Source organism: Elephas maximus, chromosome 4 (genome assembly GCF_024166365.1).
Source record: "Elephas maximus indicus isolate mEleMax1 chromosome 4, mEleMax1 primary haplotype, whole genome shotgun sequence".
NCBI lineage: Eukaryota > Metazoa > Chordata > Mammalia > Proboscidea > Elephantidae > Elephas > Elephas maximus.
This window is the reverse complement of record NC_064822.1, coordinates 83,722,114-84,010,471: the sequence shown is the minus strand read 5'-3', so window position 1 is coordinate 84,010,471 and position 288,358 is coordinate 83,722,114. Positions and strand designations below refer to the sequence as shown.

General features: G+C 37.6%; 4 protein-coding genes across 18 annotated transcripts; 2 read left to right on the top strand and 2 right to left on the bottom strand.

Moving 5' to 3' along the window:
* Nucleotides 1-55,660: 55,660 nt before the first annotated feature.
* On the top strand, nt 55,661-94,582 carry KRAS (KRAS proto-oncogene, GTPase). Of its 5 annotated transcripts, XM_049882643.1 has the most exons (7): nt 55,663-55,944; nt 60,527-60,648; nt 71,984-72,162; nt 75,421-75,580; nt 82,510-82,625; nt 82,860; nt 87,932-92,591. In XM_049882643.1, exons 2-7 carry the CDS (start codon nt 60,538-60,540, stop codon nt 88,046-88,048), a joined length of 684 nt encoding a protein of 227 aa, XP_049738600.1. In that variant the 5' UTR covers nt 55,663-55,944; nt 60,527-60,537; the 3' UTR covers nt 88,049-92,591. The 5 variants fall into 5 exon arrangements, with proteins under 5 accessions (XP_049738597.1, XP_049738600.1, XP_049738595.1 ...); XM_049882640.1 differs by lacking the exons at nt 82,510-82,625; nt 82,860 and adding an exon at nt 94,127-94,582 and having other exon boundaries at nt 55,661-55,931; nt 87,932-88,044; XM_049882638.1 differs by lacking the exons at nt 82,510-82,625; nt 82,860 and adding an exon at nt 94,127-94,580 and having other exon boundaries at nt 87,932-88,044.
* Nucleotides 92,587-106,685, bottom strand: ETFRF1 (electron transfer flavoprotein regulatory factor 1). Of its 2 annotated transcripts, none has more exons than XM_049882645.1 (3): nt 106,605-106,685; nt 93,905-93,992; nt 92,587-93,825 (listed from the first exon to the last, which is right to left on the bottom strand). In XM_049882645.1, the coding sequence occupies exons 2-3, from the start codon at nt 93,953-93,955 to the stop codon at nt 93,604-93,606; spliced, it is 273 nt and encodes a 90-aa protein (XP_049738602.1). In that variant the 5' UTR covers nt 93,956-93,992; nt 106,605-106,685; the 3' UTR covers nt 92,587-93,603. The 2 variants fall into 2 exon arrangements, with proteins under 2 accessions (XP_049738602.1, XP_049738601.1); XM_049882644.1 differs by having other exon boundaries at nt 106,601-106,684.
* A 127-nt stretch (nt 106,686-106,812) lies between these two features.
* Nucleotides 106,813-179,110, top strand: DNAI7 (dynein axonemal intermediate chain 7). 10 transcript variants are annotated; one of them, XR_007517138.1, is made up of 18 exons: nt 106,828-106,892; nt 109,799-109,816; nt 117,472-117,556; nt 118,865-118,956; nt 125,710-125,811; nt 126,685-126,822; nt 130,297-130,443; nt 140,500-140,603; nt 142,278-142,593; nt 158,191-158,266; nt 160,437-160,597; nt 163,449-163,605; nt 166,729-166,943; nt 168,260-168,427; nt 170,069-170,182; nt 171,095-171,425; nt 174,314-174,373; nt 175,881-179,110. XR_007517138.1 is itself a non-coding variant. In XM_049882632.1 (17 exons), exons 4-17 carry the CDS (start codon nt 117,517-117,519, stop codon nt 171,371-171,373), a joined length of 2,109 nt encoding a protein of 702 aa, XP_049738589.1. In that variant the 5' UTR covers nt 106,849-106,892; nt 109,799-109,816; nt 115,597-115,652; nt 117,472-117,516; the 3' UTR covers nt 171,374-171,527. The 10 variants fall into 10 exon arrangements, 8 of the variants coding, with proteins under 8 accessions (XP_049738592.1, XP_049738588.1, XP_049738586.1 ...); XR_007517137.1 differs by lacking the exon at nt 175,881-179,110 and having other exon boundaries at nt 174,314-175,471; XM_049882632.1 differs by lacking the exons at nt 174,314-174,373; nt 175,881-179,110 and adding an exon at nt 115,597-115,652 and having other exon boundaries at nt 106,849-106,892; nt 171,095-171,527.
* IRAG2 (inositol 1,4,5-triphosphate receptor associated 2) lies at nt 171,549-280,610 on the bottom strand. The gene is made up of 39 exons (XM_049884844.1): nt 280,037-280,610; nt 278,687-278,800; nt 270,147-270,327; nt 266,925-267,007; nt 266,755-266,833; nt 265,564-265,722; nt 254,648-254,765; nt 252,196-252,246; nt 248,464-248,541; nt 246,102-246,158; nt 240,806-240,865; nt 240,643-240,707; nt 239,737-239,836; nt 236,646-236,780; nt 235,748-235,849; nt 234,195-234,358; nt 226,488-226,602; nt 225,886-226,048; nt 222,681-222,844; nt 216,220-216,300; nt 215,488-215,584; nt 212,923-213,055; nt 212,045-212,126; nt 199,542-199,588; nt 199,386-199,450; nt 198,909-199,016; nt 196,559-196,629; nt 193,014-193,071; nt 191,031-191,094; nt 190,917-190,944; nt 190,518-190,658; nt 188,730-188,864; nt 184,004-184,151; nt 182,680-182,723; nt 180,620-180,682; nt 180,453-180,502; nt 180,036-180,137; nt 173,868-173,975; nt 171,549-172,074 (listed from the first exon to the last, which is right to left on the bottom strand). Exons 1-39 carry the CDS (start codon nt 280,608-280,610, stop codon nt 171,831-171,833), a joined length of 4,431 nt encoding a protein of 1,476 aa, XP_049740801.1. The 3' UTR covers nt 171,549-171,830.
* Nucleotides 280,611-288,358: the final 7,748 nt, after the last annotated feature.

Here is a 288,358-nt window from a genome sequence, read left to right as displayed (position 1 = left end):
TCTCCCCAAATTGGTGTTTTGTTAGGACAGAAAAAGCAAGGAAATTGGTTCTTCATGAGACAACTAGTGTCAGCTACAAGGGGTGAGAATACACAATTCTATGAGGTGGAAAAAGGGAAGACATACCAGGGGAAGGCCCCAAATACAAGACTTATAAATGTCAAACTTTTGCCCGGGGTCCAACTCTGGTTTTAAACTCATTTTTATCAATATCCACTACCACTGTATACCAGTCATAGAAACACTTGTCAATAGAGATTTTGCATTTACCAAATACCTGTTAATAAAAAGTCTATTAATAGAATCATGGAGTATACTAACTACAGTAGCATATTTCCCCACCAAAGCTAGCACAAAACAACTAATTTTGAAATAATGGTTCCACAGACAAAATAAAACGTGTCCCATTATTTACTGAAAAGTTAATTTGATATATGTGTGGGTGTCTAATACTTGTCTAATATGATTTAGTGCTCAGAGGGGATTATATGCTGCTTAATTTAATATTTAGATACATGACCATCAGTTCCATTGTCAGTATTCTGGTATCATTGCTGCTGTTTATTCATTCATTTATCTATTCAGATAACACTTATTAACTACATATTTTATACCAGGCACAGGGCAAAGCTCTAGGGATGCAAAGTTTGGCAAAAACAGAGTTCTCATGGACAGATGTCTTACTCAGTAGGCTTAGAAGATTTAAACTCCTGAGGGGCACCTATATTTTTGAAATCATCGGAATGAAAACAGATCCTGTAAGAATTAAAAAATAAAAAATGGATAAGACAAGTTTTCTTCAACGGGAGAAATGGTCTGGTATGTGACTAATATTGTGCTTTAAGAATTATTTTCTTAAAAGCTTCTTGTGGAGGTGAGTTTACATTTTAAAGGAAGCTATTTGGGATTAGGACATACAAGGCTGGCTCGGTTGATCTGTGTTGCTTCATCTCCACAAATGGTAAACACTTAATGTGCTCAAAACTGTGATATTATCTGCCATTACACCTTTGTAAATAGTTATCTCATTATCAAATGTGAATAGAAAAATGGGGGAGAGGAACCCACAGAATCTAGCAAAAACATGTCTTTTCAGATAACAAAGCATAGCTTCTAAGGAATTGTAATTGTGTTTTATAAAATGTGGGAATTTTGGCCATCAAGGCTTTGGAGGTAGAGGTTACTTTCATGATTTAAAAAGTTATGGAACACCTTAATGTTTACTACAGCATTTTATATTCAACATCTGCTTGACTATTTTATACGGAGAAAAACAAGGATAATTTCTTTCTTACTGTCCATTTGTAAACCTTACAGATGAAGTCTGCTCCTAGCTTATTTTTGGGAAAATCCAAAGGCTGGCCATAAGGCTAGAAACAAGGATACAATTTTGAAACTACTGTCAAGTGGGAATACATTCAAACAACAATTTGTATTCGTGTGCAAAAAAACTCAATAGTTGCCTGATGTTAAAGCGGGAAAATTACATCAACTCACATGAAACGTAAGCGCATTCTTCATATCTGATTCCTTTCAATCTAATCCGACTACATAAATACATTGCAAAAGCTCTGATGAAGGTTAAAGAAAGTGGGACTGAGACTGTAGCAATGAGACAGAAAGAAAGAGAGCAATATTACTTCGTAGGATAAAATTCAAACTCATTAGCATGACATAAAATGTCCTTCACAATCAAGCTTCTGATTGCCTTTCCTACTTTACCTTTTGCCATGCTACCCTATGTTCCAGTCACTGACTACTACTATATGAGATTTCTTACATGTTTCATATCTCCATGCCTTTTTTCCCCACATTTTATTTTTAATATTTTTCAGACTTATGTTTTCAAAGAATTTGACAGTGAATATCCATCCACCTGTTACAGCTGCAGCAGTACATGGACAGGGAACTCCCAGAAATTCAAGCTGGATTCAGAAGAGGATGGTGAAAGAGGGATATCATTTCTCATGTCAGATGGATCTTGGTGGAAAGCAGAGAATACAAGAGAGATGTTTACCTGTGTTTTATTGACTATGCAAAGGCATTCAGCTATGTGCATCATGATAAATTTTGTATAACATTGCAAAGGATGAGAATTCCAGAACACTTAATTGTGCTCATGTGGAACCTATACACAGACCAAGAGGCAGTCTCTGTACCTATGAACCTGTACATAGGCCAAGAACAAGGGAATACTGTGTGGTTTAAAATCAGGTTTAATGTGTGCATTAGGGTTGTATCCTTTCACCATACTTATTCAGTCTGTATGCTGAGCAAATAATCCAAGAAACTGTATTGAATGAAGGAAAATACAGCATCAGGATTGGAGGAAGACTCATTAACAACCTTTGTTATGCAGATGACACAACCTTGCTTGCTGAAAGTGCAGAGGACTTGAACCACTTACTGATGAAGATCAAAGATCACAGCCATCAGTATGGATTACACCTCAACATAAAGAAAACAAAAATCCTCACAACTGGACCAATAAGCAACATCTTGATTAAAAAAAAAAAAAAAAAAATCAAACCAGACCTGTTGCAATCCAGTCCGTTCTGACTCATAGTGACCCTATAGAACAGAGTAGAACTACTCCATAGGGTTTCCAAGGAGCAGCTGGTGGATTCAAACTACTGACTTTTTGGTTAACAGCCAAACACTTAACCAACATCATGATAAATGAAGAAAATATTGAAGTTGTCAAGGATTTCATTTTACTTGGATCCACAATCAACACCCATGAAAGGAGCAGCCAAGAAATCAAATGACGTATTACATTGGGCAAATCTGCTGCAAAAGGCTTCTTTAAAGTGTTAAAAAGTAAAAATTTCACTTTGAGGACTAAGATGCACCTGACCCAAGTCACGATATTTTCAATCGCCTCACATTTCATGAGAAAGCTGGACAATAAATAAGGAAGACTGGAGAAGAATTGATGCCTTTGAATTATGGTGTTAGTGAAAAATACTGACTATACCATGGACTGCCAGAAGAACGAACAAATCTATCTTGGAAGAAGTACAGCCAGAATGCTCCTCAGAAGCAAGGATGGTGAGACTTCATCTCACATAACTTGGACATGTTATCAGGAGGGACCAGTTCCTGGAGAAGGACATCATACTTGGTAAAGTAGAGGGTCGGCAAAAAAGAAGACCACCCTCAAGGAGATGGACTGACACAGTGGCTGCAACAATGGTATCACACATAGAAGTGATTGTGAGGATGGCGCAGGACCGGGCACTGTTTTGTTCTGTTGTACAAAGGGTCGTTATGAGTTGGAACCGACTCAACAGCACCTAACAACATCCATCTTTACACTATGAAGACTCTATCATTAACATTTTACTATTGCTTTATCACGTATCTACCTATATCATATATCTATCCATCTAGCCATTCTTCTATCCATCAAAGTAAATTGCAGTCACAAGTACTGTTCCTCCTAAACATTTCAGCATGCATATTCATTAACTGTTGTTGTTAGGTGCCATAGAGTCAGTTCCATAATTTATTGATTACTATAGTTTGTTTTTTGGTTTTTTTTACTAAGACTTGAAATCACATGGCATAAATACTTCAACTTTGTTCTTGCTTTTTTTTTTTTTTTATTCACGTTAGCTTCTCATTCCAGCTCCTTTGTGTGCCACAAAACTTTAGAATCTGCTAGGCAATTTCTATAAAGGAGCTTCTTGTGGTTATTATTCAGGCCGCATTGCTCTATAGATCAATTTTGTGACAAATCCTTTTTTGTCAAGGTTTGTTTTTCCTTAATGCCTTTCGTACGCTAGTCCCCCTGCCTGAAATTCACTTTTTCTATCTTCAGTGAAAGGCAATTCCTCCTTCATTTTCAGGACTCAGTTCAACTAGCATTCCTGTGAAGTCTTCTCAATCAACTCTTTCTGTAAGCACAATTAATTATTTATTTCTATTTCTGAGCTCCACAACTAGTTGTAGATACTTTAAGACCACTTATCAGTTTGAATTATAATCATGCAGTATCTTTCTTCCCAACTAACCTGAAAGGTCATGAGCAGGGACCAATATCTTATTTAGCATCATTATTAATCCTTATCATCTAGTATAGTAACTGACACACAGTAAAAAATTCTTAAAGTTTTATCCATTAAACTCTTTATTGTATGTTTACTATATACCAGAGGTTACATCTCAGCTGGGGGAAGCAGAAAAAAAATGTACACAAGTGAATAAAATAATTGCAGATAATGCTAAGCAATTTAAAGACAATAAACTCAGGTGAAGAGATGGATGGATAGAGGCAACTACTTTACCTTGGGTAGTCAGAAAGGGACTCTGAGAAAGTGACATTTGAGCTAAATGATAAAAATGGAGCATCCGTAAAGAATTCTAGAGGGAAACGTCTTCCAGGCAGAAGGAACAAGAAGTACAAAAGCCTTGAGGCAAAATCAAGCTTAGACCAAGGAAGGGACAATTCTTGAGCAATAAACTGTCTAGCAGAGAAGGGTGTCTGGGAAAACTTCACAGTGCTGAAGCTTGAGAAAATGAGTAGGTATCAGCCTGTTAATGAAGTCAGAGGGAGAATATTCTAGGCAGAAGGAACTACGTGTGGCAAGAAGTGTATAGTCAAAGACGGCGGTGGTAGGAGATGAGATTACAGAGGTGGGCAGGAGGATTTTATTTTGATTGCAAAAGGAAGTTATCGAAGGCAGAAGCTGGTATGTGCCTTGTGACGATCAGTAGGGGTCCTAAGTGTGGAATAGACATGGACGGGTGGGGCAAAGTGGAAGCCCAGAGACCAGTTGGGGGAATGTTGAAGTAGGCTGTGTGAGAGATAGTGGAGATTTGGACCAGAGTTACTCAGTGAATAGATGGAAAGTGATCATATATAGGCTACACTGGAGATGGCATGACAGGTCTTGCCTATGGATTGAGTGTGTGGTATAAAGAAGACAGGATGCAGGATGATTCCCACTTTTTCTGGCCTAGTATATGATGGGACCATTTGATGAGATGAGAAGAAGGAACACAATTAGGCAGAAGAAGTGGCAAGGGGAAGATACCAGTCATAAGGAATTTTTATTTTTTTTAAATGTTAAGTTTGAGATGTCTATTTAATATCCAGCAGATGCCACGGGGGTGATTGTGTGTATGATCTGGAACCATGGACAAAGGTTAGAACTGGACGTACTTGGGAGTCATAACCACTGTGAAGTATTCAAAGCCATGGGCCTGGCTGAGATCACTGTTGTTGTTGTTGTTAGGTGCTGTTGAGTCAGTTCCAACTCATAGCGACCTTACGTACCACAGAATGAAACATTGCCCAGTCCTGTGCCATGTTCACAATCATTGTTATCCCTGGGCCCATTGTTGCAGCCACTGTGTCAATCCATCTCCAGGTCTTCCTCTTTTTTCCTGTTCTCTACCTTACCAAGCATCATGTCCTTCTCCGGGAACTGATCCTTCCCCAACAACCATGTATGTAAGATGCAGTATCGCCATCCCTGCTTATAAGGAGCATTCTGGTTGTATTTCTTCCAAGACAGATTTGTTCATCCATTTGGCAGCCTATGGTATATTCAATATTCTTTGCCAACACCATAATTCAAAGACCTCAATTATTCTTAGGTTTTCCTTATTCATCATTCAGCTTTTCCATGCATGTGATGCGATTGAAAATACCATGGCTTAGGTCAGGCACACCTTAGTCTTCAAGGTGGCATCTTTGCTTTTCAACACTTTAAAAAGGTCTTTTGCAGCAGATTTGCCTAATGCAATGCATCTTTTGATTTCTTGACTGCTGCTTCCATAGGTGTTGATTGTGGACTCAGGTAAAATGAAATCCTTGACAACTTCAAACTTTTCTCCGTTTATCATGATGTTGCTCATTGGCCCAGTTGTGAGGATTTTTGTTTTCTTTAAGTTGAAGTGTAATCCATACTGAAGGCTGTGGTGTTTGATTTTCATCAGTAAGTGCTTCAAGTCCTCTTCACTTTCAGCAAGCAAGGTTGTGTCATCTGTATATCACAGGTTGTTAATGAGTCTTCCTCCAATCCTGATGCCCCGTTCTTCTTCATATAGTCCAGCTTCTCAGATTATTTACTCAGCATTCAGATTGAAGAGGTATGGTGAAAGGATATAACACCGACATACACCTTTCCTGACTTTAAACCACACAGTATCCCCTTGTTCTGTTTGAACAACTGCCTCTTGATCTATGTACTGGTTCCTTATGAGCACAATTAAGTGTTCTGGAATTCCCATTCTTCACAATGTCATCCATAATTTGTTATGATCCACACAGTAGAATGACTTTGCATAGTTAATAGAACACAGGTAAACATCTTTCTGGCATTCTCTGCTTTCAGTCAGGATCCATCTATCATCAGCAATGATATCCCTGGTTCCATGTCCTCTTCTGAAACCAGCCTGAATTTCTGGCAGTTCTCCATTGACATATTGCTGTAGCTGCTTTTGAATGATCTTCAGCAAAATTTTACTTGAGTGTGATATTAATGATAGTGTTTGGTAATTTCCACATTCGGTAGGATCACCTTTTTTGGGAACAGGCATAGATATGGCTCTCTTCCAGTCAGTTGGCCAGGTAGCTGTCTTCCAAATTTCTTGACATAGACGAGCGAGCACTTCCAGCTCTGCATCCGTTTGTTGAAACATCTCCTTAGAGAGAGAAAAAGAAGGCTGAGGATCAAAGGAGATAGTGAAAAAGAAACCATTGTAATAGGATAAAATCAGGAGCCTATGATGTCAAGGAAGCTTAGAGAAGAAAATGTTTCAACGGAGAGAGAATAGGTAGGAAATCAAATCAAATGATGTTGGAAAGTTGACTTTTAGATGAAATTATTCAGCAGTTGTAGTAAAAGCCATTTCATTAGAGTGCTATTCACAAAAGCCTGATTGTAATAGTGGATTGAAGAGTGATTCAGAAAAACCCAAACCTATTACTGTCACATCAATTCTGACTCATGGCAACAAAGTGAAAAAGATGAAGACAAGCAACATTGACAATTTAAGAATTTTATTCTCAAGATAATCAGAGAAATCTGTGGTAGCTAGAGAGGGATTAAAGTCAAGGGACTTGTTCTATTTTACTTTTTTTACTTATTTTTTAACATGGATGATATTAAGACATGTTTGTACGCAGATGTTCCAGTTGCCCTTGTGTTGATTCGACTCATGACAACCTCATGTGTGTCAAAGTCTCTGGGTAGTGCAAACGGCTTACACGCTTTGCCAACTGAAAGGTTGGAAGTTTGGGTTCACCCAGAGGTACCTCAGAAAAAGGCCTGGTGATTTGTTTCCTAAAGGTCACAGCCTTGAAAACCCTATGGAGCATAGTTCTACTCTACAACACATGGGGTCGCCATGAGTCAGAATTGACTCTATGGCAACTTTTTTTTTCCTTGATGTTAACATCTTATATTATTATCAGAGTATGTGTGATCATTAAGGTTATGCGTCAGCTTGGCTGACCCATGATTCTCAGTAGCTTGGCAGTTATGATGTAGTTTGGCAGTTGTATAATGATGTGATCACCTCCATAATGAGATTTGGTATAATGTGATCACCTCCATGATGGGATCTGCTGTGAGGAGCCAATCAGTTGAAAGGGAGTTTCCTTGGGCATGTGGCCTGCATCCAATATAAGTGGGCTTTCTGGCAAGGCTTTTGCTCTCTCTGGATCCTGCAGCTGGCTTCTGTTCACTTGATCTCTGATTCTTGGGACTTGAGCTAGCAGTTTACCTGCCATCTTGCCTGCTGATCTTGGATTCATCTGTCTCCACAGCCTGTGAGCCAGACCACTGCTGTCTGAACTGCTCATCTTTAGTTCACCAGCCCCTGCAGCTATATGAGTCAGGAGAAGCCTCCAGCTCACCCACGGACTTGAGATTCTCCAGCCTCTACAACTGTGTGAGCCATTTCCTTGATACAAATCTCTATTTATATTCATACGCTTTACTTGTTTTGCTTATCTAAAGCACCTAGCCTAAGACAGTATGTTTGCCAAAACTATTAACTAAATTATAGACCATATTTGGATTTCACCAGTTTTCTCCATGGATGTCCTTTCTCTATTCCAAATTCCAATCCAGGCTACAACATAACATTTAGTAGTCATGTCTCTTTAGTCTCCTCCAGTCTGTGACAAAACTTCAGTTTTTTCTTGTCTTCCATGACTTTGACACCTTTAAAGAGTATTGACCAGGTATTTTGTAGAATATTCCTCAATTTGAGTTTGTCTAATGTTTTCTCCCTCCATATGTCCGTCAGTTTGTCCTACTGTGGGGGCTTGTGTGTTGCTGTGATGCTGGAAGCCATGTCACCGGTATTCAGATACCAGCATGGTCACACATGAAATGGAATGCATAAACATCGATATCCTAGGCACTAGTGAGCTGAAATGGACTGGTATTGGCCATTTTTAATCAGACAATCATATAGTCTACTATGCTGGGAATGACAACTCGAAGAGGAATAGTGTCGCATTCATCATCAAAAAGAACATTTCAAGATTTATCCTGAAGTACAACACTGTGATAGGATAATATCCATATGCCTACAAGGAAGACCAGTTAATATGACTATTATTCAAGTTTATGCACGAACCACTAGGGCCAAAGATGAAGAAATAGAAGATTTTTATCAGCTGCTAAACCAAAAAAAGAGAGAGAGAGAAATAGAAGATTTTTATCACCTGCTACAGTCTGAAATTGATCGAACATGCAATCAAGATGCATTGATAATTACTGGTGATTGGGATGCAAAAGTTGGAAACAAAGAAGAAGGATCAGTAGTCGGAAAATATGGCCTTGGTGATAGAAACAATGCTGGAGATCAAATGATAGAATTTTGCAAGACCAATGACTTCTTCATTGCAAATACCTTCTTTCACCAACATAAACAGGGACTATACACATGGACCTTGCCAGATGGAACATGCAGAAATCAAATTGACTACATCTGTAGAAAGAGAGTATGGAAAAGCTCAATATCATCAGTCAGAACAAGGCCAGGGGCTGACTGTGGAACAGACCATCAGTTGCTCATATGCAAGTTCAAGATGAAACTGAAGAAAATCAGAGCAAGTCCATGAGAGCCAAAATATGACCTTGAGTATGTCCCACCTTAAATTAGAGACCATCTGAAGAATAGAATTGATGCGCTGAACACTAGTGAAAACCAGACAAGTTGTGGAATGTCATCAAGGACATCATCCATAAAAAAAGCAAGAGGTCACTGAAAAGACAGAAAAGAAAGAAAAGACCAAGATGGATGTCAGAGGAGACTCTGAAACTTGCTCTTGAATGTCGAGCAGCTAAAGCAAAAGGAAGAATTGATGAAGTAAAAGAACTGAAGATTTCAAAGGGCCTCTCGAGAAGACAAAATAAAGTATTATAATGGCATGTGCAAAGAGCTGGAGATGGAAAACCAAAAGGGAAGAACACACTCAGCATTTCTCAAGCTGAAAGAACTGAAGAAAAAATTCAAGGCTTGAGTTGCAATAGTGAAGGATTCCATGAGGAAAATATTAAACGACGCAGGAAGCATCAAAAGAAGATGGAAGGAATACACAGGGTCCTTATACCAAAAAGAATTAGTTGATGTGCAACCATTTCAAGAGGTGGCATATGATCAGGAACCAATGGTACTGAAGGAAGAAGTCCAAGCTGCTCTGAAGGCATTGGCGAAAAACAAAGCTCCAGGAATTGATGGAATATCAATTGAGATGTTTCAACAAACAGATGCAGCGCTGGAGGTGCTCACTCGTCTGTGCCAAGAAATATGGAAGACAGCTACCTGGCCAACCGACTGGAAGAGATCCATATTTACGCCTATTCCAAAGAAAGGTGATCCAAGCGAAGGTGGAAATTATAGAACAATATCATTAATATCACACGCAAGCAAAATTTTGCTGAAGATCATTCAAAAATGGCTGCAGCAGTATATCGACAGGAAACTGCCAGAAATTCAGGCCAGTTTCAGAAGAGGACGTGGAACCAGGGATATCATTGCTGATGTCAGATGGATCCTGGCTGAAAGCAGAGAATACCAGAAGGATGTTTATCTGTGTTTTATTGACTATGCAAAGGCATTTGACTGTGTGGATCATAACAAACTATGGATAACACTGCAAAGAATGGGAATTTCAGAACACTTAATTGTGTTCATGAGGAACCTTTACATAGATCAAGAGGCAGTGGTTTGAACAGAACAAGGGGATACTGGTTGGTTTAAAGTCAGGAAAGGTGTGCATCAGGGTTGTATTCTTTCACCATGCCTATTTAATCTGTATGCTGAACAGATAATCCGAGAAGCTGGATTATACGAAGAAGAACTGGGCATCAGGTTTGGAGGAAGACTCACTAACAACCTGCGTTATGCAGATGACACAACCTTGCTTGCCGAAAGTGAAGAGGACTTGAAGCACTTACTAATGAAGATCAAACACCACAGCCTTCAGTATGGATTACACCTCAACAAAGAAAACAAAAATCCTCACAACTGGACCAATGAGCAACATCATGATAAATGGAGAAAAGATTGAAGTTGTCAAGGATTTCATTTTACTTGGATCCACAATCAACAGCTATGGAAGCAGCAGTCAAGAAATCAAAAGGCGCGTTGCATCAGGAAAATCTGCTGCAAAGGACCCCTTCAAAGTGTTGAAGAGCAAAGATGTCACCCTGAAGACTAAGGTGCGCCTGACTCAAGCCTTGGTATATTCTATCGCATCGTATGCATGTGAAAGCTGGAAAATGAATAAGCCTTTGAATTGTGGTGTTGGTGAAGAATATTAAATATACCATGGGCTGCCAAAAGAACTAACAAATCCATCTTGGAAGTGCGGCCAGAATGCTCCTTAGAGGCAACGATGGCGAGACTGCGCCTTACATACTTTGGACATGTTGTCAGGAGGGTTCAGTCCCTGGAGAAGGACATCATGCTTGGCAGAGTACAGGGTCAGCGGAAAAGAGGAAGACCCTCAACTAGGTGGACTGACACGGTGGCTGCAACAATGAGCTCAAGCATAACAACGATTGTAACGAAGGCACAGGACCGGGCAGTGTTTCATTCTGTTGTGCATAAGGTCGCTATGAGTCGGAACTGACTCGACAGCAACTAACAACAACAACAACAACAATGTTTTCTCATGATTAAACTGGTATTATAGATTTGGAGAAGAATTCCACAAAGTTTAAATGTCATTCTCGTTGCATCATATCAGAGAGTACATGATATCAACCTGACTTATCATTGATGACATCAACCTTAATCACTTGATTAAGGCAGTGTCTGCCAGGCTTCTTTACTGTTAAGTTGCTATTTTTCCCTTTCTGCACTCAGTTCTTTGGAAGTAAATACTAAATCCAGCCCCTACTCAAGGGCAGGGGTATTAAGCTTGCTCCACCACTTTAAATGGGAGTATATATTCATTTACAATTTCTTGTAAAGAGGGTTTGTCCCTTATTCCCAATTTATTTGATTATTCAATCATTTATTTTTATCAGTATAAAAACCCACGACGCCAAGATATTTACTTTATTCTTTGGATTAGAAGCCCATACTATTGTTATTTATTTTGTTGTTCAAATTGGCTCACCTTTGGAAATTGGGAGCTCTTTCATGTTAGCTCCTGTGTTTGTTTGTTTATTTTATATACCCCCATCATTTTTAGACTGTTTTTTAAAAGCACAATAAAGGACAACACACACAAAAAAATGTGTTATATTCAAATTAAATGCATCGGCGTCCTCCAGAACTGTAATTTGTGTTGGCAGTTACCTTCTATTATAGAGCTCTAGAAATAAATGCTTCCTGATATCACTGAGTGTATTTGAACTTTTGTTTTTAAAAATGGGATTCATCGAAAATTTTTATGCATTGTTCCGCTGCAAGAAAAGTACCTGAAAACAACTGATAGAATATTAAATATTTTCTATGCTTTTTTTACTACCTGCCTGTCACTCCCCTGGAAAGTAGGAAACTTGTGAAAAGAATCCTTTCATGGTTTTATTTCCCTATTTAAAAAAGAATAGTGCAGTAAATAGATCTGCTTGGTTAAGAAGTGTGGCTTACAGTGAGGAAGGACCTGATGATCTTGGTATCTTTTTGCTTTAGAAATTCTAAAATAGCACTGCCAAGTGCTGTCATAATGCCAACCTGGTGGGGGTGAAGTGGTATCTTATTGTGGTTTTGATATGCACTTCTCTAATAACTAACGAAGGAGCCCTGGTGTGCAGTGGTTAAGCACTGGGCTGCAATCCCAAAGGTCGGAATAGGTCGGAATAGTTGCTCCACAGGACAAAGATGTGTCAGCCTGCTTCCATAAAGATTTACAGCCTTGGAAGCTCTGTGAACAGGGGCCTATCTATGGAAAATATGGCGTATGGTCATTAGTTTTAAATTGCTGAATGAGCTCTCACAGGTTTGCTATGAGTCAGAATTGATTCTATGGCAGTGGGTTTGGTTTTGTTTTGGTTTAGCAGAGGCTTTTCTGAGCCATCAGGCATTCATGAACATGACTATACTGGCAGTCAGGTGATTTTCTGGGGGGATAAATGCAAATGTGATGAAGATTTTTGTATCATCTAAATGTAGTTTAGAAAGAAGCTAGATAGCTGAGCTGGAAGAGCAAGAAAAGAGCTTATTTAGAAAGCTACAGAGTAATAAATTAAAAAATATATATACTTTATTGTGTTTTCGATGAAAGTTTGCACAGTAAATTAGGTTCCCATTTGACAACTTCTACACAGATTGTTCAGTGATATTAGTTACATTTTTCACAATGTGTCAACATTCCTTTTAATTGTGTTCTGGTTGTTCTGTTCCCAGTGCTCTAATTGCCTTGCTTTCTTACCTTCTCACCTTAGCTTTAGAGTAATTGTTGACCTTTTTGTTTCATATAGATGGCTTTTTTTTTTTTTTTGCATTTGCAGATACTAAATTTTTATTCTATAATTGAGGAGAAAATACACTTACTTGATTGTTGTAAGGGTGTGTATTGTGAATGTCAGTTCTTTGTGTACATATATATATATTTATTTTGCTGTTGTTCTTGAGAATATATACAGTCAAACATTCGCCAATTCAACAGTTTCTACATGTACTATCTAGTGACATTGATTACATTCTTCAAGTTGTGTAACCATTCTCACCCTCCTTTTCTGAGTTGTTCTTTCCCCATTAACATAAATTCACTGCTCTCTAAGGTTCCTATCACATCTTTCAAGTTGCTGTTGTCAACTTGATCCCATGTAGATAGTTCTTAAAAGAGCATAATACTCAAGGCAGACATTTTTTTACTAGTTAAGCGAAACTATTATTTTAAGAAGACTTCAAGGGATATTTTTGGTTTAAGGTTTAAAGATTATCTCAGGGCAACAGTTTCATGGGTAGAGTAATGGTTTTTTAATTTTAATATATTTCTACAAATCTAGCAATATGAAGTGGCTGCTTTGTACTACCTCTTGTCTGTCAGTTTGCCATACTGTCATGGCTTGTGTGTTGCTACAATGCTGGAAGCTATGCTACCTATGTAGTTCAATACTAGCAGGGATTGGCATGGTAGACGGGTTTCAGTGGAGCTTCTAGACTAAGACAGACTAGTAAGAAAGGCCTGGCAATCTACTTCCAAAAATTAACCAGTGAAAGCTTTATGATCACAATACAATATTGTCTGAATCAGTGCTGGAAGATGAGCTCCCCAGGTTGGAAAGCAATCAAAATACACAGTGGCTGCAACCATGGACTCGAACATATCCACAATCATGAAGATGGTGCAGGACCAGGCAATGTTTTGTTCTGCTGTACAGGAAGTCAGCATGGGTTGGAGCAAACTTGGTGACAACTAACAGCAACAACTTTGTACTAGGTATTAAGACAGACACTTTCATCTTTAATTCTTACAACTTTTAGAAATATTTACCCAAAGTCTTTACATTAGTATTTTTGCTGCAGGTGGATTGATTGAAAACTCAAAACTACAGTGTCATAGAAGTTTATTTCTCTCTTGTATAAAAGTCTGTGAGCTGATACGGTGCTTCAAGGTGTGCACAGCCTTGACTTTATGGCCCAAGACGTCAGCATCCATGTTCTAAGCAGGAGGAAGAAGGAAGGTAGAAGAGGTCAAAAGGGGCACACAGGCTGCTCTTTAGGAAAGTTTACAGAAGCTTCTCCGTGGCACTTCTGCTTATATTCTATTAGCCAGAGCTTAGGCAAATGGCTCTCCATAGCTGAAAATTAGGCCAAAAAGTGTGGTAGCTCCTTTCCTAAGTGACCTCAGGTTCAGCTAAGTTTCTTTGACTACAGAGTGGAGGATAGATATTAGGAACAACTACAAGTCTCTATAATAGTCATAACAGCAAACATGGGATTTGAACTCAGGTAGGTCTTGCCCTCATGATCTTTTTAAACTATGCTTTTTTTTTTATGGAAAAAGGTAGAGGAAATGCATTGAATGGGCCTACTTTTAGTATTACTAAGCTAACCAAAAGAAAGAAATACACACATGACAAGGGATACAAAGAATATGAGGAATCATAAAGTGGGCTTTGAAGATTCCTTTGGATGGGCCAGAGCAGCCTTTGGTAAGTTTTTAGGTCTTCTTGGAAAGAAAAAACAATCTCGTGAGGACCACCTATCCATATCCCTAGAATAGAGCTGTGCTGCTGAATACTGTAGCTACTAGCTACATGTGGCTTCTGAGTACTTGAAATGTGGCTAGTTAGAATTGAGATGTGCTGTAAGTCCGTGGGTGGCATAAACAGTTAATGTACTTAACCAAAAGGTTGGCAGTTCAAGTCCACCCAGTGGTACTTCCAAAGCCTGGCTATCTACTTCTGAAAACACAGCTTTTGAAAACTGTATAGAGCACAGTTCTACTCTGACACACATGAGATTGACAGCAACTGTGTTTTTTTCCCCCTTAAGTTCAAAACACACGCTGGATTTCAAAGCCTTGTTCTTGTTAGATAGTGTCAAGTCAATTTTTGACCACTAGTAATCCCACGTGGCAAAGTAGAACTGCCCCATAGGGTTTTCTTGGCAGTAATCTTACAGAAGCAGTTTCTTTCATAGAGCCACTGGGTAGGTTCCAACTGCCAACTTTTTGGTTAGCAGCTGAGTGCTTAACCACTGCACAAAGGCTTAGTACAAACAAAAAGAATGCCACTGCACAAAGGCTTAGTACAAACAAAAAGAATGTAATGTATTTCAATAACATTTTATATTACTTATATTTGTTTATATTATTTAAATTCTAATTTTTTTTATAGACTGGGTTACATAAAATATATTATTAAATTAATTTTACCTGTTTCTTTTTATTTCTTTTAACATGGCCACTAGATTTAAATTTACATATGTGGCTTACGTATGTGTTTACATTGTATCTCTACTGGACTCCAATTTGTCCAGAAGGAAAAAGATTGTCCTACAACTGTCCTACCTTTGAGATGGCTTTTCAAAATGCTCACAGGGTCTGTGAGAAAATTATCTCTGAAGGTTTCCTAAAAGAGGGTTGTGGTCAATCTGGCTTGAATAAATGACCCCTGGGTCCTCCTGGGGCCTCCCTCCAAGCTTCTAAGAAGTGTGAATAATATTGACCATCTCCCGCGTGACTTGTATGGACTTACTCCAACACTTGCTTTATACTGAGGCTATCTTGATCACACTTCTAAGGCTTATGGACATTATTATTACCAGAAAGATAAGGTGATAATTGCTGTTACCTTTAGGAAGCACCTCTGTTTGGTTTATCCACATCCACAAGGGGAAATATTTCTGAGTTGGACTCAGCAATAACAGCTGGTCAGCATAACTTACTTGAAGAACTTCATGATTTTTTAAAGATTACTGAGATTGAGTTCTTAAGCACATTTGCAAGTTATGTAATAACTTAGTAAATCTTTTACTAGGCCGTAAGTGTTGAATTTATTAAAGCAGTTAGGTGCTCACTTGTTATTCTTTTGTCTATCTTTTTTATCTTTGACTTCAGGTTCATTTTAGCAGTGATTGATGTACATTTTCCAGTTGAAAGTTTAGTGTTTTCTATGTAGAAGAAGGAAGAAGGATTTGAGGAATTCTGCATTTTGAGGTGCACTAATATTGTCAACAGTAAGTGTATCTCTTTTTTGTTCTCCTATTCCGAATTGTACATATATATACACAAATGTATTTGCTTGTATGTGTGTGTATATATATACACACAAATATATATAAGTATATTATATATATAAACATACAAATACATATAATATCAGAATATTACATATATGTAGATAGGGAGAGAGCCCTAGTGGTGCGGTGGTTATGTATTAGACTGCTAACTGCAAGGTCAGTGGTTCGAACCCACCAGCGGCTCCATGGGAGAAAGATGTGGCAGTCTGCTTCCACAAAGGTTACTACCCTATGGGGCAGTTTTACTCTATCCTATAGGGTTGCTATGAGTAGGAATTGACTTGCTGTCAACGGATAAAGACCCTATTTTGATGTCCCTAGCATTTTTGTCCAATCTCATTTCAGGTTTCAAATATTCCTTATGTCCATCCTACAACTATAATTGTCTTCTATTAACTTCACATTATTTAGCATCGGCATTGTTCATTTGAACCATTTGCAAATTATATCAATACCAAATTAAAACAATGCATAATCATAAAATAAACTTTTGAGAAAGGATTAAAAAGTCTTTCTTATTCAATAAATATTTTCCTTAATATGGTGGTACGAGGAGAGGTACAGGGTGGTTTAGTTTTTTTTAAATGGCTAAAGTGGTTGGTTTTAGTAAACCACTACTGTTTCTATTCTCCCAAATTTCTCCCTTCTTCTGGGAATAACATCCACTTATTTTTGGAAACTGGTTTGCCTTGCACTCAAACCTGATGGTTCTGGTGAGAACAGCCAGCAATAGTATTCAAACTAACGGCCATTGAAGTGATCACATGGCCCGAGTTGGTCTAATGAGAAATTTTCACCCGGACTTCTACAATTGGGATTAAGGGAAGATATTTAGTTCCTCTTTGAAGGTAAAGTAGTGTCTTAGTTAATTAGTGTGGTTATAACAAAAATACCACAAGTAGGTGGCTTTAACAACAGAAATCTAATGTCTCACAGCTTAGAAGGCTAGAAGCCTGAATTCAGGGCTCCAGCTCTATAAGTCTCTCTCTGTGTTTATTCTTGGGGAAGGTCCTTGTCTCTTTTCAGCTTCTGTTCCTCAATTCCTTGGCTATCTTCATGTGGCCTGGCATCTATCTCCTTCCATCTCTGTTTGCTTAATCTGCTCTTTTATATCTCAAAATAGATTGATTTAAGACACCTCCTATACTAATACTGCCTCATTAACATAACAAAGAAAATCTATTCCCAAATGGGATTATAACCGTAAGTGTAGGGGTTAGGATATACGACACATATTTTTGGGGGATGTAACTCAATCCAAAACAAGGTGAAAGGGTTGTACCCCACCAAATGATTGCCATGTGGAGGCATACTGTTTGAGAGAACACCACTGACATAGACAGAGGAGAAGATCCGTGGAGTGAACAAAGAGCTCCGAGGGTGTTTGTATACCCAGTTTCATTGATGTCTAAGGCAATATGCATCCCTACCCTTAATGACAGCTTAGTTATGTGAGCCCATAAATTCCACTTTGCCTAAGCAACTTCAAATTGTGCTTCTGTAACTTAGCTAAATGAGTTCTGACTAATACATTATCCTTTGTGGTAGCCAACCTGTAAGATCGCCCCCACTGATCCTCACCTCTGGCATTTACTCCTTTGTGTAGTATCCACATAGACTGAATAGGAATGTATAATGGAGGTGATGGTGTGTGATTACCAAAGCTAGGTCATAAAAAGCATTGAGGTTTCCATACTGGTCTCTTGGATTGCTTACACAGGAGGGAGCCAGCTGTCATGTTGTGAGGAATTCAAGTAAGCTCAAAAAGAGTCTCCTCGGAAGCAAATCCTCTAGCGCTAGTCAAGCCTTTGGATGACTGCAATCTCATAAGAAACCTGATTCAGAATCACCTTTTAAACCACTTCCAAAATCCTGACCCACAGAAACTGTGAAAGATAATAAATTCTATGTCGACAAATTCTATATTAATACTTAAACACATTAAACCTTAGTCTCTGTTTTACTCATAGAAAAATAAATATTCTTATTGTAGAGATTTAAACATATTTTTCTCATTGGTTAATGTAACGGAGGTAAAACTCTCTCAAACTAACTTCTGCTGTTATCATCTAAAATTTTAATTGGTTTCTTTAGTACAATATTGGATTTTTAGCATGACGCTTTGTATAGCTCTTGGTTAGCCGGTAGTTTTACCGTTCGATATTCTATGTGGACGGGAACCACCATTTGTCTAATTACACATCATCCACACATCGAACCCCACAAAGGAGCTACCATTATTCCCATTTTTAAAGGAAGGAAAGAAAGACCAAAAGGAGGTAATTAACATGTATTTTGACCTAACAAGAAAGATAAGGAACTGGGATTTAAACATATATCCCAAGGATAGTTTTCAAACTTTTTGTTATGTGTTGCCATCGAGTCGATTCTGATTCATAGCTGTGGAATCTTCTCTTAAAGCAAAAGCTTCTGTGAACCTGAAAAATATAAAATGGATAAACTCCTGGATGTTCTGGCGGGCAGCTGGTTTTGCTGTTTCCCTTCTCTTCCCTTTCTCCACACCACCCACCCCACTATCCTGTAACATCCCCAGTTTGAAAACCACTGCATTGTGCCATGATGCCTTCTTATTCTTGTTTTTCTAAAAATCAACAATACTCATTTCGTATACTGAAAAATTCTCAGCTAACGAGAATATTTAACAACCTAAAGCTACCCATTTATGTAGGGTATTTGCAACGTAGATACAATGATGACAATGATGATGTTAGCTTTTACTCTGTATAAACACTGTGTATTTGTTTAGTTTCAAAGTTAGATAATAACAAACAGGCAGTACCCAACTTACAAATATCTAACTTACTGACAACTTGTACTTTCCCTTTAATGTTATGTAAATTTAACCTCACTTTGCAACAACTTTGCTCCTTGGAAACTCTATGGGGCAGTTCTACTCTGTCCTATAGGGTCGCTATGAGTCGGAATCGACTCAGCGGCACTGGGTTTGCAACAACTGAACCAACCCCTACTCACAACAAATTCTTCATCACAATCACCTTCACTTGCTGTGTGTGTAGCCTTTAAATCATTGAAAAGACATCGAGTCTTTTCTTGCACTAAACCCCCAAAAACCCAAAACCACTGTCACTGAGTCAATTTCAACTCATTGTGACCCTACAGGACAGAGTAGAACTGCCCCATAGAATTTGCAAGGTTGTAAATTTTTAAGGAAACAGACTGCCACATCTTTCTTCCACGGAGCAGCTGGTGAGATCGAAGCACCACCAACTTTTTGGTTGGCAGCCAAGTGCTTTAACCACTGTGCCACCAGGGCTCCTTTCTTGCACCAACCAACCAAACCAAACTTGTTGCCGTCAAGTTAGTTCCGATTCATAGCAACCCTATAGGACAGAGTAGAACTGCCCTATAGGGTTTCCAAGGAGTGACTGGTGAATTTGCACTGCAAAGCTTTTGATTAGCAGCCATAGCACTTAACCACTACATTACCAGGGCTCCTTCTTGCACTAAAACCAAAAAACCCAAACCTTTTGCCGTCCAGTCAATTCTGACTCACAGCCACCATATACAACAAGGTAGAACCGCTGCCCCATAGCGTTTCCAAAAAGCACCTCATGGATTCGAACTGCTGATCCTTTGGTTAGCAGCCGAACTCTTAACCACTACACTACTAGGGTTTCTTTTCCCACTAAAGTAAAGCTAAACAAGAACCGTATGCACCTGTTCCAACTTACCTACAAATTCTTAAAGACACACTCAGGAATGGATCCCAGTCATAGCCCAGGGACTGCCTGTATACACAGGCCTTATAAGGCACCTAGCCAGTTTCATTGCTAGCTCTGTAAAGCATCAGAGTGGTTCTTTGTGAGAGGTTTTTTTTAGGGGTGTTCCCATGTTTTTGTTTTTTGCCATGTAACTCTGCTGATTAGACAGAAATAGAGATGACCTAAAGACTCATGGCCTATGATCAAGATTGGCACAAGAGCTCTGCCCAACAGCAGTGGCCTTTCTTCTCTCTGATGGAGTTTGAGAAAGAAACATCCACGAGGGTCAGCACTGGGTAAATGCAGAAGTGGGGAGAAGGAAGGCAGGAAACAGAAGGCATGAGTAAGCAAAGCCATGAGGCAGAAAAAGTGAGTAGACGTAGTCAGTAGCAATAGTTGGAAAAACAAACAGGTAGAGAGGAACAGAGACAGAAGAGCTGAGTCATGTGCACAGCAAAGAGGCAAGAGTTCCTGTGAGGTCACCAGAGTATGGGCTATGTTACTAGGCTAGAGCTATTGCTTAGCTATATCTGAGTGGCTATTATGAAATTCTAGATTTTCATGAACCTGCCAATGAGCACTTTTTCTCTTTTCTATTTCCCCATATCATTTAATCATATCACTGTTATCATTTTTAATAAACCTGCATTAATTGAGCTAAATGATCATTTCTCTGTTGCTTGCACCCTGAAAGAACCTAACTGACACAACATTGAAAGAAGTCTGCACAGCACTTGAAACATAAGAGCTCAATATGTTGTGGCTGTCATTATTCTAAAAGAGACTCTGCAAGCAAATTCCTTAAAAAAAAATTGCAGACTAACCCTCAAATCCAAAAGATACAGTTGGTTTGAATTTGCAGTTTGGTAGCTTTCCTCCCCTCTTTAGAGGATTTTTTTTTTTAGTTCTAGGAGAGGGCCCAAATTGGATAAGTTTAGGTGTGGAAGTAAAACACATGTTCTAACAATTTGAGAGAGATGGATGAATCTCTGGGGATATGGGGTTTCACAAAATATTTTAAATTAGTTTTCAAATATAATGGCTTGGCAAAAACAAAATGGTTTTTCCAGAAGAATTTCTCTTTTTAACATTCAGATGCTCCTAAGGGAAATGTAATATACATATTTCTGATTCATTTTACTTAACTTGGTATTGTTTGATAGGAATTGATAGATGTTAAAAAATTCAATAAGTTTTTTTACCTAAGAGGTGTTTTTAGACAGTGAAACTGCCCTCTGAGAAAGTGGTTGAATTAGATGTTTTCTTGAAAGGGTCTTAGAAGTTGGCCCCAAACTTCACGAAATATTTTCTCTTCTTAGTATAACAGAAAAAAAAAAATCTCCGTCACTTCTAGTTATGAACAAAAAGACAGTAATGTTTTCTGACGATAGTGGTTTGTTTGTTATAAAAATATAGATAACACAATATTTGTCAATTCAGCATTTGTTCACACGTTACAATTCAGCAATGCCAATTACATCAACCATGTTGTGCAACCATCACGGATATCCGTTACCAAATTTTCCATCACAAGAAAAACTCAATGCTTCGATTTTAATCCTAGAAAACTAATAGGGAAGAAATATTTTTAACTTAGGTTTAAAAAAAAAGGAAAGGAAAAAGGGAAGAAGAAAGAGAGAAGGAGAAAAAAACTACTGAGATGTTAAAGGATTATAGGCTTGTGAACTAAATGGCATGTACTTAACAAGTCAGATTTCTCTATGGAATGCAAAATGAGTAGTAACCTGTGATCCGGGTGATCTGGATTGCTAAACTGATATAAAATTATACGTTGACTACTCCCTTGACACCCTACTTTTTTCCCATTGTAATAATCACCAGATCTTCTTGAAATTACTTTGTCATTGTCTGCCTTTGCTCTATGCTATAAACTGTGAGAAGGTGTCCCTGTCTGTCTTGTTCCCCACTGTCCCCAGCACTAGCACAGTAACTAGCAGAGTAGATGCTCCAAATCACTTGTTGAAGAAAATCTTTAACATAGTAATGTCTAGGAGTTAAAAGCAAAGCTGTAGAATCAAAATCCACGCCAGTTTTGTCATCTTGTAACGGTGCCTACCTCACTGAGTTATAACCAAAACAAACCCAAACTCGTTGCCTTTGAGTGAAGTAATTCTGACTCAAAATGACTCTGTAGAACTGCCTCATAGCAGAGGCGTAACTAAGGTATGGCAGCTAGGGCACATGCCCGGGCACCACTTGAGGAGGGGTGCTAATGAGCAATTTCTATTGGTCATCGCAGTTTCCATCATCAGCTGTGAGAGGTCATTCAGCAATTTAAAACTAAGAGCCATGGGCATTGTTTTCCATAGATAGGGCCCTGTTCGTAGGGTTTCCAAGGCTGTAAATCTTTATGAAAGCAGACTGCCATATCTTTCTCCCACAGAGTGGCTGGTGGGTTCAAATCGCCAGCCTCTTGGTTAGCAGCTGAGTGCTTAACTACTGTGCCACCAGGGCTCCTGTCATGGAGTTACAGTGAGGGTTATAAGAGAAAATATATGTATAGCACTTGGCATGGTGCTTGGCATATTGTTAGTGTTCAAAAAATATTTGCTATAAAAATAATTAGTATTTCCCCATGGCAATGAAGCTAATCATTTTTCTTTCCAAAAAAAGTTTTTAAAGTCAAATAAAAATATATTTTTTAAAAACACACATATTGAGATTTAGTCCTGCACATTGTATCATCAGAGCCTAAAGCATCACAGGTGATGTACTCTTGAAAATCTCTTTTTTTCCCAAATTGGATGGTTGACCATTATCACTGTTAGTGAGTCATTGGATCTTATTCATCTCTGGCTGAATTCAGCCGGCTGTGGAGCAGACATACAAGAGAATATGAAGGGTTGTAATTCTAGACCAGCAAGTATTTCAGTTGTCTAAAAGAATGGTCATGATTTAATGGTTACAGAGTCAAAAATTCCTAGGGTAAGATTTTTCTTTTTGTAGCGCTGCTACGACTGTGACCCTGAACAGTGTAATCAGGTCACTCTAGAGATGTGGCTATTGCCCAAATGTCCCTTGAACAGATGACACAGAGATTGAAAGGCTGTAAATGACTGGCCTGCACATGCAGGAATGACAATAGCCTTTAACTGAGTACAGTCACATGGCTAGAGGGCCAAGTGTGAGCTGGTTTATAAATATTATTTCTAATTCTTACAATAAACATATGAATGAGACCCTGTAGTTCCCATTTTACATATAAGGAAACTGAGACTCAAATGGGTTAAGTCATTTGCTCAAGGGTTCCCAGATTTAAAATTCCTGAATTGTACTATCTCCACAATTTTTATGTAAATCTAAAACTGTTCTATAATATAAAGTTTGTTAAAAAATAAAATGAAAACATTTGCCTTGTAAATTGAACCCTCAGAAGAAAAAACTGATTAAAAAAGTAAATTGCATCCCAGACAGAGCTGGAGGAAAATGTAGAACATAATTCAAATTCACAAAAAAAGACCAGACTTACTGATCTGACAGAGACTGCAGAAACTCTGAGTATGGCCCCCGGGCACCCTTTTAACTCAGTATAGTTGCAGGGTAAAAACATCACAGTTTTTAGTAATACAAAAAGGAAAGTTTTGTTTGGCATATACTGAAAGAGACAAAAGTGTTAAGTGTACAAGCACGCTACCAGAGCTAATGTCTGCCTGAGTCCAAGGAACATTACAGACTAGGCAAGAATGGGAGAACGGATAAGCATGCTGTCACAGCCATGTCTGTTCGAGTCCATGAAACGTTACAGAATCATCAGTATATAATAACATCAAAAATGCACAAAACTATCCAAAGCGTCACCTTTTCACAGATTGGTTAAAACCCACCAGATTGGCTAGAAACTACTAAATCTCCATAATCCTATATTTTGAATTGTCTTTCTTAACAATCATTGCTACAGGTTTCAGTGACAACAGTCAAGAGGGCCTTCATTGATCCAAAAAATCTTACTATTCACTAAATGATAATAAGAAAAGGTAAGAGTAGAAAGTATGTGGGTCTTTTCTGCTGTTTATGATTTGTTTATGTGAAAGATTTCCTAAAAGATGTTTTCCAAGATTGTCCTAGCTATTGTCTTTTTACCTCAGGGCCCAGTTGATGTGTTCTTGTGAGTCCTTGTTGGTCCTTGTGAGGCCTTATGGGTCTTTGTGGGTTCCACATTCTAGGACAGGGAATAATGGCTCCAGTTTTATCTCCTAAATCTTAAGTACTGAAGTCACTTCTGAGGTTCACCCTTCAGCCAAAGGCTAGACAGGCCTATAAAACAAGCAATAACACACATAGTTCAACCATGTATATGAGAGTAATCGGGTCCAGACCAGGGGCGAGGACGAGAAGGCAGGAGGGGACAGGAAAGCTGGACAAGTGAAAATGGGGAACCCAAGGTCTAGAGCTGTATCCTTTCACAATACTTACTCAACCTGTATGCTGAGAAAGTAATCTGAGAAACTGGACTATGTGAAGAAGAACAAGGCATCAGGATTGGAGGAAGACTCATTAACAACCTGCATTATGCAGACGACACAACCTTGCTTGCTAAAAGGGAAGAAGACTTAAAGTGCTTACTGATGAAGGTGAAAGACCACAGTCTTCAGTATGGATTACACATCAACATAAAAAAAAAAAAAATCCTCACAACTAGACCAATAAGCAACATCATCATAAACAGAGAAAAGACTGAAGTTGTCAATGATTTTGTTTTGCTTGGATCCACAATCAACACCCATGGAAGCAGCAGTCAAGAAATCAGACAACACATTGCACTGGGCAAATCTACTGGAAGAGATCTCTCTAAAGTCTTAAAAGCAAAGATGTCACTTTAAGGATTTAAGTGCACCTGACCCAAGCTATGTTGTTTTCAAGTGCCTCATATGCATGTGAAAGCTGGACAATGAATAAGGAAGACTGAAGAAGAATTGATGCCTTTGAATTATGGTGTTGGCAAAGCATATTGGTATACCGTAGATTGCCAGAAGAATGAACAAATCTGTGTTGGAGGTACAGCCAGAATGCTCCTTAGAAGTGAGGATGGTGAGACTTCATCTCACATACTTTGGACATGTTATCAAGAGGGACCAGTCCCTGGAGAAAAACTTCATGCTTGGTAAAATAGAGGGTCAGGGGAAAAGAGGAAGACCCTCAATGAGATGGATTGACACAGTGGCTGCAACAATGGGCTCAAACACGGCAATGATTGTGAAGATGACGCAGGACCAGGCAGTGTTTCGTTCTGTTGTACACAGGGTCTCAATGAGTAGAAATCAACTCGATAGCACCTAACAACAACAATAAGGTAGAGAAGGAAAGAGTGCTGACACAGCAGGATTGACAACCAATGTCACAAATCAATAAAAAAAATCAATATGTGTATTAATTGTTTAATGAGAAGCTAATTTTGCTCTGTAAACTTGCACCTAAAGCACAATAAAAAGATAAAAAAGTAAATTGCTAAAACACAAAAGGGGAGGGGAGAAGGGAGGGAACACTAGGCCTGAGGTTAAACCCAGTTCTTTGTTAACTTCAGTGCAAAGAGTCTATGCTTTGCTGCCTTCCTAATGGTTTGCACATGGGATTTATAATCAGGCAGAAACCATTATGTGGATGGGGTCTTTTGATTTGCTGCTGGGTTGTACACTTTGTGAGAACAGGGGTAGTGCCTGTCTTATTCACTGTTGGCACCAACACAATGCCTAACATAAAACAGTGTGCTATTAATATGTATTGAATGAATAAATAAATTCCCCCTTCTTTCTGGTGGCCTCTGGGAAAAGCAATGGGTAGATAGTATTTGTTAATCAAACATGCATTGTCAGGCATTGTTTTCACTAAGATCTTTAATCAGCAGACAGTACAGGGTGTATTAGCTTCCCGGGGCTGCTGTAATAAAATATCACAAGCTAGGTGGCTTATAAGAACAGAAAATTCTTGTCTCACTGTTCTGGAAGCTAGAAGTCTAAATCAGGCTGTCAACTACATTGATTCTTTCTGAGAACTCTAAGATAGAAACCATTCCTTGACACTTTCTTAGATTCTGGTGACTCCCCACAATCCTAGGCATTCCTTAGCTTGCAGCTGCATCTGTCTCCATCTTCATATAACCACCTTTCTTCTATCTCTGTCTCTGTGTATCTTCCCTTTTGTAAGGATACCAGCAAGATACCCACGGAGGGGCCTAATTACGGAAAATAGTGACCAGGGCAGTTAGTGTTACATTGCTGGATGATCTCTCATGTCTGATGATGGAAAATGTGATGGCTGATAAGCCAAAACCAAAACCCATTGCTGTTGAATCAATTCCGACTCATAGTGAACGTACAGGGCAGAGTAATGCTGCCCCATAGGGTTTCCAAGGAGTGCCTAGTGAATTTGAACTACTGACCTTTTGGTTAGCAGGCAAGCTCTTTAACCACTGCTGTAGAAACTGCTCATCAGTGCCCTGCTGCAAGCAGTGCCCAGGGCATGCAGGTGATGCCCAGGACACGGCACCCTACCTGCCGGCCCCCCCCAAGTTAGGCCTCTGTCATGGGCTTACTTGTGTTTACTTACTAACCTGTAGTGCACAATTTCACAGGAATTTCACCACATCTTTGAAGAAGAATACAAAATCCATGTGAAATTGTGCACTACCAATTAGTAAATACTCATAAGTAAACCCGTGACTACGTTGCTTATTGGGTAATCCATCCCTGGATACCAATCATATAGAATTAAGGACCCACTAGGGTGGCTATGGAAACGGCTGTTAACCAAAGAGGTCAACAGTTTGAATCCACCAGACACTCCTTGGAAATCATATGGGGCGGTTGTACTCTGTCCTTTAGGGTCTCTATGAGTTGGAATCGACTTGATGGCAACGGGTGTTTTAGGGTCGCCAAGAGCAGAGTCTACTCGATGACAACGTGTTTGGGTTTTGGTTTTAGGGTCACTTTGGAGCCCTGGAGGTGCAGTGGTGAAGAGCTCAGCCACTAACCAAAAGAGTGGCAGTTTGAAAACGCCTATGGGACGATTCTACTCTATCCTATAGGGTTGCTGTGAGTCGGAATCCACTCGACCGCAACGAGTCTGGAGTCTTGTTTTCTCTAGCAAGACCTCATGTTAACTGACATCTTCAAAGGCTCTATTTCCAAACAAGTTCACATTCATAGGTACAAGGATTAGGACTTCAACATATCTTTTGGCGGGGGGTGGGGGGGGACACAATTCAATCCATAACAAGAGGTTTACTGTTCTAGGGGCAGGACTGACCTTACCATGGGAGAGCCATCTAAGTGCCACTAAGAATACACCCCTCCACCTCACCACCACAACTCAGTCTTCCAAACACACACACTTCAAAATCTCTCTGTCCGCAAGCCACACACTCTAACCTGCCACCACTTTAAAAATTGCTCCATTAAAAGAACAAATATTCATTTAAAGAAGGTAGTGAAGAGAAAGTGTCTTACTGAGCAATTAGGCTTAGGGGAAGAACACAAAGTTGGTTTTGGCAGCTAAGAAGCTAGCCTGCTGGAGCCTGGGCAAGCACCGTGCTACAGGGTCAGGTAGAGACTGGCTACTGGGGGATGCCGTGAGGTCTGGACAACAGTAACTCAATGGCTTCATAGGCAAAGCAGTTGAACCCACTGCTGCTTGACTCCAAAGCCAGGCCACATTCTACTCCATTACACCTCTCAAGAGCAAATGGGAGAGACAGTGGTAAACTGTGAGTTAGCTTCAGCTCTTAGGCTCCCAATTCAGTGAGGGCAGGACTCATATCTGTTCTGTTCCTTACTGTAGCCTGAACATCTGACATAGTGCCTACACAAAGTACTTCCTTAGCAAATATCTGTAACTTAAATAAGTGAGCCATGGCTTGTTTTAAGAATTCCATTCCTAATGACTCTGAGAAAATGGAAAGGGATAAGGAAACTTCCCAAACTGGCAGCTGTAAAGATTGGAAAGCCTTTACAAGAGCAATTATTATTTCTTATTCCCTTTGCTTTCACTTCTATTTTTAAAACTACATGTTGTTTTATAATTTTACAAGTAACAAATTCATTGTTCAAATTTAAAATTAAAAACTCCTAATCCCACCACCCACTATTATTCACCATTAATAATTCAATGCATAACTTCTAAACTTTTTCCATGTTGTTGTTAGTTATCACCCAGTCAGCAATCCCACGAATAACACAAAGAAATGTTGCGCGACCCTGTGCCATCTTCATGATCATCGATATGCCGAATTCATTTTTAGGGTCATTGTGTATTTTGAGCACCTTCCAATCTAGAGGGCTCAACTTCTAGCACTATATAAAACAATACTCTGTTGTGATTCATAGGGTTTTCTTGGTTAACTTTTGGAAATAGGTTGCCAGGCCTTTCTTCTTAGTCTGGAAGCTCCACTGAAACCTGTCCGTCATGCGTGGCCCTGCTGGTATTTGAAATACCAGTGGCCTAGTTTCTGGCCTTAGAGCAACACTCAAGACATCATAGTATGACAAACTGACAGACAGGTGGTGAAAACTTTTACATACACAAGTGTAAATATATATTTCTTATTTTAAAAACAGAACAATACAATTTTACAGTCCACTAGGTTTACTTATTGGCGGTTGTTGTTGTTGTTAGGTGCCGTACAGTCAGTTCCGACTCATAGCGACCCTATGCACAACAGAACGAAACACTGCCCGGTCCTGCGCCATCCTTACAATCCTCATTATACTTGAGCTCATTGTTGCAGCCGCTGTGTCAATCCACCTCGTTGAGGGTCTTCCTCTTTTCCGCTGACCCTGTACTTTGCCAAACATGATGTCCTTCTCCAGGGACTGATCCCTCCTGACAACATGTCCAAAGTATGTAAGACGCAGTCTCACCATCCTTTCTTCTAAGGAGCATTCTGGTTGTACTTCTTGTAAGGCAGATTTGTTCGTTCTTTTGGCAGCCCATGGTATATTCAATATTCTTCGCCAATACCACAATTCAAAGGCGTCAATTCTTCTTCCGTCTTCCTTATTCATTTTCCAGCTTTCACATGCATATGATGCGACTGAAAATACCATGGCTTGGGTCAGGCACACCTTAGTCTTCAAGGTGGCATCTTTGCTCTTCAACACTTTGAAGAGGTCCTTTGCAGCAGATTTAACCAGTGCAATGCAGCTTTTGATTTCTTGACTGCTGCTTCCACGGCTGTTGATTGTGGATCCAAGTAAAATGAAATCCTTGAAACTTCAATCTTTTCTCCATTTATTATGATGTTGCTCATTGGTCCAGTTGTGAGGATTTTTGTTTTCTTTACGTTGAGGTGCAGTCCATACTGAAGGCTGTGGTCTTTGATCTTCATGAGTAAGTGCTTCAAGTCCTCTTCACTTTCAGCAAACAGCGTTGTGTCATCTGCGTAACGCAGGTTGTTAACGAGTCTTCCTCCAATCCTGATGCCCAGTTCTTCTTCATATAGTCCAGCTTCTCAGATTATTTGCTCAGCATACAGATTGAATAGGTATGGTGAAAGAATACAACCCTGACGCACACTTCTCCTGACTTTAAACCAACCAGTATCCCCTTGTTCTGTCCAAACAACTGCCTCTTGATCTATGTATAGGTTCCTCATGAGCACAATTAAGTGTTCTGGGATTCCCATTCTTCACAATGGAGATGAAGAAATTGAAGATTTTTATCAGCTGCTACAGTCTGAAATTGATCAAACATGCAATCAAGATGCATTGATAATTACAGGCAATTGGGATGCAAAAGTTGGAAACAAAGAAGAAGGATCAGTAGTTGGAAAATATGGCCTTGGTGATAGAAACAATGCTGGAGATCAAATGATAGAATTTTGCAAGACCAATGACTTCTTCACTGCAAATGCCTTCTTTCACCAACGTAAATGGCGACTATACACATGGACCTCACCAGATGGAACACACAGAAATCAAATTGACTACATCTGTGGAAAGAGAGTATGGAAAAGCTCAATATCATCAGTCAGAACAAGGCCAGGGGCTGACTGTGGAACAGACCATCAATTGCTCATACGCAAGTTCAAGCTGAAACTGAAGAAAATCAGAGCAAGTCCATGAGAGCCAAAATATGACCCTGAGTATGTCCCACCTTAAATTAGAGACCATCTGAAGAATAGAATTGATGCACTGAACACTAGTGACTGAAGACCAGACAAGTTGTGGAATGACATCAAGGACATCATCCATAAAAAAAGCAAGAGGTCACTAAAAAGACAGGAAAGAAAGAAAAGACCAAGGTGGATGTCAGAGTAGACTCTGAAACTTGCTCTTGAATGTCAAGCAGCTAAAGCAAAAGGAAGAAATGATGAAGTAGAAGAACTGAACAGAATATTTCGAAGGGCCCCTCGAGAAGACAAAGTATTATAATGACATGTGCAAAGAGCTGGAGATGGAAAACCAAAAAGAAAGAACACGCTCAGCATTTCTCAAGCTGAAAGAACTGAAGAAAAAATTCAAGCCTCAAGTTGCAATAGTGAAGGGTTCCATGGGGAAAATATTAAACGACTCAGGAAGCATCAAAAGAAGATGGAAAGAATACACAGAGTCATTACACCAAAAAGAATTAGTTAATGTGCAACCATTTCAAGAGGTGGCATATGATCAGGAACCAATGGTACTGAAGGAAGAAGTCCAAGCTGCTCTGAAGGCATTGGCGAAAAACAAGGCTCCAGGAATTGATGGAATATCAATTGAGATGTTTCAACAAACAGATTCAGTGCTGGAGGTGCTCACTCGTCTAAGCAAATAAATATGGAAGACAGCTCCCTGGCCAACTGACTGGAAGAGATCCATATTTATGCCTATTCCAAAGAAAAGTGATCTAAGCGAAGATGGAAATTATAGAAAAATATTAATATCACACACAAGCAAAATTTTGCTGAAGATCATTCAAAAACGGCTGCAGCAGTATATTGACAGAGAACTGCCAGAAATTCAGGCCGGTTTCAGAAGAGGACATGGAACCAGGGGTATCATTGCTGATGTGAGATGGATCCTGGCTGAAAGCAGAGAGTACCAGAAGGATGTTTACCTGTGTTTTATTGACTATGCAAAGGCATTCGACTCAAATTTTATTTATTGGTAGTTTCCTTTAATAGCAATAAATGTACTTCTGTATCACCATTCTCAATGGGTATATGATATTCTTATATGCTGTTGTTGTTGGATGCCATCCAGTCAGTTCCGACTCATAGCGACCCTATGTACAACAGAATGAAACACTGCCCAGTCCTCTGCCACCTTTACAATCATCATTATCCTTGAGCCCATTGTTGGAGCCACTGTGTCAATCCAACTTGTTGAGGGTCTTCCTCTTTTTCACTGAGTGTCTACTTTACTAATCTTGATGTTCTTCTCCAGGGACTGATCCATCCTTATAACATGTCTGAAGTACATGAGACAAAGTCTCCCCATCCTTGCTTCTAAGGAGCATTCTGGCTATACTTCCTCCAAGACAGATTTGTTTATTCTTTTGGCAGTTCATGGTATATTCAATATTCTTCACCAATACCATAATTCAAAGGCATCAATTCTTCTTCGGTCTTCCTTATTCATTGTCCAGCTTTCGCAGGCATATAAGGTGATTGAAAACATCATGGTTTGGGTCAGGCACACTTTAGTCTTCAAGGCAGCATCTTTGCTTTTTAGCACTTTAAAGAGGTCTTTTGCAGCCGATTTGCACAATGTCATGTGTCCTTCGATTTCTTAACTGCTGGTTCCATGCGAGTTGATTACGGATCCAAGTAAAATGAAATCCTTGACAACTTCAATCTTTTCTCCGTTTATCATGATGTTGCTTATTGGTCCAGTTAGGAGGATTTTTGTTTTCTTTTATGTTGAGGTGTAATACCTACTGAAGGCTGTGGTCTTTGATATTCATCAATAAGTGCTTCAAGTCCTCTTCACTTTCAGCAAGCAAGGTTGTGTCATCTGCATAATGCAGGTTCTTAATGGGTCTTCCTCCACTCCTGATGCCCTGTTCTTCATATAGTCCAGTTTCTCTGATTATTTGCTCAGAGAAAGATTGAATAAGTATGGTAAAAGAATACAATCCTGATGCACACCTTTCCTGACTTTAAACCACTCAGTATCCTCTTGTTCTCTCTGAACGGCTGCCTCTTGGGCTATGTACAGGTTCCTCATGAGCACTATTAAGTGTTCTGGAATTCCCATTCTTTTCAATGTTATCCATAATTTGTTATGATCCACACAGTCAAATGGCTTTGTATAGTCAATAAAAACAACAGGTGAACATCTTTCTGGTATTCTCTGCTTTCAGCCAGGATCCATATGCTATCAGGATTGATATCCCTGGTTCCACATCCTCTTCTAAATCCCTCCTGAATTTCTGGCAGTTCCCTGTTGATATACTGCTGCAGCCACTGTTGAATGATCTTCAGCAAAACTTTACTTGTGTGTGATATTAATGATATTGTTTGATAATTTCCCCATTCTGTTGGGTCTTCTTTCTTTGGAACAGGCATAAATATGGATCTCTTCCAGTCAGTTGGCCAGGTAGCTGTCTTCCAAATTTCTTAGTATAGAGAACTGAGCACTTCCAACACTGCATCTGTTTGTTGAAACATCTCAATTAGTATTCTATCAATTCCTGGAGCCTTGTTTTTCACCAATGCCTTGAGTGCAGCTTGGACCTCTTCCTTCAGTACCATCAGTTCCTGATTGTATGCTTCCTTCTGAAATAGTTGAATTTTGACCAATTCTTTTTGGTATAGTGACTCTGTGTATTTCTTCCATCACCTTTTGATGCCCCCACGTGTCTGTCAGTTTGTCCTACCGTGGGGGTTTGCATGTTGCTGTGATGCTGGAAGCTATGCCACTGTTATTCAAATATCAGCAGGGTCACCCATGGTGGACAGGTTTCAGCTGTGCTTTCAGACTAAGACAGACTAGGAGGAGGGATCTGGCAGTCTACTTCTGAAAAGAATTAGCCATTCTTATATGGCTGTACTAAATTCTATATTAACAATCCCCTAGTGTCTATTTTTTGCTAGTATAAACTATGCTAAACATGTATCTTATTTGTTTTTAAACTTTTAGCAAGGTTTTGCTGAAGAGTGAAGACTAACAGAGGAGAACAACAATACCAAAAGCTAAAAACTGGATAATAGTAGAGCTGGCGACTGTCAGAGGCCATAGGTCCAACTCCCTTCATAAGGGTCCCCTGGGGGCTATAGGCCATTTCTCACCTTAACCATATCTTGCTGCCCCATTGCAGAGTTCTCTCACCTCCATCCATCTTTTGGTTTATCTTTAGAATAGACATCTACTCATTCTTTCTGAGGAGAGCTTCATTATCCACTATCCATCTCCATCTCGATCTTCCCTTTACCTCCATTCCCATCCAGATGTCATCCTAGCAGAATAGGAGATTTTCCATCACTTCAAAAGGCAAATTTGCACCTCTGAGACCAACCTAGCCTGTTACAACTGGCTCATTGCCTTCTGTCCAATCTACTTTGGGCTTTTCCTCTTATATTCTCGAACAGTGGAAGGAAGTTTTCCGGTACCTCTCAAATTACTCTCATATCTTTAACCACTTCCATCTCTGCCTAGCCAACATCCTGGGTCCATCTTATACAAGCATGGTCCACGCCACCAATACCTATCCTCTCTTTCTGCTCTATGCACCTGAGGGAGTGAGCATGGTCTTCTAGGTCCCACATTACCTTCGTGTGGGCCTCCATAGCAATGTATTGGTATCTTTCTAACTAAAGTCGTGCCACAGGCCTTGTCCCCACTGAACACAGAAAAACAATTATTCAATTCAACAAATACTTATTGAGCACCAGGCACTGAACAAGACTGAGATGGGACAGGAACAGGATGAAAAGACATTGACAGGACAAGAGCCATCAAAGCATAGAAAACACGTGATCAAGTAATCTGAGAAAGATAGCACAATAGTGAACCTCTTAGAGTATAAGCTATATGAAAGGAAGAATTTTTGCTTTGTTTTGTCTTGCTTTTTCACTGCTATATCCTCAGTACCTGAAGTAGTAACTGGCACATAGTAGACATTCAGTTAATATTTGTTCAATAAACGAATGAATGGATGGATGGAAGAACAATATATGGCTCTTGCCTAATAATGCTTGTACTCTAGTATAATTAATTAATTAAATCACACAAGTAAATAATAAAGACTTTATCTGATGATAAGTACTCTCATGGGATAAATAAAGTAGGAGCATAGATACAAAGTCATCAAATTCAGTCTTGAGGTGGTTTGAGAAGGCTGGAACTACAAAATTTGGTCTTTCCAGACTACCACAAGCAGTAGCAATGCTGTGAGGATATAAAAAAAGTATTTTTTTTAACTCCTAGGCTATGATAAGGAGCCCTTGTGGTACATGGTTAAGCATTCAGCTGCTAACCGAAAGGTCAGTGGTTCGCACCAACCAGCAGCTCTGCAGGAGAAAAGACCTTTGAGGTTGAACTGAGCCAAGCTTTTTATTCTCAGTCAGTTTGCTGCTAATATGCAGAAACGATTTTACTTTCTCTTCATGACTGGCATAGTTTCACTATGACTATCTCCATTTTATTGTCTATCTGTGGAGCCCAGACATAAATTTCTGTAAAGAATGTTAATATAAACCTCCCTTTTTATCATTGGTGTAGGCATTGCCCTTTTCAATCACATATTAAAGTGATGTGGAGAAGAGGAACATGGCAGTGTGGGTTCTTAGGAAAACGAAAGCAGAGATGGGGTGTCTACAGCTCTAAATACTTAAAGGGAAATTTTCCCATCAGAGAACAAACTGGAAATTACAAGTAAGGTTGCCGAAGCCTTTCACCACATCTTTATACTCTAAACATGTGAGTGAGAAAGATGAGGATCAGGCTTTTTTGCTCCGTGCTCGATTTTATGCTGGTATAACGTGTGTTCACACCTTGAAAATTCCATGGTTTAAGCCTAACACAGAAAAATTATTCTTTTAAGAAGGAAAATTATCTCCTGAAACAAAAGCAAATTATACCATTGAGCATTACATTACATGTCCTTATGCCCAACTAAACAGAGAAAAGGTTTTTTGTTTTTTTTAACAGAAATTTTCAATTACAAGGGTATCTCTGACTCTAAACATATTGTTCACTTGTAAAGATTTCTGAGAAGTAGCGCACAGATGGTGTATTACACTGAGATTCTTGAAAAGGTCTGTGTGTTGATGACATTAGTTTACACACGTGGGTGACATACGTAATCTGCAAATAATAGACATCAAGGACATTTAGTGATAAAATAGAATGCCATTTGGACTATTAACATTTTCATTATGGAAAATGCAGAGTGGGGTGTAAAGTTTTAGGTAAATGTGTTTATCTCTGTTAATGGTATGGATACTTTGCAACAAAGACTTGCTGAATATAAATTGAGGCTGATGGAGGTCATACATTATGTATAATATTGAAGAGCTATGCCATGCCATAGTAGCCTCCATTTCCAGGGTAACACAACATTTAACACAGAAACTACATATATAATTTCTCAAGTCAACTCAAGAGGTTAACACCAATGGATCACATGCTGAAATAGAGCTGTGTGAAGAATTCATCCTGATTAATTTTTCCAGTAGAAAAGGGAAAATATTCATTTCCTAAATCTGTTAATGCTTCCAACTAGAATTATTCCCTTCTTTAAAAACTTCTCTCAGTATGCATGTAACATTCATTACTCTCATTCTTTCAGTTCAAGCAGCAATGTTTCTAATGAAAAAAATAATTTCATACCAAATGTCTAACAAAATGATCATGTGTTTCTCTTTTCACACACTGAGGTAATCATGCAGGAAAAGCAAATAAATCATTCTCTTTCGGGGTGGAAGCATTCATATTTGATAAGTGATTTGAAAGTAAAATGAGATTTTACGTAAACATTTTACATTTTTTATAGACTTATCTTCATTGGTGTTCTTTTCAGAGGAGAATCATTACCAGCAGAAATATGCATATATCAAAAATATGCATGGAAAAGTACAGTTATGTATAATTTGTGTTGGAGAAATCAAAGGATTCTCACAAAGTACAATGGCAGAATTTAATGAAAGAAGAATATGAGAAAGAACATAACGATAGAAAGGTCTAGGAAAAAAAAAAAAAGGAGAGGGGTATTAAGGACAATTTTAAAAACGGTGTTGCTTTATATGAACTTAGGCCTGCCACCTAGAAATGCAATCCAGAAGATATAAAGGAGAAGGTGGGGCAACAAATTACTCAGAAGGGAAAAAATAAAAACAAAGACCCTGAAAATGCGTTAGTAAATCTCTATTTATAAAATGTCATCTACATTGTAATGTGAATTGCTGCCAAACCAGAGAAATGTGGTTAAAGGATATAGGATATAAACTGTTTCACATTCTTGCTCCACCCCTGAAATTTTTTGTGCTACATTTAAAACATCAGTTGGCAAGCGGGTCAGCTTTTCTTAAGTGTGTGGGGACCCTAGGTGCTAGTGAAATCTTATAAAACTGTTGATAACATGTTCCACAGTAGAGAAAAAAGGAAAATGACAATTTACTTCCCACTTCCCCCACCTTTGGCTTTGCACCCTTTTTGGTAGAACAATGTATAAAAAACAGTGTAACTCTATTTTAATGTGACTACTGCTGAGAACAGGGGAATGTATAACCACCTTAGAAAACAAACAATGCCAGATTGTACTTTGAAGCATTATGTTGGAAGGGGTAGGATTTATATTCAGGGCATAATCTGTGTGCATATCAATGTAGATTCATTAAGCATCTACTATGCCAGGTACTAAGCTAAGGATGCAAAGATGAATGGAATACAATTACGTCTCCAAGAGGCTTACAATCAAGTAGGAAGTATAAACCATTATAAACAGCTATAATAAAGGTGTGCCTGGCATGAAGCTTTGATTGCCTGATATATAGCCACCTTCAAAGAAAAACAGCCTAAAATTGTTTCTCTATGCATATGTTAAGGATCTCAATGCTTTGAGGATTGGATCTGAGACTAATACCTATACCCAGAAGTGGTGTGGGGAGGGAGGTCTGCCCAACACAGCCCAACACTGGTGGGCCTCTAACTTGTTACCCTGATCAATTTCACCTTGCAGAAGTCTGAATATGAGATGTGCAGTCATGTTGGTAACATGACTGAAGTTGATGATTACTAAGTCACCTGTGATAGCAGAAACTAGAATAAGCAGGAACTGATGACATGTCACCTGAGTAGAGGAAATGAGGACGGCTAGCTGAGCAGATTGGTCCCAAGCACTGCTAGGTCCTGGACAAAGTTTCTGTTCTTCATTGATTTGGCTTTTGAGACAATTTCTTTTTCTTTCTTTTACTTCTCTGCAAAGTTTTACAATAAATTCCTATTAATGGGGGGGGGAGGGTGTAACCTGGATGTGACTCTGTTCCTTTTACACTGAAAAGACTTCTCCTCCCAATACAACAAAAGTGTAGGATAGCCAAAATGCTTGGCAGCAGGGCTCTTCTTACTCGTGCAGTTTCAGCACCAGACACATGAAAGGACTCACAGATGTTTGAATGAATATTGAACAAAAGAAAAGGGTAAAGTATAACGAGAATTAAGAGGAATGGAAATGACTTTTTGCTCAGAGAAACAGAGACAAAGCTTTATGGAGGTGTCATCTGAGCAGGGCCTTGAAAGGCAGACCTGTACTGTTATGGATTAAATTATGTACCCCCCTAAAATACGTGTTGTAAACCCTAACCTCTATAAAAAAAAAACTCTATACCTGTGGTTATAATCCCACTTGGGAATGGGTTGTCTCTGTTATGCTAATGAGACAGGATTAGCATAGGATGTGTCTTAAATTAATCTCTTTTGAGATACAAAAGAGATTGAATAAGCAAGTGAGAAGCAGCGATGGGGGAAGATAGATGACAAACCACAAGAAGATCGCCCAGGAGCAAAACCTCAAAAGAGATGAGGACCTTCCTCCAGTGCCCACGAAGAGAGAATGACTTTCCACCAGAGTCACTACCCTGAATTTGGACTTCTAGCCTCCTAAACTGAGAAAATAAACTTCTGTTTGTTAAAGCCACCCACTTGTGGTATTTCTGTTAAAGCAACACTAGATAACTAAGACAGGCATCTAGTTACGAATGAGGGGAGGGATTGCTCTAAATTAGAACTTCTAGTGTTTATAAGATATTATGTTGTCATGAAATTTTCACTGCACTGTGAAAATAGCAGTCAAGGATTGTATTTTTAAGGTATTCACTTCCCCGTAAAGCCAAGAAAAAGGACTTACACTCAGGTCTGTATCCCTCTCCCACCTCCTTATCCCCCATTAGAAACTATTCATTGATTCTTGAAGATTAGTGAGGATTCAGGCTTGAAAATTAGAATTCCAGGCAATGGACAAAGTCACAGGGAAAGTAAGGAGATAAAGTTTAGCTTCAAGTAAGGCACCTAAAGGAGTCCCTAGGTGGTGTGACTAGTTAAGGCGCTGGCTGCTAACCGAAAGATTGGTGGTTCAAGTCCACCCAGAGGTGTCTGGGAAGAAAGCCCTGGGGATCTATTTCCAAAAAACCAGCCATTGAAAACCCTATGAACCACAGTTCTACTCTGACACGCATGGGGTCACCATGAGTCAGAATTGACTCAATAGCAGCTGTTTTAAGGCACCTAAAGGGAAATATTAGTGAGAAATTAGGCTGGAAATGTAGAGTCAGGTCTTTTTTCTCTAGATGTTTATTCTGTAGCCATTTATGATTTCTAAACAAGGGAGGGTTGTCAGCAATGTGCTTCAAAATGATTCATCTGAAAATAACATATGAAGTGGATTTGAAGAGGGAAAAATCACGGGGAGGCCATTTAGAAACCCTTTGCAAAAGTCCAGATAAGAGGAAATGTGTATTGTCATCATAAAAATGCATATACTTTTCAGTGTTACTATTTAGTATGCGTGTTAGTGTCTTGCATTTCCACACATCTTCATTATTTATTTATTGTTGTTTTTAGGTCCTGTCCAGTCAGTTCCAACTCATAGCGACCCTGTGTACAACTGAATGAAACAGTACCCAGGCCTGTATCATCCCCACAATCATTGTTGCAGCCACTGTATCAGTCCATCTAGTTTAGGGCCTTCCTCTTTTTCACTGACCTTCTGCTACCAAGTATGATGTCCTTTTCCATGGACTGGTCCCTCCTAATTACATGTCCAAAGTGTATGAGATGAAGTCTCGCCATCCTCGCTTCTGAGGAGCATTCTGGCTGTACTTCTTCCAGGACAGATTTGTTCATTCTTCTGGCAGTCCGTGGTATGTTCAATATTCTTCACCAACAACATAATTCAAATACATCACTTCTGCTTTGGTCTTCATTGTCGAGCTTTCACATGCATATGAAGGGACTGGAAAGACCATGGCTTGGGTTAGGCGCACCTTAGTCCTCAAAATGACACCTTTGCTTTTTAACACTTGAAAGAGGTCTTTTGCAGCAGATTTGCCCAATGCAATACATCGTTTGATTTCTTAAGTGCTGCTTCCATGAGTGTTGATTGTGGATCCTAGTAAAATGAAATCCTTGACAACTTTGATATTTTCTCCGTTTACCATGATTTTGTTTATGGGTCTGTTGTGAGGATTTTTGTTTTCTTTACGTTGAGGTGTAATCCATATTGAAGATGGTAGTCTTTGGTTTTCATCAGGAAGTGCTTCAAGTCCTTTTCACTTTCAGCAAGCAAGGTTGCTGCGTATTACAGGTTGTTAATGAGTCTTCCTCCAATCCTCTTGCTGTGTTCCTCTTCATATACTCCAGCTTCTTAGATTATTTGCTCAGCATATAGATTGAATAGGTATGGTGAAAAGATACAACCCTGATGCACACTTTTCCTGATTTTAAACTATGTAGTATCCCCTGTTCTATTCAAACTACTGCTTCTTGGTCTATGTATAGGTTCTGCAATGAGCACAATAAAGTGTTCTGGAATTCTCACTTCACAATATTATCCATAATTTATTATAATCCACAAAGTTGAATGCCTTTGTGTAGTCAGTATTTATTTGTTACACCTCTCTATGGTAAGTCACTACTACAAAATACTACACGTATTTTTTTAATTTATAGCAATGGGATTTCATATAAAATGCAGAATTCCATAACAGCTTGCTTCTTCAACAGCACATAGAGCAACATAATCACCACTCTGCACATTGTTTACTACGTTGTGTAGAGATGTTACTGAAGCCTAATCAGTCCCAAATTATTTCACAAAGTAAGGCCTTTTTCTCAAATGCTTTGAGAATTCTTAGATTTGAAAGAAAATCAAAAGCAGTGTACCCTTGGATGTTGAGTTTCATCTGTTAATGGACTTTATAAACTCAGATTCCCCTGTATGCATTGCAGCGGCCTACTTCTAAACCATCTAAAAGCATGTTTCTGATGGACGGTTTTCGCGTATTTCACTCTAGAAATATTTTGCAAAAGATGGTTTAACATTTCACTGATAACGCATCAAAGCTTGGCTTATTTCTTTTCTTCCTCCTTTTTTGAAAAATTTGTGTTGTGCTTTAAGTGAAAGTTTACAAATCAAGTCAGTCTCTTGCACAAAAATTTATATACACCTTGCTATATACTCCTAATTGCTCTCCCCCTAATGAGACAGCACACTCCTATCCTCCACTCTATTTTCATGTCCATTTGGCCAGCCTCTGAGCCCCTCTGCCCTCTCATCCCCCATTCAGACAGCCTTCTCTTTTTTTAATTAGGTAAAATTTCTGATTTTCCCTTAGAAAAAGAAGCAGAGCTATGATTGCCAATTTTTTGTCTCTCAGACACAAGTGATTGAAGATAATCACATTCATAATCTCCTCCCATGGGAACTAACTGCAATTCCCACTCAAGAAAGCATATGATAATTCAAGTCAGTTTGAGAAGCATTGTGCTAGGGAAAACTATGAACATGAATTAAAATTTTTTAACCTTCTAATTTAAGTATGAAGCACTTTATCATTAGTTCTAAAAGACTTGGAGATATCTTCACAACTACACAACTATACCTTGCTTAGTTGAGAGGTGCTAGACTTGATGATGTTATTACCAACAAAAATTATTCAGTGTTGGCAAGGTACACACATACAACATACTCTCCCACTTATCCACACATGTGTGCACATTTCCGGTTTTAGACAACCACTTTTACATTTTTTCATTCTTGTCTCTATTTTCTGAACTTTGATTTCTCAAACTCTATCAACAATTACATATTATACATTAGGATTTGCTCTTTGATTTTATATTATACAGTATATATATATACAGGTATAAAATACACATATAAATACTTTTAATGACAAATTTTCATTTAGAAAATTAGGTTGGTTATTGAAGGTTTTGTTTTGTTTTGCTAAAACTGATTTCAGGTAAATAGCTATTCTAAACCATAAAGAAAAAAGAAGAAATATACAATATATGTTCAGAGATAGTTAAGTACCTCCTTTAATAAAATCATAAGGAGAATTTGCACTCTGTTTACAATTTTATCTATTAACATAGCCCATTTTTGTAGTCCTACCATCAGCTTTTGAAAACAAAACAAAACAAGCTGTATAACATTCCAAAGCCAGGAGAAACAGTTGAATACAGAGTATCCATTTGCCTTTGCTTGTTGATGTAATAGCTTGGTTTAGGGTGATTTTCTAGAAATACCATTATTATATTTTAGGATATTTTCTTGGTTGGCCACATTCATATTTATTCTGCAACATGTCAAAGTGCAATTTAGAGTTTATTTTTTCATTCAACAAATATTTTTTGAGTGTCTGCTATGTGTCCTAAGGAGCCCCAGTGATGCAGTAGTTAAGCGCTCATCTGCTAACCAAAAGGTACATGGTTCAAACCCAACAGCCACTCCATGGGAGAAAAATGTGGCAGTCTGCTTCCGTAAAGATTTACAGGCTTGGATACCCCATGGGCCAGTTCTACCTTGGCCTATAGGGTTACTGTGTGAGAATACACTTGACAGCAATGGGTTTGGTTTTAGGTTTACAGTGTGAGCTAGTGATGGAAATTCAACAACAAATAAAACTGACACAAACCCCAGTTTTCATATAATTTAGTTTCTGTTTGGGGGAAGACAGACCACCTACAAATAAATAAGTAAAACATATTGTGTGACAGATGTTAACAAGTTCTTTGGTGAAAAGAAAAGCAGGTAAAGGGAAGAGACAGTTTTAGAATAGAAGTTCACATAAGATGGCCTGAGAAGGTGGCATTTCAGAAAGAAAGGCCTGGAGGAAGTGAGGGCAGGAGTATGTGACTATCTGGGGGAAAGAGCCTTCCAGGCAGAGGAAGCTGCAAGAGCAAAGATCCTGAGGTGGGTGTCTGCCCGGCATGTTCAGGGAAAAAGAGGAGGCCAGTGTGACAATAATAGATGAAACAAGAGGAAGGAGATGTGATCGGAAAGCTGGAGGGTGGTGGGGGGACTTGCAGGTCATTTTGAGGGTTTTGTCTTTGAATGAGATGGGCAGCTAGGGGAGGTCTTGAACAGAGGAGTGACAAGGTTTTATTGTGACTGATCTGAAAATCAGTAAACAGGACACAGAAACCCTGATGGCATAGTGGTTAAGTGCTACAGCTATTAACCAAAAGGTCAGCAGTTCAAATCCACCAGGAACTCCTTGGAAACTCTACGGGGCAGTGTTACTCTGTCCTATAGGGTCACCATGAGTCAGAATCAACTCAATGACAACAGGTTTTAAATGGGACACAACATGACTTTGCGGTCACTTAAGTGATGACTTCTAGAGAGTCAGATTTTTATGGAGCTGGACTAAGATTTAGTGATGAAATTAAGTCTGAGGAGTTTCATAATTCCATTATTTTTTCTAAACAAACAAAAAACCAAAATAAACAAAAAAGCAAGGAAAAAAGGGAGGGAGGAAAGAAAGAAAACAAGGAGGGTAGGAGAGAGGGAAAGCAAAGAAAGAAAACAAATATTGTTGAGACACTGAGAGCAGCAACTTTCATTATTATAACATTACCTGTACTCCTGACAAACCTGGTAAATTGGAACAGAATAGAGACTATATAGCGGAAACCCTGGTAGCGTAGTGGTTAAGTGCTACAGCTGCTAACCAAAAGGTCAGCAGTTTGAATCCACCAGGTGCTCTTTGGAAACCCTGTGGGGCAGTTCGACTGTGTCTGTAGGGTCGCTGTGAGTCAGAATTGACTCGACGGCAGTGGGTTTTTATAGCACGTTTACAGTCACAATAAAAAAAGATGACTCTCGAGTTTATTCACGACTTTTCTTCAAGTCAGGACAAGCCCTGCTACCCTGTTTGCCAGTTGAACTGCCTAAAAAGTTCACAAAAACTGTATTTAGAAACATTTCACTGGCATCCTGGAAAGTGCAATTAATTAATATTTGTAAAGTACTTCAAGATCCTCAGAACCCAAGACTGGCCTAAAAGCAAGGGTTTTCAGTTATTGCAAGGATGGGCTTTATTCAGGCATCTGTTTCACCTTTATAATTTCTCCTAAATACTATCATCACTGGAAGTTATCTAAGACGGACTCAGAGAGCCTGTTCTGAGAGGTAAAACAGTAATTTGGAAAAGCTAGTTATTGCATTGATCTCTATTAAATTTGGTTTTATTAGTAAAATTTTTTTAGAACAGTAGTTCTCATAGTATGTGGTCCAGGGACCCTTGGGTTTCCCAGATTTTTTGGGGGGGTCTGTAAGGTGCAACCTATTTTCATAGAAATACTAAGATTTTTTTCCCCATTTTCATTTCTTTCAGGAGTGTGCAGTACAGTGGAGTTTTCCAGAGGCTGTGTGTGATATTTCAGCAGGTGGAAGGCAGGAACAGACATAAGAATCTAGCTTCTTCTACTAAGCCAGACGTTAAAGAGATTTGCAAATGTAATAAAACAATGCCACTCTCTTCATTATTTTTTAAAAAATACAGCCATTTTCCACAAAAGTAAGTTATTTATAGTGACCTACAATGGGTTTATTACTTTTTTTTTCAATGAATCGATAATTTTTTAAGTACATAAAAGGATAAGCCCTGGTGGCACAGGGTTAAGCACTCAGCTGCTACCCAAAAGGTCTGTGGTTTGAACCCACCAGCCTATGAATGGAATAAAAGTACCTCACAGCTTATTTGATAACTGATCAGGGAGAAGAGGCAGAAACTAGGAAAACCAGGTTTGTAATCTGTAGGTAGTTCAATTAGCACCTCCTTGTTCCTATGAGGGAACCCTGGTGGTGTAGTGGTTAAACGCTACGACCGCTAACCAAAAGGTTTCCAGTTCGATCCACCAGGTACTGGCTGGAAACTCTATAGGGCAACTCAAGTCCGCTATAAGTTGGAATCAACTCGTCGGCAACGGGTTTGGCTTTTTTCCCCTCGATATGAGGACCCCTAGTGGCACAATGATTAAGAGCTTGGCTGCTAGCCAAAAGGTCGGCAGTTCAAATCCACCAGCCACTCCTTAGAAACACCATGGGGCAGCTCTACTCTGTCCTACAGGGTCATTAAGAGTCGGAATTGACTAGACGGCAATGGGTTTGGTTTGGCTTGTCACTATGGGTAGGAATCGACTGGAAGGCAACAGGTTTGGTTTGTTTTGAGGAATTAGAATCAGAGCCTTGGTGGAGCAGTGGTTAAGTGCTGGCCGCTAACCGAAAGGTCAGGAGTTCAAACCCACCAGCAGCTCCATGAGAGAAAGATGTGGCAGTCTACTCCTGTAAAGACTACGACCTCAGAAACCATACAGGGCAACGTTCTACTCTGGCCTCTAGGGCTGCCGTGAGTCAGAATCCAGGTGATGGCGATGGGTTTTTTTTTTTTTTGAGGAATTAGAGGGAAGCAATTAAAAAAAAATTCTGATTTTTAACATTCTTAAAGACAAAACAAGCACTATACGGAATGCAACTGCATTATGCAGATAAACACAAAAACAGGAGACCTAAAATGATTTAGGGAGGCCTCACGTAGAGCGGATTATTAAACCCAGTGCTGTCAATACCAGCTCATTGCAACCCTATATGAGAGTGGATTATTAATTCTGTTATTTTCTTTATAGTAATTTATCAACAAATCTTTATTAAGTGACTACTGTATGCCAGGCTCTCTCTGGGTATTGAGGATTCAGTGGTCCCTGCCTCATGAAATGTATATTTCAGGGAAGAAAACAGACAAGCAAAAAAAAATAAATGACCAAGATAATTTCATATATGATAAGCAGTAAATAAAAGAATAAATCAAACCATTGTGTTAAACAGTGATTAGTTGAAGGGTAGAAGAGATTGGGAGTAGGGTGAGGAGTGCTGATGTAGACTGGGTGTCAGGGAAGAGAAAAGAGCTGAAAGCCAAGAAAAGGCTCACTGGCAGGACCATGCCTGACAGAGAAAACAGCAAGTACAAGGCAATGATCTTTGCATGTACCGGGAAGAAAAAGAAGTCTACTGTAGTTGGAGCATAGTGATAATAAAGGTCACACATGATGTGGTCAACAAACAAACCATTTCTGTACAGTCGATTCTGACTCATAACCACCCCATAGGACAGAGTAGAACTGCTCCATAGGGTTTCCAAGGCTGTAAATCTTCCCAGAAGCAGACTGCTACACCTTTCTCCTGCGGAGCGGCTGGTGTGTTTGAACTGCTGACCTTTCTGTTAATACGTACCAGTGCTTAACCACTGTGCCACATCATGTGGCCTGAGTAGACAAAAACTAGGTTATACACTGGCTTGTAGGAGTTTGAATTTTACTGAGTGCAATGAGAAGCCATTGGAGAGCTTGATCTGATCACCTGATTGGACTGGCATTTTTTTTTTTTACATGTACATATTTATTTTTAATTTCCAATTTATTTTTAATTTCCAACTGTGAAAGGCAAAGTAATATATTCTCACCATTTAAAGCTTTACATAGTATCTTCTATTTCCTGTTAAATTTTTTTTTTAATAATTTTTATTGAGCTTTAAGTGAACGTTTACAAATTAAGTCAGTCTGTCACATATAAGCTTATATATACCTTACTCCATACTCCCACTTACTCTCCCCCTAATGAGTCAGCCCTTCCATGGACTGGCATTTTTAAAAGCAGCATTCTGGCTGCTGCATGGGGAATAGATTGTATAGGAACAAGAGCAAAAGCAAGGAGACTCATTAGCAGATGATTACAGTGATCCAGCAAGGGGATGATGGTGGCTTGGAATAAAGTGAAGAAGATGAGAAGTGCACAGATTTGGGATATATTTGTTATTTATTTAAAACAGTGTCAAACTTGTCTGGCTCGTAGGAGAACTGTAGTAAGTGATAGCCGCTATTTCCTTACTTCATTCTTAAACACAAAGCTTGCAGAGATTTGTTCCAACTCACAGGACTAGTAAATTAGGCCATCACACCATTCCCATTGTCACTGGGTACTGTTACAACATCTACAAAATGCCTTACCTGAGGTCTTTCTTCCCCTCAATCTTTTCTGCGTATAGCTGCCATTCTTATCTTTCTCAAACATTGCTTTCATCATATTTACCTTGCTGATAAGCACATTCATATATTCTTATAGTTATTAGATAATTGCTTTGATTTAGTCCTTGGTTGTATGGGTGAGTAGGGTATAGACACCTAAGATATGGCTCCTGCCATTAGGGTTTTAGAATTTAGTTATGAGACCAGATTGACTCATATGAAATACTAGAAAGGAAACAAAAAAAGATGATGTAATTAGCAAAGTCTTCATAGAGGACGTAGAACTTGTTCTAGTTCTTGAATGAGAGAGAACTTTAGCAAAGAGTGAAGCAAAAAGATGCTAGGTGAGAAAAAGAACAAAGATATAACATCTTATTCTTGTGGGTGTTATGGATTGAATTGTGTCTCCCCAAAATGTGTGTCAGCTTGCCTAGCCCCTGATTCCAGTATTGTGTGGTTGTCCACCATTTTGCCATCTGATGTGATTAGCCTATGTGTTGTAAACCCTAACCTCTATGATGTTAGTGAGGCAGGGCTCAATCTACAGGATTAGGTTGTATTTTGAGTCAATCTCTCTTGAGATATAAAAGAGAGAAGCAAGCAGAGAGGAGAGGCACCCCATGTCACCAAGAAAGAACGGCCAGGAGTAGAACGTGTCCTTTGACCCCTGGGTCCCTGAGCTGAGAAGCTCCTAGACCAGGGAAAGATTGACAAGGACTTTCCCCCAGAACTGACACAGAGAGAAAGCATTCCCTAGGAGCTGGTGCCTTGAATTTGGACTTCCAGCCTCCTAGACTGTGAGAGAATAAATTTCTCTTTGCTAAAGCCATCCACTTGTGGTATTTCTGTTATAACAGCACTAGATAACTAAGACAGTGGGATAGAGAGGTGATTCTCCTCAGGAGAAGAGAGCATCTGCTTTGGGAAGGTGGTAAACAAAGTCACAGGGACAGAATGGTACCAGGGGCACCAGGGATTTGGACTTGATTCAGCGGGACATAAGGAGTTATTAGAGATTTGTAAGACGATTCAGTCTCAAAGGCTTGGCTGGGACCAATGATCATTTCTCCTCTAATTTCTAAGGTACTAGTCATCTTTAGCACTCATTAGGTACTTAGCTTGTAACCGTTTGCACTTGTTAAATACAGGCAGTCTGTGGGTTACGAATAAGTTCCATTTCTAAATCTGTCTTTAAGTTCAATTTGTACATATGCCTGAACAGTTAGGTACGGTTTGTCTCTAACGTCAGTTATCAAATGTTTGCCTTAGTATAGTGTATCTTTCTATGAATGTTGTTGGTGTTGTTAGGTGCCATCGAGTCAGTTACAACTCATATTGACCACAGAACGAAGCATTGCCCTGTCCTGTGCAATGCTCACAATCCTTGTTATGCTTGAGTCCATTGTTGCAGCCATTGTATCAATCCATCTCCTTGAGGGTCTTCTTTTCTGCTGACTCTATACTTTACCAAGAATGATGTCTTTCTCCAGGGACTCGTCCCTCCAGACAACATGTCCAAAGTATGTAAGATGCAGTCTTGCCATCCTTGCTTCTAAGGAGGATTCTGGTTGTACTTCTTCCAAGACAGATTTGTTTGTCCTTTTGGCAATCTATGACATATTCAATATTCTTCACCAACACCACAATTGAAAGGCATCAATTTTTCTTCAGTCTTCCTTATTCATTGTCCAGCTTTTGCATGCATATAATGGGATTGAAAACACCATGGCTTGGGTCAGGCGCAGCTTAGTCTTCAAGGTGGCATCTTTGCTTTTCAACACTTTAGAGAGTTCCTTTGCAGCCGATTTGCCCAATGCAACACGTCTTTTGATTTCTTGACTGCTGCTTCCAAGGCTGTTGATTGTGGATCCAAGTAAAATGAAATCCTTGACAACTTCAATCTTTTCTCCATTTATCATAGTGTTGCTTATTGGTCCAGTTGTGAGGATTTTTGTTTTCTTTATGTTGAGGTGTAATCCATACCGAAGGCGTGGACTTTGATCTTCATTAGTAAGTGCTTCAAGTTTTCTTCACTCTCAGCAAGGAAGGTTGTGTCATCTGTATAACACAGGTTGTTAGAGTCTTCCTCCAGTCCTGATGCCCTGTTCTTATTCATATAGTCCAGCTTCTCGGATTATTTGCTCAGCATACAGATTGAATAGGTATGGTGAAAGGATACAACTCTGATGCACACCTTTCCTGACTTTAAACCATGCAGTATCCCCTTGTTCTGTTTGAACAACTGCCTCTTGGTCTATGTACAGGTTCCTTGTGAACACAATTAAGTGTTCTGGAATTCCCATTCTTCACAATGTTGGCCATAATTTGTTACGGTCCACACAGTTGAATGCCTTAGCATAGTCAATAAAACACACGTAAACATATTTCTGGTATTCTCTGCTTTCAGTTAGGATCCATCTGCCATCAGCAATGATATCTCTTATTCCATATCCTCTTCTGAATCCAGCCTGAATTTCTGGCAGTTCCTGGTTGATACACTGCTGAAGCCGCTTTTGAATGATCTTCAGCAAAATTTTGCTTGCATGTGATATTGTTTGATAATTTCTGCATTCTGTTGAATCACCTTTCTTTGGAATAGGCATAAATATGGATCTCTTCCAGTCAGTTGGCCAGGTAGCTGGTTTCCAAATTTCTTGGCATAGACCAGTGAGCACTTCCAGTGCTGCATCTGTTTGTTGAAACATCCCAACTGATAGTCCATCAATTCCCTGGAGCCTTGTTTTTGGCCAGTGCCTTCAGTGCAGCTTGGATTTCTTCCTTCAGTACCATTGGTTCCTGGTCATATGTTACCTCTTGAAATGGTTGAACATTGACCTATTCTTTTTGGTATAATAACTCTGTGTATTCCTTCCATCTTCTTTTGATGCTTTCCGCATCGTTTAATATTTTCCCTGTGGAATCCTTCACTGTTGCAACATGAGGCTTGAATTTTTTCTTCAGTTCTTTCAGCTTGAGAAATGCTGAGAGTGTTCTTCCCTTTTGGTTTTCCATCTCCAGCTCTTTGCACATGTCATTATAATACTTTGCTTTGTCTTCTCGAGCTGCCCTTTGAAATCTTCTGTTCAGTTCTTTTACTTCATCATTTCTTCCTTTTGCCTTAGCTGCATGACATTCAAGAACAAGTTTCAGAGTCTCTTCTTACATCCATTTTGGTCTTTTCTTTCTTTCCTGTCTTTTTAATGACCTCTTGTTTTCCTCATTATGATGTCCTTGATGTCATTCCACAACTCGTCTGGTCTTCAGTCATTAGTGTTCAATGTGTCAAATCTATTATTGAGATGGTCTCTAAATTCAGGTGGGATATACTCAAGGTCATACTTTGGCTCTCGTGGACTTGTTCTAACTTTCTTCAGTTTCAACTTGAACTCGCATATGAGCAACTGATGGTCTGTTTCAGTCAGCCCCTGGCCTTGTTCTGACTGATGATATCGAGTTTTTTCATCATCTTTTTCCACAGATGTAGTCAATTTGATTCCTGTGTATTCCATCTGATGAGGTCCATGTGTACAGTCACCATTTATGTTGGTAAAAAAGGTATTCGCAATGAAGAAGTCTACTAAAATTGTATCATGTGATCGCTGGCATTGTTTCTATCACCAAGGGCATAGTTTCCAACTACCAATCCTTATTTGTTTTCAACTTTTACATTCCAATCACCAGTAATTATCAATGCTAGTTGATTGCATGTTCCAGAAATTTCAGACTGCAAAAGCTGGTAAAGATCTTCAGTTTCTTCATCTTTGGCCTTAGTGATTGGTGAGTAAATTTGAATAATAGTCGTATTAATTGGTCTTCATTATAGGTGTGTGGATATTATCCTATCACTGTCAGCATTGTACTTCAGGACAAATCTTGAAATGTTCTTTTCGACGGTGAATGCAGCGCCATTCCTCTTTAAATTGTCATTTCCGGCACAGTACTACAAACTGACAGACATGTGGGGGATTCTATGCATAAAAAACATTAAAGAAATGCTTTCAGATACACTAAAACATCTTTAACATAATAATACAGTAGTAATAATAATGTTTTGATTTGTATCAAAAAGTAGGGCTCGTTTATTATTACAAACCATGGTATGTACCTCAAATTTTTTATATAATAGGCTTTAAGGGGGTTGGTTTGTAACTATGGGTTGTGCCTAAGCTGGGAGTTCATAACCCCTGGACTGCCTGTATATACCTGTATGTGTGCAGCCTATATGCAGTACATGCAGAGTAAATGTTTGATGATGATGAAAAACACGTGTAAGGAAGATTAATTTGGCAACAACATATGGCCTGGATTGAAAAGAAGAAAGACAGGAGGTAGGGAAGTCAGAGAGAAGACTGTCCCAGAAATATAGGTATGAAGGAAAGAATCTCAGATATGAGAAAGTACTTGTTAGGTGCCATCGAATTGGTTCCGACTGGTAAAGACCACATGTAAAACAGAATGAAACGCTGCCTGGTCCTACGCCATCCTCACAATCATTGCTGTGCTTAAGCCTATTGTTGCAGCCACTGTGTCAATCCATTTCGTTGAGGGTCTTTCTCTCTTTTGATGACCCTCTATTTACCTAGCATGATATCCTTCTCCAGGGATTGGTCTCTCCTCATAACATGTCCAAAGTACATAAAATGAAGTCTCACCATTCTCACTGCTAAGGAGCATTCTGGCTGTACTTCTTCCAAGACAGATTTGTTCGTTCTTCTGACAGACTATGGTATAGTCCACATTTTTTTACCAACACCAGAATTCAAAAGCATCAATTTTTCTTTGGTTTTCGTTTTTCATTGTCCAGCTCTCTAATGCTTATGAAGCAATTGACGATACCATGGCTTGGTTCAGGTGCACCTTAGTCCTCAAAGTGACGTCTATGCTTTGTAACACTTTATGAAGTACTTAGCAAGTATAATGAAAAGGAGCTGTAATCAATTCGAATGGGGAGTAAGTTAAAATTTAAGTCTAATTGATTTGATGGTCCATGATGCCACTCAGCTAAGATGGAAAAATTGGGAGGGGGAATTAGTTTCAGCGAATAAGTTGAAGATTTCGGTTTTGGACAGGTATTTGAGAAGATGACAGGATATTCATTTCGAAATGGCCCAGGATCATGTGCATAGTTCAAAATGAAGGTCTCTGACCCACTTTAGATCAACTGAACGGAATCACTGGATGAGAGGTTTAAGAACTGGTGTTTTTAACAAGCATGCCAGGTTATTCATTAAGCACTTAAGTTTGAGAACCACTGCTCTAAGCTCTGTGTCAAGGAAGAACGGGAGTGATGGGGTGAGGCTGCTGGCTTCTGAGAAAGCACCCAGGGCTGAATGGTGAGAAGGCCTGACAGAACAGACAAAAGTTGCTGCAGGAATTAAAAGGAAGGAGAGAAAAGTGTGTGAGCTGTAGCCGGGGTAGAGGGTTCATGGAGAGAATAGTGGAATGCAGATTCGCTTTTGGGGATCAAGAGCCTAGAGAAGGTAACTAAGACCATGTGGATGGATTAGGTTTCTGCTGATGTCAGAATTTTTATATTATTAGCATTCAAATGCTATTTAAAGCTTTTCCCTCCTCTATTTTTTTTTTTTTTATACTACAGGTCTTTTAAGATTTATAGAGGGCCACCTACAGGGAGACCACTGCATTAGTTTCTGTAAGAGAATCTAAGAGCTTATCACATACTTGAAGCTACACAAAATAAATCTGTGATTGACACCTAAGAGTGACTACAAAGTAACATACAAATAAGTGAATATTCACTCATTTAACAAAAATTCATTGTGTCCATTATGTACTGGACACTTTTCTAGACTCCACAGGTTTATCAGAAAGGTGACCTGGGAGAGTTTAAAGGCAGATTTTGTAAAGTGGTGACGACAGAGATTGGCAGACACTTACGGCACTCTCAGTAAGGATTTGGAGTCACAGAGTTCAGGAAGAGGGTACATGGCTTCATTCATTCGACATGCCACAAATATTTATTGAGTGTGTTATTTGTTTCAGAGATGTTGTAAGCACTGAAAATACACCCGTAAGAAAAACAGGCAAAATCCCTGTCTTCTTTGAGCTTGTATTCTATTGGGAGAAAGAGAGAAAATAAAAGTCAACAAATTGTATAGTATATCAAACCAAAAACCAAACCCATTGCTGTCAAATCAATTCCAAAAAGAACTGAGCTATAGGATTTCCAAGGAGCGGCTGGTGGATTCAAATTGTTGATGAATGTTTAGCAGCCATAGCTCTTAACCACTGCGCCACCAGGGCTGTGTATACTGTATTAGAAAGCAATAAGTGCTCTAGAGGAAACTAAAGCAGGAAGAGAGAGAGGATTTGGGGGAAAGAAGGGGAGTTGTAACATCAAAGATTATCTTTAGGAAGACCTCATTAAAAGAAGACATTTGAACAAAGATTTAAAGTAGGTTGAGGGTGGATATAGAGTGGACAAGTGTTTCAGACATAGGGGCAGCACGTGCAAACTCCCAGAAGAAGAAGCCTGCCTGGAATGTTCCAGGAACAGCAAAGACCCAGTGTGTGTGTGGAATGAAGAAGGGGAGAGTAATGGGATAGGCAGTAGGTAGAATAAGAGGATAAAAGAGGTAAAGAGAAAGTCAGCAAACCATCTAAGGTGGTGCAGGCCTTTGAAAGGACTTTGGCTTTTATGTTAAGTGGGATGGGAGTCACTGGGAAGCTGGGAGCATAGGAGAGAACATGATCTGACTTGAAGGACATGTCACATTTTAGCTTGTGAACTTGGACCCAACATTTAACCTCTTTAACTGGTTTCCTCTTTGGCATCTTAAATCCACCAGCTGCTCCCTGGAAACCTTATGGGGCAGTTCTATTCTGTCTTGTAGGGTCGCTATGAGTTGGAATCGACTTCATGGCAATGTTTTTTTTTTTTTTTCTGTAAAATAGAGAAAAAATATTCTACTTCATGAGGTTTGTTTTGACCATTAAAGAAGATACACGTACAACATTTAGCGCATAGTTGACATAGAGGAGGCACATTCCCTGCCTTCCTTCTTCTGCCTCTTCTACCTGATGCCTGAGTGTTAAGAAAGTGAGACAGGAATAAGCCTTGCAGATCACAGCCCATATAAAGGGTAGGAGTCAGAATCGACTTGACGGCACTGGGTTTGGTTTTTTTTTTTTAAAGGGTAGGAAAAGAAGAAATAAGGAAGAAAAGTTGGCCTTATAAGGCCTTGGTTAACAGACAGAAGAGTTGGGATTTAAGACAATTGTTTTATTGGTGGTGTATGTTTTGGACTAGAGGGACAGAACTGGAAGTACTCAGATGGGTCTATATTAAGTATAGGTGCTGGTCTGCCACACCTCAATCTTAAAAACTCTCCCAATTTACCTTTCTAGGTAATTAATCAGAGCCCTGGGGACACAGTGTTTAAGAGCTACAGCTGGCAGTTCGAATCCACCCAGCCACTCCTTGGAAACCCTATGTTGTTTTTGTTGTTACGTGCCATCCAGTCAGTTCCAACTCATAGAGGCCCTACGTACTACAGAATGAAACACTGCCTGGTCCTGTGCCAGCCTCACAATCGGTGTTATGCATAAGCCCATTGTTGCAGCCACTGTATCAATCCATTTCATTGAGGGTCTTGCTCTTTTTCGCTGACTCTCTGTTTACCAAGCATGATGTCCTTCTCCAGGGACTCTCTCCTGACAACATGACCAAAGTATGTGAGACACAGTCTCGACATCCATTCTTCTAAGGAGCATTCTAGTTGTACTTCTTCCAAGGCGATTTGTTTGTTCTTTTGGCAGTACACGTTATATTCAATATTCTTCTCCAAAACCGCAATTCAAAGGTATCAGTTCTTCTTTGGTCTTGCTTATTCATCATCCAGCTTTCACATGCATAGGAGGTGACTGAAAACACCATAGCTTGGGTCAGTCACACCTTAGTCTCCACGGTGACATCTTTGCTTTTCAACACTTTAAAGAGGTCTTTCGCAGCAGATTTGCTGAATGCAATGCATCTTTTGACTTCTTGACTGCTGCTGCCATCAATATTGATTGTGGATCCAAATAAAATGAAATCCTTGACAACTTCAATCTTTTCCCCTATGGGGCAGTTCTATTCTGTCCTATAGGTTCGTAGAGTTGGAATCGGCTGGAGAGCAAGGGGCTTTTTTTTGTTTTGTTTTTTAAGTAGTTAATCAGCACAGTCGCTGGGTTTGTTAGCATATTTAGTTGCTCCACTGTTAATGTGTTTATTCTGTGAAGGTTAACTAAATAATCTTCAGTCTTCTAATTAAAATCTCAATGATTGTCCTTTAATCTATCAAGGGCACTTTTACTTCAAAACAGCTTGTCTTCTGCTAAGGCTTCCATGACCAATGGGTACATCTGAGGTGCCAGTTTGGAGAGACATTGTGATGTCTCCAAAATGCCAAGAAAAGTCAGCTCCATCCCGTAAAATTAATGATGAAAGCATTGTTTGGGCCTGGAGCTAGGTTCCCAGCACCAGAACGTCTATGCCGATCAGGGATTAACCAGAAAGAGCGGTATGCACTGGTTTACAGTAAGCAAGGTACGCACAGGCTTAATTGCGTTTACTTGCTAATCTGTAGTGCACAATTTCACCACGTAAAACCAGCTGAAATTGTGCACTACAGATTAGTAAATGAGCATAATTAAGCCCGTGAGTGCGTTGCTTATTGGGTAATCCGCCCCCCGTGCTGATAAAATCAGGTAGCGACCTGGTTGCCCCGGGGTGAACTGTCTGCTTCTCTCTGAGTCGCCAAAGTCGCTTTCCATATTTGGTGATTGCATATTTATTTACATACAATAAATGATAGTAACTGAAAGTGCACAGCAATAGGCCTACCCCAGGGTGTGGCGAAATTTTCGTAGCTTCCCCGTGCAGATCTGATAGTGGTGCAGTGGGGTGTCTTATAGTGTCTCTGGTGTGCACGCAGCCAACCGCGAGCCTGTGCGAGTCGGAATCTGCCAACGAGCCGGCCGCTCAGACACGGGAGCCTGGGCTGGGGGCGGCCCGCCGCGTGGGCCCGGCATCCCCCCCTCCCTGCGGAGGCACCGCCCACGCCGCCCCGGCCCTCCTCCTCCGCAGCCCCAGCCCCCTCCTCCACCACCCCAGACCCTCCTTCCAACGCTCGATGGGCCCCCACCCTCCTCCGTCGGCCCGCCCCCTCCGCGGCCGCCAGCCCGTCCCCCGCCCTCCTCGGTCGGCCCGCCCCCTCCTGCTCCCCGGCGGCGCTCGCAGGCTCCCTCTCTTCCCTCTTCCCACACCGCCCTCGACTGCTCCCTCCCCGCACGCCCGCCAGAAGAGGAATCGAGCGCGGAACGCATCGATAGCTCTGCCCTCTGCGGCCGCCCGGCCCCGAACTCATCGGTGTGCTCGGAGCTCGATTTCCCTAGGCGGCGGCCGCGGCGGCGGAGGCAGCAGCAGCGGCAGCGGTAGCGGCGGTGGCGGCTGCTCGGCCAGTACTCCCGGTCCCCGCCATTTCGGACTGGGAGCGAGCGCGGCGCAGGCAGTGAAGGCGGCGGTGGGGGCCAGAGGCACGGCGGCTCCCAGGTGCGGGAGAGAGGTACGGAGCGGACCACCCCTCTGGGCCCTTGCCCGAGTCCCGACCCTCTGCGCCGGCGCCGGGCGGGGCCGGCGGCGAGTGAATGAATTAGGGGTCCCAGGAGGGCCGAGGAGGGGGCGCCGGCGCGGAGCCCGGGCGTGCGGGGGGTGGTCTGCAGGGGGAGTTGCGGGGACGCGGCGACGCGGGGAGTGAGGAATGGGCGGTGTGGGGCTGAAGAGGGTGAGGCTAGAGGCGGCCGCCGCTTCTGCTGCTTCCTGGACGGGGAACCCCTTCCTTCCTCCTCCCCGAGAGCTGCGGCTGGAGGCGGCCGAGGAGAAACTCGCGGGCCGGGCCGGCTGCCTCTCGGGGCGGTCCGGTGCGGTGGAGATTACTCCTGTAGCGCCCCGGTGTCCCCACCCCCTCGTTGTCCTTCCCTATCCCTCTCTCTCTTTGCTCCCGCACCTTTTCCTCTGTTCCCTGGCGCTCGACTGCCTTGGTTTCTGTCTTCTCTGCTGTATCTAGCATCCCTAGGGCGAAGGTATAAACTCTTTCGAGTGCAGGCTGGATGGATAGTGGGCCTTTTCAGTGTGTAGAGGGATGTGTGGTTAAGAGGGGAGGTCAGGTTTTGGAAGAGCATAGAAAAGTGCTTAGAGACCACCGTTTGAGGTTATTGTGTTTGGAAAAAAATGCATCTGCAGCCGAGTTCCTGACTGCTCCCCTCCCCCATGTATGGGCTGTGACATTGCTGTGGCCACAAAGGAGGAGGTGGAGATAGAGACGGTGGTGGAAGAACAGGTGGCCAACACCCTACATGTAAAGTATGAGGCTGTGACCTACAGTGAAAAGGAAAAAGTTAATCGCAGAAGGTCCGTTTTGCTTTATTAAATTAAAACACACGGAGAAAACCTTTAGAACACAAGCAAGGCTTTTTCGTTGCTAGTTGAGTGATGCAGACAGCAAATTACAAGTACAAGCAAATTAAACTTTCAGTTTAATTTGCTTGTACTTGTCCTTTCCCTCTGTCTCTTCTGTATTACTTTTATCGTTACAAATTTGTTGCCTACCCCAAGAGTTACGACAGTACTCCGTTTAACAGCACTCCTACGTTTTTTTTTTTTTAACTGGCTTATAAGAGAAGTTGATTGTAGCAGTAGACTAACTGCCTGAAATACTCTTAGGCATGTGCATGGTATAGCTGAAGTTTTAATCTAGCCTTCTTAAATCTCGATATCCATCAAAACAAGAGGTTAAGGACAGAAAGGTATTTTTCGATTTTTACACACTATACATGCTATGGAGCCCTTGTGGCGTAGTGGTTAAGAGCTATAGCTGCTAACCAAAAGGTTGGGAGTTCGAATCCACTAGCTGCTCCTTGGAAACCTTATGGGGCGGTTCTACTCTGTCGTATAGGGGCGCTATGAGTCGGAATCGACTTGACAGCAATGTTTTTTTTTTTTTTTTAATCTTTTATTGTGACTGTAGGGTTGCTATGAGTCAAAATTGACTCGACAGCAAGGAGTTTGGTTTTGGTATACATGTTATGTTTTCAATGAAAAAAATGACTTAAAATTGTAAAGAGAAAAAAGTCTATTTGTAACCGTCATCTCAGAATTAACCGTATGACTGGTGTCACTTTTAGGTGACTTAAGATCCAAAATGCTGACTTGAACATGTGACAGACTTATGGACATCAGTTATGGTTGATGTCAATACTGTTTACTTTGAGGCTGTAGCCATCTACAGGAGTACTTGGTTTTAAGAGAACTGATAAATAGTAATTTGTTTTTATGACAAAAGTGAACTTTTTATTTTATTTTTTTGCTTAACAAAAATTGTTGAGGTCTAGTCCCAGTTTTACCCCTTGTTAGCTTCTGTAAGTTTGGATGAGGGAGGCCCTTCTGGTCTGTGCCTTTCAATAAGATTACTTTGGAACTCATTTTTTTCTAGTGGATTTAAATATTACTTGGTTATTATTCTTTAAGGGTCCATCTCCCCAGAAACAAACACTGCATAAACAAGTAGATTCCAAGATGTATGTCTTTGAATTCGCACATGCATGTACTACTAAACTCTAATACGATACTTGCCCACACTGTCTTCTAGGCTAGCAAGCTTTTTTGGTCTTAGGACCTCTTTATGCTCCTAAAAATTGTTGACGATCTCAAAAAGCTTTGATTTCTGTGGGATGTATCAGTATTTACTATACTAGAAAGTGAAACTGAAAAAATTTTTAAATTATTCATTTAGAAATAGAAAGAAATTCTTTATGAAAAATAACTATTTTCCAAAACCCAAACAAAAATTATTGAGAAGAGTAGCATTGTTTCACACTTGTGCAAATCTCTTTAATGTTCCGGTTATTAAAAGACATCTGGATTCTCATATCTGTGTCTGCATTCAATCAGTTGCAATCACACATCTGGAAAACTCTATACACTTGTCAAAGAATGGGAGTGAAAAGGGCAAGTAACATCTTATTATTATTAGGAAAATAGTTTTGACCTCTTGGACCCCAAAATGTCTTAGGAACCCCAAGGGGTTCTCAGACCACATTTTGAGAACTGTTGTTCTAGGTTATCCACAGTGGGGTTTTTTTTGGTGGGCAGTGGGGAGAGTGGAGCTACAGGATACATTTTGGTGTGATTCCCCTCCTCTTCTCCCATTTGGACACATCATTTGAAAAACCATTTGCTAGAAAACGACATCATGTTTGATAAAATCGAAGTTCAGCAAAAATGAGGGATACCCTCATCATAACAATGGGCTCAAATGTACCAAAAATCATCAAGACCGACTGGGCAACATTTATTCTGTTATACATAAAGTCACTCTGAGTCAGAGCCGACTTGAAGGCCACTAATAACAATCCCAGTTGCTGTGGCTTACATTTGGAATCCACAATGGAGGCAAACAGGATAAGATCATGTTTGTAGTGGCTCCTGAGGTGGCACTAGACAAAAAGCAAATAAGGATAGGTCGGGTAGAGGTTTGGTCCAGGGAGGTGTAATACAATGTTTTTGTGATAAACAACTGTTGCCTAGCCTGTGGTGCTCTTTGTGGGGGGACCCAGGAGTAAGGTGAGGAGGTTAGTATCTTATCATTTGGCCAACCCAGTTATCTTTTATTGGTATTTGGATAATTCTTGCTCTTCAGTAAATAGGATACTGCATGGATATAGTGTATCTGCAATATATACACATTTCGTTAATTTGGAACTGCTTGTCCTGTAATAAATTATTGTGTAAACAATGTCATTTTTTTGCATTTCACTCATTTGTAATAATAGAGTTATTGAGGGAAAAAAGATAGAATTAAATATATTCATTTTCTTCCGAAAGATTTAAAATACCTGACTAAAAAGTTTAATTTTACTCTGATATCGGATTTCATTTTCTGTCTTGTGTTTGTTAAGCTTACAAGATGTTAGTCTTTATTGGACCTGTTGGGAGACAGTGTATGACATGCAAAGAGTAAACGTCATGTATATTATTGAGAAATATTTTACATTTTAAAATTCCCTCTTACTAAAAAGTCTTTACCTTTAAATTTTATATACACCTATTTCTTACCTATCCACTGTCTCATTATCTGACATTTTGCATTTATGACAGTAGTAAAAAATTTACTACTGCACTATTTTGCATATTAACAACATATATCTGGCAGTAACCCTTTCATGACCAGTGGGACATATAGTGCCCACCTACATTTTCTGCCTCTTGGGTCCAAAGGGAAATATGTGTCCCATATAATATTTTTGTGATCTGATGTAGTAATTCTCCATTTTCACGTAATGACCAGGTCTTTGGAACCGAACATGCCGATAAAGTGAGGTCTGGGTGTGTTTATGTTTTTCTTGTGCACTAATATAGGAGTATATACTATGATTGATGATCAAATCATCTATACTGAATAATTAATCCAAAATTCTCTTTTGACACTTTTATTTATTGTAGCAGATGTTTTACAGATTAAAATACCGAATTTCATCTACTATGTGCTTCAGTGTCTAATTTTATTTCCCTGCTGTGTGACCAGCTTTATGTGACCCCGTTCCCCCACCTGACTTTTACTGCCTCTCCAGGAGAACTACTAAGATGGTGCTTTTTAAAGTTTTTTAAAATAGCTTTTGGCTCCAACAAAGACACTCTTAGCATATCCACTTTTAAGTCTGAGAGACGAGAGTCAACTAGGAGTACTTTTAGGAATACTGCAGTGATAGGTGTGGAGATAGCTGTCAACAAGTTTTGTGTGGGTGTGTCTACAGGGTATAGAGTACTGTTCTCGACACTTGCACTGAGTGAAGTCATGATGTGTTCCTTCGAGAGCCAATGACTGCTATAGAACAGCAGGGACTGGCTGTTTGTATAGAACAACCTGAATATAAAAGGATGGTCTGTGTATGCTGAATGCCTTTTTTTCAAATGTTGATGGGGGAGTTTGTAAACAAAGTACAGTTCATTACAAAACTCGTGTTTTGAAGTTTACATCTTTGAATTTTGTATATAAAGGTGAATTTATTGTTGATGGAGGATATGGGTTTTATTAACCTCGTGTGACACATGTTCTAATTTAGCCACATTTTTGTTATTTTTATCATAAGGCCTGCTGAAAATGACTGAATATAAACTTGTGGTAGTTGGAGCTGGTGGCGTAGGCAAGAGTGCCTTGACGATACAGCTAATTCAGAATCACTTTGTGGATGAATACGACCCTACAATAGAGGTAAACCTTGTTTTGCTATTACGGATATTCATTTGTGCAGGCCCATCCATGGGGTTCCAAAAAAGGCTTATGTGATCGCTTTTGTGAGTACTCATTACGAAGGAATTATACTGAAAGTAATTTTATTAAGTTATCTGAAATGTACTTGGGTTTCAAGGCTTTAAAACCTTTTATCTGTAAACATGAGGAGGCTTACTTCTGTCAGGAAGATATCAGGGTCCGCGATGTATACTCTGTCAGTATTTGTGCATTTTGATTGGAAGTACATATATTTCAGAGTTTTGTGAGAGGGTGAAAATGTGAATTTACATCTTGATATGTACCTAAAAGTCATGTTTTTATGTGGCTATTATCTTTATGGGTTTCTTGGTATTTTGCTTTCACATGTAGACGTTAGAATTGAATTCTACTGGAGAAATGTTTTCACTTGATGGGTGATTGCTTCAAAACTTAGTGTTTTCCGTCAACATTGAAGTATAGTGGAAAACCTATGGCTACGTGATGCATCTTCTAAAGTCGTTCTTTGCCTAAAGGTGATATATAAGGGTCTTACTGCCAGTCCTTACCTTGGCTTTGCAGTCCTTTTTTAATTTACTTAAGGAAGTGTTAGAATTGTTTTTATTAAAATTTGATTAATGAATAAGCTTTTGGATATTATTTTCAGACTCTTTTAGTTTCCTGAAAACTTACCAAAGTAAAGGCCAACAGCAAAATAGCAGAATAATACCTGGAAGAAACCTTGAGCGGTCAGGGAGTATTTCCTAATGTCTCTTGACAGCACTACACTCAAATTATTGCAGGCAGATAAGGATTTATTTAATCCCAGAGTCATGTAGGAGGGATGTTCCTTAACTGTCCTTGTTAACTTGTTTTCCGAACATGATACTTTGGATATTTTATGCATAATCTGAATCTCCGTGTTATGTCTAACATCAATGGAGATGAACATAAGTATTTCTCCTCATCTTTGAAATAGCCTTTTACATGTTGTTAGACTATGTCTTAGCCTCTTTACTCCAGGTTAAGCAATTCTAATCACTTAGCTTTTATTCTAGATCTGATGTACCAATTTTTTAAATCAGTTCTGAAAAATTTTCCAGAATTTTCTCTGACTCTCAAGCTGTGGAATCTAGAAAAGGTTGGAATGCATGCCCTATTAAGCTATTGTGCTGGGCAGTGTCTTGAAGAAACACTGCCTGAGGTGAGATCTGAGGCTGTTGGTGGCCTTAGGAAGATGTTTATGCAATTTAGAACTTTGAGGATTGATTAGATAACTGTTCATAAGGAAATGTCAGATATTTTTAATACTATGAAAAATGGTGAAAGTGCTCACTTGCAAAGATTTGATATAAATATAGAAGTAGCTTTTATTTGGCTTCTGAGTTTAAGCATTTGCCTTAGTAATGTGGAACAGTCATACTGAAGTGGGTAGCCTATGTAATAGTCTCTCTATATTTACTCTTGACAAATCAGTTCGTTGCTGTACTATAGTTCCCCCTCCCCCCGCAAGGAGAATTGAATATTTCATCCATCTCAATCTGTATTCCAAAGGTGGGGTTACTTGGCATACACTACCATTTAAATCATCTGTAAAAGGAAGTTTTAATAGAATTCAGGTTAAGTATGGACATTTTCCTGGGATTTTAGAAGATGATTTTAGCAGAAGCGCCCTCCATCTTCTCCAAAAACCTGAGGAATTCCATTACACTCTGTTTCCTGTCAGAGGGCACCGATGCTATAGAAAATAGATTGCGGAACCTTTTGTCACAATTGCTGAAGTACAATATAAATCTTGAAGAAATAAAGCTAATAATTAATCCTTTATATCAGGGGAAGGGAGGAAAGTTTATAAACTCGAACCAGAAACTCTCAATATGATTTCTGCCAAATCAGAAGATTTCTCTGGGAAGCATTGATTACTTGTGAACTTTGAAACTGACCTTCTCTCTCACTAGTTTAACCACCTGGGAAAAGGTATTGGAGGTTATCTCTTATCTCCCAAGTTACAGCGAGTCTCTGAGGGAACTGACACACTAAGTTCTTGGTGTGATTCAGTTATAAGAAAGGCAAGAGAATTGGGTGGTTTATTTTAGTAAGTAGTTACATTAAAATGTTTACTTGATATTTTTGTGAAAAGTATAAAATGAATAAGGGGTTTCACTGCTACTGTTAGATTTTCAGTGGTGAATAATGTGGGTCAGAGGGAAAGTGAGAGGACACGGACTTTGCACATTTGGAATCCTCGTGAGTTTTCCTGAATTAAAACAAATGGAAAGAAATGTTTTTTTTTTTTTTTTAGTTTTTTTAGATTTTTTAAATCAAATAATACTGTATTTGCTAATGATTTAGAATTTACCAAGACTATCTGGAGACAGTTCAGACATCAGTATACCAGAGTTTGAATTAGACTACTGTCTAATGACATCTTAACGGCAAAGGGCAAAGCCTTAAATTATGATATAGAATTAGAAAGGCACAACACATGAATACATGCAACATGCTATGTTTGAGGCTATGCACATGATAAGCACCTTTATTTCTATTCTGAAAGTTTTATAGTTACCTTTTATGAAGTCTACCAAAGAGTTTTAAAGAGAGTTTGTGGGGAAAGATTATTAAAAACTCAAATATATGATTTTATGTTTTAGACATCAGTTCTTTATTATCAAAACATGTTCTCTGAAATGTTTTTAACAGGGTAAAATTTGGTAGAAGAAGAAAAACCTTGTCTTAAAAAAATAAAGGAGGTTTTATAGACATAGAGATCAGAATGATTAGTTGATCAATTAGAAAATATGTTTTGAGTACCTACGGGATATGATAATGCTAGTAAAAGTAAATATAGTGAGACATTTTTTCCCCCCAGGCTCTATTCATTGACGTCTGCATGCTTCTTTTAATGTGGCATTTATAAAATCCAGCCCAAGTATTACATCCTTTGGTGAAACACTTTCCTACTCAGGAAGAATGGATTCATAATTGGATTAATTTGTTGTCTTTAGTGCTCTGAGCTGTATTTATTCACCAACATTATCAGTTTCTCTAATTTTTTATATTTTTCTGTGTTAGTTACAGAATTCATTTTACATGTGAACAAGGTATTTAGATTATAAAAAGGCAGTTTGTAGTGTTAAACCAGTATTGAAGAGTAGTATAAGAAAAGCCTTGTATAATGGAAGCTACTATTTTTCTGGTTTTATATGTATATATCAGTAGTCCTCAATGGGGGTTGGTGGGTGGGTGATCCCCCCCTCCACCCCAAAGACATTTGGCAATATCTGGATACATTTTTGGATGTCACAATTTGGGGGAGAGGGCTGCTACTGGCATCTATAGTGGGTAGAGGCCAAGGATGCTGTTAAACTTCCTACGGTGCATACAGCAGCGCCCACAACAAGGAATTCTCTGATTCAAAATTATCAGTAGTGCTGAGGCTGAAATCCTGATATATGTTACATATAGCTTTAAACATCTCTTAAATTGTTATAATCAAGCCCCTGATATAAGGTTTGTGGTAGATTTTCTAACATAGGTTTAAACTGCAACTGCTTTGAAAACTAAAAATGTATTAACTTACTCCAATGTTCTAGTAAAACATTCTGTTTTAAGATAAGGTACACAGGGCAATTCTGTAAATGCATTTCTATTCAAGGCTGTGGCCCAGCCCTTCCCCCTCTTTCAAGTGAGTGCCCTCTACTGGCCAGTTTATTTCCTTTTATAATAAATAACAATGAAATCCTTAGTTTGGGTGTTTTTTCATATTTAAACTATAGGTATAATCAGTTTATGAATATATTTAGTCTTATTTTATAATTTAAAGTATCAGTTCTCTCTGCTAATATTAATGCAGAGATTACTGTGTGGACTAGTTAGGTCTACAAAATATATAGGTGAATATATTTAAACTAATTGTATTAGTGAATTAATTTAGAAAGGATATGTGGCATTGTTCCATTGTTGTTAACACTGAGTTTACTTTGAGGGAATAAAAGTGACAGTGTCTCTTTGGATTTCTTTGCGTGCATACAGGAAATAGATTACAGAATACAAAGCTTTGTGGTGTTTCATGGTGTTAAAAAAGATCCATTGCTGTTGAGTTGATTCCTACTCATAGTGACCCTATAGGACAGAGTAGAACTGCCCCATAGTTTCCAAGGAATACCTGGTAGATTCGAACTGCGCGGCTTTGGGTTAGGAGCCATACCACTTAACCACTATGCCACCAGGGTTTCCAACATGGTGTTAGGAAGGGCCTGTTCAAAAGTGGCAAACTGAAAGTTCATGTTTTGTAGATTTCATAGGGCTGTAGAGTAGTTGTGGAGCACCTGATTTTTAGAATAAAGTAACATAAAATGTAGGCACTGTACTTGGGTAAACTTAAGCATAAGTATTCACTTAAACTTGAATGTTAAAAATTATTGGGCATATTTTAGTCTACACTTTGGGTCCTTATAAATACAAAGCTTTAAGAACATAAAAATAAAACTTGGTGACAAATAAATGAAAAAAAACTGATATAACATCTCTTTTTTATTGTGCTTTAGGTGAAAGTTTATGGTTCAAGTCAGTTTCTCATACAAACATTTATGCACACATTGTTAGTTGCTATCGATATGACATCTCTTAAAGTTCTGGTATTAATAACTAATTCCTTGATTCCATAAATATTATTTAGTGCCTGCCTTCTACTGTATTGTCTTCCTAGGGGTTGGTAATGCATTGAGAAGTGAAAAAGAACCTGTTCCCTGCCTTCATGGTGCTTATTAGTCTTGTTGTTGGATGCTGTCGAGTCAGTTCCGACTCATAGCTCCCCTACATACAACAGAATGAAACACTGCCCGGTCCTGTGCCATCCTCACAATCATTGCTGTTTGAGCCCATTGTTGCAGCCACTGTGTCAAACCATGTCTAAGGTGTTCCTGTTTTTTTGCTGACCCTCTACTTGACCGAGCATGATGTCCTTCTCCAGGGATTCATGCCTCCTGATAACATGCCCAAAGTATATGAGACGAAGTCTCATCATCCTCGCTTCTAAGGAGTATTCTGGCTGTACTTTTTCCAAGATAGATTTGTTTGTTCTGGCAGTCCACAGTCTGTTCGATATTCTTCACCAACACTAATTCAAATGCATCAGTTTTTCTTCAGTCTTCCTTATTCATTGCCAGTTTTCACATGCTTATGAGGCAGTTGAAAACACCGTGGCTTGGGTCAGGCACACCTTAGTCCTCAAGGTGACATCTTTGCTTTTTAATACTTTAAAGATCTTTTGCAGCAGATTTGCCCAATATGGTAAGTCATTTGATTTCTTGACTGCTGCTTCCATGGCTGTTGATTGTGGATCCAAGTAAAATGAAATCCTTGACAACTTCAATCTTTTCTCCGTTTATCCTGATGTTGCTAATTGGTCCAGTTGTGAGGATTTTTTTCTTTCTGTTGAGGTGTAATCCATACTGAAGGCTGTAATCTTTGATCTTCGGTAAGTGCTTCAAGTCCTCTTCAGTTTCAGGAAGCAAGGTTGTGTGTCATCTGCATATTGCATGTTTTTAATTAGTCTCCCTCTGGTCCTGATGCTGCGTTCTTCTTCATATAGTCCATTTTCTCACATTATTTTTTCAGCATACACATTGACTAAGTATGGTGAAAGGATACAGCCCCAACATACACTTTTCATGATTTGAAACCGTGCAGTATTCCGTTGTTCTGTTCAAACGACTGTCTCTTGTTCTGTGTACAGGTTCCTCATGAGTACAATTGAGTGTTCTGGAATTCCCATTCTTCACAACGTTAGCCATAATTTCTCATGATCCACACAGTCAAGTGCCTTTGCATAGTCAGTAAAACACAGGTAAACATCTTTCTGGTATTCTCTGCTTTCAGCCAAGATCCATCTGACATCAGCAGTGATATCCCTTGTTCCATGTCCTCTTCTGAATCTGGCTTAAATTTCTGGCAGTTCCCTGTTAATACACTGCTGCAACTGTTTTCGGATGATCTTCAGCATAATTTTACATGCACATGATAGTAATGATAAACCAAAAAAACCAAACCAAACCCAGTGCCATCGAGTTGATTCCGACTCTCAGAGAACCCTATAGGGCAGAGTAGAACTGCCCCGTAGAGCTTCCAAGGAGCGCCTGGCAGATTCGAACTGCTGACCCTTTGGTTAGCAGGCGTGGCACTTAACCACTACACCACCAGGGTTTCTGATAGTAATGATACTGTTTGATAATTTCTGCATTTCGTTGTATCACTTTTCTTTGGAATAGACATGTATATGGATCTCTTCCATTTGGTTGGCCAGGTAGCTGTCTTCCAGATTTCTTGGGTAGATGAGTGAGTGCTTCCAGCATTGCATCTGCTTGTTGAAGCATCTCAATTGGTATTCTGTCAATTCCTGGAGCCTTGTTTTTCACCAGTACCTTCAGGGCAGCTTGGATGACTTCTTCCTCCTGAAATGGCTGAGCGTCGACCAGTTCTTTTTGATATAGGCCATTTTTTTTGTAGAATGTCCTCTAGTTTAGATTTGTCTGATTGTTCATGCTCAGATTTAGGTTAAACAGTTTGGGCAGGAACTTTTCGGTGTATCCCATCAGGAGGCACATGATGTTGGTTTGTCCCATTATTGATGATTTTAATGTTGATTATTTAGTTAAGGTGATGTTTGTCAGATTTCTGTCTAAAAGTATCTTTAGTTTCTACTGTTAATAAGTACTCTGTGTGGAGATACTTTGATACTATAAATATCCTGTTCTTCAACACATTTGCAACTCAGTGGGATTCAGCATCCCCTGATTATTCTTGCCTGAATAAATTACTAACTACCATGGTAGATGTCTAGTCAGTAATCATTTAACTCTCTCATTATGTCTCCATTTATTACTGGCATCTACCATAAACAAGAGCTCTCTGTTTTCTTTCCTCCCCTCTTAACTTATATGTTTGCTTTATTTTATTTGTATCAGGTTTGAATCATGGATTCCTTTTTTCTTCAATATGTTAAAGTCCATTTCTGTAATCATTGATTATAGGTTAAATTTGTTTTTGATATGGCTAGTGGAATCCCGTTCAGGGTGGCTTCTGTATTTCTTTTGACATGTCCCCATAAGTTTTTGAGCCATTTTTTACTTTCTGGAACAGCATGTTCCAGGTTCCCCTCATTCTTTCTGTGTCCCAGCCCTGGATTTAGCTGTTCGTCCAGGGAGCTCTGGTTTCTTCCAGTGGGCAATGAGATCTAGAAATCGAGACCTGGGATTGGGTGTGCTGTTGCTGCTGAGCTATCACTGCTTCTAGACCCTTTTCAATGGACAGAGCTAGGAAATATATTTTATTAAATAATCATGAGTTCATCATTCTTCCTCACCTTCCTCTATATCTCTCCTTCCCTCCATGGTGAGAACCCTGGTTCTGTGTTCTCAATATGCCGTTTTATGTTTTTGCACATTTTCATTGTCCCTTCCTGATATGCCCTCTACTCCCCTGCCTTTCTTGATTCATACAAGCAGAATTGATCTCTTCTTCCTGTGTGCTGCTTTTGTACTTTGTCCTGCATATGGTGTTGCATGTATTTCGTTATTTTAATTATCTCTTTACGTTCATATTTCTTCCTCTAGACTAGGTTTCTTGAGGTCAGAAACTGTTTAATGCTTGGTGTGGTGTGTGACACTTGGTAGATTCTCAGTAAATGCAGAGTGGGGTGAGTGAGAAGGGAATGAACTAATCAACCTGTGTCTAAACACATTGCCATCCAGTTGAATCTGACTTGGCAACCCTGTAAGACAGGGTAGAACTGCCACATGGGGCTCCCAGGGAGCAGCTGGTGGATTCAGACTGCTTACCTTTTGGTTAGCAGCAGAGCTCTTAACCACTCTGCCACCAGCTCTCCAGCCTGTGTCTGCAGACCCTAAGTTTCTTGTTTATTCCCTATTATAATTCTAAAATACCAGCCTGCTGCGTACATTTTTAGTTGTTTTTGAGAACTAGCTGTCTACAATAATTTTTGATGACTTATGACCAGTAGCATGGAGCACATCATTCTATAACTAACTCAAATAGTCTTTTAGAAGGGTAACATGAAGTGCTTGTGCATTAAAAGAATAAAAGTACATTTCTCATTTTTTCCTGTTGGTGTTATTAAGTGATACATGAATATTCCTTACAATACTCAACACATTAAGAATTAAATCAAAAGTAAATCCCCAAATAATATTTGAGCTGACATTTCCTGTTCACATTTGCAAGAGCATCCGGTAGAATCAACAGCACCTGAAGATGAAATGGAATAATGCTTGTAATATGCTTGTTACAGTATCTGACACACAACTACGGGCTCAGTAAGTGTTGGCTACTGTAGTTACTGTTAATAGAACCTTGATAGAAGTTACTAATTTCTTAAGGTTGTTTTTTGTTGTTGTTGGTCATTATAGTATGTCTTCCCATGTCTGGGTTACTCCCTGAGTTGGAAACCTAGGTTGAGTATGTTCAAAGATGAACATGCTGAGTAACTCGGTTACATTGTAATAGAACAATGACAAAATGATATAGTGAGTTTATCTGACCTTGAGTGATTTATCCTTAGCTTTCAAATTCCTTATGGTAGGTCTGCAGAAAACTTTCTGTGTATCAAAACAACATTTAAAGGCATGTAATATAAACTGGGAAACACTTCTTTCAAAAATTATATGAGTTAGTGCAAAACATGATGAAAATTCCAAATGGGCAAAGGACACAGGTGATGGCAATAAATATGAAAATTTGTAAAAAAAAACTATATAACTTTATTAGACCTCAAAGAGATGGATATTAAAACAGTACTCATTTTATCACCACTAACAATGAAGTGTGTGTGTATGTGTGTGTGTATATATATATGTATATATAAATTTTACTGTGTTTTAGGTGAAAAATTTATAGTGCAAATTTAGTATCTCATTCAAAAATTAATACACAAATTGTTTTGTGACATTGGTTGCAATCCTCGCAATGTGTCTATACTGTCCCCCTTTTCCTTTACACCCTGGGTTCCCTGTGTTCATTCCTCCAGGTTTCCTGTCCCTTCCTGCCTTCCCATCTTTATTTTTGGGCAGGTGTTGCCTATTTGGTCTTGTACACTTGATTGAAGCACACTTCTCATGTGTGTGAAGTTTATATTTTTATTTTTTCTTTAAATTTCTGTCAGTTTGATTGGGGCTGGGGCTAGAGCAGGAGCTGGGGTTGAGATTGAGACTTGGACTGGGGCTGCAGCTGAAGTTGGGGCTGGCTTTAGAAATGCTGAATTTTTAATCTAACCTTATTTCTGATCAAAAGTATTTTTATTAGTAGGTTATAGATTATATTTTTCTCTAATTGAATGTGACTCAGAACTTTGTTTTCAGTGTTTTTGTGAGATGTATTGGTGAATAGAGACTGCTTTTCCAGTTTTCAGTCCCTTTGGTAAAGTATTCATCATGGAAACATCTTGCGAAATACACGCAGAAACTACTAATACTCTATGTTACACACTTTGGAAATGCAAAGCATTTGAAAATTTTGTAAATGGGACTTCATCGAGGTACATCTTGGAAGCATTATATGTGGGCAGATGGTGTGTAATCCCATAGCCATGCCTTTGGAACTGTGTAGACTTCTGTGGCTCCAGAAATTATATAGTCTCTAATTTTATTCTTAGTGGAAAATTTTAGATTTAAAGAATAAGGAAGCTATGAACTGTAAGGTTAACTTAATTAGTATTGTGAAGTAAAGAATGTGAGGTGATAGCAATAAGGAAAAGTCTTTAGATGGTTTAAATAAACCAAAATATATATTTATCATTTTTTTATGACTGGTGAGATAACTAATTTTTATTATAGACAATTCGGAAAATACAGAAATAAGAGATAAATGATCTCTTTATTCCCCCTACCAAGGACACAGCTAGTTGTTAACACTTTGTTATATATGCAACTGGATTTTAAATATGTGTACAGATATATTTATACAAATATGTATAATGTGTACAGATATATTTATACAAATATGTATAAATGATCACAAATACTGTGAGCATTTTTCAGAAATTTTATCAAAAAAGATGATTTTTAATGACTATTCTCTTTTTTTATGATTGGATAATCTATGAAGTGATTCATGAACTAAAGACACTTTAGTCCTGCAGTTCATGTGAAGAACAATAAGATACTGAGTTCTTGTGTTTGTACTTAATACCAGTTAGCAGCTCTGGCACTTATTCCATGACTTCACATTACACTATCCCGTTTCCTAACTTTTTGAGGCCTGTTTTGATGGAGGGTTGCGAAATCTTTTAGACATAAGTGTTACCCAGAAGCAGGACTTTGAATTGGTTCTTCCTGTTTCAGTCATGGCTAAGGAAGCAAAACCAGAACATACCTGAAATTTTAAAATTTGGGTGAACCGGAATGATAACAGTGGGAAAAATTACAGGTTCGAAGCCCTGCTAGAAATCTAATCTCCCTGTTAGAAAACAAGGACAACGTATGCATTGTTGCATAGCAACCAAATCTCTTGCCCCTTGGGTTTTGAGCAGTGGTAAACAGCAGTGCCCTGCTCAAAGATGGCGGCTGATTGCACAGCTTTGGATGTGTGTTGCTGTCCACAGACTTATCAGTAATCCACTCTTGCGCATCAGGCTCTCCCGAAAGGGCTCGCTACACCTCTTCGGAGTCTCCCATTCCAGGGCTTCAACCCATAATTTTTCCCATTTCTGGTTATCATTCCAGATCACCAAATTGGAAAAATCTGGGTCTGTTCTGGTTTCACTTCATCAGCCATGACTGAACTGGCTCAGACTGGTTTGAAGCCCTGCTTAAAAGTTAATGGGAAAATCAGGTTTTTGTTTCAGGATTCTATTAAAGTTACCCATCCCCTTCCTTTACTTAGTCTAATAGTTGCATAGTCTCTTTTCTCTCTCTTGCTCTTTTTATAGTAGAGGCCCCACAGAATTTGCAAATGAAACACTTACGGAATTTAGAGTTATACTATCCATCTGACTGTTAGATACTGGTCTCAGGTTTTTCAGAGTGGATGAAAACAGACTCCTTAGTATCGATCATTGTCTTATGTACTCCTTTGGCCATAAGTAAAATAGATCATGGCAATTATTTGTAAGTTGATTGATTCTTCTTGTCCTCTAAATCAATCTGAATAGTAGAGTTGGTAGAGCTATGCCATTTTTGAGATAATTGTTTTCTTTTATAGCTAATTTGAGTATTTTCTTTTTGTTATTAATGTGTGCACTTGCATTGTTGAATCTCTGCATAACACCTTTTTAAAAAGTAAAAGGTGCACTATAATAATCCCGACTGTGTTTCTCCCTTCTCAGGATTCCTACAGGAAACAAGTAGTAATTGATGGAGAAACCTGTCTCTTGGATATTCTCGACACAGCAGGTCAAGAGGAATACAGTGCAATGAGGGACCAGTACATGAGGACTGGGGAGGGCTTTCTTTGTGTATTTGCCATAAATAATACTAAATCATTTGAAGATATTCACCATTATAGGTGGGTTTAAATCAAGTGAGCCAATCATAACACGATCCAAAAATGAAAAATGTTGAAGTTGGAAGTTTCTTTGTTACTTTTGAGAAAGTAACAGATTCAAGAATTAAAAGATGATGGTACTTTCAGAATATTGCAAATCCCCAGTAGTTGTGTTTATTAGTGTGGGTCATTAGAAGTAAATGTTTTAATATGTTGTACAATTTGGGAAGTACAGAAATAAGAGATAAATGATCTCTTTATTCCCTCTACCAAGGACACAGCTAGTTGTTAACATTTTGTTACATATGCAACCGGATTTTAAATATGTATACAGATATATTTATACAAATATATAACCATAGTAAAAAGGATATTTAGCTTATGCCAGAATTGCTTTACAACAAAAAAAATCTAATTTCACTGTTTAACAGAGTGGTTCTTTACCAAGAGTCTTTTTCAGACATCATGTTGAGACTCTCTTTTTGGAGATTCTAATTTAGTTTCTCTGAGATTAGGATCCAGTAATGGATACTTTGAGAAATGTCCTAGATAATTTTGATATGAACTCCTGGTTAAGAACTAATGTTCCAACAGTATTCGCTGTAATACAACAGTTAACTTATTTGAGGTTGGTGGGGGGGGCGGGGTGATGGTGGTAAAGTAAAATACAACATGAAATATTGTAAAGAATGTGACTAATTAGAGGATATTTTGAGATTTAGGCAGTTTTCTTTATTGTTAAAATTACAGATTTAAAAAGTTTTTCATACTTGACTATTTCCTACACTATAATGTAGAATTATAAGGATTTGTTATGAATTACAGTAATTATTTTTATTTACTGAGCACTTGAGTTCAGGAAAAATTCTAAGTTCTTTATATATATTAATTTATTTAATCCTCCAAATGACCTTTCAAGGTTGGAGCTGTTGTTACACCTTTCCAGATGAGGACATGAGGGCAGAGGTAGTTAAGTAATTTGCCTAAGGTCACACAGTAAGAGACAGAGCCTGGATTCACATCCAGACTGTCTGGCTCCAGAGTTTGTTCTTAATCACTTAGCCATAGTGCCATCAGATCTTTGTAAAGCTGAAGATTAGGAACTGTTGTACAATGTTCTGTACTGTTTTGTCGAGAAAAGGATTTAAGGCTGTTTTTAAAAGTACATATAATTAAAAAGTGTAACCGAAAGTAGTGCGAAAGATGAGGCAAAGAAAAGGTAGTGACCTGAAATGAAGCTTGGAGTGAAGCAAGTAACAAGATCTCTATTATAAAGTGTTATTAAAGATTTACTAATTTTAGGATGAACCTTATGAAACTGTCAGTAGTAAAAAGTTTTTGGCTTACAAAAATGGCAATTTCATATGATTTAATCATTCAAGCCAGTAATAAAATGCAGTGTAAAGTTAGGACTTGACCCCAAGTAGAAAAGAACTGGAGACCTTTTTCAGTTTCAGAGGTTTATACAAGTATTTAGCTCTTTAGTATACTGGTCAGTATTTTATCATGACGTGCATTAAAGAACAGCGTTCCATATCTGATGTGGAATGCAGCATTAAAATGTCGTGTTAATTGACTTTTGATTATTAATTAAATTAAGAATAAATCAAAGAGAAAAATAGAAGCAAAAACTTCCATTGTGTAACTTGTTTGTTCAATTATTACAACGTATGTGAGTTTTTCAGCCTCCAAAAATGTAATATTAGAATACACGAGGAGAAACATCACTCTGTAGAAGTCAGGTATTATGAGGTGTATTAATGCTGCATCAGGTCATTGATTAAATATCATAAGTTGACATCAGGGAGTACTTACAGCTTCCATTTATTGAGTCTTTTGCTAAGCACTGCACATATATTACCTAATTTAAATTTTAAAGTAATTTTTGTGAGGTAGGTAATATCCCCAAATGAAGTTCTGGAGGATTAGAGCAGTTGAATAATTTGTCCCAGATCGCATAGATAAAAAACCGAGGACTGTTTGACTCCAAAATCCTCTGTTTTTAATCTTCTATGCTAGAGAAAAGAGATGTTAAGCTTTTTAATATTCGTTCTAAAAATGAATACCATAAACAAGAATGTGATAATGTGATTTTGAGATGGTGCCACTCAAATAGCCTTAAAAATAATCAAGTATATTTTGAGTAAAATATCTTAGAATTGGGTAAATAAAAGCGTTGGATATTTAAAAAACAAGAAACTCTGAAGTTGTAAAAGATTGAAGAATTAGAACAGTTACCCTATCTTAAGAATATGAAATCTGCATAAAACTGCTTTTTGAATTACTTATACTTTATTAAATGTATTTTATACTCTGTTTCTTTGAGGGCATGCAGTTTTCATAAGACTACATACTAAGGAAATATCCCACTCACTGGCTATGTCATATAGCAGTGCGTTTGCCTCATTAAGAGATTTAAAGTTGTACCTAAGTAATATTTACCACAGCATATTTACTCTGTGGTAATAGAAATTTGGGTGGGTGGTAGTATTTTTATAGATTAGTGTAGGTATGTACTATACGTATAATAGTTAGTCCTGGTGACGCAGTGGTTAGGAGCTCAGCTGCTAACCGAAAGGTCAGCAATTTGAATCTACCAACTGCTTCTTGGAAACCCTATGGGACAGTTCTGCTGTCCCGTAGGGTTGCTATGAATCGGAATTGACTTGATGGCAACAGGTTTGAGTTTGTTATAATGGTTAATAGAGGAACCAGGCATCTGAACCAACTCTGACTCCTGCTGGTTCTTTGCTGCATCTGGAAAGACTTGACTCTTAACAGAATAAACAGCAATAGTGAGCAGTGTTGTCTGCATAGAAATAAAAATCTTTCTACTTGGTACTCTTTCTCTTTTGACAAAGGAATGTGAAAATTTTGTTTATATGTTTTTGTAAAAATTTTTTAAATTATACATATACGTTTAACAAAAAATTGGATATATTTCCAAGATTTTTTAATTAGGCATAGAACTTTTACAGTCTAGAATTTTTCGGTGTTTTATCATTGTGACCTACCTGCATATGAACCTATTATATTGTAGTTCTATTATATTTCTAAGTACTTGATCTTTTAAGGGATATATAAGATCTCTCTTTAAGGTGGAGAAAAAATATAATCAGATCTAGAAGAGAGAAGTAAATAAAGTTTGGTATGATGGAAACTAGGAATCAAAAGTCTTCTTTCAGCCAAATTTTATAAAACAAAAGTCATGGAACACTTTTGGGTAGATTTTTGAGTTCCTAATTAATATCTCTGCTTATAACTTTTTTTCCTCCTCAGAGAACAAATAAAAAGAGTTAAAGACTCTGAAGATGTACCTATGGTCCTAGTAGGAAATAAGTGTGATTTGCCTTCTAGAACAGTAGACACAAAACAGGCTCAGGACTTAGCAAGGAGTTATGGAATTCCTTTTATTGAAACATCAGCAAAGACAAGACAGGTAAGTAAAACTAACAAATTCAAATCTTTTTTTTTTTTTTAAATATCAATTGATTTACCATAATTTACTAATATACATTTTAATAACATCATTATGGGGTCAGGAGGGCAAGAATACTAATAAATACATATACCTAATAGCATAATTATATTAATGTGATTTATCAGTTTTTCTCTCCACTATGTCAAAAAAAGAAATAAGGTTTCTTTGGTAGATATTCTCTTAAGGATATGAGCAGGTAGTACTTCTTAACCCAGTGTCCATGATATCACTTTTGGATTTGGTTTCTTCCCATACTGAAAATTTCTCTTCAACTCTCAACATACCTTACATTCAGAATTAAGAAATGTGGGGATTTTCTCACTGCTACATGTGTAAAGACAAAGAACTGGGCAACAAATTTTGAGTTTCCTACTTCAGAAGTGCTTTTAAGAGTATTATGTCATATGTTTCTAGGTTAAAGTTTGTTGTTTTTGAAGAAATTTACTTTGGCAGAATTTTTTTTAATGGTGTATTTATTTTTGGAGGATGTTTCCATTAAAACAAGAGAATATTTAGAAGGTAAATAGAAAAAGCCCAAAACAAATGTGTCAGTGTTGGGACCTGAGATTCTGCATGTCTTACAAACTCTCAGGTGATGTTGATTGTGGGACATAGACCACACTTTGAGTAGAAAGGCAATTGTTAGGTGCCGTGGATTTGATTTTTTGACTCATAGCGACCCTACGTGACAGAGTAGAACTGCCTCAAAGCGTTTCCTAAGCTGTGGTCTTTATGGAACTTGATCGCCAGATCCTTCTCCTATGGAGCTGCTGGTTGGGTTAGAACACTTAACTGGTGCGCCACTAGCGCTCAATAGAGGTCAGTAGAAGAGTCCTCTTGTTACTCCCACAAATGTTGCTGTCCACTTCTCATTTGATAAGAGCCTAAAATTGCTGCATCTTCTTTCCTTGTTGATTACTATATGTACTCATTGATTCTTGATATTTGACACTAATGCTTTAATATGGAGCCCTGGTGGCACAGAGGTTAAGAGTTTGGCTACTAACCAAAACGTTGGCAGTTTGAATCCACCAGCCACTCTTTGGAAACCCTCTGGGAAGGTTTTACTCTGTTTTTTATAGAGTCGCTATAAGTTGGAATCGACTCGACTGGCAATGGGTTTTGGCTTAAAATATACCACAGCATGCATAATTAAACAGTAAACTACTTGGCTTCCTTTTGTAAAGTAGATTTTTAGGTTTCATAATGCTTTGTGGCCTTGTTTGTTTGTTTTGAAGGTATATGTAGGATGTATGATATAGAAGTGGGTTGACTTAAATTTGCTTTGTTGTAGACATTTATGTGGATCATCTAATTAAAGTGCAGAGGAATATGATTTAAAGGAATACTTGTAGTCCCCAACCTTCTAGTATTCAATGTTTCTTACAGTTATCTCTTATTTTATTGATGTCTTTATGTAATTTGTTGCTTAGATACTAAATTTCTGATCTTCTATCTCTTTTTATTATTAAATAGACTTGTTGATTTACTTAGAAATGAATTTGCTTTCAAAAAGTTTATTCATTTTCCTTTGTTGAAATTAATTTGATATTTGCATGCTTTTTAGAAGACTTTAAAGAGCTATTCCAAGTAACTGTAAAGATTATAAAGTGAAATTGTAGAGATTATAAATTTTATGTCTCCAGTTTTTATGAATAAATTTTGAAGCCCTGCTTTCTGAAAAGTATTTTATTTGTTTCTCATGTTATTACGCTTTTTTAAACTTGTTATTTGAACAAAATAAATATGAATATCCTTGTTGTATTTTATCAAGCAGCTACTTGTTTCATGCCCTAATTTTGGTCTTCATCATTAACCTAAAACACAAACACCAAAAAGAATTATATTCAGGTTAACTGAATATAATTCATTTAAAAGTTCTCATAGATTAAGTCAAGGGTGGCAGACTTTTTCTGTAAAGGGCCAGGTAGTAAATAGCTTTGTGGACACATGTGGTATCTGTTGCATCTTTTTTTTTTTTTTTTTATACAACTCTTTAAAAAATGCAGAAATCATCATTAGCTTATGGGCAGTGCAGAAATAGGATGTGGTTGCATTTGGCCCATGAGGTGTAGTTTTGCTAATCCCTCATTCCCAAGGGAACTTTACAGTGTTTGATTTAGTAGTAGAAGTTAGGTGAAAATTTTGACTTAAATTTTACAAGCCAACTTTAGAAATTTTACTCCAGTACTTTTTAAGGTAAGGATTGCAGACTACATATTTTACCAGCTTGATTACTTTGTAATTTTAGAAAGCCCATTATATGGCCCAAATATAATGAATTATACTTTACAAGCATTTTAGTCCACATCTGAAAGGCCAAAAAAGTTTTTAATGGTTGCTGTAAGTTGGAATCAACTCGATGGCAATGGTTTTTTTTTTTTAAGTACTCTGTATATGGCTCCTATTTTCTAGTATATAAGGACTGTTAATCTAGTTCACATTTATATGGGCAGCTAGTAATTGACAAATTGTTTTGGTCCCTTTGGGCAGTGCATGGCAATGTTGGCAATATTGGCAAAGGCTGTTAAAACTGAAATGTGGGCACCGTGGGAATCAGCTGTCTGATTTTCCATTCTGCTAAAATCAAAGTGGGAAGGGGTCAGTAAAGAGGATGGCAACAGTAGAATTCTTAGAGTGTCTGATAATCTTGGTTCAGCTTTTTGGATTTCTGGAGGTCTCAATTTTAGCATAAGAGGAAAATTTCATGAACTTAAAAATGTTGAGTGATTAATTTCCTGGTTTGTTATTCCTTTCTAGCTACTTAAAATTAGTTAAAAGATCTATATTAAGAAAATTTTCTGAGTAAATTATTTTTAATAAGAAAAACAAAAAATTTACTTGCTGCATTTTTGTTTAATAGTAGAATTTGTGTACAGAGAACAGTATTTTGAACTTTAGCTTTTTATGAGTTAAAAAATACAACAATTACTGAGCACCTGCTGTGCATCACACATAGTTTCCCAAGTGCTGGTAGTGATGGATTTCCACAGTACCCCAAGTGGGCTAAAGTTCGGCAAGATTTCTTGAGAAATTCAGGGATGCAAAGTTGGATTCTAGGATACATCTTGTTCTTCCCACTTCCCTCCCCAAAGAATCCTGGTATTCTTTGCATCTGTATAAGTTGGAGCATTTGACGTGTTATTTCCTTGAAAGGGGTTTGCAAGAATTTTTGCATATGGTAAGCCATTCCACAGGAACAAATACTTGTTTAAAACAAAATCTTTTAGTAAAGGCATTATACCCGTTGCCGTTGAGTGGATTTCTACTAGCACAGACACTGTAGAACAGAGTAGAGCTGCCTATTAGGGTTTCTAAGGCTGTAAATCTTTATGGAAGCAGGTTGCCACATCTTGCTGGGTTCGAACCACTGACCTTTCTGTTAGCAGCTGAGCACCTAACCACTGCACCACCAGGGCTCCTTAGGCACCAGGATATAGAATGATGCTATTTGTTAACTGTGCTTTCTCCTGTGTAGAGTGCTCTATTTCCATAGTCTCACAAAGACGTTATTATCTGAAAGATAATAGTTGAACTGAAAATGTTGTCAGAGCTCTTCATTTTAATATACTTAGATATTTAAACTGACGTATTTTTGTTCCTGAGTAAGTATTTTCAATTGTTCTTAAGGTTTAATGAGTGACATTTGAAAATGAATCTAAGTAGCAAGAAGTCAGTCTCAAGAACAAATTGTTTAATGCCATTTAAGCACTTAGCAACTGGCCACAGTGGGTATTCGATATGTTTTATCTATATCTTACCTTTAAAAATCACCTACACATTTTTTTGTAAGTAATTAATTTTTTTGTTGTTGAGAATATAGCCTACACGTTTTGGAATATGAAATCAGTGTTCTATTTCATACGTGTATACTGTACAGTAAGTCCCCGGGTTACAAACAACTCATACTTGCCCTTTAATATATAAATTTGCCCTCACTTTGGAACTTCTTGCGACAAATTTACTTGTTCACTTGCTGCGTATTGTAGCTTTTAAATCATTGAAAAGTCTTTGAACCTTTCTTGTACTAAAGTAAGGCTAAATAAGAACCCTATTCACTTGTTCCAACTTACCTACAAATTCAGCTTAAAGACACACTTAGGAACTGATATTGTTCGTAACCCCAGGGATTGCCTGTATGCAATTTCTTAAAATAATTCAGTACCAGTGGCTTAAAGTACACACAAGGATAAATAACGGTGCTCTCATGTTCTTGATGTCACTTTTCTTGATGTCCTGATGTCAGACTTTAAAGCATATTATCAAAAAATAATAACTAAGTTAACTCTGAGAAAATATGGCTCTTTAAAATCTAATTTAAATTTCATGGTAGTAAAAACATAAAAAGTCATTCTGGATAACTGTTTCTCAGTGCTAATTGTCTTAGCCACTGAGGCCCTAACACTGAATTCTTGGTGGTGGGTAGTAATCTCTTTTAATTATTGACTTCCAATTCTCTCTCTGCATTGCTGGAAACAAAAATCATATATTCTGGTATTGGTGATGGGAATGCTGACACTTAAAAAGTAAAAAAATTCAAAGTGATTTAGAAATAAGTTGTAATCAAAATTTGTTTCTGCTAAATTGGTAGAGGACCAATACCTTATTTTTCCCGCCTAGCTTATGTTTTGGTACTTCTACATTGACCTTGTAACTTACAAAAAAAAGAATAAAAGTTTACATTCTTAAGAATTTCAAGAAAATATGGGCTTTTACCTGGTTTGTTTATATATATTTTTTAATTTCTTGGATTGATTTTCAAATTGACAGACAATTGGTTTGTGAAAGTATTTTAAATGCCAGCTCGTGCTTTGCAAAAGGGTAATTTTAATGCCTTAAATTATCTTTCTTAATAATAAAAAGTTCTAATATATAATTCTTTCAAGGACATATGAATAAAAATGAACCCTTCCCTTTTGAGAATAAATGATAAATATAAACTATCAAACTGTGTAGGTACAAGTGGGGATCTAATTTAAAGTACTAACATAATTTCAGAAAATGGTTAGAAAGTTTACTTCTAGTTGGCTTACTAGCTAGTTGATTAAATTGATCCCATGCAAAATAAGATACAAATTTTCTAGAGTTATAATGATTTTTGTTATTAGATCATTGAGTAGAAACATATCACTGGGTGATGTATGTTAGTAACTTCAGGCAACCCTAAACACATTATTTAAATGCCTGCTTCTTAATTGAAACTTAATTTTATCAATAGTTAATTAAGAGTGTATTTTAAAAATAAATTGCTGAACTCTGCTGAAGCAGTTTTTGATATACTCTTGAGATTTGTAAAAATTAACATACCCTAAAAAATTGAGGTAGATTTTTTTTTTTAATTCGTCCAAGCAATAGATAGAGGAATGACTTCTACATGCAAAAATTAAGCTTAATTTTAGTTAATATTTAAGGGGCTATTTTTTTGTGCCTGATTGAATTGAAAACTACAAATCATACTTTTGATATATATTAGCCCTTTAGGTGTTGGGTCCATTTGGCATATTTGGTTCAGTAGAAAGAGTGAGAGTTAAAATATGCCAGTCCCCAAAGTAGATGATTCATTTTTAAAGTTAAAAGAACAGAATAAACTTAAAATTAAGCACCCAGTAAAATATACAGTGAAACCTGTGAGGGCTGGAACTCAACGGGACTGCCTTGTTTTTCCAGGTTTCACAAGTTTTCCACCTTTGTGAGGGTGCAGTCTTACCACTTTTCTGTGGCTCTCTAAAAAAAAAAAAAAAGTTGCTCTCTACTTAGTGGAAAATACTGAGTTTTCGTTCCCTTACAGGTTTCCATCTTACACAGGTTCCAGCTTTCTCAGGTTTTACTATACCAGCTGTCCATCTCTTTTAGAAGTATAAACAGAAATATTACATCCATTAAGTTGATTTTTACTACATGCAGGTGAATATTTCTCAGCATTTCCCTTTTTGATGTAAGCTTCTACTTTGGGTGGTATGTTTTTCTGGGTAAGCTAGTGGTACATTTATCTAATAAGCACCTTGTCCTCTGGCTACTGCCTCATTTTCTGGCCTGGAAGAGACTTTACAAACTCTTTGGTCTTCATATGGCCATATAAGATTGTGCTGGTATGATTGGATTTGGCTCTAAAAATGGTTTTAAAGACCTATAGTAAGGTAGTAAGGATAAAAAAAATGTATTGCTCCCATTTTAAACGTATATTTTTAACAATTCATGATGTGTTTATAATATAGCCAATAAAAACCAAACCCATAGCCCTCATTTAACATTTTCATTTAAATAATTTAGTTATCCATCCACAAAAGTCCCAGTGTCTCAGTTTCACTTGTGGAGCCTAGATATTGACTGGACAGTGTTGTAATTGAAGATAGAAATCAGGATTCCAGACTCTTGACCCTACTTTATTTTGAGTTGCTTAATTTTTTTTGAGCAAAGATTGTACAACCTTATTGTATCACCCTCCCCCTCTCCGCGCAGGATAAGGGCAGAGAATCACTGGTTCGTACATCATCTGTTTCCCTTAGTCAGAGAAATACTAATATCACTTTAAGCTTTGAATAATTCCACGCCTAGCAAACTAAAATGTTTATATTAGTTGGTGACAATATAGATACTAATACCTATATTCAGGTTTTTAATAATCTCCACTAATTCCTAATTAAAAATATGTTTTTAAATATTCTAATTCCGTTAAAAAACGAAACTGACTTTTTAGAACAAACCAGGATTCTAGCCCATATTTAAAAACTGCATCCTCAGCTTAATTTTATTCAAATGATCTCATGTCTATTTTTTAAAAAATCTAAGGTAAAGCTCATAATTTCAGACTTCTTGAACACGGCTATCCCAATAAATTACTCTTACCAATGAAACAAACTTTAAAGAAGTTGTGTTTTACAATGCAGAGAGTGGAGGATGCTTTTTATACATTGGTGAGAGAGATCCGACAATACAGATTGAAAAAAATCAGCAAAGAAGAAGAGACTCCTGGCTGTGTGAGAATTAAAAAATGCATTGTAATGTAATCTGGTAAGTTCAGCATTTTGGCAGAAAGCAGATGTTTTTCAAAGGTAACAAAGTACCAACCATTTTGGAATTACTTAGGCGTGGTATTCTAATTTGAGGTATTATTAAAAGATAAGAAACCTGTAGTTTGTTTCCATAATTAGTACATTTATTTTGAATCTATTGGGTGTTAATTATAATTGAGATAGCTTTGATGACTATAGTAGACTCTAATCTACATTCCTCATAGGGTCTAATGATTTAATTAGCCTTAAACAAGCTAAATATTTGGGAACTGATATCTTTATTTTTAAAGGAAGTGAAGCTCAAGTTTTGAGATAATCTATAGGTTTTTTTTTAAAGAGTGAAATATAAGCAACGGTATAGAGTTATAATGTCAGTGTCTCAAGAAGGTGGGAAAGGGCCACTCTAGGTGCTTTTCCTTTTGGATGTTTCATAAGTAAATAGTTGTTCTTTTTCCTGTGTTTTCTAACTCAGTGGCATGAATATCCGTATTTGTATCCAATTGAGAAACCTGGGAGTCTTAAAATGACTCCTACCTCCCTCTTTCTCACCCCCATTTGGAAACAACCACAAATTCTGGTATACTCTGTGTCTTTTATCACATCACTAGTTCAGACCCCTACATTTCTTGCTGGGACTATTGTAACCTTCTATTTGATTTATCTGTTACTGCTATCATTCATCAACCAGAAAAGGTATATACATAAAAGAAATAATTGTTTTCCTATCTTTAAATCTAGTCAGTGACTTCACATTACCTATGGAATAAAATCTTGAGTTCCATGGCATATCATGTATGGCCCTACCACCTTCGTACCTCTCTAGTCTTTTTTGGCCTTATATCTAAAAACTATTTCTTCTTGCCTGAAATTTTTTTGCCCTTCCCTTCCCTTGAGTCTTAGCTCATACTCATACTGTTGCCCTTGTTTGCAATTTTTTTTTTAGTCCTATTAACTAGGTAAAACCTAGCCTTTCATGATTCTCCAGTCTCCTATTCTCTACGAATTTTTTCTTTAAGCTTTTGGGCTGGGATAATGCTCCTGCCGTATATTCCCATAATACTCCGTTTTAACTTACCGCATTATATTGAAATGAGCTCTTTTATGTTTGATTCCTCTACTAGGCAATAGGATCTTAGTGAACAGAGATCATGTTTTTAATCTTTACATCCCAATCGCCTGTCGAAGCTCCTGGCACATAATAGCTGCCCCATAAAAGTTTATTCAGTAGAATCTCAATTACTTTTCTAAACCAACCCATACTAAATTTTGTTTTGCTCAGAAAATATTTCATCCAATAGATATCATGACCTTCATGCCAATTACAATTTTCAGGCTGCTCTGATATTATTTATTATACTTACTAAGCTAAAAGTTGGTTTTCTTTATTATATGAATTTTAAGTCTGACATAGTGAATGTATCTCCCGATCTGAATAGTAGACTCAGTCTCAAAAGATACTAGCTGGTATACGATCTACTAAACTCAGAAGAAGAAACAAAGCATGGCTGCCATTAATTTTTATTGAGATTTATGAACAGTGTTTTTCAAGGGTCATTGTGTAAAGCCATATATTTAAGATTCGGAATTTATGGTAAAATTTAACGTTACAATGCAATTTGAAAAGCTAAACTTTTTAAATAGCAGTGACGAGCAGATTTCACTAGTGGTTTTAATTTTTTTTCCTTCTATTGTTTTCCTGTTATGTGATTTTAAAAGTAGAACTGTTTAGAGAAAAACAAATTTTATCTTTTAATTATTTAAAATTAAGTTGTATGCCAATGTACTATTCCAAAATTTCTAATTTGTGGAGACTATTTTCAAAGTGACTTATGTACCGTGAATGTGAATAATTGTTGGACATGATAAATTGAAAATTTGTTTTCAGTGGATATAGCATTTATATAAAGCAAAAATGTACTTGGTAATATTTAAAATTTTTAATGAAAATATTTTTTATAAAATTAATTCGATAATGATAAATAAATGCAAATTAGTTTTTCTTAGTCCTCAGAAGGATGGGTTTAAATAAAATAACTATTAGGATGGTACTTCTGTCTTTTACATGTATGTATGAGAATGATTAGTTCCCATATGAGAAAAAGGAATTAGCTGCCCTATTTAGGTTCATTGTGATATTTCCCTAATCATTAGAATTATTTAATTTTAAAAAGATTATGTTGAAAGTAGAGTTCAGTGCAACAGGAGCCTAACATATCTGTCATAATCCTAGAAGACAGTGATGTTATCAAATTCGTCTTAGTGTCATTGTCTTTTAAATACCTGAATATCGTTCTCACCTTAGATTGTGCCTTCTCTATAGCCATCTCATGGGTTTTCATTTTATCAGCTTATTTAGGTACCACTGGAAACCCTGGTGGTATAGTGGTTAAGTGCTATGGCTGCTAACCAAGAGGTCAGCAGTTCAAATCCATCAGGCGCTCCTTTGGAAACTCTGTGGGGCAGTTCTACTCTGTTCTGTAGGGTTGCTATGAGTCGGAATTAACTCGACGGCAGTGGGTTTGGTTTTGGTTTTTTTTTTTTTTTGACATAGACGGCAGTGGTGTGGGTAGACTACTTAAGAGTTTGTGATGAAAGGAAATTCACAAAGGGTAGGGAAGGTAGGGAAGTTGACTAGATGCTTTTTAAAGATTCCATCCCATCCCACCGGTTTCTGATTCTAAACTAGTCAAGTGTTGGTGAACTAAAGAATAATATTCTTTATTATATCATTGGAAGTTTTTCTTTGCCTCTGTGTTAAGAAGGTCAGCATGAAGGTATATTAAGGTATATGCAGGTATATTAAGACTGTCAGTGGTCAAACCTTGATTGTATTGCTGATAAATTGCTTATCACTTTTCACTTTTGGGAGAAAAAAAGCATGTAAGTTTATATGTTATCAGTAATGATATCAGATAGTAGGGGACACCAGTAAGTGTAGTTTGGGGACTTTATTCACTAGTATTCAAATCAGCAATGCTGATTTTTATCTTACAAGTATTTGTTTAAATGTGGCAAGGCCTCTCCTTTGAACCGTGTTTACTTCTTTTAAAATATTGGGTCATGCTTTTTTTGAATTATAGATATAATAAAAATTAGTTAAATATAACTTGAAAGAAAGTGCTTTGAATTAATTTTGTTACTATCTCAAAATATTAATTCTGAAAGATCTTAGTAAAGGAGTAGTCAGATCCCTGTTAAATTATAAATGTTACATTATTTTCAAGATAATACAACTTAAAAAGTGTATTTATTACAACTTTTCTACAGAGGTGATTACAATCAGTAAAACCCAGTTTTTCATTGTTCTTAAAGAGGCTTGATTTATATACTTGGGTATTTGTTCTTAAGACTCCCTCTAGTGTCTAGATTTGGAAACATTATTAGTTTAACAGGTTTTCTTTTTATAGTTAGTGCTCAGTTGAAGAGATTTAAGAATACATAGAGGATTGTATTTTTTTGTTTAAATTTTTATTATGCTTTTATTTGCCTTTCATTTACTTTTTAACAGAGGCATGACAAAAATGATGTATGTATCGATCTTTTATAATTTAAGTATTTCAGGGTTAAAAAGCTGTTTACTACTTTCAGAGTGCCACTTTTCATGTTATAGGTTATTACTAGGTTGAAAATTATTCTGACTTGAAATCACTTTTACGTGTAACCCTTGCTTTGATGACAAATACATGTAGGCCACAATAACCAAACGGAAATCTCTTTGAAGATATAGCATTTGGCTTTATATGGGTAGCTTTTGAATAACCTAATTTATGAAACAGTAACTAATAAATTTAAAAGATTCTCCCCAAACTAGTAAACTACAATACCATTCAAATTATTTGACTCATTTCTCCACAAATCAAAATAGAATGTCTTGTCTAGGCATTAACTTTAATAACCTTTTCATGACCAAATTTTTATTTTTTAAAACATTTTTGTGATGGCATATGTTTTCAGTATTGGGATGCATGCTTATTAATTGAGTGTGTTTAAATTTTTGGTTGTTAATACAGATTTTGAGAAATATAATCTGGTAATACAAAACACCAATAAGGTGAGTGGCACTGTGGCACCACTGATCTGTGGTATGACAATATACCAATAAAAACTAAATAGACAATTTATTGCGGGTGCCTTTCCAATGGGTTGGGTTGGAAACCCTGGTGGGATAGTGGTTAAGAGCTATGGCTGCTAACCAAAAAGGTCAGCAGTTCAAATCCACCAGGCGCTCCTTGAAAATCCTATGGGGCAGTTCTCCTCAGTCCTATAGGGTCGCAATGAGTTGTAATCGACTCAACGGCAGTGGGTTTGGTGTTTTTTTTTTTTTTTTTTTCTCCCCCGTTAGGTTACATGAGGAATCTCTGGTTTTGCAAGTATGACACACAAAAAACAAAACCAACCCATTAGGGCTCCCTAACTATCAAAAGGGAAGACATAATTATGCTTGCAAGCCTTATCTCACACAAATAAAGGGAAAAAAGGCAAAAGCTTACAAAACTAGCACATCTAGGAAGCATCTAAGTTTAGGATGCTAAACTTAGACAAAATGAGGCTCCAACTCTGCTGAGCTTCACATATTTCAAAAGGGACCCACCCTGATGCTAATTAAATGCATTAGAACCAGAATAATGCCTTACCTATGAGGTCCAGAGGCATAAAAAGTGGTCAAACCAATAATAACTAAAGAGTTAAACCTCTTCCTTACATGATAAGTATTATGAATAGAAACTAGCATCTTTAATATGTCTTATTTGAAAACAAAGTATATTCAGGTATTGTTTTCTGCTTAGTAAGGTATTTAATGGGTTTTACATAAATATTGAACCAGAGCTCAAATACTGCTGAATATGTATAAAAATTGTATATGCTTGCATGGCTATTCCTAAAGTCCAGTAGAAACTCAGGGATAATTAGTGTAAAAACACACACATGCACAAATCCAAATGCATTTGGATTTTGATGCCTGGGGTTTTCCATTGTGGAAAAATTAGTAGCAAATTAAGTTCTGTTAGGAAAAATGTTATTTGTTAACTTTATCTAAAATTCTGTGCCACTGATTATCATTGCCTATTGTGAGAGTTAACGTTCCTAGTTATAATCTTGACAAAATATACATGAAGAGGACATTGAAGAATCCCAAAAGTCTGATATATATATACAGTTTCCCAAAAAGAAATGTGAAGTTGCCTTAATCTTTCTTATTATTAATGTTTCCATTAGTAAAATATTTTCTGTCATGTATTTGCCTCAAACCATCATATATAAATACTTACATTCTAATATTTTTTATATATTTCAGGGTGTTGATGATGCCTTCTATACGTTAGTTCGAGAAATTCGAAAACATAAAGAAAAGATGAGCAAAGATGGTAAAAAGAAGAAAAAGAAGTCAAAGACAAAGTGTATAATTATGTAAATACAATTTGTACTTTTTTCTTAAGGCATACTTAAGTAAAAGTGGTAATTTTTGTACATTACACTAAATTATTAGCATTTGTTTTAGCATTACCTAATTTTCTTTCTGCTCCATGCAAACTGTTAGCTTTCATCTTGAATGCTTATTTTAAAATGACAGTGGAAACTTTTTTTCCTCTAAGTGCCAGTATTCCCTGAGTTTTGGTTTTTGAACTAGCAACACCTGTGAAAAAGAAACTGAATACCTGAGATTTCTGTCTTGGGGTTTTTGGTGCATGCAGCCGATTACTTCCTATTTTTCTTACCAATTGTGAACTTCAGCGTGAAATGAATTAATGAAGCTTTCAAATCATCTCTATTCTGCGTTTTATCTAGTTACATAAATGGATTAATTACTAATTATAACTTCAATTGAGACTTTGTGATTGGTTTTACTGAAACACTGAGGAAACAAACTTACGGGGTTCCTGTAGATTTCATCCAGGCATCATGTCCTATAGTTTCAGATTAACCTTAATGAATGTAAAGTTACACCGTTCACAAAGATCCCCCCCCCCCCACTGCTATTTGTCATGGTCACTTCCCAAAATATTATATTTTTTCTATAAAAAGGGAAAAAAATGGAAAAAAAATACAAGGAAATGGAAAATATTAAAAGGCCGTTTACTTTCCACCTTAGATAAATTCCTATAAGACTCCTTATAGCTTTTCCTATTAAGGCAAACCCAGTATGTCATGGGGATTGTAGCAACCGTCTTTGGGGCTCTATTTACCTTATTTTTTATGCATATAACATGTGCCTTCTATATTCGTTTGCCAACCATTCCCTCCCCCTGCAAGGTATTTTCAGAAGTGCTGCTATGCCCATTTTTTTTTATGTGTTGCTGTAAAAAAATTAGCATAGCGTGCTTACAGAAATACCTCACACGGGGAGGGAGTGGTTGGCAAACAGACGTAGAAGGTGCACATTATTTGCATAAAAATATGATACATGCTACTAAATTTTTGTAACAATTGAAAAAAATTTTAACATATATAAAAAAAATACAGGAATTAGTCTTCCTGTGTCAGGTTGCTCTTTCTTAGGTAATGTTAAATCTTTTCTTGACCTTCAGTCTTTGAACATAGTTTTCATTCTGGTAGCAATGTTAAAGATCATTTGGGCCAGTTAGCTTAGTAGGTGTTTAAGAGGTCAAGATTGCAAGTTCAGACCCCATGTTGACCTTTGTGCTTCATTGGGGGTTTCCCAGCCATGGACTGAATCCCTATGGTCATTCAGTGTTGTTATGCATGGTTTGGTTGGAAATGAGGACTGGGAGAGTATTTGGATAGCTCAGCAAGATGAATTCTCACTATGTGGTGGTCCTGCAGACACATTGGAGCGTCACTTCTGTTTAACAACAGAACTTTTTTGTTTTAAATTATTTTAAATGTTACAAAGAGTTGAGATTGGGGGAGGGCCAAGACTCTACTTTAAAAAAATGAAAGTTTCAAAATCCATAGTTTTAGCTAGCTTTTCTTAACACTGGCTAAAGTAACATTTCATAAACACTTCTTAAGTCTTGTCCATATTTAAGAATATGTAATGCTTAAAAAATGGATAAATATTAACAAATGATTCTTTCAGTACATTTAAAGTGTTAATTTAAATTATTGGAAGTGAGATGGTGTGGTAAGGTGAAAATATCACTGAACTAGGAGAAAAGAGACTAAGATTGTAGTTATGTGTCTTTTAGAACTCTGCCTTTGGTAAATCACTTTCCATTTCTTCTTCAAAGAAGTCATCTCAAAGGCTCTATCCAGCTTTACAGTTTTGTGATTTACATTCACTTAACTTAAGGCACTCCTTACATGTCATGCTCGGCACAACTTGTAACTTTTTATCTGTATTATCTTCAGTGCTATCCTTTAGGCAAAATTGTGCAAGAGGTGAAGTTTATTTTTGAATATCCATTCTCCATTTTCAGGAGTCATATTAGTGTCATCTTACCTGCCCACCCCTCCAGATGCCCCAATGAGTTAATGCTGTTTTTTTGTTTTTTAAATCTAATTAGCCTAACCTTCCCTAACTTCCCCTGACTTCAAAATGTATTGCTGCTATGGAAATTCCCATGAAATCACATCAAGTTGTCCTCCATCTTATTTCCTTGGTGCTCAAGATAATCTGACAGATAACATAATGGGACTTGACCTGATAGCTAATTTTCAGGTGGTGGCTGCAGCAGTTTAATCTTGATCCTTTGAACATTGTCTCTTTGCTGCCTGGTCCATTAGTGGCAAAGTAGGAATTTTCAAACTTGTTATAAGTAGACAGAACCCTATACAGTGGGAGGAGGATTTTATAAAGGAAGTGCTGAAAGAATTTGTTAAATAAGACTAGCCCTGATAACAGAGATATATTCCATTGTTTTAGTAATTAAAATGTTACAAGGAAAAATACTTTGAAATTTAATTTGTAAAACTTATTTTTTAGCAGAGTTCGTTTACACACTCATCAAATGCCTGCTAGATGATAGGCACTATGCCGAGCACTGGGGATATTATGGTATCCTCAGACAATAATCCTTGTCCGTAAGTAGTGTTTATATTCTAGAGTGGTCTTTGATATCTTAGTGAGGCATTTGGCACATGGCCCAGAGAAAACACAATGCATACTTTAAGTTTTGCAAAGAAGATGTTTGGTCTCTAAGGTTTCTGCTAGTTCGACAATAATTGTTTTGCTATGATTCAGGTGCAGCTGTTTAATCAGGCCACTTTATACAAATCACTTTAAATCACTGTTTTAAAGGAGTAAATTTGACTTTTTTTATTTGACATAGCTGTGAGTATTATGACAATTATAGTACATTTTAAGTTGTACATCAGATATTAAAATTCCCAAGTGTGTAATATTCCAGTTGGTCTCTTTGTATAAATAATTAAAATAGACTTAAAAAAAATTAAATATTGAGTTCTAAAATAATTTTTTTTATCTGGAAATAAACAGGTGCCTGAACTAATTCATAGAAAAGGAAACTTATATTCTGCGTGTAAAAATCAATATGATTTCTGAAATGCTATGCTAAAGTACAGATTTATGGAGCATTGTTTAGGTAGGGTGTTAAGACTTATGCAGTACCTCCTCTTGTTCTAGACAAGAGAAAAATGGCCATACTTCAAGAGTTGCAGTGCATAACTGGGGATTTCTAGGACTCTTGAATTTTTTTTGTAGCTGGGCAATTTTTTTTTTTTTTAAGGCAGTGGTAATTATCCATTATTATGTGGATTTTGAATAGTTTGACAATAAATTGTTTTTGTAGAGATTTTAAAAGGGGAGACGATCCTAGAAATAAGATGTTATCTAATTGTTACAGCCTTAAAGATAAAAATCCTTTTTGAAGTTAAAAAAATTGCTCAAATACATAGTCTTAGACATTAACATGTTTGTGGAAGAATGTAGCAGAAGTATGTAGTATAATTTGAGTGAATATTCCCAATTAGGAATGCTAGGTTCTATTTAACTGAGTCACACTGCATAGGAATTTAGGACCTAACTTTTATAAGTTATCAGAAACCTTTGCCACCATTGCACAATTTTGTCCTAATATACAGAGAAACTTTGTGAGGCATGTTAAGTTGCAGTTTGCACAAGTTCATCTCATTTGTGTACCAGTGATTTTTTTTTTCTTCTAACCGTTTTTTCTCAACATACACACGTTTAATTATGGGGGGACAATAAAAATTATCTGGAGTCATTTCCATTTGTCAAAAAGTAATAATATTGATAATTATGTATTAATGATTTAAAAAACCCAGCAGTTACTTTAAAGCCGAATTTATATTTAATAATTTCTGTGTTAATATTGGGTAGCATGAATTCTGCCTTGAGAAACTGAGTAGCATACAACTGGTAGCTGTAAATTTAGTCAGAATATGAAAATTGCTTCTTTCTAAAGATAAGTTCACATCAGTTCTTACAGAATAGTCATAACTAGTTTAAGATTTGTGTTTTAGCCTAATAGTTTTAAGTGCCTGTTTGGGATAATAGGCAGCTTAGATGAGTTTAATAAAAAGAAAGTTATTACCTGCAGAAATGTCCATTACAGAGGGTTTCCTCCCATTGAGCTAAGTGGGAGACATGTTTTACCTAGAAGTTTCCAGATCCACTGTCTTGGTGTTTTCATGTTGAAAATACTTTTGCTTTTTTCCTTTGAGTGCCAATTTCTTACTAGTACTATTTCTTAATGTAACATGTTTACCTGGAATGTATTTTAACTATTTTTGTATAGTGTAAACTGAAACATGCACATTTTGTACATTGTGCTTTTTTTTTTTTTTTTTTGTGGGACATATGCAGTGTGATCCAGTTGTTCTCCATCATTTGGTTGCGCTGACCTAGGAATGTTGGTCATATCAAACATTAAATTTAAAAATGACCACTCTTTTAATTAACTTTGAAATGTTTATAGGAGTATGTGCTGTGGAGTGATCTGAAATTTGTAATATTTTTGTCATGAACTGTACTGCTCCTAATTATTGTAATGTAATAAAACTAGTTATGGTGACTCTGAGAGTGTGTATTTCTTGATGGAAATTTGAAACATTTGCCTTGCAATTGACACAAATTACTTCATAAGCCACAGATACTATAGCATATTAGTGAATTGTTTTTGTTGCAGATTGTTAAGTTAGAAAAATTATGTATTTATGAAAGGTGCTGTGAACATTACGTAGAGGTTTTGTTTGCTTAAACTTAAAACCATGCTGTGTTTTTAGGTCCACTGTCATATTAACTAATTTAGAAGTAGATGGAAAACAAATCTCTCTTTATGACAAAGGAACAAAATTATTTATTGTTTTATCAAAGAAATTAATGCACAACAGGTGATTTGTTTTAAGGCCCCAAGGGAGCCAGCAGCAAAATTAATAATAGAAATAACTGAATTTTGTACCTAATGCCAATCAATGGCAGGCTATTATTTCTAGGTCGGAAGTCAATCTTACTGCAGATAGCATACATATTACTTACTTACTCTGTGCATATAGTTACTTCTGTAACTATATTTAAATCATTAACAGGTGGTATTTACTAAATAAACTTAAATGTGTACTATTATTATATCAAATTGGGTCAAAAATAAGTTACTCCTTCAAAAGTTAAAGGGAGTAAATGTGCAAGAAATGATTTTGCGTAGTTAAGTGTATATTGAATGGCATTGTCCATCAATAAATTGGAGAAATGGGCTAAGATAAATTGGCTAGAACTTTATAGGTGTGAAAAAAAATTAAGTATTTTAATTCCAAAACTGAGTGTCCATTAATGATTTTATAATTGGTAGCTGACAACATTAGATAGCTAAATTACCACTTTAGTATAAAATTGTGGATAAAGGATGACTGATGAAGCTGTCGCTATCAATAGAAGTTGAAATCTATTAATTTTAGTTAAGTAAGGCAGCTCAGGTATTTTTCACATGATGTGTTTAACTTGATCATTTTCAGTTAGAATTATTTTACAATATTTGGTGTGCATAAATAGCTGACACTGATTTTCAGCCACAATTATAGTAATAACGATTAGTTAGTTTTGTTGACATCTGAATAATAGCGTTGTTTCATAGCTCTGTATTTCCTAAGAAAGTATAAGGCTTCTAGCTCTTTCATGACAAATTCGCCCCGTCCAATAAGTTCTTTGATCTTCTCTGGGTCCTTCACATCTTTGTTTTTAAGGAAAACACTCTTCAGACGCCTTTTAAAATAGTCTTCTCCTTTTGGATAGTCTTTCCCAAGATACAGCAGCTTAAAAAGAAAGATTATATATTCTAAACAATCCATGTCATATAGTAACATTTGTAAAACTGGTAACAGAATTACTTACATTTTTATAAAGATTCATTACTTCTCCTCTTAAAGAATTGGCCATTTTCATTTGTCACGGAAAGTACCCACGTTTGCACATAACGTACCTGAAGGAAAAAATATTTGCAAATAACTGCATTGTAGTCTTAAAAAAGGATTAACGATTTTATACATTGGGGAAATGATAACTTTTTAAAAATTTTTTTACATTCAATAATTATTGAGCACTTTTATGTTCCAGGCGCTGCGATATAGCTATGAACATGCCAGATAAGATGACTTGCTCTCACAGAACATCTGCAGAGTCATATAAGCAAACAATTATAATTACTGTGACCAGTTCTTTGAATGAGGTAGTGAGAGAAAATGGATTGTCAGAGACAGGTAGGTATATAGGTGTACTTCATTTTATGCCACAAAGGAGTGAGAACTAGATTTGAATCCCAGCTGCATAATACACAGGTGACTTAACTATGCTGAGTCTCAGTTTCCTCATCAAAAGTAAGAGTATCTTACCCTGCCCCTCAAGGCAAAGTCAGATCTTTTTGAAGGACATTGTGTGAGAAGAGGCCTGATTACATTTGGAAGGGGGCTATCTTAAGAGAGGCTGAAGATAAGAGAAACAAAGTAGGTTGGCAGTAATAGGAGATGGACAGTAAGATTGGTGCTGATCAGGCCAAGTGAACAACCCATGAGGGGGTACATGTGGAGCAGGCAACGCCCAGTGGCATACAGTCCACGCTTCTTTATGTGTAATTGTTACATGCTACTAGGGAGGAGACTCCTTAAAGGCACCATGACAGCCTAAACAAAATAATGCTCACTACTTACTATGGTTGTGGGGATTAAATCATAAAATTCCTGATACCATAAGCAGTAACTAGTTCATGCTTGGCCCCAAGTAAATGTTTATGTCATAACCTCCCCCCTTAAACCTTTAATTCCCATTTTTCCTATGACCTGGCTTAAAACCATGTAATACATTTTTATGCCTTCAATAACAAGCTTTCTTTTGAAATAATTTCAATTTTGCAGAAAAGTTGCAACACTAGTACTAATAACACTTTTTTCTGAACAAATTGGCAATCAGCTGCCAAGATGATGTCTGTCACCCTGAATACTTTGCAACACTGTCCAATAGAAATATAATGCAAGCCACATGCATAATCTTACAGTTTCTAAAAACAGGTGAAATTAATTTTAATGTTTTATTTCATTAATCCAAAATACTATTTCAATGTGTCACACTAGCTACATTTCAAGTGCTGAATAGGTGCACATGGTTTAGTCGTCGTTACCATACTGAATAGCGCAGCTTTTAGAGTATATCCCACAAATAAGGACATTCTGTGTAACAATACAGACATCAAAATTAGGAAATGAATAGTGTTACGTTACTACCATCAATCCATAGCCCCATTCAAGATTTGTCAGTTGTTCCAATGATGCCCTCTATGCCAAGAGGATTCATTCCAGATTCACACAGTGCATCTAGTTTTCCTGTCTCTATCCTTCTTCAGTCTGAAACACTTCCTCAGGCTTCCCTTGGTTTTCAGGAACTTGATACTTTTGAAGATCACAGTTCGTTTATTTTGCAGAATATCCCTTATTTTGATGTTTCCTCATGACTGGATTCGGATTATGCAGTTTGGACAAAAATATTACAGACATGTTGCTGTCTTCATTACATCCTTTCAGGTGGACACAGTTCCGGCTTATTCCATTAGTGGTGATGTTAATTTTGATCGCCTGATTAAATTATTTGCCAGGATTCTCCATGATTGTCTTAGTTATCTAGTGCTGCTATAACAGAGATACAAGTGGGTATTAACAAAGAGAAATTTATTTCCTCACAGTAAAGTAGGCTAAAAGTCCAAATTCAGGGCATTGGCTCCGGAGGAAGGTCCTTGTCCTCAATCTTCCTTTGGTCAAGGAGTTTCTCAGGTGCAGGTACCCTGGGTCCAAAGGACACGCTGTGCTCCCAGCACTACTTGGTGGTATGAGGTCCCCAGCTGTCTGATTGCTTCTCTTTCTTTTTATCTCCTGTAAGATAAAAGGTGGTGCAGGCCACACCCCAGGGAAACTCCCTTTACATTGGACCAGGGATGTGACCTGGTAAGGGTATTACAAGCCCACCCAAAATCTCTTTAACATAAAATTACAATCACAAAATGGAGGACAACCACAGAATACTAGGAATCATGGCCTAACCAAGTTGATACACACATTTTTGGGGGGACAAAATTCAATCCATGACAATGGTAAAACTACTTTTTCCCCTTTGACATTAATAAGTATTTGTGGGGAAGTTCTTTGAGACTAAGTGTTCCCATTCTTCATCAGTCTGACTGACTGGTTTTTACATTCATTGTGGTTTCTTGACTGTGTTATTACTAGTAATTTTCTATTTGCATCAATCCTTCTACGCTTATTTGTTCGCAAGCTACTGTAAGGAAAAGCTTTCTCTCCCAGTTTATTATTTTTTTATATCTGTATGGAATCATAGATACTTAAGTGGATCATAATCCATTACTATCATTTATTGATGCTCAAGATTTGTCCAAGCTTGCTTCTTATATCTTTTTTTACTTTATCCCATCATTCTTTGAACACTTCCTTTTACTTTCTTGGATAAGATGTTCATCTTGTACTTGCCCTGCCCCAGCCCTGAAACCAACCATTTCTCCAAGAAACCTAGTCCTATTATTAGAGAATTTTAGAGAATTCTATTTAGAAACCAAGATTCGGGTGCTAGAAGTTAGTATTACAGTTGGGTTGGCACAGGGCCCAAGCCCTCTTAGTGAATACAGCTGCATGTCTATATATGCATATAGACATAAAAATATATTTATTTATCTTGATATAACCTGACTACCATCCCATTCCAACACTGCAAGATTTTAGTTTTCTCTTTTTCCATAGTTTTAACTCTCTCCTCCAACAATGAGAAATCTGGTTCCCGTTATCCTCAATAAATTTACTTTTTGGATCATTACCCCTCCTCCCAATATATAACCAAATTCCTGTTGCTACTGAAACTCAGCATATGTTCTGTTCCTTCTAGTTGATCTCTGACACCTAGTGCCAGACTGCCACTTCAGCTATAACATGCACATACACTTCTTCCCACTACCTCTTCACCCAGCTCCTCTTGAACTCTGACAAATGCTGGGCCACCATCCCTCTCCTTGAGAAGGCTTTCTCTATTTAGACCATAACACCCTGTGCTAGGCTACTAGCCTGTCTACCCTAAGGATACTCCCCTCATCCTGCGCTGGGCTGCTGCCACAGACACCCTCCTTGCCCCACATGGGCTCTCAGACTCCTTGCTGGGCTACTGCCTTGCCAATCCTTCATCCCCTACCAATACCACCCCAGATGCCTACCTTGTTCAGCCCCACATAATGACTTTTGGACTGAATTATTCAGAAGGTCAAACAAGAAGCAATTTCTGTTTTTAAAATAAGGATTTTTAAAATATCCTTTTAGGTCAATATGCAAGATTATTTTGTAGCCAACTGGCAGAAAATGTAGGTTAAAATTTATAGCACCCGTCGGAATCCCAGCTGACTTCTTTGTAGAAACAGACAAGATGATTCTAAAAATTCACATGGAATTGCGAGGGACCCAGAATAGCCAAAACAACCCTGAAAAAGGAACAAAGTCCATTTCAAAACATACTGCGAAGCGACATTATTCAAGGCAGTGTGGTACTGTACAAGGATAGACAAACATGGATAGAACTGGGACTTCAGAAATAAGCCAATACATCTATGGTCAACTGATTTTCAACAAGAATTCCAAGACCATTTAATGGGGGGAAAATAGTCTTTTCAATAACTGGTGCTGGGGCAACTGGATCACAACATGCAGAAGAATGAATTTGGACGTTACCGTTACCTCAAACCAGATACAAAAATCAACTGAAAATGGATCAAGGACTTAAATGTAAGACCTAAAATTATAAAACTCTTAGAAGAAAACATATGGGTAAATCTTTATGATCTTGGATTTGGCAGTGGATTCTTAGCAATGACACCAAAAGCACAGAAAAAAAGATAAATTGGACTTTATCAAAATTAAAAACTTTTATGCTTCAAATGACACCATCAAGAAAGTGAAAAGACAATCCACAGAATGGGAGAAAATATTTGTAAATCATGTATCTGATAAGAGACTTGTATCTAGAATATATAAAGAACTCTTATAACTCAATAATAACAAGACAACCCAATTTAAAAATGGGTAGAGGATCAGAAGAGACATTTATACAAGATACACAAATGGCCAATAAGCAGATGCACAGATGTTCGACATCATTAGTTATCAGGGAAGTACAAATCAAAACCACAATGGATACCGCTTTATATCCCCTAGGATGACTATAATCAAAAAGTCAGATAATAACAAGTGTTGGCAAGGATGTGGAGAAATCTGAACCTTCATACACTGCTGGTGGGAATGTAAAATGGTGTAGCTGCTTTGGAAGACAGTCTGGCAGTTCCCCAAATGATTAAACACAGAATTGCCATATGACTCAGCAATTCCATGCCTCAGAATGTATGCAAGAGAAAATATATGTTTACACAAGAACTTGTACATGAATGTTTAAAGCAGCATATTTTATAATAGCCAAAAGATGGAAACAACCCAAATGTCCATCAATAGATGAATGGATAAACTGTGGTAAAATCCATTCCACGGAATATTATTCAGCCATAAGAAAAAATGAAGTACTGATATACCTTGGATGAACCTTGAAACCAGCGTGTTAAGTGAAAGAAGCCAGTCACAAAAGCCCATATATTATATGACTATCCATATGAAAGTCTAGAATAGGGAAATCTATAGAAACAAAGTTGATTGGTAGTTCAGTGGGGTACAGGTTAAGAAAGAGGGGAGTGATAGCTAAAAGATACAGGGTTTCTTTGTGAGGTGATGAAAATGTTCTAAATTGACTGTGGTAATAATGGTTGCACGTATCTATGAATATACCAAAAAACATTGGATTGTATACTTTAAATGGATGAACTGTATGATATGTGAATTATATCTCAATAAAGCTGTTTTTAAAAATTATAGCACCACTAAGATTAGAAGGAAAATTCCTCAACGTGATAAAGGGCATTTATGTAAAACCCACAGCTAACATCATACTCAATAGTGAAAGACTGAAATCTTTCCCCCTAAGATCAGGAATAAGACAAGGATGCCCTCTTTCACCACTACTGTTCAACATGATACTGCAAGTTCTAACCAGAGCAATTAGACAAGAAGAATAAATAAAAGGCATCCAAATCAGACAGGAGGAAGTAAAATTATCTCTCTTTGCAGACAACGTGATCCTATGTATAGGATATCCCAAAGAATCCACAAGAAAGCTACTAGAGCTAATAAATGATTTCAGTGACGTGGCAGGTACAAGATCAACACACAAAAATCAGTGTTTCTATACACCAGCAATGAGCAATCTGAAAACTAAATCAAGAAAGCAACCCTATTTACAATTGCATCTAAAGTGATAAAATACCTAAGAATAAATTTAACCAGGAGGTGAAAGACTTGTACACTGAAAACTATAAAACGATGCTGAAATAAAGAAGGCCCTTAAAAAAAAAAAAAAAAAAACAACTTTTTTTTTTTTTTTTTTAAGTAAATGGAAAGCTATTCCATGTTCATGGCTTGGAAGACTTAATATTGTAAGATGCCAATACTACCCAAAGCATTATACAGATTCAATGCAATCTCTATCAAAATTCTAAGCGCTTTTTTTTTTTTTTTTTTTACAAAAACGGAGAAGCTGATCTTCAAATTCATATGAAATTGCAAGGGGCCCTGAATAGCCAAAACAGTCTTGAAAAAGAACGGAGTAGGAGAACTCCTACTTTCTGATTTTAAAAACTACTATAAAGCTACAGTAATCAACAGTGTGGTACTGGTCTAAGACAATGAAATACAGTTGAGACTTCAGAAATAAACCCATACATTTATGGACAACTGACTTCCAGCAAGGGTGCCAAGTCCATTCAATGGGGAAAGAATACGCTCTTCAATAAATGGGGCTGGACCATCTGGATTTCCACATGCAAAAGAATAAATTTGGACCAATACCTCACACCATATATGAAAATTAACTCAAAATGGATCAATGACCTACATATAAAAACTAAGACCATAAAACTAAGAAAACATAGGGATAAAACTTCGTGTTTTTTTTTTTTTTTGAGAATGGACTCTTAGATACATTGAAAGCACAAACGACAAAATAAAAAATAAATTGGACTGTATCAAAATAAAAAGTTTCTGTGTATCAAAGCATTTTATCAAGAAAATGAAGAGACTGGAACCTACAGAATGGGAGAAGATATTCAGGAGCCATATATCAGATAAGGGTTTAATATCCAAAACATATGAGGAACTCCTGCAGCTTAACAAAAAGGCAAACACCCCAATCAAAAAATGGACAAAGGACTTCAATAAACATTTCATCAAAGAAGGTATACAAATAGTCAACAAGCACATGAAAGAATGCTCTTTGTCATGAGTCATAGTTGTTGTTATTGCTCTCAGGTCGATTCCAACTCATAGCGACCCAATAGGACACAGTAGGACTGCCCCAGAGGGTTTCCAAGCCTGCTATGAGTTGCAATCAACTTGATGGCAATGGGTAATCTTTACCGAAGCAGACTGCCACATCTTTCTCCCATGGAGCTGCTGGTGGGTTTGAACCACTGACCTTTCCGTTAGCAGCTGAGCGCTTAACCATTGCACCACCAGGGATCCTTCATTAGTCATTAGAGAAATGTAAATCAAAACCACAATGAGATACCTCTTTACCCCCACTAGGATGGCTATGATTAACAAAATGGAAAACAAAGTTGGCGAGGATGCGGAGAAAGGGGAACCTTCATCCATTGCTGGTGGGATTGTGAAGTGGTACAGCCATTGTGGAAACAGTCTGGCAGTTCCTCAAAAAGTTAAACATAAAATTACCGTATGACCCAGCAATTCCACTCCTAGGGATATAACCAAAAGAACTGAGAGCAGGAACACAAAAAGATACTTGTGCAGCAATGCTCACTGCAGCATTATTCACAATAGCCAAACGGCAGACACAACCTAAATGTCCACCAATATATGAACGGGTATACAAAATGTGGGATATACATAGAATGAAATATTAGACAGCCATAAAGAGAGATGAAAACCTGATACATGCTACAACATGAGTGAACCTTGAAAACATGCTGAGTGAAATAAGCCAAACACAAAGGGACATATATTGTATGATCCCACTTACATGAAATCTCTAGAATAGGCAATGCATACAGACACAAGTTTATTAGTGGTTACTAGGCATTGGAAGGAGGAAAGAACAGGAGTTATTGTTGAAGAAGCACTGAATTTTTGTCTAGCGTGATGGAAAACTTGGACAGTGTTGATGGTAGCAAAACATTGTGAAAGTAATGCTACTGAATTGTACACTTAAAAATGGTTAAAATGACAAACTTTTTAAAAGTACATTTTATCACAATAAAATTAAACTTAAAAAAATTACAGCACCATATTCAGTTAAAAATGATTGTGGGAAATAATTTAAGTCCTCCTTTTTTTTATGCCTGTTATTTTGGTTAAGCACTAAAGTGTGATAGTGTAAATTCACATGGTGACTGTACCTGCCTGGCCACCTCTACACTCCTTAGAAAATTTATACCTTTAAAATAAGCAGTGCCAATATTGTCACATATTTAATTTCATCTTAAAAAAATTTTTGTGATATTATACACGAAAAATGGTGCATAAACTCTGTATGTACAAGGTAAGTAAAATGAACATCTAAAGTTACAAACAGGAAATTAGAAGTCTTAGAAGCCAGCATGTGCCCCTCTCCAATTGCATCTCCTTCCCCATCTTTACCAAGATAACCAGTAATGATTTCCTTTTTCCTGCTTTCCTTTATAGTTTTACCACCCATGAACATTGCTGTTATGAATTGAATTGTGTCTGCCAAAAATGTATCAACGTGGCTAATCCATGATTCCCAGTATTGTGTGATTGTCCATTTTGTCACCTGATGTGATTTTCCTATGTGTTGAAAATCCTACCTCTATGGCGTTAATGAGGTGGCATTAACTGCTGTTATGTTAATGAGGCAGGGCTCAATCTACAAGATTAGGTTGTGTCTTAATCCAAAAAAAAAAAATTTTTTTTTTAATCCAATCTCTTTTGAGATATAAAAGAAAAGAAACAAGCAGAGAGACATGGGGACCTCACCACCAAGAAAGCAGGGCCAGGAGAACAGCCCATCCTTTGAACCTGGGGTCCCTGTGCTGAAAAGCTCCTCAGACTGGGGGAGATTGATGTCAAGGACTTTCTGAGAGACAGAGACAGAAAGCTGGCACCCTGAATTTGGACTTCTAGCCTCCTAGACTGTAAGAGAATAAATTTCCCTTTGTTAAAACCATCCATTTGTGGTATTTCTGTTATAGTAGCACTAGATAACTAAGACTATTGCCCTGAACAATATATGTAGTTTTAACATACTGAGCAGCAAGCAAGATTCTAGTAAGGAAAAGCACTGTCTGGCTGCTAGCACAGCAGCTGAGCAAGAGATTTTCCTTTCTTGCTGAAGTTTGTAAGTCTACTTTTCTGACTCTTCTTTCTTAGGAAAATAAAAAACCACATAAAATCCAACATTACCTCCATGTTAATACTTGTATATTTCCCCTATCTAATTGTAGCTTGTGAGCTAATTCACATAACAAAACATACAATGTAGCAGATTTTTTTTTCTGGGTTTATTAATAATAGCTTTCTTGAAATTTTCTACTGTCTTTATCCAAATAGCTTTTTTTCTGCTTGTTTTCGTCTCTACTTTGAGATTTCCTCAAAAATCTGGTAATCCTTTCCTGTTTTCTCTTAATAGTAAAGGTTAACTTTCTTTGCGGTTACCTTGAAATTTACCCTTATCTTCCTAGGTTTGAACAAATCTATTATTACTTGGTATTGCCTTACCTTCTTCTCCATTAGAAAGTTTTGTACCTATACCATTTATTCCCTCTTTTATTGTTCTGACATTGTTGTCATTTACAGATTAACCTCTTTGGTTCCCAGTTATAATTGTTTTGGTTTTGGATAGTCCTTGAGAGTTCATTTCCTAGGTTGGTATCTGGCTGGTACAATCTTATGTCCTAGATTCAGGCTGTGGTCTGATGTTGTTTGTTCTCAGACTGAAGGATTCCCTTTAATAATTCTTGCAAGTTTGGTTTGGTTTTTACATATTCCCTTTATTTCTGTTTATCTGGAAATGTCCTAATTTTACCATCACATTTCAGTGAAAGTTTTTCAGGGTATATTATTCTTGGTTGGCAATTTTTTTCTTTCAAGTTTTTATATATGTCATCCCATTGCCTTCTTGCCTGCATGGTTTCTGCCAAATAATCAGAGCTTATTGTTTCTTCTATGTATGCGACTTTTTGTTTTTCTCAAGCTGCTCTCAGGATTTTTTGTCTTTGGTTTCAGCAAGTGTGATTATGATATGCCTTGGTATTTTTCTTTTGGGGTCTATCCTATATCGAGTTTGTTGCGCTTCTTGGATGATCAGCTTTTCATCATTCATGATATTAGGGAAGTTTTGTATCAGCAATTCTTCAGTGATCCTTTCTGTGTTTTCTGTTTTTCTGGAACTCCGATCACTCACAATTTTTTGCTTTTGATTGTATCCCACATAATTCTCAGGGTTTCTTCCTTCTTTTTTTCTGGTTTTTCCTCAAATAGAGTTGTAGCCAAGTGTTTGTCTTCAATTTCACTGATTCTGTCTTCCATCATTTCAAACCTGCTCCTCACCCTTCTATGACATTGTTCTTTTAATAGTAAAGGGACAGAAAGAAAAAAAAAACTTTTTAGAAGGTCTGCATACATGGTTGAAGCTTGTAGACTTTATGCTTCACTTTGGCTTACATCTGGATGGGCCATTTATTGGGGAAACTCTGGTGTCAGTATCTTGGATCTTTCCTCAGAAAGATGTCCTGAGAAGAGTCTTCCAGTCTTCTAAGGGTTTGCCCGTTAAACAGTAAAAAGTGGAAAAGGAATGGCAGCCTTGGACTCAGCATAATGTATACCTAAATTTGCTTAATTCCCATTTTCAGTGTGGTTCTCAGGTACTTAATATGCCTGAGGAACCTCCAGTCCAGAGACTAGTTTTAGTTTGTACAGAAACAAATCACCAGTCTTTTCAAGCCCATAAAACAAAACGAAGCTAAAAGGGCACACGAGCCCAGAGGCAAGGACGAGAAAGCAGGTGGGGACAGGAAAGCTGGTAATAGGGAACCCAAGGTCAAGAAGGGAGACTGTTGACATGTCGTGGGGTTGGTAACCAATGTCACAAAACAATATGTGTACTAACTGTTTAATGTGAAGCTAGTTCTGTAAACCTTCGTCTGAAGTACAATAATAAAAATAAATAAAAATAAAATTACAATTGAAACATCAGGAAAAGAAAAACCTCCAGTCTTTGTGGAAGTGACAGGTGGTCACCTCTATTTATTTCATTCTTCATTCTAATTTCAGAGGCCCTATTCTGGTACCTTTCTGACAATTCTGCAGTGTAAGTCAGGCTTTCCCAGGGTGCTAATTCACATTCTTTCATCTGTCTTCCAGCTTCCGAAGTGTTATTGCTGCCATCTCCTCTCTTATCTTCCCCATTTTACTTTTTTCCTTTACTGAAGATTTAGTAGAGTTTTAGAAGGGAATGAAATTAGATAGGTGCACTTACTCTATGTTAACATCTTATTTCTTTAAAAAAAAATTTTTTTTTGCTGACAGCCATTTCCAGTGTGATGTAATTTTATTGAAGAATGACTCTTAGGAATCATGTGCTTTTAAAATAATTCTAAATTAAATCTACAGGTGTAATTTCAGATTACAAATTATATTCTTTAATTCCTGGAAAACAGGGCAGCTTCATTTAATTCATATCTAGGAATTTGTGAAAGCTGTATAAGGACCAGCTTCAATTGTCTCCTTTACAAACTATGCAATATTAACAGATTTGCTTAGCTGAAAGGTTGTTTGTTCGAACCTACCCAGAAGCGCCTCAGAAGACAGGCCTAGTGATTTACTTCTGAAAGGTTACAGCCTTGAAAACCCTATAGAGCAGTTCTATTCTGCACACATGGGCTCCCCATGAGTTGCAATCACTCTACCACAACCAGCGACAACTAGCAAAAAAGTAGCAAGTATGCCTAAGGTAAATTTGTTGTATTTTTAAAATACTAATTTATATTAATTAAGGCAGTTTATCTTTATTATTGTACAACTGATCTTCAGGCATTTAGGGTTTTTTTTTAATGCCACTGGGAGGAACAGAGTCAGGTCCCCTTGGGTTCACAATTTAGGGAACGATTTTATGTGCGGCAGGGACCTGGGACTGCTTCTTAACCCTGCATGAAGTCAGGAAGGCTACTGCTGTTTGTAAACATACAACCCAATTAGGAACTTAAGAGACATTCCCCCTCATTCTGAGAACTTGGATGCGTATGTGGTGGGAGGAAGGAGCACAATCCACACTGATAACTTTTTTTCCAGAGACTATGGGCTAAGGAGTTGGGATTTAACCAATTACAGTTCAAGGCTAATTATAGAGAATTTTAATTTTACTATGGTTATGGTGTGCAAGGTGATACAGCAGTTAAAGTGGTTGGCTGTTAACTGAAAGGGTGGTGGGTTCAAATCCACCAGCTGCTCACCAGCCACTCAGCAGGGGAAAGATGTAGCAGTCTGATTCTGTAAAGATTACAGCTTCGGAGACCCTATGAGGCAGTTATACTCTGTCCTATAGGGTCGCTATGCGTCGGAACCAACTGTATGGCAACGGGTATGGTGCATCAAGTTATTGTTCAGATAGCAGTAAAAGCTGAAGGTAAACCTGCAAAGAAATGCATTGCAATGTAATTATTAGTTGAGTTCCGGTAGACTTGACTCTACCTGATGAAGCTTGTCATGGTAAAACAGTGCATAGGTCCTAGAATCATAGAGAATTCAGCTGAGCTTTGAATAAAGAACGACCTCACTTAATTTCTTCTAGTTTTCTTGTTGGTTTAAGGTGCCAGTGTTTCTTCGTGTGGGGAAGAGCCTAAACTGAAGGTTGTGCTGTTGGTTAATACATTTAGTCTGTGACCTTGGGCAAAATAATGAGTCTTGCTTCATCTATAAGCAATGTTTTACCTAAGAATTGCTTCAAACCATTTCCAGTCCTTATCTAGCGAGGCCCCTGGGGAAAAGGACCTATACCTTGCACAGAAAATTAACAATTCAATGTATAGAGAATAATGCCAAGGTCATTAATTTCGAAATACCCAAGCTTCTTGAGTCAATTTATTTACCTCTTTATCTAAATGGCCAGTTAAGAGTAAAGGGAGACAAGTCCCCTCCCGTTCTGGCTTAAACTCTGACGATCCAAACTGCCCACCCGGGGGTCAGTCATCTGACCCAATCAGGAAACCTGCTCCCTTCCTTCCCGAAATCCCACAGAAAGAACCGCCCCAACACACGCTAGGAAAATAAAAAGGGACATAGGCTGTCAACGTCAAAAGACGCTCTGACACCTCTTTCCACACCCGCCCACACCAGTCAGTCCTCGTCCAAAACACAGTTCACCGTCTCCACACCCCAGAATCCGGAAAACAAGACAAAACACTGAGGCTGCAGCACTCACGCACTTTCCGGCAGTCACCGCCACAGCCGTAAAAGCCTCCGACCGCTCCGACTCCTCGGTCGGTCAACCTCTAAGCAGGGCGGGGAGTGGGTGAGGCGTGTCAAAGGAGGGGGCGGGGCACCGACAGGAAAAAACCCAGCGCGACTGCGCGGACCGGTTGGGGAGGATCCGCTCTCTTACGTGCGGGTGCAAGTGGGCGGTGCCTGTCGTCATGGCAACCAGGGAGCGTTTGTCCACACAGCTCAGAGCTCCAATTCTGCCGGGTGCCGAGGTCGTTGATTGACGCATCATGGTGAGCAAGAGAAGTGGGGGAGCCAGGTGGAGGGAAGAGCGTTGATTCTGCTTCACCGGGATTAAATGATGGGATAAGAACCCGCCGTGTATTTTAGAGGGGAGCCAGTTGGTTTAAGAAATAACCCATACCCCGGGGAGGGTCGGCCCTTTTTTGATCAATGGTCTTCCAGTCTCGGGTTCGGCGGACTGGTGGGAATCGCAAACCACTTTCTGCTAAGGAAGGATGGCCAGTACCGTCAGGTGGTGTCCCAATCTCGCGCTGTTGCTAAACTTAAACATTGGTCCTAACCTTCTAACTTTCGGTAATGATAAACTTTTTCATTAGATTGCCTTGTTATTGCAGCTTGAAGGAAATATAGTACGGCATTTTTTTAATGTGTTTTTATGCCTCCTATTAAAGCTGAAATTATTCTGAGCAATTTACTCTGCTTTGAAAAATTATTTTATGTGCTTTTTGATGGGAATACGAATTGCTTTGTGATTCAGAGTACTCAGTTTGCCTTGCATTTATTAAATATGATAAAGCAACTCATTTTGTTTTTTCTGCACCAGCCCAAATGCCATGTTTTTTCAAGGTGAAAGACAGACCAACATGTAGTTATGAGATTCTCTCTCTTCCGATTTTCTTAAAGGTGATTTCCATCAAGACGTGTTTTATGATTAAAAACAGAGGTAGTGAAGACTGTAATCCTTTGGTTAATTGTTTAATTCGTTAATTAAGGAAAAATATGTAGCGCATACTTTGTGCTTCTCACTGGGCTGGAAGTCAAGGACACAAAGATGAATATGACCACCTCTGTGAAACTAAACAAATTAATTAACTGTAACAGTTGAAGAATGTACACTGGGGTAACTCAAAGTAGGAGATGCTGAAATTTGGAGAGGAGGGAGGGAAAGATGGTGCTGTTTAAGCTGTATTTTAATGTATAAGTATGAATTTACCAGAAGTAATGGAAAGAAATAGGGAGTCTGGCAGAGAGAACAGAATACAAATGGACTTTTTTTTTTTTTAATCTGTATGTGTGTGTGTGCTTTAGGTGGAAGTTTACAGCTGCAGTTAATTTCTCCCTGAAAAATTTATACACATATTGTTTTGTAACATTGGTCGCAATCCGCACAATGAGACAGTACACTCCTCCTTTCCACCCTGGGTTCCCTGTGCCCGTTTGCCCAGTTGCTATCCCGTCTTGTCTTCTCCTCTTACTTTTGGACAGGAGCTGCCCATTTTGTCTCATAAATTTGATTGGACTAAGCAAAAACTGAAACCGTTCCCGAAACCCACTTTTCAGACAAAGATTAGATAGGTCTATAAGGCAAATGGACTTCTAAACAGACTTAAAACTGCTAATAAATTGGGGGAACAGTCAGAACCTATTAGTTATTTTCCATTGGGTTCTTAAATTTCTTTCTCTTAGATCTCTCTAGCAATTTTTCTCAAAGTGTGGCCCACGGACCATCTGCTTCTAATGCACCTGAGGAGCTCATTAAAAGTGCCAATTCCTGGAACTCACTCCAGGTCTACTGAATCATAATGATGGGAGGGAAATAATTGTGTACACTTTTAGCCAAAGAATATGTATCATGTCCTCTGAACCTTGAGAACTACCTTACTACATGATGGCTCTTATGATAACAGGTTTGAGGAAATGTACTTGTCCCAAACCTGCTTCTTATTAAAAGAACTAGTAAGAGATGAGAATTTGCTCATCTTAAAATTTGGCTACTGGAGAACATACGCTATTTACATGTTTTGCCCTGTAGGGTTGCTATGAGTCGGAATCGACAAGACGGCACTGGGTTTGTTTTTTTTCTCCCTGTAGTACTGGTTTAAAGATGGAAGTATGTTAATTATTAAATTGATAGCAGATATGATAGTAAAAATGGAACCCATTTGTAAAACTCATGTGAGTTCTTTTGCATATGAGACATGTGCAAAGCCTGTACTTTTCGTTTTTGCATTCTCTTCTGCGCCTCAGAGTGCTTTGTGTGTAAGTCATTAATAATATATGCTGAATGAATTAATGAAATATGTAACGTTTTATGCATCCCTTCAAGAAAACATAACCTGATTTGTATTATCGTTAACACTTGTATTTTACACAGTGGTGCTCTTAGGGTTTGAGTCTGTGTTTCTCCTGGATAGCTCTTCAAATGTGGAAAGTGTATATATCATGTTATAGTTACAGAATTTACTATGAATTTCCTACCAGAAATCTGATAGTTATATAGGCCTAATCAGGAAATCACAAGTAGTGTTATTTTAAAAAATTATAGTTATAAATCTTTACTACAATAGTGTACTTTTCAAAATAATTTCCAGAAAACAATGGATTTACCTTAAAACACATTGCTGAATAGAATCTTCATTTTGACATAGCTTTGACTGTTTTAGATAGCTATGATTTCCTTTCTACAAAAGCCAGCAATCTAAATGTACTGAAAGGTTATTTCTTTATAATATGAAATCATTTCCATACTTGTAGATTTGACAGTATTACTGATAATAAGTCAATGGTTTATTGTGCTTTGGAACTTTTTAAACTAGTGCCTTCCGACTGACACTCTGCTTAATAACAAGGCCTTTTATTAACGTGGATCATTGATTGATTGTCTATTGTCATAAGAAAAAAATCTACTTATAAAAGATGCTTCAGTGGGTGAACTGTCTTATTTTTTTCCTAGATTTGCGTGTAGTACTGTCTGAATACTTTTTTTTTTTTCAAGTTTTATTTTGGACTAACTTTAAATTTACAGAAATTTGCAAAGAGAGTGCAGATAGTTCCTTTATGCATTTTTCCTTGCTTTTCCTAATCTTAACATCTTATATAATCATGGTGCATTTGTAAAAATTACCTGAATTCTTCTAAAAAAATTTATCCATTCTTTTGTTCTTCCAACTTTTAGGGTCCCAAAGGAAAAAAGGTGGGTAGAAATTACTTTCTCAAAATACATTTTTTTTAAGCACTTAGATTGTACAAATAGAATTTTTAAAACATTTTTCTAGTTTTTTGTAGAGTTTACTAAGCTTACTTTTTAGACATTAATGCTATTTAAATCATGAAATAAGGTCTACAATTACTAAACAAATTTAAAATTTGATATAAAGAACTATTTCTGGTTTCTTAGTTATCTAAACCCATTGCTGTGGAGTTGATTTTGACTCACAGTGACCCTGTAGGACAGGGTAGAACTGCCCCATAGGGTTTCCAAGGAGTGGCTGGTGGATTTGAACTGCTGACTTTTTGGTTAGCAGCCAAACTCTTAACCACTGTACCACAAGGACTCCACTCTAGTGCTGCTATAACAGATATATCAGAAGTGGATGGCTTTAACAAACAGATTTATTTTCTCACAGTTTAGGAGGCTAGAAGTCCAATTCAGGGTGCTGGCTCTACAGGAAGGCTTTCTCTGTTGGCTGTGGAGGAAGGTCCTTGTCTCTTCTAAGATTCTGCTCCTGGGCAATCTCCATGTGCTTGGCATCTCTCTTCCCCATCTCTCCTCATTAGCTTTTGTTTAATCTCTTTTATATCTCAAAAGAAATAGACTCAAAATATGCCCTATACTAATCCTGTCTCATTAACATAACAAAGCAAACCTTTCCCAGATGGGATTATAAGCACAGACATAGAGGTTAGGATTTACAACACATATTTTTGAGGGACACAATTAAATCCATAACACTCATCTTTTCACATCACTGAAATTGAAATGTGTCTTACAGTCATCTTACCATCATTGAAGGTCTGGATTGACATCCTTTTCTTCTAGAGAGGATGTTTTCTTCTGTCAGTCATTTGGGCTTCCTACCAACCTGATCCTACTTTAAATTAAATCTGTACTTGAAGTTTTTTAGGCCTTAGAGAGTGTGAAATCAGACTATAAATCTACATGAACTAACATGTGGTTTAAATTGTCAGGGTTAAAACATGCAAGCTTACTTGTTATACCTTTCTGTGTTTTGGGTTCATTTGTCTTTACCTATAAAAAAAAAAAATGGCATTTTATACAAGCATCTCCTATTAGACTCCATCTTGGGCATTATTTCCTTTTTTTTGGTGGTAGTAAATTAAAGGTACACCTTATATCTGATAGCATCTTAGGTTTAGTGGGATAAGTATATCTTGAAGACCTTTTTTTTCCAGCACACTGAGATAGCTCCCTCCTTTTCACAGCTGCATCATATTCTGTTGAATGATATGCCGTGCTTTTTATGTTGCCTGTATTTTTTGCTACTGTAAACAAGGCAGAAATGAAGTTCTTCGTATATATAAGTCCTTGCAAACATACGGAAGAGTATTTATTCATTGATTTAGCAGTGTTCCAGTCATTGAGAGAGCAGCAGCAAGCAAGACAAAGTCCTTACCTTCATGAAGCTTACATTCTGTTTGTGGAGGAGAAGAGAAAACTATAAATAATATAATTTTAGATAGCTTGAAATAAACAGGAAACCAAGTAAGGAATCAGTGAGAAATGTGGGGCAAAGGGTAGAGGTGATGTTTGTGGTCAAGGAAGTAACATTTGAGAAGACACTTGGATGAAGCAAGAGAGTGAATCAACAGCTAACTGGGAAGTGAGCATTATAAGCAGAAGAAACAACCATTGTAAAGATTCCTAGTTGGAAATGACCTTGCTAAGAACACCAATGTGTTTAGAATAGAATGACCAAGGGAGAAAGTGAAAGATAAAACCTCAGAGAGGGTAAGCAGGAGTCAGTTCATGTAGGGCCAGTAGCCTATGGTGAGGCATTTGGATTTTATTCTGAGCCCAGTAGAAAGATCTGGGGAGTTGTAAAAGAGGAGTGACCCAAAACCCATTGCCATTGAGTTGATTCTGACTCATAATGACCCTATAGACAGAATAGAACTGTCCCATCAGGTTTCCAAGTCTTTAAACCTTTATAGAAGCAGACTGCCACATTTTTCTCCTGCAGAGTGGCTGGTGGGTTCAAACCGCCAACCTTTTGGTTAGCAGCTGCGCTCTTTAACTACTGCACAACCAGGGCTTCTTAGAGGAGTGAAATGATCTACATTTTTAAAGGGTCACTCTGGTTGCCATATGGAAAATTGGCCATAGGGAAGCAAGAGCAGAAGTCCTTTATTTCCAAAAATGTGGTTATACCTGGGCTTAAAGACTTCTGACCTAGAATGCTGCAGTAGTTTACTATCTGGTCCACCTCCTTCTCCTAGGCATACACTGTAGAAAAACTCTTGCGCATGGGTACCAGGATTTATATACTCAAAGGTTTATAGCATCATTATTCATGATTGTGAAAAACTAGAAATAATGCAATGTCTGTGAGCAGAAGAATGGGTATTAATGGTACTGTTTGATAATTTCTACATTCTGTTTGATCACTTGTCTTTGGAATAGACACATACATGAATCATTTCCAGTCAGTTGACCAGGTAGCTGTCTTCTGAATTTCTTGCACAGATGAGTGAGTGTTTTCACATTTTATCTATTCATTGAAACATCTCAGTTGGTATTCCATCAATTCCTGGAGCCTTGTTTTTTGCCAATGCCTTCAGTGCAGCTTGGATTACTTCCCTTAGTACTATTGGTTCTTGATCATATGCTACCTCCTGAAAAGGTTGAACGTCGAACAGTTCTTTTTGGTACAGTGACCCTGTGTGTTCCTTCCATCTTCTTTTGATGCTTCTTGAATCATTGAATATTTTCCCTGTAGATCCTTCAGTATTGCAGCTCAAGGCTTAAATTTTTTCTTCAGTTCTTTCAACTTGAGAAATGCTGAGTGTGTTCTTCTCTTTTGGCTTTCTAACTTCAGACCTTTGCACTTTTCATTGTAATACTTTGTCTTCTCGAACTGCCCTTTGAAATCTTTTGTTCAGCTCTTCTACATAATCATTTCTTCTGTTCACCTTAGCTACCTTACATTCAATAGCAAGTCTCAGAGTCTCTTCTGACATTGATTTTGGTCTTTTCCTTCTTTCCTATCTTTTTAATGACCTTTTGCTTGCATCCTGTATGATGACCTTGATGTCATTCCATAACTCGTCTGATCTTCGGTCATTAGTGGTTTAGTATATCAAACCTGTTTTTGAGATGGTCTTTAAATTCAGGTGGGATATGCCCAAAGTCATACTTCAGCTCTTGTGAACTTCTTTTAATTTTCTTCAGCTTCAACTTGAATGTGCATATGAGCAATTGATGTTCTGTTCCTTATTCGCCCCCTGGCTTTGTCCTGACTGGTGATATTGAGCTTCTTCATCCTCTCTTTCCACAAATGTAGTCAATTTGATTCCTGTCTATTCTATCCGGCAAGGTCCACGTGTATAGTTGCCATTAATGTTGTTGAAAAAAGGTATTTGCAATGAATAAGTCGTTTGTCTAGCAAAAATCTATCATGAGATGCCTGGTGTCGTTTCTATCTCTACCTACCAGTCATTCTTCTTCCCTGTTTCCAACTTTCGCATTCCAATCACCAGTATTTATCAGTGCATCTTGATTGCATGTTTAATCAATTTCAGACTGCAGAAGTTACTAAAAATCTTCAATTTCTTCATCTTTGGCTTTAGTGGTTGGTGCATCAATTTGAATAATAATCACATTAACTCGTATTCCAGAATGTGACGCCATTTCATTTCAATTTGTCATTCCCAGCATAGTACACCATATGATTGTCCAATTCAAAATGGCCAGTACCAGTCCATTTCAGCTTACTAATGTCCAGGATATCAGTCTTTACCTGTTCCATTTCATTTTTTACTATTTCTAATTTTTCTAGATTCATACGTTGTACAATCCATGGCCTAATTATCAATGGATGTTTGCACCTGTTTCCTCTCATTTTGAGTCATGCTCTTCCCCTAGTCATATTCTGAGTGCCTTCCATCCTGAGGGGCTCATCTTCCAGCACTATATTAAACAGCATTCTGCTGCTATCCATAAGGTTTTATCTGGCCAATTGTTTCAGATGTAGACCACCAGGTCCTTCTTCCTATTCTTAGTCTGGAAGCTCCAGAAACCTGCCCACCATGGGTGACCCTGCTCGTATTTGAATACTGGTGGCATAGCTTCCAGCATCACAGCAACACACAAGCCACCACTATACGACAAACTGATAGATGAGTAGTGGTATTTAAAATTAGTGCTCATAAATTAGGAGCCCTGGTGGTGCAGTGGTTAAGTGCTGGGCTGCTACCTAACTGAAAGGTGGTCGATTGGAACCCACTAGCCACTCCACAGGAGAAAGATGTGGCAATATGCTTCCCAAAAACACACAATAGAATGCACGCAACAATAAAGAACAATGATGAATCTGAGAAACATCTCGCAACATGGATGAATCTTGAGGGTATTATGCTGAGTGAAATAAGTCAATCACAAAAGGACAAATACTGTATGAGACGATTATTATAAAAACACATGAAAATGTTTCCACATAGAAACAATCTTTGATGGTTACAAGGGAGGGGAAGGGTGGAGAGGGAAAAACACTAACTAGATTGTAGATAAGCGGTAACTTTGGTGAAGCATAAGACAGTACACAGTACACAATAGTTGGCACAACTTAACCTTTCCCTGGCAGGGATTACAATAGAGGGTCCCGGACAGAGCTGGAGAAAAATGTAGAACAAACCTCAAATTCACACACACACACATACCACACAAAAAAGACCAGGCTTGCTGTTCTGACAGAGACTGGAGAAACCCCAAGAGTATGGCCCCCAGACACCCTTTTAACTCAGTACTGAAGTCACTCCTGAGGTTCATCCTTCAGCCAGAGATTAGACAGGTCTATAAGGCCAATGGAAACCCTGGTGGCATAGTGGTTAAGTGCTACAGCTGCTAACCAAGAGGTTGGCAGTTCAAATCCTCCAGGCGCTCCTTGGAAACTCTATGGGGCAGTTCTACTCTGTTGTATAGGGTCGCTATGAGTCGGAATCGACCCAGCGGGTTTGTTTTGTTTTTGGTAGGGCCAACAATAACACACATGAGGGACGTGCTTCATAGTTCAGTTATGTATATGAGACTAATGGGCACACCAGCCCAAAAGCAAAGATGAAAAGGCAGGAAGGGACAAGAAAACTGGACGAATGGAAACAGGGAAATGGGTGGACAAAGGGAGAGTGTTGATGCATCGGGGGTTGGCATCCAACGTTACAAATAATTTGTGTATTAACTGTTTTATGAGAAACTCATTTGTTCTGTAAATTTGCACCTAAATTAAAAAAAAAAAAATGTGTCCGTAAAGATTAACTAAAACTCCATTCAGTTTTGACTCATAGCAGCCCTATAGGACAGAGTAGAAGTGCCCCGCAGGGTTTCCAAGGCTGTAATCTTTATGGAAGGAGCCTTGATGGTACAGTGGTTAAAGCACTTGGCTGCTAACCAAAAGGTCAGTGGTTTGAACCCACCAGCTGCTTGGCAGGAGAAAGATGTGGCAGTCTGCTTCCATAGAGATTTACAACCTTGAAAACCCTGTGGGGCAGTTCTACCTAACCTGTAGGGTCACTATGAGTTGGAATCTTCTCCATGGCAATGGGTTTGGTTTTAGTTTAATCTTTACGGAAGTAGAGCGACACATTTTCTCCCATGGCACGGCTGGTGGGTTCAAGCTGCTGACCTTTCAGTTAGCAGCCGAATGCTTAACTAATATGGCACCAGGGCTCCTTCCATACTGATTTACAGCCTCCGAAACCCTATAGAGCAGTTTTACTGTGTCCTATTTTTTTTTATAGGGTCAATATGAGTTGGAATCAATGATAGCAGTGGTCAAAGGGCTCATAAATTTGAGGTCAGTGGACTCATAAATTTGAAAATCTAAGTGTTTTTCACTAGCAAGTTTCAGCGGCCGGCACAGAGTAGATGCAGAGTTAAACTTAACTGGAGGTAGGATTTTGCCAGCTGAGCTTTTTATAAGGAAAGAAGAATAAAGGAGGTGGGGATGTATAAAATAGTGATTATGATGACGGACTGTGGAATCTAACCTAGGTATGAGGAGGGTTGATGAACAGTGAAACTGGTAGAGCCAGTAGATTAGAGATTCCAGTGGAGCTAAAAGATTCTATGCATAAGCATCCCTGGAGTAGGTGACCTAAAAAGATGGTAGACCATAGTCCAGGAGTCAGTATAAAGGATTAACCACTCCTGTTGATTCTTCTTATATTTAGATGGTTCTGTTTCTTCTCTTTCTATGCCCTTTCCCTTAGTGAAAATGGAGGGGAGGTGGTTGTCACCAAAGTGGCTCTCAAACCTGTATCTGTAGCACTGACCTCTTTGCCAAAGCTCAGTTCTACAATTGCGGTGCCTGCACACATGGCCTGCGTGTTCCACCAGTGCTTTATAGTACTTATACGTAAAGTCTTTTCAACAATTCCTCTTTTGAATTTGTTTGTTCTGGACTACCATTTTTCCTTTTTCAGACTCTTCTGCTGACTTCTTCCACTCCTGGCCTCCAACTTTAATCATTATCAAATAAATTAGCTTATAAATATTTATTGGGTCCATTCTCCTCTCTGCATTTCAGCTGTCAAAAGGCTTAGTTTAAGCCTTCATTAATGCTCGTTAGACTATGGTTAATAGTCATCAAAATATTCTCTTTATAATAATTTTTTTTTCCTAATACGAGGTTAGGTTTTCAAAATCATATTCTTAATAGCCATAATTCTTCTCAAAAACTTTTAGAGGTGGTTTGTTTCCCCCCAGAATAATGTCCAAGCTCTGTAGCATAGGCTCCAACCTTCTTTTCCATCCTCATTTCCTTTGTCACTTTTTGGACTTTTCCTCTGGGCCCATTGAACTTGTTGGTCTATCTAGTACTTTCCCAACTTTATATCTTCTGCATGCATGTCCTTCTTCTTGGGATATCTGCCCCTCATATCTGAATGTTAAAATCCTTTGAGTCACAAACTTAAAATCACCTGCTTGATAAAAATTTTATTTGATCCCTACTGTTGAAAATAATCTCTCCTTCCTCCAAATTTGCAAAGTAACCCCCTGCATAATTGTTAGTTATAAAGATACCTTTCATTTTTATAGAGATTTACAGTTTTTAAATTTATTTTCATTTAATCCATACAACTATTTAGCACCATTTTAAAGATGCAGAAACTCAGAATGAGAGATTTATTTAAATATACTTGTCACTGTCCCATTTACCCTTGACTAATTTATATGCTTATTTTTCTTATTTATTTCCAGACATAGTCCTTCAATGCATATAATTTGTTGTTGTTAGTTGCCATTGAGTTGGTTCCAACTCATGGCGACCCTATATACAATGTAACAAACCGTCAGTCATTGGCATCTTTGAATCCATTGTTGTGGCCATTGTGTAGGGCCTTCCAACTTAGCTGGCTCATCGTCCAGCAGTATATCGGACGATATTCTCTTGTGATCCATAGGGCTCACTAACTATAAATTTTGGAAGTAGATTGCCAGGCTTTTGTACATAATAGGCAGATTTATTTGTTGAAGAAATGAGTGAAAGACTGGTTTCATGAAAGCAAAAGTGCTTACAATTATTATTTGAGGAGATGCAGTTTAAAGTATTTGGCTGCGTGTTAATAGTTTTTTTGTTTGTTTTATTTTTAAATGTTATGGTCTTTGTTAAGTCTGCCAGTAAGAAAAAGAAAATCACCAAAGCTGAAAAACTAAGGATGCTGCAAGAAGAGGAAGAGAGACGACTTAAAGAGGAAGGTACAGAATAATACAGAGACTGTTTTCATATATAGATAACACTAATAATAGGTTGAGATTTCTGTAATCCTGTCAATATGTTTTTTAAAATTCTTTATTTTCTAATTTAATCTGTTTTATAGTAGATAACTACTATTGAAAGGCTATTAGACAGATCTAAGTACACACTAATCACTTTCAGATATATCTTGAAGCAGGGTTGCCCTTGAAAGGCTATTAGACAGATCTAAGTACACACTAATCACTTTCAGATATGTCTTGAAGCAGGGTTGCCAAATAAAATACAGGATGCTCAGTTAAATATAAATTTCAGGTAAACAATGGCAATTTGGAATAATTTGACCTGTGCAATATTTGGGACATACTTAAACTAAAAAGAAAAAAGGTCACTGTTTATCTGAAATTTAAATGTAACTATGTTTTAATTTGCTACATCCAGCAACTCTATCTTGAAGTGTTTATGTTTACTCATAAAATTAGAGGCAACTGTGCTAATTGTGCAGTAAGAATTCTAAAGGAAATGCATTAAATAGGGGAAATATACATGAGCAAGAAATGTGCAGAGCACCCTAAGTTCTTATAGTATAACAATATTTATTTGCCAAATTAAAAAGAACTTTCATTTACTTCAAAATGCCAATTAAATATTAATAAAAATGTTAATTAAAATACCAAAAAGTGATTGCAAAAATATCAACATTTCAAGTGTTGTCGCTTTTAGTATTAAGAACATCGGTGGATTGAGATTAAGGTTTTTAAAAACCTGTCCTCAGGTTTTACATGAGGTTTCATGTGAGGTCACTCACAAATCCTTTTTAGGTAACTCACAATAAGAAGGGAATATCAAGTTCTATATCTTAGGGAATGTTTTATTATGTTGGGTTAAACTCATGTTCTTCAACACATATTTCATATTTTGGTTTTAGTAGAGCAAGAAAAGATTAAGACAATTGGTTCTGATGATGTAAATGTCACAATATTATTGAAGTTTCCTGAAGACTTTACTTCCTCATAATTACCCATGATAGATCTGTCACTTATTACTGGTTAAAATCATTATTGGATTACTACAAACTTTTTGGAGTCAAGAGATACCATTGTGGGCCTTTTTTTAATCAGAAAGTTTGAGAGTTATATTAACTTTTCTGAAAAAAATCTAGCACTTTTCTCTTTTCTACCATGTAGTAAAGGTTGTTACTTCTATAAAATATTCTACCACCACCATATCTTGAAAATGTTTGGCGTAACTTGAAGTACTTAAAAATACAGTGACTTAATCAGTGAGAAAAAATTCTTTTGGTTCTTTAGAGGAAGCCCGTTTGAAATACGAAAAAGAAGAAATGGAAAGGTTTGAAACAGAACGAATTGAGAAAGAAAAATGGCAACAACTCGAAGCAAAAGTAAATAAATATTAACAACTTTATTAACGAATACTTAAACTGTTTGGCTGTCAGATTTGTTTGGCCATTCAATGTCATTCTCAGCCCATAGCTACAACTAATACTTAGGCTTATATGAACAAGTTTAACTCAATTAATCACTTGTTTAACCAAAACAAATAATTGGAATTATATCCCCATTTCATTAATGAGAAAACTGAGGCACAGAGAAATTAAGCAGCTAATAAGTGGCAGAGCCAGGACTTGAACTTGAGCAGTCTTGCATCAGAGCCCATGCTTTTAACCATTAAGCTATTTTTCACAAGCTCTCTTATAGTCAATTTAATAGAAACAAAAAAAAAATATGTATGTATATGCATATATACATACATAGACAGAAGAGAACCGCCCCACAGGGTTTCTGAGGAGTGGCTAGTGGATTCAAACTGTTGACCTTTTGGTTAGCAGCTGAGCTCTTAACCACTGCACCACCAGGGCTCCTGTATGTATGTATGTATGTATGTACATATTCAAATTCTGCCTCTTCTTTAGTAGTTTCACTTCTCTTTATCACCAGAATCTTTTAGATAGGTAGCTCTCAAACATTTTGGTCTCAGGAACAAATCCCCTTAAACTATAAAAAATTATTGAAAACCACAAGGAGCTTTAGTTTATGTTACATTACTGATATTTACCGTATTAGAAATTTTAAATGAATTTTTGGATCATATATTACATTAATATCCATTAAACGTTGATAAAAAATAAACATTAATAAACAGATACGTTAACATAGCACATTTTTAAAATAAGTATACTTTAAAAAAATATATTAGGGAGACTAGCGGCATTGTTTACACTTTTGAAATCTCTTTAATGTCTGTCTTAACAGAAGACAGCTGGATCCATATATCCACTTCATTATTCCATCTGTTGCAATGTGTTGTTTTGATTGAAGTATATGAAGAAAATCTGGCCTCACACAGATATGTAGTTGGAAAGAGGAGGAATGTTTTAATAACCTTTCAGATAATTGTGTATATTCTTCTTTGATACTATCCTGAAACTCAACAAATGGTAGTTTCTTAACATGGAACCTGAAAGCATATCAATGAACTTTTCATACTCTCTTCCATTAAAATCCTTTGACCTATCTTCTATGCTGAGTAGATCTTGTATTCATATATGATTTTGTGATAACATGCATTGGTTGTTTGGAAAATTTGGCTCATTGCATTATATCCTTCCAAATGCTGACACCATTTCATTATTCACTATGGAAAAACTACATACATTAGTATCATCTCCAATGAAATCAGAAAAATTTTTAGTTATTAGGGCTTTGTCAAGCTTACAGTGGTAGACACAAGCTTTTAAAAAATTCTGCATTTTGCTTCAGAGTTTGGATTTTATCATTGACAGCAAATACTTTGCACTGTGTCCTTGAAGTGACAGGCTCAATTCACCTGCTTTCAAGAGAGTATCTGCTAAGATACTGAAGTATAAAAGTAACCACCTTTTGCAAGTCAGTCATTCTTTCAAGTATAAATGATGTTACATGTACAAAGTAGCTAGTTCAGCTCACAACCCAAACAACTGCCTAAGTGTTTTTTTCCTCGAGACGAAATTGTCCTTTGCTATGTTTTTTATGTAGCACAGGTGCTTTATGCAGACTTGCCATTTTATCAGATAGAATATTAAAAAGACATGCACTTAAGGGTCTAGATATAATAAAACTAGTAATTTTCACTTCTTCATCAAGGTCATTCTTACTTCCCACCTCACCCAACTCTCCAACCCCCCAGACTCCTACTTCTCACCCCCTGCCCCCAATCCTGCCCTCAGAAGAATACAACTGCTCGTACAGTTGACCACTGCCTTGATTTGTGCTAAGGTGCCAACAGTTTTACTTCTTTTGCACCATCAGTACAAATGTGTACACTGTGAAAAAGGCAAACAGTGTATTAATATTATTGTGAAAATAGTTTTGATTTCGCAAATTCCAAAAGAGTCTTAAGGACCCACCAGCAGTCTGTGGATTACACTTTGTAAAGCACTGTTTTATCTTTTTTATTTATTAATTTTTTTATTGTGCTTTAGGTGAAAGTTTATAGATGAAGTTAATTTCTCATACAAAAACTTATACACACATTGTTATGTGACTCTAGTTGGAATCCCCACAATGTGACAGCACACTTCCCTTCCCACCCTGGGTTTCCAGTATCCATTCAACCAGCTCCTATCCCTTTGTGCCCTCCCATCCTGCCTTGACAGGAGCTGCCCATTTAGTCTCGTGTATGTACTTGAACTAAGAAGCACACTCCTCATGAGTATTATTTTATGTTTTATAGTCCAGTCTAATCTTTGTCTGAACAGTTGGCTTTGGGAATTGTCTTAGTTCTGGGTTAGTAGAGAGTCTGAGGGCCATGTCTTCTGGGGTTCCCCTAGTCTCAGTCAGACTATTAAGTCTGATTTTTTTAAAGTGAATTTGAGTTCTGCACCACACTTTTCTCCTGCTCTGTCAGGGACTGTCTGTTGTGTTCTCTATCAGGGGGAGTCACTGATGGTAGCTGGGCACCATCTAATTCTTCTAGTCTCAGGCTGATGGAGTCTTTGGTTATGTGGCCCTTTTTTTTGTTTCTTGGGCTAATATTTCCCTGTGTCTTTGGTGTTCTTCATTCTCCTTTGGTCCAGGTAGGTTGAGACCAATTGATGCATCTTAGATGGCCACTTGCAAGCTTTTCAGACCCCAGATGCCACTCACCAAAGTGGGATGGAGAACAGTTTCCTAATAAACTTTATTATGCCAATTGACCTAGATGACCCCTGAAACCATGGTCCCCAGACCCCTGCCCTTGCTACTCTGTCCCTCAAAGTGATTGGTTGTGTTCAGAAAACTTCTTAGCTTTTGGTTTAGTCCAGTTGTGCTGATTTCCCCTGTATTGTGTGTTGTCCTTCCCTTCACCTAAGATAATTCTTGTTTACTATCTAGTTAGTAAATTCCCTTCTCCCTCCCTCCCACCCTCCCAGCCATCAAAAAATGTCTTTTTTTCTCTGTTTAAACCTTTTCTTGAGTTCTTGTAAAGTGGTCTCATACAATATTTGTCCTTTTGCACCTGACTAATTTCTTTCAGCATAATGTCTTCCAGATTTATCCATGTCGTGAGATGTTTTGTGGATTCGTCATTGTTCTTTATCGATGTGTAGTATTCCATTGTGTGAATATACCATAATTTGTTTATCCATTCATCTGTTGATGGGCACCGAGGTTGTTTCCATCTTTTTGGTATTGTGAACAGTGCTGCAATGAACATGTGATGGCTCTTATTTCTCTAGGATATATTCCAAGGAGTGGGATTGCTGGATCATATGGTACTTCTATTTCTAGCTTTTTAAGGAAGTACCAAATTGACTTCCAAAGTGATTGTGCCATTTTATATTCCCACCAACAGTGTATAAATGTTTCAGTCTTTCCACAACCTCTCCAACATTTATTATTTTGTGTTCCTTGGATTAATGCTAGCCTTGTTGGGGTGAGACGATATCTCATTGTAGTTATGATTTGCGTTTCTCAAATGGCTAATGATTGTGAGCATTTCCTCATGTGTCTGTTAGCTGCCTGAATGTCTTCTTTGGTAAAGTGCCTGTTCATGTTTTAATTCAGTTGTTTGCCTTTTTGTTACTGAGGTTTTACAGTATTTTGCAGATTTTAGAGATTAGACCTTGATTGGGTGTGTCATAGCCAAAAATTTTTTCCCAGTCTGTAGGTTGTCTTTTTACTCCTTTGGTGAAGTCTTTTTTTTTTTTTAATTAATTTTTATTAAGCTTCAAGTGAACATTTACCATTCGAATCAGTCTGTCACATGTAGGTTTACATACATCATACTCCCTTCTCCCACTTGCTCTCCCCCTATTGAGTCAGCCCTTTCAGTCTCTCGTTTCGTGCCAATTTTGCCATCTTCCCTCTCTCTCTATCTTCCCATCCCCCCTCCAGTCAAGAGTTGCCAACACACTCTCCAGTGTCCACCTAATTTAATTGGCTCACTCTGGTGAAGTCTTTTGATGAGCCTGTGTGTTCAATTTTTAGGAGCTCCCAGTTATCTAGTATATCTTTTAGTGTTTGTGCATTGTTATTTATGTTTTTATTCTGTTTATGCCATGTGTTAGGGCTCCTAGCATTGTCCCTATTTTTTTTTCCATGATCTTTATCATTTTAGATTTTATATTTAAGTTTTAATCCATTTTGAGTTAGTTTTTGTACATGGTGTGAGGTATGGGTCTTGTTTCATTTTTCTGCAGATGGGTATCCAGTTATGTCAACACTATTTGTTAAAGAGACTGTCTTTTCCCCATTTAATGGACTTTGGGCCTTTGTCAAATATCAGCGGCTCATAGGTGGATGAATTTACATCTGGATTCTCAAATCTATTCTATTGGTCTATGTATCTGTTGTTGTACGAGTACCAGCCTGTTTTGATTACCATGGTGGTATAATAGGTCCTAAAATCAGGCAGTGTCAGGCCTCCCACGTTGTTCTTCTTCAGTAATGCTTTACTTATCCATGGCCTCTTCCCTTTCCATATGAAGTTGGTGATTGGTTTCTCCATCTCATTAAAAGATGCCTTTGGAATTTGGATTGGTATTGCATTGTATCTGTAGATTGCTTTGGGTAGAACTGACATTTTCACAATGTTGAGTCTTCCTATCCATGAGCAAGGTATGTTTTTCCACTTGTGTAAGTCTCTTGGTTTCTGACAGTAGCGTCTTGTAGTTTTCTTTGTGTACGTCTTTTACATTTCTGGTTAGATTTATTCTTAAGTATTTTATCTTCTTGGGGGCTAGTGTAAATGGTATTGATTTGATGATTTCCTCTTCAAACTTCTCTTTATTGATGTAGAGGATTTCCTCTTCGGGGTTCTCTTTGTTGGTGTGGAGGAATCCAACTGATTTTTGTATATTTATCTTGTATCCTGAGACTTTGCTGAACTCTTTTATTAGTTCCAGTAGTTTTCTTCTGGATTCCTTGGGGTTTTCTGTGTATAAGATCATATCATCTGCAAATAGGGATACTTTTTTTTTTTTTTTTTTTACTTCTTCCTTACCAACTTGGATGCCCTTTATTTCTTTTTCTAGCCTAATTGCTTATCTAGGACCTCCAGCACAATGTTGAATAAGAGTGGTGATAAAGGGCATTGTTATCTGGTTCCTGTTCTCAAGGGGAATGCTTTCAGATTCTCTTCATTTGGATGATGTTGGCTGTTGGCTTTGTATAAATGCTGTTTATTATGATAAGGAATTTTCCTTCTATTCCTATTTTGCTTAGAGTTTTTATCATGAATGGGTGTTGGACTTTTTCAAATGCCTTTTCTGTATCAATGTATAAGATTATGTGGTTCTTATCTTTTATTTATGTGATGGGTTACATTGATTGTTTTTCTGATGTTGAACCATCCCTGCATACCAGGTATGAATCCCACTTGGTCATGGTGAATTATTTTTTTTGATATGTTGTTGAATTCTATTGGCTAGAATTCTGTGGAGGATTTTTGCATCTAAGTTCATGAGGGATATAGGTCTGTAATGTTCTTTTTTTGTGATGTCTTTACCTGATTTTGTTATCAGGATTATGCTGGCTTCATAAAATGAGTTTTGGAGTATTCCATCCTTTTCTATGACCTGATATACCTTTAGTAGTAGTAGTGTTAACTCTTCTCTGAAAGTTTGGTAGAATTCTGCAGTGAAGCTGTCAGGGCTGGGCTTTTTTTGTTGGGAGTTTTAAAATTGCCTCTTCAATCTCTTCTTATAGGTCTATTTAGTTGAGAGGTAAAAAAAAAAAAAAACCAGTACTGGGCTGGGTTTTTTTTACCTCTGTTTGTGTTAGTTTAGGTAGGTAGTGTGTTTCTAGAAATTCATCCATTTCCTCTAGGTTTTCAAATTTGTTGGAGTACTATTTTTCATAGTATTCTGTTATGATTCCTTTAATTTCATTTGAGTCTATTGTGATACCGCCCATCTCATTTCTTTTTCAGGTTATTTTCTTACTCTCTTGTTTTTCTTTTGTCAGTTTGGCCAATGGTTTATCAATTTTTTTTTTTTTTTCAAAGAACCCGTTTTTGGTCTTTTTAATTCTTTAGATTGTTTTTCTATTCTCTATTTCATTTATTTCTGCTCTAAATTTTATTGTTTCTTTTCTTCTGGTGCCCGTGGGCTTCTTTTGCTGCTCTCTTCCTATTTGTTCGAGTTATAGTGTTAATGTTTTGATTTGGGCCCTTTCTTCTTTTTGGGTGTGTGCATTTATTGCTATAAATTGACCTCTGAGCACTTCTTTTGCTATGTCCCAAGGTTTCTGGTAGGATGTGTTTTCATTCTCATTTGACTCTGTGAATTTCTTTATTCCATCCTTGATTTCTTGTATAACCCAGTAGTTTTTGAACAAGGTGTTGTTCAGTCTCTGTGTACTTGATTTTTTCCCCTTACTTATTACTGTTATTGATTTCTACTTTTATGGCTTTATGGTCAAAAAAGATCCTTTGTAATATTTCTATGTTTTAGATTCTGTTAAGGCTTGCTTTGTGGCCTAATATGTGGTCTATTCTGGAGACTGTTCCATGGTAAAACACTGTTTTAGATGAATCCTTTTAGAACTATCAGTTACAGTCAAACTAATTTTAGTATTCTATTATATATATTTAGCCAGGTAAATTTTAGATGCTACTTGTGAAATATAAAGCTAAAATTAAAGAGCAGTTTAATCTATGTATCGCCATGTAACAGGATCTAGAAAGGAGAAAAGAAGAACTCGAAGAACTTAATTTATTAGAGGGGTGTTATCCTGAAGCAGAGAAATTAAAACGAGAAAATAGATTGCTTTCTCGGGTAAGATTGATTTATATATATATATTTTTTCTTGAGCTAAATAGTTAGGTACCACAAGAGGGAGTTGTAGTCTGAGATCTATTTTGTTCCCAAGAAATTTTAAATGTGTCTATAAAGAATGTCTCATCTGACATAAATATTCTCATATTGCTCGTGCAAAGTAAATTTATAAAGCTTTGTAGAAAGCTATTTGTCAGTACTTATCAAGATTCTTAAAATTGTCATACACTTTGACTGATTCAATTGTTAGGAATCTATACTGAGGAAATTATCCTAAATTAAAATAAAAAAGCTTTGTGCTTTAGGCAATCCTAGTGTTACTCAAAACAACTTACCTTTGGAAACAATATAGATTTTTATCTAGAGAACAATGAAAACCTGTAATAATATGGTGAAAGAAGATTATGGTATAAATTTTAGTGAAAATTATAAGAATAATATAATTTTAAATATGTAACACTGTGCACAAACTACAAAATGAATGGAAAGACTCATGCTAAAATGCCAGTATGCTTAGCAATTGGTAATAATTGAGGAAATAGAAATTTAGTCAAGTGTTGGCTTTTGCAAGTATAGGAACTATGATTAGAAAGTAAAACAAAACAAAACCAACTCTTAAATACTGTTCTAAAAATAAAATACAAAAATATATAGAAACTCTATTTATCTGAATTATTGAGGATTAGAAATTGTTTTGATAAAGAGGAATTTGTTTATTTTAGTGATATCTCAAGTACTATTGAAAATTATAGTAAGTTTTTGTCTAAATTGGGAAAACAGGGTTTATAAGACCTCATACTTCAAAAAGGAAGTCTCTTTATTCTTTGACTGAATTTTCATCAGTGTGAACTGTGAAACATTTTTATTCCACAGTGGAATCACTACATTCGATGTGATGGGAGTCCTGACCCCTTAGTCCCCCAAGAAATGAATACTTTCATTAGTTTGTGGAAAGAGGAAACAAATGAGACTTTTGAGGAAGTGATTGAGAAGAGTAAACTAGTGCTAAATGTAAGTGTATAAATATTATCCTATAATTTTAACTTATTTAAATTATAAATCATGATAGTGACTCCGAAAATAGAAAAAATTATTTTATTATTTGCCAATTAATAACACTACTAATTTTGGCCCCTTGGCTGTATAAAGATGTATTTGGTAATCTTTTCATTTTCATGCTTATTTTACAACTCCTAAAATCCCCTTGCCCCTTACATAAGGTCTGTATAATATAATGCACAATACTGACTATAAATCCAAAACCAAATCAAACCCACTGTTGTTGAGTCGATTCCAACTCGTAATTCAAGCAAAAAAAAAAAAGCAAGTAGTATACATTTATATAGATAATTTTGGGGAAAAAAACAGTGGGTGATTTTACCCTCAGCTGAATTTATTGACTATTCAGTAATTCAGGAAAGATGTTTTTTTAATGTTTACTGTGTACCAGGCTCCTGCTGTTTTAGACGCTGGGTCAAAGATGAGTAAGAATATCCCAACTTCTTCAAGGAAACCCTGATGGTATAGTGGTTAAATGTTTCAGCTGCTAACCAAAAGGTCAGTAGCTCAAATCCACCAGGCACTCCTTGCAAACTCAATGGGGCAGTTCTATTCTGTCCTATAGGGCCACTATGAGTCAGAATTGACTCGATGGCAACGGGTTTGGTTTTTTTGGGTAACTTATGCAAATAGGGTAGATAGGTTAGCCTGAGAATCTTCCATTTTACAATGCATTTTAAAATGCTGGGGAAAAAATGTAAGGACTTTTAAATGCATTGCCTAGCTCACAAGAATATAAGGGAAAATCTCAGAAGGCATAAAAAATTCAGATAAGTAAGCAAGTCCTGAGCAGTGGCTTCCCAGAGGGTATCTGCTATCAGAGACCCCTGTATACCTGGAAACCTCAAATGGTGCTGTGAATAATATGGAAAAATCCTACTACACAAAGAAAGATGATAAGAAAACTTGTCTCGCGCATATTTAGTTTGGTGGAGGAGACACAAAAATGTCTCCATTAGAATTCTTAACCACAGGCTGGTTTTCTTACAAGTTTGAGACTGAAAGCCACACTATCTGTATGATCCTGAAAGACCCAAATCTAAAATTTAAAGTACTTGTGGTTTGGTGGTGTTCTCAGACTCCTGATAGAAACAAATACAAAGTCTCCTGGGAATAATATACCTTAACCACAGGTCTCAAAGCATTCCCATGATTAAAGCACCTAGAAATATGAGCTCATAACAAAGAAAGAAAGAAAAAAAAAAAAGAACACCCTTGAGAAAACAATCCAGAATGAATGAGCCATCAGAAACATCAAAAGCCAGAATCAGAACTGAAGAATACTACAAATGTTAGAATTATTGAGTTCTAAATTTTTTAAAATATATTTGAAAGCATGTCTGAGGAACAAGAGAAAAAAGAGAATTGAAAAAATTTAGTAACTGGAACTAGTGGCCAGGTTAAATAGATAAAATGCAGCTGAAGAGATAAAAGGTGACTCAGAAGTTGTACTGGAAGGATTTACCAGAATACAGCACAGCGAGACAAAGAGATGGAAAATATGAAAGAGTGGTAAATAGACATGTATGATAGAATAAGAAGAGCTAAAAATATATTGAAAAGGAAAACAGAAGGAGATATAAAAGAATGAAGGAGAGACAATATTTAAAGAGATAATGGCTAATAATTTTCCAGAATTGATAAAAGATACTAATCCTCAGATTCAAGAGCCCAACAATCCCAAGTACAATAAGTAAGAAGAAATCCACACCTAAACACCCCTACGTAGTAATAGAACTGAATGGAATTCACTCCTTTTGTTCCTGTTACTACCCCCTAATGCTTTTGGCTTCTTGTCACAGCTGCTGAAATTAACTTCTCCATGTTACTATCCAAAAACCCAAACCTGTTGCCATCAAGTCAATTCTGACTGGTAATGACCCTATAGGACAGAGTAGAACTGCCCCATAGGTTTTTCAAGAAGCACTTGTGGATTTGAACTGCTGACCTTTTGGTTAGCAGCCGTAGCACTTAACCACTGTGCTGTATGGGCTCCCATGTTGCTGTCAGATAGGGTAACTTCAGATTCCAAACTTGAGAATCAAAATTTAGAGGTACAAGTAATGGAGATGGGACTTTAACTTTGTAATTCTTAAAGAAGGAGAAGATTGTAGTTGATATTTACTAAATACTCACTAAGTACCAGGCACTCTTGTTAAATTTAGAACATACATTAGCTCATTTAATCTGGACCACAAGGGCCCCAAAGAGCCTCCCTACACACCTACAGATTGATTATATAGTCCTCTCTCCACCGTGCATCTTTCCTTCAGGGAGGCTGCCCTTAGTGTGATGCTGGGCCAGGAGCATGGTGCGTTGCAGGTCTCAGGGAGGCAGCAGGAAGTAGTCCTGGAGCTTGCCAGTGATGAGCTAGAGCCACATCTTACTATTACAAGATTGTGGGGTACATAAGCAGAAATATTAAATTGCTAGGAAAGATGGGAATAGGATAAGTAAAGCAAAATAAGAGACAGAATCGGACAGTAGTCACAGCAATAGGAAACTAAGGCAGGAAGCTACCAGAGAAACAAACAAACAAAAAAAATTGGATAGCAGTAACAAGGAAATCACCTCTTGGTAAGCGTCCAGTTCCAAATTATGGAACTTATTTATTTAACAAACTTTTTTATAGTACTAACTATCTGCCAGGCTTTGGAAATATTAACTTGCTGAATTTTCTTAATAATCCTATGAAGTAGGCACCATTATCCCGTTTTACAAATGAGAAAGCTGAGGAACACAGATGTTGAGTAACTTGCCCATGTCACAGTGCTAGTAAAAGATGACTAGGATTCAAACCCAGTGTCCTTGCTTGAGTCCATACTACCTTACACCACTATGCTGCCTCTCTTAATTTAGAAATTTTCTGTGTAATTGCCTGTGTGCGTGTTCAGCATTCAGTTCTGCTGCTTACTAGCTGTTCCTTGATCCATGCTGTGCCTCAGTTGCCTCATCTATAAAATGAGCACAGAAACAGTATCTGCCTCACAGTATTATCATCAGGATTCAATGGCTTAGAACACATAAAGCATGTAGTAAGTAAGCCTTCAGTAAATAAATGTTAGTAGTTCTCCTCTTCCTCCTTTCTTCCTTCTCTTTTAGCATTTCTTATTTGCCCTAGCTTCATCTTGTTTTTGCTGTAGCTCCAAGTCTTAGGTAATGACAAAGTATGACTAGCCTATCAACTTGCTAATGATAACATAGCGTAATTACAGCTTTTTTTAACATATAGTTGAAAATTGTTTCATGCAAATTTTTGGAGGAAATACTTTGTTTTTCTGTGATCTAAATACAGGAAAGGATTTCTGTGTGTTATGCTGAGTATAAGATGTGTTTCTAAATTCAAGAGTGATAGAACTTTCCCCTTTTCACTTTTTCTTTGACTCTTTGTCAGAGTATTAATGTAAGTATTTTTCCATTTTATAGTTAATTGAGAAATTGAAATTAGTTTTATTGGAAACTCCATCATATGATTTGCAAGATAAAAATGTGAACCAGTACCAAGAATCAATTCAAGAGCTACAGGAGCTCCTTCATTTTAAGTTTAATGTAGCCACAGAAATACTCCTCAGAGTAAGTGTGATATTTTGCTTATATGTTATTTTAACTTCTATAAGAGTTAAAATTTAAGGCACATAATAAAATAATCCAGTATTATTTTTCTTTTTTTTTTAAGGATTAAAGTTATGGAAAAGTTAATAGAATAATATAAAGCACATATACCTATGCAGATTTAACAGCTGCCAATATTTTATTTTTTAAATAAATAAGACACTGTAGATTTAGCTAAAGTCCAGTTTTTCCTTCTACTTATCAAAGTTTACTAGCTTTACTATGAAAATAAACTCACAAAATATCATATATCTGATATTCACACTGGATAAATCAATTAACACAAGATTATAATCTATATTACAAATGTAGATCATAAATATAAATATAGCCTATATTTTCCTCAGCTTTTTTTTAGTTGGAAAATACTGTAATCAAACAAAGAAAAATTGAAAGAATCCCCATATGCCCTCCACCTAATTCAGCAGCTTTAAAATATTTTGTATTATTTACTTTATCTCTCTCTGTATTCTCCCCCAGTATTATTTGAAAGTTGTAGACGTTATGACACTTCTTCCCCAAATATCTCAAGCACTAATGTGTGTCAAAGCTGTATCATTTCATCATAATTATTCAAATTGTATGCTGAGCAAATAATCCGAGAAGCTGGACTATATGAAGAAGAGCATGGCATCAGGATTGGGGGAGGACTCATTAACTAACAACCCGGGTTATGCAGCTGACACAGCCTGCTTGCTGAAAGTGAAGAGGACTTGAAGCACTTATTGATGAAGATCAGAGACCACAGCCCTCAGTATGGATTACACCTCAACGTAGAGAAAACACAAATCCTCACAACTGGACCAGTGAGCAACATCAGGATAAACGGAGAAAAGACTGAAGTTGTCGAGGATTTTATTTTCCCTGGATCCACAGTCAACACCAATGGAAGCAGTAGTCAAGAAATCAAATGCGGAGCGGGGCCAAGATGGCGGACCAGGTGGAGGCTACCGCGGATCCCTCTTGCAACAAAGACTCGGAAAAACAAGGGCATCGATCACATACATAACAATCTACGAACTCTGAACAACAAGCACAGACTTAGAGACAGAAAACGAATACGGGCAGACAGCGACCGTTTTCAGAACCAGGAACCAGCGTACCAGCCAACTACTTGGAAAATCTAGTTTCCCAGTGATGGCTTGGAGACAGCAGTCCATATCAAACCACATAAAGAAACAGACCATGACAGCTTCTCCAACCCCCCAAACAAAAGAATCAAAATCTTTCCCAAATGAAGATACAATCCTGGAATTATCAGATACAGAATGTAAAAAACTAATTTACAGAATGCTTAAAGATATCACAAATGAAATTAGGATAAATGCAGAAAAAGCCAAGGAACACACTGATAAAACTGTTGAAGAACTCAAAAAGATTATTCAAGAACATAGTGGAAAAATTAACAAGTTACAAGAATCCATAGAGAGACAGCATGTAGAAATCCAAAAGATTAACAATAAAATTACAGAATTAGACAATGCAATAGAAAGTCAGAGGAGCAGACTCGAGCAATTAGAATGTAGACTGGGACTTCTGGAGGACAAGGGAAACAACACCAACATAGCTGAAAAAAAATCAGATAAAAGAATTAAAAAAAATGAAGAAACCCTAAGAATCACGTGGGACTCTATCAAGAAGGATAACTTGCGAGTGATTGGAGTCCCAGAACAGGGAGGGGGGACAGAAAACACAGAGAAAATAGTTGAAGAAATCCTGACACAAAACTTCCCTGACATCATGAAAGACGAAAGGATATCTATCCAAGATGCTCATTGAACCCCATTTAAGATTGATCCAAAAAGAAAAACACCAAGACATATTATCATCAAACTTGCCAAAACCAAAGACAAACAGAAAATTTTAAAAGCAGCCAGGGAGAAAAGAAAGGTTTCCTTCAAGGGAGAATCAATAAGAATAAGTTCAGACTACTCAGCAGAAACCATGCCGGCAAGAAGGGAATGGGACGACGTATACAGAGCACTGAAGGAGAAAAACTGCCAACCAAGGATCACATATCCAGCAAAACTCTCTCTGAAATATGAAGGAGAAATTAAGATATTTACAGATAAACACAAGTTTAGAGAATTTGCAAAAACTAAACCAAGACTGCAAGAAATGCTAAAGGAGATTGTTTGGCCGGATGACCAATAATATCAGGTACCAGCACAATACAAGGTCACAAAACAGAACGTCCTGATATCAACGCAACTCAAATAGGGAAATCACAAAAACAAACAAATTAAGACTAATTCTAAAAAATAAATAAATAAACAAAATAATACACACAACAGGAAATCATGGAAATCAATAGATAAACGATCACAATAATCAAAAAGAGGGACTAAATATAGGAGGCATTGAACTCCCAGATGGAGAGTGATACAAGGCGATATAGAAGGATACAAGTTAGGTTTTTACTTAGAAAAATAGGGGTAAATAAAAAGGTAACCACAAAAAGGAATATCAATTCCATAACTCAAGAAAAACGTAACGACTCAATAAACACAAAGTTAAACATTATGAAAATGAGGATCTCACAATTTACTAAGAAAAACGTCTCAGCACAAAAAAGCATGTGGAAAAATGAAATGGCCAACAACACACATGAAAAGGCATCAAAATGACAGCACTAAAAACTTACTTATCTATAATTACGCTGAATGTAAATGGACTAAATGCACCAATAAAGAGACAGAGAGTCACGGACTGGATAAAAAAACACGATCCATCTATATGCTGCCTACAAGAGACACACCTTAGACTTAGAGACATAAACAAACTAAAACTCAAAGGATGGAAAAAAATATATCAAGCAAACAATAAGCAAAAAAGAAGAGGAGTAGCAATATTAATTTCTGACAAAATAGACTTTAGACTTAAATCTGCCACAAAGGATAAAGAAGGACACTATATAATGATAAAAGGGACAATTGATCAGGAAGACATAACCATATTAAATATTTACGCACCTAATGACAGGGCTGCAAGATACATAAATCAAATTTTAACAGAATTGAAAAGTGAGATAGACACCTCCACATATATAGTAGGAGACTTCAACACACCACTTTTGGAGAAGGACAGGACATCCAGTAAGAAGCTCAATAGAGACACGGAAGACCTACTTACAACAATCAACCAACTTGACCTCATTGACTTATACAGAACTCTCCACCCAACTGCTGCAAAATATACTTTTGTTTCTAGTGCACATGGAACATTCTCTAGAATAGACCACATATTAGGTCATAAAACAAATCTTTGCAGAATCCAAAACATCGAAATATTACAAAGCATCTTCTCAGACCACAAGGCAATGAAGCTAGAAATCAATAACAGAAAAACTAGGGAAAAGAAATCAAATACTTGGAAACTGAACAATACCCTCCTGAAAAAAGACTGGGTTATAGAAGACATCAAGGAGGGAATAAGGAAACTCTTAGAAAGCAACGAGAATGAAAATACTTCCTATCAAAACCTCTGGGACACAGCAAAAGCAGTGCTCAGAGGCCAATTTATATCGATAAATGCACACATACAAAAAGAAGAAAGAGCCAAAATCAGAGAACTGTCCCGACAACTTGAACAAATAGAAAGTGAGCAACAAAAGAACCCATCAGGCACCAGAAGAAAACAAATAATAAAAATTAGAGCTGAACTAAATGAATTAAAAAAAAATGAATTGGAGAACAGAAAAACAATTGAAAGAATTAACAAAGCCAAAAGCTGGTTCTTTGAAAAAATTAACAAAATTGATAAACCACTGGCTAGACTAACTAAAGAAAAACAGGAAAGGAAACAAATAACCCGAATAAGAAACGAGAAGAACCACATCACAACAGAACCAAATGAAATCAAAAGAATCATATCAGATTACTACATAAAATTGTACTCTAACAAATTTCAAAACCTAGAAGAAATGGATAAATTCTTGGAACAATACTACCTGCCTAAACTAACACATTCAGAAGTAGAACAACTAAATAGACCCATAACAAAAAAAGAGATTGAAACGGTAATCAAAAAACTTCCAACAAAAAAAAGTCCTGACCCAGATGGCTTCACTGCAGAGTTCTACCAAACCTTCAGAGAAGACTTAACACCATTACTATTGAAGGTATTTCAAAGTATAGAAAAAGACGGAATACTACCCAACTCATTCTATGAAGCTACCATCTCCCTGATACCAAAACCAGGTAAAGACATTACAAAAAAAGAAAATTATAGACCTATATCCCTCATGAACATAGATGCAAAAATCCTCAACAAAATTCTAGCCAACGGAATCCAACAACACATCAAAAAAATAATACACCCTGATCAAGTGGGATTTATACCAGGTATGCAAGGCTGGTTTAATATCAGAAAAACTATTAATGTAATCCATCACATAAATAAAACAAAAGATAAAAACCACATGATCTTATCAATAGATGCAGAAAAGGCATTTGACAAAGTTCAACACCCATTTATGATAAAAACTCTAACCAAAATAGGAATTGAAGGAAAATTCCTCAACATAATAAAGGGCATATATGCAAAGCCAACGGCCAATATCACTCTAAATGGAGAGAACCTGAAAGCATTTCCCTTGAGAACGGGAACCAGACAAGGATGCCCTTTATCACCGCTCTTATTCAACATTGTGCTAGAAGTCCTAGCCAGGGCAATTAGGCTAGACAAAGAAATAAAGGGTATCCAGATTGGTAAGGAGGAAGTAAAGCTATCACTATTTGCAGATGACATGATCGTATACATGGAAAACCCTAAGGAATCCTCCAGAAAACTACTGAAACTAATAGAAGAGTTTGGCAGAGTCTCAGGATATAAAATAAACATACAAAAATCACTTGGATTCCTCTACATCAACAAAAAGAACACCGAAGAGGAAATAACCAAATCAATACCATTCACAGTAGCCCCCAAGAAGGTAAAATACTTAGGAATAAATCTTACCAAGGATGTAAAAGACCTATACAAAGAAAACTATAAAACTCTGCTACAAGAAATTCAAAAGGACATACTTAAGTGGAAAAACATACCCTGCTCATGGATAGGAAGACTTAACATAGTAAAAATGTCTATTCTACCAAAAGCCATTTATACATATAACGCACTTCCAATCCAAATACCAATGTCATACTTTAAGGGGATAGAGAAACAAATCACTAATTTCATATGGAAAGGAAAGAACCCCCAGATAAGCAAAACATTACTGAAAAAGAAGAAGAAAGTTGGAGGCCTCACCCTACCTGATTTCAGAACCTATTATATAGCTACAGTAGTCAAAACAGCCTGGTACTGGTACAACAACAGGCACATAGACCAATGGAACAGAATTGAGAATCCAGATATAAATCTATCCACGTATGAGCAGCTGATATTTGACAAAAGACCAGTGTCAGTCAATTGGGGAAATAATAGTCTTTTTAACAAATGGTGCTGGCATACCTGGATATCCATTTGCAAAAGAATGAAACAGGACCCATACCTCACACCATGCACAAAAACTAACTCCAAGTGGATCAAAGACCTAAACATAAAGACTAAAACGATAAAAATCATGGAAGAAAAAATAGGGACAACCCTAGGAGCCCTAATACAGGGCATAAACAGAATACAAAACATTACCAAAAATGATGAAGACAAACCAGATACCTGGGAGCTCCTAAAAATCAAACACCTATGCTCATCTAAAGACTTCACCAAAAGAGTAAAAAGACCACCTACAGACTGGGAAAGAATTTTCAGCTATGACATCTCAGACCAGCGCCTGATCTCTAAAATCTACATGATTCTGTCAAAACTCAACCACAAAAAGACAAACAACCCAATCAAGAAGTGGGCAAAGGATATGAACACACATTTCACTAAGGAAGATATTCAGGCAGCCAACAGATACATGAGAAAATGCTCACGATCATTAGCCATTAGAGAAATGCAAATTAAAACTACAATGAGATTCCATCTCACACCAACTAGACTGGCATTAATTCAAGAAACACAAAATAATAAATGTTGGAGAGGCTGCGGAGAGATTGGAACTCTCATACACTGCTGGTGGGATTGTAAAATGGTACAACCACTTTGGAAATCCATCTGGCGTTATCTTAAACAGTTAGAAATAGAACTACCATACCACCCAGAAATCCCACTCCTCGGAATATACCCTAAAGATACAAGAGCCTTCACACAAACAGATATATGCACACCCATGTTTATTGCAGCTCTGTTTACAATAGCAAAAAGCTGGAAGCAACCAAGATGTCCATCAATGGACGAATGGGTAAATAAATTGTGGTATATTCACACAATGGAATACTATGCATCGATAAAGAACAGTGACGAATCTCTGAAACATTTCATAACATGGAGGAATCTGGAAGGCATTATGCTGAGCGAAATGAGTCAGTTGCAAAAGGACAAATATTGTATAAGACCACTATTATAAGATCTTGAGAAATAGAAAAAACGGAGAAGAACACATACTTATGTGGTTACAAAGGGGGGAGGGAGGGAGGGAGGGAGAGGGCTTTTTATTGATCAACCTGTAGATAAGAACTGCTTTAGGTGAAGGGAAAGACAACACTCAAAACAAGGAAGGTCAGCCTAATTGGACTGGATTAAAAGTAAAGAGGTTTCTGGGATAAAATGAAAGCTTCAAAGGTCAGCGAAGCAGGGGCTGGGGTCTGGGGAACTTGGTTTGAGGGGACTTCTAAGTCAATGGGCAAAACAATTCTATTATGAAAACACTCTGCTTCCCACTTTGAATTGTGGCGCCTGGGGTCCTAAATGCCAACAAGCGGCCATCTAAAATACATTAATTGGTCTCAACCCACCTGGAGCAAAGGCAAAGGAAGAACACCAAGGTCACACGACAACTAAGAACCCAAGAGACAGAAAGGGCCACATGAACCAGAGACCTACATTATCCTGAGACCAGAAGAACTAGTTGGTGCCCGGCCACAATCGATGTCTGTCCTGTCGGGGAGCACAACAGACAACTCCTGAGGGAGCAGGAGACCAATGGGATACAGACCCCAAATTCTCATTAAAAGACCACACCTAATGGTATGATTGCGACTAGAGGAATCCCAGAGACAATGCTCCCCAGAACTTCTGATGGCACAGGACAGGAACCATCCCCGAAGACAAATCATCAGCCATGAAAAGGACTGGTCAGTGGGGGGGAGAGAGATGCTGATGAAGAGTAAGCTAATTAAATCAGGTGGACACGGGAGAGTGTGTTGGCAACTCTTGACTGGAGGGGGGATGGGAAGATAGAGAGGGAAGATGGCAAAATTGGCACGAAACGAGAGACTGAAAGGGCTGACTCAATAGGGGGAGAGCAAGTGGGAGAAGGGAGTAAGATGTATGTAAACCTACATGTGACAGACTGATTGGAATGGTAAATGTTCACTTGAAGCTTAATAAAAATTAAAAAAAAAAAAAAGAAATCAAACGCACATTGCATTGGGCAAATCTGCTGCAATGGACCTCTTTCAAATGTTCAAAAACAAAGATGTCACCATGAAGACTGAGGCGCGCCTCAGCCGAGCCGTTGGGTTTTCAGTAACCTCATATTCGTGCAAAAGCTGGGGGGAAAAGCGCAGAAGAACTGCCACCTTTGAATCGCGGAGTTGGCGAAGAGCCCCGACTCTGCCACGGGCCGCCAGAAGAACGGACGAGGATGCCTTGGAAGTAGTACAGCCAGCATGCTCCTCAGAGGCAAGGATGGCAAGACTGCGTCTCACACGGTTTGGACACGTTCTCAGGAGGGACCAGTCCTTGGAGAAGGACATCATGTTTGGTAAAGTGGAGGGTCACGAAAAAAGAGGAAGAGGCTCACTGAGATGGATTGACACAGTGGCTGCGACAATGGGCTCAAATACAACAGTTGAGAGGATGGCACAGGACAGGGCAGTGTTTCGTTCTGCTGTACATAGGGTGGCTGTGAGTCGGATCTGACTCATACCACCTAACAACAACGATAATCTCAAATAACCACAAAAACCATGATTATACCTAAGAAAATTAGTAATAATTTTGTAATATCCTCTAATAACTGGTTTGTGTTTAAATTTTCTCTAGTATCTTATGAATGTCTTTTGTAGCTGTTTTTATTTTGTTTCAGGTTGTTTTTTATATCAGAAACCAATCTAAGTTTGTACATTGCTTTTGGCTATTTTGTCTCTTGGTCTCCTTTGGTCTAGACCACAATCCCCTGTGTAGCCTTGGTAGAATATGTTCTAGTGACAAAAAGAACAGCAAAGAAGTCTTAAACTTCACCAAGTAAGTTTATCGTTAGCAGTAGTATTGATATTACAGTTTTGTAACTATGTATATTGAAAAAGCAAGGAAATATATTATGATTATTAGTAATCAAGATTTTCATTATAAGAGAAAGTGAAATACAATATATAAAAGATAGGAAAAACTCCTGAAATGTTAAATTTGAAATAGACATATCAATATGAAATAAAAAATAAATTTCTTTTTATTTCGTAAAAAGGAAATGACTAATTGTGGTAAATGGCTGATTTCAGGTCTAAGGCAAAGAAGGTGAAAGATGAGGCTGTGTTACCTAGTTCAAGAAAACAAGTAGATGCTCAAAGACTAACAGGGTCATATCAAAAGGGACAGAGACTAGCCTGAAGAGGTTCCCACAAACCAAATTTGGAATAATGTGAATATCAAAAAGAATGATGACTGTAATTGCTTATAACACATAGAATAAATAAACAACCATGAGTCTAAAGTTATACTCCAAAAAGGGACGGTGACAGTGGGATGGGGCAAGAACAGTTCTTTACAAAAGAATGCCATCTAATAAATATGGAAGGAATGATTCAATTAGAAAGTCACCATTTTGCAATCCCCCAATATAATTGATTCAGATACGATCCTCTAGGGTTACATAAATGATTAGGTGAAAGGTTATTGGGAACAAATAATTTTTATAATAGCAAAGTATTAGCCCACAGATTACTTTCTAATTGGGAAGACTGTACTTTGTAATGGGTAAATGTGGGGGGTCACTGACTTAACCAAGTGATAAGTCAGCGTCATTAATAGCGGGATATCAGGTGCCTCCTGATAGGATGCAATGTGAAGAACACAATATAACTAGTTATGCCTTCTTGCCAAAAATATTTGATTTGAATGTAATAAAACTCCCTAACTTCCAGTTTACCAAAACTTAAAGGAGATAGAGAAACTAGTTAAACAATACCATTAGGAAACAATCAGATAAATCCACAAGGTAGAATAGTTCTATAAGAAATGATCCTGGTCATTTCAAAGAGTTAATATCACAGGAGGAAAAAAAAAAGAGTTTAAAAAATAAACCATAAATAAAATCCCTAATACTTTTAAGTTTTTTATATTGTAGGAACCAAACACATATTGACTTATTTAAGACCTTTAGGAGAGGTGATTTCTTGAGCAATAGGCATTTAGTTATATTAGCCTTTAAAAAAAAAATTCTTAAGAGCTTCCTTAATTTGTATATTGAATGTCAGCTATCAAGTATTAGACTAATAAAACACATGATTTATCTGGAGTCTATAAACTAGATATTTTGCCTTCTAAATTTGATATGTTCAGCAATAGGCTAACTTTTGCAGTAGTAAAGTCTACAATTTGGTAAGATACAGATAAAGACTTTGGGTACATTTAAAATGAAAAGTTAGGATTTTTATGTTAAAATTGAAAAAGAGGTAATAGAATAGTAATACACAAGCGTTAACTGGGAATACAGGAGCAACTTTAATCCTTAGACACTTTAGGAGAAACTGAGCAGAAAAAGGAAAGGCTAGTTAATTAAGTAAATGTATTTTGTATCCTTCAGAGAATTTTTAAAAACAATTCTTGGTCATGTTGATTGAATTTTATTTCTACCCAAGTTATTCACTTAGGTAATAAATCCAACGCTTAAATGATGAAATAACTTATCCAAGTTGCATTATTTAAGAGACCTCTAATCCTTTATAATGGTTTCTTTTTCTCTTACAGCAAGCTAGTACTTTGGCAGATCTGGACAGTGGAAATATGGAAAAAATTATCCAACATGAAAATGTTACACTGTATCTGTGGGCAAACCTCAAGAAGAATCCAAGGTACTCCCATGGTTGATACTTTGCCTGTAGTGAAAAGACATTAGGGACATCCTGATTTCCAGGCAAGAAGGCTTGTTGCATAACAGTATGAGGTACTTGGGAAAGCCCGTGTTAGAAAGTCAGCTGCCTGGGTTCAAATCTAAGACCTGCAGTTTACCTTAGTCAACTTACTTAACCCTGTTGAGTTTCAGGTTCATTACCAGTAAAATAATGATTATGTAACTTGATAGGATTGAGGATTAAACAATAATGTATGTAAAGATCATAGCATGGTGCCTGGTACAAGTTTACATTCAGTAAATATCAGGTCTCTCCCTATTGTCACCCCCCCCACCAGAAAAAAGGAGAGGTAGGTGCTTTTTGCATGGCAAACTTAAAATACACATACACACATTTATCTTTGTTAGATGTTAAAGATAATGCATTTTCATTTTTGTTATTTTTAAGGTATTAAAGTAATGTTTTCCCAGTTGTTTTCAACAAACCAACATGTTTCTGATAAATGGTAGTGATAACGACAAATTTATGGTCATGTGGTTGCTGCTTAATCTTAAACATTTCAAATTAAATGAATTAGCATGGCAGAAAATTTTAAGGAAAAATTACCAGAATAAAAATTAAGAGGCTAAGGTTCTGACCCCAGCTCTGAAAAGACATAGGAAAAAATTGTACTTTACTTTCCATAGTTAGCAAAAGGAAGGAACAAAATAATTTCTAAGTTCCATTTGCTGTAAAATACTCTGTAGTTTTATTTTAATAAAAAAAAACCCAAAAAACCCAATATGAGAACACTATGAGATTTTAATCAAAGACAATATTATTAATCTTTTCCATTATAAAATTATCACATGCAGAAGAATGAAGCAAATAAATCTGTATATTTTTAAAATAATAAAAATTATATGAATAGCCCTGTATTAACTCCCCAGGCTTAAGAAGAGAAGTAAAAGCTATCTTTTACTAAGATAAGAAATAGTGGAAACAGACCCAGTTTTCTTTTATCTTGATGGTAATGGTGGTGGGAATTGTGAAGATGGTGAGTTAAGTATTAGAGTTATTGAGTTTGAAATACTTATGAGATATCAAATTGCAACTGTCTGAAGGCATTAAGAGAAAGCTGAACTGGAGATACATTTTTGGATGTCATCAGCATTATAGATCAATGGTTTTTACGTTTTTGGGAATCACAGACTCCTCTGAGTATCATATAATTTACATCTGCTGACATGTATGTAAGGACATTTTTTGACCTCTTAAAGTCCATCCAGAGATGACTTTTCCCACCATCCCACCTCAGGAAAAATAGAATCCATGTTAAAAACTTCTGATATATGTAGAAATTGAAGCCATAGGGATAATAACATCCATGGAGATTATGTAGAAGGAGAAGAAAAGAGCCATGGATTGAGACCTGAGTAATATTAACATTGAGGGGATGATTAGGATGATGTTTCCACAAAGAGGAGAATGGGAAAGACCTGTCAGAGATGGAGGAGAAAAATGTGGGGTCATGGATCTCAGGAGAGTATTAATGATGCAAAGAAAGGAAGTACAGTTGGGACTCAAAACTGGAGTGAAGTTAAAGTGGAGAGAAATGCTCATTAGGTATATATTTGCAACAGATCTAGAGTTTCCTAGGACCTCATCCTTTGTATTAAAATTAATTAATAACAGGTACAGAAGTATCAGTTTCTCTGAAACAAATATTGGATTTGAAATTCCAAGGATACTAGCAACATGTGACATTGCTCTAAGACTCCTACATACTCGCTATGATCATGTTACTCCACTGTGCCCTGTTCCGCGACCATTAAAAGTAGAACAAGATCCTTCCACAATAATTGAGCCTGTCAAAAATCAAGATACGGACATTGTAAAAGAAGCAATCAGCAAAGAGGACCAAGAAGAGTCTAAACAACCAGGAAGTGAATCTGTCATGGTTCATGAAGAAGTAAAAGTTAAGGAAGAAGGTGATGCTGAAGTACAAATGGTAGGACACCTTTAAATACATATATATATATATATATATTAAAGATTATATATTTTTTATGTGTAGTAAGTGTTATTAGATTCCCTGAAGGAACCTCAAAATGTTTCCTAAACAACTAGAAATTGCCTGAATGTAATTTTCTTGGCAAGGGCTCAATTTTGAATGTGCATTTTTGTATTCCTTGCTTTCCATTAATAGTCACCATTCATAGTTGAGCTAGGTGTTTCAGCTTCGTAAAGTTCAGTACAGGTATTGCTCCTTTATATACTTATGTTCCTGAAAATATTTGAAGCATTAATTTTTATGTGTTTATTATGTTTCAAACTCACTTAAGGGAACAGGGAACTTGCCATTAAACAGAACCTGCCGTAAAAAAATTTCACAAACTGAAGGATTATCTTACGTTACTGTCACTTCCCTAGCTTTTGTTTTTGTAAGAATGAATTTTATGTAAAAACTGATTTTCTTAAAATATTGTTCTCTTAAAACTTGACATCATTAGTTATTATCACATATGTTTCCAACAATTTGATAGTCATACTTCCTTCAGCTGGTTTCTGCTCATTTTTCTATTTCCAGAATTTTCAATCTGCTTACTTATTATGTTTGAATAAATTGTCCCGAGAATTTAGTACTACTTCCTTAGCCCTAAGCAGTTTTGTTTGTTTGTTTGTTCGTTTGGCCATAGTCAAAGGTCAAGATAGGGATATTGTGGAAATCATTTTAGGAAGTAACAGAGGTATCCAGTTTTTCTGCAAATGCTATAAGAATTGGTTTATCTTCTTTAAATGAAAGTGATGGTTAAGGATTACATTGAATGTAAATTTGAAATCAGAATAGGAATTACTAGATACTCTAGAAATATACTTGATTGAAAAACTTCATTTTACGTATTCTACCAGCATCAAAAATTAGAAAGACTATAGCAATATGGAAAATGGATATAAAATAATAGTAAGTAAAAAGAATAATATTTAGATTATGAATATAACCATATAAAAATTAAAAAGATGTAACAGGAAGAGAACCCATAAGCCTGTATATAGCTGATATTTTAGAGAGGTGGAAAAATGATTTGTTCTTTGAAAATTTGTCATTGTTGTTAAAATGTTCTTTGAGCAATAGAGGTTTAAAAATAATTTCATTTTCCCTGTCAGGTAGTGTAGTAGCATTACTAGATGATCTTTTCTTTCCATCCCCTTTGCTGGACATATGGGAGGATTACAGTCCTCATCCTCTTGAAGTTAAACTTGGCCATGTGACTTGCTTTAATCAATAAGTTGTGAGTGAAAGTGACAAAATGATGTCTAAGGAGAGAGAGAAAACAAACAACAACAAAAAAAAAAAAAAACAGGAACGAGTATACAGGCCCTGGACTTATTTTTTAAATATGCACTTTAAAATCACTTAAAAATTTAACCTAACTTAAAATATGGGGGGATTTGTCATTGAAACTGAAGAACATATGAAAAGATACTAAAATTATTGCAAATATGAAAAGAGTATCTAAAAATGTTTCATTTCGATATGATCAAATATTGGGTAATTTCTCCCCCACAAGTTCCTGTATCACAATTAATTTTCTATAATTAATTTTTTACAGAAACTCATTGAAATTTTACAAAAGAACTTTATTAATTAGAAAATTGTGAAATAATTAGAAATCATATTGCTTAAAATATTCCTTGAATTTACATGACTACAGCAATTCTTTTTCATGTATTCTGTCTCAGTTAAAGCGGCCTCATGCAGTGCTGGTTTATTACAGTTCTGTTAATTTAGGAAATAGTTTATATTAAAAACATAAGCAGATGAATTCATCATAGTGCAGAACAGTACAGTTAATACATTTTCTCCAAGGCATGTCATCTATTGTAGTAGAAAGTCAGAGGGTTCACTCTTAGCCAATGAGCTCAAAAGTACCAGACTAAGCTGTTCTCAGTTTGAATAGCTCTTACCAGTGTGTTTAATACATCTGGATTTTTCTGTCATTATTTAATGTTATGTAGAACAGTTGCAACTTATAGCTATGACTAAAGAAATGCAAATACTAATGTTGAAAATGCCACCAGTGTACCAAGGCAAAGAATTCCACTGGATGGTAAAATGCACGTTTTATGGCATATTGATGATGTCTTCAAAGAAATAGTTTAGAAAACCCAAAGCAAAGATCACCAGGCAATTACTGAAAAGGCAGAAATTATTTTACTTTATGAAAGCAATGGAACCATCTCCATAGCCAGGGAAGCTAGACCAAGAATTGTGGAAGTGGTAGATGGGGGAACCTGGCTGGAGGAACTGTGCATTATCAGGGGATGTAAAAAAGAAGGGTTCTTGTCTAGAAGGTGAGGATTACATTCAGTCAGCACCCTCATTTTCAGGAACAAATCCTCTTGACACCACCAAATAGGTCATGTATGTAGATGATTATGCATGTGTGCTTTATCATTCTTTATCAAACTCCATGACATTTTGAAAAATCTAGTATGACTAATGCTGAAGTCTGTATGCTTTCCACAGAAGCCAAAGAATCCCGTATTAATGGTAAGTACAACAAGGCAGGAGGGGAAAGCCATTCCCTGTGCTGAAGGAGGATTGGGGGTTATGGGAAAGCCCCACCTCAAAACTACTTGCCAAGGTAGGCTGCATAGAAAAGGAGAGAGAGCAAACTTTAATGTTAACTGGGCCTATAAATTTGCAGCTAATTCTGAGCAGTGCAGGTGTGAGAAGATTTCAGGGGGTAAAAATAATCCCTGGATTTATAAAGAAAATCAGCTCAAAAGAAGGGAAAAAATAATGAAATTTATGTCAAAAAAAAAGATAAATGCTGGCTAGAACTAGGAGGTCTCATATCTATGTAAAAGAAGTTCCAGAAGTTGAGAATGGAGAAGTAATCAGAACAAAAATAAAATTTTCTTGAGGTGAGGAAAAATTTGTGTCTTCAGATTTAAAAGTCAAACTCAATTCAGCTAATATAGCTTGGTGGATTTCTGAGTTTAAACAAAAGGCAAATCCTATGCACGCCAAACATTTTGGTGGCGGGGGGGAGGGGGGAAGAGGGTTACAACACTCAATGATAGAAGTCAAAGGAGTTCATTGAGTTCTGAGCTCAAATGATGTGACCTTAAAATTTTATGCCCAAACAAATCATTATTATAAGTAATCGAATTAAAAAAAAACAAAAAAACAAAAAAACCTGTTGCTATTGAGCCGATTCTGACTCATAGTGACCCTATAGGACAGAGTAGAACTGCCCCATAGGGTTTCCAAGGAGCAGCTGGTGGATTTGAACTGCCGACCTTTTGGTTAGCAGCTCAGCTCTTAACCACTGCCCCAACAGGGAATTAAGAACCAATAATTTAGAGTTTTTTATTTTTATTGTGGTTTAAGTGAAAGTTTACAAATCAAGTCAGTCTCTCATACAAAAATTTATATAAACGTTGGTATATATTCCTAATTGCTCTCCCCCTAATGAGACAGCACACTCCTTCCCTCCGCTCTCTTATTTTCGTGTCCATTCAGGCAGCTTCTGACCCCCTCTGCCCTCTCATCTCCCCTCCAGACAGGAGATGCCAGCATAGTCTCAGGTGTCTACTTGATCCAAGAAGCTCACTCTTCACCAGTATCATTTTCTGTCCCATAGCCCAGTCCAATCCCTGTCTGAAGAGTTGGTTTTGGGAATGGTTCCTGTCTTGGGCTAACAGAAGATCTGGGGACCATGGCCTCTGGGGTCCTTCTAGCCTCAGTCAGACCATTAAGTCTGGTCCTTTCATGAGAATTTGGGATCTGCATCCCACTGCTCTCCTGCTCCCTTAGTGGTTCTCTGTTGTGTTCCCTTTCAGGGCAGTCATCAGTTGTAGCTGGGCACCATCTAGTTCTGCTGGTCTCAGGCTGATGTAGTCTCTGGTTTATGTGGTCCTTTCTGTCTCTTGAGCTCATAATTATGCTGTGTCGTTGGTGTTCTTCATTCTCCTTTGCTCCAGGTGGGTTGAGACCCATTGATGCATCTTAGATGGCCGCTTGCTAGAGTTTAAGACCCCAGATGCCACTCTCCAAAGTGCACTGCAGAATGTTTTCTTAATAGATTTTATTATGCTAATTGACTTAGATGTCCCCTGAAACCATGGTCCCCAAACCCCCACCCCTGCTACGCTGGCCTTCGAAGCATTCAGTTTACTCAGGAAACTTCTTTGCTTTTAGTTTAGTCCAGTTGTGCTGACTTCGCCTGTATTATGTTGTGTTTCCTTTCACCTAAAATAATTCTTATCTACTATCTAATTAGTGAAAACCCCTCTCCCTCCCTCCCTCCCCACTCCTGTAACCATCAAAGAATATTTTCTTTTCTGTCTGAACTATTTCTCTGGTTCTTATAATAGTGGTGTTATACAACATTTGTCTTTTCGCAACTGACTAATTTCACTCAGCATGATGCCTTCCAGATTCCTCCATGTTATGAAATGTTTTACAGATTCATCATTGTAGAACCAATAATTTATAATTTTTTCTCAGACTAGGCAGGGGGGAAAGCAGGCATTTTCATATACTATTGTGAGGAATATAAATTGGTGTAATTTTTCTGGAGGGCAATTTGGCACTATGGAAATGTGTCTATGATTAGTGAGTATACTTTTTTGTAATTATTAGGAAATAATAAAACAAGTAAGTGAAATTGAATGTGCCAAGATGCCCATTAAAATATTTTTATAGTAGCAAAAAAGTCCACCGATTTAATTATAAAAAATCCAAACAATACAATATTTGTAGCTATTCAAAATGACAATGTAGACCTTACAAACTTTTATTTGAAAAGAGGCTTAAGATATATTGTTATGATTTTTTAAGTTAAAAAACTTATTTGTAATATTATTCCATTGTTGTGAAGAAAAAATATTTATTTTTGAATACATAGGAAAAATTCCGGAAGCCTACTCAGCAAACAGTGGGTGTGTTTGGTGATGGCAGGGGGGCAGGGAGAGGTGAAAAAGGTGAGAAGGTGGTGTGTTATCAGTAGTTTTTACTCCTTACTTCATACACTTCTGTAGTGTTTGAATTTTTAGTAAATGAGCACTGAGCACACATTCCTTTCCTAACAGGAAATGAAACCATAAAGCTACTTTCTTTTTTTAGTTTTAAAGGGGAAACATTCATGGTAAGCCTCTCTGCCACTGCATTTGCTATTATTTCGTTGTGAAATTTTCTTCCTCCCATCACCCTCACCTACCTTTCCTAACTTCTATTTGTCTTTCAAGAGTTACCTTAAATTTTACCTTTGCAAAATTCTCCCCTTCTCTTCAGATTAAATTAGACGTTCCCTCCACGATGCTCTTATCATTCTGTTTAATTATTAGAATTCTTGCCTTAACCACTAAATTAGTATCTTGAGGATACGAATTTCTTGACAGACTCTGTATTCACAATGACCACACACACAAACTCCCCCCAAATCCATTGCTGTCCAATCAATTCTGACTTATGGCAATCACATGTGTTACAGAGAGAACTGCTCCATAGGGTATTCCTGGCTGTAATGTTTGCAGAATTAGAACCCCGGTGGCACAACAGTTAAGCACTTAGATGCTAACCCGGAAGATTGGCAGTTCAAATCCACCCAGCGGCTCCATGGGAAGGAAGACCTGGCAATCTGCTCCCATGAAGATTAAATTCTAGAAAATCCAATGAGGCAGGTCTGCTCTGTCACATGGGATCACTATGAGTTGGAACTGACTCGACGGTACCCAACAACAACGTTTACAGAAGCAGATTGCCAGGACTTTCTTCTGTGGCACCACTAAATGGGTTCAAACTGCCAACCTTTAAGTTAGTAGTCAAGTGCAAACTATTTGCACTACTTAGGAACTTCATATTCACAATAAAAAAAATACATAGCCCATAATACATGATACCCCATTGCTGTCACGTCAGTTCTGACTCATAGTGACCCTATAGGACAGAGTAGAATTACCCTATAAGATTTCCATGGAGTGGCTGGTGGATTCAAACTGCTTATCTTTTGGTTAGCAGCTGAGCTCTTAACCATTGCACCATCGGGGCTCCACATAATACATGATAGGTACTCAATAAATGTTTATTGAATGAATGAAGAAATAAGTGAATTAATGGCTTGTTAAGTGATTATAAGCTGGCCATGACTTATAAGAAGTTTGATGTGAACAACCCGTATCAGGGAGTCCAACCCTATCCTCATCAACATATTCTGTATATCAGAGATACTTAAGACCCTTTCAATTACTGTTGAGTGTGCTGGGGACCATTTCTGCTACCAGTAGGGAATCTGCAAGCCTGTCAGTAGAAATTCTTGGGAAACTCCTGTCTTCTCAGCACTTCTGATCCCGTGTAGTGATTCAGCATAGTACCTGATGATAAAACTTGTTGCCATTGAGTCGATTCTGACTCATAGTGACCCTATAGGACAGAGTAGAACTACCCCATAGGGTTTCCAAGGCTATTATCTTTATAGAGTCACTGTACCAAAAAGAATTGGTCAGTGTTCAACCATTTCAGGAAGCAGCGTATGATCTAGAACCAATGGTATTGAAGGAAGAAGTCCAAGCAGCACTGAATGCATTGGTGAAAAACAAGGCTTCAGGAATTGACAGAACACCAATTGAAATGTTTCAACAAATGGATGCAGGGCTGAAGGTGCTTACTCATCTATGCCAAAAAATTTAGAAAACAGCTACCTGGCCAACAGACTGGCAGAGATCCATACTTGTGATCCAACAGAATGCAGAAATTATCAAGCAATGTCATTACTATCACATGCAAGTACAATTTTGCCGAAGATAATTCAAAAGTGGTTGCAGCAGTATATCGACCGGGAACTGCCAGAAATTCAGGCCGGATTCAAAAGAGGACATGGAATGAGGAATATCATTGCTGATGACAGATGGATCCTGGCTAAAAGCAGAGAGTACCAGAAAGATGTTTACCTGTGTTCTCTTGACTATGCAAAGGCATTCGACTTGTGTGGATTGTGACAAATTATGGACAACATTGTGAATAATGGAAATTCCAGAACATTTAATTGTGCTCACGTGGAGCCTGTACATAGATCAAGAAGTAGTCATTCGAACAGAACAAGGGGATACTGTATGGTTTAAAATCAGGAAAGGTGTGCATCAGGGCTGTATCCTTTCACCATACTTATTCAGTCTGTATGTTGAGCAAATAACCTGGCAAACTGGACTATATGAAGAAGTATAGGGCATCAGGATTGGAGGAAGACTCCGTAACGGCCTGCGAGATGCAGATGACACAACCTTGCTTGCTGAAAGTGAAGAGGATTTGAAGCACTTACTGATGAAGACCAAAGATTGCAGCCTTCAGTGTGGATTATACCTCAATGTAAAGAAAACAAAAATCCTCACAATTGGACCAATAAGCAATATCATGATAAATGGAGAAAAGATTGAAGTTGTCAAGAATTTCATTTTACTTGGATCCACAATCAACTCCCATGGAAGCAGCAGTCAGGAAATTAACCGATTTTTTTATTGCATTGGGCCAATCTACTGCAAAGATCTCTTTAAAGTGTTAAGAAAGCAAAGATGTCACTTCAAGGGCTAAGGTGTGTGTCATGGATTGAATTGTGTCCCCCCAGAATATGTATCTACTAGGCTAGGCCATGATTCCCAGTATTGTGTGATTGTTCACCATTTTGTTATCTGATGTTATTTTCCTATGTGTCGCAAATCCTATCTCTATGATATTAATGAAATGGGATTAGCGGCAGCTATGTTAATGAGGCAGAACTAAATCTACAAGATTAGATTTTGTTTTAAGTCAATCTCTGTTGAGATATAAAGAGCAAAATGAGCAGAGAGACAGGGGGATCTCATACCACCAAGAAAGTAGTGCAGGGAGTAGAGCACACCCTTTGGACGGGGGGTCCCTGCACTGAGAAGCTGCTAGTCCTGGGAAAGATTGATGATAAGGACCTTCCTCCAGAGCTGAGAGAGAGAAAGCCTTCCCCTGGACCTGATGCCCTGAGTTTGGACTTACAGCCTACTCAACTGTGAGAGAATAAATTGCTGTTTGTTGAAGCCATCCACTTGTGGTATTTCTGTTATAGCAGCACTAAATAACTAAGACAGTGCACCTGACCCAAGCCATGGTATTTTCAATCACCTCATATGCATTGGAGAGCTGGACAATGAATAAGGAAGACTGAAGAAGGATTGGTGCCTTTGAATTTTGATGTTGGCAAAGAATATTGAATATACCATGGACTGCCAGTAGAATGAACAAATTTGTGTTGGAAGAAGGACAGCCAGAATGCTCCTTGGAAGCAAGGATCATGAGACTTCATCTCACGTACTTTGGACATTTTATCAGGAGATACCAGTCTTTGGAGAAGGACATCATGCTTGGTAAAGTAGAGGGTCAGTGAAAAAGAGGAAGACCCTCAATGAGATGCATTGACACACTGGCTGCAACAATGGGCTCCAGGATGGTGCAGGACTAGAGAATGATTTGTTCTGTTGTACATAGGAGTCTCTATGACTCAGCACCCAGCAACAATAATCTTTACAGAATAAGATTGCCACAATTTTCTCCCGCAGAGTGGCTGGTAGGTTTGAACCTCCAACCTTTTAGTTAGCAGCCCAGCACTTTAACCACTGCACTACCAGCGTGATTTCCACTACTACAAGGCTTCTGGAAAGGTTATTCCTAGCTTTCCATTTGGAACTCACTGAGTTTGAAGCAATATTTATGGATGATGGTTAGGTATGTATTTCTTTATAATTACAGCAATAGGAGACCTATCATGTATAACACTATTATTATGGAAGATTGTATTCTGAGTTTTAAAAATTGGCATAGAAATTCATGCAACTCAATTTGTGTGTGTGTGTGTATGTGTTAGGGATAACCTGTTAGGTGAATAGGCAAACTCACTATTTCAGGTTTAGAGGAAGAAATGCACCTATTTTTACAACTTATTTTTCGTGATTTGGGATAAATTGCTAACCTTCATGTTTTTAGCTTGGCATATTTCTTTATAACCAAAATCAAACCCAGTGCTGTCGAGTCGATTCTGACTCATAGCGACCCTATATTTTATTATAAATAGTCACATTTCATATCTTTCTAAAGAATCTGGAGGGTAGTAATTTATTTGTAAGGCCAATATTATATGTACCATAATGAAGGAATTTTTTGCCCAGAATACCTGAGTTATGCTTGATATGTGATACAATCACGAATAACGGGTATTTAGTACTTAAAAAACCCACGGTACTAAAAACCCATTATTTTATTTTATTTAGTACTTAGTTTAAAAATTAGATCTCTTAGATTTAGAAAATGGTACAAGTATGTGGAGTTCCTGGGTGGTGCAAATGGTTAACATGCTCAGCTGCTAACCAAAAAGTTGGAGGTTTGAGTCCACTCAGAGGTGCCTGAGAAGAAAGGCCTGGCAATCAACTTCCAAAAAATCAGCAATCGAAACCCTATGGAGCACAGTTCTACTCTGACACAGTTGGTTACAAACTTTGTGCCTTTCCTGTTTCATGGTCTATTAAGGACTTTGCCACTAGAGGGCTCTTAATACTATATTTTAGTTAATTTAAATATGTAAAAATAGCAGTACTATAGGTATTGGGTAATAATGTCTTCCCTATTAATACATCTTACAAAGTGTTTATAAGAGTCTAAGTGTAGCACAGTTATGGGAAACATTTTTTAAAAAGCGATAATCACCAGAAATGCGATCTAAGGGGCATGCATGATAGTATGTGGGTCTTTGGACTTGGTAAAATTCAAGTTAAAAGTGGCCTCTGTCTTTGAGATACTCTGAACAAATAGGATTTAGCATAAATATAAAACTGTTATGTAAAATATATTAAATGATTTGTCAACATTTACTAGTTGCTGGCTATAAGGAATTTCCCACGGTCCTTGTATTTAATGAGCTAACACTCTTGTGGAGGAGAAGAGTAGCAGTCACCGTGCATTCTCATGTGTGCAACGAGAGAGAGCATGCCTGGGGGTTAAGAGATCAAGATGAATCCAAAATAAAAACAGAGTGAGCAGATGGAAGTCTTCTCTGATGAAGCAGCATTTCAGCTGAATCTTTTGATAGGCATGGAGGAGTCTAGGAAGGAAAGAAGGAAGGGTGTTCTATTCTGGCCAGAGGGAAAAGAATGGAACGTGAAATAGCCTAGAGATTCAGGGACCTCTTGTGATCACCTTGGATAAATTAAAAATCCATGAGAATACCCCATGTAAAAACCTAGCATCAAAGCTCCTTGCTTTTGTTGTTGTTGCCGTCAGGTTGGCCCCCAACTCATGGCGACCCCATGCATGACCAATCTAAATGCTGCTGGGTCTTGCACTATCCCGTGACTGGTTGTGGGTTGGACCATTGTGATCCACAGTTTCCATTGGCTGATTTCTGGAAGTAGATCTACAGGCCTTTCTTCCCAAAGCTCCTTAACATTCAACAATCTTTAACTGTTCACAGCAGCCTATTTCTTTGGTCATACCGGAACCTTGTTCTTATTCCTTTATGCAATCAATAAATATTTACTAAATGTCTAACTACTATGTGCCCGGCACTGTTTTGGCCTCAGTGGACAGTGGTGACAGTGCACTCATGGTTTACACACAAGTCAGGGAAAACCAACAAAACTGGGAAATACCATTTAGTAATAAATGTCACAAATGGAATTAATCAGGGAGATGTGATAGAGAATGAGTGATGGTGACTTCAGATTAGGTGGGTAGGGAGGATATGTCTGCTGAGGTAATTTTTAAGCTGAGACCCAAACAACAAGAAGAAATTAGCTGTACAAAGATTAGGATAATACTCTAATCCGAGGGCACAGTTACTGCAAAGGTCATAAGGTAGAAACAAGGACCAGGAAGAAGGCCAGGGGGCTGAGTATAGTGGACAAGGAGGCAGGCAGCATGAGATTAAGTCAAAGAGGAAGGCAGAAGTGGTAGAAGTAGAGGCTCATATAAGGCCAGAGTAAAAAGATGTTATTGTAAATGCAATGGGAAGCCATCAGAGTGACGTGTTCTGATTTATGGCTTAGAAAGTTATTTTGGCTAGTCTGTAGAGGATGAATTGTGAGGGGCCAGAGTAAAAGCACAGTCCCCAGGTGAGTCATACTGGTGAGATGAATGGTAATGGTGGCTTGGACAAAGGTGGTACCAGGAGATAGGGAAAGGTGGATGTCATGGATTGAATTATCTCCCGCCAAAATACGTGTGTTTAAGTTTGGCTGGGCCAGGATTCCCATTATTGTGTGATTTGCCTATATGTTGTAAATCCTGCCTCTATGATGTTAATGAGGGAGGATAGGCAGAGGTTGTTTTAGTGAGGCAGGACTCAATCTACAACATGGAATTGTGTCTTGAGGCAATCTCTTGAGATACAAAAGAGAGAAGCGAGCAGAGAGACAGGGGGACCTTATACCACCAAGAAAGCAGTGCCAGGAGCAGAGCATGCCATTTGAACCCAGGGTCCCTGCGTAGAGAAGCTCCTAGTCTGAGGGAAGATTGATGAGAAGGGCGACAGAGAGAGAAAGCTTTCCCCTGGAGCTGATGTGCTGAATTTGGACTTCTAGGCTACTTTACTGTGAAGAAATAAATTTCTGTTTGTTAAAGTCATCTACTTGTGGTACTTTTGTTATAGTAGCACTAGATAACCAAGACAGCGGATATATTTGGGTATGTTTGGGAGGTAAAATAAACAAATCCCACCGAATTTTTACCTTGCGAAACCAGGCAGATGGTGGTGCAGTTTACTGAGATGGACAAGACTGGAGAAAAGCAGTTGAGAGTGGCAGAGAAATACGAGTTTTGTTTTGAACACAGTATGTTTGGTACACACAAATGGAAACGTCAGCAGACGATATGAATCTGAAGTTCAGAGGAAGGTCAGACACAGCTACCATATACATGCTGGAGCGCAGGTTGTGCAGTGCAGTCCTAGAGTTCAGGAGGGCATGTGGCCTAAAAAGCATCATTAGCATAGATTTGGGAACCATCAGCCTGTAAAAACCAAAAATCAGTTGCTGTTGAGTTGATTCCAACTCATGGTGACCCCTTGTGTTGCAGAGTAGAACTAAGCTCCATAGTGTTTTCATGGCTGTGACCTTTCAGAAGCAGATCACCAGGCCTTTCTTTCAAGGTGCCTCTGGGTAGGTTCTAACCACCAAATGTTCAGTTAGTAGTTGAGCACTTAACCATTTATACCACCCCAGGACTCCATAGATAGTATTTAAAGCCACAGGAATGAGACTTCAGGTAGCAAGCACAGGATATTGGTTTTTAACTTTTATCCAAAATGAAGCAAGTGAGGCTATATTTTCAAAGTTCATCTTTAATCACTTATCAAGATTCAGTTCCAGCAATGTATTCTGAAGTTATAGTTACATTTAAATTATCTTTATGAAAAAATGTATTTCAGATCAATGAACTTCCTTTGTATAGATCGTCTTTTAATGAACAGTAAAATTTAAGGCAGTCTGTCAGATTTGTAAACTGTTCAGTGCTGACATTTTGTAGATGTGGAATATTAAGATCACTTACTTTACTGAAAATTGCTGACATCAGTGCCTTGTATTCTTTTCCAGTATTTTCCTGATATCTTGTGTGTGTGTGAATTTTGATTGGTTTAATTTTGTTTTCACTTTTACATCTTTAATCCATCTGGAATTTATTTTAGTATAAAGTGAGAAGTAAGAATCTAAATTTATTTTATTTCAAATTTTAATTGGCTATCTCAGAACACTTAAAATGTAAATATAGCCTTTTCTCATTCATCTGAAATGACGTATGCTAAACTTTCAAGTGGATCTCAACGTATATTTCTGGAATTTCTTTTTTGTTTTCACTGATCTACCTATTCATGATCCTGGTTATGTTTTTATATCATATTCAAAATGTACATGTATTAAAAGAATTGCCATTTTACCAATATCTGCATTTATCAAGTTGTAATGAAAAATACTTTGCTGTGGTTCTTTGATGTTCTTTCATATTTTAAGCAATTCCCGTATATTTTTACGCAAATAATGCATGCGTTAGAAGTTTTTTTTGCCAACCACGCAACCCCCTCACACGTTATTTTCCTAGGTGTGCTATGCGTGTTATATGTGTGGGCATGTTATTTGCAAAATACAGTATATTCCTCCAAGGTATCAGTGAAAAGTTGTACTTGAGCTACCTTCTTTGTTTCATATTGTCAACTATTCCAACCAGATATCTTTAAAAAATTGTCTCCAAATAAATCTATAAATGTTTTCAAATAAAAATTCAAGTTGATAATGTTTGAAACTTGACCAAGTACCACTGAAGCTTATCTAGAAGAAAAAAATGCATTAAAAATAGTCAGTTTCTCAAAATAGCCTGGTACTGGTACAATGATAGACACATAGACCAGTGGAACAGAATGAGAACCCAGGTGTAAGTCCAAACACCCATGGTCAACTGATCTTTGACAAAGGCCCAAAGTCCATCAAATGGGGAAAGACAGTCTCTTTAACAAATGGTGCTGGCAAAACTGGATGTCCATCTGTAAAAAAAATGAAACAGGACCCATACCTCACATGATACACAAAAACTAATTCAAAATGGATCAAAGTCCTAAATATAAAGCCTAAAACTATAAAGATCATGGAAGAAAAAAATAGGGACAGTGCTAAAAAAACTTGTTGCCATTGAGTTGTAGGGTCATAGTGACCCTATAGGACAGAGCAGACCTGCTCCACAGGGTTTCCAAGGAGTGGCTGGTGGATTCGAACTTCCTCTCTTTTGGTTAGCAGCCAAATGCCTAGACACAATGCAAGGGACCCTAATGTACAGCATAAATAGAATACAAATCATTACTAACAATGCACAAACATCAGAAGGGAAACTAGATAACTGGTATCTCCTAAAAATTAAACACTTAACTCATCAAAAGATTTTACCAAGAGAGGAAAAAGAGAACCTACAGACTGGGAAAAAAATTTTGGCTACAACATATCCAGTAAGGATCTAATCTCAAGTCTGTAAGATACTGCAACTCCTCAACAACGAAAAGACAAATAATCCAATTAAAAAATGGACAAAGAATATGAACAGACACTTCACCAAAGAAGACACTCAGGCAGCTAACAAACATAAGTAAATACAATCGTTAGCCATTAGAAAAATGCAAATCAAAACTACAACAAAATACATCTCACCCTGCAATACTGGCACTAATCCAGCAAAATAACAAATATTGGGGAGATTGGAACTCTTATACACTGCTGATAGGGATGTAACATGGTACAAGCACTGTGGAAATTGATATGGCACCTCCTTAAAAAGCTAGAAATAGAAATACCATAAAAGCCAGCAATCCCACTCCTAGGAATATACCCTAGAGAAATACAAGCCATCACGCAAGTAGATAAATGCACACCATGTTTATTGCAGCATTATTCACAACAGCAAAAAGATGGAAACAACCTAAGTGCCCATCAACAGATGAATGGATAAACAAATTATGGTACATACAGTGGAATACTATGCAACAATAAAGAACAGTGATGAATCTGCAAAATATCTCACCGTAGGGTATATACCAAACCAAAGCAAACTTATTGCCATTGAGTGGATTCCAACTCATAGTGACCCTATAGAACAGAGACTGCCACATCTTTCACCTGCTTAGCCACTGGTGGGTTTGAACTGCTGACCTTGTAGTTAGCAGCCAAGTGCTTCAACCACTACACCAACAGGGCCCCTTGTAGGGTACATAGTCCCAAAATATTTTTTTGTTGTCATTTAAATCAAGAATTTGAGGACCATAATTGTTAAGTGAAGGGTTCCTAGTGGCTAAGTGCTCAGCTGCTAATGGAGAAGTCAGCAGTTCAAATCTACCAGCTGTTTCATGGGAGAAAGATGTGGCAGTCTGCTTCTGTAAAAAAAAATCTGTAAAGATTACAGCCTTGGAAACCCTATGGGGCAGTTCTGCTCTGTCCTACAGGCTTGTCATGAGCCAGAATCAATTGATGGCAACAGATTTTAATGATTAAGTCACTTTCTCAAGGTCACAGAGGTAAGTTAGTGACATTTAGATATAAAGTCAAGATCTTATAAGCCCTTATTGCAGTATTCATTTCACTATACTAGAGTATAATGCAATAATGTCATCTACATTACTTGGTGCATGGCATTTTTAATTTCCATGAGAGGCTTACCCAAAAGCAGGCTTTGGAATTGCTCTAACAGAACTGATTGTCAAAATCAAGTAAAATCTACCCACTGGCTAAAACAAAAATGCAAATAAAAATAATATTTCCTATAGCTTGCATTGCTCACTAGTCTCTATATTTTAAATTTGAGGGTTTCTTTTTTTTAGCAGCAGATCTGAGCAGGCTAGCCCCTGTCCTCGTAAAGTTCTGTGGAGATTTGTTCTTTTTTAAATTGCTTTTTATAATACTGATTTCTCATCCCGTTCTATCCCAGAGCAAGTGTGAGTTTGGGGCCTACAGTGAAGGCACCGGGCACCTGAGATGGGAACTGGAACCACAAGAGAATGACTCTTAGCTAAAACACTGATGATCACACGCATCTTCTATGTGTTTTTCATAGAGGTCTGTTGAGGAAGAATCTGAAGCCATGAAATTTGAAGTGGAGATGAAATTATTAAGTGAAACAGTTTCAGCAGGTATTCTTCTAAACTAACATTTTTAGAATTTAACTTTATTGGGATTTTCTGCTTAGAAAAGAAATGCATAGTCATTTAAAAAAAAAATCAGACTTTGGAATAATAGATTTAAAGTGAAAATTTTCCATAATCCCTCCTCTGAGATAACCAGTATTAACAGGTTTCTTTTATCTTCTCTTTCTCGCTCTGATTTTTAATAAAACTATGAGAGCCTATCATGTAAACGTTTTTGTTGAAAATTATTTTTTTTATCTAACAAGTGGACATTTTCTAAGTTAGAACACTGGTAACCTCACTTTTTTTTTAGTAGCTGTATTAACACTCCATTCCAGCATTAAAACAGGATTTATGTAACTAAATCCCTATTTATAGAAAGTGAGATTATTTCCAATGTTTTATTATTACATTGTTACAATAAACACAAGCATACTCAATTGGGACTTCCTCAACATTCTTAAGTTTTTTTGTATTGAATTTTTTTCCTGGAAAATAGCAATTAAGATACAGTTTACAAATGTGAAAATGATAAACTCAAACCCATTTCTCTCGAGTTAATTCTGACTTATGGCAATTTTATAGGACAGAGTAGAACTGCCCCCTAGGGTTCCATAATTCTTATGGAAGCAGACTGGCACAGCTTTCTCCCTTGGAGCAGCTGGTGGGTTCGAACTCCCACCTTTTTGGTTAGCAGCAGAATCCTTAACCACTGTGCCACCTGGACTCCTTGTGAAAATGATAGTGGTGTCTAATTTGTAAACCTTTTAGTTTGGGATTTATATGCATCTGTGCCAATAACTCCTAAGGAATCTATTTTCTAAATATCTCTTAGCATATTTTTCATAACAAGTCCCTTGCTTGCTTCTTTACTTTTTCTAATATACTTTTATTTGCGTCAGAAGCCACCAAGGTTTATATCTTTATAATTTTTCGATAGCCCTTACCAGATACTCTCCTGTTAGAAATATGACACTACAGTCAGGTGATGAACCTCTGTCAGTAAAACCTAGCATCTCTACTTGATGATCACAAAATAATATCTACCACAAAGATCTAAGTTTCTACACAGTATTCTTTCTTGCTTTCTTTCCAGGTAAATGGATCATTAATTAAATACATTTGAAAATTAATTAAAGAATGGAATCTGTTGAATGTACCCAAGGTAAAATGGGTAATTGCTTAACTGGAATTTTCTTTGGTTATTTCCATTAATTTTCAGTGCCTGATCTCCATATGTGAAATTTAGTGCCAGCTTAGTGTGCTGCTTCTTATGTGACAGGAAAATTGTAATAATAAATGATAATACTAAGAATTCCTGAATTTGGTACCAGTTCTAAGCACTTCACATGCATTAACTCACTCTTCCATCAAATGTTGTAAGATAGATACTATTATTGTTCCCATTTTGTAGATGAAGAAACTGAGGATAGAGATGTTAATTAGTATATTTTGCCAAGGTCACACAGCTAGTAAAAGGTGTAACCTGTAAGCAGTCTGACTTCCCCTTAACCACTATACTATATTGAAAGAAGGCTGGGAATGGTCCGTAGGATGTGTGACTTCACATATTCCCTGTGATTATGCCCTAGAGAATTTTGAAATCATAGAACTTCTAGATTCTTTTGTGAACCAGAGAGTTTAAACAATCCAGTTTCTTCTCTTTCAGTCCTCCATCCCTGTTTTTCTATGAGCTGGGCCTATTTTTGTTGGGGGGAAAAAACATAGCTTTAATTACATATATGGACTAAAATTTGTTTTTTTCTCCCCACCATTTTTCTTTTTTTTTTAACTTAGATTTTTAACCTCATAATGTTAGACTTCAAGAAATTAATTTTGACAATTATTGAATTTTATGTTAAACCATTTTTGATCTTTAATAAAAATAGATTAAAAATTTTTATTATAGAAGTAGAACCTGCTTATTGTATAAAAATTCCTAAAATGTTAGGCTATGAGTTATAAATGAAGCTCTCCCTGGCACCCTACCCTTACACACACCTAGTCGTATTTCCATGGTTAGCCTTATTAATAGTTGTGAGTTAACCACTTTTTGAAAAATTTTAGTAACCAGTTAATTAGAAACTTATTTTACTAATACTTTTTCATTTCCTCTTAAGAAAATACAAAAAAGTTATGATCTATTTAGAAACTGTGTTAATCTGATTCATTGTAGCACAATTGTTGCTGCTAGAGAACGCTTGTGAAAAGCCAGAATTTTTTGAAGCAAATGAGGTTGATTTATTTCAATTCACAACTCTGGGTGGAGTGTACCATGTGGATATTTTGGAGCTTCCCCCACAGTGTAAACCGGTGAATGGCTGGATGATTGTGGAAGTAGGTGGATCCTCTCTCTCTCTCTTTATTTCTTTTATTGAGGTAAAACTCATGTAACATAAAATTAACCATTTAAAAATGTATAGTTTAGTGGCAGCTCCTGTAAAGATTTACAGCCTAGGACCTCTATGGGACAGTTCTACTCTTTCCTATAGGGTCATTATGAGTTGGAATCAACTCATTTGTGTTTGGCTTCTTTCACTTAATATGATGGTGCTAAGGTTCACCTGCATAGTAGCATTTATCAATAGTTCATTCCTTTTTATGGCACAGTAATATTCCATTGTGTGTATAAATATTATACTTGTTTATCCATTCATCTGTTGGTGGACATTTGGGTTGTTTTTACCTTTTGGCTACTGTGTCAAAACGGCTGTATGTAAATGGACGGTCATGGCTGTGTTCCAGTTAACTTTGTTTTTGCTGTGTATGTTCTCAAAAATAAGTAAATAAATTAAAAAAATTCATCTGTATGAGACCAAATGGTTAACAAATACTCTAAAGCATAGATAAGAAGGTTGAGGGGATGTGAGACTAGATTAATTAGATAAAACAACTACAATGGAAATAATGAGAATAATGATACAATGTGAAGAATGTAAACATGTCACTGAACAAGATGTGTAGGAATTGTTGAATGGGAACTTGTTTTGCTGTGACAACTTCCACTGAAAATACTATATTGAAAAACAAACACAACAACAAAAAATACAGAAATCAAAAAAAACCAAACACGTTGCCATCAAGTCAATTCCAACTCATAGCAACCCTATAGGACAGAGTAGAACTGTCCCATAGGGTTTCCAAGGAGCGCCTGGTGGATTCGAACTGCTGATCTTTTGGTTAGCAGCTGTAGCTCTTAACCACTACCCCACCAGGCTTTCCAAAAAAATACGTAGTGGGCTGGATTTCTCAGGGGCTGTAGTTTGCTGACTTTGGTATGGACCAGTGGTTTTCAGATTGTGGTCCCTTCGTAAGAAGTATCAGTATCATCTGGAAGCTTGTTAGAAATGCGAACTCATGGGCCTTATCCCTCACCTACTAAATCAGAAACTCTGAAGGTGAGGCTTAACAATCTGTATTTTAGCAAAACATACCCTAAAGTTTGAGAACCACTGATCTTGACCCTTTATATACAAAGTATGGTCCATGGACCAACAGTATTGGCATCACTTGGGAGCTTGTTAGAAATGCGTAATTTTGGACCCCACCTCAAACCTACTGAATCAGAAGCTGAATTTTTAACAAGATTCTCCAGTAATTCATATGCCCATTAAAGTTTGAGAAGCACTGATCTGGCTGTTGCTACTACTACTGATGCACAGAACACGTTTTGAGTAGTAAGGATATTAGTGATAGCAGTTGTTAGATCATGGTTCAAGGACTTTCTCATTCCTGTTTCTATAAGTAGTGACCTAAGCACTAATATTGACTTGGTGTATTTCACCATTGACTTGGTATATACACCTGGTTATGCTGTCATAGGCTTTTCTTTCCCTTCCTTTTCCTCTCTCCCTCTCTTCCTCCCTTCCCTCCTTTTCTTCCTTCATTTCATTCCTCTCCTCTAGCACAGTATGTATAGAGGTTGCCAGGCACTTCTCACCCACAATCCTACCCACTGAGTACCTAGAGCTATATTGTATTACAGCAGTATTTCTCAACATTTTTTTCTAATTGCTCTTCAATTAATTTTTAATACCACACATATGTATCTCTTCATGTGCTGTATGCACATAGGTATTTTATACATAAAAGAGCAAGGTCTTTTTACCTGCCCAGAAAGAACTAATTTTCACCCCCTTGGGGACAATATTGCCCTTCTTCCCGCTTTCTCTTCCCCATCGAGAATGTGCGTATTAGGGCAAGCATGGGGGAAATAATCTGGTGCAGCCACCTTGAAGAATCTATCTGAGTCAGCCCTCGATACTTGGGGGATAACTGAAGGAAAGGGGTTAGTCCAAGAAAGATATTCCTTTGGCGTAGGTAGACCTTCAGAACTCTATCTGTAGGAAGGTCCCAGCCTGAGCTGGGGTTTTCAAGCATCCATTCAAAGATCCATTGTTGAATTTTGTCAGAATGCTCTGATACCATCATTCCATGCTCTCCATTTCGGCCCAAAGTCTCCTCCTCCACACCTATCTTTCTTTCCTGCAACAAAGAGGCCGTCCTCCTTTTTTTCAAGGCTCTTTTCAGTGATCTCCCACCTATTCTAGAATTTTGCCCCACACAATCCTTTATCTATTTTGTAACATTTTTATCTTGCCCCCTTCCCTGGATCCTTCTCTGCTGCATTCAGATACACACAAATCTCCCTTATCCCAGAAGAATCTGCTGTTCCATTAATTTATTTTCATCCATTCATTTCTGTACTTCTCAAAAGGTATTTTACTCCTCACCCACACTCCGTAATGAAGGTATTGGAAGTGTATTGATCACGAAGGAGGCAGTATAACATAGTGAAATAAGCATGGCGTTTAGGGGCCTGTAGATCTATTTTTTAGTTCTGGTCCCTCCTTGAAGTCCTTTTGTAAACTTTAGCTAATTGCTTGATTTCTCTAAGTTTCAGTTATCTTCTCTGTAATATATCAGCATTGTAGGACTGCTTGGAGGAATATAAGCCACAGCATAGAGCCCGGCCCATAGCAGGGTTCTGTAATTGCATCCATATTCAGCAGTTTTTTTCCTCAATTATGCTTTTTTAATTTTGTTGTGACATTTTGGTTAGTCAACCTATAGATAAATGGGACCAAACTACAATGGTTCTTAAAAACAATCTTATTTATTGATAGTTGCATTTTAGCTATTACCAGTCAGCTTCTAACTTGGCATTGTTTTGGTCCTTTTTAAAAAGATACTCAAAGAAGGATTACAGAAATATAAATATCCTCCAGAAACTACAGAAGACTTTGAAACAGAAAATGCTTTTCCACCTGTAGAGGTCATGCTTCAAGTTCAAGAAAATGTAATATTTTTTGAGGATCCCATGGTTGCAAGGTGGGACCCTGAAGGTACAGCAATGCTTTTATCCGCTTCTGTAATCATTATAATCATTGAAGAGAGGTATAATAATACAAATCTTCAAATTGAAACAGAAAATGGAGTATAAAAACTGAGTTTCTAATCTTACATATTTCTTTGCCAATTTTGGGGTCTTTGTTTTGCTTGCTCTTGATGGAAATGAATAGGGGTTGGAGTTTTAAATTTAATGAGTTATAACTATTAGTTCCTAAAGTGTTTTATTGGCCATAGTCTATGAACGGTTAATTTATGGTTATATCATTATGTTAAAAAATAAGGAACTAAATATAAAACAGTTTAGCAAATCAAAAACGAAGAAACAAATTGAAAGCCTACTATCTCTTGACATAACCAAATAAATTCAGATTGGGCTGGGTGATTAATATTTGATTATTTTAATATTATTGAACAAATGGGAAACCTGAGTAAGAAGAAAACTAGCCTCTGTATGCCTCTTTATAATTTTTGATTCTTGAACCATGGGAAATTGCTACTTATGCAGGATATTAAATAAATATCCTTAAAACCAAAGTATCCATAGAGATATAAGCTAATGATTCTCTAATTATTAAAAAATACCTAGTTTTGGGTAGGCTGGCTGAGCTTTGAAAGATCTGTCTTGTGAATTAAATGTATGCAGTTTTAAGGATTCTAGATGAAAGCTGTATAGCTTTGCTTTAAACATTAATTATTTTAGATCCATCTATTTGTGAAAGGATTTATGTACTTGGTGATAAGTCAGGAACAGACAGGCGCACTAGGGCACACAGTTATTATTTAACCTATTTATTTAGTAACTGGGGGAGAGAATTAAGGAACTTCTACCCAGAAGAGTAAATTTTTTTGTAGTTTAAACTTTTTAATAAATACCCCAATGCTCAACACTTTTGCTCGTGTAGACAGCCACAAGATATTATTTATGTTCTAGAAATAGTTTATGTATTAAAACAGTATATTTCTAACAATAAATCTAAGTATAAAATATGTCAAAATGAACAATTATGTAATTTCTTCCTTTCATGCTACTTTAGAGGCTTGACTTTCTTTACCATTATTTAATGGTACTGTTCCTAAATTTGTGTCTCGTTAAAAATTATTTATACTAAATTAGAATTCGATAAGATTAGTAATCCCATATGATTCATGGAAATACATATAACTTGTGTAAAATTTGACTTTGTAATTACAAGGGCAAATATTCAAAATTTCCGGTAATTTTTAAACTATGAAAAAAAACCAAACCCACTGCCTTTAAGTCGATTCTGACTCATAGTGACCCTATAGGACGGAGTAGAACTGCCCCATGGAGTTTCCAAGGAGCACGTGGTGGATTCAAACTGCCGACATTTTGGTTAGCAGCCATAGCACTTAACCACTATGCCACCAGGGTTTCCTTTTAAACTATAGGGAAACTTTCTGCCAGGTAATACTACAAATTTGGAGAATTTATTTATATGAAATATTTAATTTTTATCTTTACAAATTAAAATAATTTTGTTAATTTAGAAACCAAAAGGGGGGTTATAAGTAACTTAGTTTATCAATATAATTATATTTATTATATTGAATTTAATAGTAAAAACTGGGCAGTGGGACTCTCCACATGAGAAGAGGAAGGAGAGCCAAGTGGACATGGTGAGGGCATTTATTCTGGAAAGAGAATGAATGATTCATTCATTTGTTCCATAAATATGCTAAACAATAAGAAATATAGAGACAGATGAGACATAATTCCTTTATCTAGGAGTTTTCAGATTGTAGGAGAAGCAGACGGGGGGAAAACATCATAAAGTAGTAAAGTGCTATAATAGATATAAAGTGCTGTAGAGCAAAGTAGTGACTGGATTGTTCTAGGAGAGTTAAGGACGACTTCTCGTAGGATAGAACATTGAACATGGCCTTAAAATATGAAGAGAACATTTTCATGCAATCCTTTGTGTGAAGCTATGTTTTCATTTTTCTAGGAATGGAATTGCTGGGTCCAAAGGTAACTTTATGTTTAACATTTTACAAAACTGCCAACTGTTATTCAAAGTAGCTGTATCATTTTACATGCTCACCAGTAATGCCTGAGTTTTCTCCATCCTCATCAACATTTGTTATCTTTTTTATTATAGCCATTCTAGTGGATTTGAGTTGGTATCTCAGTGTGTTTTTAATCTTTATTCCTTTGTTTTTTGTAATGGAAACCCTAGCGGCGTAGTGGTTAAGAGCTACGGCTGCTAACCAAAAGGTCAGCAGTTTGAAACCACCAGCTGCCCCTTGGAAACCCTATGGGGCAGTTCTACTCTGTCCTGTAGGGTCACTATGAGTTGGAATTGACTTGAGGACAACGGGCTTTTTTTTTTTTTTTTTTTTGATGACAAATAATGTTGAGCATCTTTTCATGTACTTACCAGCCTTTGTATATCTTCTTTGGTGAAATTCTCATTCAAATCCTTTGCCCATTTTTAAATTGGGTTGTTTTATTACTGAGTGGTAAGAGATGCAAAAGGCCACCTATTGTATGATTATGTTTATATGAAATGTCCAGAAGAGGCAAATCTTTAGAAACAGAAAGTAAATTAGTGGTTACCTGGGACTGAGGGTGGGATGGGAATTAACTATAAATGGACATAATGGCTATCCTACTGGGGGATAAAAATGTTCTAAAGTTGGATTGTGTGATGGTTGCTCAACTTGGTAAATATACTAAAAATAGCTGTACACTTAAAATAGGTGAATTTTAATTTTTTTTTAAAAAAGAGATTCTCTAAAACATTGGGGAAGAGTACTGTGGGAAGAACGAACTACATATGCAAATGCACTGAGGTATATGATGTTGATGGAGTAGGATAAGAAGTATGGCTGGCTGATAACTGATGTATGAGAAGTGGCAGGGGATGAAAACAGAAACGTGAGGTAAGCTTCATTTGAAGGGTCTTACATACCATGCTGAGAAATTTGGGTTTGATCCTACTGGCAAGGGGAACTCTCAGCTAAGTCAGCTTTTTGTGGAGATTCTATTCTAAATGTAAAAGGTCAATTTATACACATTGCATTTATTTGGATGGTTTCATCTTATTTTCTTAATAGGGAAAATGAAACTAATGTCACTTTCTTCACTTATAAAGGTAAACATTGGAGAACAGATGGCATCAGTTGTGTAAATTATAATTCGGAAAACAGACTTGTAACATTCAACCTGGAAGCCTTTGGCCCCATCACCTTGATTCAAGATGCTCATATTAACATGCCATACCAGTCATGGGAACTAAGACCACTTGAAATGAATAAAGTACTTTTGACTGTAACTACAGTATTTACTGAGATTCAGATTCAAATTAAGGTGAATTACTGCTATGTCAAAGTCATATAAATCTCTTTGATGGATATGAGTGTATCAAAGCAGTAATGATTTATGTCTTGAAATGTCTTTTATACATATAAAATGTACACTTAACTGCAATTTCTAAATGAAATAGAAATTGATTACATAGGCAATAATATGTAAGATGTAAGGTTCAAACTTGTATTCTAAGGTTACTAGGGATAGATCAATTAATGAAGCTACAAGCCTGATGGCAGTAGTATGAATGTCAGAGTTTTGATCCACCCTAAAGAGACTCCTTGATCTTTATGATCCAGCCATTTGAAATTTCCTTTGAGGTTGGCCTCTCTCTGAATGAGCGTCTATTGCTCATCCATCAGAAATTACATAGCCTGAAATTTAGAGAGTCAGAAAATAGATAGTGGTTGCCTGGAATTAACTGTAAATGGGCATAATGAACCTCACTGAGGTGGTGAAAATGTTCTAAGACTGATAGACAGTGAGGCTGCACCGCTTGGTAAAGTCATTGGATCATACACTTGAAATGAGTGAATTTTATGAAATGTAAAATATACTTCCACAAAATTGTTTAAAAAATAAGATAGCCTGGAATTCCTTATGAGTACAGCAAACAGACTGGAATACCACCAAACTTTAATACCAGATGAGAGATGGGAACTCTGTACACTTTCAAATTGCCACTTTGCCAAACTTTAAAATTGGATAGTAATTTTGCATCATGTTGAATCTTAAATGTGTAAAAAAATTTGAAAGTATAATTCTGAAAAGTTAGTCATTGTTGCCATCAAATTGCTATTTTAATTCAATAACAATTTATGTCATATTCTTAGATCATAAGTTATAAAGTTGGAGGAGACCTAAGAGATCCTTTGGTCTAATCACTTATTGTTCAGACATAGCCCAAAAAAGCATTAGGTAACCTGTTTAAGGAACCCTAGTGGCACAAAGGTTAAGCTACTAACCAAAGGGTCAGTGGTGGGTTTGGCATCAGCCACTCCTCAGGAGAAAGATGTGGCAGTCCGCTTCCGTAAACATTTACAGCCTTGGAAACCCTATGGGGCAGTTCTACTCTGTCCTGTAGGGTGGCTAGGAGTCGGAAGTGATCCAATGGCATAAACTATTTAAGGTAACAAAGATTTAGTGGCACAGCTTCCAGATTAGGCCTAAAATATACATGCCCTGCATGCTTTTTTATATAGAGTGACACAATAAAAAACACTGTAAAGATCAAAAAGACTGGATCTGGGATGATACTAAAGTAATAATTTCTTTAACTTGCTTATATAAAAACTTCTTTTTCTTATTGGTACTAGGAAAACCTCTGCATGTTAGCTTCAATCAAACTAAAAAACAAAGAGCACGACTCTATTTTGAAAGGAAAATGGATGACTCCTATTCCTTTCATTATTGCACTGAAAGAAGTTGGATTGAATATCTTCCCTACCGGACACTCTCATTTTTATGTTGTTGTAAACAATAAGGCAAGAATGAATCCTTCCAAATTTAGTATAGTGGTCATTTAGGATGTTAAGTATTAATATTTAAATAAATCTTAAGGTATACCGTGCATTTTATGTATTTATTAGATTATAGGAAGAAAGGAAGGAATAAATAAGACACGGCCAGAAACTATATCCAGGGTCCTCTCAAGTTTAATAATCTTTCTGAAGAAAGTAAGCCTTTAGTATGATCTTCATATTAACAACTGGATTATATCTACTGCTGGTTGGTTTAGTGCAGAGATAGTCTGAGTAACTTCTCATTTTGTATGTTTTGTTCCATGACTATAAGGTTTCTTAAAACACTAAATTACACCACATTTTCCCAAACATGACAAGTCAGGCAAAATTAAACGCATACAAGGACCACCGATGTGCAAAACCCACTCCCTTCTGTTTCTTGGAGTTGCCTGCTTATCTGCATACTGCTTCGTGTCACTCTTAAGTCTTTAGTTAAATGAAATCCTTCCATGTTAAACTGTGAGCCGCATGAGGACACGGGCTGTTTCTTATTTTTGATTCTTCGAGCACCTAGCATGTTCCTGGAATACAGTAGATGTTTAGTAAACATTTGTGATATATGAATGAAGACAAAGTAGTTTCTAATCATGAAAGGTGTGTTGTGTAGGCAGAAGAGTTCTATACTCAAGAACCTCTTAGGCTGTTTTATAAAAAGCTTTCTAAGCCAAAAAAAAAAAAACAACTATCAATCTACCTATTCATGTGTTTTTAACAAGCTTAACTTTTAAGCTTATTAATCCATTTTTAATTAACATGTTTATGGATATACCAGAAAATGACAATATAGGTAGACATTAATATAACATTAGAAAATAATCATATAGATTGGCTATGCACATATATGCATGGAAAAAAGAAAACAAACTTTGGTTTTAGTAACCATTTGGCTTTTACTCTACAGATGCTGAATGTAGTGTAGTTTCCAAAATATTCTATTTAAGAAATAATTTTTGAACACCTATTTTAGATGACTAGCATACATCAGTGAATAAAATGAGGAGCTTATAGTAGAGGGAGGCAGAAATAAGCAATAAACATAAAAAATAAATGATCTAGTATGTTAAAAGATAAGTGCTATGGAAAAAGATAGGTCAGGAATAGTGGGGCTGGGGTACCTTACAATATTGTACAGGATATGAGGGGCTTCAGTGAAAATGTAATATTTGAGCAAAACTTAAGGGTGGGGACTTAGCCAAGTGGATATCAAGAGTAGCAGCTTGCAGGTAGAGCTCAGCTGCAGCAGACCCCTGAGAAGGTGGCCTGGTGTATCTGAGGATTGAACAGCAAGGAGGCCAGGGAACCCGGAGCTAAGAGAGCAAAGGCAGAAGAGGAGAGGAGATGAGGTTAGGGAGGCAATGAGGCAGATGTGTGTATGTGCTGGGGGGTGGTGGGGGTCAGATCAGGGAGGTCCTTGGATCATTGTTAGGATGTTGCATTCTACCCTGAAAGGGAAAACCATTGCCGAGTTTTGAGAGAAGAGGCCTGCAATTCTACCAGCATTTTAAATGGATCCTTCTAAGTATAGACTACAGGAGGGCAGTGATGGAAGGGATACTTGTTAGGAGGCTCTATCATCAATTCTACTTGTTTTTATACTGACAGGTTCCTTTGGTAGAATTAAAAGCTTATCGACAAATGGCCCTGCTAAGTTCTGCTTTTGCATTTAGTTGGAGCAAGTGGAATTTAAGTTGTGATTCCAGCAAAGTTGTTTTTCAGGTATAGTATGAAAAATCCCACAAACTACTTTGTCCTCCAAGAGAAGGTAATCAAAAGCAAAAGTTAATGTGAATCATGGCTTCCCCTCTTTAAAAGGTGAAAAAAACTAACATTCAAAATATATTTGCGAACTTCAAATATTTTCAGTTTGTCAAAATATAAAACCAAGCTATGTAAAGGTTATATGTTCATTGTCCATGATGGTATCAAATGTTCTTGGCTTCAGGCGTCCTATATCTCTTTACATTGACACAAGAATAAATGGAAGCCTTTAATGTGAATAAATCTATAATTCACAAACTCTCGCCTCCAACATTTTCTGACACATCACTACTTTCTGGTAAAGAAAGGTATCATCAAATTCTAAAAGCTGACTGATGGATGTTTTCCTCTGAACGAGCTACTGTATTATTTGTTTTTGTCTTTTTCCCCATCTAGAATATAAGCTCCTTGAAGACCAGATTTTGTTGTCGTAGTTGTTGTTTATTAGCATATCTTGGTTGTTTTTTTCTGTCTGTTTTATTTCACTCATACCCCTAGCACACAGAACAGTGACTGGCACATGATAGGTGTTCAATACATATATGTTGAATGAATGAATATATGTAGATAAACTCTATATGCACCAAGATATAGTTTTATAATAAAAAAATTAATAATGGAACATCGAGAGAGTTTCTTTAGTGGTGATGGCTGCACAGCATGATAAATGGAATTGTCACCGAATGGTACATGCGAAAAATGCTGCAATGGGAAATGGTACATATATTTTTACCACAATTAAAAAAATTTTGATTTTCACTTTAGCAATTGTGGGAACTGCGTTGAGCCCTTCAAATGACACTCTACTACCATAATACCTAATAGAAGAGGACCTGTTACTAGCTTTTTCTATTTTTTGTTTTCCTTCAGGTGAAGGAACACCTTAACCAAGAACCTGATACCGAGTATCCCGATTGGGCCCTTTTAATGTTTAGTGGTGACAGAGCACAAAGACTGAAGATCAATGAATACAGCGAGACATTCTCTGAAGCTCTTAAAGAGGAAACCGAGTTTCATTCTACTCTGTATCACATGGTGAAGGATTTTGCTTCTGGAGAAGCAATAGAGAAAATCAGGAGTTCCAACTGCCAGTTTGTTGATTCTGTATGCCAGATGCTACTCTCTACTAGATTACTCAGCTATTCTTAATCCCCATGGGTAAATCTGAAGAATCAAGCAATTTGGGAAAAAAAAAAATCAGGTATTTTTTCAATAAAGTATAACAATCTAATCAGCATTTTACATTCAAATTTTACTTTAAACGATGTGTTTTATTTCCCTACTAATTCTACTTGGCCTACTGAGAATTTCAACTTTCACTGTATGAAGATTTGAATGCATCTTTATTTCAATAAATTTTAACAAACAAAACAATATATAATATTTCTTTCTTGAAAAGCTCATTAAACGATTATAGGCAGGCATCCTCCCCCTGTATTTCAAGTTGGAGAGGTAATCGCAGAAAGAAGGGAATGTAAAATAGTTTACGGTTGTGCGAAGAACCTCTGGTTCTATACTCTCCTTTCCCAGCTAAAAATTACTAATTCACAGAGTTCAGATACTGAAATTTTAAAAATCAAAGTGCACATGTTAAGATGTGCCGCAGTCACACTGGTGGTGGTCCGTTGTGTTGGAGTTTGGTAAAAGGCCACAAGGCATGTTCTAGAGACATCCAGGAGTCCCCATTCCGTATGGGAGCAGCATCCACAGGCTTTTGGAAAAATAAGCCTGTGAGGAAGCTCATCAAAGCTGCAAACAGTACAATGAATGCAACAGAAATCCAGAGTGCCTTATTAGCTTTTCCGAAGGAAGTCTTGAGATTCGCTGCCCAGGAAGCTATTGTGTCATAACTATAAGGAAAATACAAATACAGAATTTGGTGATCCCAATAATTTGTTATTAAAAACACTCCTTTTGCTAACAATACAATCTAGTCATTGATGTGCCCTACCAACCACCAAAACTGCCTTATATTAAACTACATGTTATGATCTTGGCTTTGGCCACAATCTGCCCTCCTCCCCGCCCCAATAATTATTAGAATTAAAGAAATGATGTAGTATGATGAGAATCTGAAAATAATGTGATTTAGGCATTATTTCACTCCTAGCTGGTATAGTCTAATATTTATATCATTTCAACCAGGAAAGGCAACTTATAGTGCAACTGGAAATATTATTTACTGGGTAGAGTAGGATATATGTGTATGTACATGTATTTAAAAAAACCAAAACCAAACATTGTTGCCATCAAGTCGATTCTGACTCAGAGAGACCCTATAGGACACAGCAGAACTGCCCCATAGCATTTCTAAGGAGCGCCTGGTAGATTCAAACTGCTGACCTTTTGGCTAGGAGGCATACCTCTTAACCACTGTACCACCAGGGCTTCTTATGTACATATATATGTGTATATAAACATGTCACTTACTTCTCACCATAACCTGTACTTTGCTGTGCTGAAATTTAAACTGTATTTCCTTTAGAAATGCCCACAAAAAAGCTTATTACACCATCATTTAGGTCTTTGAACAGTTGACTCAGTGCTAGACACTGTAGTCAACACTTTGCATGTGCTAATTCATTTAATCACGACAGTAAAAACCAAAACCCACTGCCGTCAAGTCGATTCCGACTCATAGTGACCCTATAGGACAGAGCAGAACTGCCCCGTAGAGTTTCCAAGGAGCGTCGGCGGATTCGAACTGCTGACCTCTTGGTTAACAGTCGTAGCACTTAACCACTACGCCACCAGGGTTTCCAATCATGACAACAGAGTGACATAAATGACATAAATACTATTATCATCACTATTCGGCTGCTAACCATAAGGGTCAGCAGTTCGAATCTGCCAGGCGTTCCTTGGAAACTCTATGGGGCAGTTCTACTATATCCTATAGGGTCGCTATGAGTTGGAATTGACTCAACAGCACTGAGTGTTTGGGTGCTCAGTAATGGTTGAACTTGCCTATATCACATAACTAGTTAAAAAACCAGTTGCCATCAAGTTGATTCTGACTAATGGCAACTGCATGTGTTTCAGAGTAAAACTACTCCATAGGGTTTTCATAGCTGTGACCTTTTGGAAGCAGATCATCAGGACTTTCCACCAAGGTACCTGAGTCAGTTTGAACTGCCAACATTTTGCTTAGTAGTTAAGCTCTTAACTGTTTGTGCCTCCCAAGGACTCCTCACCCAGTTGTTGTTGGTGTTGTGTGCCATTGAGTTGATTCCAACTTACTGCAACCCTATAAGACAGAGTAGAACTGTCCCACAAGGTTTCCTAGGCTGTAATCTTTATGGGAGATTTCCAGGTTTTTTTCTTCCACAGAGCGCCTGGTGAGTTCAAATCGGTGACCTTTCAGTTAGCAGCTGGGCACTTAACCACTGTACCACCAGGGCCCCTTATAGCTAGTTAGAGAGCTGGAGTTTGAGCCTAGGCCATTTGGCTCCAGAGCCAAGATCCTAACACTGTAAACTCTCCTGCCTCTTGTAACGTAGGTTCAGGTATAGCTATTGTAGACCACGCCAAGTTTGCTATTCATCATAAATATAAACATTTGAAAGGTCTTTTAGTAACCCTGCCTTACCTTTCCTCATTTCCACTAAAATACTCCCTATCATTTAGCAAATGGACAACTTACATTGAAGAAACATCCCATTTTGATGGATTATTTCTCTTTTCAGAGAGACTTGGCTTCCTCGTCTGTTCTACTATTTCTTCTCCAGGTGGTTCTGAGTCGTCTTTAGTTCTGTAAATAAATTTTGTTTTAAAATATTTGAAATTAAGGATATGGATATATAACTTAGGAGGTTCACAGATACTTGTTTTGCTTCAGGAAGATTTGATATTTCTCTCTAAAAGTCAAATTGCCAAATTTAATATTTTTAACCATTTACAGGAATTTTATTTAAAAAATTATTATTCTATTTGGAAAAGTAATAAATATTTGTTGTAGAAAGTTGGGATATGAGCCAAAGAACAAAAATTGTAGAAAATTGGTGAAATATACAAAGAACATATAAAGTTTGTCAATCTTACCACTTACAGTTAACCAATGTTAATACTGTGATCTCTCTGCATATACAGGCATTCCCCGGGTTATGAATGAGATTCATTCCTAAATCTGCCTTTAACTTGAATTTGTAGGTAAGTCAGAACAAAGTTACACACTCAAGCGAGTGTTAACAGCAACATGATACAGCCAACTGCTGAAGCCCTTAAATGTCTTCGTGAGTGTCACAAAGTACGTGCATTTGTAATTATGAACCATTGTATTTAATTCAAAATTTTAACACAATAGGCTTTATGGCAGTCTGTTCCTAAGTACCAGTTGTCCATAAGTCAGACGTTCTTAATCCGGGGACTTACTGTAAATGTATTTAACCACACTTTAAATAAATTTGGATGCCATATTTCTTCCTCTTTTATATATTTTTTCAATATATAATGAAATTTGTCATCAATATCATTTCTAAAAGAAAAAAAAATATTTTTTATTTTTTTTATCATTTCTAAAAGGGCCGGGCCTCGTGCGCCGGCTTTGCTGGGCGGGATGCTCCTCAGCACCAAAGGCTGGGGTCGCCGGACGGGGGGTGGGGGGCATGTGGGGCCTTGCTGCAGACCCTGCAGTCAGGGTGGGCGGTGGGCGGCCTTGGTCGGGGATCGGGACCGCGCAGGGAAAGGGGCGGCGGCAGGTGACCGCAGGCGGGAGACACAGGGGACCGCACGAGGAGAGCCCCCTTCTGTCCTGGTAACTTACAAGATTAAAATTAATTTGGTGTGGATGGTTCTGAACAAATACCGGTCTTTTGAGGTATGCCATTTTGAAAACAGATGGAGTTGTATCTTCGAAGAAAAGGAAATATTTGGAAAAGTTTATATTTTATTTAGCGGAAGCGTAAATCCTGAGACTGAATTCTCTAAAAGACCTGTACAAAGTAGCAGACGTTGGAAGCATTTACACCCAGTCAGCTTGAAGAGTCTCAAATGGACCCTCCCTCTCAGAAATCAAGATGGCAGCCTACTATGGGGAATTGAGGAAAAATGGATTAATACAAGAGTGCTGTGATGATACACAACCAACACAAGGTTCTTTTAACATGGATTCCATGAAATGAATGAAGATAATAGGTTTCTTACCCAACACAAAAGGACAATGGATTTGACTTTCTAAAGACTTTTTGTATCATTAAAACAAGGGCATTTTTGACATTTGGAGAAGACAGATGGCATGTTAATATAGATAATAGTTTGTACGCCTAGAATTTTTTGCAGTTTTTGTATGAGTATGACTTTATGGATTGTAACCTTTAATAAAATTTCTAACACTTTAAAAAAAAGTATCATTTTTAAATATTCTTCTACCATGTCATTTTTCATATTCTATTAGCAATTAATGCTACTTTTTCCTTTGTAGGATTTTTGATTACTTCTAATGTGGAATAACCTGTAAAGTATCATTTCTTCTCTTTATCTAAAAATCTTAATAATTTGGAAAATCTTTACAAAAGTACCCTCAATGTAAAGATAGTTAAAACAATCTACTATTCACTGAGCTGGAGTAGAGCAATTGGATTGATTATATTTTGAATAGAATTGTGTTACCTACAAAGAGTTCCCTCCACCTGAACAAAACTTAATTGTTTCATTACAGGGCTTCAAACCAGTTTGAACCAGTTCAGTAATGGCTGACGAAGTGAAACTGGAATGAACAGGAATTGTTACAATTTGAGTGATTTGGGACGATAACTGGAGTGGAAAAATTACAGGTGGAAGCCCTCAAATGAGAGACTTGAAGAGGTGCAGTGAGTCTTTTCAGGAGCCTGATGCGTGAGACTGAATTATTGGCAGGACTCTGGAGAGCAACCCTCATTCAAAGCAGTGTGGTTGGCTATCTTTGAGCACGGCACCACTATTTCCAACTCTGCTCAAAATCTGACGGGTAAGAAATTCGGTTGATATGCAGTGGATACGCTGCCCTTATTTTCGAAGGAGATTAAGTTTTTAGCAGGGCTTTGGCGTGTAATTTTTACCGTTCCAGTTATCATTCCAGTTCACCTAAATTTTTAAAATTCAAGTCTGTTCTGTTTTTACTTCCTTGGCCATAACTGAACTGGGAAGAACTGGTTCGAGGCCCTGTTTCATTATCATTGTTAGAGACTGAATTGTGTACCCCAAGATATGTGTTGTAAATCCTAACCCCTATACTTGTGGATGTAATCCCATTTGGGAATAGGGTTTTCTTTTTTAGTTAATCAGGTGATATCAGTGTTGGATGTGTCTTAAGCCAATCACTTTTGAGATAAAAAATGAGTAGATTAGGTACAAGCAGAGATGGGGGGTGGTCGATGCCAGGCCACATGAAGATTGCCAAGGAACTGAGGCACAGAAGCTGAAAAGAGACAAGGACCTTCCCTCAGAGCCAACAAAGACAGGAAGCCTTCCTCTAGAGCCAGGACCTTGGATTTAGATATCTAGCCTCCTAAGCTGTGAGAAAATAAATTTCTGTTTGTTAAAGCCACCCACTTGTGGTATTTCTCTTATAGCAGCACTAGATACCTAAGACAACTTGGTACGAAGAATGGGGTGCTGCTCTAAGAAATACCTAAAATGTGGAAGTGGTTTTGGAATTGGGTAATGGGTGGAGGCTGGAAGAGTTTTAAGGTGCCTAATTAAAAAAAAAAAAAACCCACCAAACCCACTGCCGTCGAGTTGATTCTGACTCATAGTGACCCTATAGGACAGAGTAGAACCGCCCCATAGAGTTTCCAAGGAGCACCTGGCAAGTAGTAAAAGCCTAAATTTCCTTGAAGTGACTGTTGATAGAATTACGGATGTCAAAGGCAATTATGATGAAGGTTCAAAAGGAAGTGGGAAGAACCACAGAAAAAGTCACTATTGTCTTACACATATGGCACTATCAACAGAACGTTGCTGTACATGTGGACATTAAATGTGATGCTGGTAAGGCTTTCAGAGGAAATAATGAACGTGATTGGACAATGAAGGCAATGCTTTTTATGTAGTGACAAAGAACTTGTCTAAATTATGTTCAAATGTTTGGTGGAAGATAGAACTTTTAAGTGATGAACTTGGGAATTTGGCTGAGGAGATTTCTAAGCAAGATCTTAAAGAGGGATCATGGTTTCTCCCTGCTGTTTATAGTAAAATGTGAGAGGAAAGAGATTGCCTTAAAAACAAGGTGTTCGAAACAAAACCAGAACTTAAAGATTTGGAAAATTCTGTTGTACAAACTCAGGACACCAAGGATGTGGCTACATAATCTTTTATTAAAAAGATTAAGCCTGATGAATCTAACCAACTACCACAGAAGAAAACCCATTGGCTTAGACTGAAGGGGACAGAGACAAGACCAAAAGGAAGGAAAGCTGTCTGCCTCTTGGAGTTCTACAGGCAGGAAACAGGACAAAGGAACTATCTATTTTGTCATCCAAGAAAAGAAAAGGCCCATTCTCGGATCAGTTCAGAGATCAGCAAAACTGTTGGAAGAAGCATAGGAAGCAGGGCTGCCTTGGTTTCAAAAGGCAGAGCCACAGTCTCCTAGGTATCAAAGGGTATGATCATGGCATCCTGGGTTTCAAAGGGTGGAGCTACAGCCTCCTAGGTTTCAAAGAGTCAGATCTCCATCAAGTTGGTTCTGGAATGTGGGGCTGCCATTCCTGTGTGCCAGAAGGGTGGTGCTGCCACCCAAAGCTGAGGAGGCAGGGTTGCCACACCCAAGGGACAGAAGAATGGAGCCTGCCAGAGCAAGGGTGTGGGGTCACCACTCAGATGGACTAGGAGAATGGGTCTGCCCAAAGCTGAAGGAGCAGAGTTGCTGTCCCAGTGGGCCTGGAAGGTAGGGCTGAATCCAGACAGCATAGCCAACACCCAGAGTCTGGAGGGCGGGGCAGCTACCTAGATGGTCTGGGAGAACAGAGAATTGTTGTCAAGCCTTGAGAGCTAATGTAATTTGTTTTGGTGGGTTTTGGACTTGGTTGGTTCCTGTGAACCCTTCTTTCCTTCCAGTTTCTCCTATTTGTAATAGAAATGTCTACCTCGTGCCTGTCCCACCATTGTACTTGGGAAGCAGATAACTTGTACTCCAGATGTCACAGGTTCAGAGGTGATGGGAACCTCTGCCCCGGGATGGAATACACCTAAAGTCTCACACACATTTGATTTAGATGATTCAGAAGATGAGACTGTGTTTTGCATGTGCAAAGGACATGAATTTCGGGGGGCCAAAGGGTGAAATGTTATGGATTGAATTGTGTCCCCAAAAATATGTATTGTAAATCCCACTTGGGAATAGCATTTCCTTTGTTAGTTAGTGAGGACATGTCTGTGTAGGGTGTGCTTTAAGCCAATCAGCTTTGTGATAAAAAAAATGAGATTAGGCACAGAGAAATAAGCAAGATGGGGGTGACAGACGCCAGGCCACATGAAGATTGCCAAGGAACTAAGGAGCAGAAGCTGAAAAGAGACAAAGACCTTGCTCCAGCCCCAACAGAGAGAGAAAGCTGGCACCCTGAATTTGGACTTCTAGTCTCCTGAACTGTGAGAAAATAAATTTCCATTTGTTAAAGCCACCCACTTGTGGTATTTCTTAGTAGCACTAGGTAACTAAGACAGGTGGACTCCTAGAATTATTAAAACAACAACAACATGGGCTCTTTGAGAGTGGGTACTGGGTCTACTAATCTTTATATCCTTAGCACAGTGCTAAAATCTCTTAATTGTACAGATGAGGAAACTGAAACCACACAAGATTAAGCAATTTCCCAAGGTTACCCAACGATACGACTCAGAGGCAGTATTCCTTCATGTCCCTCCTTCTTGCCCTCTACCTTAAAAAAAAAAAACCAAAGCCATTGCTGTTGAGTTAATTCTGACTCATAGTGACTCGTAAGACAGAGTACAACTGTCCTTTAGGGTTTCCAAGGCTGTAAATCTCTGCAGAAGCAGACTGCCACATCTTTCTCCCACGGAGCAGCTGGTAGGTTTGAACCATCAACCTTTTGGTTAGCAGCAGAATTCTTAACCGCTATACCATTTTTATACCATATTTGGGGCAGTTCTAGTCTGTCATATAGGGTTGCTATGAGTTGGAACCGATTCGATGGCAATGGGTTTTTTTTTTTTTTTTGTACACCGTATTTTATTTTTTTTAATTTGCTAAATAGAGTTTTATGTTTCTCCTACTCTTGATTTACATAAATGAAAGACATATAAACAATACATATGTTACATATATGTGCATATATATATACACACATATATGTTACACCTATATTTCTTTTTAAAAAACTTAAGTTAATAAACATTTTATTTCCGTGGCTCTTTACTGACCTTTCCTCCTGAGGGCCAGATACCTATTCAGGAAAAAAGTATCTCTGCAAGTCTGGCAAATTCCAGGGTCTTTCTAACTCAGGACTGTAACCTTGCAGATTTGAGTGCTACAGGAGTGAATATATCCACAAATAGTATCTATATAGTGCTTTATACCAAAACCTGCTGTCATCGAGTCAATTCCAACTAATAGCGACCCTATAGGACAGAGCAGCACTGCCCCATAGGGTTTCCAAGGAACGGCTGGTGGATTCGAACTGCTGACTTCTTGGTTGGCAACCGAGGTCTTAACCACTGTACACCAGGGCTCCATACTGCTTTATAGTTTATAAAAAGTCTTTCACAATAAATTATCTTTTTTGATGATGCAGCCTTGATCTCATCTCTGAATAAACGTGGTCCCCACTGTTTATGCCATGGTTCAGTCAGGTTAATAAGCACACCAAGCTTCACTTACTTCACTTCGCATTTTTCTTCTTCAGCATCTGTCCAGGAATAAGTGCTAATAAATCGATGTAGTGAGGGACGGTGTTCACTCTGCTTTGACCCCAAAATACGCCTAAATAAAGATGATTATATCTACTTGTTAAATGTATCTTTAGCCATTATCAATTTATTCCCTTTGGCTTAAATTAATACAAAAATTATATAATTGATTTTTTGGCACATTCATATAACTCCTGTTTCATAATAAAACAACCCCATAATATTAATAATATTATATGCATTAAAAAATTATTCTGTTAACAAATGTCACTGTATTTGTACTCTACAAATCAAGTGTTACTGTATCACTTTTTTCAAATGCTCATTTATGTTAGCCCAACTATAATATAGTAAGGTTCTGAAAAAGCAATTATCAAATTACACTTACCAACTGCTTGACCTCCGACTAAGTCTGTCATTATTTTCCATCCCAGCCATCTTTAGAAGTTCAGATGTTAAAGAAATGATAAAATACGAATTTAGTGGGGTAAATTCATATTTTTGTCATCTGAAAATGAATATGCTTTTATTAAAAATGCTTAGGAATTTGCTTACCGTTCCTACATTTCCAATATTTCTGGGCAAAGAGGCAATGCTCACTCTTCGAAGAGAAGATGGCTACATGAAGGAGGAAAAGGTACATTTAGAAAATTTTCAATATTTTATTCCTGTATGCAACACTGCTGAACATACTGGACACACACATCCATGTACTTGTCCACTCCTGGGTTACACAACAGGAACAGTTGAAAGACTTTTGCTATGGTCAAATTGACTTCTAGAATATTCTACCTTCCCCAACATTGAATTATTGTAATTTTTGCCTATCAAACAAGGAATATATAGTTTCATGTTTTGGTTTGTATTTATTTGACTTCTAGTAACACTGAACATTGTTTTTCTATCTTGAACAACCATGTGTATTTCTACTCCAGGAACTACCTATTTATGTCCTTTGTTCATATTAATTTTGTTCACGATATCTATGGCTGAAAATTTTTTTATTGTTAATGCTGCCAAATCTATTCATTTTTTTTTCCTTTCCTATCATTGCTTCTATGCTTAGAAAAGTTTTTCCGAACTAAAAAAAAAAAAAAAATTTTTTTTTTTTTAGAAGAGATAAATTATGCACCCATATTCACAGCCTTTCTTTTTTTCATGTTTTTTTTTTTTTTCCATTTAAGGATGAGTCTGATATTTTAATGCGTGGATGTATTTATAGTTCAGACTTGGGCTGTACACAGAAAAATGTTATGCAGTATTATGTGGTTCTTAAAACTTAAATAAGAACAATTTTGGAATATGAAAAACATTTTAAATGTAGTACATGTACTAATTTAAAGTACTTTTATGGTGAATCTTTTCCTTAAACCACCATCTCTAACTTATTTTCATATGTAATAGAGCATCCTAAATTTCTGACTGGGATCTAAAGAAACCTGGGTTCTACCTCTACATGATCATGATTAATCACTTAACTTCTGTGCTTTGCTGCTTCCTCCTCTGTGAAAAAAGAGGGATTTGGATGGAATAAGGAGCCCTGTTTTTACAGTGATTAAAGCACTCAGCTGCTAATCAAAAGGTTGAAGGTTCGAACCCACCAGCCACCGAACGGGAGGAAGATGCGGCAGTCTGCTTCCATAAAGATTTACAGCTTGGAAACCCTATGGGTTTCTACTCTGTCTTATAGGTCACTATGAGTTGGAATCAACTCGATGGCAGTGGGCTTGGTTTTGGTGCATGGAATGACTGTAAAGTCACTTGCTCAAAAATTCTATAAATCTATGAAATCCTGATTTTCAAACTGTGGCTAAGATTGCTGGCTGACTTTCAATATCTCATTTTTCCCCTTTTAATTTAGAAACAAACCCTGTGACTTTTAGCTAGGCTCACAGCCTCCAGAATAAAAACTACTCCCAGTCTTACATGGAGCCAAGGAGGAAAAGGGAAACGTTACGTGGGACATCCAGCAAGTCTCTCTAGAAAGAGAGGAAACACCTCTCTTTGCTTCTTTCTTCTTGGAGAGTGGCTGGATGTAACAATATGGACTTAGTGCGGGATCTGAACAAGCATCTTAGACCATGTGGTGGAGGCTAAGAGCTGATGATGGAGTAGGAAGAAAGGAGAAGCCTGGTCCTAAAGGATCTGGTGAAGCTGCTCTACCATCTCTGGACTCCTATTTCCAACTTTTGTTTTACATGATAAAGAAACACTATTGTTTCGATGGCTTTCCTGACCCTAGCAGGCAGACTTAATTAGTACAACAATATAGCAGGAAATATAAATGCCTACATATAAATGTAAACACACACACACTTATTACCGTTGAGTTGATTCCAACTCATAGTAATCCTGTAAGACAGAGTAGAACTGCCCCATAGGGTTTCTAAGGAGCAGCTGGTAGATTCAAACTATTGACCTTCTGGTTAGCAGCCAAATGCTTAACAACTGCACCATGAGGACTCCACACACACACACACACACACACACACATAATTAAGATCACTTGTTTTGTGATTTACATTTAAAACCATGTAGCTTCAAATAATATTTAAAAAAAAAAAAGTAAGCATTTGGTAGACATTTGTTAAATGCATTAACAAGGGAATAATTACCTTGGAGTTTAGTGAAGCTGAACGTTTTTTAATTTGGCAGTCATCTGAAGGGAAAAACACATTTAACAAATTACATATGTAATTGATGTTAAAGGAATGGTCTTAATTCTTTAGAAAAAAATGCAATGATCAGAAAAGTCTTATTTAACACCCTAGAGACTACGGAGCAATGTAATATCTGCTTATCATTTATTTTGTGATTCATAACAATTAGCATCTTAAGTGAAAAACAATACTCTTTGTCACTATAGATGTCAACAACACCTACTTAGCACAGAAAAAAACCAAAAACCAAACGTGTTGCTGTCAAGTTGATTCTGACTCATATCGACCCTATAACAGGACAGAGTAGAATTCCCCCATAAGGTTTCCAAAACTGTAAATCTTTACAGAAGCAGACTGCCACATCTTTCTCCTGCAGAGCAGCTGGTGGGTTCAAACTATTGACCTTTTGGTTAGCAGCTGAGGTGCTTCACCACCACGCCACCAGAGTTCCTTTATGACATCTGTTGAATTAATGAATCTCAAAATACAGATCAAACGAATATCTTATATGATTACTTTTCTAGAAGAAGGAAGAGTTCATTCTGCCAGAAAAGTTTAAACTGTTTATCTAACATGAAACTATTGTAAGATTTGTATAAACCTTGTGATAAGATATCCATGGCCTCATAATGTTTCCCTATCTATCCAGTTTACTGTGCCAAGGTCATCCCTGCTTTGAGGAATACAAAACCATCATTGATGAGAATGGTTTATTCACGTTATTCTTCCTTACTTTATGTGTGGAGGAAGAACTAATCTTAACATATCCTAAACAGAGAAACACTAGGGTCAACATAGGTCCCTGAGTGGGATAAACAGTTTGCTCTTGGCTACCAGCCAAAAGGTTGGTGGTTCAAACCCACCCAGCGGTGCCATGGAAAAAAGGCCTCATGATCTGCTTCCATAATGATGAAAGCCGAAAAAACTCTATGGATCTCAGTTCTACTCTAACATATGGGGTCACCAGCAGCTTCAACAGACTCAGCAGCAATGGGAGGGTCAACTTAATGGACTGGATTAAATATATTCTCTCATTTCAGCAATCTAAATTGATTTAGTACATTTTTTGGTGTCATTATCGATAAATCCTTCTTGTCTCCCAACTTGTTTTCTGAAATCTTACTTTTGGTTGTATAAATAATAGGAATGAGTTATTATTCTAACATAACCTTAATCTAAGGGTCTTATATTAAAGATATAATAAGGTTTAAAAAGAGAAAATGAAAGAGGAAAATGTTAGAAAAACCTGATACTGTTATCTTAAACTTTTATCTATTACCTTCATCTCCAAGAGAGTTGAAAGATCTTTCATTCTGCAAAAGCACCTGTTTCAGTTCTTCTAATTCAGCATGCTCTTTGGCATACATTCTCTTCAAGTTTTCTACATGCTGAATCATCACTTCAACTGCTTTACTAACCCGGCTTTCCTAGTGGAGGGGGGGAGAACAAGTTACACTGAAAATACTATTCTCTTTCCTGCCGCATGGACTTGGGGTGTTACCCAGCCTCTAAAAACCGTGTGAGGCATTTTCTTGATATAAATCTCTCTGTCTACACACACACACACGTTTTACTGGTTTTTTCTTCTCTAGAGAACCCAGCCTAAGACAAATACTGACTTTAAGTGTACTCCAATGGAACATCTTAGCATGTGTGAAGCTCAGAGTCAACGAGAACCTGCCCCGCCCAACATACATAGAGCTCCCAATCAGCTGTATTACCAGATGATGGAGGAAAGTCTCTAGCATGAAAGATAGACACCAAAACAAAGAAGCAAGCTGGAAGAAACAGGCTGCAGTAAGAGTAAAACTTCAAGGAGTCTATCACATCTTCAGACAGTTAAGAGTAATTATTGTATCCATGAAATAGGGACAAAGTATTATTAAAAAAAGAACATCTAGAGAACAATAACAACAACAAAAAATAGATTCTGGAAACTTAAAACATAAAAAAGATTCAATAGAAGAGCTTCAAGATGAAGTTGAGGAAATCTCCCTGAAACTAGAGCAAAAAGACTAAGAGGTAGAAAAGAGATGAGAGAGGAGCAGCTCAGGAGATACAATATTCAAATAATGGGAACTTGAGAAAGTATAGAAAATGCAGAAAAATGCTAGAAAATATACAAAAGGATATAAGAAAAATTCCAAACTGAAGGATGTAACTTGCTAGCTTTAAAATGCCTACTCAAGGCCAAAAACAGTGAATGAAAATAAACTCAGAGCAAAGGAGGGTAGTAAGGAAAATAAGTTGTATTAAAAGCTCCTGAGAAGTAAAAAAAGATTATAAACAAAGGTTTAAGAGTCCAGTGGCATCAGACTTCAGTAGCAGTACCAAATGCCAAGTAGAAAAATGACGCATCACAATGAAAAATCTAAGGGAAATGATCTCTAAACCTAGAACCCTTCACAAAGCCAGAATAGCAACTGAGCATGAAGATAAACACATTCTCAGTCATGCAACACCCAAAAAGTTTACCTTCCATATATCCTCTTTTTCTCAGGAAACTGCTAGGTAAAATGCTCCACGAAAATAAAGGAATAAACCAGCAAAAAGGAAGACATGAGATCCAGGAAATGGATCAACTAAAGAGAGAAGTGAAAGGAATCTTCATTTGGAAGAGTTCCTGAGACTTACAAGGAGCCCTGGTGGCACAGTGGTTAAGCATTCAGCTGCTAACTTTTTGGTTTGCAATAACAACAACAAGAAGTTCAAATCTACCAGCTGCTCCCTGGAGTCGATTCGACAGCAATGGGTTTTATTTTGTTTTTTTAAGACTCAGGAGGGAAGTAAAGAACAATCAGTCCCAAGCGGAACAGGTGGGAAGTCTCTAGTGTAGCAACATCTCAAAGAAGATGAAGTTGACAGAACACCTATTGAGTTTGAATGTATTGGAAGAACTAGACTCTGGGAGAGTCTGGGAATGAATAGGTGATACTAGGAAACTAAGTAAATAACAATCATGACAAAGAAAAATGATTAATTCCAGGAACATGAACATGAGTCTGTACAAAGAAGGAAAAGTCATAATAGACCACTGTACTGTGTCTGCTATAAGCAACATTTACAGGGTCAAAGTAATGTTAACGGAAACCCTGGTGGTGCAGTGGTTAAGTGCTATGGCTGCTAAGCAAAAGGTGAGCAGTTTGAATCTGCCAGGTACTCCTTGGAAACCGTACAGGGCAGTTCTACTCTGTCGTATAGGGTCGCTATGAGTCCGAATCAACTCGACGGCAGTGGGTTTTGGGTGGGAGTAACGTTAATACAAAATACTTATCTAATATTACTCATTCAGTCACTTACTAACAGATATTTATTGAGCACCTTCTATGTATTAGGCACATTCTAGGCATGGGGAACACAGCAGTGACCCATACAGGCAAATATTTTTCCTTCATGGAGCTTATATTCTAGTGGGAGTAGACAGACAATAAACCAAATATAAGTAAAATATATAGTATGATACAGGTGATAGTGCTATGAAAAAAATAGGAAAAGGCGGAATAAGAAACTCTGGAGTGGGAACGGCTGAAATTGTACATAAGATGGCCAATGAAGGGCTTTCTGTGAAGGTGACACTTGAATAAGACTTGAAGGAAAAGTATTCAAGTCTAAGCAGAGGGAACAGCTAGAGCTTTGGGCCAAAGGTGGCACTGTGCCTAGTGTGTCTGATGAACAGGAAGAATAGCGGTGTGGCTGGAATGGAATAATCCAGGGAGACAGACATGGGAGATAAAGTCTAAGAGGTAAGAGGGCAGAGGAATCATGGCAGTCATTTATTCTAGTCTGGAACACAAGGAAGAGGTTCCGGCTAAACGCGAATTTGGGCATCTTCAGCTAACTAGAATCGTATGCAGATAGAGATCAGAGGTACAAGGGTAGAATGCTGGGGCCCCTCCATATTAAGAGATCTGGGGGAGAGGGTTGAACCTGCAAAGGAGCCTGGAAGGAGCTGCCAGTAGTGTACAGAGAAAAACCAGGGAATGTGATGCAGAAGCCAAGTGAAGAGCATGTTTCCAGAAGGAGGAAGAGCTTAGTCATGTCAATGCTGCAGGTAGGTTAAGGAAGATGAGGAGTGAGAAACTGAATTTGGTAACGTGGAGGTTACTGGTGACCTTGATAAAATTAATTTTGTGGAGGCAAAAGGGTAATTAACATGGTTTAGGAGAAAATGGGATGAGATGGATGGAAGACAGTGAGTACAATTCATTTGAAGAGTTTTGCTATAAACAGGAAGAGAGAAGCAGGGTGGTAGCCAGGGGAGAAAAAGTCAACAAAGGTTTTTTTGTTTGTGTTTGTTTTATGTTCCTTTTTGCATCTTAGAAACAGTATATTTGTATACATATGGGAATGATTCAGTAGAGTGGGAAAAATTGAAGGTGGAGGAGAGAAGGGAAAATTGGGGCCCAAATTCCTAAGTTAGAGTGAATTAGAACCTCATATAATGGTGGTATGGCTGGGCTTAGATAGGATTAGGACAACTTACTGTTAGTAACAGGAAGGAAGGGTTCAGGTACTAGCAGGGTCAGCATTTATGACAGTTCTCTTCTGATTGCTTCAATTTTCTCAGTGAGGTAGGAAGCAAGTCATCAGTTGACAGAGAAGACGGGAGAGGAGATGATGGTGGTTTGAGGAGGTGGTGTGAAATTGATATTTAACAAGAGAGGGAGGGTAAATGACGGGAAGCCATCAGGGACCCACTTGAGGTTTGTGATGATGAATTTAAAAAGAGCTCAGTCAGCATAGGGGTGTGATTTTGCTTTCCAGCCATTAACTAGGGTTATGTATTTGCCAAAAGAGTAAAATAAAACAAAAGAGAAAGTGTTGAGAGTACATGCAAGGGAACTAAAACTGTGTTTGACCATGGAATTTAAGCTTGGAAAGGAAAAAAAGAAAGGACAACGATAGGATGAGGGACCATTAAAAAGGTATATGGGAGCAGAGAATGATCGAGAATGAAATACTCATCTTTGTATTTGGAAATCAATAGATAATGCCTAATACTGAAAATAAATCACTATGCAGAAATGTGAGCATGTTATTTACAGATATAAATGTAAGTACACACAAAGAAACAATCCAACAAATCGAAAGCATTAAAAACTATTGCTCTGGAGCAGGGGAAATGGGATAATAAGACTTATAAAACTACTTGACTTTTTAAAACTATGTACATTCATAACTTTAATAAAAATAAAAAATTATTATTTAATGAAAGGTGAAAAGAGAGCTAGGATACTAAAAATATATATATGATAAATGTTCAAAGTAAAACCACCACCATAATTAAATGTCGCTTTAAGAGAATATCATATTTAACAAGTTCATTTAGGTATATATTTTAAAAATTCAAGTTTCCACAGATTTGCCCAAGAAGAAATGTTGAAATTTCACCAAGAATGAGTGTGCAAAGATGAATGTACAAAGATATTTATTGTAGCATTGCTTATACTGCCAAAATATCAAGAATATCTTAAAATGATCAATTACAGAGAGTTGGTTAAATAATTTACGATCTACCTAACCAACAGAATACCATGAAATGATGACATATGTGTATATATTTGTATCATACAGAAAGTTGTCCACGCTACATGTTGAATGAAAAAGAAGTAGACTATAACTTTGTATGGAGAGAGTAGCCACAATGATGAATCTGAATATTATGGCTATAGCGAGGATGACACAGGCCTGGGTAACGTTTCCTTCTGTTGTAGGTAAGGTTGCTATGAGCTGGAGTCAACAGCTGCTATCTATCTATCAACAGAGAGTGTCTAGAAGAATATATAATAAAATTTTTATAATGACTATCACTGGCTAACAAGGGATTTTTCTTTACATTTTTATTTGTATATTCCATTTTCTATCTTTACAACATTAAGCACATATGTCATACAATAATGAAGTGGTTTTTAAAACTTCTTCCTAGAGTTGTAATCTGTAGACTCAGAGAAAACAAATCCTTTTAGTTTGATTTCATTGTAACTAAAGAAACAGAGACAGGTTACCTGATTAATGGCTCCCAACATCTCAGCCCTACTGGCCATCCGTACTGTGCACTGGCTAAGGAATGTTATGCCCTTCTCCAGCTTCTTAATGATTTCCAGGGCCTGGCTGTCATCTTCACATAGAGGGGTTAAAGACTGCATGGAGAATAAAATATTAAAATGTATCTAACCCAAAGAAGTGATTCTAATACTAAGCTATAAATGTGGATGTGTAGTCAAATCTCAATTACCTTAGTGGAGGATAAAAAGCAACAGCAAAGACCAATAATGAATGATATAAAAATATTAATATCTTTACTGGCTATCTAGTAGACTACGCATGTGTTCAAAAAACGTTTTATGTCTATTTCTTGATCCCTTCCTTCTTTACTTCCCAAATTTGCCGCTATCTCTGTGCATTCACATCTTTCCATTAAGGTTAATAGGATGTGATATCATTAAGTGGTGATGGTGAAGAGACTGTGCTTATTAATAAATCGAATGTACTATATGAGGCGCGCAGTTCAAACTTTTGAGAAAAAGAGTGCAAATATACTGGAATTAGACACGCTCTGATTACTACACTGGCTCTTCCATCAATGACAAGGTGCAACTGGGCTGCCTAGGTGGCCCTTCATTGGCTCATGAATGCTCCTTTCAAATCTGTGCCCTTGATCCAAGATTATGGCCTTCCCTGATAGAGGACCTCCCTTCTGATTCAGGTAGAGGCAGAATTAAGAGGACAGCAGATCTGAAGCAGACAAGCCTGGATTCATTTTTGGCATGACCACTCTTTAGCTCTCCATCAGCAAATTTCTAAGACTTACCCAAATCTAAAATGCCATGGATTTTAAAAAAAGGCACCATTAATTTGTGTAAAACAAGAAAGAAAAGGCACTGCCAATAAGCCTGTAAGGCACCATTGATTGTTATTACATCCTAATTCCAGAAATATTAATGATTTGCTATTTCCTCATTTGTCGGATGGAGATGATATTATAGGGGTACTGTGATATTTTTTTTTTGTGATATTAGAGGTAATACATGGCAACTGCTTGTCACATGCAAGGTGCTTAATGAATGGTGGCTACTTCTGAAACAGGCAGATATGTAAGGGTTGCTGCCTGGGAGTTGTTAACCAGTGGGAAGGCCATCGTCAGACACACAGTTTCCTACTGTAGTTTAAATAGCCACTTCCAGCTGGGAAGGGAAGAACAGATGTTAGTTGTTAGCAAAGCCGAATACGGTTTCTCAGTTTTTTTTTTTTTTCATTCAAAGTGAGCTTTCTTACATTTCTAACGCATTTCTATGTTTATGGTAACTTTGCAAGATGAAAGGATAGCAGTAGTTGTTACACTTCCATGGACCCAGTGACACAATCCCCTTGTTCTTCTCGAAGTATCCTAAAGAGAGTTTGCCCACCATCTGAGAAGACTGAAATTAGTCACCATTCTCTTTCTTCAGTTAATCCTAAATGGGGACTTTTGATTCTTTTCGAAGAAGCTTAAAATTGATAGTATCTCCTACTGCCCAGTTTTCTGCATGATTACTGCCTAAAATCTTCTTGAAAACCTAGACAGAAGGCAGATAACTCATGTAATTTACTTTGAAAGGCATTTTTTGTTCAAATTGCTGATACTCTCCTAGTAGCCAATCTTTTACTTTGGCCTGATCCTGGATTCTTACTTCCTATCAATTCACATTTGGGTCAGGCGGGGGTTGGAACTAGTCATACAAGCAAATTCGTGTGTAATTATGAACACATTATTATCATAGCCATGTAGAGTCCCCAAATGTTCTGATTCTAACCTCTAACAGCTTTAAACAGTTTGTGATTTCCTTCTTCAAATTTTCCTCTGCCAAGTCACGGGACCTCTCTTCGAGCTTCACTCTTTTCTCCAAGGTAAACCAGTCACACTTAAAACCCAAAGATAATCTGAGAAATTCAGCCTGTTGTCAAAAAATAATGTGGGGTGAAGAGAGAAAATTGGATATGGTAAAATATTTCAATTTAATACCAGACTATCCTGAGGCTTTTCTTACCCACCCAGCAACATAATTCTGACTTACATAGGCTTTACCGGCACTCACTCATTGCCCAGCCAGACAGAAGGCCAAATGTATGAGACTGCAAAAGTACGAAGCAACTAAAGAAGGTGGGTCTGCAACACTCTTTTAATAAAGAAAAAAAAAGTGCTTTAAACTCACCTCCACCTCTTTCTCATTAGCAGAAATGCTGAAGGATAAGACACAGAATTTAGTTCAAACATAAACCAACAGTAGAGCACAAAATACTAGTGTGCTATGTGAAGAAAGACTTACTTGTCACTTTGTCTAAAGTTGACCGATTTCACAGTGGTTACAGGAAGAGGAGAAACAGCAGTGTCTATTCAAAGACCATAAAATATTATTTAGTTAAAAAAGGCTTAACATCTAAAGGCACATGAGATTAAATGTTTTATGCCTCATTCCCACTAAACAAAAGCATTTCGTTGAAATATGTCTAAGACCATAAACCAAAACCCACTGCCATCAAGTAGATTTTGACTCATAGCAATCCTATAGAACAGACTAGAACTGCTCTATAGGGTTTCCAAGGCTGTGGTCTTTATGGAAGCAGGCTGCCACATCTTTCTCCTGCGGATGGCTGGTGGATTTGAACTACGTACCTTCTGGTTATCAGCTGAGCACTTTAACCACCGTACCACCAGGGCTCCGTCTTCTAAGACCAAAGCCAGTTACTAATGTGTTTGCTCATATTTTTTTAACATAATATTTTGCCATGCCATTGGGATCACAATGACATTCAAATCACCCATTCACACATCAACACGTGAATAGTCTCTGCAACCTGAGGGTATCATGGAATCACAGGAGAGCCCAATTTGTTCTCTTTGCATTTCAATGTGTATTTGACTTGATCCAGTGCTAAATTCACACCTTCCTCTGGTACCCTGGCCCTTCTTCAGATCAGGGCTTTAATAGCAGCAGCAGGAGTAGTGGCTGTAGTAGCAATAATAATAATAATAGTAATAATAACACTAGGAACAATAATAAACATGGCATCAATGTTTGTTACAGGTTTAATATATGCCAGTCTCAGGACAAGACTCTTTACACATATTAATGATATTCTTCATGATAACTTTACAAAGAGGACAATATATTAGTTATTAAGAGCACTGGATTTAGAGTTGAAAAAGTTTGGTTTGAATCCTAGTTTTGACTCTTGTGGCTGTGTGACCTTAGACAAGTTATAACTTAATTAAGCCTACAAAATAAGGATGGCATTAATTATTTGCATATAATAGCTAACTTTTATGAGAATGTCTATGCAAGGTACTTTTCTAAGTGCTTCACATATTGATTTATTTGATCTTCACTGCAAACCTTATGTGGTATTAAAAAAAAAAAAAAAGTTGCCATCAAGGTGATTCCGACTCATAGCAACCCTAAAGGACAGAGTAGAACTGTCCCGTAGGGTTTCCAAGGAGAACCTGGTGGATTCAAAGCGCTGACCTTTTGGTTAGCATATGTAGCTCTTAACCATTACACTACCAGGGTTTCCTATGTGGTGTACGTACTGTTATTACCTACATTTCACAGGCTAGAAAACTGAATCACATTTTAACCACCTTGTATAGTGTTTGGGAGGACTATACATAAAAAGAATTTAGCCTAGTACATAGCACATAGAATATTCTCAATAAAGTGTACCTATTTTTTAAGCCACTATTTCCATTTTGCAGATGAGGAAACTAGGGCTCAAGGTTAAGTAACTTTCCAAGATCACACAGCTCATCAGAGACTGATCCAGTCTGGAGTCTGTGTGACTCCAAAGCCTGAATTCTACCCCTATCCCACCCTAATGGAGGTTAGCTGGGGAGGAAAGCAGGTTAGCACTTACTCTTTAAATACTGGTTTATTTACTCTTATGGGATGCTGAAAAACAACTCAAAGTGGAGCTTAAATTTGCTATGAACATTGGCTTAGTTCTTAATTCACAATACAGCACGGCTTATTACAAGTCCTTTGAGGATGATAAGAGGGCAGTAGCCAAGACGGAAGACAGAGAAGAGATGACTAGGCAGCAGAATCAAATATTCCTCTGGAGTTTCACAGTCAATCCAATGTAAATGTGGCTTTTTGACAGTGATATAAATGGAATCAAGAGTTAGTCCTATTGGCTGATCTTATCCATAGATGCAGAATTTGTAGGTCCATATCTTTACTCAGAAAGATTTCACCCATAAAAATAACAGAGAACAAAAGTTCACATGAAGGTTGAGAGAGAACATTCCTTACCTCCTGCAGCACATTCTTTTCTATGCTCTTCCATTGTTTCTGGTTCCTCTTTGGCTTCCTAAAATCATAAAGAGATTTTATTGCTGTACATAGTGTAGAAATTCTTCATACTTCCTGTCCTCTCCTAACCTCAATCTAACACAAATATTAGAGAATCTACAGTATTTAAGGAACTGTACTAGGAATTAGGAAGAAAATGAGACCCACCCCACGGGGGTTTCCAATTTATTTGGGATAAGAAAGAACATAAATATATGAAAAGTGGCAAAAATGATTCAAATTACTACAAAGTAGTAAGGATCTACTACCAAATATATGAAATATGATAAATAAGTGCTCTAAAAATGGAGGAGAGAAACACCATAGCTTGAGTAGCATGGAAAGTCTCTACAGACAAGAAACTTGAGTTTGAGCTTGTTAGAGGCGTAGGACTGTATGGATGAAGAGGCAAAGTGTGGTGTCACAGGTGGCTTTCTATATGGGTTTTTGAGGAAATTATGGCAAAAACAGCTGCTAAAATTAGCATATTTTTAATGCAAATAACGTGCACCTTCTACGTTTGTTTGCTAACCACGCCCTCCCCCATAAGGCATTTTCATGTGTTATTTGCATAAAAATTCAGTATGCTATGTTAGGATTTTACTCCGTATGAATACAATTATTTTCATGATTAAAGTTATTCAACATTGCCAAATTAATGGAGAAATTTAGAAAGCTGAAGTTTTCCTACTAAAATATATAAGTCTAAGAAGGCAAATTTCTTGGTAGAGTCATTGATGCCACATCATGTAATTTTTAGACAAAAATTACAGAGTTTTGATAAGATGTAACGAATGTAATAGTACAGGTAAGCACTGGATCTTTCCCATCAACATTTAAATATTCTCAAGTTTTTGGAATTCTCCCTCTATGCCATGACCTCTTCTACCTGTGGCATTTTCTTCCTCTCCTACCCTGCATAGGACAAGCTTCTGGGGAAGAGTCATCAAATGTCTGCCCTTCCCAATCCCCCATCTCCTGTTCACACTCAATTAACTAGTCTGTCCTTGTACCCAACACTCCAAGGAAACTGCTCTTACCAGGTTATCAGTGAACTCCTTATTACCAAACCCAGTGAACAATTTTGTTTTTATCTTGCTGGACCTTGCAGTAGCATTTTAACTCTCTATAAACTGTTTTTTGAAGATTTTTCTTCCCTTGGTTTACCTCTCCTCATCAGCCCTTCCATCACTCCAACAGCTCCTTCTCAGGCCCCTCTGCCTTTTCATTGTCTTATTAGATGTTGTTCATCAAGATTCCACTGTGCTCAGTGCTCTCTTCCTATCAGCAAGAGTCCTTAGGAAATCTCAACCATTCACTTGGTTCTTTGATAATAAATTTCAAATGCAGGTCTGTATTTAAAAGCCTCGAGGGCGAGTTTATAAACATGGGGATACAGCTATAGACAAATTCTCCTTACATACTATTGGAATCCGGCATCAGTCTGATTTGTCTCAGTTTGTTACCCCACAAATTCTACTCTTCTCCCTCCCCTCATGTTATTCTATTCATTCTGTGGGTTAAGCCATAAACCCAGGTATCTACCCTTTCCCACACCCTGATATGAATCACCATATACTGTGAGTTCTACCCCCCTAAATGTTTCTCAAATTAGTCATCTTCTTTCCTTTCTCTCTTTATATGGCAGGTACTGTGCTAGTTGCCGAGTTCTGGCAGTAAACAAGGCAGAACCAGTCTTTGCTGTCATAGAATTTATAGTTTAGGTGTCAAGGCAAACATTAAACAAGAAAACATGTATGGGGGAACCTTTGGAAAATCCAGTCTTCCAAGCCTCACCTTACTCCCGTGGAGCAGCTGGTGGTTTCGAACTGCTGACCTTTTAGTTAGCAGCTGAGCACTTAATCACTGCGCCACTAGGGCTCCTAATTTTTTACTTACTGACTTAAAAAAAGAAGTGAACAATTATTTTAGAGACTATCAAGAGAAAGGAAGCCCCCAATTTTTGACCAAGAATGTTGCCCAAAATATAACTACATCAAACTAAACAATATTACGATAGGGAACATATGAGATGTTATGGGAATATGTAACAGGGAGGTACAATCTAGTATTGGATCAGGGGAAGACTCCTTATTAAAAAATTAAGTTCTGTAACAGAAAGGCCACTGAATTGACTAAATCTGACATTTTACCATGGTTTAATAGGTTCATCATTATCTAGTCCCTGCCTAATAGTTCTATCTTTTCTACTACTTCTCCACATAAAACACAGCAGCAGCAGCAGCAGCAGGATCTAGCACTTATTTACACCTATTCTAATCTCTTTACATCTATTAATTCCTTTAATTCTCCCAATAATCCATTAGGTAGGAACAGTTACGATCCCCATTTTAGAAAAGAGGAAACTCAGGTATAGATAAAGTCACTTTCCCCAAAACACACAGAGTTTGTAAGTAGTGAAACTAAGATATGAACCATAGATTCTGGCTCCAGGATCCACTCGACCATTATACTGTACTATCTCAAAATATACTGTTTACCCCAACCATGCCAAATTACTTGGCCTTTCCTAAGAGAACTCATGCTGTGCACATATCCTCAGCCTCCACACATGCTGTCCCGCTTGCCTGGAACACCTGTGGTCTAAATTTCTCACATGAGTTTATTTAAGACTCCATTTACCTGGCACCTTCTTCATGATGCCTTCCATGGCCTCCCATACCAAGCATTTTTCTTTCCTATCACTAATTACGCTCTAATTATTGAGTAATTGCCTTTTCTTCACCTGATTAAGATTTAATTTCAAGACAGATATCACTGTTTTATTCAACTTTATTTATTAATGCATTCCTTTATTTAAGCAATCCTCTATTGATAGGTATTTAGCCTGTTTACAGTAGACATCTGATGAAAAAACAGATAAGTGAATGAATGACTAAACAATGTGAAGTCAGGAGATTCTAGCTCTGGCTGTATTGTGTGACCTTAGACAAATGACAAAGACACTATGGCCTCTGCTTCTTCATCTATAAAATACTGATATAATTAGATTCTATTGACCACATAACGTTTTAAAAGGATAAAGTGAGATCATAATTATGAGGGTACTTTGCAAAATTAAAGGAACCCTGGTGGCACAGTGGTTAAAGTGACTAGCAGCTAACCAAAAGGTTGGCAGTTCGAAACCACCAGCGACTCCTCAGGAAAAAGATGTAGCAGTCTGCTTCTGTGGAGACTTAACCCATTGCCATCAAGTCAATTCGGACTCATAGCAACACTACAGGACAGAGTAGAACTGCCCAATAGGGTTTCCAAGGAGTGGATGGCGGATTTGAACTGCCGGCCTTTTGGTTAGCAGCCAAGCTCTTAACCACTGCACCACCAGGGCTCCTCCGTAGAGATTTATAGCCTTGGAAACCCTATGGTGTCACTGCGAATTGAAATCAAATAGAAGGGAGTGTGTTTGCGAACTCTGCAAACTTAATGGGATAGTTCTACCATTTTAATATACTATCACTCTTATTAATGTGAGTATATTTTCTTACCAGATGTAATATGGCTTTGTCCTCACTCATAGAGCCTGGGAGGGGAATATTGTCAGGAGCCGGACTGGTGCCTATGATAAAAATGAAACATACTAACAGTTGGGAGAGCAGCAACAAGTAAAAGAGGAAGAAATAATAAGGATGCCAATACAGGCAGGTCAGTAAGGGCAAAGGTCTTAACATGTGGACAAATTATGTACCGTAAAAATTCAAATGTGCCTGTTGTCTCAGAATCAGGGAGAGACCGGCTTAGGTTCACAAGGAAACTAGGCCATGGCAGATTTCCTAATAGAAATGAACATCTGTATAAATAGCCTTCATAACAATAGGTTTTGTGTTTTTTTAAGCTGACTCTGCTCATTTTATCAAATCCATAACTAGTGTAATAATAGAAACTGGGTGAAGGAAAGATGAACAAGTAGTAGCTTAGTAGCTTTTTATGGCTTGAAAAACAGGTTTCTTAAAAAATTACATATGCAAAGCTGTCAACAAAGTATGATAGTCTTCTAACAACATGGTATCTTTCTAAATAAGATGTCATTAAATTAAGAGAAAAAAATCACTTTTAATTTACATCATTTCTTTTTCTAATCTCCCTTTGTTTTTCTGTATTTTATTTATACTGTGGTGTACTCAATAATTCTTTGCCTCTTCACATGACCCATTGTCCTGAATTAAGTTCAGTGCAGACACAAAGGTCAATAGCTAGATAGATTTTGTTTTTTCCTTTTTAAGAGAAAAATATTTAAAGCATGTGTTATTGTTTTAAAATTTATATAGCAATATGAACAAAATGTTTGTCAGTTTCCTCAGGGATATACACTTTGTCCCCATATAAATTTTATTCTGGTTTTTTTAAAATTTTAAGACAGGTAATAGATTCATATGGTCCATAAATCAAGAAGTACAAAATGTTATACATTAAAAATTTTCCCGCCTATCTCTAATTTCCAGACATCCAGTTTCCCTCCCCTTAGACAATGTTATTAATTTTTGTCTACTCTTACAGAGATAATTTGTGAACACATAAATTTTTCCTATCCTTTTTCACAAATTTTTCCTCGCTTTGCTTTTTTGTTTCTTCAAGGAAATTTCTTTTATAACATTCTAAGTTAAGATTTCCCTTATATGTTTTATGCTTGCATAGTATACCATTGCATGGATACACCAAAATCTATTAACCACACTTCTATTGACAGTTAATTTGTTTCAAATATTTTGCTATTATAAACAAGGTTCCCATGAATAAACTTATACATATATCATTTTTCTATGTGTGTATATGTATCTATAGGATGAATTCCCAGAAATCAAACTGCTGTATCACAGGGAATGGACATTTAAAATTTTGATAGATATTGGCAAATTTCCCCCCATTTTCGTTACAATAATTTACATTGCCTACAGTGAAATATGAGAATTTCTTTTTCTCCCAACCATACTAAAAGACTATCTTAGTCTATCTGGCAGGTGAAAAATGGTATCTTGTGGTATATTTTTTAGAAAAAAATTTCCTAATTAGGTGTGAAGTGGAGCATAAAGATACTCTTCAATTAACCTGGAGAATGAATTCTATTCTGCAATTTTGCAGCTTCCCTCAGAGCCCTGGTGGTGTAGTGGTTAAGAGCTCAGCTGCTAACCAAAAGGTTGGCAGCTCCAGTGCACTAGCCACTCCTTAGAAACCCTACCAAGCAGTTCTACTCTATCCTGTAGGGTTGCAATGAGTCAGAATTGACTCGATGGCAACGGGTTTGGTTTTTGGCTTGATATACAAACGATAGAATAGGTACATTTCCCTTGGCTGATTTTTTTTTTTTTTTTTTTGGGTGGAGGGGTTGGGAATGGAAGCCTATACTTCCCATAGTGTCAACTACAGTGGTGTCTCACTGAGAACGGTCAAGAAAAAAAGTACGTTGTTCCCAGAGTCAAGCAGAAAAAAAGGATCTACAAATCATCTAGTTAATTCTCTTGCTCTGAATGGACTATCCCTAATTGGTTTAGAAGAAACTGACAGATTCTAATTATGTTTTTGAGCATTTACTAAGGTGATTCTGCAGCTGTGCCATATTGGAGACCCAGTTGTGTCAAATCAACCTTCGCCATAATGAAATATTGGGGTCCCGTTAATACATATTGTAACATTTGCTCTATCCAAGCAATTGAAAAAAAAAAGAAAACTGGTAACATCCCCATAAATAAAAGCCATGGTTACCTCTTAGGTTTCTTTTCTCCAGACTATAAAATTATTTTATAACATAATATCATTGAGCTACTGAAGATAGTTACTCTAATAGGTTTCCTTCATGTCTTAAGACTATACTGTACTTGAACCCCTCAACAGCTTGCTTACCTTGAGTCTCTATCATCGTAGAAGCTGCTCTTGTATCTTCCTCTTTCTCACAGAATGATCTACAGGCAGGGTCACCAGAAGACATATTCAAAATTTCTGAGCTAGCATCTATCAACAGGAAGAAACTAATAGTGTGAATATTATACAAAATGAGTATTTGCCTATTTTCATTTGCACACATCTCAATAGGTCACAGAACATCAGGCTTATAGTCATAATACCAATACTCTATGTTTATCAGGATCCCTGGTGGCACATTGGTTAAAGTGCTTAGCTGCTACCCTAAAGGTCTGTGGTTCGAACCCACTAGCCACTCTGTGAGAGAAAGATGTGGCAGTCTGCGTCCGTAAAAGATTTCACTCTTGGAAACCCTACGGAACAGTTCTACTCTGTCCTACTGGGTTGCTATGAGTCAGAATCAACTTGACGACAAGTTTGGTTTGGTTTTATAAAATTATTTTTCTTTTCCAAACTCACCGCTTGAAGTTACAGTACTATCTGTGGAGGAAGTGTGTCCAGGCAGTGGTAGTGTGGGATATTCTCTGCCAAAAGAGTAGAAGAAATATTTTGGAAGATCAGGTCCAAAAAATTCTCTTAAAAATTAAATGAATATGCATACAAAGTCAGGCAAACCTGGACTGTGGCAGGTTTTCAGAATTCAAGTGTTCAACACCATTCTCCTTAAGGAAAAGAAAAAATGGAGACAAAAAGTTCAACAACTTGACATTTTTTATTCCAGAGAGGTTGTTTCAAGCAAACATTTTCATACAATTTTAAATGAACCCATATTTACTTTGCTCTTTTAGAGAAGATATGGAAATGGGATGGTATAGGGCACATTGATGCACACACTTCCTCAAAGCTGTATTTACCCCCCAAAATCCAATTTTAAGTATATTTATAAGTTTGATATTTAAAGGAAACAAAATCTGATAAATTTTTGGGCAAAACAAATTCTAAACTTAAAGGGCAGTTAGAGTTTCTTTCATGAACTTAAGTCAAGTTTTCTTTAAACAGAACATTCTACATGGGCGTACGACAGCATCTCTATTTATAGAAATATTATTCAACCTAAATCTTCTAACCTGGTGATTTAAATATGGTTTTAGATTCTCTAGCTAAACAAATCATACGTTTTAATCTTAAGCCATATCTCAAAGATCTGAGGGATAAAGCTAAGTCAGCACTCATTATTTGGAGCTCAAAAGGAGCTTAACAAAATTGTGGTCCCAGCCTTCCATGGCAAGTATCTGAAAGTCTCATTTAAACCCTTTAGTCTTGACCAGTAATCCCTAATTTGGTGGGAACTTTAGGACTTTGGGGTTGATTTATTCACTTCTCTTTTAAAACATTCAGCAGGAGCATAGGCTTTTTAACAGTAAGTTTTTCTAAAAAGTTTATTTTCATTATCATTATTATTTAATTTATAAAAATGAAGCAAGTTAAAATTTAATAAATTAAAACTGAAATCATGCTGATGTATCCAAAACCTTCACAGACAAGGCAAGAAAAAGACATTTAAATATTCCATAATCAAACACAGATCTCCATATTAACTGGTATAATCAATAAGTTTCTGTGGAGGGATGCTGTATGCCATACAAAGCATAAAGAATCTATCTAAGAAAATATTTACCGCAGTCATGGGAAGGTAATGGTTTGACAAGAGTTTGCTGAGTTTGTAGTTACCTAGTACAATAATAGCAGCTTACATTTGTGAAACACATTCAAATTTTCAAAAGCCCATTTATATACAATCTCATTTAATTCTCCCAACAACTTTATGCAATGGGTTTTAGCAAGAAAAAAATTAACTTGTTGCAGGTGAGGAAATTGAGGCCAGAGACCTGAAGTAATTTCCCAAGAGCATTTTGAAGGGTGTAGCCAGTCTTCAAACTCAGACTGGAGTGAAAACTGCGTCCCCTTCACTGAAAACATAACTGCCTCAGAGTATACCTTAACTCTAGCCCAGGCTGCTGGAGAGGCAAAGACATCCCAATTGGCTTAGACTAGTAAAAGATGTATACATAAACTTTTAAAATGTTCACCTCAGATGTTCAGAAACATCCACTATCAAACTTACAGAGCAAGAATTTATAGCTAGTCTGCCTATATATCAATTATATTTGTCAGCCTTCTCTCTCTTATTTCATTTGGTCTCTGCTTTAAAAGTCTTTGGGTCATGAGACCAGAAGAACTAGTTGGTGCCCGGCCACAACCGATGACTGCCCTGACAGGGAGCACAACAGAGAACCCCTGAGGGAGCAGGAGATCAGTGGGATGCAGACCCCAAATTCGCATAAAAAGACCAGACTTAATGGTCTGACTGAGACTAGAAGAATCCCGGTAGTCATGGTCCCCAAACCTTCTGTTGGCCCAGGACAGGAACCATTCCCGAAGACAACTCATCAGACATGGAAGGGACTGGACAGTGGGTAGGAGAGAGATGCTGATGAAGAGTGAGCTATTTGTATCAGGTGGACACTTGAGACTGTGTTGGCATCTCCTGTCTGGAGGGGGGTGGGAGGATAGAGAGGGTTGGAAGCTGGCAAAATTGTCAGGAAAGGAGAGACTGGAAGGGCTGACTCATTAGGGGGAGAGCAAGTGGGAGTATGGAGTAAGGTGTATATAAACTTATATGTGACAGACTGACTTGATTTGTAAACTTTCACTTGAAGCTCAAGAAAAATTATAAAAAAAAAAAAAAAGTCTTTGGGTCAGACCTTATCGACTGAAGCCCTTCATAACATCATTTTAAATTAATTCAACAAACTTTCCTCAAAGGCCCCCTTTGTACCAGGAACAGTGACAAATGCTGGAGACAAACAGATAAAGCACAGTCCTTGTCCTAGAGGAGCAACCAGGCCAGTCAGGGAGACAAAAATGTCAGTCAAATGCTTTATAATATAGTACTCTGCAAATGAAACTTATGGGCACAGAACAGAGTTAACAAAGTGGGTGATGATGGAATTAAATTCTCAAGATTAATTGTACCTTATACCTGGTAGACAGTGAAGAAGAATTCAGGAAGTATGAGTCCATTTTTAGAATCTTTAACTAGGCTATATTGGTAATTAGTATATGCTTATTTAACAACATTGCAATATTTCAATAAGAAATGAATACCCTCAGTTTCATTAAGTATCATAGTTCATAAAAATCAGTAGGAATTGATTGTTTAATAAAACAATATCAGGCCCATTTAACATTCCATAACATAAAAAATCTTTACTATGTGTGGGTTGAAATAACACTTCTTATTGCACTTTAACTACAAAGCTAACTTTGTCAGAAAAGATGTCATCTTGTACCTATCAGGGTCATAGATGCTTGTATTTTAAGAGCTTTGAAAGAGAATGCAGACTTTATTTCCTGTTCCATCAAACCAGTATCCAATATGGGGGAAATGGAAATGCATCATTTCGGCAAACTTTGTAAAAAAAAAAAAAAAAGTCTAATTATTACTTAAATTCAAAATAATAAATACAGCAAAAATATACTTTGCCTCCACTATACCATAAATGATTTGCAATAATGCTCTGTTTAAGCCCTTCTTTTGTCTTATACCTGATCTGTGAAACATTTTAGTGAAAAATCTTTTGATAAATATAGTTTGTTGATTAAACAAGTAATAATCCTGTGAGTTTGAAGAAATCTCATATATCTTGTAGCCATACATTGCTGCATTTTTCTTAAACAGTTGCAAAGGAACCAATTGATTATTACTCCCAAATCATTAATCTTTATAAATCTGTGATCAGAAAACAAGCCCAATATACATAAAAAAATCTCAATTCTAGATTTTTTATAAATTGGATTTTACAATATTTTTCCTGCTTATTACAAGAATAACCAGAGTAAAGAAGGAGATATTTTGTTTTTTACATACAGGATTACAGTTAATGAAAGGTTTTTTCCACTTTTTAGAGATGTAGCCCCTCAGGATGTCTGTGTGAAAGGGAGGCTGGGGGAGTAATTTAGAAAAAAAAAAGCTTTCTATAATTAGGCTCTTTTCTTCCAACCTCAAAAGTCACCCCTATTCAAACCAGCACACCAAACCCACAGAAGAACATAACCTGTACACGCCAACCATGAGACCCTGGCAGATCATGAAAAAGATAATCTACTGGATATATTTTAAAACCAACCAAACGAACCAAAAAACTGATTAAGAGCAAGAAAACAAAAGTTCAGAGAAGAGACTGACTTACTTGTAGAAGATCGCGCAAGTGATTGAGGCTAACATCAGCGAAGAACATACAGCAGGAAGAATTCTCTTCCTGTCCAAGCTATTCAAACATTAACCTGCATAACATTTACATGAAAAGCCATGGTCCAGCCCATTTTCTTTTGACAGTAAGAGCCTAATATAGGGTGGGGTAGCCAACGTACTCAGGGGACAAAGTGAGAGAGATTCTCTCATGGGCTGGGCCAGCAAACACAGGCCACACATACACAGCAGAATTATTTCAAAATTTGGGGAGAAAAATAGGAAGGACAATAAGAAATAACTTTTAAGATATCAGTTAGGGCAATTAGTTGGCCTAGATCATCTCCCCAGGGCTCCTTTGTTTGCTCTTTTAGTTAAAATATAAATTTTACTATAGATTTTATAGTCAGAAACCCTTCCATTAACAAACATTCATGCTACCAATGTAATTTTTACCATTGGATCTACTTTAGGCAATTGATGCTCATCAAAGAAATTAATATGACTTTCTGAGAAATTATTTTTTATTCTATATATCTCAAATAAAGGGATCTATATAGATTCACTTCATTCTAACTTACAAAATCTTGACTCTGTCAGTTTTAATATTCTGAGGAGAGAAACAAAATCAAATATAACTTCAACAGATTACAACAGCTGGAACCTAAATGAAGCCAAAATTTCCTCAAGGAATTTTTTTTTCCTTCAATTTTTAATTAAAAGTATACCACACCCTCATTGTCAGATCTAGAGGCACACCTGCCACTTAGAGGTTCATTTATAATGCAGTTATCAGTCATCTTCTATGTGTTCCTATTTTGCAACTGACAGTGTTATTTACATTCCAAGGTTATTAAGGCTGCACCCATGCACAGCCTGAGAGATCAGGACAGAAGACAATGGCCAGAAAATCTTCTGAGACTATTTCAAAGTTGATCTTGTTCTTTGCCTCATAAATCACTCCCTCTCAGTGATAATATATCTTAGATGAAAACATGTAATATCGTGAAGGATTCCTCAAAGGGATAGTAAGACAATTATTTGGCACCTGTGAGTTTTTGAACCTGTAACCTGTTAAACCTGTTGCCATCGAGTCGATTCCGACTCATAGCGACCCTATAGGACAGAGTAGAACTGCACCATAGAGTTTCCAAGGAGTGCCTGGCGGATTCAAACTGCCAACCCTTTGGTTAACAGCTGTAGCACTTAACCACTACGCCACCAGGGTTTCCGACTTTCTGAACAGTCAAAGAAAATACAGAAGTTCGTCTCCAGGCTCCTCGATCTATGACAAGGTATTCTCTGAACTTCACCCTGCTGTTAATTCTGGATGAAGAGTAACGGCTACCATTTTTGGAGTGTTTACCATGAACCAGGTACTTCACATATGTTACAAAGTATCCTGGTGGGGTGTTACAGATTGAATTGTGTCCCCCTAAAACATGTGTTGTAAATCCTAACCCCTATACCTGTGGTTATAATGTGGTCTGGGAATGGGTTTCTGCTACATTAATAAGAGTATTGGTGCAGGGGTGTTTTAAATCAATCTCTTTTGAGATACAAAAGAGCAGAGTAAGCAAGCAACCAAGAGAGCACAAACAGAGGGGAAGATACTCACCACATGGTCATCAAGGAACCTAGGAGTAGAAGCTGAAAAGCGACGAGGACCTTCCCCCAGAGCAGATAGAGAGAGCCTTCCCCTAGAGATGGCAGCCTGAATTTGGACTTCTAGCCTCCTAAACTGTAAGAAAATTAATTTCTGTTGTTTCAAACCACCCAGTTGTGGTACCTCTGTTTTAACAGCACTAGATAACTAAGACTTGGAGGCAGATTTGAGATGGGACCAAAGCAGAGAAGAGAATCAGCTTAGTTGTCATAGAATTTTTATGAAATTTCTTAATTCTGAGAATATTTGGGGACACAAGCAGATACCTAACAACACGACCAGTTTTGCAGAGACCCAGAAAAACGTTTGGATAAAACTTGAATTCTGCCACAGGTGATGTTCACACTCAAAGTTGAGAAGAGTGAATAGGGAGAGAAAGACAAGATGGCCAGCAGGAACAACTGGGGCCTGGAGAGCAACTGCCAGGAATGAGGAAGAATTCAGGAAGTGTGGGCCAAACGAACAGTAGGATCTAAGTATTGATGAGAGCAGTGGTACTGTGCCATCTTGTACCATTTTGCATTCCCATCAAACTAAAAAAAAGCCAAACCCAGTGCCATTGAGTCGATTCCGACTCATAGGGACTTAGAGGACAGGGTTGAACTTCCACATACAGTTATGGGGCATTCCCATGAAAAAATAACAAATGCTGGTGAGCATGTGGGGAAACTGGAACACTTACCCATTGCTAGTGGAATCCAAAATGGGATAGTCGGATGTATGGTCTTGAGACATACTATAATATGGATGAAGCTAGAAGACAGGCTGAGTGAAATAAGTCAATCACAAAAAGACAAATACTTTCTGACCTCACTTATAATAAAAATAAAAGATAAATGTATAGACGACAAAGTTTATTAGTGGTTTTCAGGGGCAGGAGGAAGGGAGAAAGAGGGGTGGTTAACAGTGACAGAAATATCCCATTAATTAAGGGAGGGTTGCATAGCTGATTATTATAATTGTTGTCAATTAAGTTGTACAACTGTAAAAAGCTGAATTGGCAAAGGTTGTGTGATAGGTATATTTACAAAAATGAAAAGAAAAAAAAAAGAAGAGTAGCCACGATGCCTGCTCATGTACAACCAAAAACATCACGAGATTTGGTTTCTGGGTTTGAAGGTTTGGGGTCATGGTTTTATGGGACATCTCAGTTAACTGGCCTAATAACACATTTAGTGCTTCTGTTCTACCTCCTAGTTCAAAGCATAGTACCTCGAGTCTTATAAGAGAAGGATGTGGAATGTGTGGCTAGTTGTCTCTATGAACAACTGCCTCCTTCACCATTAGACTAGAAGAACTGGATGCTGCCTGGCTACCATTACTGAACATTTTGATCAAAGATTTCATTGAAGAATAATGATAAAAAGGGGGGAAATATAGAACAGAATTTCAGATTTTCATGGACTGCAGACAGCCTGGAGCCATGAAGGTTGGATGAACCCCTGAAACTATTGCCCTGAGATAATCTTTGAACCTTAAACCAGGAATATCCCCTGAAGTCGTCTTAAAAGCAAACAATAGTGTAACTTAACTAGTAAAAAATATCTGCCTTGAGCATTATGCCCTTTTCAGAATTATACATACAGGATCAAATGGACAACAGGAACTCAAAAGATTATATAGGAATCTTAGGAGGCAGTGAATTTATGTTAATGGAGAAGGAACAACTTAGAAAAGGAGGGTGAGAATAGTTACACGATTTGAAGAATGTAATCTATGTCACTGGTACATGTAGAAACTTGAACTTGTGTATGTTTTGCCGTGTATATTCTCAATAACGACAACAAACTAAATAAGATTAATAATAATAAAAGGTCCTTCTATTCATCAGCAACTGGGGAATCAGGACACTGAGATTTGGCTTTCCTCTAAATACGGCCTACTTGGTTTGTTTCCACAGTCTAGTTAGGCCAACACTTAGCTTTTGCAGATATGTATATACATGGGACAGTTCTACTCTGTCCTGTAGGATTGCTATGAGTCAGAATCGACTCGACGGCAGTGGGTTTTTTTTAATATATGTAATCTGTGTGTGCGTGTGTATTTGAATCCTCACACCAACCCTGCAAAATAATATTTCTGTTTCACAAGTGACACAAGTAAATTCAGAGAGGTTAGGCCATTTGTCCGAATTCTTTCACCTAGTAAGTAATAGAGCCACCTTCAAATCCCGTATCTATCCTGTGTGGCTAAAACTTCTATGACATTACTGGGGAAATTGTCAAGTAAATGCAACAGCAGACAGAATAGAATAATGGACCCTTTTGTACTCATCATGCAGATTCAACTATTATCTATCTACAGCCAATCTAGTTTCATCCGTACCTTTGCCCACTAAACTCACCCTTGCATTACTTTGAAGCAAATCCCAGATATCATAACATTTCATCCATAAATATTTCAGTGTGAATCTCTAAAAGATAAAGACTGGAAATATTTTTCTCCCTTCTCTTTTCTCTCTATGCCAAGATACTCCAACCAAATAAATGAATTCATTGGGACAATAAAGTAGCTCTTTTCTCTCCAAGAATGTTTCACATTGAGTACAAATTATTTTACTATGAGATGTAGAAAATGATAGAGATTGAGCTCAGTCATTAAGAGTTCCTGGGACACTAATCTTGTAGTCCTTTGTTCACCTAAAGACCCTCTATGAGCACTGATGTTCACTTTTATCTCACATTGTGCCTTCTAAAGAAGATGCTATAACATAGCTTCCTCTATGAATGAGGAATCCCTGAGTGGCGCAAAAGATTACGTACTGGACAACTAACTAAAAGGTTGGCAGTTCGAACCCACTCAGAGGTGTCTCAGAAGTAAGGCTTGGCAGTCTGCTTCTGAAGGTCACAGCCTTGAAAACCTCATGGAAAGTGGTTCTCTGCATACTTGTGGTCGCCACAAGTTAGAATCGATTTGATCATAACTAAAACAACAACATGAACGTGGGAGAGGAATAAAAAGTAACTCTCAAGTGCTCAGGGTCACCAGCCCAAAGAAAAGAGTCAGAGAGCAACAGGGCAAAGCTGTGAGTTCAACAGGCTCACAGAGTGCTCACTCTCAATGTTTTAAATAGACCCTCTAGGGAGTACAAAAATAAATAAATATCCATTCAACAAATATCAATGGGATGGTTACTGTACACCAGCATCCATGCTAGGTGTGAGATGCACATTGGTTAACATCAAAATAATGGCACTGTTTACAACCTAATACAGGAATAAATAAAAGAAATCAAATAACTTCAAGACAACTAGAATATACGTGACAACCAAGGGAGGACAAAGAACTGGGGTCTAAAAGACAGGCATGAACTGATTTTTTCCCCTGAGTGGGGCAGTTGAGAAATGAGTAATCTGAGGCTCAAAACACATAACTTTTCCAAAGTCACACAGAGGCAGACCCAGGGAAAAAGCTGATCTCATTATTCCTAACCCATTAAGATTTTGACCTCAAGAAGGATTGGAGGTGCTTGATGGTTAACACTTTATGCCACCGCAAGAAAGATTTTATGGGACAGTTGGTTTTTGAAATAGGCCTTCACAGTCAAACAGAATTTTGAGAAGTGGAGAAGTGTGCAGTGTTCTAGGTTGAAAAACAGCATCAAAAGGCCTGTGTGATCTATTCTAACAATACACGCTACTTGCTTTGGTTGATGTATGGGGACAGTCAGTAGGCAGCAAGGGAAATAAGAGCAGAAAGGTAGGTTGCAACTACATTATAGAGAGACTTGAATACCGGAACAGGTTGTTTGTTCTCAAGGCTCTTTAGGTCAACAAAAATCCTACATTTTAAAGTTAAGGAGTTAAGAAAATGCCATCATTTTAGGACCCATTGTGATTGATGTGGCAGTCTGTGTCCCTAAAAATTTACAGCTTTGGAAACCCTATGGGGCATTTCTACTCTGCCCTCTAGGGCTACTATGAGTCAGAATCAACTCGAGGGCAATGGGTTTGGTTTTTGGTTTGGTGACTGAAAACTTCATGAAGCACAATTCTACTCCGACACACACGGGGTTGCCATGAGTCAGAATTGACTCAACGGTAATGTAATTACCATCTTATATTTTTATATCTTATCTTGTAATTTTTATTTTATGTTTTGCTCTAATTCCCCCATAAAAAAAATACTTATTACTAATTACAAGTTTAGAAGCATTTTCTAAGGAGAGCTTTCTGTTTAAGAAGTAGGCGTGGGAGGCAAGAAGGGGTGAGAACTGGGGATTTGCTCAAGAGACAGGAGTGAGGGCGTGGAAAGTGGAGCTAATAAACGGCACGGATTCTTCAGTGGAGCAGAAACCTGGAGTGAGAATAGAGAGGTTTGGTGAATCAGTCACAAAATGCAGCCAACAGACTAGTTCCTGAGGTCTACAGAAGAAAGGATACAGAAGGTGGCATGAAAGCCTTCAGGGAAACCATACCATTTCCCAGGGACATTTGACAAGAGTTTCTATTTTGATCCCTGTTAGTACCTATTTCTTAATGGGTGTCAAAGCCATAAACAAAACAATTCAAACCACATATCCTAATGGGGGTAGATTAGGAGGTCCTTTTTAGAATGTAAGGCAGTACATTTCTTAGTAAATAAAAAAAAAATACTTTCAAGGTAACAATGAGTGATTATTATGATTAAATGTCTAAATTCAGTGTGCTAGGAGGGGTTGTGGAAAGGGCATAACCTTTGGAGCCAGACAAACCTGAAGTTGAATCCCAGGTTTGCTACTTGCTAGCTGAGTGATCTTGGGCAAGTTATTTAACCTCCCTGAACTTCAGTTGCCTCATCTTTCAAAGGCAGAGAATACCTACCATTCACAACTGTGGAGAAGATTAACAAGATGACGTGTGGGAATGCTGTCCTACACAGCACCTGGTACGCAACTGATGTTTATTGTTTCCTCCTTTCTGGCAAATTCAGTGCCAAATAAAGGGGAAATTACTAATAACCAAACATCCTGTAAGCTTCCAAGTTCAACTTCCTTTATTAAAATGTTGCTAAATAATAGCAAAATAGATTCATTTCCTTTTTTGTTCCAATTCTTAGCTACTCAATAGGACAGGTACTAAGAAACAGAAAAATATCAGATATATACACTTAAAAGGAAAAATGACAATAACTCTTACACTCAGTTGTAAAAAGGCAAATAACCCAATTTTAAAATTGGGCAAAGGATCTGCATAGACATAGCTCCAAAGAAGATATACAAATGACTAATAAGCACATGAAAAGATTCTCAACATCATTAGTGATTAGAAAATAACAACAAGAAATGAAATGCCATACCCACTAGGATTGCTATATTGCCAATACAAGCGTTGGCAAAAATGTGGAGAAATTGGAACCCTTATATGTTGCTGGTGGGATTGTAAAATAGTGCAGCCACTTTGAAAATCAGTTTGGCAGTTTCTCAAAATGTTAAACATAGAGTTACCATATGACACAGCAATTTTACCGGAGATATACCCAAAAGAACAGAAAACCTATGTTTACACAAAAACTTGGACACAAATGTTCATAGCAGCATTATTCGTAATAGCCAAAAAGTAAAAACAACTCAAACGTCTGTCAACTGATAAATGAAGAAACAAAATGTGGTATATATCCATGTAATGGAATAGTATTCGGCCATAAAAAGAAATGAAGTCCTGATAAAAATAATTCAAGTCACTGCATTGTACACGTAAAAAATGTTGAAATGGCAAATTTTTTTATCATATAGTCACCACCATAAAAAAAAATTAATTAAAAAAAAAAAAAGATGTTCATGGCAGCACTATTCACAATAGCCAAAACGTAGAAACATCCTAAATGTCCATCAAAGATAACAAAACGTGGTACTTAAACACAATAGAATAAAGATAACCTCTAAGGGGATCCCCTTTGCAAGAGGCCACAAAGTAGGGCAATGCCCGCAAAGAATCCTATGCCACGGTCAGGTGCGAATAGTAGTTCTCCACCAAAGAGGAGAGGAGCATTGAATGGCTGGGCAGGTCACTTAAGGAAACGCTCCCAGGCCATTGAGATGTGGCTGGAGCATCTTGCAATCAGCGCTTCCTCAGTCTACAGCCTGAGCGTGGTACTTAAACACAGTCATAAAGAGAAATGAAGTCCTGATACATCCTACAACATGGATGAACCTTGAAAACAGTATGCTAACCAAAAAAACCCAGTCACAAGACACCGCATGTGATTCCTTTCATAGGGACTGTTCAGAATAGGCAAATCTATAGAGACAGAAAATAGATTTATGGTTACTGGGTGGAAAGAGGAAACCCTGGTGGTGTAGTGGTTAAGTGCTACAGCTGCTAACCAAGAGGTCAGCAGTTCGAATCCACCTGGTGCTCCTTGGAAATTCTATGGTGCAGTTCTACTCTGTCCTATAGGGTTGCTATGAGTCAGAATTGACTCGACAGCAGTAGGTTTGGGTGGAAAGAAGTCAGGGAAAATGGGGAGTGACTGCTAATGGGTACAGGGTTTCTTTCTAGGGTGATGAAATGTTCTAAAATTGATCATGGTCATGGTTGAACAACTCTGTAAATATATCAGAAATTACTAATTGTACAATGGAAACTGGTGAATTATTTGGTGTCTGAATTTTATCTCAGTAAAGCTGTTAAAACAAAAAGAAAAGGAAGAATAACAGATTGGCAGATCCTGAAAGGGAACTGTCTGCTCTATTTGATTGAGAAGACCATGTTGCTCATGCTCAGACTATAGACTGAGGAAGCACTGATTGCAAGATGCTCCAGCCACATCTCAATGGCCTGGGGGGGTTTCCTTAAGGGACCTGCCCAGCCATTCGATGCCACTCTCCTCTTCGGTGGAGACATACTATCTGCACCTGACTGCGGCATAGGATTCTTTCCAGGCATTGCCCTACTTTGTGGCCTCTTGCAAAGGGAAGGCCCTTAGAGGTTATCTACCTTGGCCCAGTTCTTAGAGATATAATGAGATCGGAGACTTCTTACAGTCATTAGTCAATTTAAATCTTAAACCAGCCCGCCTCTCAAACAATATGCTCAGTACACGTCATCAAAATTTCCATTTGGTTACATATATCCCAGAGTTTATACTATACAAGGGGTAGAAAGCTCCCCAAATGACTGAGTTTTAATTTCCTGCCATCAAAGGTTGATACTTCTCATGCATCTGACTTACACTTGCTGTAAGAGTGTCCTTAATACCTGAAAAAAAAGAATACCCATAGAAGGAGCATCAGGATACACTAGTATTAAAAATGAAATTGAAATCTAGTTCAATACTCACTTCCATACTTAGGTCATCACTCATCCTGATGCAACCTGAAAGATCTGTTCCTGGGTGGGGACCACCTGGGGGGCCTGGGCACCTGGCAGTAGAAGGTAGAGTTACTGACTGCAGGTAGTGAAACTAGAAATTTACCCCAAATATAGGGAACTCTTTTTTTTTTTTTTTTAAGCAGATACCAAACTATAATATCGTTTTTCCCCATCTCAGTTTTACTAAATTTCTAATTAAGCTCATGACTTAAGTAAAACCCATGAAAGAGAACTCCCACCTCCATCAGGGAGAGGTCACAAACCACAGAAAGACCAGCCAAAAATGAAAATGAAGAATTTGCAATTCAGAGTCTGGCTTCCTCACCCTCAATACAGAAGGGAAATTTCTTTTGGGTAGACAGTGCCCACAAACTCAGCTGACATTCCTGAACTTCCTAAGGATGGTCAGGCAGTATACTCAAAATGGCAGGTAAGCACACACCAGCATCAGGACCAGGTGGGTGTGGGGACAGGGATAGGCTCCTAAAGACCCCCTATAGGAAGAGAAATATGATCCAAATCCACATGACTAAAAAACAAACAAAAAACCTGGCTAAATGACTTGGCAATATATGGTATATTTCTGAAAACTGGGAGACATTGTAGGTTGCCTAATTTGTCTTTCAAACAGTGGAATGAATAATATGAAATTCAAAAGAAAACAAGAAAACTATTGAGATGTTTTTGTTTTAAGATAGTTAATTTGCAGAAAGTTAAAGAAGTTCCACAAAAAAAAAAAAAAGTTACAATCTCAGAATATTAAAATCTAACTGACTAAAATGTTAAGCAATGGGATTAGGCCACCCATGAAGAGTAGGGTGAGTAAATTTTGCCTTTTTATCTTACTTTTGTCCTCTTGTCACATCCAAAGCACCATCCTTTATTTCTCCATATTTTGGCCTTTCACATGAAGCTACATATGAGAAAACTGTCAATCCCACTTTTGGAATTCCTGTAAAGCTGTCCAGATGTAAGGCATCTGCAGAACAGGTAAGAATGAAACTAGAGATTAATTTCTGGTTTAAACTATATTAAAGTATAAAATCTCCTCTTGAGATTGGCCATTTCTGAAAAAGCAAAGGTGAATCCAATTAGACTAACATTTTAACATAAACTCTTGAATATCTAGTCACATGGGACGGAAATAGCAAATATTAAAAAAAGAAGAAGAGAAAAACCCTTGCACACTACAGAGTTAGCAAACTACAGCCCATGAACCAAATAAGCCAGTCTCCTGCTTTTGTTCGCAACGTTTATTGGAACACAGCCATGCCCATTCATTTACATATTGTCCCTGGCTGCTTTGACACTGCAACAACTGAGTTGAGCAGGTGCAACAGAGACTATATGGCCCCTAAGGCCTGAAATATTTAGTACCTGGCCCTCTACAGAAAAAGTTTACCAACTCCTAAAAAGAAAAAGGTTAGGGAGCACGATTAGAACCTGCCAAAGAGTGACGCAGAATAAGGTGCAGTAACATTCTATTCCTTCTGAGAAATCTTGTTACATGTGTTCCAGAGTCAAGTAAGCAGCAGTTTAAAGGAAAGAACGTTGGCTTTGGAGTCAATCACACTATTTTAGTTCAAATTCTGGCTCTGCCACATACCAGATATGTGATCTTGAATAACTATTCTGAGCCTCAGCTTCCTTAACATGTCACATGATCTTGGGCAAATAACTAACTCTGTGTTTCTGTGTCTCCTCATCTTTAAAATGGGAATATATTAGCATCTATCTCATAGGGATGTAGTGAGAATTAAATGAGTTAATAGATAGGTTAAGAGAAAAGAACTGAGCCTGGCACATAGCAAGTACTTTAGGTGTTGTCATTGGTGGTGTGTTTTGATTATCACTGAGTTATTGTGAAAAAAAAAAAAAAGTAGTATCTAAAAAGCACTAGTCTATGGTCTGGTACAAAATAGCCACTTCATAAATGACAGTTGTTTTCCTTCTCTGGTTTAAATGATCGCAAATCAGTATAAATTTTTATTCCTTCTGTAATGGTTAATGTTATATGTCAACTTGGCTATGCCATCGTTCTCAGTATTATGTAACTATCCTCCATTTTGTGACCTGATGTAATTATTCTTCATTTTGTGATCTGATATAATTATCCTCCATTTTATGATCTACTATAAGTAATGTAATCACTTCTGAGATGTGATCTGATGTGATCAGCCAATCAGTTGTATGGGGAGTTTTGCTGGGGGTATGACTTGAAACCAATATATATATATATATGTATATATATATATGTGTATATATGTGTATATATGTACATATATGTACATATATGTATATATATGTGTGTATATATATATATATATACACATATATACATATATACACACACACATATACATATATAGAGAGACAGAGAGACACTCTGGAAAAGCTCACTTGCTTGCTCTGGATCCTGCATCTGACTTGTCATCATCTGACCTTCAGTTCTTGGGACTTTAGCCAGGGGCCTACTGTACTGCCTGCCATTCTTGGGATTCATCGGCCTCCACAGTCTGTGAGCCTACAGTCTGCTGTCTTACCTGCTGATCTTGGGTTTGTCAGCCCTGCAGCTCTGTAAATCAGGAAAAGCCTGCAGCCTGACACCTGACCCATCAGCTTGGGACTTGACAGCCTTTACAACCACATGAGCCATTTCCTTGATATAAATATTTCTCTCTGTATATATATTTGCTTTACTGGTTTTGCTTCTCTAGAGAACTCAGCCTAAGACACCTTCTTAAATTTATTTTTGATAACCCACCCATTTCTTTTGTCATTCTAGAGGTAGTCATTTATTTTGGCTTTCAACTACATCCAGATTATCATGAGAGTTGCCATTTCTTTGAGCATTGCCTACGATAAAGCTCATTCTCCTTAGCCTGCCTGGCATTCAATTATATCCACAGTGGATCTACAACCTGCTTCTCCAACCTTATAGTCTACTATATCCCAACCCAAATCCTCTTTATTCCAAAATGACTTGTTTGGTTTTGACTCTTCTTCAACACAAGGCTTTTGAATTTTTGCCTCCGTTTTTTTGGTTCATGTCTTTCTCCCCCAACTGGAATATTTTTTCCATGCGTTTTGCTTTTCTAAATCCAACCTATCCCTCAAAGTCTGGTTCAACTCTCACTTCTTCTATGAATCCTTCTCTGACTACCACATTCTTAATCCAGGTCTTAGCTCTTCACCAGTTTGTGAACTATTTTAGTGCTTATTCTTTATTATATGTAACATGCTGCTTTGCTCAGAGTAGGTGCTCAAATACATGTTGATGGATTGAATTCAGGGATGATTATTCAAGTATTCAACAACTGTTTATATCCAAATATTATTGTAATTGATTCTTTCCCCTCTCATTCCTCGTGATATCTGATCAGCAGTAGGAGATGGGCTATCCATGCTTACCAAGCAGTGGTGTGTACCAGCACACACACTTCAAGGTCAGGGCTGCCTGATGTATTCTTGTCCCTTGGCCACTATATAGTTTGTAGCCACACTGCTTCTGAAGGGAAAATCAAGTATCATTAGCTACCTAAAAGGATATGTCATAATATTTTTTAATAATCTATGTCTTCATCTGCAAAGGTAGAAAGAATGTCATTAGTCTCAGATGACTCTGTGAGAGTGGTCAAGAAGAAAAGATGTCAGGTAAAAAGGATGTTCATTCTTTTGATCAAAAGGCATAGCATACGGTGTATTATTTTTTATCACACATACCAAAGGTTTAACCATATGAGTAAAGCATAATTCTTATAAAAAATTACAGTTTAATATTTCAATAGAATTATGGCATCATTTCCAATAACTGGCACTTGGATAAAAACAAAGTTTGTTCTTACAGAGGGTTTGAGGAAAGAAGTAGGGGTGAAGGGCATGCTTGGTTACGTAACTCTTTTTCACGATGCTGCTATTAAATTTTTAAAAGACAGTACCATTTCTTAAGGCCACCCAGGACTGTGTGTACATGTATGATAAAAGAAACAAAGACGTGTGTACTATTTCATCTGATAATCTCTTGAAGGAAAGGAGTAGTTTAGAGGTCTAAAACTACTAACATATAGTGGATTTAGCTTTATATTGCAGCATGGTAGTTGACTCCCAATTGGTTCTAAAATAATTTTAAGAGTATAAACTTACCAATTGTTGTTGAGGAGGTTGTTGAATTATATCGGTGCAAGACAAGGGCTCATAGTGAGGAAACTCCTCATCTAAATAGCTCTGTCATAAGAAAGCTGTAGAGTGTATTCAAAAACAGAGTGGTGAAATGGTCAAAGATACAAAACTCACTAGATTTAAGATATGATGCCACCTGTGGTGGTTAAATTTGACCACTTCTTCATCTTGTATTCTAGTTTAAAGGAACAAGTTTATAACTGTAAACCTCTCATTGCATTTTCCCCATTAATTGAGCTAGGAATGAAATCCAAAGAGCAGAACAAGAATCTAAATGGCTTTGTCATTGAAATCTTTAGGAAGAGGCAAAGGAAACTTGTAAACATAACTCAGAAGAGTAAAAATGGTGTCTGTGAAATTTTTTTCAGCAATAAAATTGTGGCTGTAGTTCCAGAGGTAGATACATATCTATCATGGTTATATTATGATAGAAAATTTTATTGGTTAAAGCATGATTGATTAAAACATGTATAAAAATGGAGGTTTTTCTAGCTCATCTTGTTGCAGGGGGCTTTTTAGGCACTCTGCCCAGCTTACTGTCCCACGTGGATAAATTTTGTTCTGCTTAAACAGGTATGTCTGTACTATGCCCTGGGAATAGATACATGCAATTACTCCTCTTTCTTTCCTCTTCCTTCAGTGCCAACCTTCCTATACCCCCATCTTATTCATTACAAACAAAAAGGAAGGAGAAATTCACCAAGCTTCATAAGGGAAAGAAATACTTTAAACTTTAATTGGGATATCTTGAGATATTCAGACAGAAGGGAATTGAAAATTTAATACAAATATGATTATACGATTCACACTATGTGAGATTTCAAAACAGGCAAAATTACAGAGACAGTAAAAAGATCCGTGATTACCGGGGCTGGTAGGGGTTTGGATGGGGAGGGGGAGAGGAGGAATAGGTAGAGCCCAGGACATTTTACAGGCAGTGCGAGTATCCTATATGATACTGTAATGATGGACACATGACACTATGCATTTGTTGAAACATACAAGACTGTACAATACAAAGAGTGAACCCTAATGTAAACTATGGAACTTAGTTAATAGTAATGTATCAATTTTGGTTTATCAATTATAACAAATGTACCACACCAATGCAAGTAGTTAATAACAGGGGAAACTGTGGGCAGGGGAAGAATAGGGATATATAGGAGCTCTGTACTTTTTGTATAATTTATCTGTATTCCTAAAGCTGCTCTAAAAAAGAATATTTAAAAAAAAAAATACGAACAGGAGAAAAAGGATGTAGTAACCGTGAAAGCCCATTCAAGAACAAATAACCAAACCCAGTGGCATCTAGTTGATTCTGACTTATTGTGACCCTATAGGATGAGTAGAACTGCCCCATAGGGTCTTCAAAGAGCGGCTGGTGGATTCAAACTGCTGACCTTTTGGTTAGCAGCCTGAGTTTTTAACCACTGTGCCACCAGGGCTCTAAGTATTCAAAATTTCAACATGTGATTATAAATTGGATGGTGTGCCCTTACCACCAGAAAGGAGGCTTAACTAAAATCAGCTTTCCAGTCACTTCCAAATATTCATCTCTGGAATATGGAAATGGAAAAACAAAAACAAACCTACTTAACTCTGAGTTACATAGTAGCATCTTACTAATTTGGCAATCCAACATAGCCAAGAACCAGAAAATATGGTTTGGCTTATGACCCTAATTTGCATATGGTCTGGCTTATGATCCTAATTTGTATTCACCTTTGCATCCTTCTTTATGTATCTGGAGTTCAATCTTTTGAAAAACCAAAATAGATGTTGATGTCTGTGCCCTTTATTCATGTGGCAAACCCTCACTCTCCGACTCAGACAGTGGGCTCTGAATTTATACGTAATTCTCACAAGCTTGACTGTTTTCTCAGCCCACAGATGATTAAAAGCAAAAATTAAATGAGGATAGAGAGTTCTGCTAGATGGAAACATGTTAATAGCTGCACTATTTTTTTTTTAATCACTAACAACCAGGAAAATTTAAAAACAGCAGATAATCTGGTGTTCAAAAAACATAAAAATCCTAGTGCTTCTTAAAGACCAACAGATTTATACCTCAATAGCCTGAGGAAATTCTGAGTCATGACAATAATGCTAACATATGTGAAAAGAAGTACATGATCTAATGTTAATTTTTTTCTGGAAAAAAGATTTTGAAAGCTTCAATTATGTGGAAAATTCAGCCACGTAAAAATTCTATTTTGTATAAATAACTTATTTTTTAACTAAACTTGACATAGTGTTACTAGGCCCAACAGGAACATTTTTTCATTATTATTAATTTTTATTGTGCTTTAAGCGAAAGTTTAGAAATCAGGTCAGTCTCTCATACAAAAATTTACATACACCTTGCTATATACTCCTAATTCTCACCCCCTAATGAGACAGTCCTTTCCCTCCACACTCTCTCTTCGTGTCCATTCGGGAAGCTTCTGGCCCCTCTGCCCTCTCATCTTCCCTCCAGACAGGAGATGCCCACATAGTCTCACGTGTCTACTTGAGCCAAGAAGCTCGTTCTTCACCAGTATCATTTTCCATCCCATAATCCAGTCCAATCCCTGTCTGAAGAGTTGGCTTTGGGAATGGTTCCTGTCTTAGGCTAACTGAAGGTCTGGGGATCATGGCCTCCGGGGTCCTTCTAGTCTCAGTCTGACCATTAAGTCTGGTCTTTTTATGAGAATTTGGGGTCTGCATCCTACTGCTCTCCTGCTCCATAAGGGATTCTGTGTTACGTTCCCTGTCAGGGCAGTCATCGGTTGTGGCCAGGCACCATCTAGTTCTTCTGGCTTCAGGCTGATGTAGTCTCTAGTTTATGTGGTCCTTTCTGTCTCATAGGCTCATAATGACCTTGTGTCTTTGGTGTTCTTCATTTTTCCTTGCTCCAGGTGGGCTGAGACCAATTGATGCTTCTTAGATGGTTGCTTGCTAGTGTTTAAGAACCCAGACACCACTCTCCAAAGTGGGATGCAGAATGTTAAGAAAACATTTAAAAAAGAAAAATATATATATATATATATATATATATATATATTCTAACCTATTTAAGTAATTAAAATGTTTAATTATTAATACTTAGAATTTCATTTCAATTTTACAATTTTAGATTTAGATTTCTAAATTTTTAATTAGAATTAGATTTTTAAAAATTCTCTGTGTTAACTATATTAAGAAACAAGGCCTTCTCCTTCTTCTGACCTATATCCAAGCAACAGCAACCAAAGCTTTCAGAAGTGGCCACTGTTATGTTTCTAAAGGTTGTGTATCTCTAAAAGCCTGCCCTTGAATTACCAAACTAAGCTTGTGTTTCAGAAGAAATAATAAGACTACCTAAGTTACCCATCTGCTTCCTACCAGGCAATCTTGAGTTTTGGAAATAGTCCATCCCAAAGCATTCAAATTATGAACCTTATTTCAACAAAGGTTCAGTGCGATATATAACAACTATTTCCATATGTCTCATAAGGCAAAACAAGCTGGCTCATGACCCTAATTTGTATTCACCTTTGCATTCTTCTTTATGTATCTGGAGTTGAATCTGCAATGTCTCTAGGACATTTAGGGTTCATATGGAAGCAAATAAAACAATGGCCACCATATCCCCTGCTGTTACCATCTGTGACGTGGGATGAAACAGGTGTCTTGGATACATTGCCTCTGAAAGGAAGCAGAGATAAAGCAACTTTCTAAATGGCTATGCAGTGAGGCTTTCAGGCAAAGGCCTCAGAATTAATTGGCTGTTGATAATCAGAACCATAACATTATTAGAGCTGGGGAAGGTTAGCTATCAATGTTAGCTGATACATCTGGGGTAGGGACTTTATGTTCTAACACAATACATATGTTCCTCAGAAAACCTTATGTTAATTAAAATTGTGCGTTACAAACATCAGGGTTCGTGAAAACAAACAAACAAAAAAATAAACTGGCAAACAAAGAGACAATATTCACAACACATATATCTGATGAAGGGCTTGTACCCAAAATATATAAAGAAATTTTGCAACTCAATAATAAAGAAAACCTAATTTAAAAATGGGTAAAGGACTTAAACAGATACTTCATAAGGAATATATAAATTGACCAAATCAGCACATGAAAAAATGCTCTACCTCGTCATGGTTGTGTGCCATCAAGTCAATTCTTACTCATAGTGACCCTATAGGACAGAGTAGAACTGTCCCATAGGGTTTCCTAAATTATAATCTTTATGGGAACAGACTATCAGGCTTTTTGTCCCATGGAGCCACCAGGTAAGTTCGAACTGTCAACTTTTTGGTTAGCAGCCTAGTGCTTAACCGTTGTGCCACCAAGGCCCCTTCAATATCATTAGTCATCAGAAGAATGCAAACTAAAACCACAGTGAGATACCACTAGACCCTCCCTAGAATGGCTAAAACTAAAATGATTGACACCACCAAATATTGAAGAAAATGTGAAGCAATTAGAACTCCCACCCATTGCTGGTGGGAGTGTGAAATGCTACAAATACTTTGGAAACTGGCAGTTTCTTAAAATGTTAGAGACTACAACTACACTATGACCTCACAATTCCACCCCTAGATATTTATCCAAGTGAAATAGAAACATATGTCCACATAAGAACCTATACATGAACGTTCAAAGAAGCTTTATCTATAATAACCCAATACACACAATAGGAGAAGAGATAATCAAACTGTGGGCTATTCATACAAAGGAATACTACTCAACAGTAAAAGGGATATACAATTGATTAACATGACACAGGTGAATCTCAAAAATACCATCCAGAGGGAAAGAGGACAGACACAAAAAAGTACACACTGTATAATGCAATTTTAAATCAGATCAGACGTTGCTCCTTATGGTAGTGGGGTTGGAAGAACTAAGTGGGAAGTGGCATAAGGGAGCTTTTTGAGGTGATTCAAGTTTTGTGTTTTGATAAGCATTAGTCAAAGTGGTTGAAATGTACACTTAAAATCTGAGCATTCTATGGTATTTAATTATACCCCAGTAAGAAAGAATTAAAACATTAAAGCAAAAAATAATAACAACAGGGTTTATAGAATTAGGGCAACATCACTAATATATATATATATATATTCTACATTGTAACCAGATCACTAACAAAAATAATTATTAAATTATTAGTACCTAGTAGGAAGAAAACTGGAAACCCTGGTGGCGTAATGGTTAAGTGCTACGACTGTTAACCAAAAAGCTGGCAATTCAAATCCATCAGGCACTCCTTGGAAACTCTATGGGACGGCTCTACTCTGTCCTTTAGGGTCACTGTGAGTCAGAATAGACTCTAGCAATGGGTTTGGTTTAGGAAGAAAACTTGTGTTGTCCAGACATGGAGCTCAAAATGGCTAAAGGCTGTCTCAGGGAATATTAAAAATACACAAAAACAACAGAGTGAAAATGGAACAGAGCTGATGGGGTGCTGAGAAAACACAGATGGAAGTGGAACTCTGAGGCAGAGGGGCTGCTCTTAAGGTTGGCACAGGAGGCAGAGAGCTCTGCAAACCTGGGTTGCACCTAGCTTGGGAGAGACCCCAGGTGATGACCTTTGTTTTCAATTCTCTTAAAGGTGAGAGCTTTTTCCTTTCCTGCTGAAGGTTTTCATTCTATTCCTACTAGTCTAGTTCCTATTTCCCAGGAAAGTCATGGCTGAACCAATGCAACATCCATATGATACTAACATCATGTCCTTACCAACTGTGGATAAGGTAATTCATGCTATAGAAATATGCTCTAGCAGAATAGACTGTGCCTACTACGGCCAAGCACTAACCACTATTTTGCATTATGTTATTTATAACGCAAAACTGCATTTTATGAAAGAGGATACTGAGGCTCAGAGAGGTAAAATGACTTACCCAACTTTACCCAGCTACTCTTTAAACCAAAAAGAAAACCAAACCCATTGCCATCGAGTCAATTTCAACTCATAGCGACCCAATAGGACAGAGTAGAACTGCCCCATATAGTTTCCAAGGAGTGCCTGGTGGATTCAAACTGCCGGCCTTTTGGTTAGCAGCCGTAGCTCTTAACCATTACACCACCAGGGTTTCCAGCTACTCTTTAAAAAAAAAAAAGACTTAAAATCAGAACACAGATTTAACTTCAAATCCCATGCTCTTAATCATTATACTAAATCACTTTGTTACAGATTGAATTGTGTCCCCCAAAAAATATGTGCATAGGCTTGGCTAGTCCATGATCCCCTGTGTTGTGTGACTGTCCACCATTTTGTCATCTAATGTGATTTTCCCATGTTGTATATCCTACCTCTGTATTAGAGGATTAGAGGTAGTTATGTTAATGAGTCAGGACTCAATCTACAAGATTAGATTGTGTCTTAAGTCAATGTCTTTTGAGATGTAAGAGTGAGAAGTGAGCAGAGAGACATGGGGACCTCATACCGCCAAGAAACAAGAGCCAGGAGAATAGTGTGTCCTCTGGACCTGGGGTTCCTGTGCAGAGAAGCTCCTCAACCGGGGAAAATTGATGACGAGGACCTTCCCCCAGAGCTGACAGAGAAAAAGCCTTCCCTTGGAGCTGGCTCCCTGAATTCGGACTTCCAGCCTCGAGACTGTGAGAGAATAAACTTCTTTGTTAAAGCCACCCACTTGTGGTATTTCTGTTCTAGCAGCACTAGATAACCAAGATACGCCTCCTAGCTTATTTTATCCATACTTATATTTTTCACTTGGGGAAACTTAGTTCCTTATCCCATCAAAGCTACTGAGCAAGCTATTATTACTTGGCCTAGGTTTTCTCTTTGGCCCACACTCCAATACCTTCCATCTTCAAGTGTCTGAATCCCATGGATCCCACCTTCCTTGGCTCGTTTCCCTCTTGCTTACTGACTGCTCAGGACATGCATCTGTCATCTTCCATCTACCCATCCTGGAAGCCTTAAAACTGTTACCTGTTGCATATCTTATCCATCCATGCTAAGGACAGCAAGCTAGAAGGGAGTTTCTAGTGAGATCATCTAGGTAAAAGTCTTCTTTAAACTATGCAATTCATGTGAATTTTATATGAAGTTCATAGCCTAATATGTTTAAAAAAGGGGCTTTTCAGGATCTCTACTCCAAGGGAATATTTTTCGTTTCTAAAAGTAACTCCCTCATTGTCTGTAAAATGAGTGACTCAACGAAGATTTCATGTCAGATAGGGGCAAAAGAAGGCGAATAGTAAACGGATGATAGTTTGGGTTAGATTGATTAGTCTGCGTCTCCTATACATAAGATTTACCCTAATCTGTTGTATGTATATCCGAGATCTAAGAATCTTTTCATGCAAACATGTATTTATATATCCAGTATTATCTATGTTACCAAGATAGTTAAGTAAAAGTTAAGAAGCAGAAGAAAAAAATATATAAGTAATCATTCAAGAAATTTAACAGTTTTTTAAATAAATTTTATGGAGGCAAGCAGGTACCCTAATTACCTCATAAATCATTCCGGTCCTGAGGGCAACTGAAAACTCGAAAAACATTATTTGGTCAAACTTAAGTTCAGCATTTCTAATGAGATGTCATAGCAACTTCCTAATTCCGGTTTGTGAACATTGTCATTGACCTGAACATTTGGACAGAACAGTGTCCCCACATAATTTGGTGATGAACCTTTCTAAGATAGGTCAGAAAGGCCTTCAACACTTGATGAATTTATTAAGCATACCAGAATTTCAAAAGTGCTAAATGGGCTTAAATATTTTTGCTTTCTGATCCAGAATTCAAATATCTGATTCCGAATTCAAACAGCATGGACGGCGGTGGTTGTGGTAAGTTCTTCCTCACTGATATTTATTTGTTGTCTATCTGGAAGATTTACTGTAGAGAATATTTTGAAAATACATGCTACCTAAGCATCCTTCATGTCCCAAAAAGGGTGATTTTCAAGAGCATTATTAGAATGATTTTCACAAATGAATGGTCTTAAGAACAAAATCCTGTCATTTATGACTTCTTTTCACAGCAGAAGATACAAATAAGGAATGGCATTCATAAACCCAGGCAGGTTGTGAGGAACTCAAGACAGAAAGGAAGTATGCGCTCTAATTTCTCCAGGCAGAGAAAAAATACATGCACTCAACCCAGGAGAGCTTTCATATTCTGCTTTAATAATATTTGGACCAATTATCCTCTGAGGATAAACTGGGAAGGTAAAAGCAAAATCATAATAACAACAATGTACACTTTGGGATAAGTTACAAAAGTTGGCTCTTCTAGGGGGTACTACAAGGAAATCATAGGAAGAGGGGAGGACATAATTTCCTAGTAGGGTATAAAACTATGGGGGTACAATATTCATTTAATCAAAAGATAAATGTGATTTGACCAAAAAATTAGTCCTCTAAGCATGCTCTTTGGAAACCCTGGTGGTGTAGTGGTTAAGAGCTACGGCTGCTAACCAAAAGGTCGGCATTTCAAATCTACCAGGCACTCCTTAGAAGCTCTATGGGACAGTTCTCCTCTGTCCTATAGGGTCGCTATGAGTCAGAATGGACTCGACGGCAATGGTAAAAGCATGCTCTAAAGCAGACACACCTTAAACCAAATTTGGAGTGCTTGTAATATTGCCTTATTATTCATGTCTCAGCATGAATAGTTCTAATCACAAAAGAACCTTCTCCAATGCACTTTGAGCAGTAATAAAATAGCATATAGATTATGTAATTTAAAATATGCCTTATATTGTTAGACAGAGTTATTAAAAATAAGCTGATACTAAGAATTACAGAAAACTGGCAAGTTCTACAAAGTGTAAAATAATAATTTTTAAACACTGTAAGATCAAAGTTGCTATTTTAGAACTAGGTCATTCTTGAATACTTAAGAACCATTCTCAGATGATATCAGAAAAGGTACAATAAATTCAAACCAAACACGAGTCTAAAAATTTTCATTTCTGGTTTACCTTGCCTTATAATTATTTGTCTATATTACCCAAACCAATAATTTTCTACAAAAAGACGGTCTATAAATAACCTTACATCTGTAATTTGACAATTGTCTTCTGCATAAATCCTTAGAAAATGCTTATTATGTACTTTAGGCAATACATAAAAATAATTAATATTCTACATTGTAAAAGCACAAAATATATCTAAAGGATGGATTAAAATTCAGAAAGCATTTTAACACATATTTAATATTTTGATACACATGGAATTAATAACTACTTTGTTTAATCTCCTAAAATTACTTGAAAGGAAAAAAAGACAGGCTGGGCCTTCTCGGCTACAGCAATGGGCACAGACCAGCTAATAAAATCAGAGTGTAATATATAAACCATTTGCATGTTCAATATCCTATGAGCATAAGATTTTCTCCTTGTTTACCTTAGAGCTATTCAGAAGTAGTATTTAATTTTGAAAGAAGTAACAGCCACAGACAAATCCAGCTCATAATAAACAACCAAAAAGGAAAGTTAATGGTTAACTTAATCTACCTAGCCAGTAGGCAAACCTCTCTGAAAGCTTACCATACTGCCTTCTTGAACCATGTCATTGTCATAAATTTAGTAATAATACAGCAGTAGTAATTTAGAAAAATGGCTGTAGTTCTTTCTTTTGCCCCACCTCAGGGTAGACTGAACTAGGATATAAAGTGCTACTCACTTTTCAGTTTTCGTGTCTTCTGCTCAAGTGTCTGGCGTGTGTCCCGTATCTCAGTATTTATAGTCTGGAGATCCCATTGTTCAGGAATTGCTTCCTCTAGTTTATGTGGTGAAGACTTAGCTTCTTCACTGTCAGGTGGGGCTGCCTGATCTCGATCCTTAACCTAGTACATACGGTTAATACCGGATTTTAGCAGTGTGGCTAGCAAAGAAAGCAACTGAGTGCTCACTCTTATTATGCACACGAAACTGAAAATGTGCTTTTCTTCTCAGGGAAGTGATAAGCCTCTACTGAACTTCTGCAATTCTGTGTTTGCATGGGCTTTGAATGCCTGAGCTATTTCTACAGTGGTAAAAGTCCTGATGTGTCAGGTTGCCTCTTTCTGCAAAGTTGCCTCTTTCATCAACAGGCTGTTGACACCGCCTCTTTTACAACTCCCCCTTGACTTCCTCCGCTCACTGCTAGTCACTGGGGACTGAATTTCGCAGTTCCTCTTTGTTTTTCTTTTTTTTTTTTTGGTTCCTCTTCTATTTTTACTTCATGGTTTTAAAGACATCTGAGGAGACTTCCCCTGAATATAATGTAGTCAGGGGGCACCCTACCTTTTCCTTGGCATTCTCCAGCCATTGGCTGCCTCCTTGGAGCATGTCCCTGAGGAGGGCTTCCTGGTTGACAGCATCTTCTTGTAGTTGTTTAATGGTTTCTAGCTGTTTCTGCCTGGCATTTAAAAAAAAAAAAGTTCAAACCACAAGATGTCAGTGACATTTCAATTAAGAATCACCCTGGGAAACTGTGACAAATTAAAGTTTAATACAGTTCCTCAGAGATCAGAGGAAGAAGTGAAAGTATTTACATACATATAAATGTTTCACAAATATAGAATTTTAATCAAAGTAATCATACTGATCATTTACAGATAAGGACATTTAGTTGTATGTTTACACCAGTATATTCAGTTTCCATTCTGATGAGACCTGGGTTTCCCACAAACTACATTCATAGTACTTAGGGTTGGTTGCCTATTGCTTAGGGATGGTGCTACATGGAGGTCAGGGTGACATGTTCAATATTTACACATCAGAGCTAGCTTCTACAGAAAAAGAAAGGGAAGTAAAAAAGGAGGGAGGCAGAAGAAAAGAAAAATGAAAGAACGGAAAAGAAAAGAGAGAAGAGCTTTGTTTTATGATCTTAGCCTTTCTCCTTACGGGTTGTCTATCATGGTATAAATATGTGCCGTGGGCTGCTCCCAAGCAAAGGAAAAGAACTGAAGCCAGCTGTTGTTACCTAGTGCAGTACTCCCTTCTCTGAAGCCCTTCCACTCCCCTTCTTCCTCACTCCAAATCTCTGAGTGTCCTTATGCTTCCCCTCATTTGGATTCAACCCTAATCCCCAAAATAGGTAAAAATACATCCACTCTCTGGTAGCTACTGATATTATTTAGTCTGTATTACTTATTGACATATCAACGATTACCTGGAAACAATTTGACCTAAATAAGAACCTTGGCTCAGAGGGATGATGAACTAGGAGTTTCAAAGCTACGAGGAAGATATTTTCAGGTTTAGGCCTTTTGGGTGCATTTCAAATGTTATCATATAGTTAGAGCCCCACTATACCTCAGTATGAATCCAGCCCTTGTTATAAGAAGGGCCACATGAGACACATGGGTAGTCTCATTGGACATTTTACCAGTACGATAAACAAGCAAACCAAACGCTAAACAAAAATAAAAACTACCTCAATCACCACACACATTCTACTGAGCATTCTTCAGTACCATTATATTCAGTTTTTATTATTTTAAGACATTGGTTCTATCTATGTTACTCTTTTCCAGGAATAGCTTAATCTCTCAAGGGTGTCCATTTTCTTCCAAAAGAAAGGAAAACGACCATAAGGACCATCAGAAAACCATATTTAATAACACTAAAACATTCAATCACTTATATGTATTTCCACCTATAAGAAAATAACTTTTGTGAGCCTTATGAATCTTAACACTCTTAGAAATAGCTTTTTAAAAATTTAGATAGTGCCATCTGTTAAAGATATTCAACAGATGTTGGGCCTTTGAAGATTTTTCTCCCATTAAGATTTTTATTATCATGTTAAGAGATATACACATATATATATTTGCTTTGGGTTTAGGTTTATGTTTTTAATTCCAACAATTCTCCTTACTAATGTGTCCTGATGTTAAACGTTGATTTCTATCTTCAACCCTTGCAAGACTACATGTCCCCCAGACTTTGCCATCTGCAAATAATATCCCATTTACCTTGTTTCTCAGACCAAAGGCCTCTAAGTCCAGAATGACATCTCTCTTTCCTGCATTTACCACATCTACTCTACTACCATGTCAGATCTAATCTACCCTCAAAATATAAGTTGAATCCAATGATTTCTTAAGGAGTCCTGGTGGCTCAGTGATTAAACATGCAGCTGTTAACTGAAAGGTTGGCTGTTTGAACCCACCAGTGAGTTCCACGGGAGAAAAGACCTGACAATCTGCTCCTGTAAAGATTACAGCCAAAGAAACCCTGTGGGGTGGTTCTACTCTGTGCTATAGGGCTGCTATGAGTCAGAATCAACTTTACAGCACACGACAATCATTTCTTACCACCTCCAACTATCACCCTGGCTTATATCCCTCCACCTGGACTATTGAAATATTTCCTAATTCAGTGGCTTTTTTGACCATGACTCAGCATATATTTTAAATTTCAACTCAGCACACACACGTGCATATGCATACATATAGCTGAAACAAAAATTTCTTAATAATATTACTTATTCTTACTATATGAATGTACTCTGATATTTTACATTTTATTTTTTTAAAAAATCACAGGTCACGATTCAGTATGTTTTTTTCAAGATCTCTAAATGGTGATCGGTTGTTAAAAACAAACAAAACTCTGTTCTCACTATTTGTACTCTTGCCCCTTACAATTTTCTACCCAGCAGTTAGAATGATCTTTCAAAACACAAACCCTGTCACTTCTCTGCTCAAAACTCTCCAACGGCTTCCCATCCCACTCAGAATAAAATCCCAGCTCCTAAACCTGGACTGCAAGGCTGCATGTGGCCTGGCCCCTGCCTATGTCTCTGACCTTATCTCCTACCACTGCCCAGCACTCACCCACTCTAGTCATGCTGGCTTCGGGGTGCTGCTCAAACATTAAGTTCATTATGACCTCAGGGGTTAGCATCAGCTCTTTCCTCTGCTGAAAACACTCCCCAGATTATCACATAGCTCACCCTTCACTTCACTTAGCTCTTTACTCAACTCATCACCCCTCAGACTGACCTTTCCTGACCATTCTTCCTAAAATTAGGCCCTCCTGCCCCGTCATTTTCCTTATCCTGCTTTAATCCTCTTCATATCACTTACTAGTCCCCGGAATTATATAATTATACATCTATTTATTTATTATTTGTGTCCCTTTCTAGATGTTAGTTACATGGAGGCAGAGATTTGTCTTAGTTGCCACAATTCCTTTGTACCTGGGCAGTGTGGGTGGGGCGTGGGGAGGAGGGGGAATGTGTGGCAGGGAACAGATCCTCTGATGGATATTATACAAATTACAACTTACTTTTCTCACCAAATCCTCTGAGCACAGTTTATCCATTCATCGCCTTTGCTTGATCCACTCAATTCTTTCCAGTCCTCAAGGCTGGGGCCTACTTGTCTCACACCAGGATAGAAGCCTTCTCCTTCTCAGCAAACAGCCCCTGAAAGTTTACCTAATAGACATTTCCTACGTCATCTAAATATAGAATTACCTCTCTCAATTCCACAAAATACTCCACCTGTATTTTTTTAATTTATAGTTAAAACCCATAGTTAAATCATATTTTGTGTAGCCTCTATATGGCTTCATCTCTTTTAAATTTTAAGAGTCTAGAAGGCAGAGGGAGCCCTGGTGATGCAGTGGTTAAGCGTTCAGCTGTTAACCAAAAGGCTGGCAGTTTGAATCCACCAGCTGCTCCTTGAGAACTGTATGGGGCAGTTCTACTCTGTCCTATAGGGTTGCTATGAGTTGGAATCGACTCAATAGCAATAGGTTTGGTTTGGGGTTAGGAGGCAGAGACTACAACCATCCTTCCATTGGGTAAGGAGACTTTTACCCAATGTTAGGTTCTCAAAATATTTTTAATAAATATTTTAACAAATGATTTTAACACGTAGATGATAGAGGATTAATAGTTAAAGAAACATAGGCTTTGAAAGTGGACATCTAGGTCTAGATCTCAGCTGTCACTTAATTCTGTCTGGATGGCCTTGGGAAAGTTATTGAATCTCTCTGGAGATAAATGTATGTGAAATTCCTAGCACTATGCCTAACAGAGGAAGTTCTCAGCAAACAGCAGCTACTATTTCTTAACTGGGATCCTTGTGTGTCTGGTAGGAATAGGGCTTCCAACCAGTTTGGTCTGGTTAGAACCCCTGCTGAGAATTTGCATTTCTAACAAGTTCCCAGGAAGTTGTACATAAGAATCACCTGGGAATCTTGTTAAACTATAGATTCTAATTCAGTATATCTGGGGTTTCCACAAATTTCCTGCAAATTCTCAGCAGGAGTTCAAACTGGAAAAACTGGTTAGAAGCCCTGGGAAGGAAACACAGGAGAGTCACTTACTCAGAGCTGACTCTACTGCAGGCCTCTCTCCAAATAGTTCTTTATTACTAAATAGAAGAATTTCAATGCTCCCTTTTGTGGAGATGGTGTCTGTCTAAGGAAGCTGCATATCCACCTACCCATGCTTTTTACCACCACAGGAAAGTCTGCGTTCCTTGCTTCTTAAGGAAAGCAGAAGATCAAGACCATTTTCTTGAGAGTTCCTTCTGGTATTAATCTCTCTCTGGTATCTAGTCATATTTGGGGGAGAGAAAGTTTCTTCTCTATTTTCTTTAAACTTACCTTAGTCTCTAACTACACTTTTTAACTTTGTTCAAGTCAACATACAGCTATTCTCATTCATTATATCATTCAAGAAACATTTCAAGACTGACAGATTCAAGATGGCAGCCTAGTCAGACATACCACACCATTCTGCTACAGCAAAGACCCGAGAAACAAAGTGTAAACAAATACAGAAGAAACCCTGGAACCCTAAGCACAAAACGAAAGGATACAGAATTAGGTCAAACACTGATTGGAAAAAGAAACTGAACAGCAGCAGGGAATGGGGAGAGATGTGAAGCAGAGGTGCCTGCGAGCCAGTCTGGCACGGTAGGGACATCTCAAGACAAAGCCAGCAGTGACCCTGGGTGAGAAGCATAATAAGACAACATCACAGAACTCCCAATAGGAGACACAGAAACTGTGAAGGCATGCCCTGAGTGAAATGAGGTGAGCAGGACACGAACTGGAGCTAAGGCGGGAAAGTACAGGAAGGAGGTGAGACCTTCAGAGATCCTAGAGTACACAGAGCAGGGAGGAAATCAGGACCCAGAGACAGGGCAACTCTCCAGCGGTGGTACCTGACTGGCAGGGTGGGTGGTGAACACAGAGCAATAGATGACCCCCCTTTTATTCTTTTCTAGTTTCTCTCCTCCCTCCCAGCTGCCTACCCTGCCCCTCCCCCATTGGAGAGAAACCTGTAAGCCCACCTCAGCCACCTCCTATGCCCCTCTCCTGCCGTAGAGAGCACCTGTGTGCCCTCCAATTGCCTACCCTACCCTTCCCCTGCTAGAGACAGCATCTGCATGCCCCCTTGCCAACTACCCTGCCCCCCCACCAGAGAGAGTGCCCACTCTGATATGTCAAAACAAAAAAAATCACAAATAAATAATACTTTAATGCCTCAGAGACAGCAGACAATATCAAATCATATTGAGACAAGATGGCTCAACAAGTGGCCAAAATAAAGTGGCAGAAAACCTTCCTGAGAAAGAGATTGTAATGGAACTGCCTGATAAGGAATTTAGAAGGCTTACACATAGGGGCCTCAAAGAGATCAAAGAAAGCGCAGACAAAACCAAGGAAAATACAGACAAACTGTAGAAGAATTCAGGAAAACAATGCAAGAAAACGACAAATTAAATAAACAGAAACCATACAAAAACTGCGACTAGAAATTCAGAAGATTAACAATATCAGAAATAGATAACTCAATCGAAGGGCAGAAAAGTAGAACTGAAACAATAGAAGAAAAAATTAGTGAAATAGAGGACAAATCCCTTGATACCAATTTATTTGAAGAACAAGCAGGAAAACAAATGAAAAAAAAAATGAAGAAAGCCTTAGAGTTATATGGGACACTATGAAGAGGAATAACTCACTCATAAGACAAAAAAGCACAGAGAGAATTTTTGAAGATCTGCTGGAAGAAAACTTCCCAAATATCATCATGAAAGATCAGAAGATTTTCGTGCAAGAAGCTCAACAAACCCCAAACATAATAGACCTCAAAAGAGTCACCAAGACATTATCATAATCAAATTTTGCAAGTCCAGAAATAAAGAGGGAATTCTGAGAGCAACATGGGAAAAATGAAATATCACCTACAAAGGGACTCCAATAAGACTAAGCTCTGATTTCTTGGCAGAAACCATGCAAGCAAGAAGGCAATGGAATAACATATACAAAACCCTGAAAGAATTGCAAACCAAAAATCAACAGTCAGTAAAACTGACTCTCAAATATGACAGTGAAATTAGGACAATCTCAGATAAACATAAATTAAGGAAATTTGTAAAACCCACCTCTATTCAATATTGCACTGGAAGTCCTAGCTACAGCAATAAGGCAAGATAGGGAAATAAAAGGCATCCGAATTGATGAAGAAGAAGTAAAACTATCCCAACTTGCAGGAAAAGACAGTCTTTTTAAAAAATGGTGCTGGCAAAACTGTATATCCATTTGCAGGAAAATGAAACAGGATCCATATCTCACACCATACACAAAAACTAACTCAAGAGGGACCAAAGACTTAAATGTAAAACCTAAAACCATAAAGATTATAGAAGAAAAAATATGGGCAAACCTAGGAAAACTAAATTATAGCATGAATAGACTACCAAACATAACTGCAAAAGCACAAACAGCAGAAGATAAACTAGACAAATGGGACCTCCTGAAAATCAAAGACTTTTCCAAAAGAGTAAAAAGAGAACCCACAGACTGGGGAAAAAAATTTAGCTATAACATATCTGACAAAGGTCTAATCTTTAAAATTTCTAGAAAACTCCAACAACAAAAAGACAAACAACCCAATTAAAAAAAGGGGAAAGGACATGAACAGACATTTCACCAAAGAAGATACCCATGCAACCAACAAATACATGAAGAGATGCTCATGATCATCAGCCATAGAGAGATGCGAATCAAAGCTACCATCAGATACAATCTCACACCGGTAACAATGACACTGATCAAAACAACAGAAAACAGATGCAAGAGGCTGTGGGGAGACTGAAATTCCCATACACTGCTGGTGAGAATGTAAAATGGTAAAACCACAATGGAAAACCACATGGCACTTCCTCAAAAAGTTAGAAATAGAAATACCATATCATCTAGCAATCCCACTCCTAAGTACATGTCTAGAGAAATAATAGCCATGACACAAATAGACATATGCACACCCATGTTTGTTGCAGCATTTCAGGTGAGTGCTAAGGACGATACTTGCAGCTATATAAATAGTGGTCAACAAAAGATATAGTCACTGTCCTCATTTAGCATGTGGTTTACAGAGTATACAAATTTCAAGACTTTCCCTTTAAAATTGAGGTGAAAGGGTAAGACGAGAAATTATTTTACACTTAGAATCCTCTATTCCCTTGACTTCATTTACTTGAGATGTAACTGACTAAGTTTTATGCCATGCATGGTATACTGAGGTGGAACAGGAAGCCCAATGTGGTGGAAGTAGGAGTCAGGAGACCTGGCTCCTCCTTGTTCTAGATCTTCCACTAGTAACTCTAGGGCTTTGATCAATTTATTAGCTCGTTATGCCTCAGAAATCTGTTAAATGATGAAGTTTTACTAAATGATTTCTAAGGCCCCTTCAGGTGAAAAGAATTCTATATTCCATAATTCCAAATTCTTTCTCTGGAGAAAATAACTCATTATACTGGGTTCTACAGGTTTTAAAGTTCACCATTTGCAATTCTGAATATACGAGTCAATTTCACACTATTTTAAAATTCAAAATTGTCAGACAGAATGTCTTCTCAGAAAACGTGCCATCTGAAATCAATGTATACAATTTGAAAAGAGTCAACTGAATGTCATGGCACAATCACAAACTTGTCATGTATATGAAACATGAGTTTCTTATATATAAATGATCATTACCTGGAAAGAAATTCTTTCCTGAGATTAAAATATTCAAGCTTGAATCTCTTCAAAATTTCTATCAATTTGACAAACTCTTTATCAAAAGATTCTTTGCAGTTTCCCAAGCTGTTCAGCATTAATACACAAAGATTTAACTTTTCTTCCATGATACGTTTGAATTCCTACAATAAAAGTAATAAAATAAACCCCAGTATTCTATAATATTAAACGTAAACAAATGACAGAGGCAATATAAAATGCTGTGGTAGTTGGTAGGGGGAGAGAAGGGCAACTCACAGATTAGGGGACACTGAGCTTCTGTGAAGGGTAATGGAAAAATTTGGAAATGGATAATGGTTGAACAATATGATAAACACAATGTCTCTAAATTGTATATGTGAAGAAGGTTGAAACAACAAATGTTTTGTTACATGTATATCTACCAAGTTTAAAAAAAAATTGCTGTGGACATTCCCATCTCAATGGCATTCACTGTTATTGGACTCCAAAATTATAACTGAATATACACTATTTTCAGTGATTTATTATCCTTTGGCAGATTACAGAGTGTCTATCAATTGAGTTTTGTTTTCTTTTTCTTATAATATGTGTGTTCCCAAACATCTCACCACTCTTCGACACTTGCTTTAGAAAAGGTGGGACAATGAAATGGAATAAAATTAGTACCTGTTGATTAGTATATGTAAAAGCAACTTTTAAAAGGGTGAGGTTGACAAAGAAGTTGAAATTAATACTTCAGACTTTTGAAAGTTTACTTCTTTCTTTAGTTAATTTAGTGACCTGAGGAATGCTAGAAAGTAGTCTGGCATTTGAGCAGTAGAGATAAGTGACTGACCAATTTAAGAAAGAGGTTTCTTCTTATATGTGTCCTTTCTGACAAAGCTGAGAATAGCTACCTAAGAAGTTCCAGTTTTCTCAATGGTTTGTTAATTTCTGGGATAATTAAACTTTCAGCATCTCAGGAACAAGATTGTTTTGCACAATAAGTATTTACCAATGTTACGAAATTTTAATAGCCCAAAGAAAAATCTAAGATTGGACTAGCCAATTTTCACAAGGATTCAAATACATTTTTTCATTAAGTCATCTTATTTGTTCTTTGTCTCTCCATCTCAAGAAATAGACCCTATCTAATATCTTCACACTCATTTACTTTCTCTCCTCATTCTTACACTCATACACACTGATCTTAACCCTCACACTCCTATACTCACCCACATACCCACACTCATACACACTCCCAGATACACACTCTCTATGTATTATCTGATTAAAATAACAGATTGCTTGGTAAAATAGAGGGTCAGCCAAAAAGAGGAAGACACTCAATGAAATGGACTGACACGATGGCTGCAACAATGGGCTCAAACATGGTAATGATTGTGAGGATGGTACAGGACTGGACAGTGTTTCCTTCTGTTGTACATAGGGTCACTATGAGTCGGAGTCAATTTGATGGCACCTAACAACAACAACATAGTAAGTACTACCTGGGTTAAGAAAGTAAAAGGAAAACCATGAAGGTTGTAGAACACAAACAGAATACTTACATAAAGCTTATTCTCCCACCTTTCCTTCACACTTATTTCTGGATTAGTTACCCATTGTAGAGAGCTATCAATGAGGGTTTCAACTTTAAAAACTTCTTCATGCTGAAAAAAAGAAAAAGTCCACATCTTTAACCAGGAATTCAGGTGAAATCCATATGCTATTATGTAAGAAATAATTTAGACTAAATTCCACGGAAAACATACAAAGTCCTACTATATATATATAACTCCAGAAAACACCAGAGTGAGCTCCTTCTCACCTAATGCCATCTCTCTTTACCTCAGGGTGTTGCCATGTGTACATAGTAACTTACTTCAGTTGCTCTGTACATGCCAAATATATACATATAGAATCATTCCTAGAACAAAACTTATCCATTTTCATTCTCTTTTCAAATGGAAGAAAAAGAACATTTCCATCAATTTTTTTCATTTGTCAGACTATAAGCTACCCGCTATATGCTACGTGTTGTGAAAGTGACTAGAAATATCAGCAGAAAAATATAGTTCTTTGCTTTCTTGGACCATCTAGAGTTTCCGGTGAAAAATAAAAATGGAGAAAGAGGTTCTAGCCATTAACTAAAAGAAAATTAAGAGATGGAATGTCCAATAGACATCAAAGCTTTGGCCTTTCAATAATAAAGATTAACCCAGAAGAAAAATAAGCTCAAGCAATCTATAACTAATGGTCAACCTGTTAGTCCTGATTGACCCAAAACTAGAAGATTAACAAATCACCTTCGGGAAGGTTAGATAAAGACCTTCTCTTTTCATTGTAGGACTAATTTAGGTCTCAAAAACACACAGATATGGTTGTACTCAGTACACCGTGTGTAGGTGAATTATCAACAGTCTTAGCCAAAGTGAAAAACTGCAACACGAGTACATCATATAATACCAGCTTCTGAAGCATAGCTGTGAATTCCACTTCCTTTTGTTCAGGTTCTCTCAGTAATACCAGCATTTGTTGGTCCATCATTGTGTCCCAAGATGACAAGTTGATTAAATTGCACTGCCATTCTATTTCATTGTTCTGAAACAATTACCAAAATGTCCACAACTCTGTTATCATGATAAAGAACATCCATCGTTTACACTTGGTGAAGATGACACTCATGGGTCAATGAAATTATCACTATCAAATAAAAAAAACTAGATCTAAAAAATCTTATGGAATCTTCCTACATTCTAAAAGAAATGTTTTTCTCTTTAGGATGGCTTCAATTGCATATTTATTCTATCTTAAGGAAAACTCATCTGTCCCTTTCAAGACTCGTGGGACAGATGGAATCCTGCCCACTTTTTATGCCTCTGGAGTTCTTTGGGAAGGGGGAAGCCTGATTTTAACGTGTTTAACATTGACGTGAGAGCCTTTTGAAATGTGTGAAACTCAAAAATCCTGAGGGGGAGCCTCATTTTTGTGTAGACTGAGCATTGTCTTAGATGATGCCTCCCAAATTTGTGAATTTTCTAAACTTTTGACACGTTTGCCTTTATTTCTGTGAGATAAGCCGCCTCACTATCTTTCCCAATTACAATGTTCTTGTGAGAATGTACTTATCGTGAGAATAAACTTTTGCCAGTCTTCATTCAGTCATAGTGGCTGTTTTCTCCTTGCTGCCATTCATTGTTTTCCAGTGTTAGCGGCTCTCTTCTAGCTTCTGAACAGCAAAAAGTGCCTTCCTAATAAGGAATAATGCATTGCAGTGGTACTTTTCAAGACACTGGAACCCCTATAAGTTATTCTTACTCTGAACTTAATCTTAGGGCCCAATCATTGCTTCCACATGTAGCAGGTGGGATGCACTAATGTGAACAGTTCTGCAGTATTCCAGGGCAGCTGTTTCTGCTTCTTAGCTGTTAGTACTGATTTTGTTATAATGAAGAATACAGAGTAATGGTAATTTTCCTGAGATTCAAATTCCTTTAGTTTTACTTATCTTGCCTCTAAGTACTGCTTTTGCAGTAAGGAAGAATGCATTGTGCCATGTTTTGAAAAAGTTTTATTAAAAATAAGAAAAAGGCTAAGAAGACGGAGACAAGAATAAAATGTATGTACAGTCATTGCTAGGTACTTCATGTTTTACCTCATGTTTTGCAAATTTTCAAGAAATAAAATAATAAAAACTTTTATTTTATCATTTACTCATATCAGCAGGATTTATGTCATTCCAGGGTCTGAGGGGACAGATATGATTCCAGATAATGGGTATCAAAATCCATAACTATAACCAAAATACTGAATCGGTCCTTTAATCAGTATGCCTTCATTAGTGAAAACACACAGTATCAACAAAAAATTCAAAGGAGAAAACAATTGGGTCTTGAAAAGGTTTTAATCAATAACATTACATATGGGTGATATACACTGCTATGGCTATAATCTTAATATGGAAATAGAGGAAGTAAATACATTCACAGGAGAAAAAAAAAAACTGTTGGGGTATTGCTTGATCAATCCCATTAAAAATTGGGTGGTTTCTTTTGTCTCCACCTCCCACATATAGAAGACACTTTGAGATGATGTTTCTCAAAGTCTCTGTCTTCTGTCATATTTTAAACATATGACAACAACACATTTAGCTTTCCTCTTGTCTGTTGGGAAAGGGTCAGAGGACTATTATTTCCAGATTCCAGTTAGAAGGCTAACTTCCTGATCCCATACCTGTTGCTGTCGAGTTGACTCCGACTCAAAATGACCCCATGTGTGTCAGAGTAGAGCTGTGCTCCATAGGGTTTTCAATGGCTGATTTTTTGGAAGTAGATTCCAGACCTTTCTCCTGAGACACCTCTGGGTGGGACTTGGACCTCTGACCTTTCAGTTAGCAGCCGAGCCACATTAAACGTCTGCACGGCCCAAGGACTTCTGATCCATAGATAAACTTCAAAGCCAGAACTTCGCTGGCTGATAACCCTGTGTTTGGAGGTATAGAGCTTTACAGGCTGGCATCCTGACATCATTATTATCTCAGAGCACTGAGGATAAAAACACACTGCTGTGGCAGATTTGCCATGGTTTCACTCAGTCTGGCAATTTGGCTTGGCTTCAAAAACACAGTGAAATGATGAGTATTTCAAACAGAATGTCGGGAAAGCACAGCCCTCAGCAGAGTGTCCAAGGCTGCCTGAGACGGCTTCAGATGCACACAGCATATGTTGCTCCTGCATTCTTGGCAGGACCAATTAAAACAGCATTTGCCCCAAAGACATTCTTTCTCTCCTTTCAAGGTCACATCACAGCTGTCAACATGAGGGCATTCTGACATATCTGTCGTCCACAGCCACGGGGAGATGATCAAAGTGTGGAAAGACAGCAATTTGCTAAATAAAGCATTTCCTAATATAGCAACCATAAAACCAGAAAGTACAAAGGAGTAAAAATACAGTGCAGGGGGTCCCAACATTTTCATCCCCCAAGACGGCTTTTGATTGTTGCAAAGAATTGGGTCTGGTAAACGAACTGTTTTTTAAGCAATAATTCATTTTGTTACCTTTTAAAATAAACAAAAGCATATGAAACTGCTATTTTTCACTTAGAATATAATAATCAGGGTCACATAAACTGAGTTGGGAAACTTGATGTTATTTCTGGGTATCTTTATTTTTGGTAAATACATTTACTTAGGGGTGTTAGGGAAATATTAATAGCTCATGAATCTCCACTGCTACCTTCAGTACCCCAGATTGGGGATCACTGCAGGTGGTCAGCCCCAAAGAGATGGACAATATGAAGATTTCTAAATCCCACTTCACCGAAGGCACACTCCCACAAGTCTGTGCCTGAGCTCTCCTGTAGCTTTTAGCCATAACTTGAAAAAAGACCTTTCTCCCAGGCTGAGGGGCTTTAGACTTAGATTCTAAAAACTCTGAACAGATTCCATCAAGAGGTCACGGGAAGCTTTCAGCAAGCTATGGACCCTGACTTAATAGTAAGCTATTGCATTTGGTGATAATTTTTTAATGCTTTCAATCTCATGATCATTACCTACCTCTTCAGGCTGGGCAACAATGAGTTCACAGTGTAAAGATTTTTCTCCTTCAGAGGTGATACTATAATGTTGTCCAGTAATATTCAACTGGATCCCGTTTCTTGAAAGAATAAACACAACAGTTCAGTCTAGTTAAGTGTGCCTCCAATACTATGTTTAGGTCACCAAAATAGGCTTCATTTATCACAAATCACTAAGCACACACTGTGTGCCAAGAATTATACAGGGTGTTTAGGTATACAGAGAGAAATAAGAAATAGCCTCTGTCCTTCAGGAGCTGCACAGACTTGTGGCTCCAGGAGGTTGCAAACAAGTAGGCCACACATTTTTTTTTTTAAATTGGAGCTAACAGTTAAAAATTAGGAAGTCTCAATAAAAATCTAGATTTATGGCTTTCTTTGAAAATCAGAAGATCTGGTCTTGATGGGTCCAGATATTCTTGATGTAACAATTGGCTGGAGATAAGTAGCTCCGCCATCTCTGCCTTTAACTAATACGCTTTTTCTCATTCGCCGCTCACATACTGTAGGTGTGTGAACCTATCCCATTGACACCACTCATTTTTGTTATCCAAATGGCTCCTGTGGGCTATGAACTAGTGTTACAACACACATTCAGAAACGAACAAGTATGATATGTGTTAAGAAAGAGGGAAGAACAATGTGCCATGCATGCACACACACAAATTACTTATCTCATGGTAAGGGAAAAGCAAGGGAGGGTCAGGGAGAAACATGGAGAACTCCTAAAGGAGTTCTCATGGAGAAAAGTAGAGAAAATATCACATATGAAGATCCAAAAGAAAAGAATGGGGCACATTCAAAGAACTACATATAGCTCAGGAGGCAAATAATACAGAATGGAGGCATAAGAGAGAAGGCTGGAGAGGGGTTGCTCTATACTCACATGATGAGTTCCTGTTGCAAGTGCTGTAACTCATGAGCCAGTTTAATTTTATCTCCTCGTAAAATCTGGAATCACATACAGCATTGGGGTGTACATGTTACTCTGGTGGGGAGTTTATATCTAACAGTCCCACTCTATGAACCATGAGATTATTATGATATACCTCTATAATGGTTCCATATTCTATGATGGTTGACTTAAGTTCTTCTATACTTAAATCTTTCTGAAAAATGGAAGAGGCAATTAACAGCAAAGAAATGAATGGGTCCACCAACTCATACTGATTAGACAGTATCAATCTGAGCTAAAGATGAATTGTGCATGCCCGGTCATCATGAGACTTTCTACCAACCTCTCTATTTGAAAACTGAACCAGCCAATGTTTGTGATTAAAACTACATAAGAAATAGGGGAAACACAAGGCAAGTATGTTCTGTGTTTGCCTAGTCCAATAGAATTACATCCTGAAAGGTGATTCTTAAGCCCAAAACGAAACTATAATTATTATTATGATGCATTTAGAAAACATAATCTTTACCTGCAAATAACCAGTGAATTATTAAGGCATACAATTATATACAGTTTATTCCAGACCTCTGTTAAACCACAGTTTTGTGCTATAAGACCAGAGGATATGGGTAGTATCTAATCTATAATTTTATCCTGTGACTAGCAGGGTGCCTGGCACATGGGAGGTATTCAAAAATTATCTCATGAATGCTGGGCAGGAGTGCAGAGCGCTCAAAAGACCAGAGATACGGAGGAACCAGCACTTTGAACTGGTTTGGACCCCTGCTGAGAATTTGCTTTTCCACCCCAGATATACTGAACCAGAGCCTACAGTTTAACAAGATCCCCAGGTGATTCTTATGTATTGTAAATTTTGAGAGCCACTTTTTACTTTACTAGCAAGGAGTCCTGGTGGCACAGCGGATAAAACAATCAGCTGCTAACCAAAAGGTTGGCAGCTCTGACCTACCAGCAACTCCATGGGAGAATGATATGGCAGTTTTCTTCCATAAAGATTTACAACCTTGGAAAATCTACAGGGCAATTCTACTATGTCCTATAGGGCTATTATGAGTTGGAATCTACTCGACGGCAATGGGTTGGGTAGGTGCTCCTAGTGGTTCTCAGAATTGGTCCCTGACCAGCAGCACTAGCATCCCCTGGGAACCTGTTAGAAATGCAAACTCTCAGCAGGGGTTTGAACCTGAATGAACTGGTTGGAAGCCCTGGGAGGAACTGAGTAGTCAGCAGTACCACAATACCACTACACGGAGGCAAAGAACACCCACAATGAAGAGACAAAGATAGTAAAATATTCAGTATCCTGGTGAACATCCACCAGGCCATGAATATCTCCTTTGAAACTCTGTAACTTGCACAGAAAGGGAAAGAAATGTAAAGAATACTGCTTTTCCCTCACTTCCCTTGGAATATGTACGTTTGTTGACTTAGGCTGTTACTCTTGTGTTTCTTAAAGGCACCATAACCAGCATCTCAGTAGCCAGTACCTTTTTTTACTGGAAAGGTTATGATCACAGGAAACAAGGATAAACAGATTTTTTTGTATCTTACCTATCTTATCTGTCTGTCTGTCTACCTACCCATCATCTAACTAATTTTTTAACTGTCTATAAACTAGGTCCCCCACACGTCTGTCAGTTATACTGTGGGGGCTCGCATGTTGCTGTGATGCTGGAAGCTATGCCACCAGTATTCAAATATGAGCAAAGTCACCTATGGCAGACAGGCTTCAGCTGAGTTTCCAGACTAGGACGGACTAGGAAGAAGCACCTGGCGGTCTACTTCTGAAACGAATTAGCCAGTGAAAACCTTATGAATAGCAGCTGAACATTGTCTGATATAGTGCTGGAAGATGAGCCCCTCAGATTGGAAGGCACTCAAAATACGACTGGAGAAGAACTACCTCCTCAAAGTAGAGTCGACCTTAATGATGTGGATGGAGTCAAACTTTCAGGACCTTCGTTTGCTGATATGGCATGACTCAAAATGAAAAGAAACAGCTGCAAACATCCATCAATAATAGGATCATGGAATATACGAAGTATGAATCTAGAAAAACTATAAACCATCAAAAATGAAACGGAATGCATAAAGATCGATATCCTAGGCATTAGTGAGCTGAAATGGACTGGTATTGACCATTTTATAACGGACAGTAATATGGTCTACTACGCTGGGAATAACAACTTGAAGTGGAATGGTGTTGCGTTCAGCATCAAAAAGAACATTGCAAGATCTATCCTGAAGTACAATGCTGTCAGTGATAGGATGATGTCCATATGCCTACAAGGAAGATCAGTTAATATGATTATTATTCAAATTTATACACCAACCACTAAGGCCAAAGATGAAGAAATTGAAGATTTTTACCAACTTCTGCAGTCTGAAATTGATCAAACATGCAACCAGGATGCATTGATAATTACTGGTGATTGGAATGTAAAAGTTGGAGACAAAGAAGGATTAAATAAAGAAGGATTGGTAGTTGGAAAATATGGCATTGGTGATAAAAACAATGCTGGAGTTTGCGTGATAGAATTTTGCAAGACCGACGTCTTCTTCATTGCAAATGCCTTTTTTCACCAACATAAATAGTGACTATACACGTGGTCATACAGGGTCGCTATAAGTCAGAATTGACTCAATGGCAATGGGTTTTTTTTTTTTTTTTTCTAATACACGTGGACCTTGCCAGACAGAATACACAGGAATCAAATCTACTATATCTATGGAAAGAGACAATGGAAAAGCTCAACAACATCAGTCAGAATATGGCTAGGGACTGACTGTGGAACAGACCATCAATTGCTCATATGCAAGTTCAAATTCAAACTGAAGAAAACTAGAACAAGTCCATGAGAGCCAAAGTACAACCTTGAGCATATCTCACCTGAATTTAGAGACCATCTCAAGAATAGATTTGATGCACTGAACACTAATGACTGAAGACCAGACGAGTTGTGGAATGAAATCAAAGACATCACATATGAAGAAAGCAAGAGGTCATTAAAAAGACAGGAAAGAAAGAAAAGATCAGAATGGGTGTCAGAAGAGACTCTGAACCTTGTCCTTGAAGGTCAAGTAGCTAAAGCGAAAAGAAGAAATGACAAAGTAAAATAGGTGAATAGAAGATTTCAAAGGGCGGCTGAAGAAGACAAAGTATTATAATGACATGTGCAAAGACCCGGATGATAGAAAACCAAAAGGGAAGAACACGCTTGCCATTTCTCAAGCTGAAAGAACTGAAGAAAAAAACTCAAGCCTTGAGTTGCAATACTGAAGGATTCTACAGTGAAAATATTAAACAACACCAAACTAATTGCCACTGAGTTTATTCTGACTCATACAGGCCCTATAGGACAGAGTAGAACTGTCCCATAGAGTTTCCAAGGAGCACCTGGTAGATAAGAGCTGCTGACCTTTTGGTTAGCAGCTGTAGTGCTTGACCATTACACCACCAGGGTTTCCATTAAATGACACAGGAAGCATGAAAAGAAGATAGAAGAAACACACAGAGTCACTATACCAAAACTGATTGACGTTCAACCATTTCAGGAGTTAGGATGCGATCGGTAACCGACTGTACTGAAAGAAGCAGTCCAAGCTGCACTGAAGGCATTGGCAAAAAACAAGGCTCCAGGAATTGACGGAATACCAATTAACGTGTTTCAACAAATGGACACAGCACTGGAAGTGCTCACTTGTCTAGGCCAAGAAATTTGGAAGACAGCTACCTGGCTAACCAACTGGAAGAGATCCATATTTGTGCCTACTCCCAAGAGTAGGTCCAATCAAACGTGCAAATTATTGAATATCGCTAATATCACACGCAAGTAAAATTTTGCTGAAGATTATTCAAAAGCAGCTGCAGCAGTGTATCGACAGTTGATGGTAAACTACCAGAAATTCAAGTTCAGAAGTGGATGTGGAACCAAGAATATCATTGCTGATGTTAGATGGATCCTGGCTGAAAGCAGAGAATACCAGAAAGATGTTTACCTATGTTTTATTGACTATGCTAAGGCATTCGACTATGTGGATGATAACAAACTATTTAAAACATTGCAAAGAATGGGAATTCCAAAACAATCATACTCATGAGGAACCTGTACACAGATCAAGAGGCAGTCGTTTAAACAGAACAAGGGGATACTGTGAGGTTTAAAGTCAGGAAATGTATGCATTAGGGTTGTATCCTTTCACAATACTTAAATCAATGTGTATTCTGAACAAATAGTTCAAGAAGCTGGACTATATGAAGAAGAACAGGGCATCAGGATTGGAGTAAGACTCATTAACAACCTGTGATATACAGATGACACAACCTTGCTGAAAGTGAAGAGGACTTGAAGCACTTACTGATGAAGATAAAAGACTACAGTCTTCAGTATGGATTACACCTCCACATAGAGAAAACAAAAATCCTCACAACTGGTCCGATAAGCAACATCATGATCAATGGAGAAAAGACTGAAGTTGTCAAGGATTTCATTTTCCTTGGATCCACAATCAACACCCATGGAAGCAGCAGTCAAGAAATCAAAAGACATTGGGCAAATCTGCTGCAAAGGACTTCTTTAAAGTGTTGAAAAGCAAAGGTGTCACCTTGAAGACTAAGGTATGCCTGACCCAAGCCAGGGTGTCTTCAATCACCTCATATGCATGTGAAAGGTGGAAGATGAATAAGGAAGATCAAAGAATTGACACCTTTGAATCATGGTGTTGGTGAAGAATATTGAATATACCATTGACTGACTGCCAAAAGAAGGAACAAATCTGTCTTGGAAGAAGTACAACCAGAATACTTCTTAGAAGCCAAGATGGTGAGACTATGTCTCGCATACTTTGGACATGTTATCAGGAGGTATCAGTCCCTGGAGAAGGACATCATGCTTGGTAGAGGGCTAGTGAAAAAAAGGAAGACCCTGAACAGGATGGATTGACACAGTAGCTGCAACAACGGGCTCAAGCATAAAAAGATTGTGAGGATGGCTCAGGACCGGGCAGTGTTTCGTTCTATTGTACATACGGTCGCTATGAGTTGGAACCAACTCTTCAATGCCTAACAAAAACGACAACATAAAACAAGGTAGCAAATAATATAGGGATATTATCTTCTAAGTCATAAAAGTAAATGGTTACACTGCATCACCAGTATCTAGCCAATGACTGGTAAACTGTCACACTAATATTTGTTGCATAAATGAATGAACATCACCAGAATTTTGAAGTTAAAACTTATCCCAGATGGAGAAGCCAGTATTCTTCACTCAGAAGAATGTTGTTATGACGTTCTATAATCTAAAGTCTTGTGAAAGAATATCAGAATCAGATAATTAGGGGTGAAATTATACAAGTGACCATCTCCTTTAGGATTTGGAAAGAGCAAGCCTTCATTTTTAGCCTTCATAGGAAGGGAGAGTACCAACCTTCTGCAAACTTGCATCTTTATTAAGCAAAGTGCTCTCATATGTGTACAGCTGCATCTGAAAAGAAACAAATTTAGGGAAGGCCATTGGAACCCTGTTTTGAAGAAGGACCATGACACAAGATTAGTCCAGTAGGGAAAACATTTTTGAGCACCTTTAACATGGATGTGATTTTCATTTTACAAATGACTTTCATACCCAACCTCACAACAACGCTAGGGGTAGGTGTTATCATACTCATTTTACCAGTGAGGAAACCAGAGCTCAGCACTTTTTAGAGACTTGCCCAATATCACACATGGTAAGTGGCAGAGCTGAGCCTTGAATGTGAGTCTATAGCTCCAGCCAAGTACCCTTCGCACTATTTAGAACTTCATATAGTAAGAGAGTGTACAGAGTCTTCACCTTTTTGGCGAAAATGAACATAGATAGGACATGAATATAGCCTCTAAATGGACATGTAAAAGACTCTCTTTAAAAGCATAGCTTAAAAATGTTCAAGGTTCCTTTTAGCAAAGTAAATATTAAGGATACATCCATTTTATTCAAACCAAAACCAAGCTGTTAGCACATAATTCTAAATATAATATAACTGATAAATATGTATATTGACTGAATAGAAAACCTGGAAAAATAATTAGCATAGTCAGAAGTAGAATCATCACAATCATACACATTTGATATCCCTATGAGTCAGAATCAATTTGATGGTGATGGGTTTGGATTTTTTTGGTTTTATAGTCCTAAAGGTGTTTTCACATAATCATCTTATTTGAACTTCCCAACAAGCTTGTGGAATAGGTAGGAAACATCATATCCACTTAGAGGAGAAAATTGAGTCTTAAAGAGATTAACTACTTGTTTGAGGTTGTAAAAAGCTTTTAAGTAGAGAAGATAGGATCTGAACCCATCTCTTCTGGATCTTTCCACTAGTTTATCATAGTTGTATTTTCCAATGACAGTTATTCCTAATGTAAAATTGATTTTAATGTCTAAGTCATAACTGTTACAATATACACACACATACACAGAAAATTTTGGTTTCTACTAGGAAAATTGAAAAATTCACATACACACATGAAATCTAAGCAATCATTTAAGACATATACCACAACAAAAAATTCTACTCAAGTAAAACCATTAGAGACAACAATAATGATGATCCAAATTCATGAATTTATTAATAGCTGTCTTATGTTTACTGAGAAGAACCTATGACAGATATAATACATATATAGATTTTTTAGATGCAATGTAATCAAAACATTTTTGCAAAGTATCATCCCTAAATTCAATCAAGGATAGCTTTTTCCCATCTCTCCTCATTTTCAATCTTAAGAAGGAACAATACCTGAAATATTTTCTGACTTAGGGATTTATAAAATTGGATACTGTTAAATTAGAAATTGCCATTATAATAAAAAAGAAATAATAACAAGTGTTGGCAAGGATGTGGGGAAATTTTAACCTTCATGCATAGCAGGTGGGAATGTAAAATGGCTCTGCCACTTTGGAAAGCAGTCTAGAAGTTCTTGAAAAGGTTAAACAAAGAGTTACCACATGACCCAGCAATTCCACACCTAGGTATATACTCAAGAGAAATGAAAACCTATGTCCACACAAAAACTTATACACAAATGTCCATATTCATAAAAACCAAAAAGTGGAAAAAATCCAAATGCCCATCAGCTGATGAATGAATAAATAAAACATGGTATATCCATACAATGGAATATACTTGGCACTAAAAAGAAATGAAGTACTGATAGATGCTATAACAGGGATGAACCTTGAAAACATTAATCTAAGTGAAAAAATCAGCCACAAAGGCCACAAATTTTGATTCCATTAATATGAAATGTCCAGAATAGGCAAATCTATAGCAACAGAAAGTAGGTTAATGACTGCTTAGAGCTACCAAAAAAAAAAACCAAACCCACTGCCATTGAGTCATTTCTGACTCATAGTGACCCTATAGGACAGAGTAGAACTGCCCCATAGAGTTCCTAAAGAGCTAAGGGGTTGGGAAAATAGGGAGTGACTGCATGTGGGTATGGGGTTTCTTTTTTCCAGTGATAAAAATGTTCTAAAATTGTAGTGATGGTTACACGGCTCTGTGAATATACTAAAAGCCAGTGAATTGTGCAGTTTAATGGGTGAATTTTATTGTATATGAATTATATCTCAGTTAATGCTATTATAAAAAATAGAAACTGCCTATTATATGATGCATAAATTTTGAGGAGCACAAATTTAATAATTTATAGCTAAAGGTTATGTGTCAATGAGTCATATACAACTTAATGGACTAATATTGGTTTGACAGAAGAAAATGTTTTACCAGTAATTGGGAAGTGCTTACTTGATGCTCTGTCTTAGTTTTAGACAATTCCTCAATCTTCTTTTCCAGTTTATCTATATCCATAATGTTTTTAGTACTCTAATGGAAGACAGGATTTTAGATTTAGCACTAGGAAAAGTAAAAGAACACTACAATCAAAGGTATTTTAGGAAGGGGTATTTTCATCATTAACATTGCTTTTCATTTATTTTAAACTATGTGACAACACTTTTGGCTTTGTCCAAAAAATAACATGATCCTTTTAACACAACCATTCAGAATTAACTTTAGTAGTCCCATCTTGGAAAACCTGGAGGTATACAGTGGTTAGAGCTACAGCTAGTAACCAAGGGGTTGGCAGTTTGAATTCACCAGGCTCTCCTTGGGAACTCTGTGGGGCAGTTCTACTCTGTCCTACAGGGTCGCTACGAGTTGGAATCAACTCGATGACAACAGGAGTCCCATCTTATCATCCATTCCACCTCAGCTACTCACCCCTACAGTCTTATCATCGAACTGTCACTATCAGTAACTTCCTTCTGTCTTAATTGCAAGCACCTCACTCTTCAACCACCACCTCCTATTTTTCCAGATTACTTCTGCTAGCACCAACAAAACTTCAACCCCACTGGAGCCTGCAATCCACTGATTCTACTATCATTTCATTACCCTTCAACCTCTTCATGAACTCAGATCCCTCCTTACTCAGCTTAAATCCTTCCATGGTCAATCATTATAATCACTCCCTTCCACACCCCCTCAATTCTTCTCTTCCCTGCTTCTTAGTATTTGCTTAAATTCAGCATGCTAACCATTCCATAAGGAGCCCTGGTAGTGCAAATGTTTAGATGCTCAGCTATTAACTAAAAGGTTAATAGTTCAAAACCATCCAGTAGCTACATGGAAGAAAGACCTGGTGATCTGCTTCTGTAAAGATTACAGCCAAGAAAGCAGTTCTACTCTGTCACATGGAGTCACTATGAGTCGAAGTCAATGGCATCCAACAAACATCCCTCCATGGCAGCACTTTTTCAGGTAAGTGTGGTTAAAGAAAGAATACAATCAAGCTTATAGTCTACATGTTGAATCCTTTAACCTTAGTGTTTACTGACAAGGCGATTATATGCTCTAATTCTAGTGTATTTCCAATGCCATTATACTTAAATCAGGGGTAAACAAAATATGCCCCTCATTCCAGACTAAATCTAGCTAACCACCTGTTTTTGTTAATAAACTTTTATTAGAACACAGCTGTGCTCATTTGGTTACATATTGTCTGTGGTTACTTTCATACTGCAATGGCAGAGGTGAGTGGTTATGACAAAGGCCTTTTGGCTAGCAAAGCCTAAAATATTTACAATTGGGCTCTTTACAAAAAGTTTGCCAACCCCTGGCCTAAGTAGCCATTTCATAGCTTCTCTCTTCTCAAATTTCCAATCCCATTTCCAACATCCTCCTCACTCTCAGCCAATGACTTTGCTTCTTATTTCATTGCGACAATAGTTAACAATAGTAACAATCAGAAGAAGAACTTCCATATTACCTGAATATATAATAAATACCTTTGAATATATAAAACATTTGTTGCTCTGAACACTTCTATCCACCTCTACTGTTACTGCTTCAGTCCAAGCCTCTATCAGCTTTGCCTGGACTATTACAAACCCATTGCCACTGAGTCAATTCCGACTCATTGTGATCCTAGGGGAAAGAGTAGAACTGCCCCATAGGGTTTCCAAGGAACCGTCTGTAGATTCGAACTGCTGGCCTTTTGGTTAGCAGCCAAGCTCTTCACCACTCTGCCGCCAGGGCTCCTAGACTACCAAAAAAAAAAAAAAAAAAAGCCATTCCCGTCAAGTCAATTCTGACACATAGTGACCCTATAGGACACAGTAGAACTGCCCCATAGAGTTTCCAAGGAGCACCTGGTAGATTTGAATTGCCAACCTTCTGGTTAGCAGCTGTACCTCTTAACCACTATACCACCAGGGCTTCCAGACCATTTCAAGGACCTCTTAATTGGTCTCCCTGCTACTTCCCTTGCCCCCCTACAGCCAGTTCTCCACCCAGTAGCCAGAGTTATCTTGTTAAGACAGAAATTAGTGCACATCACTCCTTGGCTCAAAACCCTGCCGTAGCTCCCATCACACTCAACATAATAGCCAAAGTCCTTATAAAAGTCCTTATAGTGCCTATAAACTGCGAGTCTGGCTTTTTGCAGCTCTCTGACCTCATCTCTTGCTACTTGTTCTCTCTGCTCTGACCACACTGGCCTTGCTTGTCCTTTAAATGGATCAGCAGGCTGCAGCCTCAGGACTTGAACTTGCTATCTCCTCTGCCTGAAATACCCATCCCACAGATATCACTTTCCCAGCTTTTAATCAAATGGTTAACTTTTCAGGGCTGCTTTTCCTTATGACTCTAGTTTAAATTGCATTCCAGCCCTCTGTTCCTGTTTTCTGCCCTTCTTTTCTCCATGGCCCTAATACTCATTTAACATGCCAGCTCCACACGGTCTATTTAGTTTAAGGTTCTATCCTCAGCATCTGGAATATTGTCTACTGCTTAGACGTCTCCCAATGAATACGTGTGAGATAAATAAATGAATAAATGAAGTGAATTACTACCAAAACCATTGTCGTGCTACTCTCTACAACGCATCAGATTTTTACCTCCTAAAGGAATCTTAGCTAGCAGTGACTCTTACATGCATTTTCAAATATAAATCAATAATTGCATTGCTATCTCATAATGAAGTGGTTTAAATCTCCTTCCTGCTATCTCAATTCTAGATTGATTTTAGAGCAACTCTTGGAGGTTAGTCACTCACCTTAAAAACATGGGGGAGAAAAAAACCTTACAAGAGGAGCTTAACTGTAAAGCACTAACTTTCATGAAAACCTGGCCTTGTAGCTGTAATGAGCCTGCATCTAATGAAGGATTTCTTTCCAATCTTTATTTGTTACTTTCCAAATCCCTACAAATTTTTTTTAAATATCCATTTTGGTCCACATTTTGCATAACCATTCAGACTGTTCAGCACAACTTAATAAATGTCTCTGAAAGCCTTATATAGAACCTAAACAAAAACAGTACATGACACTTGATATCCAAAGTATATCTATAAGGAATTTTACCTCCCAAATAGTAACTTACCATTAGCTTTGTTACTAGTTTTCCTAATTCCCTAATTCTGTTGCTTTAAAAATAGCACATGACATTATTCCTTTTTTCTTAGAGATTATACTAATATATCCTAACATATGTGCAGTATATTATAGTTTGCCAGATGGCTTCACATACATTATTTTAGTTAATATCCAAAATCACCATATGGAATAGGTATTATTAGCCCAGAGAAGATAAATGGCTTCCTCCTGGTCATTCAGTAAACTGAAGACCTAGGTCTTAAACTCAAGGCTTCTGCCTCCAAGTTCAACATTCTTTGTATGGAAAATTATCATTGTCCACACTTTACTTCTTGATTTAGATATTTTTAAAATGGGTTCCTTTCATTTTAAATCTAAATTCCTTAAATTCCATTTCTTTGATGGATAATTACAAAAGTAATAACATACATCTGTCCATGTATAAAAATTCTACCCATTTCCCTCACTCAGAATCTGACAAATCAGCCTAGTGTTTGGCTCGCAGGAGCTTAAATATTCACATAGTTTCTAGCTAACTCATGGTCATAACCCATGATTGTATGGTTTAGAATGGTTGTACCAGTGTTTGATGATTTCAACATACCTCTTCTTGAAGAATTCGAATCTTAAGAATCAGAGCCCGGTTTTCTGTCTCCTGATTCATTAAGAGAAAAGTAATTTAAAAGAATTTGAAAAGTTTATGAAAATACCACAAATTTACCTATAGGACTATGGACATTCTTCCCTTTGTCTACTTTAAATATGGTATTAACATAGTATGCACAAAAAAGCCTAGTTTGAAAATACTCTCAACACAGCATTAAGCCTTTGACTTGCAGTTTCTTGGGAATTTGTGAGAAGTCATTCCTCTCCTTAACTCAATCTAACTATGCCAGTTAAAAAAAAGCCAAAACCAAACCCAGTGCCATCGAGTTGATTCCGACTCATAGCGACCCTATAGGACAGAGTAGAACTGCTTCATAGGGTTTCCAAGGAGCACCTGGCGGATTCGAACTACCGATTCTTTGGTTTGCAGCCGTAGCACTTAGCTGCTACACCACCAGGGTTTCCAACTATGTCACTTAGGGAGAGAAAAACAAAAAAAGAACAACATGATTTCTTTCCCAGCTACTTTACTTCCCATTCACTTATGCAAACTAATTATGAGCTCTGATATTTAAATTAAACAGCATCTTGAAATCACAAAGAGTTCTAGCTCTCTTTTTGAAGCTGTAGCTATTCCCAGATTCAATGTTACCAGAACATATGAATATCAAAAACTATTTTATAATTAACAACTCAAGTTCAGAAACATCAGAAGAAAAAAAAAACAATTCCAGTCCAGGATACATGGTAAAATGTTAACAGTAAATCTTTTTACTTTAGTTTACTGTGGTTTGAGTGGTTTAGCTCAAACTCCAAAGAAATAACCATTTTTACTGATGTTAAACTGTTATCTAGAACATCAGTAACAACCTTCAAAATCCTCATGATCCTAGCAATATTCTAGCAATGTTAACAATGGTGGGGGCAACTGGGTAGGGTAAAGATTTTATGGGATATTAATTTATTTTTCTTTGCTAATATGCATTTTCTTATTTGTGTAAAGCAAACAGGTATTACCTTTATAGTATAAAAGTAAGGGGAAAATACCTCATGCGAGGACTTTATTTATACAAGAATGAACACGTGTATACACACATACATGATATTCTTGGAATCTGAACACCTGGATTCTCATTCTAGCTCCACAATTTTATAGACAAGTGACTTGGAGGAATCAAAATCTCTCAGGACTTTACCTATTGGTCTATTTAAAAATAGTAAAAATCTAAACAAATGAAGATATGGCAACTTCTGCTTCTACCACACAGTATTTCTACAAAGACCAATGGAATGAAACATGAAAGATTCTTTTGAATTTGTAAAACACTACAAAATGCAAAAGATTCAGATTGTGTATCTAGGACTCCACACTTTTAACAATAACAGCTAATATTATCAAGCCCTAAGTGGAAAGAGAAGGACAGCAAACACTTTATGTGTCTTAGCTCATTTAGTCCTTCCAGCCTAGATATTACTGCTATCTCCATTTTACACTTGAGGACCTGAGGCTCAGAGAAGTTATATGGCTTGTTTAAAGTTACACAGCTCTTGGGGCCATGATCTGAACGTAGGCAGTCTGACTCCCAAGTGTGGGTTCTTAATCACTTCTCTATCTCAGATTAGAAGCTCCTCCATAGTCTCCATATTGAGTCTTTTCTATAAAGTATTCATAGAGACTGGTAGAGTCACTAAGGACCTGGTGCTCAATACATCTAGTCCCCACATTTTACTGTCATGCAAAAGTTAAGTTAAACAAAGCTATGTGGTTTGCATGAGGTCATAAGTGACTGAAACAGACCTGGATCCTAAGTCTGGCAATGACTTACAGACAGACTAAAAACACCTTTTCATCTGATACCTAATAGTCTGAATGACTTCCAGTTGCCCCCACCATTGTTAACATTGCTAAAATATTGCTAGAATTATCAAGATTTTGAAGATTATTACTAATGTTCTAGATAATGGTTTAATATTCTCAATAAAAAATGGTTATTTTTCTGTTGACTTAAAGCTTAGTCTAAATGACTTGTTGCTCTGAAATTACAAGCCTGGGCTTATTTAGCTAAGGAATGGTTTATGGGATTTCTCAGTAACTTGTAAGTACTGAGAGATTTGATTCTTTTTTAAACCCTGAGAAAAAGGAGAAATGAAAAAAAAAAAAATCAGGTGGTTTTAGTACCAAATATTTATGAATTATCTATCAAACTTCCAGAGATATTTCAGAGATTTTCTAGATTTTCACAAGGCATGACTGAGACATTTGTAAACAATTTTAATCTTGATTGAAAAGGAAAACATAAGTTTTTTTTTTTCTGCTTGCTTTCACTTTTCCATGATGTTACCAATTCATTCATCAGCCTCCTGACTTCTGATTTTGAGCCCAAAATAAACCCTCTTGTATTTCATTTATTTAAACTCTGTGCCAATTTCAAAGCACTTAGAGGACTTACTAGTTGCTTGTTCTTGGCTAAAATTGTGGTCTTCTGCTCTTCTGAAGCATTCATACTAATTTTCAGTTCCTCTAGTTCTTCTTTTAACAGATTTGTTCTCATAATAGCCTGGTGGGTACTGGGGAGTGAGGGGTAGAAGGCAATGAGCAAAACCTCAAATATAACCCTCAAGGATTCTAAGTAAAGCCAAAGACTATTTTTGGACACAAGTTGAAAACCAGTAGGGGTTTAATTCATATACCAACAGTAGTAAAAATACACCCATGATATTTCCTTAGAAAAATAATGGATTTGAGGGAATTTTGGTGAAGGGAAGGGGAACAGAGGGAAAACAGACATATATTCCTGAAACTAAAGATTTGAAGAATCCCTTTGAAACCCATCATTTGGCTCAATTACTGTCAGAATTGACTCAACGGCAATAGGTTTGAAATTTTTTTTTTTCCTTTTATGAATAAGATGTAATTTTAGTTGACACAATTGCATAGATATTTATTGAATAATATGTTCTAAGGGCTACACCCTGCACTGGGCCTATGATGGTAGACAAAACAGACACGGTCCTTGCCTTCATGGAGTTTTCATACTATTGAGGGATTTTACACCTAAACAAATAAATAATTTCAACTACTCTCTATACATCTTATAAAGATATTTATCACAGGAGGTGGTGGCAAGATGGTGGAATAGCCAGATGCGTCTGGCAGTCTGTTTTATAACAAAGACCAGAAAAAACAAGTGAAACGATTATATTATGACAAGCTAAGAGCCCTGAACATCAAAGGTAAAGTTAGAAAATGGACTGAGCAGCAGGGGGAGAGAGAGAGAGACGGTTCAGAAGCAGAGAGGAGTTGCCAGACCTGAATCACTGGGATTTCTCAGGCACCACTCCCAGGAGCACTGGTGATGGTCTGGTTGTAGCGTTCGACCACAGTTTCCTCAGGAAGAAGCAGCTAGCTGCACGGCCTACTAACACCTCCAGAGCCAAGGAACAGCACTCTTGGCAAAAGCTAAGTACTTGTGTATATTTTGCCACGCCCCCTGCCCCCAAGCTGGCTTCAGTGGCTGTTGATTTCTCTGTGCCTGAGATAGGCCGGTTTGAGCACCCTGAGCCATGTTTCAGGACTTGGAAAAGGAATAAATTCACAACAGGGGGAAAAGATAATTTGTCAGTTCCACTAACCTGGGGAGCTCAGGACAGAAGTGGCTCCTGTCCAGGAATAAACCGTCTGTAGACTTTGAATACCTTTACCCCTGCATGGACCCGTGTGGGCCTATTTCAGGAGAATAGGCCCTTGATGACAGACTGCAAGTGTTTAAACTATGTGGTGAAGAGGTGGGTGTTTGATATTTGACACTGCTTTGCCCACTAAGCAGGATCCTCACCTACCCACACTGGGGGCCTAAGGACTGGTGGCTCCTCTCAGGTCTCCTAGTCACACATGACAGGGGTCCAAGAATAACTGGTACCTCCCAATCCTTATAACCAAAAGCACTGGGTGCCCATGGTCTGTCTGCAGACCACCTGTACGCTCTAGGGAACAGGGACACGCTTTCCTCAGGGACACTCAGGGGATGGTTCTCAGTCCCCTGCCTTGTACAGAGCATGACCCCCTGCTGCGACAAGATATCGGTACCTACACCAAACGCCCCTGCCCCTCTAAGACTGTAGGACAGAGCCTGTACCACATACTTGACTATCAGCTACCTGGACACCTGAGCTGAATCCACATAAGGAAAGTGAATGGACTCCTAGATTGATATACCTGGTAACAGCTCTAGCCATCTGGTGATAGGACATTAGAGCTCCAAAAAAGAAAATAATCAACCTAGCTCAGTCAAACAAACCATTTGGGCATATCAAAACAAAACAAAGCAAGAAATTAGAATACAGTAAACACACACAAAATAAACTAATACAATAACTTATAGATGGCTCAGAGACAACAGTCAACATCAAACCACATAAAGAAACAGACTATGATTGCTTCAACAAGCTCTCAAAACACAGAATCAAAGGATCTTCTGGATGAAGGTGCATTCCTGGAATTACCAAATGCAGAATTCAAAAGATTAATATACAGAACCTTTCAAGACATCAGGAAGGAAATAAGGCAATATGCAGAACAAGCCAAGGAACACACAGATAAAAGAGTTGAAGAAATTAAAAAGGTTATTCAAGAACAAAATGAAAAATTTAATAAGCTGCAAGAGTCCATAGATAGACAGCAATCAGAAACACACAAGATTAACAATAAAATTACAGAATTAGACAACTCAATAGAAAGTCAGATGAGCAGAATCAAGCAAGTGGAAGGCAGAATTTCTGAACTTGAAGATAAAGCACTTGGCACCAATATATTTGAAGAAAATTCAGATAAGAGAATTTTTCTTTTTAATGAAGAAACTTTAAGAATCATGTGGGACTCTATCAAGAGAAATAACCTACAAGTGATTGGAGCACCAGAACAAGGAGGGATAACAGAAACTAGAGAGAGAATTGTTGAAGATTTGTTGGCAGAAAACTTCCCTGATATTGTGAAAGATGAGACGGTATCAATCCCAGATGTGCAGCAAACTCCACATGAGGTAGATTTAAAAAGAAAGTCACCATGACATATTATAATCAAACTTGCCAAAACCAAAGATAAAGAGAGAATTTTAAGAGCAGCTAGGGATTAACAAAAAGTCACCGACAAAGAAGAATCAATAAGGATAAACTCAGACTACTCAGCAGAAACCATGCAGGCAAGAAGGCAATGTGATGACTTATATAAAGCACTGAAGGAAAAAGATTGCCAGCCAAGAATCATGTATCCAGCAAAACTGTCTCTCAAATATGAAGACAAAATTAGGACATTTCCAGATAAATGGAAGTTTAGGGAATTTGTAAAAAACAGGCCAAAACTACAAGAAATACTAAACGGAGTTCTTTGGTTAGAAAATCAACAACATCAGGTATCATACCAAGACTAGAACACTGGACAACGCAATCAAGACGTTAACCCAGACAGGGAAATCACAAAAATAAATCAAGATAAAAAAACGCTCAAAACAGGGAAACAGAGATGTCATTATGTAAAAGAAGACAACAACAAAACAATAAAGAAGGTCTAAGAAATGTAGTCATAGATCTTTCATATGGAGAGGAAGACAAGGCGATATAAAGAAATAAAAGTTAGGTTTAAATGTAGAAAAACAGGAGTAAATATTAAGGTAACCACAAAGGAGACAAACGATCCTACACATCAAAAAAAAAAAAAAAAAATTCAAGAAAAATACAGAGACTCAGCAGAAACAAAATCAACAACAACAAAGAAGAGGAGAAGACAATATATAAAGTTAAAGCACAAAAAATTCAGTGGGAAAAGGAAACTGTCAACAACACACAAAAAAAGACATCAAAATGATAGCACTAAACTCATACCTGTCCATAATTATGCTGAATGTTAATGGACTAAATGCACCAATAAAGAGACAGAGAGTGGGAGAATGTGTAAAAATACACAATCTGTGTATATGCTGTCTACAAGAGACACATCTTAGAGACACAAACTAAAATTCAAAGGATGGAAAAAAATATATCAAGCAAACAATCAAAAAAGAGCAGGACTGGCAGTATCAATCTCTGAAAAAATAGACTTTAAAGTTAAATGCTCCACAAAGGACAAGGAAGGACACTATATAATGATTAAAGGGACAATATACCAGGAGGATATAACCATATTAAATATATATGCACCCAATAACAGGGCTGCAAAATACATGAAACATACTCTAACAGCATTCAAAAGTGAGATAGATAGCTCCATAATTATAGCAGGAGGCTCTAACACACCACTTTCAGTGAAGGACAGGACATTCAGAAAGAAGATCAATAAAGACATGAAAGATCTAAATGCCACAATCAACCAACTCGACCTTATAGGCATTTACAGAACACTGCACCCAACAGCAGCCCAGGATACTTTCTTTTCTATTGCACATGGAACATTCTCTGGAACAGACCACATATTAGATCATAAAGCAAGGGTTAGCAGAATCCAAAACTTTGAAATATTACAAAGCATCTTCTCTGACTGTGAGACCATAAAAGTAGAAATCAGTAACAGAAAAAGCAGGGAAAAGAAATCAAACACTTGGAAACTGAACAATATCCTGCTTAAAAAAGACTGGGTTATAGAAAACATTAAGGATGAAAAAGAGAAATTCATAAAATCCAATGAGAATGAAAACACTTCCTATCAGAACCTTTGGGACACAGAGAAAGCAGTGCTCAGAGGTCAATTTATATCAATAAATGCACATATACAAAAAGAAGAAAGCGCCAAAAATCAAAGAATTATCCCTACAACTTGAACAAATTAAAAAAAAAAAATAAAAACCAAACCAGTAGAGAGCAACAAAAGAAACCTTCAGGCACTAGGAGGAAGGAAATAATAAAAATGAGAGCAAAACAAAATGAAATAGACAACAGAAAAACAACTGAAAGAGTTAACAAGACCAAAAGCTGGTTCTTTGAAAAAATTAACAAAATTGATAAACCACTGGCCAAACTGACAAAAGAAAAACAGGAGAGGAAGCAAATAACCCAAATAAGAAATGAGATGGGCAATATTACAACTGAACCAACTGAAATTAAAAGAATCATATCAGATTACTATGAAAAATTGTACTATAATGAATTGGAAAACCTAGGAGAAATGGATGAATTCCTAGAAACACACTACCTACCTAAACTAACACAGAGGTAGAACAACTAAATAGACCCATAACAAAAAACGAGATTGAAAAGGTAACAAAAAACTCCCAACAAAAAAACGCCCTGGCCCAGACAGCTTCACTGCAGAGTTCAACCAAACTTTCAGAAAAGAGTCAGCACCACTACTACTAAAGGTATTTCAGAGCATTAAAAATGATGGAAAACTTCCAAACTCATTTTATGAAGCCACCATATCCCTGATACCAAAACCAGGTAAAGACACCACAGAAAAAAGAAAATTACAGATCTATATCCCTCATGAACTTAGATGCAAAAATCCTCAACAAAATTCTACCCAAAAGAACTCAACAACATATCAAAAAAGTAATTCACCATGACCAAGTGGGATTCATAGCTGGTATGTAGGGATGGTTTAACATTAGAAAAACAATGTGATCCATCATATAAATGAAACAAAAGACAAGAATCACATGATTTTATCAATCGATGCAGAAAAGGTATTTGACAAAGTTCAACACCCATTCGTGATAAAAACTCTCAGCAAAACAGGAACAGAAGGAAAATTCCTCAGCATAATAAAAGGCATTTATACAAAGCCAACAGACAACACGGGCCTAAATGAAAAGAGTCAGAAAGTGTTCCTCTTGAGATCAGGAACCAGACAAGGATGCCCTTTATCACCACTCTTATTCAACGTTGTGCTGGAGGTCCTAGCCAGAGCTATTAGGCTAGATAAAGAAATAAAGGGCATCCAGATTGGTAAGGAAGAAAGAAAAGTGTCTCTATTTGCAGATGACATGATCTTATACACAGAAAACCCTAAAGAATCCTCAAGAAAACTACTGAAATAATAGAAGAGTTCACCAGAGTATCAGGATATGAGTAAAACATGCAAAAATCAGTTGGATTCCTCCTACACCAACAAAAAGAACATCAAAGAGGAAATCACCAAATCAATACCATTTACAGTAGCCCCCAAGAAGATAAAATACTTAGGAATAAATCTTACCAGAGATGTAAAAGACCTATACATAGAAAAGTACAAGAAATTACTGCAAGGAACCAAATGAGACCTACATAAGTAGAAAAACATCTACTCATGGACAGGAAGACTTAACATTGTAAAAATGTCTATTCCACCAAAAGCGATCTACAGATACAATGCACTTCCGGTCCAAATTCCAATGACATTTTTTAATGTGATGGAGAAACAAATCATCAATTTCATATGGAAGGGAAAGAGGCCCCGGATAAGTAAAGCATTACTGAAAAAGAAGAACAAAGTGGGAGGACTCACTCTACCTGATTTTAGAACCTATTATACTGCCACAGTAGTCAAAACAGCCTGGTACTGGTACAACAGATACACAGACAAATGGAACAGAATTGAGAATCCAGACGTAAATCCATCCACAGGTGAGCAGTTGATATTTGACAAAGGCCCCAAATCAGTTAAATGGGGAAAAGACAGTCTCTTTAACAAATGGTGCTGGCATAACTGGATATCCATTTGCAAAAAAATGAAAAAAGACCCATACCTCACACCATGCACAAAAACTAACTCAAAATGGATCAAAGACCTAAATATAAAATCTAAAATGATAAAGATCATGGAAGAAAAAATAGGGACAACGTTAGGGGCCCTAATACATGGCATAAACAGTATATAAAACATTACTAACAATGCAGAAGAGAAACCAGATAACTGGGAGCTTCTAAAAATCAAACACCTATGCTCATCCAAAGACTTCACCAAAAGAGTAAAAAGATTACCTACAGACTGGGAAAAAGTTTTTAGCTATGACATTTCTGATCAGCGCCTGATCTCTAAAATCTACATGATGCTGCAAAAACTCAACTACAAAAACACAACCCAATTAAAAAATGGGCAAAGGATATGAACAGGCACTTCACTAAAGAAAACATTCAGGTAGCTAACAGATACATGAGGAAATGCTCACAATCATTAGCCCTTACAGAAATGCAAATCAAAACTACAATGAGATTCCATCTCACTCCAACTAGGCTGACACTAATCCAAAAAAATACAAAATATATAAATGTTGGAGAGGTTGTAGAGAGATTGGAACACTTATACACTGCTGGTGGGAATGTAAAATGGTACAACCACTTTGGAAATGAATTTGGCGCTTCCTTGCAATCCCACTCCTTGGAATATATCCTAGAGAAATAAGAGCCTTTATGCGATCAGATATATGCACACCCATGTTCATTGCAACACTGTTTACAATAGCAAAAAGATGGAAGCCCATCAACAGATGAACAGATAAAATATGGTATATATACACAATGGAATACTACACATCGATAAAGAACGATGATGAATCTGTGAAACATTTCATAACATGGAGGAATCTGGAAGGCATTATGCTGAGTGAAATTAGTCAGCATGCAGAAGTACAAATATTGTATAAGACCACTATTATAAGAACTCAGGAAATAGTTTAAACAGGGAAGAGAATATTCTTTGATGGTTATGAGAGGCGGCAGGGAGGGAGGGAGGGAGAGGGGTTTTTACTAATTAGATAGTAGATAAAAACTACTTTAGGAGAAGGGAAAGACAACACGCAACACAGGAGAGGTCAGCACAACTGGACTAAACCAAAAGCAAAGAAGTTTCCTGAATAAACTGAATGCTTCAAAGGCCAGTGTAGCAGGGGCGGAGGGTTGGGGACCATGGTTTCAGGGGACATCTAAGTCAATTAGCATAATAAAATCTAGTAAGGAAACATTCTGCATCCCACTTTGGAGAGTGGCATCTGGGGTCTTAAACACTAGCTAGCGGCCATCTAAGATGCATCAATTGGTCTCAACCTACCTGGAGTAAAGGAGAATAAAGAACACCAAGGATACAAGGTAATTATGAGCCCAAGGGGCAGAAAGGGGCACAGAAAGCAGAGGCTACATTAACCTGAGACCAGATGAATTAGATGGTGCCCGGCTACAACCGATGACTATCCTGACAGGGAATACAACAGAGAACCCCTGAGGGAGCAGGAAAGCAGTGGGATGCAGACCCTAATTTTCATAAAAAGACCAGACTTAATGGTCTGACTGAGACTAGAATGACCCTGGAGGTCATGGTCCCGAGGGCTTCTGTTAGTCCAAGACAGGAACCATTCCCAAAGCTAACTCTTTGGACAGGGATTGGACTGGACTATGGGATAGACAATGACACTGGTGAAGAATGAGCTTCTTGAATCAAGTAGACACATGCGACTATGTTGGCATCTCCTGCCTAGAGGGGAGATGAGAGGGTAGAGGGGGTCAGAAGCTGGCCAAGTGGACAGGAAAAGAGAGTGGAGGGAAGGTGTGTGCTGTCTTACTGGGGAGAGAGCAATTAGGAGTATACAGCAAGGTGTTTATAAATTTTTGTATGAGAGTCCAACTTGATTTGTGAACTTTCACTTAAAGCACACACACAAAAAAAATTTATCACAGATTGCTTATAATGACAAAGCATTGAAAAAGCCTAAATGTCCAAAAAGAAATCAATGAAATTAGCTATGGTAATCCATATCATGGAATTACCTATTTGCATCTCCCACTAGAATATAAACTGTTTTCTGAACAGGACCTCAAAGAAGGTGCAGTTCTTTCCTTACTAAGGAATTACATTGATCATTCAACAAATATTGAGTTCTAACTCTGTGCCAGGCACTGTGGCGCTAGGCATTGGAAAAGACAAAAGTGAACCCAATCATGAGAACTCTACCTTCATGGAGTTTATAGTCTAGTAAGGTAAATAAAAAACTAGTGCCATGTAAACAGACAATTAAAATTACAATACAGTGTGATAGAGACCAAGGTTAGAGCGGATCCAAGTTCTGTGGGCACTTGTGGGAAAGACAAATAACCCAGGGAATGTGAAAGAGAGAGAAGGTGCCAGAGACCACTGGTTCATTGAAGGGCTCCAAGCAGTTAGATACTACTGGAACACAGAGTGGAAAATGGGAAGTAGAGATAAGGCAGTAGAGGCCCCATCATGACGGGCTTTGTAAATGAGGTTAAAGGAATTGGGATTTTATCCTGATAACAATAGAAATCCATCAAAGCTTTTAAAGCAGGAGCATGATGTGGTCAGATTGCCTTTAGAAAGGGCATTATGACCAGTGTGGTGGAAGAAGTTTTGGAAAAGGCAGGGAGACTAATCAGGAGGTGGCTGTGATAATACAGATGAAGAATGATGTTGACTTGACCTAATGGGCAGATATAAGAATGGAAAGTAGTATATTTATTTGAGAGATATGAACCCATTGCCTTCTAGTCAATTCTGACTCATAGCGACCCTACAGGACAGAGTAGAACTACCCCATAGGGTTTCAAAGGAGTGGCTGGCGGATTCAAACTGCCGACCTTCTGGTTAGCAGCCAAGCTCTTAACCACTACACCACCATGCCTCCAAAAGATATGAAGGAGATAAAATTAACAGAACTTGCTAATTGATTTAAAAGTGAAGAATAAGAGATAAAGTGAGACAGATTTCTGGCTTCTGGCAACTGGGCAGGTGGTAGTGTTCTTCTAGTGTAGACATTCTATTGAGCATTGGGTTAACCAAGATGAATAAGCTACAGTTCATCCCATCAGTGAGTTCACAGTTAATATAGACGGCAGATTACTCTGTAGGAGCCAAAGAAGACTGAAGCTCATTGTGAAGGGCGAAAGGTGAGGATACAAAGGCTTAATTTCGTAGCTGCTGATGCTATGGTTGTCCACCCAGAGTCTCCAGCCTTTCTGTCCATTCTATGAGTTAACCAATTTCTCTCTAATACATTTCTCCACTGCTTAAGTGAACCAGATTCAGCATCCATTGTTTGCAACCACGAACCCTGACTGGAATATTCATCCCAGGCATGAATTTTTTTTAAAGATAATTTGAATTATTATTTTTCAAATAAATAGTAATAAGCCAATTACAGAAAGTAGAGAACTTGAGGTAAGCATATTTTTTATTCCAAAGATTAGTATGGAGGCTGGTTCTGACCAGGTCAAAAAATTGGAAGGTGAGAGTACAGGGCTGGAATGCTCTACTGTTTTTCCAAGTTAAGGCAGAGCTTTTCTGCTCAGAATTTTGGTACCTACAACATCTGTAAATGCGCACAGCGCCCCTTGAAGAGGAGCACTTTGCTGTTTGTTTGTTGTTGTTTTTCCTGATGCTCAAGTATCAAACTCAATCCATGTAACCACTGTTTGATACTTTATCTGGAATATCTCATTTCTATTTATCCCTTTTATTTTACCTGAGGTCACAGATTTTCACATCGTATCTTCCTAGTTTATAGGTATCTTAAGGATACATCTTAAACTTAACTTGCCAATGAATCTCTCTCTCGCAGTGCTTAGCATGGAACTTTGCATAGAGTAAGAATTTGATGGAAGTAGAGAATACTTTGGATAGATCCACACTAGCCCACAGGCAGATCGGTCTTAAACATACAATATTACCTGGGATGACTTAAAGAACATCAGTGCTAGAACAGAAATGAAATACATCACTGGTGGGAATGTAAAATGGTGCAGCCATTTTGGGAAACAGTCTGGCAGTTCTTTAAAAGGCTAAATATAAAGTTACTATATGAGTCAGCAATTCCACTGCTAGGCATACCCAAGAGAAGTGAAAATATATGTCCACAAAAACACCTGCACACAAATGTTCATAGCAGTATTAATTGAAATTACCAAAAGGTGGAAACAACCCAAATGTTGATAAACGGATAAACAAAAAGTAGTATATGTACACAACAGAATATTTTTTAGTTGTAAAAAGGAACAAAGTACTGATACATGATTCATGGATCTTGAAAACGTTATGCTAAGTGAAAGAAGTCAGACACAAAAGGCCACATGTTGTATGATCCCATTTATATGAAATATCCAAAGGAGGCAAATCCGTAGACCCAGAAAGTAGAATAGCGGTTGCCAGGGACTGAGGGGAGGGGAGAGTGGGCTGGGTTGGGTGGGGAGGGGTGGCTGTAATGGACATGGGATTACTTTTAGGAGTGGTGAAAATGTTACGGAATTAGATAGTGGTGATATTTTATATAATCTTGTGAATATATGAAAAACTATTGAATTGTACACTTTAAATTTCATGGTATGTGAATTATACCTAAACAAAAAAAAAAAAAAAAAATTGAAAGCCCCCATCATGCGGTACCACCCTAGGGTTCACCTTTTTATCTGAGAACGCAGTTCAGTACAGTCCTCTGTTAACTGGCTGTTAGTTTCTTCCAAAGCTTCTAAAACCAACCTAAACTTACGATTTTCCTCTTCCAATTTCTGCTTTTTGAAATGCAGGCCTGCTACACAGCTAATTAAATCAGACATCTCTCTGCAAGTGAAAGAATGAGAACGATATTCAACATCTCTAATCCCTTCTAATCATAATAAAGCAGATCATTAATTTAAGCTCAAACAGTCCTAAACATTCTTGAGAAATTTTCTACTTTATCCTCATCCATAATCATAAGCATAGTTCATTTATACAATAAATATTTGTTCAGGAGTTGGGTACAATAACATCAATGATTTTTCTAAAATTGCCACATATTTTGCATTTGCCAGTTCACTTCACTCCCAGTGCTTAACTCCTGCTACAGAGTCTCCGATCTCCTCCTCCTCTTTGCCGTCTCATCCCAGTGCTTATCACAAGGTTGGTTGCATTGCTCCTACTCTACTTTTTTGTGTGGATAAAACTGAAGCAGCAAAGGTAAAATAAGGGAGAGACAGTACCACTTCTCCTAAATATTTAAAACTCAAACATTTAGTGGAAAATGGCTTTTCTGACTCATGTATAAAAATATCTATTAAAGAAGTACTTTAGAATTTTAGAATAATCTCTAGAAGACTAAAGGGGCACACTAGCCCAGGGGCAAGGATGAGAAGGCAGGAGGGGACAGGAAAGCTGGTAACAGGGAACCCAAGGTCAAGAAAGGGGGAGTGTTGACATGTTGTGGGGTTGGCAACCAATGTCACAAAACATGTGTATTGTTTAATGAGAAACTTATTTGCTCTGTAAACTTTAATCAAAAGCACAATAAAAAAAATAACAAAAAAAATCATGAGAGGAGTTAAGATTAATGTAATAACCCTAATTCAAATGGAACTTGTTTTCTATAGAAAACATATGAAGTCAAATATTAATTTTGGATTACTAGTCTTACAAGAATTTGTGTTCTTAACTGAAACTATTTATAATGCAGATGGTATGGTGAATAGTTAAGAATTTAAAATAAATTGTTAGTTCTACCTCAAAAAAGAGCTAAGTGCTAAGTGTGCTTATTATAAGTAAAATATATAGATTGATGAAATAAATAAGAAAAATTGAGGCACTTCAGAAATCATTAAAAGTAAGAACACTTACAAGACTCCCTTAGACATATCTCTGCCAAAAGTCTCGTAGCTCCCTGATATAGAATTTGTTGTATCTGCGGTCATCTTAACTGAAAAATATACAGGAGAATTTCATAAAAAATTCATTTTCCCAAAACCACAAGAAAGTGGCAGGACAATCCTGAAGAAATATATACATACATTCTCCACCTGAGTTTATGCTGTCCTGTTGTTCAAAAACAGAATTCTCCATGTTGCTACTTGATCCATTATACAGTCCTTTCCTGTAACCAAAAACAAAGCCAGCAGGCTAGGTTTTTTACCAGATGAAAGCTGAGCTCATTTTCCAAATAAGCACTGTACTTTCCTAGATAAATGTTTCTTCCTCAATTTTAAAACCTTTTTTTTTTTTTTTTTTAAAAACCATCTATTTATTCATCAAGTATTTGGGGCCCAACACTGTCTAGGTACTCGTGGTGCCTAGTCCTGTTTTATTTTTCAGATAGAGAAAAACTTACGGTGACAGGAACAAAACACTTCCTATAAGCTTTTACCCTAAACTGAAAAATAAAACCTACCCTCAGAATAGATAAGTGGTCTTTAAGGTACTATATGATTAGGGGACAGGAAAGCTGCAGAGTTAGGAGTGATAAGTGGAGACTTGTGGAGGGAGCAATACCATAGGGCTTAAAGGACTGGGAAGGGAAGAGAAAGGTATAAACAACTAATATTTTGGGATATATTGATGATGTCATCATTTTCCCTTTCTTGTGGAGAGCCAAGTTGAATTTAGGCTCATTGTACTGAGGCTTTTACTCCTGAAACATGCATGGAACCCTCTGTTCAAGCCTCTGTCCACTACATAAACCCTCACTCTAATTCCAAAAATAAACATACTGGCAGTCAATGGGTTATGAACGAGATCCATTCCTAACTGTGTCTTTAAGTCAAATTTGTAGATAGATCGGAACAGGTACATACGGTTCTTATTTAGTCTTACTTTAGCACAAGAAAAGGCTTGAAGCCTCTTCAGTGATGTAAAAGCTCTATGTGCAGCAAGTGAAGGTGACTGTCATGAAGAATTTGTTGCGAGTAGAGGTTGGTTTGGAGCCCTGATGGCACAGTGGGTATGAGCTCAGCTGCTAACCAAACGGTAGGCAGTTTGAATCTACCAGCCACTCCTTGGAAATGCTATGGGCCAGTCCTACTCTTTCCTATAGGGTCACTATGGGTCAGAATCCACTCCATTGCTACAGGTTTTTGTTGTTTTTTGGGGGGGTGGGGCTGGCTCAATTGTTTGGGAGTGAAGGCGAGTTTATATAACATTAAAGGGCAAGTACTTTTTTAGTTGTCTGTAAGTTGGATGCTCTTTATCCAGGGACTGTCTATGATAAAATTTCAACCATTTCTTTTTTCAAAGAGTCTTTATACTATGGTTTTAAGTTTTGTTGCTTAATTTTTCCAAATGCCAAATCCTTAGATTATCTCTTTGGAACATTCACTAAATTCTCTAAATTTGTACTTACGTTTTGTTTTCTATGTGAGACATCTTTTGGACGGTGACTAAGCAAAAAAAATTACGCAGCATCCTTACTATGCCTATATACACACCTATCACCATTGCTGAGTTTCTTCTTTTATATTTTGGTTTTTCTTTTTATATTTTGCATACTTGTATTTCTTAACAAAAACAGAATGATATTACATATATGGATCGATGACTCATTTTTAAAATACATATAAATATTTTTCTCGTGAAATACTTATCTACTTATAAATTTGAATGACTAGTATTCCACTGTACGAAAATACTATAATTTATTTGTCCAATTCCCTTTTTTTAAGTATTTAGTTGTTTCTATTTATCACCGGAACCCTGGTGGCACACTGGTTAAGAGCTACGGCTGCTAACCAAAAGGTCAGCATTCCAAATCTACGAGCAGCTCCTTGGAAACCCTACAGGACAGTTCTACTCTGTCCATTAGGGTCTCTATGAGCTGGAATCAACTCGATGGCAAAGGGCTTTTTTTTTTTCCCTATCACTACCATAAGCAGCCTTCTACATATATATTAGAGCATATGATTGGTCGTTTTTCTTGAAGTTACTTTACTAGGTCAACCAAATTGCATATTTAAAAATATGGATTTGATACCAAAAAACCAAATCTGTTGCCATTGAGTCGATCCCGACTCATAGTAACCCTATAAGATACACATCCCTAAATTGTTCTCATAACACTGCCAATTTGCACTGCTACCAACAATGTATAACCAAAAGCCAAATCCACCACCATGGAGTCAATTCACTAACACTGTATGAGAGGGCTTAATCCTCCATTTTCTGGCAACATGTGATAGTCATTCTTTTAAACCCCTGTCAAACTGATAGGCAAAAATGGTATGTTGCCTTTATTTGCATTTATTTGATTACTAGTAAGGTTCAAAATTTTTATATGTTCATCTTGTCTTCACAGTTAAACATTGTATGTCAAACAACATTTCTGTCATATTCCTTTAAGCCATCCTAACCCTACCTAAAATCTAGCAAGACTTGTCACCCCTTGGGCTTGAAGTTTCCTTTAAGCAAATTCCCTAAGATGTAACAGCTGGAAAGCTGGAGACCAGGTGGCTGAGTAAAAGATATAAGAATTAGGCTTCTGTGGAAGAAGACATACTTTGAAAAGTCTCCACATACTGAAAGTATCCACAAAAGGGCACCTGAAATCATAACTGACATTCTCCTCGTTTATCTTTTTTTTCTATCCCACTATGGTATTCTTTTCCCTTTACCCTCCCTATATTTTAGGCTTCCAGATAACTCACTGCCTACCCTTAACTGACCTTAAAAGGAAGTTCACTCCCAGTTGACCTGTGTTTGGAGATTTGACAGTCACTTCATTCTTAAACCTGTTGCCTATGGGTTGATTCCAACTTGTAGCGACCCTATAATACAGAGTAAAACAGGGTTTCCAAGGAGCAGCTGCTAGATTCATGCTGCCAACCTTTTGGTTAGCAGCCAAGCTCCTAACCAGTGTGCTACCAGGGCTTCCACTTCGCTCCCATGCTACCTTTGTGAGAACAGGCCAATATGTGCTCCCCGCCCCCATCATGAATGAATGAATGTTATCAGAATTAACATACTAGAGCAGTGGTTCTCAAAGTAGGCCTCCCTGTAACCCCATCAGCATCACCTGGAAATTTATTAGAAATACAAATTATTAGCAGCACCCCAGACCTACTGAATCATGAGGGTGGGGCCCAGCAAGCAGGTTTAACACGGCTCAGGTAATTCCAGCGCATGCTAAAGTGTGAGAAGCTCCATATTATAGTATTTGCATCAAGTAGGAAACAGTGATTAGGCATTAATTGTAAATGACTGTTTAAAACAGAACCTTAAAATGCAGACTTCAGTACTATGATTACCGTTTGTTTCTACAGTAAGTCATCCATTCCTTCATGATGGCATGGAAAGTTTCCAGATTCACAAGGGGGTCTCTCTTTTCAGGATCAAGCATGTTCCACAGCTTCTCAAGGCTACTGGCATCAGCTTCTTCACAGGTTGTTCGCCTCAAGTAATCTACTATTTTGGCAACTCCCACTGAACCTTAGGAAGAAGAAAAACAAATTGTTTGATAGGGAAAGATAATATTTTTTAAAAGTGAGGTGCTTCACTCTTTTGGGTCCTGAACATATGCCACGTAATCCCCACAATTCTGATGAGCTGGAATGGAATAGTGGAAAGAGTACTTGCTCTGAGTAGGAGTCAAACAGACCTAGTGTCAAATCTTGCCTCTGAAATTACCAGCTGTGTGGCTTTGGGAAAATTACTTAATCTTGCTGAGCCTCAGCCTCCTTATCTGGAAATGAGGATGACAATACCTACCTCACAGAGTTGTAAGGTTTCAATATGATGATACATGTAATCATATGTGGAAGATGATCAAAATGCTACTTTAGTTTTGTCTTTCATCCTTTCTTAAAAAGTGTTCAGTGATGAGGTTTTTCTTCTGCCTTAGATGAAATTTCAGTCTCAGATAAGTACTTTTTGGTATATTCTTAGTGGTATATTCTTAGATACGGTAAGTTCCACCCTCACATTCAGAAATAAAACCAGCAAGGGGGGGCCAAGATGGCTGACTAGGTAGACACTACCTCGGATCCCTCCTGCAACAAAGACTCGGAAAAACAAGTGAATCGATCACATACATGACAATCTACGAACCCTGAACAACAAACACAGATTTAAAGAGTTGACCTGAGTGACAGAGGCAGAGAACAAACAACTATGGGGAAGCAGTGACTGTTTTTGGAGCCTGGAGCCAGCGTCCCAGTCAGGTAACCTTGACGCTGGGCTTAGGACTGGGCCCAGGGGAGCTGAACACAACATCTTGTGACGGCGCAAACAAGGGGCACAGCCCTACCCCCCTGAACTGACCCCGGGAGGGGGCCCAGGCGGTCTGCGCAGGCAGCATGGCGACGCGGCTGGTGGGAGGAGAAGTCCCCGGGAGGCAGTGACTGGTTTTGGAGCCAGGAGTGCAGCGTCCCAGCTGGGGAACCTTGGCGCTGGGCTTTGGACGGGGCAGAGGGGAGCTGAACACGGCATCCAGTCACGGCGCAAACACGGGGCGCAGCCCTACTCCCCTGAACTAACCCCAGGAGGGGGCCCAGCCGGCGCGGAGGCGGCGCAGCGACGCGGCTGGAGGGAGAAGAAGTCCCCGGGAGGCAGCGACTGATTTTGGAGCCGGGAGTACAGCGTCCCAGCAGGGGAACCTTGATGCTGGGCTTTGGACTGGCACTGGAGGATCTGACCGCGGCTTCAGCGGGCCAGACCCTCGGGGACAATCTCCACACAGCCAGCACATATAGGTGACACGCCCCTCGGGAATCTCAGATAAAATAGTCATCCCAAGCAAGATAAGCAACTTTGGCTATATTCCGGGGTGCTACTCTCTCCTGTTTTTCTGAACCCTCCCCTCCCCTTCCCAGGCGGCTTCATTAACATTGGAATTTCCTGAGCCAGAGGGAGAACTGCTCCGGCTCCGCGGCTTTGCTTTTCCCTTTTTTTTTTTTTTTTTCGGTCTTTTCCTAACCCATTCTTCCGGCCTGAGAGAAGCAACCACATAAAACCCAGGGACCAAAAATCCTTCCCTAATTGGACTAAAAACACAGAACCAGCTCCAGTCAAGCATATATGATCCAAATCTCGGGCTTTCATCCTTACAGGGAACAAGGTGGCTATTATAACGCAAAGGCAGTTCTGATAGGGACCTGACTGCATTTTTTTTAGCGGATTTACTGGAAAAACAAGTTTCCCAGGTCTGATATCTCTGCTTATTCAACAGAGCCCTAACTGACCCACAACAGGGAACTGAGGGCTGAAGCTCCCCCCAGACCACCTAGCCTCTTGCCTTAGGGGTCTAAGGAGGGTGACACCTACCAATCAGTAGAGGTACTTGCATTGGGGGCCTAAGGTACAGCTGCAGAGCCCTCCCACCAAGGTGCTATAGGAATAGAGACACACCTACCTCACTGACACTTGGGGGAAGCCTGTCAGCATCCTGCCCCCCCCAAGTGTGAACCCCAGCTGCTAATAGAATCTGGTGCACACAACTATCACCACTACTTCTCGAGGTGGATAGGTGTTAGGGTGCAGCACACACTTGATGACCCAAAATCAGATTCTACTCAAGAATAGTGAATAGACTCAGGCATATATATCTGGCAACAGCCCAAACCAGCTGGTAATAGGTCATAAGTAAGTCAAGGGCTACAACAAACAAGACAGCACAATCTAGTAGCCCATCCACGTATACTGAAAGAAAACAAAACAAGATAAGACTCAGTGAGCAATTATAGAATAAATCACTACTATATCTTAAAAAAAAAAAAAAAATTTTTTTTTTTTTATATCTTAGTGATGGCTCAGAGACAGCAGTCCATATCAAACCACATAAAGAAGCAGACCATGACAGCTTCTACAACCCCCCAAACAAAAGAATCAAAATCTTTCCCAAATGAAGATACAATCCTGGAATTATCAGATACAGAATATAAAAAACTAATTTACAGAATGCTTCAAGACATCAGGGATGACCTCAGAAATGAAATAAGGCAAACTGCAGAAAAAGCCAAGGAACACACTGATAAAACAGTTGAAGAACTCAAAAAGATTATTCAAGAACATAGTGGAAAAATTAATAAGTTGCAAGAATCCATAGAGAGACAGCATGCAGAAATCCAAAAGATTAACAATAAAATTACAGAATTAGACAACGCAACAGGAAGTCAGAGGAGCAGACTCGAGCAATTAGAATGCAGACTGGGACTTCTGGAGGACCAGGGAATTAACACCAACATAGCTGAAAAAAAAATCAGATAAAAGAATTAAAAAAAATGAAGAAACCCTAAGAATCATGTGGGACTCTATCAAGAAGGATAACTTGCGTGTGATTGGAGTCCCAGAACAGGGAGGGAGGACAGAAAACACAGAGAAAATAGTTGAAGATCTGCTGACAGGAAACTTCCCTGACATCATGAAAGACGAAAGGATATCTATCCAAGATGCTCATCAAACCCCATTTAAGATTGATCCAAAAAGAAAAACACCAAGACATATTATCATCAAACTTGCCAAAACCAAAGATAAACAGAAAATTTTAAAAGCAGCCAGGGATAAAAGAAAGGTCTCCTTCAAGGGAGAATCAATAAGAATAAGTTCAGACTATTTTTTTTACTCAGCAGAAACCATGCAGGCAAGAAGGCAATGGGATGACATATACAGAGCACTGAAGGAGAAAAACTGCCAGCCAAGGATCATATATCCCACAAAACTATCTCTGAAATATGAAGGCGAAATTAAGATATTTACAGATAAACACAAGCTTAGAGAATTTGCAAAAACCAAACCAAAGCAACAAGAAATACTAAAGGAAATTGTTTGGTCAGAAAACCAATAATATCAGATACCAGCACAACACAAGGTCACAGAACAGAACATCCTGATATCAACTCAAATAGGGAAATCACAAAAACAAACTAAGATTAATTAAAAAAAAAAAAATGCTCAAAACAGGGAATCATTGAAGTCAATATGTAAAAGATCACAATAATCAAAAAGAGGGACTAAATACAGGTGGCATAGAACTGCCATATGGAGAGGGATACAAGGCAATACAGGACAATACAAGTTAGGTTTTTACTTAGAAAAATAGGGGTAAATATTAAGGTAACAACAAAGAGGTATAACAACTCCATAACTCAAAATAAAAGCCAAGAAAAACATAACGACTCAACAAACATAAAGTCAAATACTATGAAAATGAGGATCACACAATTTACAAAGAAAAACGTCTCAGCACAAAAAAGTAAGTGGAGAAATGAAATTGTCAACAACACACATAAAAAGGCATGAAAATGACAACACTAAACCCTTATTTATCTATAATTACGCTGAATGTAAATGGACTAAATGCACCAATAAAGAGACAGAGAGTCACGGACTGGATAAAGAAACATGATCCGTCTATATGCTGCCTACAAGAGACACACCTTAGACTTAGAGACACAAACAAACTAAAACTCAAAAGATGGAAAAAAACATATCAAGCAAACAATAAGCAAAAAAGAAGATGAGTAGCAATATTAATTTCGGACAAAAGAGACTTTAAACTTAAATCCACCACAAAGGATAAAGAAGGACACTATATAATGATAAAAGGGACAATTGATTAGGAAGATATAACCATATTAAATATTTATGCACCCAATGACAGGGCTGCAAGATACATAAATCAAATTTTAACAGAACTGAAGAGTGAGATAGATACCTCCACAATTATAGTAGGAGACTTCAACACACCACTTTTGGAGAAGGACAGGACATCCTGTAAGAAGCTCAATAGAGACACGGAAGACCTAATTACAACAACCAACCTACTTGACCTCATTGACTTATACAGAACTCTCCACCCAACTGCTGCAAAGTATACTTTTTTTTCTAGCACACATGGGAACATTCTCTAGAATAGACCACATTTTAGGTCATAAAACAAACCTTTGCAGAATCCAAAACATCGAAATATTACAAAGCATCTTCTCAGACCACAAGGCAATAAAAGTAGAAATCAGTAACAGAAAAACTAGGGAAAAGAAATCAAATACTTGGAAACTGAACAATACCCTCCTGAAAAAAGACTGGGTTATAGAAGACATTAAGGAGGGAATAAGGAAATTCATAGAATGCAACGAGAATGAAAATACTTCCTATCAAAACCTCTGGGACACAGCAAAAGCAGTGCTCAGAGGCCAATTTATACCAATAAATGCACACATACAAAAAGAAGAAAGAGCCAAAATCAGAGAACTGTCCCGACAACTTGAACAAATAGAAAGTGAGCAACAAAAGAATCCATCAGGCACCAGAAGAAAACAAATAATAAAAATTAGAGCTGAACTAAAGAAAACTACAAAGCTCTACCATAAGAAATTAACAAGGACATACTTAAGTGGAAAAACATACCTTGCTCATGGATAGGAAGACTTAACATAGTAAAAATGTCTATTCTACCAAAAGCCATCTATACATACAATGCACTTCCGATCCAAATTCCAATGTCATTTTTTAAGGTGATAGAGAAACAAATCACCAACTTCATATGGAAGGGAAAGAAGCCTCAGATAAGCAAAAAAAAAAGCATTACTGAAAAAGAAGAAAGTGGGAGGCCTCACTCTACCTGATTTCAGAACCTATTATACAGCCACAGTAGTCAAAACAGCCTGGTACTGGTACAACAACAGACACATAGACCAGTGGAACAGAATTGAGAACCCAGATATAAATCCATCCACATAGGAGCAGCTGATATTTGACAAAGGCCCAGTGTCAGTTAATTGGGGAAAAGACAGTCTCTTTAACAAATGGTGCTGGCATAACTGGATATCCATTTGCAAAAAAATGAAACAGGACCCATACCTCACACCATGCACAAAAACTAACTCCAAGTGGATCAAAGACCTAAACATAAAGACTAAAACGATAAAGATCATGGAAGGAAAAATAGGGACAACGTTAGAAGCCCTAATACGAGGCATAAACAGAATACAAAACATTACCGAAAATGATGAAGAGAAACCAGATAACTGGGAGCTCCTAAAAATCAAACACCTATGCTCATCCAAAGACTTCACCAAAAGAGTAAAAAGACCACCTACAGATTGGGAAAGAATTTTCAGCTATGACATCTCCGACCAGCGCCTGATCTCTAAAATCTACCTGATTCTGTCAAAACTCAACTACAGAAGTAAAACCATTCTAAGTTAGATATGCCAATCCTCTTCTCTTCCTTTCCCCCCAAATAAGACCTGCCTCGGGCTGGCTGCTTACAGTGCGTAAAGGAGGGGGGGACAAGGTCCAGCTCTTTTTCCCACCCCCTTCCCAGTGTGTCTCATCTCTTCCTCCCACTCAGCCTGTTAACCAGGTCTTCCAACTGTACCAAGATCAAAGGTAGGGGCAGCAGAGAGAAGTAAAAATGGTAGACGGCCCTTACTTGGTTAGATGGCTTCACATGCTCTGAATCTGACTTTGTGGGGTGCTCTGGTGGATTCTTTGTGAATTTCCATTGTTAACAACCCCTCGCAGAAGCTCTTGAATATGGAGGATTATTTCTATTTGGGTTATTCAGCTGCAACTCCTTATGCAACCACTAGTAGCTCAGCATCCACCTCCAGCTTCTTGAGGCTGGAAAACCTTCAAATTTTTATAGGTAGTCCCCAACTTACAACAGGTTTGACTTATGACAAACTGCAGTTAATGGCTGTCCTTTTTTTTTTTTCTCAGTTTACGTAACATGCGTGTAGCTGGAGAAGCAGAAAATCACCGATGTTGAAGCTGTAAGTTTATACGTAATGTTTTCAGTCCCCAAAGAAATATAAAGATCAGATTTATAAAAATACTGATAATAATGAAAACTTAAAAAAAAAAGAAGAGGTATTTGACTTATGTCAGAACCGATTTACAACAGAGTCATCTGATTGGAACCCCATCGTAAGTCAGGGGCTATCTGTACATGATCTTTTTAGGCAGGGCCAGGCGGACGTCATACTGACTCTCTCTTGCGTTTAGTCCGCCTCTGGTCCATGAGAAACATTTGTGCAACCTTTGTGCAAACTCTGAGCAGACAGACCTATCCTGAGCAGAAGCAATTCTCCTGTTGCTATAGGCTGCTTCAGCTCCCTCAGCCATGAGTCATGCACCAGTCCTTGGTGTCCCATAAATTCAGGGAACACATTTCAAGCTCTCCAAATTACCCCATGAAAGCCCTGTTCCCTAGATTTGATGTGAAGGAGGTAGCAGCCTCCTTCGTTTTATTACCTCTTGGGGGAGGTGGAAACCTAGCTTGATAACCAGCTCTCTTGAAAGAAATCTCACAAATCCTCCATCCTTGACATATTTGAAGTACTTAACTATGTCTGATCACTGAAAAGGCCTAGAAAGAGGACCAACTCCAGTATCAATGACCACCCTTTGTCCCCAGCTTGTAGTCATTATATATCAAAGACTACTGACTAATTTTTCCCTTCATTTTTCCTATCTATATATTATTAATTTTATTATAATGAACATGAGAACATGCATTATTTATGTACTAAAAATTGTAGAAATTTTCTATTTTTTTATTGTACTTTAGGTGAAAGTTTACAGCTCAAGTTAATTTCTCATTCAGAAGTTTGTACACACACTGTTTTGTGACATTGGCTGCAATCCCTGAAATGTGACAGCATACTCCCTCTTTCTACCCCCGGTTCCCCGTGTCCATTCATTCAGTACCCTGTCCCTTCCTGCCTTCTTGTCCTGCCTTTGGACAGGAGACACCCATTTGGTTTTGTATATTTGATTGAACCAAGAAATATGTTCTTCACATATATTAATTTTTTGTTTTATAGGCCTGTCTAATCTTTGTTTGAAAACTGGGCTTCAGAAGCAGTTTCAGTTGAGTTAGCAGAGCATCCAGGAGCCTTTGTTTTGGGGATTCCTCCAAACTCTGTCAGACCATTAAGTCTGGTCTTTTTATGTGAATTATATCTGGGACTCTCTGTTGTGTTCCTTGTCAGGGTGGTCATTGGTGGTATACTTGTGGAAATTTTTGAAAGAACACATGTTTAAAAAAAAACAGAAATGAAAATCTAAAATTAACTAAAAACTTCCGAGCTAAACTCGTATAGCAGCTTTATACATTTGATGTATAAATTTCTTGTAAGGCAACACTTATGACATGTAAATAATTCCAATATATTGATTGGAACTGAAAAATCAGCTGATAAACTCACTAGTTATTCAAGTCACTGATAAAATAAGTACAAAGAAATAATCAAGACCCAAACAGCCATGTTGTTGTTGTGTGTCATCAAGACAATTCCGACTCATCGCAACCCCATATGACAGAGTAGAACTGCCCCATAGGGGATTCCAGGCTGTAATCTGCAAAGAGCAGATCTCTAGGTTTTTCTCCTGCAGAGCCGTGGGGTAGGTTCCAACTGCCAACCTTTCAGTTAGCAGCTGAGCACTTAACCATTGCATTACCAGGGCTCCTTAAACAGCCATACCAAAACAAACTTATTGCCCTCAAGTTGATTCCGACTCACAGCAACCATACAGGACATAGTAGAACTGCCCCATAGGGTTTCCAAGGCTATAATCTTTATGGAAGCCGACTGCCACATCTTTCTCCCACAGAGCAGGTGGTAAGTTCAAACCACTGACTTTTCACTTAACAGCTGAGCGCTTAACCACTGTGCCATCGGGGCTCCTTTAAACAGCCATACTCACTCCCAAATTAGACTGCATCTACCACATGTGTAGACACAGATACACATACAAAGCACAGCACACATGGCATTTCCCTTTGTCTCACAACTGAAAGTACTAAAGTATCACCAATCATTTGAGCTGATAATATTCAACTTACCTCTGTGTTTTGTGTCACATGCATGAAAAACACTTGTGAGCAACTCTTCTTCACAAGTCTTGTTGATGTTGTACATTACATTTTCTCCGCCATCATTGGTTCCTAGTTTCCAACCTATTCAAAAAGAAAGTTTGTAAATCTTTGCTGTGCCACAGTGATTAATTGCTAATTTTTGGTTTAATTTTAACCAAGGAAACATATTTTAATAAACATGGGCTCACAATACTGGTTACTTAACTTGAATAGACCAATCAAAACAGTGACCTTGAAACATCTATCTTTCTTTTTTCCTTTTACTTATGGGGGATGGAAAGGAGATGAAGAAGAGAGAAACGAGTTTTTCTTTTTGCCCTGTAATATTAAAAGTGCGCTGTGAGAAAATAACATAGAAATAGAAAAGTTTTTAAGAAAAATAGAGAAGATACAGAAACTAGCTATACAAAAAATGTGTCATTTCACATTGTTTTGTTTTTCAGTACCTAACATGTATAGCACACTGTAAGTAACCCCTGAACTGGAGTTCCCTCAATTTCAATTGGCCTGAAAAATTCACACCTCCCTGGCCTATCTCATAGGCTCCTGCAATGGAACACATGTTTGAATTTACCCTTTTCTACACAAATAAATACTAAAATGGTGCTTTTTAGTAAATCAGCTGGAAACTGTATAAATTTTAACTCCCTTATATCTATGTGGGGCACAGTGGTTAAGAGCTTGACTGCTAACCAAAAGCCTGGCAGTTCTAATCCACCAGCAACCCCTTGAAAACTCTATGGGGCAGTACTACTCTGTCCTATAGGGTTGCTATGAGTCATAATTAACTTGACAGCAATGGATTTTATTTTGGTTTTGGTTGTATCTATGTAGGAGCCCTGGTAGTGTACTGGTTAAGAGCTCCTCTGCTAACCAAAAGGCTAGCAGTTCAAATCCACCAGCCACTCCTTGGAAACCCTATGGGGCAGTCCTACTCTGTCCTCTAGGAGTCACTATGAGTCAGAATCAACTCGACACCAACAGGTTTTGTCTATATTCCCATTGTGACATTCTAATCTGTTCTTGAGAAAGCTTGTTTTCAGTCAGTAGACATATAGCACATGGTTATGGTTGTAAATACAAACCAGATTTTTCTATCAGGTTCTTAATTAAAAACATAGAAAATATTTACATTACAGATAGAAGAATAAATTTTTAAAGAGGGATAAAACATACTAAAAACAAAAAGGGGGAAGATGTATACTTCCATTCAAACTTTAATAATGTACATTCTTTTAAATTCAGGTATTTTAAAAGTATACATGCTTATGCTCATTGCTTTACTAGAAGAACAAACATTAGGGGATCAATACTTACCTTCTTCACTCACAAATAGTTTTTTCACCACTGAATCCTGAGGAGTAAAACATTCAGAAATTTGGTCAGAAGGGGAATCAAGGTCAAGTTCTAAGATAGTAAGATTATTTTCACTACAAAAGTTATTTAAATCCTCTTTAGGGAAGAACTCCCCTTCTCTGATCTGTGATATCAAAGATATGTAATTCTGGGAGCTCTGTGATCTCAACCTTGAGATGCTTTCAGAATTTGTGAGGATAACAGAATATGTTGCATTCTCAGGAGAGCAGAGATGAGAGACTGATGGGGTCCTTGGAGATACCATTTGAGGAGATGAAATGAAGGAGTCATCTTTCTCAGAACTTGAGGAATAACTGTAGGGTGTTGAAATGTGAGCAGCAGTCATTTTCTTCAGTATCTCTTCAAAATCTTTCTTGGTGTTAGCCTGTGAACTATCAAAACTGCTAGATTGGTATTTAATAATCTGTCGAACTGGATTTGAAAATGCTTCTCTCTTTTGGATGGCTCTGATTTTTCTACAAATGCTTTCTACTGGGTTATGCCGCTTCCCAAGTTCTGGTCTTATAGAATCCATTGTTGATTTTCCTCAATTATACAGATGACGTAGCTAAAGAGAGGCAAAAGTAGACAAGTTTTTAAAAGTTAGCATTGTCCTACCAATAATGTAACAATAGGCTATTTATTCCTAAATTAACTTTGGAGGCATCAAGACAAGATGTTCAATTGACTTAAACAACTTTCTACTTGTTTAATTGCAGCATTCAAATTTCTAGAAAATAATAATTAACATTTATTAAAGTACTTACCATGTATTAGGAATGGTACTAAGTTAGGTATTTATATGTATTCATGCATTTTATTCTCAAAACAACTCTATGTATAAGGTTGTTGTTGTTAGTTGCATTGAGCCAGCTCCAACTCATGCAACCTTATAGATGGATGTAAAATAATGTTAAAAATAAAGTCATCTTCATGATCATTAATATGTTTGAGTCTGTTGTTGTGGCTATCATGTCAGTCTGTCTCATTGAGAGTTTCCATTGTTTTCAATGACCCTCTTCCAAACATGAATGTATGAAGCAAGCATTACTATTATTCCCATTTTCAGTCAAAGAAGACATAAGGGACTTGTCCAAAGCCACACTAGATATGTGTCAAAGCCCACAATTGAAGTCCAGTTCCAGAGACTAGACTCTTAACCATATTGCTGTATTTTATATACGTAATGATATAGCACATGTGATGATGATGCTAACAGCTCTCATATGAGTACCTACCATGGGTATTATTCTGGCTCTCGTCTATTGGAAACTTACTAAGTAAACCTGATATTAGGCTTTTTACATGGGTTACATCTAAAGCTTACACAAACTCTGTCAGATGTGCGGAAATTTCACCAGTAAGTAAACTGAGGCATGAAAAGGTCAGGTAACTTGTTAATAATCACATATCTAAGATTTGAACCAAAGGATGTCTGACTCCAGCATAAGTTTATTTAATGACATTTATGGGCAACCAAATTAGAAAGGAAGAAGTAAAACTCTCTCTATTCAAAGATGATATGAAATTATACATAAAGAACCCCAAAGATTCCACAAGAAAACTACTAGAACTAACAGAAAGATTCAGCAGAGTAGCAGGATACAAGATCAACATACAAAAATCAGCTGGATTCCTGTATGCCAACAAACAGAACTTTGGAAATCAGGAAAACAATATCATTTACAAAAGCCCCTAAAAAAAAAAAAAAACACTAAATACTAAAAGTACGAAAATACTAAACACTAAAAAAATACTTAGGAATAAATCTAACCAGGGAAGTAAAAAACCTATGTCAAGAAAACTAAAAAACAGTACCGCAAGAAACCAAAGAGACCTACATAAATGGAAAAACATACCATACTCATGGATAGGAAGATTAAACATTGTGAAAATGTCAATTCTACCCAAAGTGGTCTCCAGATATAATGCAATCCCAACCCAAATACCTACAGCATTCTTCAACGAGATGGAAAAACTAATCACTGACTTTATATGGAAAGGCCCCAGATAAGCAAAGCTTTATTGAAGAAGAACAAAGTAGGAGGCCTCACACTACTTGATTTCAGAACCCACTATACAGCCATGGTAGTCAACACAGCCTGGTACTGATACAATGATAGACATGTAGACCAACAGAACAGAATCGAGACCCTGTATTATAAATCCATCCATCACCTTGTCAGCTGATTTTTTACAAAAGGCCAAACTCCATTAAATGGGGAAAAGAAATTCTTTTTTAACAAATGGTGTTGGCAGAAATGGAAGTCCATCTGTAAAAAAATGAAAAAGGACCCATACGTCACATCATACACAAAAATTAACTCAAAATGGATCAAGACCTAAATATAAAACTCAAAATGATAAACACCATGAAAGAAAAACAGGGACAATGTAGGGGACCTAATATATGGCATAAATAGTATACAGACCGTAACTGACAATTCACAAACACCAGAAGATAAAGTAGATAATTGTGAACTCCTAAAAATTAAACATTTATGCTCGTCATAAGACTTCACCAAAAAAATAGAGAAACTACAGTCTGGAGAAAAACTTTTGGCTATGATACATCTAACAAGGGTCTCTAAAATCTATAAAACGCTTCAAGACCTCAACAACAAAAACAGAAATAACCCAATTAAAAAATGGGCACAAGGTATCAACAGACACTTCGCCAAAGAAGATATTCGGGTGACTAACAGACACGTGAAGAAATATTTGTGATCACTAGCCATTAATAAAAGAAATGCAAATCAAAACTCCAATGAGATACCATCTCACAATGACATTACTGGCACTAAACAAAGAAAATAACAAATGTTGGAGTGGTTAGTGGGGAGACTGGAACTCTTATGCACCACTACTGGGAATGTAAAACGGTATAACCATTATGCAAAATGATATGGTGCCTCATTAATAAGCTAGAAATACCATATGATCCAGTAATCCCACTCCTAGGAATATATCCAAGAGAAATCACACGAATAGACATATGTACACCCATGTTCACTGCAGCATTATTCACAATAGCAAAAAAATGGAAACAGCCTAAGTGCCTATCAGTAGATGAATGGATAACAAATTATGATACATACACACAATGGAATACTATGCAATGATAAAGAACTATGCTAAATCTGTGAAACATCTTACAACATGGATGAATCTTGAAGGCATTATGCTGACTGAAATAAGTCAATCACAAAGGGACAAAACACTGTATGAGACCACTATTATAAAAACTCAAGAAAAGGCTTACACATAGGGAAAAAGAAATCTTTGATGGTTACGAGCGGGTGGGGTGAGGATGGGAAATCACAACTAGATAGTAGACAAGTGTTAACTATGGTGAAGGGAAGGCAATACACGATATAGGGGAAGTCAGCACAACTTGGCCAAGGCAAAGTCATAGAAGCTTCACAGACACATCCAAACACCTTGATGGTCCATGTTACTGGGGCTGAGGGCTGAGGATCATGGCCTCAGGGGACATCTAGGTCAATTGCCATAACATAGTTTATAAAGAAAATGTTCTACATCCTACTTTGGTAAGTAGCATCTGGGATCTTAAAAGCTTGTGAGCAGCCATCTAAGATACATCTATTCATTCTATCCCGCCCAGAGAGAAGGAGAATGAAGAAAACCAAAGACACAAGGAAAATACTAGTCCAAAGGACTAATGGACCATATGAACCATAGTCTTCACCTGCCTGAGCCCAGAATAATTAGATGGTGCCCTGCTACCACCTCTAACCGCTCCGACAGGGATCACAATAGAGGGTCCTAGACAGAGCAGGAGAAAAATATAGAACAAAATTCAAAGTAACAAAAAAAAGGACTTGATTTATTGGCCTGACAGAAGAACCCTAGAGACTATGACTCCTGAGACACCCTGCTAACTCATAACTGAAGCCACTCCCAAAGTTTACCTTTCAGCCAAACATTTTTTTTTTTTTTTTATAAAACAAACAATACCACATGTAAGGAACATTCTACTTAGTTCAGTCAAGAATACTGGACCAAACAGGCAACTCCTATCCAAAAGCAAGACAAGAAGGCCAGAAGCAATAGGAACTGGATGAATGAACACAGGGAACGCAGGGTGGAAAGGGGGAGAGTGCTGAGACATCGTGGGAATTGCAGCCAATGTCACAGAACAATCTGTGTATAAATGTTTAAATGAGAAACTAATTTGCTCTGTAAACTTTCACTTAAACCACAATAAAATTAAAATATATATATGGCCTTTAAAAAAGAAAAATGATGATACCACTTCTTAAAGATGGGAATTATACAATTTGAAAATAAATCGAAGATTTTGCTGAAAGAGGTATAATTTAAAACAATCTAACCAAAGAGTTAAATTATTAGAGTTTGACAGCTATGATTTTTTTAGGGCCATAACAAAAATTTCCAATCATAGACCTTAAAAAAAAAAAAAAATCCCCAGTAGAGAATGAATAAAAGGTACAGAATTTTTTTTTTTTTAAAAAGCTATAATTAGAATGGGTTATCTAGAAAGACTGGGAAGAAGAAGAAGTGGTGAAATAGTGAGTGGTAGTGAAAAGAGGAGAGAATTTGCTTGTGAGCACAACACAGCTGAGGGAACAAGCACAGGATCAGCTGTTTTAAATTGACAGCTGATATGCTAGTGACATAGCAAGAGCACATTAACTTCCCCATGTCCAGGAAGACTTATACTAGACTGGTCAAGTATCTATCAGTGTTCCCAAAGTAAGCTTACTGTTATTCTCTTTTATACCAGTTGCCATCAAGTCAATTCTGACTCATGGAGCCCCCAAGTGTGTCAGAGTAGAATGTCAAGGCACCTTTGGGTGGACTTGAACCTCTAACCTTTTGGTTAACAGCTGAGCACGTTAACCTCCTGGACTACCCCGGGACTCCTTTTCTCTCCTAAAACCAGAGAATTGAGGCACAGGTTGGATACTGAGGCACATTGCTAATAGAGGCCGTAGAACTGGAACCTCAGACTCCCAAACTTTCATCCAGCATCACTGAAGCCTGACGCGGGATGCTGTTCAGGCAGCAGTGGAAAGCCTAGCTTTCAGGGCATCTGTGGATAACCCAGATTTATGTTCCTAGCATATGAAACCCCTGTGTACATTTTCTTTTCCAAAGCATTTTCTCCTACTACCGTATGTTTTCTTAACTTTCATAACTCACCTAAGTGAGCCCCTCTCAGAGTTTCGAAAGCTAAGCCTCATAAAAAGTACACTTAAGACACTGACTCTCTGTGACCTTGTAAAGATCCCCAAGATTAACTTGTTCTGCTTTTTCTAATATAGGGCAGAACAGCCCTGAGAAATGTGATGATGAAGATTTCAAAATCCGTGCCACCTTCTCCATATATGGGTTGAAAATATTTCCTGTCTCTCCTGCCCAAACCTCTTTTTCAGTTTTAGATCCGGGTAGAAAAGATTAGCTGTAACCTTCCATAAGACTTAAAGCTACAAGTCTAACTCGCTTTGTGCAGTAACTGTGTTTGAAAGAGTATTAACTGAAAATTTAAAACTGAAAGCTATTTGAAAAACTGAAAGTTATTTTTGTACTAGGAGAAGCAGTTTCTTGGAGTCTCTTTTTTAAAAAGAATTTCCCCTTATCTGTTTTATCTAATAGAATATTTATTATGTAAAGATTGTACACTTACAGAAGCCCGGTTGGGAACTGCTTCTTTTGTTTTTTAAACTCTCTGAACCTCAGGGGCCCCCACAACATTCATCCCTTCAGGCATTCAACCACTGTTTATGAAGCAACTACTAAGTGCTAAGCACTGTGCTAGATAAGTGCTAAGCACTGTGCTAGATACTGGGAGTAAAATGATGAGCTAAACAGAGTATCTGCTCTCCTAAAACTTGTAGCCTGTGGGAGATACAGATATGAATCAAGCAAGCCTACGAGGTTACTAGGTTAAAAAGAGGATGCCTAATGAAATTTTAATTTCAGATAAATGACTAATGTTTTAGTGTAAATATATCCCAAATGGTACATGGAATATACTTATACTGCAAAATTATCTGTTGTTTATCTGAAATTCAGATTCCACTGGGCATCTTATGTATTTAATTTGCTTAATTTGGCAACCCCAAAGCCTACAAATAATACACTCTAGGAAGGAGAAGTGCCAGGAGCTATGAGAACATGTAATAGAGGGTTATCCTAGCAAGGGATTAAGGATGGGGGGAAGTCTGGGGGCATCTATGGAGGCCTGGTGGTGCAGTGGTTAAGAGCTATGATTGGTAACCAAAGGGCTGGTAGTTTGAATCCACCAGCAGCTCCTTGGAAATGCTATGGGGCAGTTCTACTCTGTCCTATAGGGTTGCTATGAGTTGGATCAACTCAATGGCAACAGTTTGGTTTTATTAAGTGGTGTATTACACATAATGTCATACATATTGTTTGCTAAATCCATGATTAAACAGAAAATAAAAAAAGTGGAACTATAAATCTGCTATAAGAATTTCCACTTGGATTCACATCAGCTAAACATAATGGAGATTATCCAAACCAGCCTTATTTCACTAATCTTATTTCTTTATCCCTTCTATTGATTGGATTACAACTCGTTGTTCCTGCTTACGGAATCTAAATTCTTTTTTTATTATTGCCTTATTTACCTTGTTGTCTACAGTTTTGTGGGTCTACAGTAAAAGCTCTTGAACAAACACGACCCAAAACCACCTCCCCGACCCAAAACCACCTCCCCGACCCAAAACCACCTCCCCGACCCAAAACCACCTCCCCGACCCAAAACCACCTCCCCGACCCAAAACCACCTCCCCGACCCAAAACCACCTCCCCGACCCAAAACCACCTCCCCGACCCAAAACCACCTCCCCGACCCAAAACCACCTCCCCGACCCAAAACCACCTCCCCGACCCAAAACCACCTCCCCGACCCAAAACCACCTCCCCGACCCAAAACCACCTCCCCGACCCAAAACCACCTCCCCGACCCAAAACCGTAAAGCAATAATTAAAAGCCTCTGATCATGGCAATATCTCAAAACAAGTCTGGTTTGTTTCTTACTTAAAGTTAGGTAAATTCTCATTTTCACTAATGATGTAACTGCAACATTCAACATTAACCTTTAAGATATTTGTACTCTTTGAGATTTGCAAAAATCTGAAATTGCCATCAAGTCAATTCTGACTCAGGAGCATTTGTGCTCATTTCCTAAAGGAGTCTTAAGGTTAAAATAAGTTTGCCTTGTATATGCGATATAGACAATATTTCATACTCCTTAGGAATTTATAGACAAAAAAACATAAGGACATTATCTATGTTTATCAATATCCGTATTATTCAATCACTAAGAAATAGTTACATTTTATTGCCAAAGTAAAGACAAGATTTGTATAAAGGAGCCCTGGTGACACAACAGTTAAGCACTTCGCTGCTAACTGAGAGGTTGTATGACCCAGCCAAGGGTCATTGACCTTTCAAGCATTAGATAGTTTGTTTTTTTTTTTTAATTATTCAATACTTAAGTATGAACTTGAGGCAAATATTTCATGACTCACCTAAGTAAGCTCGCTTGGTGGTTTAAGGCAAAAGGGTGTAAAACAACTTAAGTATATGAGTGTATATGTAGATAGGTGCAGATTAACAAAGGGTTCCTTTTTCCAAAACAGCCCTTCAGTAACAATTATATGCCACCATTTCTTCATTAAAACATAAAAAGAAACATCTGTTCTCTAAGACATCCCCAAGGAAGCCTATCTTCAGCTAACCCAGTGGGAAGACAGGGCATGACTCTATAACCCAAAAACTCGTTGCCTTTGAGTCAATTCTAACTCATGGAGACCCTAAATGACAGAGTAGAACTGTCCCACAGGGTTTCCAAGGAGCGCCTAGTAGACTGGAACTGCTGACATTTTGGTTAACAGCCGTAGCTCTTAACCACTAGCCACCAGGGTTTCCATGACTCTTTACAGAACCAGCAAATCTGATATTTGTCAGATAATCTTGTTTTTAGTCTCTCCGTGACACTTATTTTATAAAATAACACTTTTTCCTGTCCTTTCTAGGATGGATGATAACAGCTGTTAATCGAAATCATTTGCAAACCACAAGTCTCAGATTTAGTAAATGCTTAGTGAGTCTGTCATTTGTAAACCTCTTTGATTATTAATAACTACAAGCTGATATAGAATGGAAATTTCTCCTCCCACCATTCACTTAAGCTTGTTATATTAAGTTTCTTGGCTGGATCATGCCAAGCTTATTATAAACGTCTCTTATTGGAACAATTCCTGAAA

What these genes read in the sequence shown, in the direction of transcription:
- DNAI7 (XM_049882629.1), top strand. An exon ending in TGCAAGGTGGGACCCTGAAG is followed by an intron (nt 163,606 to 166,728) that starts GTACAGCAATGC and finishes TCACTTATAAAG; the next exon opens with GTAAACATTGGAGAACAGAT. An exon ending in CCAGCAAAGTTGTTTTTCAG is followed by an intron (nt 170,183 to 171,094) that starts GTATAGTATGAA and finishes GTTTTCCTTCAG; the next exon opens with GTGAAGGAACACCTTAACCA.
- IRAG2 (XM_049884844.1), bottom strand. Translation starts at nt 280,610, where the DNA reads ATGGATTCTATAAGACCAGAACTTGGGAAGCGGCATAACCCAGTAGAA. An exon ending in TGGAGAATGCCAAGGAAAAG is followed by an intron (nt 226,049 to 226,487) that starts GTAGGGTGCCCC and finishes CGTATGTACTAG; the next exon opens with GTTAAGGATCGAGATCAGGC. An exon ending in ATATTGGAAATGTAGGAACG is followed by an intron (nt 180,503 to 180,619) that starts GTAAGCAAATTC and finishes GAACTTCTAAAG; the next exon opens with ATGGCTGGGATGGAAAATAA.
- KRAS (XM_049882640.1), top strand. Translation starts at nt 60,538, where the DNA reads ATGACTGAATATAAACTTGTGGTAGTTGGAGCTGGTGGCGTAGGCAAG. An exon ending in CATCAGCAAAGACAAGACAG is followed by an intron (nt 75,581 to 87,931) that starts GTAAGTAAAACT and finishes TATATATTTCAG; the next exon opens with GGTGTTGATGATGCCTTCTA. An exon ending in AAGACAAAGTGTATAATTAT is followed by an intron (nt 88,045 to 94,126) that starts GTAAATACAATT and finishes TTTATGTTCCAG; the next exon opens with GCGCTGCGATATAGCTATGA.
- ETFRF1 (XM_049882645.1), bottom strand. Translation starts at nt 93,955, where the DNA reads ATGAAAATGGCCAATTCTTTAAGAGGAGAAGTAATGAATCTTTATAAA. An exon ending in TAATGAATCTTTATAAAAAT is followed by an intron (nt 93,826 to 93,904) that starts GTAAGTAATTCT and finishes TTTCTTTTTAAG; the next exon opens with CTGCTGTATCTTGGGAAAGA.